We start from the raw sequence: 288,358 nt of genomic DNA on the forward strand, positions 1-288,358 counted from the left end.
CTGGAGAGATAACAGTCCTTATTGATCCTTTGTATCTCATTTCAGGGTGGCCCTTATCACGACATGCTGCACAGTATATTAGGGGCCTACACATGTTACAGACCTGATGTTGGTTATGTAAGTATTGATCACGTAGTTTTCCTTCCCTGACTTTATCTTGTGCTGCAGGTGCCCCTCCTGACGTGCACAAGACATAACGTCATTTGCAGTCTGTGGCCTCAGAACTTGCTGTTCCCTGATAGCATCTCTCATTATCCGTCCCTATTCCAGGTGCAGGGCATGTCCTTCATTGCTGCTGTGCTCTCCCTGAACCTAGATACTGCTGATGCCTTTATCGCTTTCTCAAACCTCTTAAATAAACCCTGTCAGATGGCGTTTTTCAGAGTGGACCATGGCCTTGTAAGTCTTACACCATTCTTGTCACGTTGTTGTTTGTTTCAGAATATTATACTGTAGATTGTTGCGCCATTGTTATCCTTATTTTACGGGCACCACTGTCCGTGTTGGTTGCACCATTGTATATTAAGAGCCAGGGTACCGTGGTTCTATGTTTTTCTTAGAGGCTATATAATAATTGATGGTGTAATACAGAAGCCTCACTATTGATATTGTCAAGGCAAAACCAGAATGCTAAATAAATCTGTTTAAAGCAAGCAATTATAGCTAGTGTGGGTGGTGTCACGGTTAAATGATCGGTTGTATAATGTATATTGCATTTTTATTTCCGCACATTACTGTTTGTTCTATTTTTTTATATACCGCCAACATATTTTACCTTTTTATTATATTGTTTAAATGTTTTGGAACCTAGTGCCATATTTCATGCAAATACCAGTCTAAGAAAATCACAGCACTTCTGTAATATCCCTGATGGCAGATGTCTAGGACAACAGGGTGTTAGACAGACAGACAGACTTGACAATTGACATTTAATATATAAACAGACTGTAGGCTTTATACTGTACATAGCCTCTAGAGCAGGGTTGGGCAATAAGCAGCCCCCCCCAGCTGTTGTATATCCCAGCATGTCCTGCCACAGTTTTGCTATTTGACCATGCTAAATCTGTTGCAAGGCATGTTGGGATGTATAGTTCAACAACAGCTGGTGGGCCGCTTATTGGCCACCCCTGCGCTAGAGTTATCTTGGTCCCACGTAGTGAAACTCAGTAATAAAATGCGCTATCTGTTAGAATGTTGCAGTTTCTTTAGCAAACACAGCTGACTTTCTGGCCGTTTGGAAACTCTATTAAATCATTTATTTTTTTATTATTGTTATTTATGTAAATGACGCACTGTTTTTTTTGTTGTTTTGCCACAGTAAAGAATATGTTGCCCATTGGTCTTGGTTTTCCCAATGCATTTGTGTCTATTGTTATTGCAGATGTTAACTTACTTTGCATCGTTTGAAGTGTTTTTCGAAGAAAATTTACCAAGGTTATTTGCTCACTTCAAGAAAAATAATTTGACGCCAGATATCTACCTGATAGACTGGTAAGGGTGATCTGTCAATCCACGTCAAAATGTGTATTATTTTTAAAGAGCCATTAATAATAATATTGCATGTCAACTATACTAAATTCTGGAAACATGTCTAAAATATATTTATATTGAACAACATCTAACAGAAAATCTAGCTGCTATCGCATTATAAAGGTTGCGTGTATCTGAAGCTAGTTAATACACAGTGCATCGCTGATTGTGGGGATTGGCTTGCAGCCTTATAGGTAACCTGATTGGTCTGTATAGATTGATGGGCTCATAAACTGAGAGATTACTGAACAGGAAAGGAAATAACCCAGTATGAGTCCTTTTAGAAGTCTTGATCTTTTTGACCTCTACCTTTAGCCTTTTAGTCATTGATTGTTATTTATTATGTGTTTGTAGTTTTATGATGGAGAGATAAAATACTTGATTACATTTTAACTTTTAAAGAAGTACTGTACTTAATAGAAGACTAAAACCGGCCATAGACTGTGCGATTAGAAACCTCACAATGTGTTGTACGATTGCCCTTGCGATTCTTCCTTTTGAAAGTCTCCATACGATGTGGTCAAATGGTGCACAACTGATCGTTGCGATCATACATACATCACAACACATCCTACACAATAGATCGCAATCTTACGGTTTTTCCGTAAAATGAACGATCCAACTATACGACGGCAGGGACGCGCATCGGCATCGCAAACATACCAAAACACACAGAGAAAAGAATAGGTGCACCTTGGTCAAAAAAACTCAATAGGGAATAAGTTTTTCAATAAAAATCTGTTCAATTGACAATAAATATCACCACCTAATTAAAAGTTCCTGAATCCGTTTCTTCCAAGGGAATGGTGTAAATAATAAATAAATAAATAAATCCAATGTCACCATCAATAACCCATTGATCCAGATAAAAAGTTCCTTCACGATAAAATGGTACAGGTAAACATCTTCCTTCTACAGTACACTGGTCTGCCCAAAGTCACAAAAGCCACTCTTTTTTTCTCTTCAAACACACTAGGATACCTCTTGTTCCTCATAAACATAAAAACAAGGGAAACAGGAAAATCACAATAGTGTGATGAAGTAATTTTATTCATAGTGACAATTAAAAGAGATTATGATTATTATTATATCTCTTCTGTGATAACCATGCTTTTGTTCAATGTGAGAGTGTCCTGCTCATATCTGTTTCTAATATAAATGCAGTAAGGAAGAGAAATGCACAAGGACTCTGCTTTGTGAGGAGAACCAGTCGCTTAAATGTTCATAAATCATCTCCTAAAGCTAATGTTTTAATGGAATCCTTTGAAATGTGTCATGAATAGTCCATTGGTACAAACTAGCATTTGACTGTGAAGCAGTGATAAATTGTGCAGCAACAAATGTAGAGGTGGCACGAAGTGGTGAGTTATATAGGGTAGCGCTACCTGCTGAGCTTGGGGTGTTTCTGTGAATGGTTTAATACATTTAAGGTTGTGTGAAGTAGTTTATTCTAATGAGAATGGGAACTGTGGTAATAAGGGAGAGTGATATGTGTAGGTCCATGTCAAGGCCCCCATACATCAGCAATTGATTGCAGCAATCTGCAATCGATTGAAAAAGGGAAAGATTTTTTATACACAATCGATTGCAAATTGCACGATTGCTGCAATCAATTGCTGATGTATGGGGGCCTTCAGATTGAGGAATGCAGCACAAGATCCTGGAGGTTTGGGATGCCGGTGGTCCGAGTACGGTTAGCAAAATCCCGACAGGGTTAAGTATGCTAACCCTCCCCCCCCGCAGCCTAACCCTAATACTTATCGTCAGGATGTCAGCGGTCGGGATTCTGACTGTTGTCTGGGTTCCGGCACCAGTAATCTGACCGCTGGGATGCCGACTACATTCCATTTCATTGTACGCTTGTTTTTCATAGGTTTATGGATTGGTCCTTATAATAATGTAAATGGTACATTATCACACTTTTTTCATATTATCTTTTTTTTTTTTTTATACCCTCAGGATATTTACCCTGTACAGTAAGTCTCTCCCTCTGGATTTGGCGTGCAGAGTGTGGGACGTGTTCTGCCGCGATGGCGAAGAGTTTTTGTTCAGAACTGCCTTGGGAATACTCAGACTTTTTGAAGACATTTTAACGAAAATGGATTTCATTCACATCGCCCAGTTTCTGACCAAGCTGCCCGAGGACTTATCCGCTGACGATCTATTCCTCTCCATCGCCGCAATTCAGATGCAGAGCCGGAATAAGAAGTGGGCTCAGGTATGGCTGCGATGGGGTGTTATGAGCCTGGATAGCCTAGTTTCCTAGCATAAAAAATAAGTTGTAAGACAATGCAGTAAATAGGAAAACTCCAAAAAAACAAATAAAGAGGTCCCCCCCCCCCCCCCCCCCCCCTTCCCCCAGTAAGTTAAATGTCAATTCACGTCTTTGCTATTAATGTAATGTCTACCTGTTAAGGATTTTTTTTTTATTTGTCCAAACCTCCTAATCTCTCCCCCGGCAAATGGGTGGCAGTGTACAGGCCACTACGCCGTGTATTACACAGGTGGGATTGTATTGGAAAGTTGCACTGGGGTTGTTACTTCGTTATTTGGACAATTTATTAACTGCGTGAAGCACTATCCCATATCTATTGCATTTACTGAATGCAAGAAAAGTTACTGGGCCATTCAACTTATATAGGCATTAACTGGCTAGAGTAAAAAAAAAAAAAAATTCGGCAGATCGATAATGAATTGACATAAAATATTGTATTTGATGTGTCCATAAGCTCTGCCTAGAGAGCTCCATACTTGGTAGCCTTTGGTTCAGGAGTCCCAAACAACAGAAGATGATCTTGCAGAATTAATCATGGATACATGGTATACTGATCACAAATGAAGTGAAAAATCCCAGTCTTTGCTGGCTAGTATTTAAGTAACCTACACACATGTAAAATGCCCTGTTTAATAAGCAGTCTGTTCCCTAAGCGGGATGTAGTTATGAGGTCTCAATCCCGACACTAATCCCGGCAAGGGATTTAACATAAGCATCGAAATACCGACGCCTATGTTAATCCCGATGCCGAGAGGACGCCGGACCAATCGTCCTCTGCCGGTGGTGAGTATACTTAGCCGGGGATGAGGGAGTTAGGTTTAGGGACCCCCTAGGTTAGGCTTAGGCTAGGGGAAGGTGGGGTTAAGTTTAGGCACTAGGATTTGGGAGTTAGGGTTAGGGCACCCCCCCCCCCCCCGGGAGGGATAGGTTTAGGGTGGGAGGTCAAGGTTAGGCACTAACGGGGGGTGGTTAGGGTTAGGCACCCCTAAGGTAGGGGGAGGGGGGGTAGGGATAGTATACTTAACTGCACTGTCAGAATTTTCACCCATTGGGCTGCCAGCGTAGGGATTTGAACCGCCGGGCTGACGTCTGGCGGTCATTCATACTGATTCCCTCTAAGCATATGCAGAATTTTACAATGCTAAAAACTTGGTAGGCAGGGGTGTATCTACCCCTTGACCAGGATGGCACCTGTCAGGGGCGCTGCCAGCCGGGGCCAGAGGGGTGGATATGCCCGTGCTCATATATACATCCGAGTGAGATGTGAAATGACTGAGCAGTGAGCTCTGCACATCGTTTTCGCACACATCGCTGGGACTCCCAAGTCATGTGCAGCATGGTACTTCCAGTATTCAAACAGAACTGCATGCCAGAAAACTTTCTGTAACCATGGCTCTCTCTATAATGTGGGATGGGGGAGAGCTGTGTAATAGGAAAGGAGCTGTGAGGAGAGGGGTTGTCAGTCCCTTATTTTGCCAGGGGCACTCTGACCCCTACATACCTCTTCTGGTAGGTGCATGGCTCGCCCGGTAAAAGTCACTTTAAAATTCATTGATTTTATTTTTCAGATTCTGTTGGCACTACAAAAAGATAACCGTGAAATGGAGAACAGGAGTCCCAACCTCAAACTCTGAACATTATCTCACGATGGGGTAGTGTTCCCCATGGGAATGCCACGGATTAGGTGATCATCGTAGAGAGAGAACCGAATTCTAATTCACGACTGTGCAAAACACTGGAATTGGCCGTAAATTATTTAAGTCGGTACTTTCTGATCAGCTTTACTCCAGAAACCGTTTTCAACACTGTTAATCAGCAGGACGTTGACGCTGTCACCGAAACCAGGGTCCTGGGAGGGCAGAGGTTGGCAAATGTTTTCTTCATTACATGAGGCCAAACCCCTCGTCTGTGTAGTAGGGTAACTGAATAGGTGGTTCTAGGGTTCCTTTTCCACTGCAAAGAACAAAACAGGAATATTCTTCTCTTGGGCCATTGTTTATAGCGGATAATCTGGCAGCTCATCATGGTTCACATTGTAGGAAAACCTTTGCTTTCATTATGAAAGAGCATTTTGTAACATTTTAAAAAATTATATATATTTTATATATGTGTATATATAATATGTATGTGTGTGTATATATACTATATATGTATGTATATTATATATATATCTGGTCACCAACTCCAGCCAAAACTGATGGAGTTTAGAATAGAAATCCGTGGTAAGCATCCTTATAGCTGGTGCCGCGTATGAGTTGACCCTTAGCTCTGAGTACTTATCCCGGAATCTATGGGTTAAAACGCATTAGCTGTGGATTTACCACATGAGAAAAAGGGTCCTGTAAGAGAATAGCGCCCTAATACTAATACCCCTACATGTGGATACGGTCACTCGGGATGTTCATAACCTATTAATCCCTGGAATGTTAAAACAGAAACCGCAGACTATAACCTGCGCTCCCCGGTGGGAGCTTGTTCTAGAACTGAGGTAGCACCTAACCAAGCCAACTAAAAATATACTAAATGTAATAGACACAAGCTCTACCTAACAAATACACACGTCATAAATCCAAAACTAGGTGGGTATTGAATCCGGTGTAGTCACTCCATATGAATCCGGTGATGTATTAAAAGGAACAGAAAATAACACAATTAGTAAATGCAATATGGAACTATACACCCTTATGTGTGAAGCAGGGAAGGTCCCAGTCACCTTTGTTATTGGTGAATGCACATGCAGTAGAACCAATTTCTCACAAGTTATCCACACCCAATTGTGTGACTCAGTGACTGGGACCTTCCCTGCTTTACACATGAGAGAGGTTTCTGTATAGTTCCATATTGCATTTTCTCTCTTGTCACAAGAGTAGTCAGGCAAAATGCTTCTGCCTATCCCGGGAGGAAGAGTGACTGAACATTTGAGCTAATGCTGGTGGGTTTTAAAATGCTGCGCTCCCCAATGCACCATGTTGAAAATGGGGACAATGGAAGAATTATTTGGGTCATCTAAAATAATTTTAAACCTAATACTTAATCCTGCTGTAGATAATTTTGGGTAGTAATGTATCCTGACCAATATGATCCTTTATTATTTGACCTTGTACAAGGACATATTGTATCATTTTTAATACAATACGAATAACCTCATCCATAGTTCTGTTTTGGCCACATATGAGAGAGTTTGGAAACCCGCTATAGTTCTCCTCATGTGAATACTGTAAAATCCCACCTGTTGTTCACATGGTTTGATGACCTGCAAATATGGATATTTCATTATCTAGTGATGAACTGTACTTTTATTTACATTCAGTGGGCACTGACTAAAGATGTGCACACATCTGTAATGCTGTCGATGGATTAATCTGGCTCCACGGCAGATGATAATCACTTTAGCCATCAGAGACTCAGAACTGTGTATTATTGTGCAATGATCACATATATTTTAACGTGTGTAGGTACTCTGATATTTCTCAGTACTGCAAACATGCCAGGTTTTCAACCTGTTCTCCCAAAATTGCAGGAGAACGTTGCATGTTATATAATTAATTGGCCACTAATCCACACACACCAGTTCTTTTGTGATATGTGGAAACCTGGACTGTTAGCAGGACCTGAGGACCAGGTTGAGTAATGAGTATGGAGGAGATGACTGCTTCTGAGACCCCTCTACCATCATCAGGAACATCTAGTTACCCACCACAGAGGCAGCGATGGTGTTTATTAGTCTTGACACTGAGTGGTACATTTACTAAAGTGAGAGTTTTTAGAAGTGGAGGTGTTGCCTATAGCAACCCATCCGATTCTAGCTCTTATCTTCTAGAAGGTTTGTTAGAATCTGGTTGCTATGGGCCCCATCTCCATTTCTAAAAAAAAATGCACTTTAGTAAATATACCCCGGAGACTCTACAAATTTTATTTATACAGGTTAGAAATGTGATGGCTAATTAGGATAGTTAGGGCGTTATCTGTATCTAAAATTCAAAGGTACAAATCATTTATTGCACTTGCTCAGTTCATTTGTCCATCTGCATGTATACTGTAAAGTAGGCCCCACTGGAAGATGAGCCACTAGAGGCAAAACACACTTATAAGGACCCACTTATATTAAGAATGCTAGAGCAATAACACGGTATGAGTGTTGTACATATGCTGCCATCCACAGCAATCAGATATTGATCGTTTGCTCATTCATCTAAAGATGGCAAGAACGATGCAGTGACAAACAGCGGTTATCTTAGATTGCCGCTGTATGTTGAATACAGATTAGATGACATAACCCCTTTAGGGAGCGGTAAAGGAGTTATGCTTCGTTGTTAAATGGGTCCCTCATTCTGCTGACAAATGGTGAACACGCAGCTGCCATTTTGTGATAAAAAAATCATCTTCATGTACGTTAAACTAAGCACTTTATACATAATAAGCAAATGCTGGATTTAGTTTTTTTTCTAATCCGTGATTAATATGATCAAATCTGACTAAATCTGTATATCACCAAAGTTCAACAATCTAAGGGTCAAGTAAACGTTCGCTGGTAAGAGATATGATATATCTATCTATATTATACATATACACACACACACACACACACACACATTTTATCATACATATCACAGTCATATGAGACCTTTTTTGTTTCCACTTCGGACTCTTTGCACTTGTAACTAGTAGGTAAACATGATTGTTTTTATTTATTTTTATTCTATATTTTTGGGGCTGGGTTTTTCCAGCGTTTCTTTTTCTGTAGGGCACATCGGTCTGAGGGGTGCATAATGTGCTACAAAATAGCTGTGAGAGATTTGATGAGTGGCCATGAAAGGCCTCCTAATGTGCTGTATTACGGGACCAGTATTGGGATTCATTAGCCGTTGCAATTTGAGTGCATGTAAAAATAGGCGGTTACCGCTGTAACATTACGCACTGTAGTATAGCAAATGCTGCATGGACCAAAACAACGAAAATGGGCAGCATGTCATCTAGCACACACCTCAGAGACTTTCCCCTGAGCGCCGCCCTTGTGGTCAGCTGGGACCAATTGAGTCTACTAGTCCACAAGTCTTTTCTACGGAGTAAACAATGAGGTTGAATTCCCTGATATTTTGCTTGGCGTTTTGAAGGAAAGTCTGGTGAATAATGTGTTGGGGTGTTTGTCGGCAATGCCTTTTGTGAGATGTGTAGGGATCGCTGACGTGGAGCCATTAGACAGCTAAAAGACAGCAGGCATAATCTGACTGGGGGGGGGTGGTATGTACTAAGCCTTAGAGAGTGATAGAGTACCAACCAATCAGCTCTTATCTCACATTTTTCAAACACAGCCTGTAACATGGCAGTTACGAGCTTATTGGTTAGTACTTTATCACTCTCCACGGTTTAGCACATCTCCCCTTAGGGTGGGTTAAAGCTACAGTGGGAGTTACCGGTTTTATAACTGTGAAAACTGATCCCCATATTTATTAGCATCGAAGCTGCAGGCATCTGGAACATTACTTTTTAATTTGCATATATTAAAAAATGCATAATACTGAGGCGTTCCCATTTTAATTCAAATAACAGAATTGGAGAATTAATTAAAAACACATTTATCTCAGCTGTCTGGTACTTCATGCCTTTTTTCTGTCACAAGTGGTACTGATGAATACGCATTAAGTCTCCTAATACCACTCTCATATATGTATGGGTAGGTCCCCAGAGTAGGAAAACCATGAGAGCACTAGCAAACAGTCGGTGCTCACCTCTACTGTATTTAGTTGTGTATACTTGGAAATGGTTTATAAAAATGGTTATATTTTTTGTATATATATTTTTTTTTTCTTGTGTACAGTGTCAGTAAGACAGAAAAAAACCTGTAGTTCTACTAATGCAATGTTCCACTTTAATAAATAGGGGTTTCTGGGAATACTTTTAAGAAGATTTGTGTTGTAAAGGCTTTAAATTAAATGGTTTCTCTGGTTAGCGTTATACCAAATCATTATTAAAGAACTGCTAAGGACCGTCTGCGTCCTACTCAAATCAGGGATCAAGGAAAACAAACCAACCACCATTTGTGTGTATATAAGTGGTAAATATTGGCGGATGTATAGCGTTCAAATCGTATGGATGGTGTGGACTTATCCATCAACTAAGTGTGGTTTTGTTTGTCTATTGGCTTATTTTTTTTTAATTTATTTAAATAATTTAAAACACTGGGGCTCCTGTGTACAGGACTGTGTGGAACTGTCCTCAGATGTTGCACCAAATCCCTTGACATACTCGGTGAAGGGAAATGTTCTGTGGTCTGAACCAGTATTCATCCCAGCAAAATGGCCGCCTGCACTGTGGGTAGATAACGGGTATGCATTATTGCTGCTTTTGGGGGGTTTTTAGATGGTCGACTCTGCACTACCACATACAGGCTACATTTCTATAACCTTCATGTCGCCATTTTACTCTTCTGGTTCTTTTCATAGCCTGGAGGAAGTTTGGGATTGTGGAGGGAAAGAGATCTGTGAACGGGAAAGCCCAGCACAAGCTGCACTGAAAAGATGGCAACTTGTCATTGGCCACCACATTACCACCCCCCAACCCTCCTCCACACCCGCCAAAGTCATTTTAAGCTGGCATATTGAATTTAATAGCTTACTCTGTATGGAGCAGTCCCAAGGCGGCTCAGGCTAGGAGAGGGAGGAGGCTGATGTAACATCTAGGTGGTAGTGCAGATTAAGAATCCACATATACTTATGCCATGTTCTAAACTTTTTTTTTTCCCACATTGGATACAAAGATACATATAATATGTAACACTTGTTGGTATCATGCTGTTAATGTGAAATCTTAAAACAATTAAAAGCAGAAAAAAAATAAAAAATAAAATCATCCCCCTTTAGTGTGCAGTTGTATGGCCATGATAAAACCCGATGCAATTCTGTGTAAAATGTACAGTTGTCTGTGTAGCATTGTTTCACTTTGGGAAAGAACGTTTTCAGTTGTATTTTTGAAGTGTAAATATGGTTTTAGTAAATAAATTTATGTAAAAATTGTGTCTGAGGTTTAAATGTCCTTTTTTTACCTGCTTTGTTGAGTAGATTTATGAATGACACTTCATTTATATTTTTCATTGGATGAAAGGAGATAATTACATGCCTGGGCACACTGTAGCGAGAGATAGTCCATAGACGACATCCAGTAAATTTTCCTGTGTCCAAATCTATAAACTGCTCTCTAAGAGTCTTTAACCACTATTGTCCAAATATATGGCTTTATTAGTGTTTAAGTGAAAGTTTGGAAATGGCACCCATCTGTTGCAATGACTGCATACCCACTATCATTTTCTCTTGCTGTCTATAGTGTTTGTATTGAAGCACCATTTTTTTTGCAAGGGTTTATGGGCCTCAATTATCAACGAGTGATATTCTTGTTGTCACTCGTTTCAAGACTTATATGGTGCTCCAATCAATCGGCTCCTAACTGTGGTGTTTGAAAAAATGACAGAAGCTGATTGGTGGCGCACCAATTAAGATTAGTAACTAATGACAACAAGAATATCACTTGCTGATAGATGAGGCCCTATGTTTGACATGTGGTGTCACTGATGCTTAAGGCTTAGCTAGTGGGTATCCAATCAATGACCGATAACTGTTTTAAAAAAATTCACTTAGAGGTGGGACATGCAGTCAGGGGAGGCAGAGCCCCACCTGTCATAATGATATAAATATCTTCTTTGTATTATTTTAAACACAGATTCTGTGTCATTAAATATTTGCTTTGCATTATTCTAATCTCTACAGTAAAAATCAGTCGAGAGGCCGCTGACAATAGAAAAGCGCTGAAAGGCGGGGCCATGCCATGGGTTGTGTAAAGTCCCATTGAAAAAGTAGGACAAAGCGGCGCCTAATCAGGTGCCACATTGACAAGAAAGCACACCCCTGTCAAGTCAGGAAGATGTGATTGGACAGCGGATCAGTCACTGGATCCACTATCATCACTGGGTGGGTAGCGGGCATATGCGGCGGGGACACAGCGGAGGTGTGAGAGTTAGTGGCGGGACCCAGCGGATATAGCTGGCATGGTGGCAGGCCTGGATCTAGGTGGATTCAGTCCCTGTCAGCCCATTCTGTAGCCCATTCAGCAGCGGTTCCAATGTTAAAAATGGAGCCTAGGTGTCAATTTTTTAATTCAAGATGGTCACTGTGAGCCAATCATGGCTTGCCAAGTCATCGCGCTGCCCCCTCTGGCTGGCTTACATATGTCGGCGTGAGGCAGCAGCTGGCAGTCCACCAGCGGGGAAGGAGTGTGCAAGAGCTCCCGAAGACTTCAGAAGCCCTGGGGAGGCAGCGGATATGTAAAAGAGCTTAAAGGCCACTGCCCTCATGTGAAGATGCTGTATAATAAACTTTTATTAAAACATTAAGGGGTATATTTACTTAAGAGGTTTTAGAAGTGGAGATGTTGCCCATAGCCACCGATCAGATTCTATTTAACTAGCACCTTCTAGAATATAAGAGTTAGATCTGATTGGTTGATATGGGCAACATCTCCACTTCTAAAAACTCACTTTAGTAAATATACCCCTAAGTGTCTTGTATGTATTTAAATAGTTTCTTTACAGGCGCCAGCAGGCCCTTAAGATTTGGGCATGTACTTATATTATCATACCATGAACCTTGCACCCACCTCCATCAGGGGTGTGGGCATAGCACTGGGCTTGGGAGGGGGGAGGGGAGATCCCTACTTTCCAAGGAATTTCAGTCCTGGGACCCACACTGTGTACCCCCTGCTATGGCATTATCCCCTGGCTGGTTCAGCCTGGTGCAAGAAACTGTTAAATAGGGGGAACTGTATGCTTTTTTTTTTATTATTATTATTTTTGAATGGGGGGGGAGGGTTGTTCCTCAGCCAGTGCCTCCCCAGCCATTGACCTCACCGCATGTCACTGGTCCACAATAATAATAATAATTCTCAGTTTACCTATTAGAAGACACCTCAGAGTTCTAAATCAAGCTGCTATTTTGTTTTCTCTGTGTCTATGAAAATCAGTCACATGACACAGGCCTACTGATGAAACCAGAGGGGGGGGTGTCATAATACCCGGCGAAATGCGTTAAGGATACAAGAACGATTAGGACTGCTCTGCACCAAGCTCTTTGTCCGTCAGCAGATCTATTTGCCACTTTGGAAATCGTGCCTCCGTCTTGATCCTCTCAGTCGTTTGCTCCAGGACAGCCGTCACTGATGAAACCCTATTTTGAAATCCTATGAGGGCTATTAGTACTACGGGGAATCAATCGACGCCTAGGAGTGCCAAGTGGCTGTGTAAGTGCTGCTCACAAGACATAAATATATTGCATATACCAGAGTTATTTGGATTTACAGTTTTCATTTCAAAGTGACTGCGTTATTCACACTAACATCGGAACTTTCACTTGTTGCTTATCTACATAGGAACACTGCTACTAGAGCTAAACAGGATAATCCTTCTATTCCCTCACTAAAGGGTATTTGTGTGCAAACATTACATACATTGTATCAGTGTGTTTATGCTACAACTGAGAGAATACATTGTTGCAATATACCCGACTCAGTAGCTCATTCATACCTGCTCGCAACATGCAGCCGCTCTCTGGCAAAAAGGGGCTGCATATTTAAAGTAAATGCTCGCACTGCGTGTGTAAGGACGCCCTCTATGTCTTAGTGAGCTACGGCACTCAGTGCTCGCAAGTGTATTAAGACGCCCCCTTTCCCCTTGCAACACACGTCATCTCCTGGAATTGTTTGATTAATCGTAACATCCAGAGACATCGGAGCTGCTCGCAGCCCTTGAGGTAGCCTTACCCCGCTGCAAGCACTGAGATCGGTGCTGGTTGAAATACATGCAGGTGACATGTACAATGACGCTACTTTGCTAATTATGCACGCCCCTTAAATGGCATTTTGTTGGCCTGACATGCCTGCGTTCGCAACACCACACCCCCATTTACAAGCACCTTCCCCTGTTACCACCCACAAACGGCACTATCTGCCACTCAAAGTAGCGGGCTACGAGCACACGATTCCCCATCGCTGAGACTGGCATGCGCACTGAGCAATTATCGCCCGGCAGCGAGCAATCGCTCCTTAGCGACTGGGTCTGAATCAGTTTCTCAGTGCAATTTTTATTTGAATTCATTATTTTTTTTATATATGTTTTCTTGGTTATATTATACAGAGTGTACCTATATATGTTTTCTGCACTATATGTGATTTTGTGCATTCGATATTATTGAGACTTTAAAGAAATGTTTTAATTAAACCACTGTTTTAACTGATTCATCAACTAAATCCAGGACAAGCGTTTCACATTTCCCTTTTTTTGCAGTGTGCAAATAGGTTTTGGAATGTTCATAGGTAAAAATCCCTCCCCCTTTTCCTCTGACATCACATGGTAAAAATCTCTCCCCCTTTTCCTCTGACATCACATGGTAAAAATCCCTCCCCCTTTTCCTCTGACATCACATGGTAAAAATCCCTCCCCCTTTTCCTCTGACATCACATGATCACCAAAGATCTTCCTGACTGCTCAGCCACAGCAGTGTCCACTGCTGATCAATTTTGGGAAGGGAACACTGAGTTATAGGAGGACCTCGTCAAACATCTATAGATTCAGGATAGAAATCGTAATGCAATGCATGCTATTTCTTCTAGCCTTGTACATCAGTGGTCATGGACAGCGGACAAATCCAAAATCTGCAGACTGAGTCATTTTATTACCTTGGAGAATTTCCAGCCAATGTGAAACTTCGGATTTACTCATCTGCAAAACAGACGCAGGATCCTCCGAAGCACGAAGCAGTATCTGTTTTCTCAATTTAATTTAAAACACTTCATGCTGCACAGCTTATAAGCACGCTTATTATTTGTTCCATTATTTACCTTTGCAATAAACAATTTCTGTTTATATATTATATTAATGTTAAATATTTGTTCTTTAAAACCTCCACACATTACTCCTGTTAGAGGTCTTACGGCTCACAACGTTTTTAATGGTGAAATGACAAATATAAAAAAAAATAATGTGGAAATAGATTACATTCTCTACCACCGTCCGTCACTCTGAGAGGAGGTTTGAAGAAGGCAGTGGCGTCACTAGGGAGGTGCGAGCCGCAACAGGTGACACCAAAATAGCAGAGCTGCACTGTCATTTTGGTGTCACCCCCTTGGATGCTGTTACCGAGTGATGATGGATGATGTGCATTGCTGGGAGAGAAGCACTGGGCAAGCCCCCCAGCATGATGAGAACAGGGGCGTGACACTGTCATGCCCCCAAAATGTCATGCATTAAGGGGCATGGCTTGGTTTCATGGGCATGCACACTCTCCAGTGTGCACAGAGGACCGTAGGAGGGGTGTCAGGGTTGAGTAAGCCGAACCCTGACCCAAGTAAGTGGGTTCGGTATATTATGTTGACATGGTCATAAATTCGACAATATGTTTTTGAGGTAATTTGATCTCCTAACTAACAGGATTTCTAAGCCTAACCCTAATACTTATGTTGACATTCTGTCCATGTAGACATTGTCCAGGTGTTGACATTTATGATGTTGACAGTTATGGAGCTACCTTTAGCCGCCAGGGAGTCAGAATCCTGCCATACCTGAACAACCTCTTAATCTTGGCGTTGTTACAATGCCATCTCCAGCTGACCGTGGACTGCCTGCAAACACACGGCTGGCTCATCAATTGGAAAAAGTCCTCCTTATATCCAACACAGCGAATGGTACATCTGGGGCAATCATGGATTCTCAAATACAAAGATCTTTCTGACAGCGGCCAAAACTTTCGCACTACACTTGCACGTGCGCAACTTGCTCCACAATTGGAGGCTATCCATTCACTCAGCAATGCAGGTCCTGGGGTCCATGGTATTCACCTTCGATATGGTGGAATATGCCCAGTTCCACTCCAGGCCCCTACAACAACTGATTCCCAGTGGAACAGGCATCATCTAATCCGGTCCCAGATGATCCTCCTCTCTGGAGGTTCGGCTTTCCCTCTCATGGTGGCTGCAGATGTCCCATCTGGACAAGGGTCACCCCTTCTGGATTCCAATTTGGGAACTTCTCACTACAGATGCCAGCCTTCGTGGATTGGGCGTGGTAACCCGGTCATCATACCTTTCAGGGATGGTGGACAACCCAGGAAAGTCGCTTCTCTATAAACATTCTGTAGCTGTGAGCAGTGTACAGGGCACTAACTCGGGTGCAAGACCTTTTCCGGGGCAGGCCAATCCAAATCCAGTCTGACAACGCGACTGCGGTAGTCTACCTCAACTATCAGGGAGTCGTGAAGTTGGTCAGCCATGCGGGAAGTGGCAAACATCCTGGTCTGGGCCGAATGTCATCCACCAGCAATCTCGGCAGTGTTCATTCCCGGAGTCCTCAACTGGGAAGCGGACTTCCTAGGCGAACAGGACATACACACCGGAGAGTGGGCTCTCCACCCAGATGTCTTTCAACTCCTGGTGGACAAATGTCACAACCACAAGGTCCCAGGTACGGGTCCAGGACCGAGAGACCCCTCAGCCGCCTTCATGGACTTCGATCTCCCTCCTCCCAGGGGTTCTCAGAAAGTTCAAACAAGATGACTGCACGCAAGAGCCCCAGCCTGGCCCAGGCAACATTGGTTCACCGACCTATGGAGTCTCTCCATAGACGCTACTTTTCCACTTCCTCTACGGCAGGATCTACTAGCACAGGGTCCTTGCCTGCACCTGGACCTACCTTCTCTGTCTTTGACGGCGTGGCTCTTGAGTCATTCCGCTTAAGAGCCAAGAGTTTCTCTCGCTCTGTGGTCCAGACGATGTTCAGTCTGGTTCCATCAAAAGATTGCTCCAGAGTCTGATGTTAGAACATTCTTTCAAGGCATTCTCCGCCTTCAACCTCCTTTTGTCCCGCCGGTGACTTCATGGGATTTGTCCTTGATTCTCCGGGCTCTACAGGCTTCTCCGTTTGAACCTCAAGTGGTTGATAGTGAGGAGAAAGAGTGTCTTTGCTATCTCCTCTGCCTGCAGGGTATCGGATTTAGCAGTGCTCTCCTGTCGCTCCCCCTTTTTGATCTTTCATCCAAACAGAGCTGTCCTCCATACCAGGGTTGGTTACCTCCCTAAAGTGGTATCCCGGTTTCATTTGAATGAAGAGATTGTGGTTCCGGGATTCCAGTCCTTGGATCTCTCTGCAGGAGAAGCCTCTCTGGATGTAGTTCGTGCTCTTTGGATTTACATGGATTATAATTTCCTTTAGGAAATCAGATTCTCTCTGTGTTGTAGGGCTTTCACAAACGAGGCTGGCCAGATAACAAACAAACTCTGGCTCGTTGGCTCATGACAATATCTCAGGCCTACCAGCAAGTTTAGCTTCCTGTTCCAAACAGGGTTACAGCACATTCTACTCTGTCTGTGGATCCCTCTTGGGCGGTTTGACGTGGCGCCTCTGCTGAACAATTGTGCAAGGCGGCCACGTGGTCTTCCATCCACACCTTTCTCAGGTTCTATGCCTTTGATACCTTTGCCTCTCCAGGATGCTTCCTTTTGGGTGTTGTAGATTCTCCTTTCTGCTCAGGAGCGTCCCCACCCTTAGGGGATACTGCTTTAGAACATCCCTGTGGTATCCCTATGGACCCTGAAGAAGAAATTAAGAGTTATGGTAGACTTACCTTTGTTAACTCTATTTATTCGAAGTCCATAGGGTCCACAGGGCACTCACCTGACCTCATTGGGTATTTTTTCTCTTGATCACGAATTACTTAATCTTCTGGGAGAGTGTTTCTTGTGTACTGTTCTTCCTTCTCCTCCTTCCTGCTCCTGCCTTGGGCTTGTTTATAAAACTGTCTGCCTGTGGCTGAGGGCGGGGTATATGTGGAGGAGGACCGGTGCATCCTGGGAGCTAAAGCTTTGACTGTTTGGTGCCTGGATCTCTCCAACCGCGCACACACTCCATGGTATCCCTGTGGACTTTGAAGAAATAGAGTTAACAAAGGTAAGTCTACCAAAACTCTTAATTTTTACAGTAATGTCTTTTTGACATGGCTATTTGTACCCAAAGCCTAAACTGTTGATTTTAGTAAGGCGGGGGTGATGAAACTAGGACTATGAAGAACTTGTCAGGGCAGCCCATTTTGGAATATATAGCATGTGATAGGTCATTGTTAATGAAATTGAACCCTTGCATAAAACATAGGGAGATATTGAGCAGAGCTATAAAAGATTGTGCAACATAATTTCAGTGTTTGGGTAGAGCAAGTACCTTCATAAGTCTCAATAGATACTGTTACACTACACAGAAATTAGTAGTCAATGAGTATGGGGCCACAACAGGAGACAGGTGGCCTTTGCATCTGACCATAGTTGTCGTAGATGTCCTAAGTAACAGAAAGTTGAAGAGTCTTTTGGGAGTGCAATAGGCTGTATGGATGGGGATCCGGTTAATATACAAAAAGTCGAGATGCTGGCACCAGAATCCCGGCGGTAAGTACTTGGGTTTAGGTTCTAGGGGGAGAGTTAGGTTTAGGGTGTGGGGAGGTTAGGTTCAGGGACAAGGGAGGGTTAGAGGTAGGGTTAGGATACTGACCGACAAGTGTCTATATCCTGTTCAACCTTTCCATATTGAGAAGTTGAAGTCTTTCCCACTTCAGTGGACCTAATCTCTTGGGTACTAAAGTCATACACATCATATACATCTCCTTTCTACTGCTGGCGGCTATCAATTTAATTAATCAATGCCAGCAATGAGGTCCTCATGAATTTAGGGCATCACAGGAAGCTCCAGTACCTAAGTTGGGGACACACCAGAAAACGTGTTAGCTGGAGGAAGTGGAAGCTTTTATCCTCATGAGTAATAGTCAGTAATAGTTTATTATACCCCTAGAGTTCACACTCCGCTATGCCTTGTTTAGTGTTATTAATGCTAATTCAGCCAATTGAGGGGTAGTTTAAGAATGCAAATAGTGCAATGACTAGTGGCAGATGTAATGATAGTTCCTGTTCCGATTCCAAAATCATGTTAATTTATTTTACCAACTAGAGAGACCTTATGTAATCCCTTTTTTTTTTTTTTTTTTTTATTTCTACAAGTATTGCTGTGAAAAGCCCAGTAACAGTCCTGCCAATCTCTTTTCCTCCTACATGGCCATATACACAATGACTCTTCCAGAGTCAGTGCCAGAAAGCACACGTACCTGGAAGGTAGAACAGGCCACACCTCTCTCCTGTGTCGTCTTTTCTGTCCTTACATCCTTAGAGTCAGGCTAGGCTGGTTTGTTATTCTGGGTGGCCAACAGAAGCAGATGATGCATAGGTTCCTTTCCTGAAACCGCAGTGTATTTACCTTTGGGAGCACTAGTCAGGGTGAAGGTGGTGGGAGTGAATTGTTAAGGAGCGATGTGACCCCTTGCAACCTACAGTAATTTACTGCTGAAAGCTTATGATACAGTATATTATATAACTGCTGCTACTGGTGAGATTCTATTAAATAGAGTCTTACACTCTCCCCCCCCCCCCCCCCCCCCATCCCATTGCATTTCAGCCCTCTGGAGGGGAAGCCTTCCCAAACAAGGACAGGATAAGCCCCAGGCAGTATATTCAGTTTTATTTTTAGCTTAGTAGTTCTATGTAGCACTGTTGTGTGCATTAGTTATCGGCCTGATACCGTGGAGACCATCTGACTCAGATGAGAAATCTGTTAAAATTTCAAAATTGTTCTATTTTTGACCAGAAATAACGTGACAGTTTTTCAGAGAATATTTGCTCTAAATGCAATCCTAATGAGAAGAGACAGCCACCCCGCACATATTGGAGCTTTATTACATGGATGAAGATAGTATTTGCTGGTATTTATTACAACGATCAGAAAGATATGAATCAATTAAAATCCAAAAGAATTTGAGATGACTATATTCCATAGTCAGGTGTGCAGCACAGGTAGGCTCATGCATCCCATTTGTTTGATGATTGCTCAGTTTCAGCCTCAGAAGGGCCCAATATTAATGTGGATTAATTAGGCGATCTGTTGATAGCCACTAAGTGAGCAGTGGACGTTGATGAAGCAGGAATCACTGTTTACGGCTTCAAGAAGAAGACCCATCATGTTGCCCTTAACAAATAATTAAGGACAGTGTTGGACTGGGGCACGTAGGGGCCCATGCTTAAGGATTGTGGTCATCCACCAGAAGGGGTGTGACTAGCCAGCCACCACAGTTGCTTGGCTAATCATTAGGCAAATATTAGTGTAGTTTCGATAAAAGCAAACCAAGAACCGATGTTTATCAGTGGTCCTGCTCCACAAGGTACCTGACCCTCTAATAGAGCAACAATGTACAATTCAGTGCACAGTCTGGAACATGACCCCTAGAGGAGGGAGTGGGGCCCTCCAGGGATTTGCCCTGTACCCCTGTGGGTCAGTCCGAACCTGATTAAAGGGATCAATAAGGAAGAACGGAAGCACCCAGGCAAATGCCTCCTCACTATGTGGTGCACGAGAAAATCATGAAGGAGGTCGAGCTCAGTTGGATGGCTGATCTTTTTCCCTCTCCTCCGCTACCGACTTTTTTTTTTCCTCTTTCTCAATCGTACCCAAGAAGGAACCAGGTAAAATTAGGCTCAATTAGCATCTGTCTAGTCCACAAGGCTCCTCGGTCAATGACACTATTCCTCCAGAGTTGTGTTGTGTATCAGTCATTTGACCAGGTAATGGATTTGGTAAGCGCGTCTGGCAGTGTAGCCTTACTGGCTAAGATAATGTTGAATCGGCCTTCCGGCTTTGCCCCTGCATCGGGAATCTTCTATATTCATACGGGTTTAGCTGTTTTGTTCCAACGTAGCTCACCAGAGGCCTAACCACTCACCAACCAACAGCGGGAGTCTGAGGATTTTTTTATTATGGCCCGGGGGCCCAACTAGCTTCTGAATGATATGATATGGCGTGATTGTTAGTTTACTCTGGTTTTTTTTATGTTTTTTGCCTCAAGTTTACGTTGTTCACCTTCCCCACTCTGTTAGGTTTCTATGTCTTGTCGGTATGGTGTGTCTGTGGTTCGACTGCTTTGTTTGTGTTTTTCTCTCCGTGTTATATTGTGCTGCATCTGTGTGGGAATGATTTAGGTCAGCACACTGCCCTGGATTTGTGCTCTGCTTGATAGCAGCAGCAGCCCTGCCTTCCTGCAAGTTGGTGTGGTTCATTATCTATAGGAGAGTTTGGTGGAAATCGGGGTTTTGGTGAGTGGTTGGATGTGGCTAGGAGGAAGGTCAATACTGCAGCGGTGAGGTACGTGTTGGAGAATGGTGGTGGTGTAGTGGAACTTATTTGGATTCAATTCTGGGATGCAGATTGGTATCGTGGAGATGGCGTGCATCTTAGTCCTGCGGGTTTGGCTATTTTTCTGGAAGGCATTTTTCTGCTGGTTGAGGTGTTTCTAGTTACAGGGTTGTTATGGTGGCGGAGCATCGATTTAGGCCTTGCTTGGCGGAAAGAACGACACAGAGTTAGTTTATGTTAATAGGTAGGCTTAGTGGGTGCGCTCTCCTTGAAGTGGAATAAGGCGACAGCCAATTGTCCTGGACGGGAAATGGCTGTGCCACCTGGACGGGTGGTTGAACGTAAAGGAGAGTTGATCACCAATACTTGGCTTGTGTGTGTGTTTGTTTGAGTTGTTTGGTTGTTATTGTCATGTGCCGCCTTTATGTGACGTCACCATTATTATTATTATTAACTTATAGTCTAAAATGTAATGACTTGTCAAATATAAATTGACAAAAATTTTAAACGCCAAAACTGTTGTCTGTGTCGTTACTTTAGAATTTAAGTTTCATGGTATTTAAGAGGTGGCGCCTTGTACAGCATTCACAACTGTCTGCTTCCATATCTTTTAAAAGATTCCTAGAAGATTGGACCTCAGGCACAACTACTACCACGGAATGGGTATTTGCAGTAACAAGAAATGAAGATAGTATTTGGACCTGGGGGAATGGAGGCTTCCAGATAACACATCAATACCAGAAAGTTAATAATGTCAGTAAGGCATATTATGAATGCCATGGAAATAGTGTTTCCTACCCTTAATGGATCTCAGAGATTCCTACCTCTGTCTACCACTTCATCAGATTCCCCATATGTACTCAACATTATCTATACAATCTCCTCCCTGCTGGACGGTCAATAATACAGAGGTGGAAGTGGGAAGCTTGGAGCAGCCAATCCAAGTTGTGTTGGAGGCAGAGGCCCTCTGCAAAGTTAATGGTTTAATTAATAGATAACAAAAAAGACAGATATACATGACACAGTATGTATTGCACAGTCTATAATATTATTTTTACGTTTAATTTATATGGCGCTGAAAGTTGACCATAAGTGCCGTACAATGTAAACAAAATCTGTACATGTCATGTAGCATAAATACAGAGTACTGTATAACCAAACTACAAATATGTGAATATTTGGGAAAGAGGGGAGAGTAGATAGACTCAATACAGCCTGAAGCAAGCAGTGATGGGTCACACAATGGCGAGTATCACAGCAATCAATGAGCCTGTACCCTCAAGCAGGTAGACAGGCAAGGTCAGAGTCACTGGAGAGAATAGAGACAGAGGAACAGGTGCGCACTGGTGCCAGGGATAGTGCTAAGGACAAGGGAAGAGGGCAAAGCTGGATTAAGATCTCACAAGGCCCTAATCATTTGGCCCCATCCCGATCCGTTCATACAATGAATACCTGTTCTAGACAAACTGGAGCTGAAGGAAAATCTTAGAAAGCAAACTAATATATAAAGGGATAAAACACAGAGGGAACTATTTAATAGGTAACATTTTCAATCAGCGGTGCCTGCAAATCTGTCAGCGCATCACGGGAAACCTATTCTATGTGTAAGTGCCCAATTAGACTCAGATATATATGACTCTGTGAATGACCATTTATATAATACAGAAAGCATGTTAGTGGCCACCAGAGCTGGTTCTAGACCAAGTGGTACCCAGGGCCATGGCGTCCCAACTTCCAAACATGAACATATCTCAATTGTGGAATAATGATACGTGGTGCAAGGCATGGCGTGGGTCACTCGTATCGGAACTTTGCTTTTTTTTTTTTACCCAGATTCTGTATTTTTATTCTGCATTTGTACACTATTAAAATATTTACAGAGTTCAGCAATTATCGGTAAACTGCGTATGCGTAAAGGTACATTGCCGTAGTCAATCGCAGCATGATGGACAGTATGGCAGCATTTGGGGAAGGCAACAGGGAATGGTGGCAAAGATCGCAGGCACGTTGCGACTTTCTGTGGCGTGTAACATTTTGCATCTGTGATCCCGTACGCAAGAAATATGGCTCCGGCGTCTCAATTTCTGCCGCCATTCTGCGGAACCATAGGCTCAATCAGGACAGCGATAATTGTATGATCTGTGACCAATGCAGCGTCTTCGTACAAAGATGCAGCAGCTGAGGCATTAGCATACAACCCTCTGTATAACTGTAGTAAAAGGATGATCACAGGAAGGGATGATTGCCTGCAATTCACCTCTAAGACACTAGATGTCAGTATTTTTTAAACTTTATTTCAGGTTTTACAAACGAAAGAAAAAAAAAATGAAGGTGTCAATCCTATTCCATGCGAAGGTCGCGAGTTGCCATTGCAACAGCATTGAAACGCCAGGAACAGACCAGTACATAGCACCCTTCGTGGCTGCACCAAGCACGAATTCGCTTAGATTTTGCTCTGAGCCCTATGGAGCTGCGAGCACTTTTAGGTGAATCCGGGCTGCCGTCAAGTGGGGCCATTGTTGCGATGACTGGCACCCGTGAGTACATCGTGTACAATAGGATTGACCCCTATGTATTTAAAAGTATGTTTGGAAAGAAACAAAAAAAAACCTCTGTAAGAGCCACCCCTAAGTGCATACGGAGACTCAGTCGCTGGTTGAGACATCCCCCGAAAACAGTCGTGGCACACTTTCAATTTAGTCGCCACTCCCCATTAACTCCCCCAAACTGGACACTGTCTGCAATCATCCTGCGTTTAAGTTCACATTTCAACCACTGTCGTAAGACCATGGCGGCATATGCACAGTGCTACTCAGCGTCACGCACAGTGCTACTCAGCCTCACGCACAGTGGTACTCAGCGTCACGCACAGTGGTACTCAGCGTCACGCACAGTGGTACTCAGCGTCACGCACAGTGCTACTCAGCGTCACGAACAGTGCTAGTCAGCGTCACGCACAGAGCTACTCAGCGTCACGCACATTGCTACTCAGCGTCACGCACAGTGCTACTCAGCGTCACGCACAGTGCTAGTCAGCGTCACGCACAATGCTACTCAGCGTCACGCACAGTGCTACTCAGCGTCACGCACAGTGCTACTCATCATCACGCACAGTGCTACTCAGCGTCACGCACAGCAGAGAAAACATTGTGCAACAGGGTAGGAATCAGCATCTGAATCAGGACCATCGCCATCTTCACCGGAAATGCATAGAAAACAGTGCCTGGAGTAAATATCTATATTAGGATACTGGGTTTTTTTTTGTAGGTAGGTAGGGATGGGCATCTGAAGCCCGGCATCGAATGGTTGCCGGGCTTCCAACATTAAATCCAGCAATGTGATGGCAAATAACAATTCGATAATATAACCATCGCAATGGTTATACTGTGCGCATGTGCAGAAGCAGTCATAGCTTTGTGCATGCGCACTTTGAGCTGAAAAGAGGTGGAGCCACTGTGAACGGATGTGGAGCCTTGTGGCACCACCTTCATGTCACTGTGGGGGCGGGCCGAGCACTCTCCAATATGCTGGGCTGCACCCAGTCTCTCCCTAATGCTGGGCATAGACGGCCAGATAAAATGTCTGTCAGACCGACAGACTGCCAGCCGCAGATGTCGCCGGCATACACTGTAAGATTTCTCTCACAGTGTATCAGCCCGACATCCGCGCTCTGCCCCCAGGGGAGGAGACATTTCCCTGTTCCTTCCGTAGGAAGGAACACAGGAAATGTCTGTCTGTCAGCCGCGGCTGGGCATACACTGCCCGATGCGGCCGACAGTTTACCGGTAAATATCGCATCGGATGGGCATGCTGGACAATCCGGCATGCCCGACCGAGCAATATTTAACCCTCGGTCGCCTCCCCACACTTTACAATTATCGGGGCGATCCGCCGATATCAGGCAGATCGTCCCGATAAATGTAGCGTGTATGGCCAGCTTAACACTGAATGGATTGCATCAATTAGCCCACTGATGTGCAGTGCAGAGCAGTGTTATGTGCTCCCCCCACAGCCAGCCATCGGATGGGCATCAGAAAGCTGCATTCGATGACTGGCAACCATTGAATTCCCACTATTCGATGGAAAAAGTACTTACATTGAATCTGAAATATTGATGGTTGCTAACCCAGCTCCCGATGTCCATCTCTAATCTGCGGACTACTCAGAGAGCCATGCAACTGAGCTGCACTCGTGGCTAAATGGCTGTAAGTGGGGATATACATCTATTTCTGAGCACGGAGAAGCATGTGTGACAATTTTACATACAGCTCTGAATCAGCCCAACTAATAAGGTAGGTGAAATTAGGGGCAGCATGATAGCGCTGTGGTAAGCATCGTTGTCTCACAAGACTGGGGTTATGGATTCAGGGCTTGATTCAGACCCGCTCGCTAGATGCGTTCACACGCAGCAAAAGTATGCAAATCCGTGATCACACGGCAAGGTATTAGCTCGCCCACTATGTCTTAGCGTGCGATCGCTGTTTGTATGCAGACGCCCACCAGCCTGTCTTAAGACACCCACATTCCCACATCATGTCCAGGATGTGTATGCAACCATCGGTAACTTTGAGTACCATCGGAAGCAGCAGCACTTGTGGCTGACCATACCCTACCGTAAGCACTGCCAGTGCCTCAGTGTGTACAACCATGTGACTTGTACTATGACGCTGAGTCTTAATTATGCACGTCTCTGAAACGGCGTTAAGATGCTCAGGCACGCCTGCGTTTGCACCACCACTCCCCCGTTTTCATCGACCATCCCGCCACCACCCACAAACGGCCTGTCCTGTCACTAAATCTAGTGAGCTATCTATGTGCAGCGAGCGAATGCTTCCCGATCGCATGGACTAGTTCGCGCACTGCGATGCATACGCATGTGCAGATTGCAAACATCGGCTGGCTGTGTGCGAACGCAGCCTAGCAAGCAGGTCTGAATCAGCCCCACAGTTCCAAGCAGGGCCCTGTCTGTCCCCATGTGTGTTACCCCTGCAAAAAAAACCCATACTGGTAGGTTGTCTTTTGACACAAAAGAAAAATAGTGTATGCGTGTGTAAGCATGTGATAGGGAACATAGGGCCTGATTCAGAGCCGGATTCTCTGAAAGAGCGCTCGCTCTGAATTAGGGCATTATTTTTTTCCGTGCGGCCTCCTGGCCGCTTGCTTAGCTGTAGGTGACCACCCACAGCTATTGCGTGCGGCCAGGTGATGGTCGCGATGGTCTCGACCATCGGGGCTTGCGACGAGACCCTCTAATAGAGCTGGAAGCTCTCCCACTGACATCACTGGTGATGTCAGTGGGGCCGCCCACTAACGGCAGGCGTTCTCTTGGGAACGCCTCCGTTTGTGAAGCCACCCCCCTGCCACACCTGCAAAACGGGGCGAGCTGTCGATCTGCATCGACAGCTGCCCCTTTTGTAGTGAGCCACGGAGCGAGAGAATTTCTCTCTCGCTCCGGGGCTTGCGCACACGCAGTGCGGCCGCTGCGCGTGTGCAGAGCCCACCATCGACCCCCTTGCGAGCGGGTCTCAATCAGGCCCATAGAGTGTAAGCTCCACTGGGGCAGGGACTGATGTGAATTAGCAAAATATTCTCTGTAAAGCGCTGCGGCATGTGTGTGCTATATGAATAACTGGTAATAAATAAATATACTTTTTTTTGTTTTTTTATTGAACAGAATATACTGTATTATAGTCATCGACTTGTAAATATAATGAATGTGGACATCGGTAAATGCACAGTGATTCCATAATTATATTTCAACAATACTAATATACAAGTCACTCTCAAAATGAAAAATTAATACAGTATACAAAATAAAAATGCATAGGATACATAATCATGTACCTGGTGTTCATATACTTTGGAGACCTGTCTCCTGTTTTTTCCATTTATAAATAAGTGTCTGCAGTTCTTCAGTTGTTTCTTCCCAACCAAGTACAACAATCCCAGCAGCTCCCAGCACAGCCCAGTGTCTCATCATACGGGGGGAGGGATCCTGGGACTGGGAGGGGGTGGGATTGGAGTGCCCATACATACAATGGCTGCTGCCTACGGTTACCTTGTGTGTATGCTCCGCTGCAAGTGCTCTCCCTGTAACATACTCAGATCATACAAGTTACACACACACTAGTCATTAGTGTGTGTGTTTGTTGTGGTGATACATTGCTGGTGAATGAGACCTGCTGCGTGTATGCCTCCAGTGATCTGATGCAGTAATACCCAGGTGGCAGAGTATCTGATAGGAGTATCTGCTCCCCGGGCAGTGACCACAATGAAGGACACCGAGGAGAAGCAGCAGAAGACTGTAGTAGAGGTCAGTATCACAGTGTATATCAGCATAACGTTACTGTGATTAGCCAGAGTATACAATGTATCACCGGACAACCGTCACTAGGCTGGTCCACTGCTTGTAGCTAAATACACAGTAGTCACTGACAGGACTGTAGAGACACTACTAGGGTGTGAGGGGATTGTGGTCATTGCTGGCTGTGAGCTTGTTTTCATCCCCGGCATACAGAGGTTTCAGGGGGATTGTTGTGGGAGGGTGTATGTGTAACTGTTGCTGGTATGGGAGGAGGGTGTATGTGTAACTGTTGCTGGTGTGGGAGGAGGGTGTATGTGTAACTGTTGCTGGTGTGGGAGGAGGGTGTATGAGTAACTGTTGCTGGTGTGGGAGGAGGGTGTATGTGTAACTTGCTGCTGTGGGAGGAGGGTGTATGTGTAACTTGCTGCTGTGGGAGGAGGGTGTATGTGTAACTGTTGCTGGAGTGGGAGGAGGGTGTATGTGTAACTGTTGCTGGTGTGGGAGGAGGGTGTATGTGTAACTGTTGCTGGTGTGGGAGGAGGGTGTATGTGTAACTGTTGCTGGTGTGGGAGGAGGGTGTATGTGTAACTGTTGCTGGTGTGGGAGGAGGGTGTATGTGTAACTGTTGCTGGTGTGGGAGGAGGGTGTATGAGTAACTGTTGCTGGTGTGGGAGGAGGGTGTATGAGTAACTGTTGCTGGTGTGGGAGGAGGGTGTATGTGTAACTGTTGCTGGTGTGGGAGGAGGTTGTATGTATAACTGTTGCTGGTGTGGGAGGAGGGTGTATGTGTAACTGTTGCTGGTGTGGGAGGAGGGTGTATGTGTATCTGTTGCTGGTGTGGGAGGAGGGTGTATGAGTAACTGTTGCTGGTGTGGGAGGAGGGTGTATGTGTAACTGTTGCTGGTGTGGGAGGAGGGTGTATGTGTAACTGTTGCTGGTGTGGGAGGAGGGTGTATGAGTAACTGTTGCTGGTGTGGGAGGAGGGTGTATGTGTAACTGTTGCTGGTGTGGGAGGAGGGTATATGAGTAACTGTTGCTGGTGTGGGAGGAGGGTGTATGTGTAACTGTTGCTGGTGTGGGAGGAGGGTGTATGTGTAACTGTTGCTGGTGTGGGAGGAGGGTGTATGCGGCTTCCCGACTGTCTAATCCCGGCAAGGGTTAAATGACAGGCGTCGAAATCTCGACGCCTGTCATCTTACCTACGCTGGGAGCCCAGCATCCCGATCGAAGGTAAGCCAGGCGTGGACAGCCGCGGGGGTGGTGGGAGTGGGGGATGATTAGGTTTAGGCTAGGGGAAGGGAGGGTTACGGATAGGCACCCCCGGGGGAGGTTAGGGTTAGGGCCAGGGAAGGGGGGGGGGGTTAGGTTTAGGCACTTGGGGGGGGGAGGTTACGGTTAGGCACCCCTAAGTGAGATTAGTAAATACTTGCCTCAGATGATCGGGATTTCCTCCTCTGCCGGGATGCCGCTGTCGGGATTAGACACGCCGGCCATGCGGTAAATCGTATGTATGCCGTATGTGTAGCTGTTGCAGGGTGTATATAAAAGACGGTTGTTGCTGTGGGAGGGTGTGTATGGATGACTGCTGTTGTGGGAGTGTGTATATGGGTGACTGCTGTTGTGGGAGCGTGTATATGAATGACTGCTGTTGTGGGAGCGTGTATATGGGTGACTGCTGTTGTGGGAGCATATATAAGGATGACTGCTGTTGTGGGAGCGTGTATATGGGTGACTGCTGTTGCTTTGGGAGGATGTATTGCTAACTGTTGTTAGGCTGGTCTTAAACCAAAACCAACTGTAGGATAATAAATTAAATTAAAATATATTCAGCAGTATTTGTTGGTTTCAGGTTAGATGTACTAAGCCTTGGAGATAAAGTGAAGATAAAGTACCAACCAATCAGCTCCTAACTGTCATGTTACAATCTGTTTGAAAAATGACAGGAGCTGATTGGTTGGTACTTTTTCTCTCTCCAAGACTTAGTACATCTCCCCCATATATATATATATATATATATATATATATATAGATATATGTGTGTGTGTACACACGCACACACACACGCGTAGTTCAGTAAGTAAGGTAACAAGACCTCTCACGTGTGTAATGTTCTCTATTTCATTCTAAGTTCTCACCAGGCCAGAGCAGGTGGATCACTGCTTCCCCTCATAGCCATTAGACTCATATCAGCCATATTGTCCCAACATCAGTTGTAAGATGGAGGAAACATGGTCACACATTGAGGTGCGTAGTGTGATCAGATTTCTGTGTCTAAGGGCACATCAGTAGCTGAGAGTCATCCACATCTTGTTGAGGTGAACGGTGATAACGTCATGTCATGGAAACAGGTTTGGATTTGGTGCACTGGCTCTGATAACGGCAGGAGAGACACTCATAATGAGCAGCGATCTGGCCAGCCAAGCACGTCCACCACAGATGACAATTTGTGCCGCATTGAAGTTCTGATTCAGGAGGACAGACGCATTCCAGTCAGGGCCAGATTAACAATGGGGCGGATGGAGCTACAGCTCCAGGCCTCCACATAAAAATAGGCCCATTGTCATGACAACATGATGTTGACTGGCCATCTGCTCTCCACACGGTCAGCCATAAATCATAAGTCATAAAATTGTATTTCTATTTACCTCACAAAATGAAGCATTTTTTTTCTTTTACATATTTACGGAGACATTGGGGCTGAGAGTATAGTTGATGTACACACCCACATGGCGCTGGCCACACCCTCACAGCACTGGTCATGCCTCCTCTGCTTCTCATAATAGGCCCTTGGTCATTTTCAGCTCCAGGCCCATGTGGCCCTCAATCCAGCCCTGATTCCAGTCAGTGATATTGGTGATGAACTGAACATCTCAGTGGGTACTGTGCACAACATTGTTTATGAGCAACTGGGGTACAGGAAAAAGTGATAATGCTGGGTACTGAAGCACCTCACAGAAGTTCACCAAACAAATAGGCTGGGATTGTCCCATGTACGGTACCATGAGCAGGGAGTACAGGGTATTGTTACAGGTGATGAAACGTGGGTGCATCATGTGACACGTGAGAGGAAGCACGCATCCATGACATGGAAACACTCATCGTCCCCACCTGCCCAGCACACAAGTTAGGGATGAATCTCAGCTGCTGATGTACCCTTTAGACGCAGAAATCTGATCACACTACGCACCTCAATGTGTGACCATGTTTCCGCCAGCCGCCATCTTACAGCTGATGTTGGGACAGTATAACTGATATGAGGCGCAGACTAATGGCTATGAGGGGAAGCAGTGGTCTACCTGCTCTGGCCTGGTGAGAAATTAGAATGAAATAGAGAAGATTAAACATGTGAGAGGTCTTGTTACCTTACTTATTGAACCACCCTCGTTTGTATGTATGTATGTATAATCCAAAGAAAAACAGAACATACTATAGCTATCCAAATACCTGAAGGCTATAGTAATCTCAGAGCTATTAGAGAGGTATAGCAATACATAAAGATTTACAGTTAAAAAAAAAAAAAAAAAAGATGAATTGTTTCAGCAATGTAGCTGGACTAAATGTCAGTTGCAAATGTGGACAAGTTAATAGGAGTGTGGTGATTCAATAGTTTGAATCTGCTGATGTGAGGGAATATTTGGATACGAAGCACTGCGATTATATGTTGCTAATATCTTTATTCACAGGTAGTTACAATATATTCTTGGTATTTACAATATTTGATACATTTTATCTACATGTAAATTTTTTTTAGAATTTCTGTGTAATAAATTGTTACATGATACAGAGAAGCCTGCCTGTGATAATTCAAGTGTAATTTATCAATTGGTGAATTGTCAGCTATAGCGCGGTCTACATTTGTTTTATGTATGTGCCACTAACCATGTTCAGGATATCACTAGGCATGTCCATATTTGAATGGGTACAGCCTATTAATTTATTATAGGGAATGTTGGTGTAAACTATCTCACCACCAAATCGTCTTGAAACAGGTACAGTAACAGCTTAATACAAGTCTCGGTGTGCATGTGTAAATGTTGGGAGGTATGCACTATGCAGACATTTACAGTTTATGTCAGTGTGGGCATGGACGTCTCTTTCCTCTGGGGAATGGGATTGAAATTCTGGTGGCTCCAGAGCCGTAGGTTCAAATCCCAACAGTGACAGGCCAACAGGTGAAGATCCCGATGCCCGGTAGTAAATATGCTAACCCTCTGCTCCCACCCCTTAACCCTCCCTTAGGGGTGCCTAAGGTGGGTGCCTAAACCTAACCCACCCCCCTCCCCGCACCCTAAACCTAACCCTCCCAGGGGCGGTGCCTAACCCTAACCTCCCCCCTATTGCCTATTCCTAAAACCCCTCCCTTCCCCCAGCCTAATGCTAACCTCCAGGGGGGGTGCCTAACCCTAAGTCTCCCCGGGAGTCCCTAAATCTAACCCCCCCATCCCCGGGCTAAGTGTACACTTACTCGGCAGAAAGGACGATCAGTCCGGTGTCCTCGGCGCTCCGGCGTTGGGATTAATATTGGCATCGGTATTTCGAAGCCTATGTTAAATCCCTTGCCGGGATTACGCTGTCAGAATTGAGACCGGCGGCCATGCGGCGCGCTGGTCTCATAACTACATCCCTCCTCTGGATTAAATCATTGCTGGAAGATAGGTTACATTGTAGGGAAATGCTTTATGTTATAATACGGTACAACAAGAAATACCATGAGACATCATAGCAATAAGACAAAAAAGAAACTATGGTACAAAATGATAACTAAAAGATACAACTACAAACATTCACTTTTGCCTGGCTGTTAAGGGTAATTATTTATATTATTTTGGAAGGGTATAATGCTTACAACTTTGTTTCTTGACTGATAACTAGTGTATTGGACCCCGGGTCACTTCAGTCTCTACAAGCTGCCCCATCCCACCCTATGTCCACCCCCCAAAATGCTCCATGCCCACCCCCATGCTATCTCTGTATTGTAAAGCCTGAAAAACACAGCACCTTGCAAAAAGGGGTCAACACAAATGATTGTGTAGTATTATAAACTGCAGGACCGCAGCTCTTATTATTATTATTATTATTATTATTATTATTATTATTATTATCATCCTTTATTTATATGGCGCCACAAGTGTTCCGCAGCACCTTACATAGTACATAAAACTAATAAGTAAACAAGAAACAAGTAACTTACAGTACATTACAGTGCAGGACAAGGACACGATCTATATACATTGCTGCAATAGTGATTAAAGCACTCACAATAAGCAGCCGGGAGTTGGCAGTCCTGTGTTAGGTGCCCTAATGTAATGAGAAGCACATGAGGGAAGAGGTCCCTCCTCATGAGAGCTTACATTCTAAGGGGAAGGGCAGACAGACAGGCGTGACAAAGAAGGGGAAGATAGGGAGGAGAGAGCATGAGGTGGGTTAGGATGAGTGCTGGAAGGCCTTGATGAAGTAGTGGGTCTTGAGAGCCTTTTGAAGATTTGTAGAGAGTCTTGAGAGGGAGAGCATTCCAAAGTTAGGGAGCAGCACGAGTAAAATCTTGGATGCGGGAGTGGGAGGTGATCAGTTGGCAAGAGAGGCGGCATGCATTTGTTGAGTGAAGTGGACAGGCGGCAGTGTGAAGGGAGAGGTCAGAAATGTATGTGGGAGAGGATTTGGTGAGGGCTTTGTAGGCGAGTGTAAGAACCTTGAATTGGCATCTGAAGGGGAAGGGGAGCCAGTGTAGGGCTTGGAGGAGAGGGGAAACAGATGTAGAACGTCTGGAGAGGAAGATGAGCCAAGCAGCAGCATTGAGAACCGATATTAGTGGAGAGAGGTGAGAGACTGGGAGGCCAGCTAGGAGAAGGTTACAGTAGTCCAATCTGGAGAAGACCAGTGAGTTGATGAGGGTTTTAGTGGCATCCTGGGTGAGGAGGGTCTAATCCTGGAGATATTTTTTAGGTGGAAATGGCAGGACTGCGAGAGGTGCTGAATGTGTGGTTTAAATGAGAGGGAGGAGTCTAGGATAACTCCAAGACAGCAGACTTTGGGGATAGAGGAGATAGTTGTGCCATCAATAGATAATGAAATTGTGGGAAGTGATGTAGTGGTAGAGGATGTGAAGATGATCAGCTCAGTCTTAGACATGTTAAGTTTAAGAAAGCGCTGGGACATCCATGAAGAGACAGCAGAGAGACAGTTGGAGATACAGGTAAGGAGCGAGGGGGAGAGCTCAGGGGTGGAAAAGTAAATTTGAGTATCATCAGCATAGGGATGATATTGGAGGTCAAAGGAGTTTAAGTTCACCTAAAGAGGACGTATATAGGGAGAAAAGGAGAGGTCCAAGAACAGAACCTTGGGGAACTCCTACTGCTAGTGGGAGGTAAGAGGAGTCATGAGAGGACACGGAGAAGGAACGATCAGAGAGGTAGGAGGAAAGCCAGGAGAGGGCAGTGCCACGTAAACCAAGAAAGTAAAGGATTTGCAGGAGGAGAGGGTGGTCTACAGTGTCAAATGCAGCAGACAGGTCAAGGAGAATGAGCAGAGAGTAGTGGCCCTTGGATTTGGCAGCAAGGAGGTCATTGCTGACTTTCGTGAGGGCAGTTTCAGTGGAGTGGAGAGAACGGAAGCCAGATTGAAATGAGTCAAGGAGGGAGTGGGAGGAAAGAAAGGTGGTAAGGCGGTTGTAAACAATACGCATAAGGAGTTTGGAAGCAAAAGGGAGAAGAGAGATGGGTCGTTAGTTGGAAAGTATGTTAGGATCAAGGTTTTTTAAGAATGGGGGAGACAAGGGCATGTTTGAATGCAGAAGGGACAGTGCCAGATGATAGGGAGAGATTAAGGAGGGTGAGCAAGATAGGAACAGGCAGAAGGAGACAGGTAACAGAGGAGACAGGAAGAGATAGGGTCAAGAGGGGAGGACCGGATGAGGGCCATGACTTCCTCTCCAGAAACAGGGGAGAAGGATGTCATAGTTGGTGAGACAGAAGGGGAGGAATGGTCAGGGAAAGGAGGGGGAGTACCGAGGGTCTGATAGGATATGATATCCTCACATATGGAGTAAATTTTAGATGTAAAGTAGGTGGCAAAGTCATGGTCAGAGAGCGAGGAGGGGAGGGGAGGAGGGGAAGGGCAGAGGAGGGAGTTGAAAGTGGCAAAGAGACGCCGGGGGGTTGAGGACTGGGATGAGATGAGGTTCTTGAAATATGTTTGTTTGGAGAGAGAGACAGGGCAACACTGTAGGATGAGTGAATAAATTTGAAATGGAGGAAATCAGCCGTAGAGCGTGATTTTCTCTGCTGATGCTCGGCAATTCTTGAACACTTTTGCAGGTATCTGGTGCATTTGGAATGCCAGGGTTGTGGTGTGGATCTGCGAGGGTGAGTAGTTAATGCCGGAGCAACAGAGTCAAGAGCAGAAGTAAGGGAGGAATTGTACAGGGAAATAGCTTGTTCAGGACAGGAGAGAGAAAGGATAGGGGAGAAAAGAGATTCCACCAGGGAGGAAACAGCAACAGTGTCAATAGTCTCAATATTACGCTTAGTAATGGTAGCGTTAGCAGGTAAAGGAGGGGAAGGATAGAGGGATAGGTTAAAAGAGAGAAGGGGATGGTCAGATATGGGGAATTGGAGTAATCAGAAATATCACAACAGTGAGTAAAGACCAGGTCAAGTGAGTGCCCACTCACATGGGAGGGTGAAGAGGTCCATTGGGTGAGACCAAATGAAGAGGTAAAGGTAAGGAGTTTAGCTGCAGAGGATCCTGTAGGAATGTCAATAGGAATATTAAAATCACCTAGGATAATGGAGAGAAAGTGAGGTAGCCAGGAAGCAAAGTTGTCAAGGAATTTGGAGGGAGAGTGAGGGCCACGCTAAATGACAGCTACTCTGAGGTTTACTGGTTGGAAGAGGCGTATAGCATGAACCTCAAATGTGGGGAATGTAAGGGATGGTTCAGAGGGTATTAGCTGGTAGGAATAACTGGTGGATAGAAGGACCCCAACACCACCACCATGGCGACCCCAAGGGCGGGGGGTGTGGGAGAAGGCAAGGCCCCCAGAGGATAGAGCAGCAGGAGAAGTGGTGTCAGAGGGTGAGATCCAGGTTTCAGTAATGGCTAGAAGATTCAGGGAGTTGGAGATGAAAAGGTCATGGGTGGGGACCAGTTTATTACAGACTGACCTGGCATTCCAGAAGGCACAAGATAGAGAAATAGCATTTGTGGGGGAGAATTAGATTATCCGGCTTGCTGTAACGTGGAGGTAAGATTAATTTGGGGGACCGATATGAATAGAGTTTAGTGATGGTGCGGGCACCTGAGCTAGAAAGGGAACCTGTAGGAGGTGGGCAGGGAGGGAGATGTGGATGGCAGTGGGGTGAAGTGACAGGGAGAGGAGTGTAGGAGGAGGGTTTGGTGGTGGGGTGGTAGGACAGAGGGGGGTAGAACAGGAAGAAAGTGGAGTAATGGGAGAGGAGGGAAGAGTAGGCAGACAGAGGAGGGGGGAGAAGGGGAGGAGAAGGTGGAAGAGATAAGGGGGAAAGGATAAAGGTGGAAGCATGGGGAAGAACAGAGGATTAGGTGGAGACTGAGTGAAGGAGGGAGTTGACGAAAACCTTGTCATGGTGTTTATAAGTAAACAAGAGGAATTCAATTTGGAAATGTAAATGAAATATGAATGCAAGAGATTTGTAGAAATGCAAGTGAAAGAATAGTGATGGTAAATATGTATGCAGATTACCAAGTTTGTTATAGGGAGGATTAAAAGTGGGGATCTAATGTGTGCAGAATTTAAAAAATAACACAGATTGTAAGCAGATAGAAGATGTAAGGCTAGGCAAGAGTGCTAAGATAAAGGACAGTGGACCTCACTCAGAGGCGGTTGTTAGATGCAAGCGATCGCACAGAATCAGGGCGGCCGCTTCCATCCTGAACAGCCGCCTCCTTGTTGATCGTTAAGCTGTGAGTAGTAACGACCGACCAGGTTCACCATCGCGACCATCGGGGCTTACGACCAGACTCTAAGGTTGGGTCTGGGCACTCGTAACCTCCAAGGAGCTTCCTGCTCTGATGGAGCAGGAAGCTCCCCACTGACATCACTGACTATGTCAGTGCGGCCGCCCACAAAACGGTAGGCGTTCATAAAGGAACACCTCCGTTTTGGAAACCACCCCCCGGCCCGCCTACCAAATGGGGTGAGCTGTCGATCAATATCGACAGCCGCCCCTTTTGGTAGCGAGCTCCGGAGCAACAGAGTTTATCTGTCGCTCCAGGGCTTGTGCACGCGCAGTGCGGCCGCTGCGCGTGCGCAGGACTAACCATTGAGTCGGTTACGAGCGCATCGGCACTAGCGACCGACTCTGAATAAGGTCCAGTGTTTCAAAGTGGAAAGATGTAAATTGACATGGGCACAAGTATGATAAGCATTGAGATGTATGCGAGAATCAGAAGGCCAGCATTATTAATACCAATAGAAGTGTTCTTGCCGTAACTGCATCGGGAGTCCAGTTGTAGCCTGAATCTTTAGGCCGTTGAGGTTTGTGGTTTGATGGAAGTTAGAGTTTTCTCCTTCTGTTAATCTTCGGTTTAACGCAGGTCTAACGCTACAGTTTTGCACTTAAAAAACACTGCACTATCCAGCCAGCTATCCAGCCTAGGTTACTGACACTTATACAGAGATGCAGACAAGTGTGGACACTAAATAAAGAAAACCCCCAATTGGCCATCCAAATAAAGCTAGCAATAAAAATGGCTTAAGTCAAAAAGGAACACATACCAAACATCTAAGGCTAGAAATAAATCAAGCCTTCACTTCAGTCAATAGACTGATAGAGAATCCTTATAACAATTTAACTATTATATGGGTGGGTTTTGTCAAGTGAGCAAAACAAAAAAAGAAAAAAAACTCTTTTTGGGGGCACTCTTATATAATTGCGATTTAAAATGATTATTTATTAGATATGCATTAAAAAGTTATTAACATAAACACATAGAAAATACACACAAGACAAAAACATGAAAAAAGAGCATAAAGAAAAAGGACTTCTATATATTGTCATTCTCAAATAGACCGTAAAATAACTATCTATAGTGATAGTGGGAAGATAGCCCAAGATCTTAGTCCTTAATGGTTGGGCGAAAATATTATTTAAATAACACCTCTGCTCAAAATGCAGGTGCTAACACAATATTAATAAAGGCACATATGATTAGGTAAATAGAATGTATATTTTTACAACTTGATTTCCACAGATGGTGATTTTTTGTTTTTATAAATGGTCACTGTGTCTTTAAGTGCAGATTCTATGCAAACTATTGTTAAACATGAATAGTCTCCTAAGTATCTGTCTATGGTAGCAGACTTTATCTAAACTCAAATGCCACACAATAATAGCACAATATCACATTTGCGTTTGTAACAGTGCCATGTTTTCCAATTTTTTGTGTTTATGCAAATGGTCACTGTGACCATTTGCATAAACACAAAAAATTGGAAAACCTGGTACTGTTATAAACCAGCCAAGTGTGAGTTCAAGTCATTATATGTTTTGACATTTCCTTGTATCTCGCTCTTGATATCCGTGGAATCACAAGTGGTATCATTAAAAGATATATATCATTTGCTCATGCAGAATACATCCAATGCTACCAGAAGTTTAAATCACTATCTGCCAGACAAAGATTTATGGTGGAGATCACTGCATTTATTATATAAATGCATGTAGGCAGATTTACATCATTATTACTCTGAACCTGCGTGTTGCCTATATATATTGTGGTATTTGTCTAATATTGAAATTGTCATGTTCTATGTACTGCGTGTCTATGGACAGAGCAACACCTGACACTATAATACTATCAGACTGAGGTCATTCAATTCCTTACCAGGCTTGTTTTGGCTATATATGATTTTTCTCTTTCTGGTTACCTGTGGAAATCAAGTTGTAATATACATTCTATTTACCTAATAATATGTGCCTTTATTAATATTGTGTTAGCACCTGCATTTTGAGCAGAGGTGTTAATTTAAATAATATTTTCGCCCAACCATTAAGGACTAAGGGTCTGATTCAGAGCTGGACACTCTGACCTGAGCGCTCGCTCTGACCAGAGCGCTCGCTCTGAATCAGGGCCCTCCTAAATGAAAATGGAGCGGCCTCTTGGATGCTCGCATAGCTGTGGGTGACCACCCACAGCTATAGCGAGCGTCCATGATGATGGTCAAGACCATCGCGACCATTGGGCTTGCGACGGAGACCCTGCGGTAGGGTCTCGCTGCCGCAAGCCCTGGAGTGATTTTGGCTCTATCAGAGCCCAAATCACTCCCACTGACATCACTACTGATGTCAGTGGGGCCGGCTTCAGACGGTATTCGTTCCCATGGGAACGCCCCAATCTGGCAGCCACGCCCCGGCACGCCCACCAAAGGGGGTGTGCTGTCAATCAACATCGACAGCACGCCCCCTTTGGTGCGAGACCCGGAGCGACGGCTATCCCGTCGCTAGCTGGGTCTCGCGCATGCGCACGACGGAGCTCCCTCCGTCGTGCGCATGCGCAGTAGGGCATGACCCCCTAAGTTCTTGGGATATCTTCCCACTATCACTATAGATAGTTATTTTACTGTCTATTTGAGAAAGACAATATATAGAAGTCCTTTTTCTTTATGCTCTTTTTTCATGTTTTTGTCTTATGTGTATTTTCTATGTGTTTATGTTAATAACTTTTTAATGCATATCTAATAAATAATCATTTTAAATCGCAATGATATAAGAGTGCCCCCAAAAAGAGTTTTTTTTTCTTTTTTGTTTTGCTCACTTGACAAAACCCACCCTTATAATCTACTAATATAAGCCCTGGGGAGCACCACCAACACTTTAATATACAACCTGGCATTGTTCCATTAAAAATCATTGTTATGTTGGTAAACAATATACTAAATGATCAGTATTGATCGTATGGAAAATAAGAAGTTTGGTGCAGGTATTTTCTTTATTCTTTATAACAATTGAACAAATCATAAGGCATTAGAAACAATAGCATAAGGATTCAGTAAAGAATAAGTTAGTTATGTATAAGTATAACTAATAAAGCAGGCACAGGTGGTGGAATACTCTGCAGTCAAATTCAGTTACCTGTGGATAAGGAGATTATTTCATGGGGTCTTTTTTTCGGGTACCTGGTGAATCTTCCCTAACTGTGCTATTTTTTTTTTTTATATCCTCAGCAGTTTTCGGCCAATGATGAGGCCCAGATGGAGCGCTTGAAGAAGACTTTGAAAGCCCAACATGAGAAAATGAAGAAAGAGGTATGATTCCAGGGAACATTCCTGAAAACTAGGCTGTTTCCCATAGCAACTTATCACATTCTTATTCTAGTCAACATCTGATCTATTAATTGGTGCCACATGTTTGGGATGGCAGATTGGTATCTGTCAGATAAAGAGGCATCTGATTGTTTTCTCTTCCAAGTTACTGTCCTGAGAACACATTCCTGTTCCTTCTTCTGATTATGGCTGTAGTAATGTCCTGCAGGGGAAGTATGAGAAATAGAGGAAGCCGGCTTGTTAGTTCTCACCCACTGCTGTTCTGTCTCCTCAGCTGAAAGAGAATGACATGGATGCACCTGGCGGGGATCTAGTGCAAGATATCAGGACTGTAACACAAGGACGACGCAGTGAGTACAACCACAAGGTTACAACCAGGATTGTTTGGCGTCATCTGAACATTCTTCTCTATAAAGTGATGTTGGGATCCATTCAGAGAGACGAGCAGGGATAAAGCATTGCTTCATATAAATTATTATAGTGTGGTATTCATACGTAATCTGGTTAGATTTGTAACTTGGTGCCCACAGTGTGGCATTATATTACTGTACAACAGCAAACACATTTTTTACCTATTCTGCCAAGCAATTTGCTGAAGACCCTATGGGGTATATTTACTAAACTGCGGGTTTTTCGAAGTGGAGATGTTGCCCATAGCAACCAATCAGATTCTACCTATTACCATCTATAAGGCGCTAGGTAAATGTTAAGTAGATCTGATTGGTTGCTATGGGCAACATCTCCACTTCTAAAAACCTGCACTAGTAAATATACCCCCTATGACAGTAAATGATTCAAGGAGAAGAATCTACCACCATTACCCCAGTGACATGTCGCAGATGTTGGCTCATCTTTTCCTGACAGCCAAAGTTATGCAGCAGCTGGATAGCTACATATGGCCGTGATGTATGGTGTTCATTGGCTTTGTTTAGTCACTGTCATTTAGTCATCCTTTCAGGATTGTTAATTAAAGCTGTAATCAATCAATTTTCATATCATTAAGTGCTTGTATGTGACCTGAAATCCTGGTCCTGACTTTGGACCCCTGAGGAAGTACTCTGGCACACTTCTCTTTGTAACAAAACAACTTATTCTGTGCAGGTGGATCAGACCAATGTACGCACAATATCCTTCCAACCCTGCATTAGTCCCTTTGACCTTGAACCTATATAATAATTGTGGATGGTCTGTCCCATCTTCATCATACACAGTGGGAGCCAGGGCCCACGGCACAGGTGCACTCCCCCTCCCCTCCCCTCCCCAGTAGCTCTCACTGTAGTGACGGGGACGGGACAAGTTTATGACGAGGGAGGGGGGGGCAGGAACCCTGCAGTGCTAGAGCACTGGCACAGGATAAATGTCACAGTAGGTGGTGCCAAGTCCACATTATTACTATATAGTAGGGATGTGCACCGGCCACTTTTCGTGTTTTGGATCTGGATCTTTCTTCGTGTTTTGGATCTGGATTGGTTTTGCCAAAACCACCCTTCCGTGTTTTGGGTTCTGGGTTTTGTGTTTTGGATCTGTATTTTTTTTTTAAAAAAGCATAAAAACAGCTAAAATCACAGAATTTGTGTGTTTTTCTGCTCCTATGCTATTATTAACCTCAATAACCTTAATTTCCACTCATTTCCAGTCTATTCTGAACACCTCACACCTCACAATAGTGTTTTTATATCCAAAAGGTTGCACCGAGGTAGCTGGATGACTATGCTAAGAGATACGAGTGGGCGGCACAAACACGTGGTCCATCTAGGAGTGACACTGCAGTGGCATACAGGATGGCAGTTTGAAAAACTAGGCCCCAAACAGTACATAATTCAAAGAAAAAAAAGAGGTGCAAGATGGAATTGTCCTTGGGCCCTCCCACCCACCCTTATGTTGTATAAACAGGACATGCACACTTTAACAAACCAATCATTTCAGCGCCAGGGTCTGCCACACGACTGTGGCTGAAATGATTGGTTCGTTTGGGCCCCCACAAAACAAGCTGGCAATTAATCTGTCCCTGCACAAACTGGCTCTACGGAGGCAAGATGTCATCCTCATCCTCCTCATCCACCGATTCCTCACCCTCTTCAGTGTTGTGTACATCCTCATCCTCACAGAGTATTCATTCGTCCCTGCTGGAATCCACAACCACAGGTCCCTCTGTACGTTCTGGAGGCTGGTCTTCATGGAAGAGTTGATAATTCATTTTATGAACATCATCTTCTCCACATTTTGTGGAAGCAACCTCCTACGCCTTTCGCTGACAAGGTTCCCGGCTGCACTAAACACTCTTTCGGAGTACACACTGGAGGGGGAGCAACTCAGATAAAATAGAGCCAGTTTGTACAGGGACCTCCAAATTGCTTCTTTTTCCTGCCAGTACAGGTACGGACTGTCTGACATGCCTACTTGGATGCTGTCACCAATGTAATCCTTTAACAGACAGACGCACACTTGTCGCTGCTGCTTTAAGGATGCAGGTGCGGCTACAGCCTACACATTTCACAAAGACAGAAAAAAAAATAAGAATTTTTTTATTGTTTGTGGAGCGCACTTTGAGGGTTACACCACCCTTTAACAGACAGACGCACGCTTGTCGCTGCTGCTTTGAGGACAGTATCATATGCAGTGACAGTAGACTTATCAGAAATTGTTGGCACGTCCTTCAGTCCGGACCAGATGTCCAAACCGGCCCTTGACTTATGACACAGGCGCACGCTTGGCACTACTTTGTTGATGCATGTGCGGCTACTGCGCACACAATTCACAAACACAGAAAATATTTTTTTATTTGGTTTGGACTGGAGTGTACTTTGGGGGTTACAGCACCCTTTAACGGTCAAGCCAGCCGGCCCTTTACTTATGACACAGGCGCACGCTTGGCACTACTTTGTTGATGCACGTGCAGCTACTGCGCACACAATTCACAAACACAGAAAATATTTTGTTATTTGGTTTGGAGTGTACTTTGGGGGTTACAGCACCCTTTAACGGTCAAGCCAGCCGGCCCTTTACTTATGACACAGGCGCACGCTTGGCACTACTTTGTTGATGCACGTGCGGCTACTGCGCACACAATTCACAAACACAGAAAAAATAATTTTTTTTTAGCACTTAGGGGGAGCACCCCTGATGGACAGAGCACCCCCTGGACAACACTACAGCACCCCTTTAGGACTGGGACACTGCACAGGACTTTGGAGTGGACACAGCCCCTATGGACAACTGACTGCACAACACAGTCCAGCCAGCCCCTATGGACTTTGAAGTAGTGGACACAGCCCCTATTAACAACAGCAGCACAGCACAACACAGCCAGCCCCTATGGACTTTGAAGTAGTGGACACAGCCCCTATTAACAACAGCAGCACAGCACAACACAGCCAGCCCCTATGGACTTTGAAGTAGTGGACACAGCCCCTATGGACAACAGCAGCACAGCACAACACTACTCTGCACTACACTACACAGCCCAGCCAGCCCTAACTCCCACCCTCCCTCTTCACTGTCCACAGCCGAGTGAGAAAATGGCGCCGACGCGGGTACCTTTATATAGGATCCAAAACCCGCGAGACTCGGAAGGCGGGATGATGACGTTTTGCCTCGATTTCAGAATCCGAGTCAGGCGGGAAAAGTGGAGCCTGACTCGGATCTGCCTCGGATCGGGGGGGCTCGGGGGGGTTCGGATTTCAGAAATCCGAACCCGCTCACCCCTACTATATAGTAATGTAAAGATGATTAGCAACACCCAGTTAAGCATATGCACCACAGCAGAAGTTTCATTGCTCTTAACAAGGCCAGATGTGATGAGCACAGAAAGATATTCGTGGAGCCGCAGGTTTTACAGCCCAGCGTTATAAATGTTCTTCTGCATATTTATTTATTTTTTTAATCCAATAATTTTTTATTGAGTTTTTAAATATACAATAATTTTACATTATACAACAATATAAACCGTACAATAAAAATAATAATACATAAAACACCAAAAAATTGTGTGTGTGGTTTCACTTCTGCTTATCCAAATATCATGTATACTGTATATCTTCCACCGCATACATATCAAACAACAAATACCTTATCTGGGCATAAACATACATGGTAAAGACATTTTGCACAGCAATAATCAAATATAATTATTATTAATAATTAAATATAAACACTTTGGACTAGACAATGACCGGCTGGGTGCCAACAACCTTGAATGGCTTTTTGGAGAATCGAGCCATCTTTCCCAGGTATCATAGTACTTCCGCACCGAGCCTCTAGCGGTATAAACATACTTTTCATGTGCAGAAACCGCCCCAACCATGGATAACCAGGTTTCCATATTTGGCCCAGTGGTCGCCATCCAATCCCTTGCTATGCAGACTTTGGCAAGCGTACAGAGATTGGTAATGTAACGTATGGCATGTTTGTCGATTATGTCTGCATCTATCACCGCCAGAATGCATGCCTTAGGGGTAAGGATATCCCGAGGTATACCCGTAGAGACAATAACATGGGATACCACTTGCCAAAAGTAATGTACCAAGGGACATGACCATAATAAATGCCAAAAGTTCCCCTCGGCTGAATTACATTTAGGACACTTTGAGTCCGTCCTACCCCCTATTCTCAGTAAACGAGCGGGTGTCATATATACTCTATGTATTATGAAATAGTGTATCTGCTGATATTTAACAGACGAGGTGGCGATGCGAGGGCTGGCAAGATCCACTCTCCACTCATCCTCCTACATTACCCCAATATCATTTTCCCATTGCTGTTTCAACGATAATAAATCAGACTTATGATGCTTGTTCAATAAATTAGAGTATATCGTAGATATTAAGCGACTAGAACTAGCAGATTGCAGTAAGGTTTTAATGGGAGACTCCTGTAAAGACAGAGGAACATCAGAGAACTGAGCATTGATAGCATGTCTAAGCTGAAGATATCTATAGAAGAAATGGTTAGGGACGTCAAACTCTAGCCGTAGTTGATGGAAGGATTTTAGAGTTTCTGCCTGAATTATCTGTCCCAATAGACACTACACCCCACTGACCCCAGGCTTCTCCGACCTGAAGGGCAGAGAGCTCCCTAAAGCAATTAGCATGAGCAAGAAAAGTATCTGGATCTATGCCCTCCGCTTGTAATATTCGTGAGACCAGTCTCCAAATCGTGATGGTCTGCCTGATTATGGGCATATTAACTATACGTATATTGTCACTCAATATTAGCCGCAATGGTGATAAACCTGTCTTGGAATGAGCCATCACCAGGGCGGGCAAGGAATTATCCGTTTGATCATTAATCCATTCCCATATATGTGTTAATTGTGCAGCGAAATAATAAAATTTAAAAATTCGGGTAATGCCAAGCCTCCAAAATCACATTGTCTAGTTAAAGTATTCAATTTAATCCTGACCCTTTTGTTGACCCAGATTAGTGAAGATAAAAGGCCATCAATCTGTTTAAAAAATTTCTGAGGGATATACACCGGAGAATGATAGAGAGTGTAAAGGATTTTAGGTTGGAGAACCATTTTAACAAGGTTTACTCTTCCCGTTAAAGTTAGTGGCAGTTTACTCCAAATTGGGAGACGAGACTTAAGATATTCAATTTGCGGCACCATATTCAATGGCAGATATTGTAGAGGGATATTGGAGATCCATATTCCTAAATATTTAAATGAGTTCACCCATTTTAGAGGAAGATTAATAATAGGATCAATGGGACAAGTCCCCCTGAAGAGTAGGATACATGATTTATCCCAGTTAATCAATAAACCGGAGTATTTCCCAAATAAATAACCTCAAGAGCCTTAGGCATAGAGGTAACATATTGCGTGATAAATAATAGTATGTCATCCGCATACAGTGCAATTTTATCTATCCTTGATCCTAGCTGAACCCCGTGAATGTCAGAATGAGCTCTAATCATGCAAGCTAAGGGCTCAATGGCCATAGCAAAGAGAATGGGTGACAGGGGACATCTCTGCCTCGTTCCCCTATGGAGTGAAAATTATGTGGAAATAAATCCGTTCACTGACACTCTCGCCACAGGATCCGTATATATACCCACTTAATATATCCCGGGCCAATACCAAAACATTCCATGGTCTCCCAAAGAAATATTCACTCAATCGAATTGAGCGCCTTAGCTGCATCCAATGACACAATAATGGAGGTTTGTGGATCCCCACATTTTATCTGTAAGTGTGTGAATAACCGCCGTAGATTTACTGCCGTGGATTTACGGGGCATAAAGCCTGTCTAATCAGGATGAATCAGTTGGGTTATGACCCGGTTAATCCTGGAGGCCAGTATTTTTTCCAGGATTATTACATCTGTAGGGAGAAGTGATATAGGTCTATATGAAATTACAAAAAAGAAAAAGAAGGAGTTATTCTGGTGCACTCAGAAAAATATTCTGCAGTGGTAATGTGCCACTGATAGATCCTATAGCTTATAAAATTTAACCTTTATTATTTATATAATAAAAAAGACAAAAGAAATGTCTCGATTCTTAATGGCGAAATACTAAGTATTAAAAAGTAAAGAGTGAGAAAAAGTTTGTTGAAAAGTGAATTCAAAAATAATTTAAATTAAGAATAAATATTATTTAATTATTTTTGAATTCACTTTTCAACAAACTTTTTCTCACTCTTTACTTTTTAATACTTAATATTTCGCCATTAAGAATTGAGACATTTCTTTTCTTTTCTATGATATGAATAATAAAGGTTAAATTTTATAAGCTATAGGATCTATTAGTGGCACATTACCACTGCAGAATATTTTTCTGAGTGCACCAGAATAACTCATTCTTTTTCTTTTTTGTAATTTGATACTATGTCTAATGAGTTTGGTAGCACCAAATCCCCAAAGTGAATATCCTGTAAATAAATACAGATAAGAAATATATAGAGAAATTTGAAAATATTTATCTATCTGGGGAATAGGAAAATAATCAAAACTACCATTTCTGTGCAGAATTTTGCATTCTTCTTTGAAATATTTCTATATGAGTCAGTCCTAGTGGTATCTTTACCTGATTTAGGTAAGACAATTATCAGTGCCTCAGACATAGAATCTGGCAGTGTATTGTTTATTTAAATTTGATTAAAGAGCTCTAATAATTGAGGAACAAATATATGTTTTTATGTTTTTTGCATACCTCAAGGGGGGGATCCCATCTAAGCCAGGGGCTTTACCATTTGGAAACGAGTTTAGGGCCACCTCTATTTCCTCTTGTGACAGTGGAGAATCAAGAGAGTCCCTTGCCTCCGAGGAGAGTGTCGGGAGTGATACAGTAGACAAATGTTCACGCACCTCCGGTTGGGTATAGACCAGCCTAGATTTGTATAGGTCATGGTAATATTTAACGAATTGCCCCACAATATCTGGGGTACGCACATATTCAACGTTGTCTGACCCAACTAATTTTACCACTGTATTGGATGACTTTTGTTCGATACGAGCCAAGTTAGCTAGATATGAACCGGGTCTATCACCTGATGCATATTGCACATGTGAATGAAACAGAATCTTGTATTGTTCCTTGTCCATCAAACAATCCTTCCATAATTTTTGGGCATCACACCATGCTTTTTTATTTAATTCTGATCCATCAGCAATATAAGCTAACTCCAAAGATGTACATGAAGCCTCCAGATCCATTTCAGCTTTTTTATAGAAAGACTTCAACCCAGCAACCCTACGAATCAAAGAACCTCTTAAAAATGACTTAAAGGCGTCCCATTTAGCTGCAACAGATGCAGTGCCACTGTTCAATTCAAAAAAATTATATCTGAAGCAAATTTTTTACCTGTCTGAACACCAACGATCTCTTAACCTTATCATTTAAGCCCCTCATGTTCCAAGTAAGAATATTAACCTTTTGTGAAGCTGTCATTTGAAGTAACAGTGACAAAATTTAAACAACCATGAGAGCATATGGAAAGCGCGTACATGACACCACACAAAATAGAGGAAACCACTATATTTGAAAAGAAAAAAATAAACTATCACATACGACTGGTATGGGACCCGCCCCTATAACTCCCCCCACCCTGTATACCACACCCAACCTAGGCATACGTTGTACCTGAACCCCCTATCCCACTCTATTAAACTAAACTAGGCAATACGATAAAATATATTACCTTACTTACTCAAAGTACAGGGAGCAAAATATATAATGACTAAAGAACAAATACATGGAGGCCTCCGAACACGGAGTCTTCCCCCGGGGACATAGACACATCTTTAGGAAATGCAGTAGAAATTATCCGGTGTCTATCCAGCAGAAAAAACATATATGCTGATTTACCCATATAAAACAGAATGTCACCCACTATACATAATTATGAATATATCTTTGGATATGTAGTAATAGAAGCAGCAGCAAGCCTATATATTTAGTACGGTGCATAAATATTGGGACATTGACAGAATTTTCATATTTTGGCCTCTATTCACCACCACAATGGCTTTAAAATGAAACAAACAAGATGTGCTGTAACTGCAGACTTTCAGATTTTATTTGAGGGTAATTACATCCAAATCAGGTGAACGGTGTAGGAATTACAACGGTTTCCATATGTGCCTCACACTTTTTAAGGGGAGGGGAATCGCCTCGCTGGGCAGGAGGTACTCTGGAGAACTTTTCCAGTTTAGCTGCAGCAGTTGAATTCTTCTCCATCATGAGGGTGTATACGGGAGGAGCTGACTGATTAATGCTGTATATAGCAGAATATAGGAATGAGTATAGGTGACACCTCTTTCTTTGTCATAATACTTTATAGATGAGGCACAGACAGGCACCTTAATAGTAATAGCTGCTGCCAGTTGATTAAATGTAGAAGAGGCTGGGGCTGCAAGTAGTACCCCATGAGTCACAGCCCTGTAGTATAGATAGGAGACCTGAGCCACTCGCATAACCAGAGTGCAGGGTGTGCCATAGCTCCGGCACAAGCCGCCAGGGAGTATCACCTCCTGTCTCTCAGGAGCCGCTGCAGGACTCTGCCCTGTAAGGAAGATGGCGCCGGCGGCGCACTCGATCAGGCCAGCCGCGTCTTTTATAATCAGCCTGCTGCCGGGTAAGTCAGCCCTCGTTTCCTCCCCAGCGCCGCACACTGCAGTCACCTCACACTCCGCCAGCCGTACACCGGTTTTGGGTCCCGGGTGAACGGTCAGGATATTCAAGCCGGATAGTAGAGTCCGGAGAGCGCACCAGAACCTGTGCTACAGCATGCTCTCCGTGGCCACGCCCCGTTCTTCGGCATATTTAACACATGGTATTCAGTGTAACCTCACAAGGATGCTTTCCAAACTACTATTGGTTTTTACATGAGAGAGTAAATATTTGTATAGTTTTAAAATAAAATAACAAAGAATTAATATATATATATATATATAAATTGGCATCAATTGTATTCTCTAACCACAGTGTCCTCCTCTTATAGGTTTGCCTCCACTCATTGCCTCTACTCTGGGGTCCAGCGTTACTGAATCTTCCCTGAGAGAGCGTCTGAGAGAGAAGCTGAAAGCCGGCAGGGTAAGGAGATCTCTATATTGTAGTGTGCCCACCTGTATATGGTGCTGCACTTCACGGTCAGTCATAAAGATAAATAAATTGTTCTAGAGAAATATACTGAAGCGTAGACCCTTAAATGAACCCATCTACATAACCCATAACCCTAACCCCCCCTGTAAGTGCCTAAACCTAACCCCCCCTTCCGCCCGCAGCTTAAACCTAAGTCTCCCGGGGGTGCCTAACCCTACCGGGGGGTGCCTGACCCTAAGTCCCCCCCAGGAACCCTTAACCTAACCCTCCCCCTAGCGGCTGTCCGCACCCGTCTTACCTTCATTCGGTATGCCAGGTGTCGGGCTCCCGGCGTAGGTCTAATGACAGGCATCAGGATTTCGACGCTTGTCATTAGTCCCCTATTGGGATTGCACAGTCGGGAAGCCGGCGGTCGGCATTTCAACCGTCTGCTTTCTGACTGCATCCCGTTACAGTGTCACAGCCGCTGACACACTAACGTAGCGTTTCGCATGCAGATACACCGGCGGTTGCACACAGAATATAGGCATGCCGCATATCATTGTAATCAGCAGAAGCTGCTTGTGCGTCCTGTTCACATCTCCTGTACAAATAAGACACATTTGAAGGGAAAAAGTCACACCAAAAGACACTCTGTGCTACCAAGTCACACGGCGCTAATGCGTTATGTGTAACGTGACTTGTAGCGCACGGAGGATAGAAGTATGTTGACACATCTGTACTTTGGTTCATAAAAAAAAAAAGTTAATGTCAATATAATGTGTTGCGTCTGAGGCTTAAAATATTGACTGGGTCATGAAGGGGCAAAACACTTTGGCCATGAAACAGTTACAGGTGAGGTCACAGGTACAAATCACTATAATCAGGAAAGGAGAACAGGCAGCTGCTGGGTGTAAGTAGCCCAGTGCTGCCTCGGACTACTCACTGCTTGGGAACAGGTCACTGAGTAATTAGGAATCCCTGGAAATAGTAATTTCAGTGTGAAGAATACTTTTCTCAGTAATACAGCATACAGGGTCTGAGGGCCCTGCAGGTTCAGTTCCTGATAGCAATCTTGTGCCGCTTCAGGTGTGATTCCCTTGTCATTACATCACACTATAGACCATGATAAAATGCTGGCAGAACTATGGCCCTCATTCAGAGCCACTCGCTAGCGGCAGTACGCTCGTTCCGAGCGATGTTCGCACATCTGCGCATGCGTACGGATCGTTATACGCATGCGCGAACCAGTCAGTGCGGCCGAAATTCATGTGCTCGCAAAATAGCGAATGCCTGATAATTTGAGTGACAGGATGAGGCGTATGTGGGTGGTAACAGGGGAAGGTGCTTGAAAACGGGGAGTGGAAATCAGAACGCAGGCGTGCTTAAAGGTCAAAACGGGCGTTTTATGGGTGTGCATATTTAAAACAGCAGCGTCATTGACCACGTCACTGGGTTTTTTTTAAGCCAGAACTGTTCGCAAAATTGTGGTAGCAAAAACCAACCACAAGAATAGCGAGCAGTTCATACGCTGGTCGATGTACTCGATTAATCTAATAAATAGCGGACATGACGTATGGTGCGTGCGGCCAGGGGGCGTTTTTAACAAATAAACGAGCGTATGTTTTGCTCGCTCGTTCAGACTTAGAGGTGTGAACAGACTGCAATTTGCGAACGGATCATTTGAATAGCCACCCCTTGTTTTTGAACGAACGACCGCAAATAGCGAACGGCTCTGAATCAGGCCCCATGTACTTAGCATTAAATGCATGCACCAAGATTGTGTCATACCCAACATGCTGCATAGAGCTTCCTGTATCACGACCAGAGTTGTTGTACCTGGCGGGTCGCGGTCTCTGCCTGTGCTGGGTGCTTTGGCACGGTCCTACCGGTGGGGGTGCTGGTGCATGGAGGTTGGTGCGAGGTGCGCGTGGATGTCTGAGGGGTACAAGCCATGTGGTGACAGGTAAGACTGGCAGCGCTGCCACGCAGGGGATTGCTGGGCGCCGCCATCTTGGTTTTGGGCATGTGACCTGAATGGGCCAGTCAGGTTGGAGCCTCTTATGTTTACTCTCAGCAGCCTATCATGCACTTTCCCATGGTACTTAAGGGTGTTCAGCATGCCCTCTAGTTGCCAGTGCAACGTATACACAGTGCAAGCTGTGTGAGAGTTCTCTGTTCTCCTTAGCTCGGTGTGATTATTGCAGTCCCAGCAGTGCTCCGTTTCCTGCTCTGTCTCCATCACAGGCTGTTCCCAGATACCTGCATCTACCCTGCTATACCCCGTTACTCACCCCATGGTTTGTGTACCCTCCAGCACTCCGGACTCAGAACCCACTCCAGTATTTCAGACCTCTGTTCCTCAGTCACACCTCCATTGGACTTTTCTTCTGCCTGACACCTGTTTCCAGCCTTATTAATTGGACTTTGTTTCTCTGCCTGACATTTGTTTTCAGCCTCACTTCACTTGGACTTGTTTATTTTCTGCTAGTTTATATATTTATTACCACTTCATGAATAATAATACTCCTATTAAACCTGCTGCATTCCAATACTACAAACCCATTCCTGTTTCTTCTCCTGCATCCACCCCGGGTTCAAACAAATAATCCAGACCTGACATCCTGTAGATATGTAGACATACCAGATTTTATTTCCTAACATTAATATTTTACATTTTAGTCCAAAGCGGAAAGTGCGTTCCACCAAGTGTCACCAACTGTCTCCCCTCGGAGCCTTACTAGACATGCAGACACCGTTACTAAGTTTGATGCGGTAAGTACATAAACCCTTGCAATATTTATCTACCTTTCTATTCCCTAGTGTGATACTGTAATTCAGGGGCATATCTAGACTAGTCTGTTTTTTTGGGGGGAGGGCATTTAATGATTAATTCTGACTCCTCTTTCCTGTACTGGCACCTCCCCTTTCTGGTCCCAACTCCTCCCCTTTACAGGGGATTTTGTTTTGAGTTCACATTGATTATTACAAATTATATATGTTTATGTATTCACTGTGTGTGTTTATGTACTGTATAATGCAAAGTGTGTGAAATGCATGTATGCAAAGTCAGAGTCTACAGTAGGGCGATTTAACCCAGTGGGGACCCGGCTGTGCCTGATGGGCAGAAGACACTAGATGTTAAAGTTACAGGGTAACACACAGGAGAGAGGTCAGGGAACCATGCTGTACCCTTGGTGACACATTACCGTCTAAGGTGGCAGGACAACCAATGCCACGCAGGTACCTACCCTCCAGGCAAACAGATGCACCAGGGTGCCCGACTCTGGCTCATTCTCTCTCATTCTTCTCCTCCGCACACAGGAGACTGGAGCAGGGCCCGGCCAGGGGAGGTGAAGGGAATGTAGATACCGCTGTAGATACCCGATAGTATGTTCTTAATCAGCGGCACCTGCACATAAGTAGGAGGATCAGGCAAGGACGGACTGTGCCAGGGCCACATTCATAGTTTATGCTGTACTGTAAGGAATATGTCATAGACTGGTAATTATTTGTGTTGTCGTTATCTGCTTTGACACAGCATATAACATAGAGCTATATTTTCAGTATACAACTTTTTACATTCCGTCTCCATGATTTTATATTCATTCCTCATTGCTTCATGGATCTGCACCATTTATAGTCATAAGTTATTATGGGGTCTATTTACTAAGCAGTGTTAGTAAACAGAGTGGAAAGTGATAAGGTGCCAGTCAATCAGCTCCTAACTGTCATTTTTCAAACACAGCCTGTGAGATGGCAGTTAGGAGCTGACTGGCTGGCGCCTTATCACTTTTCACTCTGTCTCCTAACACTGCTTAATAAATAGACAACTATATGAGAAATCTGTTCCTACCACGACAAAACTGAATGACCTGCTCAGTAGCATTGGAGATAAAACTGGCCAATCTGGCTTTATACCTGGGTGACAGGCAGCGAGTGCCTGTAACAAATCTATCGGTCAGCCCTCCTGCCTTGTGACGAGTGAAGTTAGGGCGCCATGGACCAGCACCTTTTTGGCCAATATGTGCAAGTATTTGTCATATGTTCCCAAAGCAGGAGATCGTCCCACTTCAGAGGCTGAAAGATGTGGAAACCCAGTTGAAGTCCAGAGTAAAATTCCGCGATGCCGTAAAGTCAATTCAGAAAAAGTCATACGTGAGTTGTTTATTTTTGTTTTTTTTTTCCCATTATTATATTTCCATATGTCATATTTTTTTTCCCCCTGAAAACATTACCGGACGGGTGAAAATTGTCAGATATTCATCTGTATGATCATAACCATTTTCTATAGGTTATAAAGTATATAATCATTTCTACTATTGAGCATCTCAGTTAAATGACTTTAATCCTGAATAATCCTTATCTGGTAAAAAAGTAAAATATTATTTTTATTTATATAACGCTTGTCACACCATAGGATCCAAAGCACTTTCTATGTGTGTAATACAGGGGAGTCTGTTTATGAAGATTTCTAGAGAGGAGTTGAAGAGTAGGAGACACAAAAATTAAAGTTGGGTTCCGAATGAAGTATAGTGGATTCTATGTTGCAATAATACGATTTTAATTGTGAATTCTCTAAGGAGCCGTCAGTTAATTACAAAACAGTAATTACTGGCATTAGTATACGGCACACAGAAAAACATATTCGGGGGTTGTCCATTTGTTTACAATTCACTTTGATCCCGTGTTCTGAAGGCCAGGGAATAGTAGAGTCCTATATTTTATTTCCTTGGGCGGTTTTATGCAGAATCTATTGTAATGGTTTTATTGCAGGTCCCGGGTGGATTGCCCACAGCTGAAGAAGCCTTCAACTTTTTCACTTGTAGCTTTGATCCAAAGCCAGATGAAGCACAAAGCAAAGAGGAGGGAGAAGGAGCTGGTACTAGGGCTGATCAAGACCAGGCAGAGGATGGAGAAGAAAGAACGGTGTGTGTGTATATATAAATTATATCATTGTAATAGCAACACCCCCACTTATCGCCTGCCCATGATAAAGCAAGTAAATAGCAACCAAACCTTGTAGTACTTATACCAATATCACCACGGCTCGCTCACTAGAACAGTGTTCTGCCATCCTATCTAGAGTTCCTGGTTTGACAGCAGAAGATATGACCATCTCACAGCATGAGAGTTTATCTGGCTCAGGAACTTGCATGGATCAAATGCTTAGCACTATTAGTGATTGCTCTCTGGATGGTAGGTGTCTTCTGCATAACCTTCAGCAATCCAGGCATCTGCCCCCTTTTTAGATATGGACAGAGGAGCAGGGAGACTCAATGATCCTGTGTTCCACCTCATCTCAGTGCACACATTAGTCAATGACATCCTCATTGCACTGAAGGTTAAGTTGTCCGAGGACATGGATCATTCGTCCCACTTGCTGTTGCACCAGAATATAGCACACATCATTTTTCCTTCATATTACTTTCTTAAATTGGTAATGGAGAAGTGGGTGTCCCTAGACAGACAATTCCCATCTCCATAGTGTGTCTCTATCTTTAACCCTTATTCCCAGAAAGAGATGGGTTTGAAGGAGGCTGTAATGGGGAATGCCCCGATATTTAATGAGAGGCAATTGTTGCATTGAAGAATACTGCGTCCATAAGGTCTTCACTGATATATATCTTGAAGGTCTCTTTAAGAGTCTCTTTGTAATGATGGTATCGACTTTCAGGCAAGCTTATATATCGCTCACTGAAGGGAATGATAATGGATCTTTGCATCTGTTAGAGTGACTCCAGAATGGTACTTCAAGTGTGCATATCATACAATGGACAGTCTTCTTGCAGGGGTGGTAACATTTGATTCAGGGAAGCCAGATGTGTGATCTTGACCAAGCATTGTGGTAGCAAGCAGATCCCAATAGCAAAATATCATTGTCCTAGCCTTTATGTTAAAGGGCAGAACTGGGCAAGACTAGTAAAGTTGCTGCTGGAGGGAAAGTATCCCCAGGATGGGTACAAACAGCAAGGACTGCCCAGGTTTTGTCTATTTATGCAGTTCTCATCGTTGGACCTACCCGCCAATAGACCTGTTCAGAGAGCTCTGAGGCAATGTAGAAGTCTTACTTGGCAGTTAAGCGGCTAAAGTCCTGTAGCGCTTTAATAATACAGCATGACTGTACCAGGAGATAAGAGACGGACCTGGTGGGAGCTAGGCTCCTTCGATTTCCACAGCCGGAAGCCTCAGTCACAGGGTCCTCAAGGTGTTTCATTAAGGGCATTGCAATTCCCTCAATGCTCCAAAGTGCAAGAAGGTCCTTCTCCAAGTGTTGCTGCAGGCAAAATCCTAAAATATAGACAAACTCTGGGCCTGATTCAGAGCCGGACGCTATTTGCGCTCGCTCGTTCAGAAAAAGGGACCGGCTATTTAAATTGAGCGCTCGCTCTTTGCGGTCTGTTAACGCCTCTATGTCTGAGCGAGCGAATGAAACATGCGCTCGCTATTTTGTAAAGACGCCCCCTGCCGCTCGCATCCTACATCATCTCCGCTATTTATTAGATTAATCGAGTACATCGAAAGGCATCTGAACTGCTCGCAGTGCTTGTGGGTGGATTTTCCTACCGCAATCATGCGAACAGCTTAGGCTAAGAGACAACCAAGTGACGTGGCCGATGACGCTGCTTTGTTAATTATGCACACCCTTAAAACGCCCGTTTTGACCGTTTGGCACGCCTGCATTCGGATCTCCACTCCCCGTTTTCAATCATCCTGTCACTCAAATTAGCAGGCACTCGCTATTTTGCGAGCGCTCGATTTCCAACCGCACTGACTGGTTGGCACATGCGCATTACGACCCATACGCATGCGCAGATGTGCGAACATCGCTCGGAGCGAACGAGCGGCCGCTTACGAGCGGCTCTGAATCAGGCCCTCTGTTTTTGACTTGAATTTTCTAAATTCCTTTCTACTGTCTGGTTGATTCCAGATTTCTTCTTGCAAAGTTCTGGTGGGTCAAGCCGGAGAGGGTGAAAATCCATCCTGGTGGCCCCAGACTGACCCAAGAGGTCATGGTACTGAGATGTCCTCTACCTTGCAGTGGAAAAACTGTGAAAACGTCTGACACAACCATATTAACTTTACTGGGTCCTTTTTTTTTTCCTTCAAAACTTTACATCCTTGGCTTGGACACCATGCCTCTTGAAGTGCTGATCCTCAGGTGGAAGGTTTTTGCAGAAACCGTTGATTGCTACAATGATCAGGCCATCCTCCATTACAGGATCAGTAGCCTTCTTAGGCTTTTGGTTTTTCTAGGATTGGACAGCGGGCTCTTCATTTGCTCCCTTACACATTGTGTCCTCACTTTGTGTCTTTTCTCCAATACTCATACTCCCCTGATCCCAGAAGTGATGCATTTCTCCATGGTGCTTGTCATGTTCAGCACCTTCAGAGTCTCATGTCCATCACAGTTCCCTACTTTGGAATCAAATTGGCAACCTTTTGTTTCAGTCTTTTAAATTTAAAATGGTGCAGCTGCTTGCGGTTTTACTGGTGTTTTAGGTCACGGAGCTTGGTGCTTCATCCCATAATTACCTTTTTTCATCTCTCATGAGGATATAGTTGCCCTATTTGTCATGTATGAAGGATTATGTCAAATTTAAATAACTTTTTGAAGTTCTCAAGAGACCAGCCTGCTCCTGCTCCCATTCTATCCATATGAATTAACACTGTGCTTAGTAAGGTGTGCTCAGTGGTGAATGAGCTGGTTCCAGCCAGTCTCATGGCTCATTCCACTTTAGTATTAGGTCTCTTGGCCAGAATGGCATAGGGCTTCCCGTTAACAGGTTTGCTAGGTGGTGATTCTAGAGGGTAAATGCCTTGGCCTTGGTGGATGCTCCTTTTTTCAGAAAAATCCTGCAGGCTGTAATACGTAAAGAACTTTCCTCAAAGGGACAGAATAATTGATCACTGGAGTCTATAGCAAAATGTGTCAGGGGCCCAGTGATACCATCCTCTCCTCTTGGGTACCCTGCTTTCCTCCACCTCACCTCATGGACTGCATTCCCTGACTTATCGCCCATCCTTGCTGTGATCATTTTATCCTTTGGTGAAACATTTCATAGTGTATACAAAATTCCTTCTATTTTATATATTCAACATTATTATTAGATAGTTAAATAGGCAAAAAGAAAAATAGTGTCAGAGTCTCCTTTAGTAATGTACAAGCTAATAATGTCAAAGTCATCTGAAGTTGGAAACCCCTTTAATATTAGCTAGAGATGCTGTAAGTAATTAGTATTGGAACACAAGCACTGCTGGGTTGTCCAAATAGATTAGGGATTATTGTGCTCCTCATTGTTACCTCATTGAGAGAAAGCATTGCCATTGGTTTTACAAAGTGACATTGTTGCAGGGAGAAGAGGAGTCCTTGGTTCCCGAGGATGATCTGTTCCTCATTGACCAGACATCGCGTGACTTCATAGAACTGATGCCTGCTGAATATGAGGACTACAACAGCCGGCTACAGAAAGAGAGAGACGTTCTCTTTATACCAAGCACCCGACCAGGTAATTGTCTCACTGTAGTGTCTGCTTTTGTGATATAATAATTGTCAGAATTATATAACTTTGGCTTATTAATTAATAGCTGAAGTAACCAGCGTTGCCCGGGTTTAAATCTTCAAGTTATTTTAAGCTTTATTATGTGATGCCATCCAAGTCCATCCAGTGGAAGGCTCAGAACAGGCTCCCTGGGTCAAAGTTCTGCCCGGCGCACACCGCCATGAGGTCCGACCGGGACCCCAACCACTTCATTAGGCATTCCAGACCAATTGCCACCCCTCTGTGAAGATTTTATCCATATCCAACTAGTGGAAGGCCCAGAACTGGCTCCCCAGGTCAAAGTTCTGCCCAGCGTAGGCCACCGGGAGGTCCGACCGAGACCTCAATCCCCTAATATGTCTTCTGGGATCCAATGTTACCACTCTGTGAAGTTTTCGCGAAAATCGTTTAAATTATGGGATGTAGTCCAAATCCATCCAATGGAAGGCCCAGAGCAGGTTCCCTGGGTCAAAGTTCTGCCCGGCGCACACCGCCATGGGGTCCGACCGGGACCCCTAGCACTCCATTAGTTATTCCAGACCAATTGCCACCCCTCTCTGAAGTTTTCATCCAAATCCATTCAGGCTCCTCGGGTCAAAGTTCTTCCCAGCATCCCCGGGTCAGTGTTCTGCCCAGCGTACACCAATGGGAGGTCCGACCAGGACCCTATCCCCCCTAAAACCTGGCCAGGATCCAACTGGACCACCTTGCATTGGTTTCATCCCAATCAGTGCAGGGGTGTTTGATTGCATAACCGGACAGACAGACCAAGAAACAGACAGACCAATGAATTTTATATATAAGATGTTCCCTGAGGTGGAAAATATACATTGATAGTTTTACATTAACAACACAGTTTGCATTTAAAATTGATTCTGTGTCTATGATAAAATGGGACTTTTGTTCTTACATTAATTTCCTTTCTCAAAAGGAATTCTCCATTGTGCACAAGGCTTTACGCTTTCACTACAGCACTAAGGGATCACTGCCTCTAATCCAGTGTGGCTGTAGCATAGTGAGTACTGCAGTAGCTTGCACAGCTTATTTTAATTTCACTTTGCGCATACCTAGAAAGCAAACACACACACACACACATATGCGCAGTGTCTGCCAGCGCTAATTTTGCATATCTCAAACCCTAAAATGAGTGAGTTCAGAGGCTGTAATATAATAAATATGGCCATTAATGGATGTCACTGCTCAGTGTAGTAAGTGCTGGTAATACTGTATGACTGGGGAGGCTATTCTGTAACATATTTATATGATGTTAATCCGTAACATAAGTTTTCATGTTTACGCTTTTGAATAACAGTGCCGTCATCTCAGAAGTTGCCTGAAAACGTGCAACCCAGGTACCTGGAGGATGAGGGTTTGTACGCCGGTGAGAGACCGAAAGTGTCCCGAACCAATCAGAATCTCCTAGAGAATAGGATATTCCGGCAAGTCGAGGTAATATGATCAATGGAACTATCCTACGCCTATACAATGTATACATACAAATAATATATTGTGGGGTTTTTTTTTACGCTGTCATTTTCATCTTTTGTTCTGATACAAGTCAGCGAGCCTTCTTTACTAAGTGCGTTGCTTTACCCAGTGTCCTGCAGCAGTGCACCATATCTGAGTTAGTAGGTTGGTGCAGTGGCGTAACTAGGGCAGGGCGAGCGGGGTTCGTGCCCTGGGCGCCGTTGGACCGGCGGCGCGGGGGGGCGCCGCCGGCCACGGTACCGGCCCGCCCTAGATAGCCAGTGTAGCGCCGACCGCAAGGAGTGCGGTCAGCGCTACACATTTGCACAGGACCGGCGCTAGGCTTCCAGCGCCGGTCCTGTGCTGCACGCCTGAGCCCGTTCCCTCCTCCTGAGCGCTTGCCCAATAGCGCCAGGAGGCGGGCTCAGGCTGTGCATAACACACGCATCGCCGCCAGCGCTGGCGGCGATGCATGTGTTAAACAGCAGCCAATGAGAGTCAGATAGACTCTCATTGACTGCTGCAGCACCCACTGCAAGAGCCAGACCGGCTCCTGCAGTGGGTAATGGGACTGACGTCATGACGTCAGTCCCATAATGCTGAGCGCGCCAGCCCGGGCGGCCTGGAGGGCGGGAGCGGCATCGCGGACAGGAGCAGCGTGGAATCAGGTAAGTATATTTTTATATATATTTATTTATTTTTAAACCTTACCTATCTGCACAACGGGGGAGGGGTTGGCTACTACTGGGGGGGACATCTACTGGGGGTGCCATTGGGAGGACCTCTACTGGGGGGGGACTACCACTGGGGGCATTCTAAAAGGGGCACTGCACTCGGGGGACCACTAATGGGGGCAATAATAGGAAGGGCCACTACAGGGACCACTGGATAGGGGGGGGGGGTCACTACTGGGAGCCTGCATCAGGGGGACCACTACTGGGGGCACTGCATGGGAGGGGGGGAAACCACTGCTGGGGGCACTATATAAGGGGCTTACTGCTAGGGGCACTGCGGGGACCACTACAGGGGGCACTAGATAGGGGGGATTATTACAGGGTGCCTGCATAAGGGGACCACTACTGGGAAAACTGCATGGGGGGAGTACAGTTGGGGGCACTATATAAAAGGGCACTGCATAAGGGGATACCGCTACTGGGAGCACTACATTGTGGGGACTGCTACTGGGGGCACTGCATAAGGGGGAACACTACGTGGGGCACTGCATTTGGCGGGGCCACTACTGGGGGTACTGAGTAAGGGGAACTAATTGGGGGCTGTATAAGAGGGACCACTACTGGGGATACTGTATAAGGGGCACTACTATGGGCCTGCATGAGAGGGACCACAACTGCATACTGGGGGTACTACTGGGGTTAAGGTGCATATGGATAGGAATGTTCAGTTTGAAAATAAAGGGGTGTGTCATGTTGACACGCCCCATTTTTAAGTGACCACGCCCATTTTTTTGACGCGCGCGCACATGAGGGGGGGGGCTCCCTTTTCAAATTTGCCCTGGGCTCCAAATACCCTAGTTACGCCACTGGGTTGGGGGCTTATGTATTAGGTCTTGAGATACTGAAACTTGTGTGATTTTGGCGAGATTGTCATTACATTTCAAGCAGTAACCAGTTATAAGGCAAAACTGGATTTATAACTGATTGCCGCTTTAAAATTAGCTCCAAATTCACCTAAATCACGCATGTTCCTTCCCCTCGGAACGAATTACATAAGCCCCTGGATGTTTTTAATGGGACACATTTTTTTCCACCTTCCAGTTGTTGGAGTAGCGCATTTCTAGGCTTATTTTTCCTATTGTAAAACAAAGCTGCCAATGTATTCGTAGTTGAGCGATTATCGGCCATCTGCACTTGTGCCTGAGTCGCACTGCGCCTGCGTCAACGTCCGTTACCATAAACGCAAGCAGAAAATTTTTACTCGCAAAGTGATTGACAGTCTGGACCGTTTGGGGGAGGTAGCGGGGTGTGCCGGCGAAAACGCAGGTGTCGCCACCATTGTCGGGGCTTGTTGCCTCCTGCGTCTGTGATCCGGTACACACAAAGCATGGCTCCGGTGTCTCGGCTGTTCTGCACGACCATAGTGTTACTCAGGATATCTGTGTAAGCGGTTATGGATTCGTACAGAGTTGCTTAGATTTGGCGATGGCTCCTGTGGGCGTCTCAATACAAGTCCCAGCGTCGGCGACCTTAGCATATTTTCGCGTGTCCTCTGCGTACAAAATGGCGGCAGCGACGGCCAGTGTACTCCTGTGTATCAGGCCCTACGTCATCATCATGGCTGAGCATCTGCAACTTCCTCTTATGTTTTGTTTCTCCCTCACAGGGAAAGGAATGGTTTGGGGAGGATGGAAACATTTTAGCACTGGACAATCCTATAAAACCATCCCCCACGAGACCGCCATTTTTCTCACTGGATGAAGGGGTAGACCCGTCACTGGAGACCATATACATAAAGGTACATTGACTATAAAACATGGTATAATAGTGATGGTTGATGCGTACACACATTGTCATCACCGTATTCCCTCACAGAGGACACATTGCAGCGTCTTCCCGTGTAATTGATCTTCTTTATCTTTCCCCTCCTCCACAACACAGCAGAATTAGCAACAGGGTGGCCAGGGCAGTTGCCCAGGGAAACCCCCCCCCACAGGCCCACAGCCCCCCCCCCCCCCCCACATAGCTGCATCACTAGTTTGGGTTACACTCTGGAACTGGGGTCACTACAGTATGTTTAACACATTTGTGGTGCTGGGGGTATTTAGTCATTACTTTTTATTTTATTTTTTATTAATATCACATGCAATATCATATTGACAATTTTATTAGTAGGGGCCCCACAAGTTATTTGCCCTGGGGCCCCGGCAAACGTTAATCCAGCCTGTTCATACACTTGTTTTACTTTTGGACTACAGAATCAAATATTTTCTATGAAATTACATATCCATTAATAATATATATCTTAATAGTCTATGACAGGGGTGGCCAACCAGTCAGAGGCAAAGAGCCAAGATCATGCGCACACCGAAGGCGTACGTGCAAAAATGTAGGAGCATGTAAAAGCGCATGCACACAATTACCATGGAGGCAACTATTAAAGGGAAAGAAAAAGCCACAGCAATATAAAAAACAATGAAAAGCCACATCCACATAAAATACACTGAATAAGTCACATCCAGAAAAAATACATTGAAAAAACCCCCCAGAAAAACAGATTCACATAATACAATGCAACCCATCCTGGTGTCACTCCAGCCCCTCCATGTGTCACTCCAGCCCCTCCATGTGTCACTCCAGCCCCTCCATGTGTCACTCCAGCCCCTCCATGTGTCACTCCAGCCCCTCCATGTGTCACTCCAGCCCCTCCATGTGTCACTCCAGCCCCTCCATGTGTCACTCCAGCCCCTCCATGTGTCACTCCAGCCCCTCCATGTGTCACTCCAGCCCCTCCATGTGTCATTCCAGCCCCTCCATGTGTCACTCCAGTCCCTCTCATGTGTCACTTCAGCCCCCCATTTGTCACTCTAGCAGCCCATCATGTGTCACAACAGCAGCCCCTCCATGTGTCACTCCAATAACCCCTCGTGTCACTTCAGCAGCCCCTCATGTGTCACTCCAGCCCCCCATTTGTCACTCCAGCAGATACTAATGTGTCACAACAGCAGACCCTCATGTACCACTCCAGACACCCTTCTCTCCCTGGGCCATTCCAGTCCAGCCACCTTCCCCCACACTCCCTCCCACTCCAGCCCCCCCCCCCCCCCCCCCTACATGCCACAAATAAAATGAAAAAAAAAAAACAAGTAAAAAAAACCCACAGCTCTTATCCTGTTGCATGACTTCACCACATCGCACATACATACCTCCTGAGCGGAGCAGACTGCTGCAACAAAGGACGAGCCTCCTATGAACAATTGCGTGCCTGTCAGAGGAGGCAGTCAATGTCAGTCAGGGGGTTCGGCAGGGGAGGCGCATCAGAGCAACGGAAGAGCCGTATGTGGCTCAAGAGCCACAGGTTGGCCACTGCTGCTCTATGACATCCATTCTATATTGGTAGAGGCACCATCGCTGCCCCTCGGCCCCTGCATATTGCTAGAAAACGGGGATGTGTCAGCCCCGTTTTCTCTGCATGCCAAAGCCATTGGCGCAGATTCACTGGCCCCGGCACTGTAGTTTTGCCGAACATCCTGAGTAACCTGATCCAACACTTTATCCACCTCTGACTCAGCCCCTGTATTAGGAAAAGTATAGGCAATAAATGTATGGACTGACACAGCGAGGGAACAGTAGAAGAGCATTTCATATGAAAATAACCCACGCTTATACATAAATAGAGGCATCAAAGTGCCTCAGTGATGTCAGTATTGGCTGCAAACCTATATTAGATCAGCCCAAAATTTGCCTTCCCCTTCTCTGCGTAGGGGAATGGTACACTTTACCTGGTCTTTTTATGCCATTATATACCATACTAGTCAATAAACCCATATGCTGGGTCACCTCGGCCCACCCCCTCCCCACACCAGCCCATCCTCTCTCGGCTGTATTACTTACCCTGCTCCAGGCGCAGAGTAGTTCTCTCCGGGTCTATCCCGGTTCTGCAGTGGAAATCCTTCCATATGCCATGTATTATGGAAAAATTTAATGAAATGTGACATCACTGTATACGTATGAACATAACTTGTGTCCATCCCCCATACATTGGCATAGCTTGTCCCATGGATATTGAAAGATAACCATTTGTAATGTGTGTTTCCTTCACAAAGGCAAACCCAGGCAAGGCATTGAACCATTACACAGAGCTTCAAGGAGAGTTCCAGCTGGATATTGATATCTCCGGGGTCATCTTCAGCCACCATCCCCTTTTCAGCCGAGAGCATGTTCTAGCCTCTAGGCTGTCCCAACTCTATAATCAGCATCTGGAGAGGAAGCAGAAGAACCTATCCAAACTCCTGACGGACAAGGTTTGTGTTTGTATCTGCTGGAGTGATTGCTCTATTACCATATGCAGGTCATGCCAGACACAGGATAGCAAAGCATTCACCGGGTAATAGTGTGAGACATAACTGATGCTGTTGTCAGGCATCTGTGGAGAAATGCTACATTATGCCCTCTAAGAGATTTGTAGGAATACAGTTGTTATCACCTGATAATAATCTAACCTACTACTACCTATATAAAAGATTTACATACAGAGCATGAAGACCAAATGAGCTGAACTTCATATGTAGGAATGTTTGGTTGCCCACTACTGTGATTTGTAATAACGGGGTGACGGGACAAGCCTGCTTGTTGTGACCAGGAACCATAGGCGTGCGCAGAAGCCGGCACAGGGGGTGCCGGCAGCAAGACCTTCCCATCCACCGGGCCATAGACTTTCCCTCCCTCCCTCTGGCATGTAGATTACTCACCTGTTACCACCAATATGTTCTTTGGATTTTAATATAGCTTTAAACATTCTGCACTCTGAAGGCATTTCGTTGCGTTTTTAAAAATGCTAGACGCCCTACAAGCAATCTTTCACGTTTTTGTTATATTAATTTTTTGGGAACACATTGGAAACCGATTTTAAATGCATTTAGGTTAAACAGAGAAATGGGATTAAAATATATATATATTTTTAAATTGCTTGTATAAAAACACATAAGCTACTAAACGCCTTTGCAATCATATTTATACATGAGTTTATGACAAACACACAATCTATAACTTAATAGTCTGCAGCTTGTACCCTTAAGTGTTAGTTTTCATTGATGCAGCAGGAAAAAAAATTAAAAATAATAAAATATCAATTGTAGACTTTAAATAGAACAAAACCAAGCAAAGGAGCGCACTGGCGCCACCACTGGCACATCCGAATAGGCTGTTCAGTGGGTACATATATAAGTGTGTAGAGAGTTATTACGTTACTTTAGTTTGCTTATGTTATGTTTTTCTTGTGTGTCAAGCTGCATGCACTGAGGAATGGTGTGCGGAACAGTTCTGGGGGCGGTCCTGCATACGGTAATAGCACCCTTGCTGGAAAAAGTATCTCTGAATATAAGGCGGAAATCAGGTAAGCGAGTTATGCTATTTCTATTCATTAGTGGCGGGACAAATTGTGCTTTTTCATTTATTATTATTCATTTTTCTTATTTCGGTCTTTTTTAACCATATTTTATTTAAAGAAAAGCTTGGAACCATTAATCGTACCGGATTCAATCTTGTATTCATACTTGCCAACTTTTTTCTGTATCTCTTGGAAGACTTTTTCAGTACCCTCCATGAGATGCAGGTGGCCACTGTGGACGGTGGGGCTAATCGTGTCATTATGGCCTACCACCCACAGTGCAATGTCACAGACAGCAACATCATGCAGAGGAAGCCGGGCCATGTTGATGCGTTTCACCATGAATCGCATCATCCCGATCTACGTTCTGCCCATTTCACTGGGAAGTAGACGGGATGCTGGAGGGTGACCTGCTCTCCCGGTGACCCCAAAATTCATGAGTCTCACATATTATCCAGGAGAGTAGCTAAGTATGCTTAATTGATAAGTTAATAGGACTTCAAAGTGGGCTGGGCTTTAATATAGTACTCTAGCAATACTAAATTCTATATTCTTCTTTTAATCCATGACAATTTGACCAAACAATGTGCATTATTCAAAAAAAAGCAAAATTTAGATTATTTTTTTTTTCTGGTTTTTAATAATTTTTAACAAAACAGAATAATATTTTCATCCTTTCAAAATGTTAAATGAACTTTTACACTCTGTACAATTGTACTTTAACAGTATCTGGCTTTCACTGACCATCAAAATAGTTTCTCATGGTGTCATTTTAGAGCCAAGAAAATCCCCTCGTCCCTGCAAAGTGTTTGTCCAATTACCTCATAAAAAGAGTTTCTCTAAAACACCAGGAATGTGGTATATGGAGAAGAAACAGTTTGTCATATTTGGTTTTAAAAGTATTGAAATAAATTAATGTGTTTAAGAGACACCTCTAATTGAAACTAGGGATGTGCAGGCTCGGATAGGTTCAAATGTTCCCGCCAAGTTCGGATTTTTCCCGCCAAAAATCAGGTCTCAGAAAGAGGCAAAACGTAATCTTTCATGGACAAACATTATCTTCCATGGACTTTTGTCCAGGAGTGATAATGTTTGTCAATGAAAGATGACGTTTTGCCTCTCTCTGAGACCTGATTTTTGACGGGAAAAATCCGAACTTGGCAGGAAAATTCAAACCTATCCGAGCCTGCACATCCCTAATTGAAACCATACTATTGTTCATGAATTGTTTATTATAACATTTGAATTCAATATGTTAATATTATCTGTGCTAACATTGCTGGTACTAGCAGTAAAACCGTGCTTTTACACGGACATTTATGTGAGTCCCCTTGGCTCCCGGGAGAGCAGACCATGCTCCCATATCCATCCCACCTCCTAGTCATATTGGCAGGACACTGGGGGTTGGAAAAGGAACATGATGGCGCGTTTCGCCCCGAGCCCATAATGTGCATCTGCATCTTCTCTCTGGGATCTCTCCTGGAGGCGACATAAAAAAAATAAGTAAGTATGAGTTAAACTGGCTGCTGACCTAGGGCTCCATTTATCAAGGAGTTTTAACGGTTTTAAGACTTGTTAGATATTTTAATCCTGTTTCTGATATTTATGAATTATTGCAGCGTGGGTATTCAACTGAGTTCCAGCTGCGTATTTTGTTTTCTTATCTCCATAAATAAAGTATTGCATATTGTATTTATCAGCGAGTGGTATTTGTAATTTAACGCTCAGTGGCTGATTTCGTTCTCACCATGTTACTGCTGATGTTACTTTGCAGTGATGAGCGCTATGGTCCCAGAGGGAAGGCTGTGGCATCCGCGTCCTAACCCACAATACACTGCTGAAGCTCTTCTCCTCACATTCCCCGCCTCCTACTCTCCGCCCCTCCCTCCAGCTTATTGCCCCATCCCTCCAGCTTATTGCCCCCTCCCTCCAGCTCTCCAGAGTCTGCCCTGTCCTATACATTCTGCAGCTACAGTTAGCACAAAAAAACCCCACTGTTTTCTGTTTCACTAACACCACCGCACGCCAGCGAGCATGTCCGTGATGAATACCGGGTGAAAAAAATCAAAATAGTGCGGCAAGCAGAGGATCTATATTGCGCCCAAATAAAACTTGTTACGGAGTTTCTCAATCAGCATGCAAAGTACTAGGATGCAGCCGCCGCAGCTTTTTTTCACCCAAAGTAACATTTTCAGTCTTCGTTGCACCTAGATATACAAGTGTTGCATTTCAAATGAATCGGCGCAGTTTCCTGGTGTGTCTTAGTTGCATCACATTGCGAGTTAGACATTTTCGGCTAAAAAGACGCCCGGCGCTAGCAGAGTCTCATGGGACCTGATGGCTCACTTACGCCAGGTATATCGCGCTGCATGGCGTATTGAGGCTAGATGAGCATAGATACATCTGTAATGATAGCTATAATTAGCCCTTTAACACGTTTTGTTAATATCATTGTTAATATAATTTTACCGACAAACACAGGTTTAACTTTAGAAGGTTTTAAGCCTCATCTTTACTACACATTACTGACACTCATTTTCTAAGGATTATAAATACTAAGCAACATTTTGGGGCTCACGTAGAGTTCAACACATTGTGCACCTAAAATGTGCCTCCCAAAAAGGTGAATTTTTTGCAGGTTGCACATCTGGACATTTCACATGATGACCCAGGTCTGCAAAGATAGCGTATGTGCATGGTTTACTCCAGGAGGTGTGGTATGCCCATGGTTTACTCCAGGAGGTGTGGTATGCCCATGGTTTACTCCAGGAGGTGTGGTATGCCCATGGTTTACTCCAGGAGGTGTGGTATGCCCATGGTTTACTCCAGGAGGTGTGGTATGCCCATGGTTTACTCCAGGAGGTGTGGTATGCCCATGGTTTACTCCAGGAGGTGTGGTATGCCCATGGTTTACTCCAGGAGGTGTGGTATGCCCATGGTTTACTCCAGGAGGTGTGGTATGCCCATGGTTTACTCCAGGAGGTGTGGTATGCCCATGGTTTACTCCAGGGGGTGTGGTATGCCCATGGTTTACTCCAGGAGGTGTGGTATGCCCATGGTTTACTCCAGGAGGTGTGGTATGCCCATGGTTTACTCCAGGAGGTGTGGTATGCTCATGGTTCACTCCAGGAGGTGTGGTATGCCCATGGTTTACTCCAGGAGGTGTGGTATGCCCATGGTTTACTCCAGGAGGTGTGGTATGCTCATGGTTTACTCCAGGAGGTGCAGTATGCCCATGGTTTACTCCAGGAGGTACGGTATACCCATGGTTTACTCCAGGAGGTGTGGTATGCTCATGGTTTACTCCAGGAGGTGTGGTATGCTCATGGTTTACTCCAGGAGGTGCAGTATGCCCATGGTTTACTCCAGGAGGTACGGTATACCCATGGTTTACTCCAGGAGGTGTGAAATGCCCATGGTTTACTCCAGTAGGTGCGGTATGCCCATGGTTTACTCCACGAGGTGTGGCTTGAGAGTTTTAATCATAAATGCTAATATTACAGTACACAATTATTAAACAATATAGTCTGTTTATCGTTCATGTTATTAATAAATAATAAGGTAAATTTACCTATATTGGGGATTATTTTATTTTCTGTTTTTCTCTCAGACAAACCAGGAAGTTTCGAGATGCAGAGCAAGAAAGAGACAGGATTCTGCTCAAGTCCCTCATAAAAGTTTGGAAAGAAATAAAATCACTGCGAGAATTTCAGATGTGCACTAACACTCCCGTGAAACTTTACTTGCGAAAGTACGTAGTTATAATATGTTTTTATCCTTTTACTCCAGAAGACAAGTTGTACCCCTGGTAATTTGAGCATATCATTGTGTAATCTATTATTATGTTGATTTTGCTGCCTTGAATTTTTGGTTAATCATCGGCACTACACAAAAAAACATTTTTTTAAGCATAAATTCCAGTTTTATTACTATTTAATATTGTTTTTCCCATGGTCTACCATTTATGTGTTCCCATGGTCTACCATTTATTTGTTCCCATGGTCTACCATTTATGTGTTCCCATGGTGTACCATTTATGTGTTCCCATGGTGTACCATTTATGTGTTCCCATGGTGTACCATTTATGTGTTCCCATGGTCTACCATTTATGTGTTAAGCAAATCATTTCCATATTTTTTATTTATTTATTTTACATACTGTTAGACCTCAAAGGCGTCAGCTATAATGTATACGTTAATTTGTAATTTAACGATAAATAAATGATAATAATAATAAAAACGAATGACATTGGATTGGCTTCACATCGTACATAGTGGTTGCATCGATCTCTACCAACATCATTTCAACACTTATTATTGTATTGTGTTCTTTCAAGATGAAAAACTGAAATCTCACTATTACCACCCAGTCCCAGACATGTGCGGAGCGTAATGCGCTTGTATCCCATAAACTAAACTGTGTCTTGACTTTAGGGAAGAAGTTAATAAGAAAGCTGATAGGGAGGTTTATGAAGCTGAGATTCAAGCTGAGATAAATGAAGTAATGGAAGACTATATGATGGACTATGAAAAGAATTTGAAGCAATACAAATCTCATCTTCAGCAATGGAAATCCTGGAAAAGAGCACAGGTATAAGGACCCAGGGTTTAGTCCCTTGTAAAATATTATCTTTGTTGTCTGTCTATATCCGGTGACCTTCCTCAAGTACTTTTCTGCTCTGTTACTTTTATTGTGGCATATACAGTTTGTGCTACCCCTCTGCCTTTTTGTCTGTTGCTTCTTGTCTATGTTGCTTTGCTTGCCCAAAGCCCCACGTGTGCTTTCCTGGCTGCTTGCCACCCACCCCTGTCTGCGCTGCGCTACTCTGCTCTCCTGCCCCCCTTTCTGGTACTCTGAGCCCAAAGAATGTCTGCATGCAGCCTGCTACCTGACCGAGAGAGAGAGTTTGGAAGTCTGCTGCTTAACCACAGTTTCACTAACAGCACTGACGGCCACCAGATCACTCATCTCTGCAGCCGCCAGTATATCCCACATGCATAGGAACCCACTGTAGCATGCAGACATTGCGCGGGATAAAAGTGCCAATAAGATAAGTACCAATGTACTTTGGGCTATCCACGATATAATTGTTTTGGGATATTTAGGGCCATATTCAATTTGGAGCGAAAGTCCGTTATCGGCGATAATTTATCACCGATGACGTAATTTTCGCCATTTTCACTTATCCCCATATTCAATTTCAAAGACTTTTCGCAGGTGCGAAAAGTCTTTGTTAAAAAACGGGGATAAGTTTTACACCACTGCTTAGGTGGCGAAAAAAAGTGCGGAATTAGGGTTTTGGGGTACAGAATTAAAAAAAAATAGCCTGCAGCCTTTGGAATGTCCCCTTAAAGTAATCTGTGTAAAGAAAAAAAAAAAAAAAGAAAAAAATTAGCATAGGACACCCCAAAAAAAGTGGTTTCATTTTGGGGACTAAAAAAAAAAAATTGAGGGGCAAACTTAAAAACAAGTATGCGGCAGGTGTTTTCTAGAATGCGGGTGGTTGCAGCAGGTGGATTTTTGAAGAATTTTAAAAAATCACTTTAGGGACATTAAAAATATGCTTGTACCCATTTTCATGTACCCCAAATTTGATGGGACTAGTTATTTTTTCCAAAAAAGAAAGCTAAGTGCTATTCTTCACCAGTTCTTCTGCATTTATGCACCTGCCGCGGCTGTTTGGAAACCCCAATTACCTTCAGCAGGCCAAAGTGGGGGCACCCATAGTGATCCCCTATGTCAGACCATAATTTAGGGGGTGACAGGCTGATTTCCCTCAAAGTGACAGGACTTTTCGATATTTACCTTTCCGCCGGGTCCCGATTTCGCTGATTCCAAATTGAATACAGGGATAAGCAGGCACGCACCCGATACTTTATCCCAGGAAAAAACGGCGATGATGGTGAAAAGTCCGACCTCTGACTTTTCGCCTCAAATTGAATATGGCCCTTAGTATCAAAACACTTTAAATGTCCTTTATTTATGCTTTTCAAGCCCTTATGAGACATCAATGTGATTTGGCCCACAAACTCTTTGCTGAACTAATAATTACATATACCCCACCCACTAAAAACCAATACTAAGTAACACTAAGGCCAGGTACACATTAAACAACCCGGCAATCTTGCTGATGGTCAGGGCGATTACCCTTCATCCCGGACCATGCAAGATTGCCAGTACGCACGAGAAGATTCAATTAGATGAAACGATCGCTCATTCCGACCTTCATTAATATGCTCTGCACCGCATGCAGTATTGTGTAATTGCAGTACGGCAAATCACACGACGTCGCTGACAACACGTGGGAGCGCGCAATCACAGTTACACATTAGACGATGTGCCCGATATATATCGTTCCCATCCGACTCGAAACTGAATATTGGATGATATATCGTCTAATGTGTACCCAGCCTAATTGTTACATCATTTTGTTGATGTTCTTTATGATGATAAAATTGGTATACCCTCATACTATATGAGCAAATGCAAAGGCCTTATTCGCAAACTAACATTTACCGTAAATAAATATACTGGATGAACACAAAGGGTACGTAAATTTGAAACAATTACTATATACGATTTGAGGTTGTAATAACAAATTATAGCAAGTTTATGATTCTAGTCATCGATTATGACCTCATTATATCGTATTGAGGCAATAACTGACTTATTGAAATTAGCAGATTATATAATAATAACATGTTCGGTTTTGATCCTCTATGGATGGGGAACGATTAACATTGGTCGTTTCTCTGCTCTATGGGCCCGATTCAGAGTTTTGTGCAAACCCGTTAGTTAGCGTAGATCTCCGATGTTTGGCGATCTGCAAATGCACAGGATCTGTTTTGCGCATATGCAAATCTGTGTCTCCAATGGTCGAAGTGCCCCCTAAGCCGCAGCACGATTGACATGCTGTGACCGTTTGGGGAAGGGGAATGGCCAGCGTCACAGAGCATCCCAGAGAACAGGGACGTGATGGCCCCATTTTCTAGGTGTGCCGAGGCCAGTGGTTGCGTCGGCGTGATTTACCCAGACAGCCTGAGGGTTTTTCAGATGTCCGATGGTCACGCAGTTGATCCGAAGGCTGCGCCTTTCATAATCAGATCAGAGAAGCTTAAATTGCCTCCCGTGGATATTATATATTGTAGTACAGCTGCTGCGTGCAAAGACATTATCATTTCATCATTTTGTATTTCCTGCATATGTCACTATCCCTTCACAAGTAACAGGGGAAATGGCTTTTTATATATCTTTAGAAAAATTAAGTATTAATTGTTCTGGTATTTTGAGTATGTCCTACACACTTGTACCCCCTTTCTGTCTCTTTTACTGTGATTCGACCATTTGGTCCAGTTGGACATCACCAGATCTGCCCATTGTTATCTAAATGTTAAAACGGTCTACAGATTACAGCTTCCTTCTATAAGATGTATTCACTTGAGCTAGAGCACTAGTACGACCTACCACCTTTTTGCCTTCACAATGGCATCAATCAGTATGAGAAGTGACTTAGGAGAATGATGGTGTTTGTTAATGTATTTTACATGGGGAAACAGAAAATGAAGAATAAGAACAGAAGGGATGGGACAGAAGAGGATGAAGCAGAGGTTGGCTATGTGGGGGAGCAGCCCACCAAACCCGTTCCTCCGGCACAAGTAGATCTACAAGATGTAGAGCTACAAGTTCGAGACAAAGCTGCCAACAGCAGGAGAAGACCTGGAGAGCCCATACTTCATCCTGAGCTCACCCTGTCTGGAGATGTCACCCCTAATAACGTGTGTCCGAGGTAACTTGTGTGAGAGCTGTGTACAAATAATACAGCAACCAGAAGTCACCAAGGTGGTCAGTGAGGCTCCAGGTATATGAAGGCAGGAGGCCACCGGCAGAACTCCTAATTTACTAATTTATGGAGTATTCACTTACAATGCTTAGGGCAGTGTTTTTACAATACTATGTCTGCACTTTTGCTACTTCCATTTCTCATGTGTATGTATTAGTATATATTACGAAGTAAGGCTGAAAATGTGTTTCATAATATTTATATTATAATTTTTAAACTCCTGTATGTAATATCTGTATAAACTACGAGATGTAATGACTTCGGAGCGCACTGTAAGGAGAAACACATCTACTATATATTATTATAGATATTAGGAGTGCTGGCCGTAATAACTCCTCGCACACCCCGGTAACCCTCTGACACCTTGTCCGTACTTTCAGATGTGTCCTCATACATTTAGCCGCCTTGCACGTTAAACAGCCCGTCTAGTCACACTATGCCATGGCGTGACTTTGTAGCACAGAGCTTCTTTTCATGCCACTTTTTACTTTTAAATGCGTCTTATTTGCACAGGAATGTGAATAGATAGCGCAAGGAGCTTCTGCTAATTAAAATGATATGCGGCATGCCTATGTTCTGTGTGCGACTGCGGGTGTATCTGCATGCGAAACGCTACGTTACAGTGTCACTACCGAGTTACACGGAGCTCCCGCATTAAGTGTAGTGCGACTTGTAGCGCACAGAGGATAGATGTATGTGGACACATCTGTATGTGTATCAGTAAGAAGCAGCAAAACAATCCCGAGCTGGGGGAATGTGGAGAGGAGAGTTCTGGCCTTTTCTTACACTTCTATAGTGCTCTGTCCACTAATATCAGGCTTCCTCATAGTGATAAGTCTTTAACTATGGAGAGTTATAAACTTGTTTTTCTTCTTCAGGGTCCATAGGGCTCCACAGGGAGACACCAACAGCAAAGCTTTTCAATCCCAGAATGGTCTGGTCCTTCCTACTATACCCCGCCCACAGCCTGAGGGCACTTCAGTTTAGTTGGTGTCCGGCAGGAGCTGGACCACCATTATAAACGGACGAGCAGCAACAGACTGTCCTCCAGATGTCTGTGCTGCCACCTCATCACCCCTCCGCAGCGCCGTGACACCAAGCCTGTGCTAGGTACTCCAAGCAGGGCTTCGAGGGGGACTAGCTAGCAGGCTCCCTGGACCCCCAGACTGCAGTCCGGAATCCAGAGGACAGGTAAGGCAGAATCCCATTCGCAGGGACCCGCTTCTTAGTGCATTCTTGCCTCCGGTCTCAGGAAAACAGACCGGAGACGCTGATGTGGACACTGGCTCGCCCACTACTCCACTAGACCACCGGGGCATAATGATACTGGTGCAGTGGCATATTGTAAAGGCCAGGAGACCAGGTGATTAATGTCAACCAGGGGATAAGGTGCTATTCCTGAAACCCCTCCCGTAGCTCAGGGCGCCATTCCACTGTGGTCTTGGTGTTCCCTGTGCTGCTCCTCCCTCACCCTCTGCCCCCTACGAGATGCGTGGCAGCCATTTTAGGCAAGCAGGTCTCTGGGAAATGCTGGGTTCAGTCTCCGAGTATATCTCTCCCACGGGCCAGATTATACAGCGCTATATCCTACCAGCCACTGTGGTCTGTGTAGTTGATGTTAGTGCCCATTGCAGATGTAATGTGTTTTTTCTGCGTTTTATGTGACTTGTGCTAGTGCTAATCTCTATTTTCTATAATGTCAGTTTATACCTGTCCCTTTTTTCTATTATACCCTGACATACTAAGGTATTGGAGGTTCATTGTACCTCACATCTGCTATATAAGTATGAGGACTTTGTACCTCACATCTGCTATTTAAGTGTGAGGACTATCACATACTATATAGCACGGTTGCACACTACACTGTGCCATATTTAGCGCCGTTGCACACTATATTGTGCCATATTACACATACTACAAGGTGTTCATTGCACTTTATCATACTGTGTATTCTATTATTCTTGTGACTAAGTCTGGCAAAGGAAAGAATAACAAGCAGCCTGATGCTGCTCCTCCTACTCTGATAGCTTGTAAGTCCTGCTCTGGGGGCTTAGGCACAGAGGACCTCATTCAGGATGGTCTCTGTATTAATTGTTACACAGCCCCAGGTCCATCAGCCCGGTGTCTCTCCCTCAGGACCCACCCTGGGCTGCCTATTCACAAATGCTGGCGGAACTTGTGGACCAATTAGCAGTCCCTGTGGTAGCTCCACCTATGGGATGGCCACAGCAGGTACCCCCTGCAAATCCTTTGCCTCCCCCATGGATAGACGTACTATCTACCTCAGTACAGACTTTGGCTAATACCTCTACAGATTTTCAGCAAATGCTGCAAAAAGATAAACTTTTACCTACTAAGCCTACTAAACATACTATATCTTCACCATCCACACTGTTATCTGATTCTGAGATATCATCTGGGGAGGCAGAAGATGCAGATCTCTCTCACTTTGACTCTCAGGAGAAGAGGAGCCACCCTCTAAACTAAATATACCTGCTCTTGTGAGAGCTGTTAAAACTATTCCACAAATAGAAGAGGATGAACCCACTCCTAAGAAAAAAAAACATGCACTTTTTAAGTGACAAAAGGTTGTTTTACCAGTGTGTCCTCACTCTGACCAGCTATCTGATCACATGAGTGAAGCTTGGAATATGCCTGGTAAAAGGTTTCAAATTCTAAAACTGTTCAAATTCTAGTTCCGGTTACCTGCTCCCAGCTACTGATTGTAACCGTGGACTCTCATGTAACACGTCTTGTTAAAAATGCCACCTTGCCCATTCATACTGCAACCACCTTGGAGGAGACCACAGATAGACGTATGGAAGTTTGTCATAAATCTATATACTCTCTTACAGGAGCTTTTACTCGTCCTGCTAGGACTACGGCCTGGGTGGCAAAAGCCATTGAGAGTTGGGCAGAGGCCCTAGAAGAGACTTTTCTCCCTGATGCGTCAAGGGAACAACTGTCCTACATACAGTCAGGTGCATAAGTATTGGGACATTGACAGAATTATCATATTTTGGCCTCTATTCACCACCACAATGGCTTTGAAATGAAACAAACAAGATGTGCTTTAACTGCAGACTTTCAGATTTAATTTGACGGTAATTACATCCAAATCAGGTGAACAGTGTAGGAATTACAACGGTTTCTATATGTGCCTCCCACTTTTTAAGGGGCCAAAAGTAATGGGACTATCAACTCAAAAGCGATTTCATGGACAGGTGTGGGCTATTCCCTCGTTATTTCATTATCAATTAAGCAGGTAAAAGGTCTGGAGTTGATTCTAGGTGTGACATTTGCATTTGGAATCAGTTGCTGTCGACTCTCAATACGAGATCCAAAGAGCTGTCACTATCAGTGAAGCAAGCCATCATTAGGCTGAAAAATCAAAACAAACCCATCTGGGAGATAGCAATCAACTGTTTGGAACATTCTTAAAAAGAAAGAACGCATCGGAGAGCTCAGCAACACCAAAAGACCCGGAAGACCACGGAAAACAACTGTGGTGGATGACAGAAGAATTATTTTCCTGGTGAAGAAAAACCCCTTCACAACAGTTGGCCAAATCGAGAACACTCTCCAGGAGGTAGGTGTATATGTGTCAACATCAACAATCAAGAGAAGACTTCACAAGAGTGAATATAGAGGGTTCACCACAAGATGTAAACCATTGCTGAGCCACAAGAACAGGAAGACCAGATTAGAGTTTGCCAAACAACATCTAAAAAAGCCATTACAGTTCTGGAACAACATCCTATGGACAGATGAGACAAAGATCAACTTGTACCAGAGTGATGGGAAGAGAAGAGTATGGCGAAGGAAAGGAACTGCTCATGATCCAAAACATACCACCTCATCAGTGAAGCATGGTGTTGGTAGTGTCATGGCGTGGGCATGTATGGCTGCCTATGGAACTGGCTCCCTTGTATTTATTGTAGGGATGTGCAGGCTCGGATAGGTTAGAGTTTGCACGCCGAGTTCGGATTTTTTCCCTCCAAAAAACGGGACTCAAAGAGGCAAAAGGTCATCTTGCATGGATAAACATCATCATTCCTGGACAAAAGTCCAGGAATGATGATGTTTGTCCATGCAAGATGACCTTTTGCCTCTTTCTGAGTCTCGTTTTTTGGAGGTAAAAATCCGAACTCGGCGTGCAAACTCTAACCTATCCGAGCCTGCACATCCGTAATTTATTGATTATGTGACTGCTGACGAAAGCAGCAGAATGAATTCTGAAGTGTTTCAGGCAATATTATATGCTCATATTCAGTCAAATGCTTCAGAACTCATTGGACGGCGCTTCACAGTGCAGATGGACAATGACCCAAAGAATACTGCAAAAGCAACCAAAGAGATTTTTAAGGCTAAAAAGTGGAATGTTATGCAATGGCCAAGTCAATCCCCTGACCTGAATCCAATTGAGAATGCATTTCACTTGATGAAGACAAAACTTAAGGGAAGATGCCCCAAGAACAAGCAGGAACTGAAGACATTTGCAGTAGAGGTCTGGCAGAGCATCACCAGGGATGAAACCCAGCGTCTGTGATGTCTATGCGTTCCAGACTTCAGGCTGTAATTGCCTGCAAAGGATTTGCAACAAAGTATTAAAAAGTGAAAGTTAGATTTAGGATTGTTTAGTTTGTCCCATTACTTTTGGCCCCTTAAAAAGCGGGAGGCTCATATAGAAACCGTTGTAATTCCTACACCGTTCACCTGAATTGGATGTAATTACCATTACAATTGCCAGTACAAGTACAGTCTGACAACACCACGGCTGTAGCCTACCTAAATCACCAAGGGGGGAACTCGAAGTCAGTCAGCAATGACAGAAGTATCCCTCAATTCTCAATTGGGAGGTGAGTTTCGTCAGCCATCACGACGTGCATGCAGGAGAATGGTCTCTACATCCAGAAGTCTTTCAGCTTCTAGTGGACAAATGGGGTCTTCCAGAGGTGGAACTCATGGCCTTCAGACACAACTACAAACTTCCAATTTATGGAGTCAGAACAAAGAACCCGGACGCGGCCTTCATAGACAAATGGAACTTTCATTTAGCATATCTCTTCCCTCCAATATCCCTGCTTCCTCAAGTGCTTCGAAAGTTCAGACAGGAGGGAGGCACAGTCATGTTAATAGCTCCAGCCTGGCCCAGACGTCACTGGTACTCCGATCTTCAAAGGCTCTCTATAGACGTTCCTCTTCAGCTTTCTCTACAAGTAGACCTGTGGTCTCGTGGTCTATATCTACATCAAGACCTAGCCCATCTGTCTTTAATGGCATGGCCCTTGAGACATCCCTCCTAACGGCTAAGGGTTTTTCCAGCTCTGTGGTCCAGACCATGCTAAAAGCCCGTAAACCAGCCAGGATTTACCACAGAATATGGCGTAACTAATTCCAATGGTGTGCTCCAAGAAACTATGACCCCCAGGTCTTTAAGGTTTCTAGAATTCTTGCCTTTTTTCAAGCTGGATTGCATATAGGCATTCACCTAGCATCTCTGAAAGTGCAGGTCTCTGCTTTGTCTATCTAGTTTCAGCACGGAATTGCTCCTATACTGGTGGTTCACACCTTCATGCAGGGTGTTCTACAAATTAGCAACCTCCCTTTGTCCCTCCTGTGGCTCAATGAGATTTGTCAGTGGTGCTCCAAGCACTTCAGGAACCTTCATTCGAACCCCTGGAATCAGTGGATGTCAAATGGCTCACTGCGAAGACTCTGTTTCTTCTGGCTATAGCATCTGCCCATAGGGTATTGGATTTAGGGGCGTTTTCATGTCGCTCCCCATTTTTGATATTTCATCAGGACAGGGCTGGTCTTCGAACACGCCCAGGCTTCCTTCTGAAGGTAGTTTCTCACTACCACCTGAATGAGGAAATTGTAGTTCCGGCTTTTAATTCACTAGACCTCTTGGCAGGTGAGGCCTCTTTTGGATGTGGTCCATGCTCTAAAGATCTACGTGTAACATACTGCTTCCATCCGGAAATCGGACTCCCTCTTTGTCCTATATGGATTCCACAAGAAGGGATGGCCAGCTAACAAACAGACTCTGGCCAGATGGATTTGCATGACTATCTCACAGGCTTACACACAGACTGACCTTCCTGTGGTGGCTTCAGTATCTGCTCATTCTACTCGCTCTGTGGGTCCCTCGTGGGTAGCCCGGCATGGTGCCTCAGCTGAACAGCTATGCAAGGCGGCCACCTGGTCTTCTGTCCACACCTTTCTTAGGTTTTATGCCTTTGATACATTTGCTTTCAGGATGCTTCCTTCTGGCTCAGAAGCGTTCCCGCTCTTGAATAACTGCTTTGGGACGGCCCCAATGTCTCCCTGTGTAGCCCTATGGGCCCTGAAGAAGAAAAGAAGAGTTAGGATGAAACTTACCTTGGTTAACTCTCTTTCTTCGAAGTCCATAGGGCACCCACTGTGACGCTCCTAGCTTCTATGGTTTCTTCTCCTGATCACTTGTTTCCTTCTCTGTGTGAGAGTGTTATTCCTCAGTGTACCAGACTTACTTTTCTCCTAACCTGCTCCTGCCTTGGGCTTGTTAGCAAAAATGAAGTGCCCTCAGACTATGGGCTGGCTATAGGGGGAAGGACCGGAGCTCCCTGGGATTGAAAGCTTTGCTGTTGGTGTCCGGTCCTCCAGGTCCCACCTACACCCCAATGTCTCCCTGTGGACCCTATGGACTTCGAAGAAAGCGAGATAACCAAGGTAAGTTTTACCTTAACTTGCCATTTTTTTTATTAACAATTTAAAATACATATGTGGTTTACATCCCACCCCCCCAGGGCAGAAGCACTGAGACGTGCAGATCTGCAGAAACATTCACTCTTCATCAAGATCCTTTTCAACAACAAAGAGGTTTCCAAAACGGTGACCAACAGGCTGGGATCAGACTTCAGAGTCCATCTGGGACAGATCTTTAATCTTCAGATCTTCAGCTGGCCTGAGAGTATAAAGCTACAGGTACTAAGGACCATACACATATACACACTTAGACCCCGTCTCCATTTAGCTGGCCTGAGAGTATAAAGCTACAGATACTAGGGAACATACACATCTACACACACTTACACCCCATCTCAATTTAGCTGGCCAGAGAGTATAAAGCTACAGGTACTAAATGATGCATTGACATAATCATGTAGAGAGATTACCTAATAGACCTGGCAAATGTTGCAAGACATCACAAAATTGCATTTGTGCACTTTGGTACATAGTTGTTTCACATTATTAATTCCATTTTATTTGAACTTGGTTAATAGTATAGCAATAACAATATGTCATTTAAATATCTACAGGAAAGTAATATATTCCAGTGTTAATATATTTTTAAGTGTTTTACAGATAAGATTCCTCTGGCATCCATGCTACTGGCATGATGTTGGGTAGAGGACTGCCTGAGAAGTTAAGGCACTAAAAGATTAAATGTTAGGCTCTATCCCCTCCAACCTCCACCAGACTTCAGTCACGCTAATGTGCAGGGTGGGACCCGCAGTCATAGAAACATAGAATTTGACGGCAGCTAAGAACCACTTGGCCCATCTACTCTGCCCCTATTTTTAACATATTGTTACCTCAACCCTTATTGATCCTTACTTTTTCTGAAGGATATCCTTATGTCTATCCCATGCATGTTTAATTTGTTCTACTGTCTTAGCCTCTACCACCTCTGATGGGAGGCTATTCCACTTGTCTCCTACCCTTTCTGTGAAGTCATTTTTCCTCACATTTCCCCTGAACCTACCACCCTCCAGTTTCAGAACATGTCCTCTTGTTCTAATACTTCTCTTTCTTTGAAGAATGTCTCCTTCCTTTACTTTGTTAAAACCATTTATATAGTTGAACATTTCTATCATGTCCCCCCTTTCCCTTCTCTGCTCCAAACTATACATATTAAGATCTTTTAGTCTTTCCTGGTATGTTTTGTGGTGTAGACATTGCACCATTTTAGATGCTCTTCTTTGTACAGTCTCTAATTTATTAATATTCTTCTGGAGATGTGGCCTCCAGAACTGAACACAGTATTCGAGATGAGGATGTACCAATGACCTATACAGTGGTATTATCACAATTTTTATTTCTGCTACTGATTCCTCTCCCTATGCAACCAAGCATCAGTCACCAGGTGGGTCCCCGCCATTTTATCTGTTCACATTCCAGTGGTGGGCAACTTGGAGACAGACTCCCTTATTCTCAGGCTCTTTTTGTTTACACCAGGGTGGCGCCTTGGTCTTCTCAGTTGGGGTACGTCTTCCCACCACTTCCCATGATGCCCAGGGTGCTTCAATGGATTAGCCAAGAGTGTCTCCAGGTCATTCTAGTCACTTTGGATTGGCCTCGTTGACGGTGGTACACTCTGCTTCAGAACATGTTGATTGCATGTCCACCTCCCTCTACGTCTGGATATGCTTCGTCAGGGACCCTGTCTGCACCCAAATTTACCTAATCTTGCTTTGACAGCATGGTTATTGAGTCCCAGATCCTGAGGGCTCATGGATTTTAGAAACTGGTGCTTCAGACCATAATTCAGGCTAGAAAACCAGTTATGTCTCTGATTTAGCACAGGGTCTGGAGACTCTATATTTCCTGGTGCAAGTGTTGCAACCTTCAAGCGGGTTTGTCTTATGGCCTTCACCTGTCCTTGCTCAAGGGTTAGATTTTTGCTCTGTCTGTCCTTTTTCAGAAGTGGTTAGCATTCATTGCACAAGTCCAGACCTCCTGCAGGAGGGTACTTTGCATTAAACCTCTGTACGTCCCTCCTATTCCTATGTGGGATTTGAATTTGGATGCTCTTCAGTGGGACCCCCTTCGAGCCACTTGACTCTTTGGGGTTACGGTACCTTACTTTTGAAGTCTTTTTTTCTCCTAGCCATTGCATCTGCTTGCTGGGTCTCCAAACCTTGAAGCCTAATCCTGTAAGCCTCACTTGGTCATCTTTCATCTTGGCAGGGTGTTTTTTTGAACTGAGCCGCCTTTTCTCCCTTTGGTGGTTTCAAATTCCATCTCAATCAGGATATTTTTCTCCCAGCTTTTCCTACAATTTAGTCTGACTCATCCTCCTTGGGTCTATTTGCCAGGCTTCTCTTTCTGTGGATAAACCTGTTCAATCTACTCTTTTGGCTCATTCTAATCATGCTTTAGGGGCCTCCTGGGTGGTTGGTGCTTCCATTGAACAGCTGTGCAGAGCTACAACATGGTTCTCTGTGCATAAGTTCACCAAGTTTTACCGGTTCGATACTTCTGGTGCTAGTGGTACTAGCTTTGGGCGCAAAGTTTTGCGTGCGGCTTTGCCAGATAGAGCCCCATCTTTGTTATTAGGCTTGCTCTGTGAGGTCCCAACGTCATTGCCAGTGTCCCCCAGCTGGATTTCAAGGAAGAGATTTTACGGTGACTACCAAAATCTAATTATTTTGTACTGTTGGATAACAATGGTAAAATGAATGATACATTGTCAGCATTTTCATGAATATAGCTGGAGCTGGCGAGAGGGTGGGGACATACTTGAAATGCAAGAGGGATTATAAAAAAAAAAAATCTAAAGGGACTGGGACATCCTAGAACAAGGTTTAGACAGAGATTTATTTTATAACTTAGGATCAAACAGAGATTTATTTTATAACTTAGGATCAAAGACTATTGCAACACTTTTGAAATAATCTATATGTTTTGAACACTTAAAGTAATAAGTAGGTGATCCATAAATAATTATTTCTAAGCTTATAGCAGGGCTGATTACATCCATCCAACCAAACAAAAAGTCTTCATGATACTCCAATGCATTATAGAAATGAAGGCACTCATCTGACCTCTTTCCTAATAGTAGAAAACTAACTTTTAATCATCACCCATTCTGGGGGACAAACAGGTCAGGTCAACCAGAAGGAGACACTATATGACCAGTGGTCCAGTGTTCCCAATAGAATGATAGAGAAGTTATAGTACAACAGAGAGTAAATACATTGCTAGCAATCTTCTTATAATCTCCTTGCTTTCTTCTAGATATATGAAACTCTGGGCCATTACCTCCCTAACCTGCTGGCCGAGGTGTTTCTCCCTATTCCTGAGACCAACATGCTAACTGGGCGAGCCCCAATAGAGGAAATCGAGTTTAGCAGCAACCAGCGAGTGATGCATGACCATGAGGGTGTTGGCAGTGGTATGTACGTTTTGGGAAACTAAACCTATTTTCTATTAATGTAGAATACGGTAATCATTTTTACAAAATGTCCATAATTAATCATTTGTTTTATTGTACAAATGGACTTGAAGACCAGCAATGAGTGGGATGAGGTGGCTGAAATTGTGCCTCGCTCTTCCATATATAAAATGAACATTTGAGTTCACCATGAAACACAAATTAATGTAATGTAAATCATCATTAGATCTGCCAGCACAGTATAAGCCACTTCTTTTAGAATTGTTGACCATGATAATTAGCATATATTTTGTTATCCTAAAAACCTGCAGTGTGAGGTAGCTGCCTGTGGTTGCCTTATTATAAACACACCGCTGTGCATTAGTTAGTTCTCACATACTGTACGCTGGTCACACACAGTTCCTGGCACTGTTTAAAAAATGTATAATATTAAATTAAAAACATTTTTTTACTTTTTGTTATTTTATGTGTGATAATTTAATTGTATTGTGTTTTTTTATGTTTGTTATATAAATGTAATAAAAATCACTTTAATTAAAAAAAAAAAAAAATTAATAGTAATCATAAAATAGGTTCTACTATGGAAATGTCTTAATGTGGTCAATACCTCCTCTTATGGAACATCCAGGAGACTCCCAAGTTTTAGGGGAGTCTCAGAGACTCCTGGATGAGCAAGTGTTCCTGCTGCATTCCGCCCACTGTATGGAGAGACGGGTGCCATGACGTGATTCAGCATGTGAAAAGGGCTGCTTTGGCTCTGAAATATAAATATCATCTTCAACATCATGGTTTATGCATCATCTGTACTTCTAAGGACATTTGTATGCTGTGATATCCCCAGTACCTTCAGCTACAGGATTGATAGTTTTTTTAGACATTTTACTGGAGCTAATAAACATCTTGCTCCAAAAAATGCCGTCTCCATCTGCTTGTATCCTGTGACCACAGAATAGCCCAAAACGCAATTCCATGCTCCATATCTCCTGTGGTTGAGCCCGGTGTCTCCATTATCCCACCTCTGCCTGCTGCCAAGCACAGCACTGCACAATAGTAAGTGGCCAGTGAGGAATTAGCCTACAACAACCAGGAGATGTCGCGCTGGCATTGTCCATAATTAAGCGATTCCAGGTACCAGTGTAGGAGACTGATGGAATAAGTAGTTCCAGGTGATGGAGTAGGAGCCTAGTGGCGACTGCAAGTGACCCACCCACAACATAGTGGGTGGAGTCATTAACAGAGGGTTACTGACGGTGAGAAGGGAATCCCTACACCCAGGAATTGGTAGAGTAAATTCACTTTGGTTGTTCCTAAAGAAAGTGAGGAAGTTCATCCAGTCACAAAACCCCCTTACTTCCAACTAGCAGAATGGGCTTCAGTATTGGGTAATTCCTGCCATTTCAGACATAGGGCCGTATTCAATTAGAAGCGAAAAGCTGTTTTCCGCTAAAAAGTATCGCCGATCACGGCTTTTCGCGTGGTCGGAACTGGTCTCCAAATTCAATTCCAGACGGTTTTCGCCTACGTGGAAAGTCAATGCAATGTAATAGGTGAAAAAGATTCACCTAAGAATAGCAGGAGAAAAGAAGTACAACATTTTTATGCAAACGTGGGGAAACCACTCAGAACCCTTGGGACAGCCCCCCAAAGGACAACTGTGTCAAAAAATCTGGAAAAAACTACTTTCATTTTGGGGGCGAAAATTACAAAGTGGGGGGACAAGCATAAAAACTAGTGAAATAGCCTTCTTAGGGGGTCTGCAAGGATGGTGTTTTTAGGATTGCAGGTGCATGCAACAGGTGCGTTTTTCACTGTGTTTTAACCTTCACTTTAGAGAATTTATAAGATGCTAGCACCCATTTTCAGGTACCCCAAATTAGACAGGACTACTTATTTTCACCAAAAAACACTGATTAATGCCATTCTTCACCTCTTTTACAAGAACGCTAATAACAAGGATTTTAAACAACTTCAGTACCCCAAATAGTTTTATTAGTTCTATTGGAACACTTCCACATTGATCCCCAATGTTAGTGCATCATTTTGGGGGGTTCAGACAGATTTCCCCTATTCTGAGAGTACTGCATTCACCGCTTGCCGTTTTCACCTTTTTAGTAATTGAATAGGGTGAAAAGTGGGAACACGCACAATAACTTTTTGCGTCCAAAACACGCAATGTAGGTGAAAAGTCGGGTAGGCAGAACTTTTTAGCCGGGCATTTTCACAAAAAAAACTGCAAAATTTTAGCCAAAAAACAGGAGTAAAAGGCAACAGGCGAAAAAAGCTTGAGAAAAGTTTTCTCCATCACAGACCAGGAGAAAAAATATGCAAAATCCCTATTTTTGGCTGAATGTTTGGGAATTTATTTTCAGAACCCTTTGAACAACCCCCCTGAAGTCAGATATTAACCTCATTGTGCTCCCCCCTCCCTCTGTATCCCACTGCCCCTCCATAGCTCTTCCATTGCCCCCTCCCTCTGTATCCCACTGCCCCTCCATAGCTCTTCCATTGCCCCCTCCCTCTGTATCCCACTGCCCCTCCATAGCTCTTCCATTGCCCCCTCCCTCTGTATCCCACTGCCCCTCCATAGCTCTTCCATTGCCCCCTCCCTCTGTATCCCACTGCCCCTCCATAGCTCTTCCATTGCCCCCTCCCTCTGTATCCCACTGCCCCTCCATAGCTCTTCCATTACCCAGTCACAGCTCTCTCTCTCTGCCCCGTCACAGCTCTCTCTCTCTGCCCCGTCACAGCTCTCTCTCTCTGCCCCGTCACAGCTCTCTCTCTCTGCCCAGTCACAGCTCTCTCTCTCTTCCCAGTCACAGCTCTCTCTCTCTGCCCAGTCACAGCTCTCTCTCTCTGCCCAGTCACAGCTCTCTCTCTCTGCCCAGTCACAGCGCTCTCTCTCTGCCCAGTCACAGCGCTCTCTCTCTGCCCAGTCACAGCGCTCTCTCTCTGCCCAGTCACAGCGCTCTCTCTCTGCCCAGTCACAGCGCTCTCTCTCTGCCCAGTCACAGCGCTCTCTCTCTCTCTGCCCAGTCACAGCGCTCTCTCTCTGCCCAGTCACAGCGCTCTCTCTCTGCCCAGTCACAGCGCTCTCTCTCTGCCCAGTCACAGCGCTCTCTCTCTGCCCAGTCACAGCGCTCTCTCTCTGCCCAGTCACAGCGCTCTCTCTCTGCCCAGTCACAGCGCTCTCTCTCTGCCCAGTCACAGCGCTCTCTCTCTGCCCAGTCACAGCGCTCTCTCTCTGCCCAGTCACAGCGCTCTCTCTCTGCCCAGTCACAGCGCTCTCTCTCTGCCCAGTCACAGCGCTCTCTCTCTGCCCAGTCACAGCGCTCTCTCTCTGCCCAGTCACAGCGCTCTCTCTCTGCCCAGTCACAGCGCTCTCTCTCTGCCCAGTCACAGCGCTCTCGCTCTCTCTCTGCCCAGTCACAGCGCTCTCGCTCTCTCTCTGCCCAGTCACAGCGCTCTCGCTCTCTCTCTGCCCAGTCACAGCGCTCTCGCTCTCTCTCTGCCCAGTCACAGCGCTCTCGCTCTCTCTCTGCCCAGTCACAGCGCTCTCGCTCTCTCTCTGCCCAGTCACAGCGCTCTCTCTCTGCCCAGTCACAGCGCTCTCTCTCTGCCCAGTCACAGCGCTCTCGCTCTCTCTCTGCCCAGTCACAGCGCTCTCTCTCTGCCCAGTCACAGCGCTCTCTCTCTGCCCAGTCACAGCGCTCTCTCTCTGCCCAGTCACAGCGCTCTCTCTCTTCCCAGTCACAGCGCTCTCGCTCTCTCTCTGCCCAGTCACAGCGCTCTCTCTCTGCCCAGTCACAGTGCTCTCTCTCTGCCCAGTCACAGCGCTCTCTCTCTGCCCAGTCACAGCGCTCTCTCTCTGCCCAGTCACAGCGCTCTCGCTCTCTCTCTGCCCAGTCACAGCGCTCTCGCTCTCTCTCTGCCCAGTCACAGCGCTCTCGCTCTCTCTCTGCCCAGTCACAGCGCTCTCGCTCTCTCTCTGCCCAGTCACAGCGCTCTCGCTCTCTCTCTGCCCAGTCACAGCGCTCTCGCTCTCTCTCTGCCCAGTCACAGCGCTCTCGCTCTCTCTCTGCCCAGTCACAGCGCTCTCGCTCTCTCTCTGCCCAGTCACAGCGCTCTCGCTCTCTCTCTGCCCAGTCACAGCGCTCTCTCTCTCTGCCCAGTCACAGCGCTCTCGCTCTCTCTCTGCCCAGTCACAGCGCTCTCGCTCTCTCTCTGCCCAGTCACAGCGCTCTCGCTCTCTCTCTGCCCAGTCACAGCGCTCTCGCTCTCTCTCTGCCCAGTCACAGCGCTCTCGCTCTCTCTCTCTGCCCAGTCACAGCGCTCTCTCTCTCTGCCCAGTCACAGCGCTCTCTCTCTCTGCCCAGTCACAGCGCTCTCTCTCTCTGCCCAGTCACAGCGCTCTCTCTCTCTGCCCAGTCACAGCGCTCTCTCTCTCTGCCCAGTCACAGCGCTCTCTCTCTCTGCCCAGTCACAGCGCTCTCTCTCTCTGCCCAGTCACAGCGCTCTCTCTCTCTGCCCAGTCACAGCGCTCTCTCTCTCTGCCCAGTCACAGCGCTCTCTCTCTCTGCCCAGTCACAGCGCTCTCTCTCTCTCTGCCCAGTCACAGCGCTCTCTCTCTCTCTGCCCAGTCACAGCGCTCTCTCTCTCTCTGCCCAGTCACAGCGCTCTCTCTCTCTCTGCCCAGTCACAGCGCTCTCTCTCTCTCTGCCCAGTCACAGCGCTCTCGCTCTCTCTGCTCAGTCACAGCGCTCGCGCTCTCTCTCTGCCCAGTCACAGCGCTCGCGCTCTCTCTCTGCCCAGTCACAGCGCTCGCGCTCTCTCTCTGCCCAGTCACAGCGCTCGCGCTCTCTCTCTGCCCAGTCACAGCGCTCGCGCTCTCTCTCTGCCCAGTCACAGCGCTCGCGCTCTCTCTCTGCCCAGTCACAGCTCTCGCGCTCTCTCTCTGCCCAGTCACAGCTCTCGCGCTCTCTCTCTGCCCAGTCACAGCTCTCGCGCTCTCTCTCTGCCCAGTCACAGCTCTCGCGCTCTCTCTCTGCCCAGTCACAGCGCTCTCGCGCTCTCTCTCTGCCCAGTCACAGCGCTCTCGCGCTCTCTCTCTGCCCAGTCACAGCGCTCTCGCGCTCTCTCTCTGCCCAGTCACAGCTCTTGCGCTCTCTCTCTCCAGCTCCTATGTTGCTGGAAGTGAACACTCTTACTCTGAGCGTAGGGTTATGGAGCCAGAGCTGCCTGACCTCTCTGATAGCGTTCCATGTAGTCAGATATTAACCTCATTGTGCCTCCCCTGCTGGTGCCCTCCAGTATCCTGGGCACAAGGCCTGTCAATACCCACTAGCTTCACCCCTGCCTGTGCTCTTACATCTTCATTGCATCTGCACTGTAGTGAAATATAGAAAGTATTGTCCTTATAGATTCACTACAACTTTTTGTCTCTGCTATTTTTAGATGTCCCACTGTCCTTTGAAGCTGACGGTAGTAACAGGGTGACTTTGATGACATCTGGAAAAGTGTCTTATTGTGCTTCTTGGGCGGTTGGGGAAAATGGCATGCCACTGGCTCCTTCAGTTACACTACAAAATAGCTTTGCCAAACGGTAAGCCAATGTCACCGACGTGAAAGTTAGGTTCGCAAATAGTGTGTGTATTACAGATGGTGCCAATAACAACATTTCTCAGAGCGTTTTCAGGTTATAGCTTAATCTTAAAATTGTTCAGCGTGGATAGCTGTCTGTTTGGGATAGGTCTTGTAGTTACTTAGACCTGATGATGACAGACGTGGGTCTTCCCCTGATTGGGCAAATGCATCTAAGACACACCCATTAATGCAAAAGAAATAATACTGCTGGGTCTGTGTTTTAACAGCAAGATTACAGTGTACAGATCACTTTTTTGTTGTTAAAGTATGTTTGCTACTCTGTTTAGGAAGGGGAAGACTGCAGATATGTTTATTAGTGTAGACCAAAGGTTCCCGAACGCGGTCCTCAAGGCTCCCCAACAGTTCAGGTTTTAGAGATATCCATGGTTGAGCACAGGTGGTTAAATCAAATTGACTTGGGTACTAAATAAGTTACTTCTGGTCAAGCATGGATATCCTTAAAACCTGGACTGTTAGGGTACCTTGAGGACCGAGTTTGGGAACCTCTGGAGTAGACATAAAAAAAAAAGTGTCAATGTTATATTTGCGCTTTCTTCGCTTTGTATTTAAAAAGCTGCGAGCTAGCTGAGTACTTATTACCTGCACGCTCTGGTCATTTACTGTGATGCATATTTGATTTTTAGTACCTTCTGTACTCACAGTCATGCAGAACTGCCCAGGGCCAGATTAACAATGGGGCGGATGGAGCTACAGCTCCAGGCCTCCAAATAAAAATAGGCCCATCATCATGACAGCATGATGTTGACTGACCATCTGCTGTCCACATGGTCAGCCATAAATCATAAGTAGTAAAATTGTATTTCTAGTTACCTCACAAAATAGAATTTTGTTTCTTTTATATATTTACGGAGACATTGGTGTTGAGATTATAGCGGGTGTATATGCCCATGTGGCTCTGGCCACACCACACAGCACTGGTCACACCTCATCTGCTTTTCAAAATAGGCCCTTAATCATTTTCAGCTCCAGGCCCATGTGGCCCTCAATCCGGCCCTGGAACTGCCTATCTTATTCATGTTATCTTATACTCTCTTGGCGAGGCTGGCACACTCCCTACCTATGCTGAGTTTTTACATCTGCATCCAACTCTGAATGAGGTTCATTGGGTATAAAAATAAAGGGGAGAGCCATATGCTGCCACTAATTCTTTTATTACCTCCACTACCTCTGTTACGCACTCATCCCACATGGTACACCTCCTAGCGACCTCTGTTTTCAGGTATCATTTCTCTCTGACTATACGCCAGTGATGCACCCCTCCCTCCCCCCCTGCTTCCCTCCCTCCCCCCCTGCTTCCCTCCCTCCTTCCCTCCCTCCTTCCCTTCCCCCCTGCTTCCCTCCCTCCTTCCCTTCCCCCCTGCTTCCCTCCCTCTCCCCCTGCCTCCCTCCCTCCCTCCTCCCTCCCTCCCTCCCTCCCTCCCTCCTTCCTCCCTCCCTCCTTCCTCACACACTTTTTATGTTTTTCTTTTAAAAATAAAATGTAAAAAACCCGGCAGCTCTTCATCATATTTGCCTTTGTACGCTCTTTTACAGTCCTGTTCGTCTTATTTGTACTGTTCTGACATTTTACTAGTTTCTTTTCGTTTTCGCTTTTGGAACCCCCCCTGCCTCCCCCAAAAAATACTATTTAACAATGCTGCCTAAATAATATACAATATAATTATTTGTCTAGTCTCAAATCTGAGGAGTACCCTGGTCATGAAGGGGGAGATGTATCAAAGTGGAGAGAGAGAATGTACCAACCCATTATAACCTAACTGTCATGTTACAGGTTGTTTTTGAAAAATGACAGTTAGCAGCTGATTGGTTGGTACTTTATCTCTGTCCAAAGCTTGGTACATAGACCATTTTGGGGTCTATTTACTAAGCCTTGGATTGAGATAAAGTACCAGCCAATCTGCTCCTAACTGCCATGTCACAGGCTATGCATGAAAAATGACAGTTAAGACCTGGTTGGCTGGTACTTTATCTCAGTCTGCTTTATCTCCATCCAAGGCTTAGTAAATAGGCCCCTAGCTCTCTAACCCCTTAAGGCTTTAAAGAACTCATTTATTTAATGCCTACAATTGTTATATGTCATAGTTACAGTTCCCAGTGCATTCTGGGAAATCAGACCCACATTCTCCGACAACTTCTGCTGCTTGTCCAGTGCGCCGTATGCCGACCGCGTTGTCTGTCCTGTAATTGTATATCTTTCAACAACAGGATATTAAGTAACATAGACCCAGTGTCTTCTATTGGAGCTTCCGGATTGACTGACATGAAGAAATTAGCCAAGTGGGCAGCAGAATCAAAACTGGATCCTAATGATCCCAGAAATACCTCCCTCATGCAGCTCATAAAGGTAAGAGATGGGATGTATTGGGTGGGCCCTGTTTAATAATTCCCTCTAATAGCAGTAACACCGATCGTTCTGCTGTAATGATCATTAGTCACACTCGTCTGCTTCCTTGGAGCTTCCGTGAGGCTCCCAGGCTGGAGCCTCCCGCAGTGGAGAAGTGGGCGGGGCATGAAACGCTGTATTATGATGTGGGGGTGGGGCTGTGGCTTACAATTTACAGATCCATGGGCAATTTTGCACCAGCTTATTACCAATGTTTTACCAGTTGCACTCTGAGCAATGGAATAATAAAAAAAAAGAAACTTTAAATTGTTTTGTTATACTTTAAAAACATTTGTACATTTGAAGGTTGTTAAGGTACAAATATTAGTTTCTTACAACTATATTAACTAAGCCTTGGATGGAGATATCAACGGAGATAAGGTACCAGCCAATCAGCACTTAACTGTCATTTTTTAAACACAGCCTGTGACATGACTGTTAGTAGCTGATTGGCTGGTACCTTATCTCCATCCAAGGCTTAGTAAATAGACCCCTCAGGCACTGGAGTGCGCACTGAACTGTCCTATTAGTCTGGTGACATGAAGAGACAGCAGCCACACATTTATTGGGATTGGGGAGAAAGTGAGAGGTGTCACTACGGGAGACATGTTAAACTTTTGGACACGTTTTCCAGGGCGCACACAAATTGTGTGAAAATATATTATTATATGTCTGTACTTCAGTCTATAGCCTCTTATTAATTGTAGATTGCAGACAGTGGGAACGCCTATGTTCCTGAGTTCTTCAGGCTTGAGCAGCTACAAAAGGAGTTTGACTTTGTGTCTGATGAAGAACTGGGCAGATCGAAACGGTTCCGGCTACTACAGCTCCGTAACCAAGAGGTCGCAGAGTTCCGCAACTACAAGATGGTGCCTATAAAGGAGCGAGAGATTCCAGACAAGGTGTTTGCGGTAAGCAGCATTAAGTATATATTGCACGTATGGTTTGATGAATAGTGCGTTTGATAATGTTATGGCATTATTCTGTTATTAGAAGTGCTTGTATAATAAATTAACACTGCTCTTGTCTCCCTTGCTATTGAATATAAAAACAAGAGAAGCTGCCACTGGGTTCTATTACAATAGTTCAACTGGTATGGTTTGGGTATATTTTGTTGACATTCATAACATTGACATGAGAATGTCGACAAGCTTGGAATGTTGACATTGACTACGTTGACACTGATGAATTGACAACATGATTAGAATGTCGTCAAATGTTCAGCTGTGACTTACCTTGTTCGGCGAATTTGGCGGTCAGCCGGCGGTGAGTTCTGGCTGATCCTGCATTTGTTTCGGTGTTAAGTAATGCTAAACCCTATTCCTAACCCTAACCCTCCCTTTACGCAGCCTAACTCTAACCCTCTCCCCCCATAGCCTAACACTAACCGTCTCTTTCCACAGCCTAGCCCTAACCTCCCTTCTCACAGCCTAACCCAACATTTCCCCTCCCACAGCCTAACCCTAACCCTCCCCTCCCGCAGCCAAACCCTCCTCTCCCGCAGCCTAACCTAACCCTCCTCTGCCATAGCCTAACCCTAACTCTCCCCTCCCATGCCCTTAATCTCCCTTCCCGCAGCCTAACATTGACCTTCCACTCCCACAGCTAACCTTCCCACAGCCTAACCTTAACTCTCCCCTCCCGTGCCCTTACTCTCTCTTCCCGGTGTCTAACATTAAACTTCCCCTCCAACACCCTAACCCTATCTCTTTCCTTGTGCAGCCTAACTCTTAACTCTCCCCTTGGGCTGCCTAACCCTAACTCTCCCCTCCTGCAGCCTAACCCTAACTCTCCCCTCCCGCAGCCTAACCCTAACTCTCCCCTCCCGCAGCCTAACCCTAACTCTCCCCTCCCGCAGCCTAACCCTAACTCTCCCCTCCCGCAGCCTAACCCTAACTCTCCCCTCCCGCAGCCTAACCCTAACTCTCCCCTCCCGCAGCCTAACCCTAACTCTCCCCTCCCGCAGCCTAACCCTAACTCTCCCCTCCCGCAGCCTAACCCTAACTCTCCCCTCCCGCAGTATAACCCTAACTCTCCCCTCCTGCAGTATAACCCTAACTCGCCCCTCCCGCAGCCTAACCCTAACTCTCCCCTCCCGCAGCCTAACCCTAACTCTCCCCTCCCGCAGCCTAACCCTAACTCTCCCCTCCCGCAGCCTAACCCTAACTCTCCTGTCCCGCAGCCTAACCCTAACTCTCCTGTCCCGCAGCCTAAGGCTAACTCCCCTGTCCCGCAGCCTAAGGCTGACTCCCCTGTCCCGCAGCCTAAGGCTGACTCCCCTGTCCCGCAGCCTAAGGCTGACTCCCCTGTCCCGCAGCCTAAGGCTGACTCCCCTGTCCCGCAGCCTAAGGCTGACTCCCCTGTCCCGCAGCCTAAGGCTGACTCCCCTGTCCCGCAGCCTAAGGCTGACTCCCCTGTCCCGCAGCCTAAGGCTGACTCCCCTGTCCCGCAGCCTAAGGCTGACTCCCCTGTCCCGCAGCCTAAGGCTGACTCCCCTGTCCCGCAGCCTAAGGCTGACTCCCCTGTCCCGCAGCCTAAGGCTGACTCCCCTGTCCCGCAGCCTAAGGCTGACTCCCCTGTCCCGCAGCCTAAGGCTGACTCCCCTGTCCCGCAGCCTAAGGCTGACTCCCCTGTCCCGCAGCCTAAGGCTGACTCCCCTGTCCCGCAGCCTAAGGCTGACTCCCCTGTCCCGCAGCCTAAGGCTGACTCCCCTGTCCCGCAGCCTAAGGCTGACTCCCCTGTCCCGCAGCCTAAGGCTGACTCCCCTGTCTCGCAGCCTAAGGCTGACGCCCCTGTCCCGCAGCCTAAGGCTAACTCTCTAAAGGTCCACTAGCAGATAGTGGAACGACAGTACGATTACAACATTGTAATCGTACAGTCGTTCCTTATCCCCTGTAGGCCCCTTTCATCATCTCTCTCTATATAACCAGCTTGCAAAATAATTGCAACTTTATAAACAGCAAATCACAGTAATGAAGGTAATCCGCTCTGTTTGTTTTCTAAATACCAATATTACTTTATCAGTACATGTGAAGTAAAAATGACACATATTCAGCTCTTATTGCAGAATGAAATGTGTTTCTTTGTTACATATTGTAGAATTGTGAGAAGAGATTGCGGGAGGAAGATGTGGGCATTACAGAAACACACTTAGATGCACATAGGATTCGTGTTGCCAAATATCTCCATAAGGTAAGTACAAATGATGCCTTTAGTGACATAGGAATACAAGAATATAAGTAACTTTTGTGTAATAATAGATTGCTGAGCTTTTCTGAGTAAATGTCTTTAGTCTGAGTTTAGCATCTGCACTGCTGTTATCTAGATGTCCCCATATATACTTCCCGAGGGATAACTGCCCAGTTTGCAGGATTTCCCATCTCACCAGCTCTGCTCACCAAGTTTCTATGCTGTGTTCTTTCTGCTGGGTACTCACGACAGGCTTACTTAGACTATTGGAGTATGTGATTCATTCATTCATTCATTTTTAATAGGAAGAGAATACAACAGGGCCTATATGAGTATGTTTCATAATGAATTTTGTATATAGTTACTTGTAACTAGAGTGAATTACTATCTGCAATACAGCTCAGCCTAAGCCTGTCACCCGGGGTTCCGACATTCAGTCAGAGTTCCACTATTACAAACTATTACATTAGTATTGGTCAAATGTAAAACAGTTAGTGACCATTACCCACAGCTGGTAAGTGAAGCACTGGGAGACTGGCAGAGCAGCACATTTTAAACAAATTTGGGAACCCAGCTCAGCCCAGGTACTCGTATCAGCATTTCTGCAATATATAAATCCTGAATAAAATAAAATAAAGATAAAAAACATACAATACTGGCAAATATGCCATGGTGCATTATCACATTTTGACTCTGGTTCTTAGGACCCTGCAGGCTTCGCCTTTTGAGCTCTTGGATACTGTGGACATTTTTTGGCTCACCTGGCAGACTGTCTTCCTCCTGGCCATAGCTTCTGCTAGACGGGTGTCGGACTTGAGCGCTTTATCCTGTCGCTCTCCATTTCTAAGGATACCTTCCTAAGGTTGTTTCCAGGTTTCACATCAATCAAGAGATTGTGTTTCCTGCTTTCCAGGTTCCAAATTCTTCTCCGGAAGTGGCCTCTCTGGATGTTGTGTGGGCTCTCCGGATTTATGTACGTAGGACAAAGGACCTGCGTAGGACAGATGCTCTCTTTGTCCTGTGTGACTTTTGCAAACGGGGTTGGCCAGCGACTAAGCAGACGCTGGCAAGATGGATCCGTTTGGCTATTCGCCACACTTATGCAGTGGCGGATCTTCTTGCACAGTCTGGGGTGAGGGCTCATTCAACCCAGTCGCTGGGAACTTTGTGGGCACAACGACGTGGTGCTTCTGCAGAGCAGCTGTGTAGGGCAGCCACGTGGTCTTCTGCCAATACGTTCCTGAAATTCTATTCCTTTGATACGTTCGCCACATCTGATACGGCATTTGGCCAAAGGGTTCTTAGAGCAGCCCAGGAAGGCTCCTGAGAAACAATTCCTTTCTGCGTAGGAAGCTGCTGGGCTCTGAAGCAGCCATCGCATATGCCTCTGCGGGAGGACAGGGACAACAGCCACAAGCTCCTCTCCTCTGCTGGGTTTAGCCTCCAAGGAAGGTTAAGTATATGTCTATTGTTATTGCCTGTCTGGGAGTTTGGCAGTGCTCAGTGACTTGCATTTTTTTTTCAATTTTTTTGGGCTACCTACGTCCGCAGGTTAGCGCAACGGCGGGGCAGATATGACAGATTAATCAAATCCTGCCAAGGTCCAAACCCCTACCTTGGCAATATTTTTTACCTGTGCGCAGTGTCAGGTAAAATTGCCATGTGGACAGTTGGACTCTGGGGCGCTGTGCATGGACTGTCAGACGGGGCCTAGTTATGCGCAGGTGTCAGGTGGTGCTGCATCCGCCTCGGACGAACCGGCGTGGGCTCAGACTATGGGTCGGTCGCTCACCAACTTGGTGAAGCTCATGGTGCGTCAGCGGGAAGAACAGGCTCAGGGGGCTGACCCACCTGTCCCCTATCATGCAGTCATCGCCGTCAGCCGGGGTGGTCCCTCACTGGAGCCTGATCCACCTTGGCTTCGTGCCATGGAACGCACAGCGGCAGGATTCAAGAAGGTTTCCTCTTTTATATGGAACGGTTCTTTGAGGATCCTAAGCTCTGCACTGCGCATAAGCGTCTACCTTTGTCCAGGGGACCGTTAGACTTTTTGGATTCTGAGGGGGGGGAACTTCCAGAGGAGGAGGTTCTCCCTGAGGAGGGTCCAGAGCCCCCTTTGGGTCAAGGTGTGGAGGACCTCATTACTGCGGTGAGGCAGTCTCTGGACTGCCTAGACTTGAATAACTAAGCAGCAGCGGTGGGACCATTCAAGCGTAGGCGTAAGAGGATTGTTTGTTTCCCGGCTCCCTCGGACCTCTCGAATCTCATCGAGCAGGCGTGGAAAGCGCCGGATAAGAAGTTCTCCATCCTCGCAAGTTTGTGGCCCTTTACCCGCTCCCGCCAGACCGGATCGCCAAGTGGGAACAGCCTCCCAAGGTTGATGCAGCAGTGGTACGTTTGGCTAGGCACACTGCACTTCCGGTTCAAGTTTCGGCGTCCTACAAGGATCCGCTGAATAAAAAATTGGAAGGCTACCATTTTTATTGGCTCGGGGATCATTATTCGCCTTTGCTGGCCTCCGCGTGGGTCGCTCATGGAGACATGGCCTGAGCGACCCACTTAAACCAGGAAAATTGTCTTTCCTGTGTTCTCCCCATCGGAGACTTACTGGGACATTCTGACACTGTTTGTCGTCGTCCGGGCCCTGCGGATCTACTTGGACAGAACTTCTGCCATACGTCGTACGGACTCCCTACTGGTTCTCTACGATGCTCAGAAACGTGGCTGGCTGGTCGGCCACGAAGCAGACCATTGCAAGATGTATCCGCTCTGTCATCTCTCAGGCCTATTCTGATGCCGAGTGACCGGCACCTGCCAAGATGTCGGCTCATTCTACTCGGGCGTGGTGACCTCCTGGGTGGCGCGCCATGGAGCCTCGGCTGAACAGGTCTGTTGTGCAGCTACCTGGTCCTCTGCCCACACGTTTGCGCATTTTTTACAGGTTTCATGTTTATGCCTCCAGTGACGCCCACTTTGGGCGTACAGTTCTCCGGTCAGGCAACCTGAGTGTTCCCTCCCCTGGGGGCGGCTTTTGAACTTCCCATGCTCCAGTGTCCCCCAGCCCTGATGAAGGTGAAAAGGGGATTTTTGGTTACTTATCATTCTCTGAATCAGGTTGGGGACACTGTGTTCCCTCCCGCTCAGTCGTGTTATGTTGGATTTTTGACAACGTTGGTCCCTGCGGTACAGTTAATTTGGTTATTGTTATAACCGTTTCGCTGAGTTACTGCTTCTCCTTACCAGGCGCTTTTGAAGTTGTACTGCAGTCATGGGGTTGCAGAGGGGAGGAGCTTGGGTTAAAAGTTACAGTGTTTGTTAAGTGCCAGCTCCTTGCAGTCCCATCTACAACCCCATGATCCAGTGTCCCCCAGTCTGATTCAGAGAAAATAATTCAACGGTAAGTAACCAAAAATCCCCTTATCTGTATTTGTTCACTCATGCAGCTTGCTTTGTAGCCTCTCTTACCTAATTATTGTATAACTGTACCTTAGATGAGTGAGTGCCTCATGACTGCATAGGGAAGAGATGTAACCAATCAGCTGCTACCTATCATATTACAGAATGTACTTTATAAATGCTAACTAGAAGCTGATTGGTTGTAATGGGCAACTTCTCCACTGTATAGGAGGTGTGATAGCTCTCCCCCTGTGTGCCTAAACATTCGCAGCACCAAACAAGTTGCTTCAGTGATTCATTTATTAATGCGGCATTGGGGGTCTGTCTCGCCATTCTCCTGAGGTGATAACTGAAGTGTTGCCCTTTCAAACCATACACCAACTGCCAGTTACATTTGCATACGTGTTGGGTGCACTTAGTTGTACATTTTAAGGGGTAAATTTACTAAAGTGAGAGTTTTTAGAAGAGAGTTTTAAAAGTGATGTTGCCCATAGCAACCAATAAGATTCTACTTAACATTTAACTAGCACCTTCTAGTAGATAATAGCTAGAATCTGATTGGTTGCTATGGGCAACATCACTTTTAAAACTCTCTTCTAAAAACTCTCACTTTAGTAAATTTACCCCTAAGCATCACTAATTCCATCATTAGACTTTTTTATTTTTTTTAAATGATACCCTAAATTTGCTGTCCCCGGAAGCCTGTTTCCTTTGTCAGCTGCCTCGGAGTGCCGCCTTATAGGTACCTCCCAGGTTTTACCTTAAATCACTGGATTTTTTTTTATGATACCACCATAGATGATGATGATATTTTGCTCACCTATAAAAATAAACCAAAAACATTTTGTAGAAATTAAAAGGGGAAATCTTTTGGAGATGGATTTTTTTTTTGTAAATACTTTAGAACTATTTACAGAGCACTATTTGTTATAGTCTGTTTAAAATAATAATTTTGCTTCTCCTTATGCTAACAGATTAGGGAATCTGTGATAAACCGGTTCCTGATAGCAAAACATCATTTTCTTCTCTCCGACTTGGTTGTTGAAGAAGACATCCCTAGTCTTGGGTAAGATGTATGTGTGTGCGTATATGTGATCTATACATAAACAGTTATGCAGTATCTATAGGTGGAACAAGCGCAGTTATGGGGTTTATCATTCGGCGGATATAAAGACTGCAATCACGGCTTTAAATCCTGCTGGAAAACCATTCATTAGTAAGTTAGCCACCAAGCAATTCTGAATGCGATTTTATAGCAAGCAGCCTACATATGTAACTCAGAGCGATTTACCAGTGATTGTGGGTTGCCAGCGTTTCTGCCGCTTGCCACACAGGGCTGAATGGGCATTACAAGGTGCCAACAGGGCATTCGCTCGCAGAAGAAGCGTCCCATGGTCATGTAAGTAGAGTGGTGGGCTATTCTGAGGTGAGCGCATGCAGAGAGCCGTCCGATTCCAGCCAGATCTCCTGCACTAAAGGTGCCCACACACATACCGACTTTTCATCCAATTTGGCTGATGTCGATGAATCATGACAACAGATCATGTAAAAAATGGCCAAATCGTGAGTTTCTACTCTTGATCACGATGCCGATGCGCGTCCCCGCTCGTCGTACCTCGCATTTTCAGATCTGCCATGCTGTAAGGCAGATTAGCCAATCTGGGATACAATGTACTGGCTGATAGATCTTAAATCATATTGGACATTTTTAACTCCAAATCGTGACCACGACTGCCTGGGGAGAGTTCAGGGAGAGTTCAGGGGAAATCGTGTACATCGGCTGATTGGGAGCAAGTCGGTATGTGTGTGGGCACCTTAAGAATGGAGCTGGTGAAAATGCTGATGATAGTTTGGCGGCTGATCTCAAAATCTCATTTTCGCATTGGGATGTCTGGAATTGGGCGGCATTATGACTGCATCACGTGGGACACAGAAGCAGGCCCTAGGGGTCTAAGACCAGGTGCTCACTGGCTTTGCAATACCAGTTATTGATGGGGAGTAAAAATGCATGTCAGGCGCAAACGTGTTTGTTACTAGCATTTACACAAGTGTTTGGGGCTTGCTGTAGGCTCACACATGTGATTACCTGCAGTAAGACATGTGGATAGAAGGTGATGCGCTGACAATGATAGTAAGAGCACTAGTGAGTATGCGGATACTATGGTGATACCTATTTAGTTCTAAGTTCACTGGGTATTAGTTGGTCATGAGCCCCAACATGATTGCTTAAGTCACTCCCATTAATTATTAGTGAAAATGTCAGAGGTATTTACTACATTTGTATAGTTTTGTCCTGTTTTTATATATTAATGAACATATTAAACAAAGTGTATGACTTGTGATGCCAGCAATATACACAGTCATTCATGTGTTCCTATTACATTACACATCATAGGAAATCTCAATGTTTGCTAAAAAAAAAAAGTAAAGAAGGAATTTTGGGCCTGATTCAGACCCACTCGCAAGCGGCTGTCCGCTCGCAAGTGGGTCGATGTTGTGCACTGCGCATGCGCACGACGGCGGGAGCTCCGTCGTGCGCATGCGCCAGACGCGACGAGCAAAGGAAAGTCCTTTGCTCGTTGTGTCTGATCAAAGGGGGCGTGCTGTCGATGTTGATTGACAGCACGCCCCCTTTGGTGGGCGTGCCGGGGGCGTGCCTCCCTGACGGGGGCGTGCCTCCCTGACGGGGGCGTTCCCAAGGGAACGCCTACCGTCAGAAGCCGGCCCACTGACATCACTAGTGATGTCAGTGGGAGTGATTTTGGCTCTGATAGAGCCAAAATCCCTCCGGGCCTTGCGGTTGAAAACCTCAACCGCAGGCTCCGGCTCGCAGTTTCGATGGTCGCGATGGTCACGACCATCACGCCCATCAAACTGCACGCTCGTATAGGCTGTGGGTGGTGACCCACAGCTATACGAGCGTCCAGGAGGACGCTCCAGAATTATGGAGGGCGGCCCTAATTCAGAGCGTGCGCTCTGCTCAGAGCGTACGGCTCTGAATGAGGGCCTTTGTTCTGAAGAGCTTACATTCTGTTGTAATACAGTACAAGGGAGTATTGTGAGTTCTAGGCCAGCCAAGGGCAGACATGCTGTATGTTGTACAGTGGTAGGTTAGTCAGTCGGATGTAGCAGTGCATGTACTCTCCCATCTGCTTTGGTGTTTTTAGTTTATATCGAACGTAGTTCTCTCCCTGGTCCTACATAATACAAGGGAATATATTAAAATTGTATTAACATAACCCTAAATATAATAAACATAAGCTGCTTTATGTAAGAGCTGGTCACATTCACAAAGACATAGAATGTATATCACCTTTTGTGACTGAGAATTGCCAAACCTTGTCTAGTTATTTCTAATCATATTCCTCTTGTTTTAACAGCAATCCCATTAAATACAGATGTGTACTCATTCACCTAGCCTCAATACGCTATGTGGCGCATACATGCCTGGCACAAGTGAGCCCCCCAGGTCACGTGCGATTCTGCTAGCGCTGAGTGCCATTTGCCTAAAAATACCTTTTTAGTCGCAATGCGATGCGAATAGGAAGCACCAGCAGTCTGTATACGAAGCACAATGGAACTTGTTGTGGTAAAAAGCCGCACCCGCTGCATTGTAGCACTTTGTATACAGGGGTCTTATTAAGCAGTGCACGCAGATTCCCAATGGTCCGGAATCTGCGCAGACGCCGGACACGCACTCCGTTTGTGGGCAGGATGGGGCGGCGACGTATCCCAAAACGGAGGCACGATGCCGTCGTTGGTGGGGAGGGAAAAGGCCAGGACCCATGGGTCACTTAGCCGGCCGACTTATCACAGATTATCGGATGCTGCGTCCTTCGACGCAGCTCGGATAAGTAATGCATGCAGGAGACATGACACCTCCTGCTGCATTACCACAATTGCAAGGACGGAATTGCAAAGCTGCCTGTGCTGAATATGGCCCTCAGATTCAGATTCAGTCACACACAGATGTACAAATGTCACATATCAAACGAATCAGCGCGGTCTCATGGTGTGCCTCAGATGCATCACATTGCGATTAAGATGCATTTTTCGATGAAAAAGATGCAAAAAAGAGCTTGGCGCTAACAGAATCGCACGGGCCATGGAGCGTTGAAAGGGCTTGTTTGGCCACAGGTGCAACAGTAGTGTATGAGGATTCATCTGTACTTAAGTGGGTTTTTGATCTAGATCACTGTGGCAGGCTATAAGAAGAATGTTGGCTTGGACCATTTTTCTATTTCTTTAGGCTTCTGTTAATTATTTATAATTCTGCACAATCTCATGGACTACCATGGCGACCACAGTCACATGTCACATGGTGCAGTGAGCAGAGAGGCTTTGGAATGCCCCTCTGAACTCTGTCTGGTTTCTATAATTACTATAAGTTCCTACCTCTGTTTTTAATATAACATGCTGAGTACCTGTGACTGTATAACTGGTAGCCATATTTTTTGCAAAGGAGATAGTCAGCCTTTTTTTTTTTTTAGCTGTCGTTCTAAAAATCATTATCAGGTATTTAACTTGTTGCTTAAATAAAAAACATGTAGGATTGCTGCTTTAATCATCAAATGTCACTTCTCATATTCAGCTACGGAGTCTGATTTTTGTTTTTTTATTTTTTTAAATCTTCCTAATATTGATAAAAGTCAAATAGAACTGACACCTGAATATAAAAGAATTCAGACCTTCATGTCCAGAACTAATGCCAGTGAATGGGACCAACTTGCTTAAGACTGTAATCCATCCAGGAAAAACGATCATTATTTAGCAAAGCTTGGAGAGAGATAAGGTATTAACCAATCAGCTCCTAACTCATTTCTCAAACTCCGTCTGTAGCATGACAGTTAGGAGCTGATTGGTTGGTACTTTATCTCTCTCCACTTTATCTCTGTCCAAGATTTGATAAGTCTCCCCATCGAGATTTCTATAGAGTTTGTGTGTTGCCGGTAATATATTTGTAGCCATTTCTCTAAAACTGTCTATGTGCTGTATTGATTCATATTTATACTCTTCTCCTGCCTTGCCTCTTTCACTAAGTTCTAGTGGCACCGGGTACGTGTTTGTTCTGGTTCTTACTCAATGCACTGGCAATGAACCAAGACTTTGTCCTGTATAGAATGAATCTTTTATACATATATGCTATATATAACATCGTGTAAATGTCTATCCATGTATGTATTAGACCCCTATCCCCACTCTATACATATCTCAGTGCCAGCAAGCATGGCCTCTTGGTTATTGCCTGTGTATTTCACATGCCTATAAGCAAAACTCCATCCATAAAGTTGAAATACTAATCTCATATATATTATAATACTAATCACATACAATATAGTACTCATCTAATAATCTTCTATATCGCTGCCAAGGTTTACATAACGCTGAAATGATATCTTCCGAGCCTGTGAGATAGAGGATTATTGCGATCTCACCGATTTTTATTCTTATATGCAAATGGGGCGATTTATATCTCAGTGGTGTAAATAATAATAATAATAATCGGTTATATGTCATTTATTACTCAACTTATACCTATGCTGGAAATCACATTCAAATCAACACCACTAATGAATCATTTTACATTTCACAAAACTTCTGATTACTTTAAAATGTTCTCATTTTGGGAGCGATGTATCAAACCTTCTAAATTGGGCAAGTGGATAGGTTTCTAGTGATCGATTTATAGAATGTACCTGATAAATAATAGCTAGAAGTTGATTGGTCAATATGGGTAACTTCTCCACTTGTTCTCTTTAGAAAGTTTGATACATCTCCCCTATAATTTAATGAATTTCAAAAACTTTATGGTGATGTTTTGTATAGTATCCGTACTGCAGTCCTCATAGAAGTCTTGTAAAGATGGTAGGGAAGAAGTATTCATTATTGAAATCAAGTTATATCCAACACATTTATAAAAGTTAATAAAATTCAACATAATACACAGAGCTTAGTGATATCATCGCATTACCCAGACACCATCACTTCACATTGTCCTGCTGATAACTAGAAGGACAGTTGCCCTCACTATAGGGCTGTAAGTTATAACGCACCCGTGACATTAAAAACTGTGACATTTTGCAGGCAAGTCTATACTACATAAAACTTTTGTGGTGTCTACTAAATGATTTATTACTCACAGTCCGAGGTGTTTTATAATGCACAGTCTGATAATGCACAGATGTAATGACATATCCCTACTTGCTTCTTATTGTTATCAGTGAAAATTAGACTAGAATAAGTAACATTGGGCCTGATTCAGACCCACTCGCGAGCGGCTGTCCGCTCGCAAGTGGGTCGATGTTATGGACTGAGCATGCGCACGACGGAGGGAGCTCCGTCGTGCGCATGCGCCAGACGCCACGAGCGAAGGAAAGTCCTTCGCTCGTTGTGTCCGATCAAAGGGGGCGTGCTGTCAATGTTGATTGACAGCACGCCCCCTTTGGTGGGCGTGCCAGGGGCGTGCCTCCCTGACGGGGGCATTCCCACGGGAACGCCTCCCGTCAAAAGCCGGCCCACTGACATCACTAGTGATGTCAGTGGGAGTGATTTTGGCTCTGATAGAGCCAAAATCACTCCGGAGCTTGCAGTTGAAAACCTCAACCGCAGGCTCCGGCTCGCAATTTCGATGGTCGCGATGGTCACGACCATCGCGGCCATCACAATGCACGCTCGTATAGCCTGTGGGTGGTGACCCACAGCTATACGAGCGTCCAGGAGGACGCTCCATTTTCATGGAGCCCGGCCCTCATTCAGAGCGTGCGCTCTGCTCAGAGCGTACGGCTCTGAATGAGGGCCATTGTATGCTATTTGGGTATATGTTAATTTGTTGCAAAATGAATTGTTGTATCTGATGTGTTCTTAAGGACCATTTTTATCATATTCACTAAGCACATTTATCACATAGCCTACAGTAAATTGTTACAGTATTAACACTGTTTACATTTATCATTGTAACAACATTATAATTGCGGCTCTTTTTGCGTATCGTGTGAAGTCATACAGTTCCATGTCATCTCTGTAAGGCTTCATTGAGGACTGATGAATAGTTAGACATTTAGCGGAGCTGTTCTGTGTAAGACATTCAGAGGTGAAATGCGTTGTGTGTAATATCTCAGGATCCTGGGAATGGACCTCTTCAAACTGGCTGAGCCAAAGCGTCCTCTGAAGCCGAGGAGAAAGGAGAGGAAGAAGGTCACTGCTCAGAATCTGTCCGACGGAGACATCAAGGTCCTTGTGAACGTTATCCGCGCTTACGACATTCCGGTTAGAAAGCCAGCGTCAAGGTAAGAGAGCCATTATGAGCTTTTCATTGGTTCTGGTTTTGCTTGTGGCAGCTCTATACAAAGTTTTGAGGAGCAATGATCGCCCACAGACCAGGAAAAGTATTTGGCTCAGGGTACCTCAGTATCACCTTTATTGGCCAATACTTAATATACAGTCCAGCAGGGATATTCCTCCCAATGTCCTGCTGGCGGGAGTAGGCTTCCATCCCTAGTAAGACACAATCTAGGCCAGGAATAATATTGCTGGTAACAAGTGTCCGGTACAGTGGCTGAAGATTACTGTGGAGGGAGATACCAACCGATCAACTTCTCACTATGTTTTTTCAAACACAGCCTGTAACATGACAGCCAGAAGCTGATTGGTTGGTACTTTATCTCTCGCCAAGGTTTGATACATCAAAATCAAGACTGGGATGAATCCTGCACCAGTCTCTTTATCATAACTAATATCTTCAATGGTCCTTATCTCAGAATAGCTCAAATCTGTAATTACATGTCTCTACCGTATAGTTATATGTAAAAATTGAGTAGTGGGTAGCACCTCCATAGAAGCCATATATCACAAAAATAAGAAGAGAAAGGTAAGTAATTTCGAGGGTGCATTAGCGACCACAAAAATATAATTTGAAAGTTGTAAACTTTTATTGGTATGTATTAAATATATCAATCTTATAAGTTAAAATAGGCGAAATATAAAACGAAAGAACATAAAAAAAAGAATGAAAAATAGTAAAATGTATTAAAATATATGTTCAACAAAACACCCGTCTGTGTCGTTCTGTTTCCGTATATCACTTATCACAGCTAATTGCTTATTAGTAATCACACACTGTTATGTCTTAGGGCCTGATTCAGAGCCGCTCGTAAGCGGCCGCTCGTTCGCTCCGAGCGATGTTTGCCCAACTGCGCATGCGTACGGATTGTTATACGCATGCGCGAACCAGTCAGTGCAGCCGAAATTCGTTTGTTCGCTAAATAGCGAATGCCTGCTATTTTGAGTGACAGAATGAGGCGTTTGTGGGTGGTAACAGGGGAAGGTGCTTGAAAACGGGGAATGGAGTTCCGAACGCAGGCGTGCTTAAAGGTCAAAACGGGCGTTTTAAGGGTGTGCATAATTAATACAGCAGCGTCATCGACCACGTCACTGGGTTATTTTATAGCCAGAACCGCTCGCAAGATTGTGGTAGCAAAAAACAACCACAAGAATAGCGAGCAGGTCATACGTTGGTCGATGTACTCGATTAATCTAATAAATAGCGGACATGACGTAGGATGCGAGCGGCCAGGGGGCATAGTTTTCCAAAAAATGACCGCAAGTTTTGTTCGCTCGTTCAGACCTAGAGGCGTGAACAGACCGCAAAGAGCGAACGGTTAATTTGAATAGCCACCCCTATTTTCTGGACGAGCGAGCGCTAATTGCATCCGGCTCTGAATCAGGCCCATAGTTTCATGCGTTATAGCCAGAGAGTTTATTAGGATGTTATTCCCTCACACAGGGAGAGATGGGTATTATGTAGTCTTAGCCCTTTATCGAATTAACCAGTCGATGCTGCAGAAGATTCTCTATTTCACCTCATTCTCAGCTCATCAGTAATGGGCTAATCATTATGGTCCTGCTATAATCCTATATGTAGCCTCTCTTTACTAATGCAGTATTATATTCCAATGGGTAGCATTTGTGCTTTGTGTCATTTATATCTCCTGATTAAATGTATCCAATCGGTTCCCCCTTGGTAACTGCATAACTGGCCACTATGACCTTTGTAATTTCATCATTCTTATAATATTCTTTATTAACCACACAGATTTTTACTGTGCTACTCGTATGTATTTATGTCCTGCTAATGAGGATTCGTATAATATCCCACACAGGTACAACTCAGTATGAATATATATTCTTAATATCTGTTCTCACATTAATCACCAATTAGGTTGTCTCAGGTTAGAGCTACATCTGAGGTATCAATTAGTTACTGCTATTCGATCCCTAGCATATTGTTATCAGTGCTATTATGACAGGCTGCTCCTTCAGTGGATGACTTGGGAATGTGTAATAATGATGTGAAATAGAGTATGTTCTGCTGCATGGACTGGTTAATTTGATAATCCATCTCTCCCTGTGTGAGGGAATAACATTCTATTAAACTCTCTGGCTCTAACGTATGAAACTAATACCCCTTTTACACCAAAGCTAAAACCCGGGTTATTGCAGGGTTACCCCGGGTTATTTCTGGGTGTAAAAGGGGACAGGGTTGGATTCCCGGGTGGAGTGACCCGGCAATCCAACCCAGGTAATTTGCGGGGGTTAACACTGGAAAGACCCGTGAAACCCTGCGGTGTAACCGGCGTGATCCAGGTCACGATGACCCGGATCGTGCCCCATGCCTGCCGATTGGCCGGCTTCAGTGGCGCTTGGAGATGACCTCCACTTCAATGACAGAAGAGCCGGGTCACTGCAGACACGGCTCTGGTGTGAACGGCGCCGACTCGGGAATATCCAGGGTCGGCGCCGTGGAAGTTCCGGGTTTGATCCGGATTGGAACCCTGGGCCCGATTCAGACCCGGACACTAAGAAGCGTTCGCTCGTAGCTGCCGATGGTTCGCACTGTGCAAATGCTTCTGCAACGCAGTGCGCGTGCGCGAACCACTGCGAAAGATCGTGAAATGTTCGCTCGCTGAGCATAGACAGCCCACCAGAGTGAGTGACCGGCGAAGCCGTTTGTGGGTGGTAACAGGGGCTGGCCACTAGAAACAGGGGAGTGCAGATCTGAACGCAGGCGTGTCTGACCGAAATAACGCCATTTCAGAGGTGTGCATAATTAACAGGCAGCGTCATAGTACACGTCACCTGGTTGTATTTCACACTGAAGTGAACGCAGTGCTTGAGTTAGGGTATAGTGTACCTCAAGCGCTGCGTTCGCTTCCGATGGTACCCGATGTACCGATGGTTGCATACACTTCCTGGAGATGACATGCCTAAGTGGGCGTCTTAAGACAGGCTGATGGGCGTCTGCATACACAGAGCGATCGCACGCCAAGACATTGTGGGCGTGCTTATGGCTTACCGTGCATTCGCCTGCCTTGCCGTCTCTTAGCCGAATTTGCATATGCTGGGAGCGAGCGTACACATCTAGCGACCGGGTCTGAATCGAGCCCCCTATTCCAACCTCCGGGTCAAACCCGTTACTTAGGTATAAAAGCAGTATAAGACAGAACAGTGTGTGATTACTAATAGGCAATTAGCTGTGGTAAGTGATATACGGAAACGGAACGACACAGACAATAGTTGTTTTGTTGAGCATATATTTTAATACACGTTACTATTTTTCATTCTTTTTTTCATATTCTTTCGTTTTATGTTTCACCTATTTTAACTTATAAAAAAGGTTTGATACATATTCGCCTTTATATTTGGACATATGTCCAAAGATAAAGTACAGTATATGTGTTGATTTTTCCCAAGATAGTTAAGTTTTTTTTCTGCCATTGGAAAGTTTAAGAAGTAACCATGATTTTCCAAGAGTTTGGACAGCAGAATGAGCAGGAAAGATGTCTATGCCGCAAAGGACACTTGTGGTGGCAATGGTAGCCTGAAAAGACGTCATGGCAGGTTGGAGCTATTTTGCAGACGTTGTCTGTTTTTGTTTTCTATTGTCTTGTGTAGATTGTACATAAGAAGTGAGCAGGAAATGACAATATTGAATGTTGCTTATTTTTGTTATTTTTTACCTGGATTCGTTCGTGCAGAAAGTGATCGTCTGAGTTACCTAAGAGCATAAAAGCATATGAATCAATATGTTAATGTTAATTGTTGTCACTTTTTGCTGGTTGTCTTTGTATTATCAAGTAGTCAAATGAATTGGTGATCTTCTATGCAGTATAAAACAGAAGTCGGAGTCCTAACAGGCAGCAAGATGGGACAAAATGAGATTTCAGCAGAATGATGTACTAATAAACTGTTACTCTCTAGCAAAGCAAAACAGCCGTCCAGGTCAACGAGGTCATTTAATGAGATGTTCACGACTTCTGCGTCTCCTCAGAACAAGGCCCAGGCGCCAGAGTGGACCGTCAATCAGGTATAAGGAAAATTATTCCATTTACATTTTTCTGCCATCATTGTGTTGTCATGTAATGTGACCATCTATTGTAGATGATAGGATATGTGGCCATATTACTGTAAAACACTTTGTGCCTTATTATGGTGACACAACTCCTCAGTGACTTTTAAAAGCCTTATATATTTTACAGTCAGTGTATAATTTTATATACAGTATTATATTAGCTTGTGGTCGCCCATCTTCTGTGTTCATATACAATTATTATACTATAGTCTGTGTCGTTGAAGGTGTTGGTCCGGCCATTTGTAGAAGTTACATTTCAGCGTACTGTATGTCAGACCTCAACGGCTGATGGACCAAACCCAAACTGGAATGAAGAACTGGAATTGCCGTTTAGGTAAACACTTATTCCGACAGTAAAATGAATGCTACATAAAGACAAACAACCTAGTGCTACATTGTGAGATAACAATGTAACCAGCAAGTGTTGTCAAAGATCATTATTGTAATCCTGCACTGATCTACGGCTTATGCGCTATAATAAAACGTAGACTTTTGAGTTTTGCCTAAGGTGCATGTTCCGGTTCCCATATCCTGGGAGACTGTGTTCAGTAAAGGCACCCTGTTGTGATTTTGGGCTCTAACTATGTTTCTTATGTTTTAGGGCTCCTAATGGCGATTACAGCACCGCTAGTTTGCAGTCTGTAAAAGATGATGTATTCATCAATGTGTTCGATGAAGTTTGCTTTGATGTATTGGAGGTAAGACTTTAATGTGGTTCTATGATGTAAACATGGCCTGTAACACCCCAACCTGCCATAGACCCTCCTCCATTTTTTCTGTATCTCTATTTGTTTCAGGATGACCGAGAGAGGGGAAGCGGATACCACACACGAGTGGAGAGACACTGGCTCGGTTCCATCCGAATTCCGTTTACTACCATCTATTTCCAGGCCAGGGTAGGTGCACTCACACTGGAAGTAATCATAATTATACAATACATCGGAAGAAGCTTAGACCGAGGCATGGAGTACATCACACTGTACTGGTCAGTCCCTCATATAACTTGGCAAAACACAGATTGCGTTACAGATGGGGCTAATTTTGCATATAAGGTTAAAGCTTTGGCGTCCTGCCTAACTTTTGCCAAGAGGAGATCAGGATAGAAGGCAGCATCTTGAAGGGTATGTGGCCATTCCCCGCGGGGGCATGCCAAGTGTTGTAAAGTACTAGGCTGCCCCACCGATCCCACTCAGTTCACACTTGCACTGCCAAGCACACAAGTGGCAGATACTGAACCAACCAACTAGGGGCGTATCTACCCCTTGGCCAGGATTGCACTCGCTAGGGGCGTCGGCCGAGGGTAGTGATGGCCATCGATAGTTAACAATCATTGATAGTTAACGACCGATGGTTTTGCCTCAGCTCAGAAAAAAATGGTGAATAGTTTTCCTAGGACACCAGTTGACTGAAGTTGTTTTTGGACCCGTGCTAACCAACTAACTTACCAGGTAGTCTCATAGTTGTTGGACTCTCTGTCCTGGTGAACCCGGGTAAGTTGTCCATTTTGCATTTTTATTTAAACAGCCCTGGCTGTGATGAGAGAAAAGATATAGAGCAGGAGAAATATATCCTAATGAACAATATTGTATCCCACATTGTACATTTCTTACTGACGTTTCCTGACTTTCAGATTGATGGGACGTTCCTGATTGATGTTCCACCTGTGCTCCTGGGGTACAGCAAACATCACAATTTGGGAAATGATGGGGGCTATGAATCAGTGCGCAGCCTGAGCCAGGGCTCCTTTCTAACCCTCTTTATCACCATTGAGCCTCAGCTAGTGCCCGGAGAGCCCATCCGAGAAAAGGTATTTATGGTTTTGTGATACTTATTAATTGTGTCATCTAAATAATATCTACACAAAGTTATTACTCCCGTACTCATTATTAACACTTGTGCATTTATAGGTATAGCATATCTCCTTCTGTAGTTTATAAGAATATAAGAGGTGGCCTGCTCCTATCAGGCCTTTGGTCAAAGACTTATTTAACCAATGATTTCTGAGTGTTCTAGTTGTGTGGAAGTTTTGTGGCATTATACAGTATGATGATTGGGAATGTTATATGGACACTTGTATTAGGATGGTTCCATCAGACAGGCATGTTGAATTGACCGGCGCCTCGTGTGGTCGCCATCAGTGGGTGACACAGATTTCTTGATCTCTGCAACTTTTCTCGCTCTCTCATTTTTAATTCACAGGGTCCACCAGTCACTGTCAGATCCGATGGTAAGGTGGAGCGGGTGGGCGGCAGAGAGTGGAGGATGTATATAGTAGAAGTCTTAGGCCCTGATTTAGAGGTGCTCGCAATGTCGATGCCGCACGCAAGCGGCCACTGTTTTCATTCTATGCATGCTCCCGATGATTACCGCCATGAGCCTCAGAACAAATTTACATGCAGCAGCTGGGGATTTCAGTGGGCGGATTAGGTGATTTGCTAAAAAGGCACTGACACAGACGGCCATGTTCAGACGGATAATCTGCGCCTCCATAGGGCTAGTGCAATGCTCGATGGTGCAGCTTAATACGCACAGCGGCGTATTAACGCCGTAGCTGGTGGGAGTCTGTGTAAAACACACAGTTGCGGCTGCAATAGTGTGTACCTCTGAATCAAGCTCTTAGTGTGCACTGTATCCAGCTAAAGCAAAAAAGAGGTGTGAGTTCAGGTGACCCGGCCATCTACAGTGCCCTACTGCTAATTCTGATGGATAGATTGCTGTTGTTCTAGTGTCACCACCCGAGAGCGAGCTGGATACGCAGCCTGAGAGGTGACAGAGGCAGCGCAGTATAGACAAGAGACTTGGTGAGATTATTTGACACAAATGGATGCTAAAAGCAGACACCGGGACTAATTCAGTGTTCTGCGCAAACCCGATGGTTTACACACAACGCCGATGTTTTGCAATCTGCGCATGTGCAGGATCTGTACTGTGCATGTGCAGATCTGTGTCTGCGATAACGGACGCAGCGTCCACTAAGCAGCAGCATGATTAACATACAAGGGGCCATTTGGGGAGGGGACAGCGGTGGGCTACATTTTTTAAAACATGGGACTTTTTAGGGATTTAGACACATTCGCAGACAAAAATTTTCTTTGCCAAATTGCATGAACATCTGCATTGTGTCCGAGATCAAATCATCCCCAGTATCACTTCCCATCTTTTGCTTCATGTAATAGTCCCTGATTGCCCTTACTCTGTATGTATACTTACCTGTGTCGTACTACTGATATTGTTCTATATTCTGTCAGGCAGGATGAGTGGAGGCCAACAGAGGGTGAAACAATAGTATTAGTGCTACACAATAGAGCCCAATGTTTCTTAAATGCCATCATCTTTAAATAGATTTTTGTTTTCTGTTTAAAAATGTCAGTCATTTCTGCATTACAGCATTGAGAAATCCAGATTTATTCTTGAAATGCACATCATACTTCAGCACCTTCATCCACACAACTAGAGGGGTTGGGTATGAAATACCGGCAGTTGGGATGAATGCTGTCAAAATGCCGAAAGCGGCATCCCAATGGTCTGTATCTCGACGGGACAGGTAAGTATACTAACTCTCCCCCCTTCTCCACCTAACCCTCCCTTCTTGCACCCTAACCCTTTCCACCTCGCACCCTTACCCTCCCCGTTAGTGCCTAAACCTAACCCTCCCCCCTTGGTGCCTAAACTTAACCGTCCTCACTTAGTGCCTAACCCCAACCCCCCCCATGGTGCCTAAACCTAACCCTCCCCCACCCCACGGCTAAGAGCCAAGATGACCGGTGTACCTTCGGTCGGGATGGCGGCTCTCGAGATTCCGGCATCGGGATCTAGACTGGCATCGGGATTTCGACGCCTATCTTTATTTAAGGTCAGACTTCCGACGCCAGGATTTCAATAGCCGGCATCCTGTCCGCCGGCATGCTAACTACATCCCAACTAGAGAACTAATTCTGCATTTTAAAAACATACATTTTTTAGTTAGTAAATCTGATTATCTCTCACTTCCTCTGGATGAGTTATAGTATAAACCAAAGGAGCTCATTCAGACCCGCTCGCTAGATGCGTTCGCTCACTGGCAAAAAGGGGCCGGTTAATTAAAGGAAGTGTTCGCACTGCGTTGCGTAAGGACGCCCACTATGTTTAACCGAGCTACGGCAAAGTGCGCTCGCAAGTGTATAAAGACGCCCCCTTGACACTTGCAACACACGTCATCTCCGGGAAATGTAGGATTAATCGGGACCATCGAGAGCCATCGGAGCTGCTCGCAGCCCTTGAGGTTGCCTTTCCCCGCTGCAAGCACTGCGATCAGTGCGACCTGAAATACATGCAGGTGACGTGTACAATGACGCTACTTTGCTAATTATGCACGCCCTTTAAACGGCGTTTGGGCAGCCTGACACGCCTGCGTTCGCAACACCACACCCCCGTTCACAAGCACCTTCCCCTGTTACCACCCACAAACGGCACTATCTGTTACTCAAACTAGCGACCTGATAGTGGCTTACGAGCAACCAAAAACAGATTGCAAAGACTGACTTCCGCACGCGCACAGCGAATTATATGCATGCGCAGACGGGCAAAAATCGCTCACAGCGAGCGATCGTGCCTTAGCGACCGGGTCTGAATCAGGTCCAAAGTCTTGTGCATCTGAGTATGTCATTGTCTGGGGAAGTTTTCATTTTATTTAGCCTTTGTCACCTTCCTGTATAACATCTTGTGACTTGGGGACGACCTTCTAGATTAATGGGTAACCTTACTCAGCCATGCTGCTGCGCTCTTAAATTCATTATGCTGTGTACTACGGGTTATGGAAAGAACTCCAGATACTTGAAATAGTAATTATGCCAGAAATCACCTGTTAAAAGCTGAGAAACACACTGCAGCTGCCATTTGACAGGTTATAAAAAGTATTTTTGTAAACTTTTATTGTTATAGCGCCTGCATACTTCCACTGCCTTATAATTGGAAACAAGTGCAGTAATAAAACAAGAGTACAATGACAGAGAAGTATTAGACCTTTCTTTTTATTAAGGATTTTGTAATAACAACATACAAATATTACAAAATAAAATGGTATGAATCAAGAACATAGTTGCTGAGGATTATTTAAGCTCTAATGAGCATATAGCAAAAATAGAAATAGGAATAATCCAGCAACAATATCACTCAACAATGGGCATATAATAACGGTGACATAACATGGGATGAAATATTAACCTAGAAAAATATGAGTCTGTTATGAGTCCAGCTTTGAAATTATTCCAAACTGATTTAAGAAGAAAAAATACAATCAGTTGCCCATATTAGAAAAGGCATCTCCAGCATACCAATATTTTGCAATAATCCAATGAACACAAATAATGGGGAAAGACAAGACATACAAATAGGATAATACAATAGGGAGGAAGGGAGGGACAAAGGGACAATACGACAGAGAATTATTTTGAACATCTTGACATCCTACAAAAATACATAATCAGAAATTCAGCCCTTTGTAGCCGTCGGTCACATAACCCTAACTACACAAACATAATAATAATGCAAGTACTGATACTGTAAATTGGAATTTAAGTAAAATAATTCAACTACACTCATCTAGGTTAGTTGTTTCAATAAGTACCAACGTGTACCTTCAAACACCTGTAAGGTTTGAGTCTGAGATTGAAGTTGCAAGTGTTCGATGTGTGGACCCCATCTCTTATAAAATTTCACAACTTCCTTCTCGGCCTCTGGGAATGAAGCCCTCCTGTCAAAGTACAGAATTCTAAGTAGTAGATGTTGTACTGTTGAGAGAAACGGTGGAGTTTTACTGGTCCATTGGGTTAGAATGTTTTTTTTGGCCGCCGTTAAAATAATAGAAAGTAATGGGATAAGAGACCTACGACTCGGGCCCAGATCCAAGTTATCATAATGAAGACATAATATTGCTAAAGGATCTGAGTTTAAATGTAGAGAAAAAAATGTATTAATAAGAACCATTATTTTATTCCAGAAATGGCGAATCTTACCACACTCCCAGAAATTGTGGTAAAAGGAAGCTGAGGCATAGCGGCATTTAAGGCACTGACCCGTTTCGCCAGGGACCATATATTTCCTCTGATGCTGTGAAATATAAGCTCTGTTCAAAACTTTATAATGTACTTCTTGGAGCAGTGCTGTACGCAAATGTTTCATTGTGGAATCAAAATGTTTGAGGAGTACGAGAGGTTTGGGAAATGATGGTATATCTTTAGACCAACTAGCATGTAGAGACGTCCAGACATTAGAAGCATCATTCTTAATAAGTATAGCATTTAACAATCTAGTGCAGGGGTCAGGGAACTTTTTTACCTTTTACCCCAAACTATATTTCGATACCCCGACATTACCCCCTTGATTTGAAAGGAAGGAAATCATATAGTAGTGCCCCCATATAATGCCCCTGTAGTAGTGCCCCCATAGTTATGCCCCTGTAGTAGTGCCCCCATATAATGCCCCTGTAGTAGTGCCCCATAGTTATGCCCCTGTAGTAGTGCCCCCATATAATGCCCCTGTAGTAGTGCCCCATAGTTATGGCCCTGTAGTAGTGCCCCCATATAATGCCCCTGTAGTAGTGCCCCCATAGTTATGCCTCTGTAGTAGTGCCCCCATATAATGCCCCTGTAGTAGTGCCCCCATAGTTATGCCCCTGTAGTAGTGCCCCCATATAATGCCCCTGTAGTGCCGCTTGAACAAAAAAAATACACTCTTCTTAATCCCCGCTCCTGCATCCGCCGCCGTCCTGTCCGCCGGGCTGCTCCTCGGAACTTTGGGAGAGACATCATGACGTCTCTCCCATAGTGCACATGGAGAGAAATTTTGAGATCGGGAACACTCAGTCCCCCCTCCCGTCGAGGCTTAGTCAGAGCAATCCTCGATTTGGCACGGTTCCAGTATTAGATCTTTCTTCTCAACATCTGTAATCCTGATAACTATCATTGAAGTCCATGATGAGAAAAGTTGTTAATGAAGATTCATTAATTGAAACCCATTTGTCAAATGGCAGCAACATGCTGCCATTCTGCCTGAAATAACCTGTTGAAAGCTCTTAAGTATCAGATCTGTATACCAAGCATAATGATTTTAATTTTGCAAAATAATTTTTGAGTGCAGTTACTCTTTAACTAGCTTTGTGATGGAGAAATAGAGGAGGAGCAGCACAGCAAACCTAGCAGGAGAGGGACTGACTCCACGGGGACTGACTCCGCAGCTGCCAAATTTTAACACTAATGCCAAAGGTTGCCCACCCCATGTATATACTGAATAAGCTTCTGCAGCGCCCTCTGGTGGTCACAAGTGATGGTTCTGCAGAACTTCTTTTATATTAAACTACACTAGTTAGCGTTTCCAGGGGGTCCAAGCACCCGTAAATCTTCCTCATAACTTGCCAGCTTCTGTTCAAGATGCATTAATGTAGAAATATAATGGTAGATGGGGGAGAATGCTTTAAATCCGGACAAAATGAGAAATAACAAATATTACTGAACATGTGAGATTGGCAGGTATACTGCAGCTAGTTTCTAAGTGAGAAATATTTATCGCTGTTGCCATTCATGATCTGTATTGGAGTTTGCCATTAATCTCCTCTATAGTAGTGATGTTGTTAGCTCAGCTGTCAAATTTATAATGCTGGTTATTTGCTTTACTCTTGTGGTTGCTGTATTGATTAAATGCATTATTTAGAAGCATTGTTGACTAAATTATTACTATTATTATTATCAGTTATTTATATGTCACACACATATTCCGCAGCACTTTACAGAGAATATTTGGCCACTCACATCAGAATTAGGAGAATACCCGCTGCAATCGCGGGTCTCCGTGAAGGGGGCGGGGCTTAAGCTGTGATTCTGCATGAATCACAGCATTTGGCCCCGCCCCCTATGTAAATTGTGCCCAATCGCGGCAATTTTACCGTGAGGGGGCAGAATGCGGGAGAAATGCCTACCCTTCCGGGGGTGCGGGGGGTTACCCGAAAAATCAGGAGCCTCCCGCGAAAACCGGGAGGGTAGGCATGTATGTATTCTGCACAAATGTAAAATAGCGCAAACTGACAATGGGGAACATCCTTCTAAATCATCATCGAAAACTAAAATGGCTTTGCTAAATTTGCTCATATTAAATTGATATTATGTTTTAGTTTGATAGCCGAGAAGATGAGAAATTGCTTCAGGCTGCGGAAAAGTTTCAGAGTGAAGCCGCATTAAAGTTCCCAAACCGGCAATGCCTGACCACTGTCACCGATATGAACGGGACTACAGTCTTCGTTACTCGATATATAAAGGCCCTGAAACCTCCGCAGGAACTTCTAGATGCTAATCCAAATAACGCAGCAGCAACAACTGTAAGTACCTGTCTCCTATGTACTTATTGCTTTTACATACAAAATACGTTTAATCCTGTTTTGAACCTAAAAGGAATTTATACCTTTGGTTCTGATGAAAAATTCCCAGTTACTGTTTAGTTATTCTTCTACATAATTTCTTTACCCTCATCTGGTTCCCACCTGCTTACACTGTCCTCTTACAGGAATTGCCCCCTTACAGGAATTGCCCTCGGTCCATAGGGTATTCACAGGATACCTTGGGGTATAGGTGATGAAGTCAGGCATCGGGCTCCATAGAGTTAAGTTTTCTGCCTCCCAGGATGCACTAGGGTCCCCCTCCTATACCCCGCCCCCGAGCCAAGGCATCCCAGTTTCGTTGGTGCCCGGCTCGGAGTCGGAGCACCTGTTTAGGATAGCCCCTGAAGTTTTCTTAAGGCAGCTGTGGCTGCCCATCTGGAAGTACAACATGGACAGTCACTACTGACGTCCATGCTATATTCCCTACACCCCCGCCGGTACCAGAACGCCGGTACTGATCCGGGGATGCTGGCAAGCATCTGGGGTCACAGCTAGCGGTGACCCAGATGTTTTGGACCATGGCCAGATTCAAGGGGGCAGCAGGTAAGCAGCAGGGTGCCGTGGTGGGTCCCCACTGAACACATGGTCCAGAGTCCCCAGGCAGGGGGACTGGCTGCAGCGTGGAGCCAGGTAACAACCTGCGCTTCAACTACCCCCCTGGGACCGCGGACTGCGGCTGAGCGGTAGCACTGCAGCGTCCCAGGAGTCAATTGCATGCCAGGGGAGCGCGCCTTCCCTGTACACAGCCGGCGCCTCCCCCGCTGCACACAGCCCTCTCTGCACCTGCCGATTGGCCCTGTGGCAGCGCTCCTCCACCAGGCCAGCCTCCTCTCTGCTCCTCGGTGGCCATCTTTGCAGAAGCTTGGTGAACGCTGCTGGAAGCTGCTGATCGGTGGCATCGTGGTCTGGGTCCCCCGGCATACCTCTCCTCCGTTGAAACAGGTCTATGTATGCAGCGCTGTGTCCTACCAGGCTCTGTGTCTGCGTAGTTGAAGAACAGCGCTGATCGTGCAGGGATTAATTTATTTGATTTGTATGTGACTTCTGCTAGCATCTGCTGCCTGTACTTTCACTTTCTACTGTCAGCCATTTCACTGACCCTGCTCTTCTTCTGCTAAAGCCCTTGCGGTGCAGTGATTGCAGGGTGGTTCAACGAGTATCAGTGAGAGGGGTCACATACTTACCATCATGTCTGAGAGTGAATTTCCTCTCCAGCTTCTGTGTACTCCGTGAAAGGTACCAATAGCGGAGGGGGAGGGTAACGCGGAGGGGCTATGTCGGCAGTGTTTTTTATTGGCGCGGCCAATTACTGTCATGGCTCCGGTACAGGAACCGCCCTGGGCTTGTTTCGCCAAAGCGCTTACAACCCTAGTGGGCCAGTTAGCTCCGCAACCTCACAGATGGGATTGCCCCAGCAGTCAGTGGTGTCGTCACCCATGCAGGGTTTCCCAAGACAACTGATGGTACCCCACAGTCTCCCTATTTCCCCTCCTCAGGTCTCTCAGGAGCCTGTGTGGGTTAATTCACTGACAAGTTCTGTACAGCATTTGTGGGATGTGTTATAAGGGGAGTCTGTGTTGCGGCCACATAAGCGGCCGGTGGCGTCTCTGTCCGCTCCTTATGAGGATGACGACGTGACGTCCGATGATGGGGAGATTCTGGATCTATCTGACCAAGAACCTCTCCGTACTAAAGAGTCGGACGCTAAGTCCAAGGTTTATATTCCTGGCCTTATTAGGGCAGTCCGCACAGCTTTAGTAATTGAGGATGACGATCCTCCGGTGTCCAAGTCCAAATATGCCTTTTTTAAGGATATTTAGGGTGACGCCACAGTGTTTCCTCTTTCGGGTCAGTTAGTAGACCATTTAGAGGAGGTGTGGAAACACCCTGGTAAACGGTATCAGCCTCAAAGACGCTTAGCGGTGGCTTACCCGTTTGCGGACAATTATTTTTCTAAGTGGGAATCCCCTCCACAGGTGGATTCTCATGTGACACGCCTAGTCCGAAGTGCCACATTGCCCATGCCCTCCATGTCCTCCTTGAAGGATGCTACGGACCGTAAGGTGTCGATCTGCCTAAAGTCCATTTATTCCCTTGCGGGGGGGGGTGGCATCCAGACCGGCTATGGCCGTATGTTGGGTAGCCAGAGCTATGGGAGCGCTGGGCCGATAGTTTGTAGGCGTCTTTAGATTCCGACTGTTCGGCTGAACAGGCCGAGTTGGTAGGCAATCTCCGGGATTCGGCCACTTACATCAATGAAGCGGCCTTGGATATCCGTACCCTAACTTCTCGGATTTCTTCGGCAGCTGTAGCTGCTCGTCGCACCTTATGGTTGCGATCTTGGAAGGCGGACGCTGATTCCAAAGAGGGCGTGGAATCTTTGCCCTTTAATGGAGAAGTCCTATTTGGTCCGGATCTGGACAAAATTGTAGCCACGCTGGCGGCAGCCAAATCTGCATGTCTCCCGTCTGCTGCGGTCCCTTCCAGTTCAGGTACACCGTCCTTTCGGCCTTACAGGGCCCAGGGTAGGCCTAAAGCACAGTCTTTTCCCCGACAGGCTGGCCCCAAAAAATCGGCCAAGCCCCGGAAACAGGCCTGGAGTACCAGACGTCCGGCCCCTAAGTCAGATGACAAGCCTGTGGCCTGATGGTCCGGGCCTCCCTTTAGGGTATCCCAAACTGGGAGGCTGCCTGCTGCAGTTCGCCCAGTGTTGGTCGATAACCACGACAGACATTTGGGTTCACGAGGTGGTTTCTCACGGGTATGCCCTCTCCTTTCGGCACAGGCCTCCATCCCGATTCTTCACCACAGGCCTTCCATTAGACCGGAACAAAGCCGTGGAACTGCGGAAGGTTTTGCACACTATGCTCCAGGCTGGAGTTATAGTGCCTGTTCCATTCTCCCAGAGGGGCCAGGGTTTCTATTCCAATCTATTTTTGGTGCAGAAACCCAATGGGTCGTACCATCCATTTGTCAACCTCAAGGCCCTCAACAAGTCCTTGCGGGTGCCGCGTTTTCGGATGGAGACCCTACGGTCTGCATGTCCCTATTCTTTTATGCCATCAACAGTTCCTCAGGTTTGCAATCCGCAACGATCACTTCCAGTTTCAGGCCTTACCTTTTGGCCTGGCGACAGCACCACGAGTGTTCACCAAGGTCATGGCGGTCATGGTGGCTTATCTGCGGCTGCAGGGAGTCCGCTTGTTGCCGTACCTAGACGGTCTTCTGTTGGTAGCAGGATCTCCAGAGCTCCTTCTACGCCACTTGGACCTGACGATTGCAGTTCTGCAACGTCACGGCTGGTTAATAAACTGGCAAAAGTCCACCCTGATCCCGTCTCAGAGGATTCTGCACCTCGGAGCCTTATTGGACTCCAGTCAGCAGAGGATCTTTGTGATGGGGGAAAAGATCTCTGCCTTACAGTTGAAGGTGCGCAGTTGTCTGTAGAGTCGCCGAGTGTCTCTGCACTCGGCGATGAGGTTACTGGGCTCCATGGTGTCAGTATTCGACATTGTGGAATATGCCCAGTTTCACTCCAGACCTCTGCAGCAATTGATCCTGTCCAATGGACTGCCTCAGAGTCTAAAGTCCCAGACGATGGTGCTCACTCCGGAGGTTCGCCTGTCCCTAGCCTGGTGGTTGCAGACGACCCATCTCAAACAGGGTCGTCCGTTTTGGGTGGCGAACTGGGTCCTGTTAACAACGGACGCCAGTCTTCGGGGCTGGGGAGCGGTCACGGGTCCACACTTGTTCCAGGGCAGGTGGAGTCAGGCAGAACAGGAGCTTCCAATAAACATCTTGGAACTCCGCGCGGTTTTCAAGGCTCTCCAGCAGGCACATCGGGTTCTCCAAGGTCACCCCGTGCAGGTCCAGTCGGACAATGCTACCACCGTGGCCTACCTAAATCGGCAAGGAGGAACCCGAAGTCGGGCGGCACTCGTAGAGGTGTCCCGCATTCTGGTCTGGGCAGAGCGCAATCTCCCAGCCATATCAGTGGTATTCATCCCGGGAGTCCTCAACTGGGAGGTGGACTTTCTCAGTCGCCAGGACGTTCATCCGGGGGAGTAGTCTTTGCACCAGGACGTCTTTCAACTTCTGGTGGACAGGTGGGGTCTTCCAGAGATAGACCTCGTGGCATCACGGCACAACAACAAGTTGCCGGTGTACGGGTCTCGAACAAGAGACGAAAAGGCGTCTCTGGTGGATGCTCTGTCCGTCCAGTGGACGTTCCGGTTTGCTTATCTCGTTCCTCCGTTTTCCCTTCTTCCACGGGTAATCTGGAAATTCAAACAGGAAGGAGGGACGCTGCTGTTGATAGCTCCCGCGTGGCCCAGACGGCACTGGTTCTCAGACCTTCAGAGTCTGTCCGTGGACATTCCTCTGCGGTTGCCGCTACGACCGGACCTGCTGTCACAGGGTCCTTGTGTTCACCCGGGCCTGACTTGGCTGTCTTTGATGGCGTGGCTGTTGAGACGGCCATGTTAAGGTCCAGGGGGTTTTCCAGCTCTGTAGTGCAAACTATGCTAAGAGCTCGGAAACCATCTTCTGCAAGGATATACCATTGTGTGTGGCATACCTTCTTCCAGTGGTGTCGACCGAGAGGTTACGCCCCTCGGGAGTTCCGACTGTCTAGAGTGTTAGCTTTCCTACAGGCGGGACTAGACCATGGGTTTCACCTTGCTTCTCTGAAGGTACAAGTGTCTGCCTTGTCTGTCTGGTTCCATCGTAGGATTGCTGCAATCCCTGATGTGCGCACCTTTATGCAAGGTGTTCTTCGAATTCAGCCACCTTTTGTTCCACCGGTGGCGCCTTGGGATTTAGCTGTGGTCCTGAGGGCTCTCCAGGGACCGCCGTTTGAGCCACTTGGCTAAGTGGACCTTAAATGGCTGACAGCTAAAACAATATTCCTTCTGGCCATTGCTTTGGCCAGACATGTTTCTGACTTGGGGGCTCTCTCCTGTAGACCCCCTTTTCTGATTTTTCATAGGAACAGGGCGGTGCTGCGCACTCGTCCTGGATTCCTTCCCAAAGTTGTTTCAAGTTTCCACATCAACGAGGACATCGTTGTGCCGGCTTTTAACTCACCTGATCTTTCAGTGGGTGAGGCCACTTTGGACGTTGTGCAGGCCTTAAGGATTTATGTTGACCGCACTTCTTCGTTTAGGAAGTCGGACTCCTTGTTTGTCCATATGGCTTCCGTAAAAAGGGTTGGACTGCTTCAAAGCAAACTTTGGCAGGTTGGATTCGTATGGCCATTTCAGAAGCTTATCTTCATGAAGGCCTTCCGGTTCCATCCTCTGTGAGGGCTCATTCCACTAGGTCTGTGGGTCCTTCGTGGGCAGCTCGACGTGGTGCCTCTGCAGTCCAGATCTGCAAGGCTGCCACGTGGTCCTCTGTCCATACCTTTGTGAGGTATTATGCGTTTGACACCTTTGCCTCTCAGGATGCTTCCTTAGGGCGGCGAATTCTCCTTTCAGCACAGGAGCGTCCCCACCCTTGAAGGATACTGCTTTGGGACATCCCCAAGGTATCCTGTGGATACCCTATGGACCATGATGTAGAAAATGAGATCTGGTAAGAACTTACCTTTGTTATCTCTTTTTCTACGAAGTCCATAGGGTTCCACAGGACTCTGGTCACCGTTTTTTCCGTCTCCCTCTGGTGAGAATGTGATTCTTGTGTGTGTCCAGATCTTTTTTCTCTCTCTTCCTTCTCCTCCTCCGGCCTATGGCTTGGTACGTAACTGAGATGCCTTGGCTCGGGGGCGGGGTATAGGAGGGGGACCCTAGTGCATCCTGGGAGGCTGAAAACTTAACTCTATGGTGCCCGATGCCTGACGTCATCACCTATACCCCAAGGTATCCTGTGGAACCCTATGGACTTCGTAGAAATAGAGATAGCAAAGGTAAGTTCTTACCATATCTCATATTATCAGGCATTGTCTTCTTACCTGTAATCGAGTAGGTCTTGTCCTCTTACAGGCATTGTCCTTTTACAGATATTGCCCCCTTACAGATATTGCCTCCTTACAGATATTGCCCCCTTACAGATATTGCCTCCTTACAGATATTGCCCCCTTACAGATATTGCCTCCTTACAGATATTGCCCCCTTACAGATATTGCCCCCTTACAGATATTTCCCTCTTACAGGCATTGTGCCCCTACAGGCATTATCCTCATACAGGCATTGTCCTCCTACAGCAGTGATTCCCAACCTCGGTCCTCAAGGCACACTAACAGTCCTGGTTTTAGTGATATCCATGATTGTGCACAGATGGTTAAATCAAAATAACTGAGGTACTAATTAAGTCACTTGTGCTCAAATATGGCTATCCATAAAACCTGGACTGTTAGTGTGCCTTGAGGACCGTGGTTGGGAACCCCTGTCCAGGCATTGTCCTCCTACAGGCATTGTCCTCCGAGTCTGTATACAATCCCCTGAATGAGTTGCAGGACCAAATACTACTTGGTAGCTTAATTAGTAGACCGCAATTCAACTATCTGTGATGGTTACGAGATGCTAGCGGTCTAACCAATTCTTTGGCACCTCACGGCCACCAACATTGCAGATATTTTATTGCACTCAACAGAGGCAGGTAAATTTGCATTGTTGGGGACTGCAAAATAAATTAATCAAATACTATTGTTGATATACATGTCCCAGCAAGCCCTGGCAGCCAGCATGTCTTGAGTAACTACAAGTAACAGCATGCCCCATCAGTCAGTGTCTGCTGGAACAGTTAAACGTTAGTATTTCACTGCTTTGTACCAACCCCACTTGCTCATCAAGGCTCCATTGACAGAAGACCTTCTGCGCCATATGTCCTTTACACATCAGATACATACAACATGGCTGGATTGTCTACTTCCAAAAGTCTCAATTGATGCTGTTCCAGAGACTTCAGTTCCTGGGAATGATCCTAGACACAATCCTGCTTCGGATTTTCATGCCAATAGACAAGGCCATAGCCATACAAGAGTTGGTTCGCTTGGTGCTCAGGCCGAAAGAAAGTGTCTGTGCATCCTTTGCATTCGTTTCTAGGGAAGATGTTGGCCTCCTTCAAGGCCATCAAATTTGGCAGGTTTCACTCCAGAACATTTCAGTTAGATCTCCTATCTCAATGGTTAGGTTCCCACCTACAGATGCATCATTTAGTGCGTCTGTCACCTCAGACACACACAGCCATGATCTGGTGGCTCCGGGTGCACCATCTGATAGCGGGTCGACACTTCAGAATTTGGAATTGGACCCTGGTCACTACGGACGCAAGCCTTCCAGGGGCATTGGTCGCATCAACTGCCCGATCAATGTTCTCGAACTGCGAGCTGTCTACAGAGCTCTGATACAGGCTGCTCCTCTTCTACAGGGACTTCCGGTTCAGATACAATCCAACAACGCCACAGCGGTGGCATACATAAATCGGCATGGGGGAACCCGCAGTCATCAAGCAATGAGAGAGGTCAGACGCATTTTTCTGTGGGCATAAAGGTACGTCAAGGCCATCTCCGCAGTCTTCATTCTGGGAGTCGATAACAGAGAAGCGGACTACCTCAGTCGTCAGGATCTTCACCCCGGGGAGTGGCCCTCCATCCCGAGGTCTTCCTTCAACTAATTCACTGCTGGGGGAGACCTCAAATAGAACTCATGACCTCCCGCACAAATTGATAGCTGCCCCTTTACTGCTCCAGGACCAGGGATCCAGCAGTGGTGGGAGCGGATGCCTTATTGATTCCTTGGCCGTATAGCCTTGTGTACCTGTTCCCGCCTTTTCCACTACTTCCTCGCGTTCTGAAGCGGATGAAGCACGAGCCGACCACGGTCATCCTATTGGCTCCGGTTTGGCCTCATCAAGCTTGGTACTCTGATCTCCTGCTTCTTCTGGCAAGCGAACCTTGGCCTCTCCCATTTCGGTCAGACCTTCTGCAGCAGAGTCCATTCGTGTACCCCGACTTACGTCGGCTTAGTTTTTACGGCGTGGCTGTTGAGACCGCCATCTTAAGAAGCCAGGGCATTCCAAGGGCAGTCATTCCTACTATGCTGCGAGCTAGGAAACCAGTAACATCAGCTCATTATCATCACATTTGGAAGGCATATATCTCCTGGTGTGAAAGACGAGGATCTTTCACTTCGTCCTTTCATTTGCCGCGTCTTCTTCTCTGCCTTCAAAAAGGACTTGACGCGGGTCTTCGTTTAGCATCTCTTAAAGTGCAAAGTTTCTGCTTTTTTCATTTTTTACCAGCACCGCCTAGCTTTGATTCCGGAGGTTCAGACCTTTTTTCAAGGTCTGTGGAGAATTGTGCTCAGGAAGCACTAAAACTGCTTTCCCCAGGTTAATGTACTGCGGCTGCAATCACGTGTTATACCTGGATCTGAGTTTTTCAGACACTTTAAATACTTATTTTGTATTGCATATTTTTTGTATGGATTAAGCTACCATAATACTATATTGATTTTTTTATTGAATTTATTAAAAGCTATATTTTAACCTATTTGCTACTTAGTGTACCCCTAAAAAGAGTATTCTTCTTTTTCTGTTTGCCTTTTTTTCGAATATTGGGCCTGATTCAACAAGGATCAAAACTGCTAAAACGTACGCAGACGACCGATTGTTGTGTACTGCGCATACGTATGCACACAGTGCGCGTGCGCAAATGGCTCACTGCGATCGGGACTATGATCGCAGTGAGTACGCAGACCCATCGCAGAGTGACAGGAAGTATCATTTGGGGGTGGTGACAGGGGGGTTGTTGGAGAAACGCAGGTGTGTCAGTGCATTTGAACGCCATTGCAGGGGCGTGCATTAATTAGCCACTGCGATGGCATACGCAGCCTGATCTCTCACTGCGTACAGGAAGGTTAGCAATTTCTGAGTAAGGTCTGACCTGGTGTAATTTTGTGTGAGGCTCCGATGTTACTCAATGTTACCGCTGTTTTCGCTGGATTGCAAGGTGTTACGGATGTGAGACAGGGGAAGTGGGCATCTTTATATTGGCCTGTTACTGCATTGCCATTGCATTCATTAGCATATTTTTGCAGCAGAGCTGCATGCGCGATTGCTACCGCGATCCGTGCTGAATCAGACCCATTATACTCGGGGTGCACCTCTATTTTGATATTTTGCATTGTTTATGCTGACTTATCATACATTGCCCTGTATAATAGTGTCGTAACGGGGTTTCCTGTGCGGGATAATTTCCCTTCTCCCCCTCCCCATTTCTCCTTTTTTATACAAGTCTACAAAATTGTCAGCCACTGTCTGTCTGTTTAGTCAGAGAAGATTATTCCTCCTGACAAGATAACTTGCTGCAAAGAAGTATGATGTACATAGTTAAGTACAAAATAAGCATCCCAGTTATTTTATTTATATAATTCAGCTCCATAATTAACAAAGCCTTTTATAGATATATATTAGATCTGTTTATTTAGTAATAGTTATTTATGTAGTATCTACATATTTCGCAGCGCTCTACAGAGACTATTTTGTGTGTTTATATATTTGTGTACTTTTGAACATGATATCAAATGTTATATTTGAAAGCTAGATAAGCCTGTAATGAGGCTGTCGTAGAACACAAATGTTGGTATCTTTTGCGCTCTGCTAAAAATAGTACTGCGCATATATATATAGATAGATGGATGGATGGATGGATGGATAGATAAATAGTATTTAGAAAAAAAAGGCACTCAAAAGGGACTTTAAAGCTTATCTTATGGAAAATACATTTTGGCCCAGGACATTACATCATAGTTAATGAGAGGCTCAGGAACTGAGGGCCCGGTTCAGACCCGCTCGCTAGATGCGTTCGCACGCAGCGCAAGTATGCAAATCCGCTATAGCACGGCAAGGCATTAGCACGCCCACTATGTCTTAGCTTACGATCGCGGTGTGTATGCAGACGCCTACCAGCCTGTCTTAAGACACCCACATTCCCACTTCATCTCCAGGATGTGTATGCAACCATCGGTAACATTGTGTGCCATCGGAAGCGAACGCAGCACTTGTGGTCGACCATATCCTACTGCAAGCCCTGCGAGTGCTACAGTGTGTAATTCAGCCATGTGACGTGTACTATGACGCTGCGTCTTAATTATGCACGTCTCTGAAACGGCATTAGGACGCTCAGGCACGCCTGCGTTCACACCACCACTCCCCCATTTCCATCGACCATCCCCAGTCACCACCCACAAACTGCTTCTCCTGTCACTCATTGTAGCGAGCTATCTATGCGCAGCGAGCGAACGCTTCCCGATTGCATGGACTAGTTTGCGCACGTGCACTGCGATGCATGCGCAGATTGCAAACATCGGCAGGCTGCGTGCGAATGCATACTAGGGAGCGGGTCTGAATTAGGTCCTGAGTTCCTGCTGAGCAAATAGCACTGCATATTTATGTTTGGCAGCACAACGATAGCAACAGGTAATGGGTTCTAGACAACATAACTCTGGTTCTTAGACTAGGCATTAGAATGTCAGAAGAACATCACTGAACCTATATCCACCCTGTATGTTCCGATCTCCTCTCTGCCCACAGGAGCTGGTTGCCCGATACGTCTCACTAATTCCCTTCTTGCCGGATAATGTATCTTTTGCTGGAATCTGCAACCTATGGAGTACATCAGATGTGAGTAAGCACGAAACTGATTGAGTGTAATTAGCGAGTGACTTGTGTCAGCAGGCCAAGGATTGGGATTTGATTTATACATTTCTTAGTGTCTGAATTGAGAGATCCTCTATATATTATATAAGACAACCATCTGCACCAGCTATCATGCCTCTATCTTTGCATCCATTTACTCCTAACTACATAATTAATTCATCATAGGAATTATGGATGCTTCCAGCGTGGTCATGTAACAGTAAATCGGGACTCCATAATGAGAAATGACTAAAGTAGTGCAGCTAATCAGTACCCCTATTATTACATGTATTTATGTAGAGGTAGGCAGTACATGTGTTTCGTCTTCTGCACAGAACTACCCATGCAAGTGGCAAGGGGCATAATTTTATAACCATGCAAGGCATGCGACATCTACCATAGGAGATACAAACTCTGTTTCTTTTAATGATATACTTATGCATCAATATATACTGTCCTATGAATGAGCACATTGCATTTACATAGTATGTAGCAACATAATAATAGGATGGCCATGTCTTCTGACAAGCCTGACTGAGTATCCTTATACATTACACTACACCTTGGGCTATGTGAGCACTAAATGCTGAACTTATGTTAAAGAAAATGTGTCAAGTGAGTTTGAAAATACATTAGTCCGCGGTTCCACATAACCTCCTCCGATCTGTCTTCCCTCCACCACACCTTGGGAGGTAACCAGCAGGACTTTGGGGCATGAAGTCACATACCTCCTCCCTTCTGTCTCCCTCCACCACACCATGGGAGGCAACCAGCAGAACTTTGCGGCATGCAGTCACATACCTCCTCCCTTCTGTCTTCCCCCCACCACACCATGGGAGGCAACCAGCAGAACTTTGGGGCATGCAGTCACATACCTCCTCCCTTATGTCTTCCCTCAACCACACCATGGGAGGTAACCAGCAGAACTTTGGGGCATGCAGTCACATACCTCCTCCCTTCTGTCTCCCTCCACCACACCATAGGAGGCAACCAGCAGAACTTTGGGGCATGCAGTTACATACCTCCTCCCTTCTGTCTTCCCTCCACCACACCATGGGAGGTAACCAGCAGGACTTTGGGGCATGCAGTCACATACTTCCTCCCTTCTGTCTTCCATCCACCACACCATGAGAGGTAAGCAGCAGAACTTTGGGGCATGCAGTCACATACCTCCTCCCTTCTGTCTTCCCTCCACCACACCATGGCAGGAAACCAGCAGGACTTTGGGATATACAGTCACATAACCTCCTCCCTTCTGTCTTCCATCCACCACACCATGGGAGGCAACCAGCAGAACTTTGGGGCATGCAGTCACATACCTCCTCCCTTCTGTCTTCCCTCCACCACACCATGAGAGGCAACCAGCAGGACTTTGGGGCATGCAGTCACATACCTCCTCCCTTCTGTCTTCCATCCACCACACCATGGGAGGTAACCAGCAGAACTTTGGGGCATGCAGTCACATACCTCCTCCCTTCTGTCTTCCCTCCACCACACCATGGCAGGAAACCAGCAGGACTTTGGGATATACAGTCACATAACTTCCTCCCTTATGTCTCCCTCCACCACACCATTGGAGGCAATCAGCAGAACTTTGGGGCATGCAGTCACATAACCTCCTTCCTTCTGTCTTCCATCCACCAAACCATGGGAGGTAACCAGCAGAACTTTGGGGCATGCAGTCACATAGCTCCTCCCTTCTGTCTTCCCTCCACCACACCATGGCAGGAAACCAGCAGGACTTTGAGATATACAGTCACATAACCTCCTTCCTTCTGTCTTCCCTCCACCATACCATGGAAGGCAACTAGCAGAACTTTGGGGCATGCAGTCACATACCTCCTCCCTTCTGTCTCCCTCCACCACACCATAGGAGGCAACCAGCAGAACTTTGGGGCATGCAGTCACATACCTCCTCCCTTCTGTCTTCCCTCCACCACACCATGGGAGGCAACCATCAGGACTTTGGGGCATGTAGTCACATACCTCCTCCCTTCTATCTTCCATCCACCACACCATGGGAAGCAACCAGCAGGATTTTGGAGCATACAGTTACAAAACCTCCTCCCTTCTGTCTTCCCTCCACCACACCATGGGAGGCACCCATCAGAACTTTGGGACATGCAATCACATAGTCAACATTCATAATTTCGACAGTTATGATGTCAACGTGGTTAAATTGTTGACAACATAAATGTCGACAGCTGGAAAATGTTGACATTGTGTTGACAGTGGAAATGTCGATGTTATAATTAGGGATACATTACAAATTACTTGTTGACATTGTGACATGTCGACATATCATCAGTGTTGATATACTAAACATGTTGATATCACTATGTCAACATAAAGATTGGCGACATGATCACTGTGGACATAATATACCAATCCCAAACTTTAGGACCTCTATAATGCTTTTTATTTAACTTCCTGGCACATTTTTAGAAACAGTCGGCTCAAGTGAATGAGTTTTAAAGGTCCATTAAACCCCCAAACAGAATTTTTCATAGATGAACTATGAAGATTTAAAATATTATTCAGTGTTTAATTTAAAACTGCAGCTCTCTTAATATTTAAATAATTATTTCCTGATGCCCCTCACACATGTTTTGGATTGTGCCCTCATGGGATCTGATACAGGTGGAGAAGCTGAGAATGCAGTCATTTGAGTTGCTGTGACATCACAAGCATTGTATATGAGTCAGCCAATCCACTCATTGCATTTCTGCAAGTGTGCCAGGCTATGAGTCACCCTGTGTCTGCTCAGTAAGAGGAGCTCCTTTCTTCTAACATTAGGTCCTGCTGCTGAGGAATGAAAGAGGTTACTACTTAAGTTCACCATAAAAACTTGAGTTATGTATAATTCAGCTTTGCAATACACAACTTTATTATTATTTATTTATTATTTATTACCAGTTATTTATATAGCGCACACATATTCCGCAGCGCTTTACAGAGAATATCTTACCATTCACATCAGTCCCTGCCCCAGTGGAGCTTACAATCTATATTTTCTACCACATGCTCACAAACATACACACTATGGTCAATTTTTGAGGAGAGCCAATTAACCTACCAGTATATTTTTGGAGTGTGGGAGGAAACCGGAGTACCCGGAGGAAACCCACGCAAGCACAGGGAGAATATACAAACTCCGCACAGTTAGGGCTGTAGTGGGAATCGAACCCATGACCTCAGTGCTGTGAGGCAGTAACGCTAACCATTACACCGTCTGTGCTGCCCAATATATTCAGTATATAGTAATGTCAAATCGTAGCTTCTATTGCTCTTTAAATGTTATTATTATGAGTTAAATCATAATGTTGGTGTAGTAAGGATGCCAGGAAGCAATGATCAGATTGGTGATGTAGTCCTGATGTCTGCTCCTTGCTCTGTTCAGCAATTCCTCGACCTTCTGGCTGGAGATGAAGAAGAACATGCTGTCCTGCTGTGCAGCTATTTCCTGGCCATGGGGAAGAAGGCATGGCTCGTAATAGGAAACGCCATTCCTGAGGTATGTTCTGGGAGGACGAAGTCATCATTTATATGCAGTTAGTAGACTGTGTTACTACTGTTATGTTTTCACATCTCATTGGTTAAGACACCACAAACAAGGAACTATTTTAATTAGTCCTTGTTCACCTGAGAGGTTCATTATCTGAGCATTTTATCTCTGTTTGAATGAATGGAATCGGTAAATGAACGATGGTACATGCACCTGTGCAGGGCCGGTGCAACCTACTGAGCAAATTATGCAAAGCAGGGATGTTCCGGGCAGTAGAAGCGCTCTTCCCACTCCGCTAGCCTGCTGAGTCCACTCTTGCTACAGCTGCGCTTGTCAAACTGTATGAAGTGCGGCTTTTCAGTCTCAGACCACCGTCACTGTTGCTGATTTTCCCAGGCCGGAATTGGGCAATGCACTACTGGGAAATAATTCCCATGAGACTGTGCTGAGGGGTGAGAGGAGCATGTACTGAGCTCTGATTGGTGGAGCCCATCACATGCTCCTCTGACCCGTGGAGGTCAGCAGCAGCAGTAGCATCATAGGAGAGATTAGGGATAGACATCAGTGGTATTACATCGGTGATAACCATCGATGGCACAATAACCTACTATGATGAACCATCAATTGCAGAAATCCGTTGGCTCCCTGCCATCGATGGCAAACCATCGACCATCGGTAGTAAACTATACTAATGATGATCGATGGCCATCCCTAGGAGAGATTCATTCTGAGACTGTGTTTCTGCTCTGCTGAGTGCCTGATGCTGCTTCCTGTGAGTACACGGTGGCATAATGTGTGGGCACTAGAATTGTGTATAAGGAGCACTACTACCGTGGGTATTATGTGTATAAGGGGCACTACTACTGTGGGCACTGTGTATGAGGGGCACAACTGTGGGCATTGTGTATAAGGGGCACTATGTGGCATTATGTGTATAAGGGTCAGTACTAGAGTAACGTGTTTAAGGGGCACTACTACTGTGGGCATTGTGTATGAGGGGCACTACTGGGTGGCATGTGTATAAGGGGCAGTACTAGTGTGATGTGTATAAGGGGCAGTACTAGTGTGATGTGTATAAGGGGCACTACTACTGGGGCATTAAAGTTATATAAATTAAAGTACTTCCTTGCCTCGCCCCTGCCTGTAACCTATTCCCAGATCCTCTATGTCTTGTGTCTCTGTAAGTTTTTCACGCGATTGTTATGTACTTTAGGGAACTCAAACCATGACAGATTCGCTATGGTGAAGAGGATTTGGGATGCTCCAGGAGCGTAAAACTAAATGCTTACATAACATGCAGTGACAGTCTTTATCTATTTCAGGGTCCCACTGCATATGTGCTAACCCTGGAGCAGAACCAGTACATCATATGGAATCCCAGCAGCGGGCAGTGTTACAGCCAGTATGACACTTTTTGTCCATTGCAAAGTGTGGGCTGCTTGGTCACTGCAGACAATGTGAGTATGTGCCAGAATTAGATTATTTACAGCCGCACATAAATACAAAGGTGTGGCCTTGACTTCATAACAATATAATTAATATAGCAAATGTGTGTATGTGTGTAAAGCATAAATAACCATTTTATATTACCATACTGTCTCCCAGTGGTCTTGTCAGCTTGGAAGAATTAACATTGAATTCAGTGACCTCTGCACCAAAACTTCCCAGTGTTACATTATTAGGATCCTATTTTTAAAGCTTTAAACTAATCAGCAAACCTAATACTATGAATACACCACATATTATAATTATATATAGAGTTATGGTAGACTTACCTAGATAACTCCTTTTCTTCGAGGTCCATAGGGTCCACAGGGATACCATGGGGATATTATGGTTGGAAGACCAGGCACCAGACAGTTAAAGCTTTGGCTCCTTGAATGCCCAGGTTCCTTCTCCATATGAACCCCGCCCCTAGCCATAGGACTTCAGTTTAGTTAACAAGCATAAAGGCCGGAGAAGGAAAGAGGAAAAAGAACAATCGTACACCAAAAATACTCTTACAGAAGATGACGGAATATGTGACTGAAAGAAAATCACCCAATGAAGCCAGGTGCGTCAGGGTTGGCGCACTGTGGACCCAATGGACCTCCAAGAAAAGGAGTTATCTAGGCAAGTCTTGGGGATCCACAGGGATACCATGGGGATGTCCTAAAGCAGTTCCCCTAGGATGGGTCACCAAAAGGAAGCATCCTGAGAGGCAAAAGTATCAAAGGCATAAAACCTAAGAAAAGTGTGGACAGAAGACCACGTGGCAACCTTGCATACTTGTTCGGCAGAGGCACCACGACTGAATGCCCACAATGGCCCCACAGACCGAGTAGAATGTGCTGTCACCATGCTTGGGACAGGAGGATCAGTCTGTGTGTACACTTGAGAGATAGTCATGCGTAACCATCTCGCCAGAATCTGCTTATTAGCTGGCCATCCTCATTTGTGAAAGCCATATAATACAAAAAGAGAATCTGATTTTCTAACACAGTTTGTACGCTCCACATAAATACGAAGAGCACAAACTACATTCAGGGAGACTTCACCTACAGAAAGGTCTGGAGCCTGAAAAACTGGAACAACAATTTCTTCATTAACATGAAAATGGGACACTACCTTAGGAAGGCAACCCTCCCTTGAACGAAGAACAGTTTTATCCTGGTGGAAAAATAAAAAATTTGGAGCGACAAAAGAACGCTGCCAAATCCAAGACTCCGCGAACAGAAGAAATAGTAAGAAGAAACAGTGTCTTTGCTGTCAACCACTTCAATACTACAGAGTCTAAAGTTTCAAATAGGGGAGCTTGTAGCCCCTTAAGAACCAAAGATAAATTGCACGGTGCTACCGGTGGAACAAAAGGAGGCTGAACTTGCAGGATTCCTTGAAAAAAAATTCTAACATCTGGTAATGAAGCAGTCTTCTTCTGGAACCAGACTGACAGTGCAGAAACCTGCACTCTCAAAGTGGCCAGGTGGAGACCCTTGTCTAACCCTGCCGGCAGAAAAGCCAGTATCCTGGAAATCCTAAACACCTTAGGATCATATTCCTTATGAGAACACCTTTGACCAAAAGAATGCCAAACTGTGTAATAGATGCGAGCAGAAGCAGGCTTCCGTGCTCTAAGCATCATTTGAATTACAAAACTGAAAAATCCCTTTGTTTTTAAGATGGAAGATTCAAGAGCTATGCCGTCAAAGCCAGACTGGGCAAGTCCGGATGTCGGCAGGGACCCTGCGTTGGCAGATTCTGCCACCGAGGAAGAGGATACGGATTGTCTACTGACAGATTCTGTATGTCGGTGAACCCATCACGTCTGGGCCAAGCCAGAGCCACAAGTATTACTGTTCCGCCTTCTTGCTTGAATTTCCTGAGAACTCTTTGAAGCAGGGAAATTGAAGGAAAGAGATACCCCAACTTGAAGTCCCATCTTACTGCCAGTGCATCCACAAAGGCTGCTGATGGGTCTCTGGACCTGGCCCCGTACGTGGGGACTTTGTGGTTGTGGCCTGACGCCGTGAGATCTATCTCTGGTAGACCCCATTTGTTTACCAGGAGCTGAAACACTCCCAGATGGAGAGACCACTCTCTGGCGTGTATGTCCTGGCGACAGGGCCGGATTAAGGTCTGTGGGGGCCCCTGGGCAACAAACATGTGGGGGCCCCTATTAAATGTGACAAACTGGGGGTATGCACAATGGGGACCCCAGTAGTGTCAGTGCCCACTGTGGTAGTGCCCCATATGCAGAGCCCACAGTAGTGGTGCCCTTTATTAAGTGCACCCAGTAGTAGTGCCCCCAGCAGTGTTGCCCCTTATGCAGTGTCCCCAGTAGTTTATGCCCCTGTAGTAGTGATCCCAATAGTAATTAATGCCCCCTGTATAAATGCCCTCAGTAGTAATACCCTTGTAGTTGTGCCCCCAGTAGTCATGCCCCCTGTGGTAGTGGCACCAGTAGTAATGCCCCCTCTAGTAGTACCCTCTGTATAAATGCCCCTGTATTAGTGCCCCTAATAGTAATGTTCCCTCTGTACTAGTGCCCCAGTAGTAATGCCCTACTTTCAAGTAGTCCCCAATAGTAATGCCCCCAGAAATGGTGCCCCCAATAGTAATTCCCCTAGTTTTAATGCCCCCTGTAGTAATGTTCCTTCCCGAGTAATGCACCCTGTAGTAATGCCGAGTAATTCCCCCTGTAGTAATGCTGAGTAATGTCCCCCAGTAGTAATGCTCCCCCGAGTAATGCCCTCAGTGGAACATCCGCTTGCGCTAAAAAGAAAAAAAGTCATACTTACCTTAAGCCCCGCTCCCGCTGCCTTCTGGTCCGCCCGGCTGCTCCTCTGAACTATGGAAGAGACGTTATGACGTCTCTCCCATAGTGCACTGCCTGAGCCGGAAGCCGGAGCTCACGAGTGAGCTCTAGCCTCCGGCTCTGGCTGCCGCTGCGGGGAGGGAGCCAGGCGCCCGCTGGTTACAATTTCAGCGGGTGCCTGGCCTATGGTGCCTCCCTGCGGCGCCGGGCTTAGGTGTCCGGAGGAGGCGGAACTGGTTCCGTCTCCTCCGGTTCACTTTAACCCCGTGGGCTGGGTGTGGGAGCCCTTCCGGTGTGGGGGCCCAGGGATGATCGCCCCTGTCGCCCCCCCCCCTGTAATCCGGCCCTGCCTGGCGACTTAGGAAGTCTGCTTCCCAATTGAGAACCTTCGGAATGAATATTGCCGAGATGGTCGGAAGATGACGTTCTACCCAACTGAGAACTTTTGTCACTTCCTTCATGGCCGCATAACTCCTTGTCCCACCCTGATGATTGAGGTAGGCCACTGTAGTCATGTTGTCGGACTGGATCTGTACAGGCCTGCCCTGGAGCAGGTCCTGTGCCCTGACAAGTGCTTTGTATACTGTTCGCAGTTCCAGAATGTTTATTGGCAGACGACTTTCTTGATTTGTCCATCTCCCCTGGAAGGTGTGATGACCTGTCACTGCCCCCCATCCGCAAAGACTGGCGTCCGTGGTGAGAAGCACCCAATTTGGAATGCAGAACAGTCGCCCTTTGTTGAGATGCTCCTTTTTTAGCTACCACAGAAGGGAGTGACGAACCTCAGCAGTGAGAAAGATCACCTGGGACCGTATTAAACGATTCAGTCTGTTCCACCTGGAGAGAATCAACCCTTGCAGAGGCCTAGAATGGAAGTGAGCATACCCCACCATGTCAAAGGTCGATGCCATTGTTCCCAGCACCTGCATTGCTGACAGAATGGATATTTCTTGCTTGCATAGCAGCATGCGTATCCACTTTGATAAGGCCCCAATTTTGTCCTCTGGCAGATACACCATTTGTGCCTGAGAATTTAGAAATGCTCTCAGATGTACCATCTGCTGTGTTGGAGAAAGTGATGATTTCTTCCAATTTATGATCAAGCCGTGCCTTTTGTAGGTAGGCTATGGTCAGTTGAAGATGGTTTTGCAAAACCACCGGGATCCGTGCCAATATTAGAAGGTCGTCCAGATATGGCAGAATTCTGCCTCCCTGACGCTTGAGATAAGCTGTCATGACTGACATTATTTTGGTAAATACCCAGGGAGCCGTAGAAAGGCCAAAGGGTAGAGCCTGAAATTGGTAATGAAGGACAGCAAATCATAAAACTTGCTGATGGGATGGGATAATTGGAATATGCAGATATTCATCCTGAATATCCAGGGAAACCATGTAATCTCCCAGCTCCATAGCCAAAATAATTGACCGGAGAGTTTCCATGCGGAATTAGGGAACATAGATAAACCTGTTGAGGGTCTTTAGATTCAATATAAGGCGATATGCCCCATTCGGCTTCTGGACCAGAAATAGAATTGAGTAATAACTCTTTCCTTGTTGGGACACAGGAACTGGAACTATTACCAGATGAATGGCTTCCTGAAAAGTCAAGGCTTTGTGGCAAAAAACTTCTGGCAGGGATGTCTCTTAAAAGTGAGGGCATACCCCTCCAGGCATCTGTAGGTTTGATGCCGATAATCCGCAAACTGAAGAAATTGGCCCCCCGCACCGAGGGATCCCCCAGGAGGTGGCCCGCTCCATCAGGCCGAGGGCTTGTGTTACGGCTTAGAAGCTGAATGTCTTGCATTAGTTTGTTGTTTTGACTTACGAAAACTAGTCGGCCTAGAAGAAGTCTGTACCTTACCTCTTCTCTGAGGATGGAAGGACTGAAAATAAACCTGCCTAGCTCTGCTATTAGACTTAGATGGCAGACCTGCTTCAAGCCGCCAGAGTAGAAATTATGTTATCCAACTCTGCTCCAAAAAGTACCTTTCCATGAAAAAGTAAAACTTCCAGCGCCCTCTTTGATCCTGTATCAGCTTTCCAAGATCTTAACCAAAGGGCCCTGCATGCTACTATGGACGCTGCTGATGCCCTAGAAGCTAAAATTCCAGCATCCACTGAAGCTCCAGACTTCAGGCTGTAATTGCCTGCAAGGGATTTGCAACAAAGTATTAAAAAGTGAAAGTTAGATTTAGGATTGTTTAGTTTATCCCATTACTTTTGGCCCCTTAAAAAGTGGGAGGCACATATAGCAACCCTTGTAATTCCTACACCGTTCACCTGATTTGGATGCAATTACCCTCAAATTAAATCTGAAAGTCTGCAGTTAAAGCACATCTTGTTTGTTTCATTTCAAAGCCATTGTGGTGGTGAAAATTCTGTCAATGTCCCAATATTTATGCACCTGACTGTGTGTGTATATATATATATATATATATATATATATGTTATAATATTATACACACATACACTGATTAGTCATAACATTAACCCCACTGATTATCTCGACACCTGTCAAGGATTGGGATATATTAGGCAGAAAGTGAACAGTCAGTTCTTAAAGTTGATGTGTTGGAAGCAGGAGATCTAAACGACTTTGACAAGGGCCAAATTGTGACGGCTAGACAACTGGGTCAGAGCATCTCCAAAACGGCAAGTCTTGTGGGGTGTTCCCGGTATGCACTGGTTGGTACCCACCAAAAGTGATACAAGAAAGGACAACCGGTAAAGCGGCTACAGGGTCATGGTCGTCAAGATTCATTGATGCACTTGGGGAGTGAATTCTAGCCCGCTTAGTCCTATCTCACAGAAGAGCTATTGTTGCCCAAATTTCTGCTGGCTATGAGAGAAGAGTATCAGAATACAGAGTGCATTGCAGCTTGCTGCGTGAGGGCCTGCACAGCCGTAGACCCATGCTGACCCTTGTCCACCGCCGAAAGTTCCTAACCTGGACCATGGAGCAATGGAAGAAGGTGGCCTGGTCTGATGAAAATCTTCTATTACATCATGTTGTACCAAGATGCACTTTGGGAAGAAAGAGGCAAGCCGGTGGAGGCAGTGTGATGCTCTAGGCCAGAGGTTCCCAAACTCCGCCATTACAGTCCAGGTTTTAAGGATATCCATGCTTGAGTCCAGAATTTAAATCAAATTGACTGAAGTGCTAATTAAGTCACCTGTGCAGAAGCATGGATATCCTTAAAACATGGACTGTAATGGCGGAGTTTGGGAACCTCTGCTCTAGTCAATGGGCCTGATGGGCCTGAACACTATTCCAATCTTCACACAGTTGAGCGATTATTGCTGGTCTATAAATTGCGTCACAGCCGCATTGCGCACATGCTGCGAGGGAATTTCGATCGCGCTCATTGTGAGGATTCACTCGAAATTGATTAACAGGAAGAGACCGTTTTGTGGGTGATTACAGGGAGTTTTGGTCAAAGCGCGGACATGTCAGAGCCGTTTCCTGGGCGTGTACTGGCCAGCGTCTGAGATTGCACACGCAGAGAACAAAGCTCCAGCGTCTCAATTACCACGCCGATTCTGAGTGACCAAAGACTCACTCGAGGAGTCGATGTTTTCAGGATCCGCGTCCAATGCTGTGTTTGTGTACACAGTTTTGGGCAGCTACAGGGGCTCTGGTGACCGTCTCAATAAATTCTGTTGACTGATGTATTAGCATATTAGCATATTTTTACCCAAATAGGATATAATATTTTATATATAACGACTATGTTTTATGCTATTTCCCTCATTGTCTTATTTTGATCCATCTTCTGGGTGTGTTTTTGTCGTTTAGATCTGGTTCAACATTCAACAACATGATTCTCCAATGGGCATAAACTTTGACACAGGGCGGCCTATGCAATGGAAGCCGTTTTTCTCGCGAAGTTATCCGAATCCAGGACTTTCCAGCGTGCAGGTATTTCTTGTGGAGAAATTGCATCATCATGGTGCAAAAACCACCTGTATGAAATACCTTGTCATTTTCTCATAATTTATGGACTGATAGGGCTTACTGGTGACGTGGCACATTATTCTGCCCCTTTAACAATTTAGATTGGTGAGCCTTTTGTGAATTGGTTTTGCATGTTATTGTACCTATGTGTTTATATTGAACTAGCTGGGATACCCGACATTGCCCGGGTTAAAGACTGGACCCTGAAGTACACCTGCAGCCTTCAGTTTTTTACATTGTTCTCACCTATAACTTGGATAGCTATGCAATTTAGGAGTAGATGACAGTGCAGACAGGTGTATTCTTATACCGTTCAGAATGGGGTATATCAGGAGCAGACTGACTTACAGAACAGAAATCAGTATAGCTCCAAAAATCACTTGGGTTTCAGAAATCACTGCAGAACAGAGGGGGAGATTCAGCTGCAGATGGAAATGCTATCACAGCTACTAACATGTTAGCAGCTGCGATAGCTGTAATATATGTAATGCAGCTAATATGGCAAGACTGACGGAGATCCTGGCTTCTCCACTTCCCCCCAACGGTGGCGACACGCCTCTATTTTGGGAAGCGGTGGCCGTCGCTGCACCCTCCACACCCAATCACTGACAGTCTGCTGCCAGGCTTCGTGTAGGATCAGGCTCATGCGCAGATTCCAGATAATAGGGAATCTGAATGATCCCTGTCACTGCGTCCACAGCTGAACCACCCCCTTATATCGCTCTGCAGACCAACATTGAAGACCATGTCTAGCAGGGCTGCCCTCGGGGGGAATGCCGACACTGGAGTCCCATTCCCGGACAGAAGGGGGCCCGTCCGCAATGGCACTGTGTGGCTGCAATCACTCACCCCTGCTGTTTGTAATCTCCATATGCTAAGTTTTGCCTGGAATAAAGATTGTGGATTTATTATGCTAAAAATAGATGGGGAAGGGGTATCTGGGAAAGGATTCTGCACAAGAAAAAATACTAATGTGTCTTATGAACCACCTGTAAATAATGATTACAGGAAGTGAGCCTTCCCTTCTATATTTAGGATGTTAGTGGTTCTCCCTGAAGTAAAAAAAATAGTCAAGATAAATATAAAATTTCTTGCACAGGCAAGACAAGAGGACTCCTTTTTGGGGCACTCTTCTAATCCGTATAGTATATAACTTGATGAATTAATGAAATTAAAAAATACATTTAAATAATATACTCATTAAAATATGAAGTGCAAAATGCTGTACGTTTATAATGTATTCACATATAATCAGTGTGGTATCAATCCTGTTTTTGGTGAGTCCAAGTTTGACCCTCAATAACAGGACTCTGATGTGTTATGCTGTCTGCCACAGTCTGAATGTATCAAGTGCTGAGCTGCTCATGAGCCTGCCAGGCACTCTGCTGTAAGATGAGACAGTGAGAGACATTCTAATAAGGCACATTGGGCCTGATTCAGAGCCAGACGCAATTAGCGCTCGCTCGTCCAGAAAATAGGAGTGGCTATTCAAATGAACCGTTCGCTGTTTGCGGTCTGTTCACGCCTCTAGGTCTGAACGAGCGAACAAAACTTGCGGTCGTTTTTTGGGAAACTACGCCCCCTGGCCGCTCGCATCCTACCAGTGACGTAGTCAATGACGCTGCTGTTTTAATTATGCACACCCATAAAATGCCCGTTTTGACCTTTAAGCACGCCTGCGATCGGATCTCCACTCCCCGTTTTCAAGCACCTTCCCCTGTTACCACCCACATACGCCTCTTTCTGTCACTTATCAGGCATTCGCTATTTTGCGAGCACATGAATTTCGACCACACTGACTGGTTCGCGCATGCGTATAACGATCCGTACGCATGCGCAGTTGGGCAAACATCGCTCGGAGCGAACGAGCGGCCGCTTACGAGCGGCTCTGAATCAGGCCCATTGTTTAATGTCAGTTTATCATGCAAACACAGAGTGCTAACTAACTCCGTATTTCATGTATGTGGCTACTGGAAAAAGATAAAATACAGCACTTTGGAAGAGATGAGTATTTGAAGCCAGCCCCTCAGCCCCAGAACCTTTGTATTTTAGGTGTGTCCCACCTAAATTACAAAGGTTTTATGGGATTGTGTGACAGTGTGTGGCCCTAAATTCAAACATTGCCAAAAACCTAATTCTGGTCAAACTACACCACCATGCCAAATTTGGTGGAGCTAGGTGCCAAACTGGTGCAGATCACATTTTGAACAACTGTCTACACTGAATAAATGTGGTAGCCGCAGTTACTATCTCTGTAACTTTTCTTCCTTATGTTGGGAAACAATAATTAGGTTTGTTATTCCTGAATAGCTTGTAACGTTATTATTATTATTATGAATGACCTTTATAGTGTGCCACAGTGAAAAGAAATTGGTAGCTGGTACACCATACCTGCCTATACCACCTTACCTCGGCCATTAGCTGCGCCACCAATCGCTCAGTGGGGAGCCGGACCCAGGCCGGCTTGCATGAGTAACCATGGGGCAGTTCCCCCGGGGTACAGAGCCCTGGGGCAGCACAGCAGCAGCCGAAGCTCTGGGCATGCTCCTAGTGTGCCGAGAAACGGGGGCATGTCGAGTGTACACTCCCATTGCGCCATTTGGGAGTGTACAGAGTACACTGAAAAGAAATGATCTACTTGCACAACTGTCAGTAGGCAGCGTCCATTTATATTCCAGACTTCTCTGTCTGATCTCTAATAACCAAAACAGTCTTCTTTGCTAATAAATATTTTTTTTTATTTTATAGCCTGAAGAGTTAATTTATCAGCCTACAGATAAGACTGCTGCCATGGAGCTCCAGGACAGGTATATCGACCATACGGGATACTCTATGAAAATTTAGCAATGGAGATTGTGTCTTAATTTAAGGTTATATCCATATTATATTACCTTATACTGCCAATTATTCCTCCACTTCTGACCCTTCTAATGCTAGTAAGAAGCCTATACAGGTAGCTAGCAGGGCATGCTGGGAAGACCATGCTGTTACAGAGGCAGATGTTGCTTACCTCTGTCCTATACACTGTGTAGGGTTACACTTCCTTAAGATCTATCAGTATGTGACCTGACATTTCTCAGATTGAAAAGAGATTGGGTCACTTTGCTTTAAAGAAGTACATTTATTTTGCTTGAATGCATAGAGACAGAGGCATAATCTGCATCATGAGGTTTGAAAAGATATACAATTCAGTATAAAGACACGAGAATGCTCTAAAACAACCGCATAATATACAGGATTAGTGTTGGATGTATGAGTGTAGCCATATAGATTTATATATCAGACCCAGACAAGGCCGGATTAAGAGCTTCATGGGTTTTGGACTGAAAATGATCAAGGACCTATTGTGAGAAGCGGAGGAGGTGTGACCAGTGCTCTGTGGGAGTGGCCAGTGCGATGTGGGCGTGTACACCACCTACGCTATCAGCCCCAATGTCTCTCTATATATATTTAAGCCTAAAAATTACAACATATTCTGAGGAAAATACAATTTTAATACTTGTGAATTTTGGGCAATCATGTGGAGCTGGTGGCTGGTCATCCTCATGCTATCCTGACAATGGGCCTATTTTATGTGGAGGCCTGGTTCTGTAGCTCCAATCGCCCCATTGTTAGTCTGGACCTAGCTCCAGATAAGAGTCATTAGAAACTAAAGAGGAGTAAGGGCAGCTCATACCAAAAGAGGGACCGTGTGGAGGAACTAAGACATCAGGATACATATCAAACAGAAAAGCGACAGCAAATTAATAGTTTAGTATTGCTGAAAATTTCTGTAATTATCAGATGTTAAGAACCAAGGTCAGTCCGATATATCGGAGGTGCTGCACATGTACAGTAACGCTGACTGGGATAGTAAACGTACGGTTTCCTTGTTATTCCTATTTGTATTGTTTGTAGGATTGAGAAGCTGCTGAAAGAGAAGATCATGGAGTGGAGGCCGAGACATCCCACCCGCTGGAACAGATACTGTACGTCCACTCTCCGACACTTCCTGCCGTTACTGGAGCAGAACCAGGGCAAAGAGGTGGAGGACGATCACCGGGCAGAGCTGCAGAGACAGCTGGGAGATTACAGGGTAAATCATTTGTGCATTTTAACAAGGTCCTATTAATGAGCTGGAGGACCCAGACTGGAGTACAGTGCAGGCAGCCATGGTCGCCGAGATGAAGGGGGGGAGCAGATACTAGTTACTCGGGCCTGGGCTTGTTGGAGGGGCCCAGGTCCGCCATTCCCCTCCCTCCCCCTCTTTAGTCTTGTCAGCGGCAGCAGCGCCCAGCACACACTGCTGTGTACTAGGCTGCATTGAGTACAGGGAGGCTCCTGCCTCTAAGTGCAGCAGCCAACTCCTCTGCCTGCACCTGTTTGTAGGGGGAAGAGCGATCGCACTTATGATCTGCCCTGCTCAACGGCGCCCCCCAGTGGGATGCACGGCATCGCAAAATACTATTATTTTTATTTTTTTGTAAAGGAGGCATGGCAACTTCTCCTTACATTAGGTTACGCCCCCTTGCCAGTACCCGGGCCCGGCCAGGTTCTCTACAGCCCAGCCATTTTGTGTGTTAAACCAATAGACATAACAACGCTGCCCACATTAATCCCTAGAATGCAAAGGGCTTCAGTTATCGGTTCCTAGTAAAGGAATCGGCTGCACTGAAATGACCATGGGTTCAGCCAGCATATTTATTACCTCCATTCTGTGCCCCACTCACAGCTGAGAACTAGAAATAGCGTTTGGCTGTAATCTGTAATATTATTGTGCTCATCTGTAACACTGTGCAGTTCATACACCTATGCTGCTCATTACATACATTAAGTGTCGCCCATCAGTTCTCATTCTTCATTATAATCCCTGATTTTCTTATAATTGTTTCTCATAAAAGTCTTTTTCTCGTTGCCACAGTTTTCTGGCTTCCCAATTAACATGGCGTTCTCCGAGGTGAGACCTCTCATAGAGGCCGTATACAGCACCGGGGTCCACAACAACGAGGTGCCCAGTGTGGAGTTTGCCCTGGCCGTGTATGTTCACCCCTATCCCAAGAGCGTCTACTCCGTGTGGATATACATTGCGTCTCTTATTCGAAACCGATGAACGGAGGATGGAATGTTACAGCAAACGATGTAACGGCTGCTGCTGGCAGACATGGCTGGGCGATGGTCTCCTGCTTCTCCGGCGTTTCATAGATTGGCGGAGCACATAGGTCATCACGGCAGCGAGGGAATGCTCGTATAGATCTGTCCTGTTTGTGGGGGAGGCACCAGCTGGAAAGGAATTGTAATGAGCGGGAAGGTGTGGGTTACACAACACATTATAGTCTCATTTATTTCAGTCAAACTGTAAGGAAATAAAAACGTGTTCGGGTGACAGAACATTAAACACAATCCGATGTGAATGTTGGAAAACAACTGATATAAGATGAAGCTTATTCCTCATGTGAATTGTTCCCACTGATGTTCTTTGAAACTTGTGTTTTTCAAATATCAAATTGTTGTTACAAATACCTGATCACAATATACATCATGTGCTGTAATTGAAGCTGTATGTAATCTTACAGGAGACCGACCTTTTGTTTTAAAACATGAAAAAATAATAAAGGGGCCTATCCCTTAAGCGACCTGAAAAACTGAACGACTAGCGTTCAGTCCTTCAGGTCGCCTAGGTGCGGTGCCCGCACTGAATGGCGTTCACTGAACGTCATTCAGTGCAGGAGACCAACTTCTTATCTGCGAACATGTGGAACCTTATGATAGTCGTCAGGTTGACGAGCATGTTCCACAGTGAGTCGGCGTCGGCAAGGACCCAGCGTGCACGCTTATCGCTGGTCCTTGCCAGCTATCCATTAGACGACTTTCTGAACGATCCGACCAAAACCAGTCGTCTAATGGATAGGCCCCTTTAGTGTTGTTATAACTAGAGGTGAGCAGTTTGATTCTACTTCGTTCTTTTCGGCATAGTAGCGCAAGTTCGGATTTATTTTTATTGGCGATCCAAAACACGTGAGAGCCAGATAGCCAATGAGATCCCATTTTTCAGATCCGAACGTAACCGCGTAAAACCGAACCGCTCATCTCTAATTATAACAGGCTATGGAAGATCTATTACACAGCTATTTAACTTTGGGGTGCACTGTCCATTATCCTCATTCAGGCTAATACAAGATCAATGATCATCAGCTCAGCTAGTTATAACCATGAATATATATCATTTTCTTACTCTTCAAGTTTTTCTAAAGTTGTGTTTTTTAATCATAAAGATAACATAATAATCTTCCATTTATTACCATTTCATCTTACTGACCAAGGTAACAACCTTGCAATGCAAGATCTTATTATAAGCTTTATTATTTTAACATGTATTTAGTTTTTTCATTTGCAACCTCTGTGGGCGTTTTGTTTTATTATGTTTTGGTGTCCTCTTCATAATCACTAATTTTACGTTGTTTTATTTTACAAGCTCTGATCTGGAGGCGAATAGGAAAGTTCTGCATTAGCAGAGTCTATGCCTATAATCTGAGTGATATGATTTACTGTCTCCTGTTACAGCATGAGATAGACAAACATTAGTAACCACAAGTATTGTTATCAGAGGAGATCTATAAATGTATATCAATGGGAGTCCTGCTTGGCCTCTTCTTATACAGTATAACATTTAATATGTTAGCGTTTCTTGTCAGCTGAGTGACGTTGCGTCATTTTGCGTGAAAAGGGTTTTGCAGTGGAACAGGCCACTTCGCAGAGGTGTGAAGTTCCAGAAATGCCATCTTTGAGAGCGCTGCCCATTCAGGGGACCTGTACCCAAGCAAAGTACATACAATGGCCTGGAACAGAAGGCCAATATATTCCACAGAGCAGTGCAGGCCCTATTACCATCATGTGTTATTACATATCCAGGAACTAATGTCCCACAGATATTAGTCATAAAGTGCCTCAGTGATGTCACTGGTTCCTAGTGAATGGATAAGATGAGCACAAAATGGCTGTCCACTATGGGCTTGATTCAGAAGTGGCCGCTAATTCAGCCGTGACTGTGAATTTTTGCGCAGCGCGTCTGCGCCTTTGTGTTAATGTCGTAGCCAATGGAATTCATACAGAGACGCCCACCGGCTGTGACGCTAATCCGCCGCTTTGCATAAAAAGACGTATCACCGGTTGCACCATTGAACATTGCACCAGCCATATGGAGGTGCAGAATGCCCGTCTGAACATGGCCGCTGGAATCAGTGCAATTGTGGAAAAAGTCGCAGGCACCAACTGTGACACGCCCGCATCTGGCTAGCCACGGCCCTGTTACCACCCAGTAACAACCACTGACATTCCACCTCTCTGAATCCATATTCGTTCTGCGCACCCTGGCGTTAACCTTCCCGAGGCATGCGCAGATTGAAAACATCGGTAGCTTGCGTCCAGCATCGACACTGCGTCCACCTCTGAATAAGGCCCTCTGTGCAGGCACTAGATGCTGGTTAATCATTTCTTTCTTGCATCTCCCTCTCCCTGTTTGTCTTTTATTACTGTGGCTCTAGTCATGCCAAATAGCCCCCTTCAACGTGTCCGGTCCCATGCAAATAACATCTTATGCCACTCCAAATTTTTGTTCCTTGTTTGTATGAATAAAACATCGGGGAGCGACAGAACTGCAGTGCTAGCGTACACTGATCAGTGGGGTGGGCGCCATTTGTACATCTGTGTGCGACTGAGTCTGAATCTGTATAAGAAGGTCTGAAGCAGCAGTCGCTGCTTTTCCTGACGTCAAGTTCCATTGTCTTTCATCTGCGACTTGGTCCGTGTGTAAAAACCAATTCCTGTGTGGTTAAAGTCGCAGCCTAGCGTCTCTGGTACACGGTGAGACGCTGCATCTGACATGCGACTGAGATGCAAAATGTAAAGAAAAATACGGTACAGTACTCAGCCGTCTTGCACCTTAGGGCTTAAAGACCCCCAGTGTATGAGGACAGACCTGTACAGGTAACAAGTCTTTCAGTTATGCAATCAGACCTCACACTTTCAAATCAGATTATAACAATATGGTGTAATCACGTCTGTTTTTTAATAATGTTTCATAATTGTAAATATATATTTATTGCAATAATTTCTATTTTTTATATGTTTGATAAATCGCAATGAATAAATATTTGATCAACTTTTAAGAAGTTTTGGCTTGTCTTTGCACTGTACAGTGTGTTACCGGTATACTGTTCCACTATCCATAAAAGTTGAAGACGTAAAAAGTGCAAAACTACAGAAACGAGTAAAACAAATGTAGACATATGAGGGGGATGGGGTCATGTTTAATTTTCCACTTAAAGACCACTAAATCCAAACAATGAAAATACACTGCCCAGTGTTGCCCTGATACTCATCTGAAAATACTTTCTAGCTTGTTTACCCCTCCACTCCATTACAGCTGAATCTACATCCCATGTCTTTAGGGCAGTGTGCTAATGAGACATGATCCAGGCAAAGAGCTACACTTTCAGTCCATTAAGCTGCTTTGACCTCTCCTGCTCAGACGGTGCTTAATGAATGCACCGATTGCAAATCAATAAGATTATAATTAACTCTTTCAGTCTACAGCCTCCCATTTAATTTATTTGTCTACTAGTCCCCTAGCACTTCTGTTCCCTTTGTCTCCTTTATATATTTATTGTGTTTTGTTGATTATTTAAGTTTGTCATTGATCTACACTATACATACTGTACATACACATACAATTGGATACAGTGTAAATTCTTAACTAGGGTCATTTAGTGTCAAGTGATCCAATACAAATTTACCCTACCATTTACTTTTATACTCTGTACCCCATTTAAGTGTCTCAAAACATTTAAAAAAATGTTTTACTTCTAATGGTTTTATTATGTAAAAAGTCCACAAATATTGGCATTTGTGAGCATCCAAAAACCTTATTTTTTAAGGCGAGAATTAAGATATTTAAGATAAAAAAACACTTTGTTCGGACCATAACAGTCTTTAATTTCGGGATCGGTATGAAACACCGCCGGACGCATGTCCCTCCCTAACCCTCCCTTAAAGGTGCTTAACCCTAACGTCTCCCACAAGTGCCTAACCCCCTGTAAGTGCTTAAACCCAACCCCCCCTTCCCCGCAACCTGTCTCCCGGGGGGGGGGCTAACCCTGAGTCCCCCCGCCGCCTGGCTAACCTTCGGTATACCAGGATTGCACAGTCGGGAAGCTGGCGGTGGGCATTTCGACCATTGGCTTCCTGACTGCATCCCTTAATTTCATATCCCACTACATGGCTAGGTTTAAGGTTGACAACATTTCAAGGACACAGGCTGAAACATTTAAAAATATGAGATATGGTAAGAACTTACCCTTGTTATCTCTATTTCTACGAAGTCCATAGGGTTCCACAGGATACCTTGGGGTATAGGTGTGACGTCAGTCGCAGGGCACCAAAGAGTTAAGCTTTCAGCCTCCCAGGATGCACTAGGTCCCCCTCCTATACCCCGCCCCCGGGCCAAGGCACCTCAGTTAGTTACCAAGCCATAGGCCGGAGGAGGAGAAGGAAGAGAGAGAACAAAGATCTGGACACATACAAGAATCACATTCTCACCAGAGGGAGACGGAAAACCGGTGACCAGAGCAAAGCCCATCTGCAGCACAGGTGCGACAGGGCGGGAGTCCTGTGGAACCCTATGGACTTCGTAGAAATAGAGATAACAAGGGTAAGTTCTTACCATATCTCATATTTTCTACTTCAGGGTCCATAGGGTATCCACAGGATACCTTGGGGATGTCCCAAAGCAGTATCCTTTAAGGGTGGGGACGCTCCTGTGCAGAAAGGAGAATCCGCCGCCCGAAGGAAGCATCCTGAGAGGCGAAGGTGTCAAACCTGTAATACCTCACGAAGGTATGGACAGAAGACCACGTAGCAGCCTTGCAGATCTGAACTGCCGAGGCACCACGTCGAGCTGCCCACGAAGGACCCACAGACCTAGTGGAATGAGCCTTCAGAGAAGGAGGGACCGGTAGGCCTTCATGAAGATAAGCTTCAGAAATAGCCATACGGATCCAGGCTGCCAAAGTTTGCTTTGAAGCAGGCCAACCCTTTTTACGGAAGCCAAAGAGGACAAACAAAGCGTCCGACTTCCTAAACGAAGAAGTGCGGTCAACATAAGTCCTTAAGGCCCGCACAACATCCAAAGAGGCCTCACCCACGGAAAGACCCGGTGAGTTAAAGGCCGGAACAACTATTTCCTCGTTAATATGAAACTGGGAAACAACTTTGGGAAGAAACTCGGGCCGAGTGCGGAGCACTGCCCTGTTCCCATAAAAAACCAAGAAAGGGGGTCTACAAGAAAGAGCCCCTAACTCAGAAACACGTCTGGCCGAAGCAATGGCCAGAAGGAAAACAGTCTTAGCTGTTAGCCATTTAAGATCCACTGAGCCCAGTGGTTCAAACGGCGGTCCTTGGAGAGCCCTCAGGACCACAGCCAAATCCCAAGGCGCCACAGGTGGAACAAAGGGCGGCTGAATGCGGAGAACACCCTGCATAAAGGTGCGCACATCCGGGATTGTAGCAATCCTACGGTGAAACCAGACAGATAGGGCCGAAACCTGTACCTTCAAAGAAGCAAGGCGAAGCCCATGATCTAGTCCCGCTTGCAGGAAGGCGAGAATCCGAGACAGACGAAACTCCCGCGGTGCATAACCTCTCGGTCGACACCACTGGAAGAACGTATGCCACACGCGATGGTATATCCTCGCGGAAGACGGTTTCCGAGCTCGCAACATGGTACGCACCACAGAGCTGGAAAACCCCCGGGACCTCAGCATGGCCGTCTCAACAGCCACGCCGTCAAAGACAGCCGAGTCAGGTCCGGGTGAAGGCAAGGACCCTGAGACAGAAGGTCCGGTCGTAGCGGCAACCGCAGAGGAATGTCCACGGACAGACCCTGAAGGTCTGAGAACCAGTGCCGTCTGGGCCACGCGGGAGCTATCAACAGGAGCGTCCCTCCTTCCTGTTTGAATTTCCGGATTACCCGTGGAAGAAGGGAGACCGGAGGGAACAGGTATGCGAACCGGAACGTCCACCGGACGGACAGAGCATCCACCAGAGACGCCCCTTCGTCTCTTGTGCGAGACCCGTACACCGGCAACTTGTTGTTGTGCCGGGACGCCATGAGGTCGATTTCTGGAAGACCCCACCTGTCCACCAGTAGTTGAAAAACGTCCGGGTGCAGGGACCATTCCCCCGGATGAACGTCCTGGCGACTTAGAAAGTCCGCCTCCCAATTGAGCACTCCCGGGATGAAGACCGCTGATATGGCCGGAAGATTGCGCTCCGCCCAAACCAGGATCCGAGAGACCTCTACGAGAGCCGCCCGACTGCGAGTTCCTCCTTGCCTGTTTATGTAGGCCACGGTGGTAGCGTTGTCCGACTGGACCTGCACCGGGCGACCCTGGAGAAACCGCTGTGCCTGCTGGAGAGCATTGAAGACCGCACGGAGTTCCAAGATATTTATTGGAAGTTCCGCTTCTGTCGGCGTCCACCTGCCCTGGAACAAGTGTGGACCCGAAACTGCTCCCCAGCCCCGAAGACTGGCGTCCGTTGTCAACAGGACCCAATTTGGAACCCAGAACGGACGTCCCTTGTTGAGGTGGGTCGTCTGTAACCACCACGTAAGGGACAGGCGAACCTCCTGGGTGAGCACAATCGTCTGGGACTTCAGAGACTGAGTCAGCCCGTTCCACTTGGACAGGATCAGGTGCTGCAGAGGTCTGGAGTGAAACTGGGCGTATTCTACCATGTCGAACACCGACACCATGGAGCCCAGTAACCTCATCGCCGAGTGTAAGAACACCCGGCGGCTGTGCAGACAACTGCGCACCCTTGACTGTAAAGCAGAGATCTTGTCCTCCGTCACGAAGATCCTTTGCTGTCCCGAGTCCAATAAGGCTCCAAGATGCCGAATCCTCCGAGACGGGATTAGAGTGGACTTCTGCCAGTTGATTAGCCAGCCGTGCCGTTGCAGCAGTGCAATGGTCAGGTCCAAGTGGCGTAACAGGAGCTCTGGAGATCCTGCCACCAATAACAGGTCGTCCAAATACGGCAACATGCGGACTCCCTGCAGCCGCAGAGAAGCCGCCATGACCGCCATCACCTTGGTGAAAACACGTGGTGCTGTTGCCAGGCCAAAAGGTATCGCCCGAAACTGGAAGTGGTCGCTGCTGATTGCGAACCTGAGGAACTGTTGATGGCGCCAAAGAATAGGGACATGCAGGTAAGCGTCCTGTATGTCCAATGACACCAAGTAGTCCCCAGGTTCCAGCGCCAGAATGATGGACCGTAGGGTCTCCATCCGAAACTTCGGGACCCGCAAAGACTTGTTGAGTGCTTTGAGGTTGAGAATCGGACGATATGACCCATTGGGTTTCTGTACCAAAAATAGATTTGAATAGAAACCCTGGCCCCTCTGGGAGAATGGAACCGCCACTATAACTCCAGCCTGGAGCATAGTGTGCAATACCTTCCGCAGCTCCGTAGCCTTGTTCCGGTCTGATGGGAGACCCGTGGTGAAGAAGCGAGCCGGGGGTCTGTGCCGGAAGGAGAGGGCGTATCCGTGAGAAACCACCTCCAGAACCCAAGTGTCTGTCGTAGTGGTCGACCAACACTGGGCGAACTGTAGCAGGCGGCCTCCCACCCTGGGATCCCCCAAAGGGAGGCCCGGACCGTCAGGCCGCAGGCTTGTCATCTGGCTTGGGGGCCGGACGTCTGGTACTCCATGCCTGCTTCCGGGGCTTGACCGATTTCTTAGGGCCAGCCTGTCGAGGAAACGACTGTGGTTTGGGCCTGCCCTGGGCCCTAGATGACCGAAAGGACGATGGTCCCGAACCAGAAGGAGCAGCGGCCGACGGGAGACAGGCAGATTTGGCTGCCGCCAGCGTGGCCACAATCTTATCCAGATCCGGACCGAAGAGAACTTCTCCGGTAAACGGCAACGCTTCCAGACCTTTCTTGGAATCTGCGTCCGCCTTCCAGGATCGCAGCCACAAGGTGCGACGAGCAGCTACCGCTGCTGAAGAAATTCTAGACACCAGAGTACTAATGTCTAGAGCCGCCTCGTTGATGTAGGTGGCCGAATCACGGAGATTGCCAATCAACTCCGCCTGATCGGCCGGACAGTCGGATTCAAAAGAAGCCTCTAATGAATCCGCCCAGCGCTCCATCGCCCTGGCAACCCAGCAAATGGCCATAGCCGGCCGTGCTGCCCCCCCTGCAAGGGAATAAGCGGACTTCAGGCAGATTTCTACCTTGCGGTCCGTAGCATCCTTAAGGGAGGACATGGATGGCATCGGCAATGTGGCACTACGGACAAGACGGGTCACGTGAGAATCCACCTGTGGAGGGGATTCCCACTTCGCAAAATAATTATCCGCGAACGGATAAGCCACCGCCAGGCGTCTCTGCGGCTGGTATCTTTTGCCAGGTTGTTTCCACGCCTCCTCTAAATGGTCCACCAACTGACCCGAAAGAGGAAAGACTGTGGCATCGCCCTTCACATCTTTGAAAAAGGCATACTTAGATTTAGCCGCTGGGGGAACTTCGTCCTCAATCACCAAGGCTGTGCGGACCGCCCGAATAAGTCCAGGAATATATACTTTGGACTTAGCATCAGCGTCCTTAGTATGGAGAGGTTCCTGATCGTAAGGATCTAGAATCTCCCCATCATCAGACGTCCCTTCGTCATCCTCATAAGGAGCGGACAGAGACGCCACCGGCCTTTTATGAGACCGCATCACAGACTCCCCTTGCAACACATCCGACAAGTGCTGTACAGAACTCGTCAGGGAGTTAACCCACGCTGGCTCCTGAGAACCCGGGAGCGGGGAAATAGGGAGACTGTGGGGTACCACCAATTGTCGTGGGAACCCCTGCATGGGTGACGACACCACAGACTGCTGGGACAAACCCATCGGAGTAAACGCGGGCTGCGGAGCTAACTGGCCCACTAAAGCTGTTAACGCCTGAGCGAAACAAGCCCAGGGCGGCTCCTGTACCGGTGCTGTAACCGTAATAGGCCGCGCCATGGACAAACACTGCCGGCAAAGGCCCTCCGCGCTACCCTCCCCCTCCGCTAACGGTACTTTGCACGTGGTACACTGTAGCCGGAGGGGAAAATCACTTTCAGACATGATGGCACCACGTATGTGACCTCTCTCACCAATTAAGTATTAAATAGGCGAGAGACCACCCTGCAGCACCGCACCGCAAGGGCTTTAGCAGAAAGAACAGGGACAGTAATAAAGCTGACAGTTTAGATGAAGAAAAGATTACAGGCAGCAGCGCTAGCACAGTCACATACAATGCAGAGAAATAACAATTCCTGCACTAACAGCGCTGATCACTCAACTACACAGACACAGGGCCTGGTAGGACACAGCGCTGCATACACAGACCTGACCACAGCGGAGGAGAGGTATGCGGGGGGACCCAGACCACGATGCTTCCGTCCAGCGCTTCCAGCAGCGTTCACCATGCGTTCTGGAGAAGATGGCCGCCGAGGAGCAGAGAGGAGGCTGGCCTGGGGGAGGAGCGCTGCCACAGGACCAGTCGGCAGCATGCAGAGAGGGCTGTGTGCAGCGGGGGAGGCGCCGGCTGTGAGACAGGGAAGGCGCGCTCCCCTGGCATGCATTTAACCCCTGGGACGCCGCAGCGCTACCGCTCTGCTGCGGTCCGCTGTCCCAGGGGGTAGTGGAAGCGCAGGTTGGTCGCCTGGCTCCACGCTGCAGCCAGTCCCCAGGGAGCCCCCTGCCTGGGGACTTAGGACCATGTGATCAGCGGGGACCCACCGCGGGACCCCGCTGCTTACCTCTGTCCCCCTTGAATCCGGCCATGGTCCGGAGCATCTGGGGTCACCGCTAGCTGTGACCCCAGACGCCCACCAGCATCCCCGGATCAGTACCGGCGTTCTGGTACCGGCGGGGTGTAGGGAAGACAGCATGGACGTCAGGACTGACTGTCCATGCTGTACATCCAGTTGTGCAGCCACAGCTGCATGAAGAATAAGCTTCAGGGGCTCTTCTAGCCCCCACTCCAACAGGTGCACCCGACTCCGGCCGGGCACCAAACTAAACTGAGGTGCCTTGGCCCGGGGGCGGGGTATAGGAGGGGGACCTAGTGCATCCTGGGAGGCTGAAAGCTTAACTCTTTGGTGCCCTGCGACTGACGTCACACCTATACCCCAAGGTATCCTGTGGATACCCTATGGACCCTGAAGTAGAAAACAGATTTCCATACCAAATAAGTTGGGGTCTCAATGGGATCTTTTATTCATTTATATTTCTAGTAATGTGAAAATGTCTGATTTGGCACTTTATCGCAGTCATATATATAACATTTAAAAGAATGTTGATAGTATTTATTTTTTTGGGGGGGGACTTGTTTAATTCTTAATCAGTGTTTTATTTCCATAAATTGCTTTAATTAACTGTCTTACACCAGACAACAGCATTTAAGAATGCATTATATTATAAATCGAGAATCTGCTTTCTCTGAATTGAAAAAAAATAATTAAAAACCAGTTAAATTTTTGGGGTAATAATATAAATAATCACCATGAATTGTATTGACAAATTTAAAAGCAGGACTCTGACATTGGAGGGGATTAAAGAAAAAAATACCTATTACCATTTGACCCATGTACTTTATACTGTATGTTTGCAGGTGGAAAAATCACAGGATATATAATATATATATATATATATTATATATGCGTTTAACTGCTCAATGAATCACTACTAAACATAAACTAAAGCTGTAAACATTACACTGCAAAGCATACTTATTTAAAAAGAAAATATATTTTAATAGTCCTTCTTGCACATTACATTTGGGCACTTTCATGTCTCAGATTTCTTCAATGACCACGGTTTGCTTATGCTAGCCCTGCTTACTAGCATTTGGCCTCAAGATGGCACTGTCCTAGCTTGTCTATGGATGTGATTTTATTTCAACTCAGTAGATCAAGGGGCCCATTTGTCATTAAATATATGCTGCTTATTCTAGTGTTTTCAGGGGATACCTACAAAATATTTAGTATCCCCTGAGTGTATTATGGAGGGATCGTTGCAGATATCTCAGATAGAAAGGTTTCTATGGGGGATGCGATGCTGTCAGATTAACTTGATCCCCGCAGCTTATGCCATCTGAAGATGGCATAGACCGCTGTAGCCTACGGGCTACACATCGCATAACTAGCCAGGAGAGGGTTCCATAGGATCCCCAGTCCCTTGCTAAGATCCCCGGCACAGGAGTGAAGAGACCACTCCTTTAGCCCCTGTCCCTGCATGTGCTTCTGCATACATCTGCGTGGTATGATCGTATCCGTGCAATGTGATAATGGGCACTAATATCACGCCCAGATTGCATTGCAAAGGCGATTATTACTAAATGGGCCTCCAAGAAACATAAGCTTTCAATGCTATTGCAAGTGAATGTGATCCCCATTTCCAAAAATCTTCAACACGAGAATATTTGGGTTTTTCATAACTAATGCTACAACATTATAACTTCAAATGTGCAATTATCATAACAATATGGGGCATTTTCAATTAGCTGTGGGGCTTTTAGAAGCCGGGTTAAGTGCCCAGACCTATTCAGTTACTGCCCGCGGTAAGCCCCAAGGGTTCACTTAACTCAGGAGGGTAGAAAAAAAAAAATGAACCCTCTGGGTTTACTTTGCGTGGTAACTACATAGCTCTGGGCACTTAGGCCAGAATCTAAGCCTTACCACAGGGCTTACTGCGGGATATGGGACTTACCGTGTGATGTAATTGAATAGATCTGGGCACTTAACCAGGCAGCTAAAAGCCTGCGGTAAGTCCCTCAGAAAATTGAATATGCCACTATGGGCTCTATTCAACAATTATTTTTTTGCTAAAAATGTGGAAACCTATCGTTTTCACAGTTTTTAAGTAGTTCCACTATTCAACAATGAGTTCATGGAGAAGATAACGCAATTATCTTTTCCATTCCCATACTGAATAGTATCGCACTGTAAGGAGCAAGCCATTGCTCTCTACAGTGCTTTACCGCTCTTTGCTATTCAGCAAAGCAAAAAGCGTTAAATTACTTGAAAAATCTTTACTTTATAAAACGCGGTATATGAAGCAAATCCTTAAATATCCCGAAAACTGCAGGGACAGGGCAATTTTCCCATAATTCCCTGCAGGATCTTGAAACTCCACCCCACTATACATACACCCCAATCTCCTTCCTTGCAGTGTGGTGACCGCCGAGTGTAATGCTGGGTACACACTGAACAGATCTATCTGCAGATCGAGTGACCTGCAGATATATCTGTAGATGATGGTAGTTCATACACACTGAACAGCCATCATCATCCAGGCAGCCGTGGCTCCCGCTGGCCGGGGGGAGGGGGAGTGTCCGACCCCCTCCCCGCTGCTGCATGTGTACGGGCGGTCTGCAGACCCTGTTGACCTATTGCCTGTCTAACATCTGGTGTCTACCTAGACATTGTCTACCTTTTTACAGTAGATCTTTCATTCCATAACCTTATTCATCGGTCACATCGAGTAACATCAGCCCCTTGAGCAGAATTACAGCAGCTCAGTCTCTTCGCCCGATGTGAGTATTCAAGCTGCATAAGCTGTTAGTGGCAACAGCATTCAAATGGACAGACACGCCTAAGTTTCTCCCACCACTCCCGTCACCACCACTGAATGCTGACATCCCGTCACACACTCTGCGATGGTTTTCTATCTGCGTGCGCGATTGCAGTGCGATCACAATCCTAACCTGCACACGCGCACTGCGGGGCATGCGCAGTAATAAGCACCATCCACCGATTTGCGTACGCTGTTGCAATTGTGATCCGGCTGCCCATAGTCTTTATATTAGTCTGTATGCATTTATATTTATGTAGTTTTATTTATTACATTTATGTATATATACATTTTAAATATAAAAAGCACATAAATTTAAATGGGGATGCGTTCAAAATCCAGTCTGCAGGGATTTCGGCGCTCAGAATGCCGGTGCTGACATTCCGACTGCTGAAATCCCAAAGGATGCTAGCAGGGTTAGGGGGAGGCTCAGCATTTGGGGGAGTTTTAGGTACTAAGAGGGGAGGGTTTGGGTTAGGGTGCGGGGGAGGGGGTGGTTAGGTTTAGGCACTGGGGAGGAGGTTAGGTTCAGGCACCCGGGAGGGAGGGATAGGTTAGGGGTAGGAGAGATGGAGGGTTAGGATACCGACCGACAGGTGTCGGTATCCTAACGCTGTCGGGATGTTAGCGTCGGCATTCTGACCGCTGGGATCCCGAGCGCCGGTATCCCGTACCCAACCCATATAAATGTAAATGTATACAGACTAATATAAAGCCTATGTACACATTTTAAGCAATTTAGGCAGTTTTGGCAGGCTGGAGCTGGACTTTCACTTTGGCGGTAACCACACTGCACGGGAGGAGACTATTCGCAAACTTCAGTAAGCGCATGACTGAGCATTCGTAGAAGAAAAAGGTTTTGATTTCAGAATCCTGAAAATTATGCCGTCTGCAAATCGCAGGGACAGCGTATAAACGCAACCGCTGTCCCTGCTTAAAAAAAATGCTGAATAGCTGACAATATAATTATTAATTGATTAAAAAATCATGAGGAGGTCCCGATAATATTTGGGGCAACATCATCACTCTTGCTGAATAGAGCCCTATGTGTTAAAAGCATTAAGAATCCTTGCAAACACCTGCACATACATGAATCAATAATAATAATTATAATGGAACTATATATAGTTTTTATATAGAATTAAAAATGATACAATACATATTTTTTATATATTTTTTTCTGAGACAGCATTGTTGATATTGGGAAGTTTGAGAGACTTTAATTTTCCAAAACAATCTTTGCTTCTTCTATTTTCTTCATTATGCCTTTACTGGAAAGAGTTAGCTCAGCGTGACGACGCTGCAGGTTCTCCAGTCTCTGACTAAGATTCTCTGTAGCATCTACCTTGTCCTCAAAGTCTTTAAGAAGAACCTTGTTGCCGAGCAGGCCACACTTTTGCTTTAGTTTCAGGTTGTTCATCCTCAGACTGTCTCTAGCCTGTTTGGTTTTAGTCAAAATATCCCTCTTGTTAGCCACCAGCGCCTCAACCTCCATAAGTTTCTCCTTCTGGTGTTGGTTTTCTGCCTGGACAAACTGTAGCTTCTCTTTCAGGTGGGTCAGCACTTGCACCGTGTTAGTAATCTTCTTCCTGAGTTTCAGGAGCTCTTCGTTTCTTTCTTCGATTTTCTCATTGTATGTCTGGTTTTCAATTTTGAGCTGCTCAAAGTCGATGAGGTGCAAGCCTTCAGCCAACTCTTCTCTGGAACGTAAGGCAGATTCATAGCGGTGGATTTGATTCTTGAGCTTGATGTTCTCTAGACGAACTTGAATGACTTCCTTCTCCTTGCGCTCTTCCTTGGATTGCAGCTGTTCCACTTCCTGGGCAAAGGAGGACGTTGCATGCTTCCCAATGCCTCGTCGGCTGCCCCCAAATAAGGCGATTTTCTTCTTCTGCTCTTGGAAAGCAGTCCACTCCCTGTCTATTTGACTTACAACCTCCTGACACTGCCCTTGGAGCTCTTCAATCTGCTGTTCGTAGCAAGCAGCATCTTCTTTGTACTTCTTTCTCATCTCCTCCAGGGTGGCCAGGTACTTGAGGTAGCGTTGCTCCTGATCGGAGATATGCTTCTCATTCTCTGGTCGCGCTTCTTCTCCTTTCTTTCGGCGGAAATACTCGTACAGTTTGTGCTGGAGCTGAGCGTTCTGCTGCTGGACTTTCTCCCTTTCCAGAACTAGAGCATGATAGTGTTGGATTAAGGCTTCCTGAACCTGGTTGTCATTAACCATGTCACTTGGGCTATCCTGCGGCTCATTGTCTTCCTGCGACTGCTCAGCTTCCTCTTGAAGTTTATCTTCTTCCTCCTCTTTGTCTGCAGGAGGCTGGGTATCCTCCTCCTGTTGCTCAGGGGGATTACTGGGTGGCTCCTGATACTCTGTTGTATGTGGACCCCACTGGTCTGCTTCTACAGTCGTCTCCAGCTCCCCTTCCTCTGGCATCACATATTGCTCAGCAGGTGCAGGATTGGGTACAAAATACAGACTTTCAGTCAGTTCTTCCCTCTGCTTCTGTGATGAATCACTGTCTTCGTTTACAGGACTCCTGCCCTCTTCTTTCTGTGTGCTCTGCTCCTTTTCCACATGCACCACCGTACCAGGCTCCTCGTCACCTTCCTGGCCGGTACTTGGCTCTGTGTCACCTTCTTGGCCGGTACTTGGCTCTGTGTCACCTTCCTGGCTGGTACTTGGCTCTCTAGCATCTTCCTGACCAGTGCTTGGCGCTCTGCTACCTTCCTGACCGGAACCAGGCTCTCTGGCACCTTCCTGACCCGAACCAGGCTCTCTAGCATCTTCGTGACTGGTACCAGGCTCTCTGGCACCTTCCTGACCCGAACCAGGCTCACTGGCACCTTCTTGATTGGTGCTTGGCTCTCTAGCATCTGCCTGACCGGCATTAGGCTCTCTGTCGCCTTCCTGACCGGCATTAGGCTCTCTGTCGCCTTCCTGACCTGTACCAATCTGTATTCCGCCTTCCTCTGGCGCCAGCTCTCGGACTTCACTCATCATTGAGGTGTATGCAGAGTCCGGTCGCCCTGGGACTCTCGTAGCCTGGTTCTCCGGTGCGGCGGGCTGGCCGGTGCCGGTGCCTGCAGTGACCTCCTCCGATACTGCAGAGTACAGACTTGTGTATTTACCTCTCAGGAGGGTTTCTATGGAGACGGCGTGCTGGAGGGGAGGCGCGGCAACGCGAGCCCCAGGTCCTGATTGGCCGGCCGAGAGGGAACTCACCTCCCCCTCTCTCAACGTCCAATTGGAGTCGAATCGGCCGGCCTCTCTCAACGTCCAATTGGAGTCGAATCGGCCGGCCGGAGCCCATGAGAAGCCGGAGCAGCCCCGGCGCATGCGCATTGTCAGTGACGGAAGCGCTGGGCGGGGCTTCGTGGTACGGGTCCCAACAACAGCTCGTCGCAGCCAAGATGGCGGACCTGGGCAAGAAGTACTGCGTCTACTGCCTGGCCGACGTTACCGGCCTCCGCCTCCGCTGCACCGAGTGTCAGGACATCGAGCTCTGCACCGACTGCTTCTCGGCCGGCGCGGAGATCGGCAACCACCGGCGGTGGCACGGCTACCAGCTGGTGGACGGCGGCCGCTTCACCCTATGGGGACCGGAGGCGGAGGGAGGATGGACGAGCAGGGAAGAGCAGCTGCTGCTGGATGCCATCGAGCAGTTTGGCTTCGGGAACTGGGTAAGATCCAGAGGGGGGTCCCAGCTGCCTCCAGCTGATCCCCACTAGGGCAGCCAGCAGGCTGGGTGTAATGCACATCACACATGAAACAGGGATAAAAAGCGGGACACAGAGTACACCTGTGTATTACATTGAATGAGCATTGCATGATGTACCCTGGCAGGGGAGGGCAGTAGTCATGGTAGTGTAGAGTGAAACTTAATGTGAAAAGCTGATACGGAAACTGTGACTGTTATATGTTTAAAGTTTTGTAAAGGGGATGTTAGTGTTGGGACACACTCTCTGATCCCCTCCCCTGTACCCCTCTTTCCCTTTCCATGGTGGTGTCATGTCTCCATTGGACACCATGGGAGGAGGGATTCCCACCTGGCGCATTGCCGGCCACTGCAGGGGATTCCCTACCGGGGGCATAGCGGGCCGCTGCAGGGGATTGCCTCCCGGGGGCATGGCGGGCCGCTGCAGGGGATTGCCTCCCGGGGGCATGGCGGGCCGCTGCAGGGGATTGCCTCCCGGGGGCATGGCGGGCCGCTGCAGGGGATTGCCTCCCGGGGGCATGGCGGGCCGCTGCAGGGGATTGCCTCCCGGGGGCATGGCGGGCCGCTGCAGGGGATTGCCTCCCGGGGGCATGGCGGGCCGCTGCAGGGGATTGCCTCCCGGGGGCATGGCGGGCCGCTGCAGGGGGATGCCCACCGGGCGCATAGGTGGGCCGCTGCAGGGGGATGGCCACCGTGCGCATAGGCAGCCAATGGAGAGGATTCTCAACATGGGTGTTCTGGAGTTAATGGGAATCAGACAAACTATACTAGCAGAAGCTTTCTGTAGGAGACATTTAGTTGGACGCCTTTGAATAAGTTGGTGGCCAATTAACCAACATATGTGGGCACATTTCCATTCTGCCTGATACAACTGCATTGTGATAGTTGTCAATAATCATATTAATAGTCTACTTTCAAATCCGTCCTGAATGATTGTTGCAGGGTGCAGACCACCTTTTTAAGAATATACAAGTATATCTAACAAACATATTTCACACAATGTTTACATTTCTACTGTCTAATTGGTGGAATAATTTGCTGTGTACATGGGTCATGACTGACAAATCGTAAAGATCCGTCCACTCGTATTGACCAGTCAGATCCTATGGAGTACAATTAGTGTGGCCAGTTTACTGATCATGGTCAGATTTGCAGCCAAATCTGCATCGTATATCTCCCGACCAGCTACCACAAAGCACTGCGATGTAGGCGGCCATTGACTGCTTTTGATGTGTACACAAATACATTAATAGAGCATCAAGGCATCTAGCTCTTCTGACCACACACGCCTGTCGCCCAATTGGAATTTGTCCGGCTGCATGCATGGCTGGATCTTAAGTAGTGTACCAACCTCGTTAGCGATGCGTCCGGAATACACACTTGCCAATGCTGGGAGCGACGGCGCAAGAGCAGGGGTCATGCGGCCCTGCATGCAGGTCCGGTGGGCGTTGTCGCTGGCAATGCTCGGGAGTGTGCATCGTCAGTGATATTGAGAGTACACACTAGACGATGTTGCCGACATGTCCAATCGCACGACATATCGATCGTCCATCCCTTAAACTGTGGAGCTGTGGTTGTTTTATTTCAAAACCATAGCTGCAATTTAATGACTGCTAATTGATTGATTAGGGCAAGCTAACGTTAGGAGACTGGTGTTCAAGACTGTTGTGCTGGCACAGTGATGTGAATCGGTGGCATTTTGGAATCAAATATGGCAGAGTGTTGCAGAGCCACTCTGTGCAATGCTGGCGTGGTCTTTATGGGACTCTCCATGGCTGTGGTACTACAAAACCTGTAAGTGACTGTTTCCTACCCAGGATGGATTGAATATTAAGAATTTTGTGGGTAAAACCTTTAAGTGCCTTTTTAACCAAAAGAAGAAAAATCACAAAAAACATTCTGGACTCATGTTGAGTATATGGGTTGTCATTACACAAATGGGAGCCATCTGCAAAGGATTCCAGTAATGGCTCTGGTAGATTAATACACTCTGTCGCAGGCAGGTGAGTCGTCTTACCTGGACAGATAAGGGGCAAAAGCAATATGGGTCTTTGCCAAATAAAATGTCCTGATGCTTTTATTAGGAGCCTCCTCCCATATTCCTTATGTGGCGCTTGTTCAGACGACCTCCATAGAGCTCCCCCCAACGGGGACCTAGTTGCTCTGTCCTAAAATGTGATTAGCGCCCTGAGCCTGTTTATTCCTAAACCCACACAGAATGCTGCCACCATAGAGCTCCCCCCAACAGGGTCCTAGTCGTGCTGTCCTAAAATGTGATTAGCGCCCTGCGCCTGTTTATTCCTAAACCCACACAGAATGCCTCCACCATAGAGCTCCCCCCAACAGGGACCTAGTCGCACTGTCCTAAAAAGTGATTAGAGCCCTGTGCCTGTTTATTCCTAAACCCACACAGAATGCTGCCACATTTCAGGCAGTGATTTAGCACCAGAGAAATAAGTAACTAAAATGTCATAACGTTGCTAGTTCAGCCCATACTGATAATCAGCACACGGACCACTTCTTTGATGTTCCGCAGATCAAATATGAATGGAGGCTCTATTGGGTGCTGCTCTGTGGCCCTTTTCCAGTATTTAAAAATATCTGCAAATTGCTGAAAATGAGCTGTTCTTCCCCTAGCTCCAGGCATATTTCACTCGCCGCCCTGTGGGGTTTGTTATGGGTCTAAAGGCGGATATCCACTACCTGATTGAACTTTAACGTTATCATTCAATCGCTCATTAATCGGGCATGCAAATGTCAGAAACGACCAGAGATGCGCGCTCCCACTGGTCATTTCCAACATCGGTCATCGCCCGAACATGCTGGTCAATCTGCCAATAACGACAGATGATGGGGATGATAGAGGGTGCCGACACTGATCGACTGGTCGTTCAGTGAAGGTATTGCAGGGCATGGGGAACGACGGTACGATTGCGATGTCGTATTCGTACTGTCTTCTATGGGTCGGGTAGTGGATGTGTGGCATAAAACTTCTACCTAGTTCTTGTTGGTTGTTTTGTGGTTGTGATATGCAAGTAGGGTAGGAAAGGGGGGGGGGGTGTGTGTGTGTGTGTGTGTGTGTGTAAATATTTATACATGATTAGTCTTTAAACCTTGGGGTATATAATGATCTTATCTTCTCACTTAGACTAGACTATTGGTCAATGATGCCAGGGCCTCAGACGCCCCCCCCTGTAAAATTGATGACTTTTTGGAGACTGAGCAAATTCCTCTAATAAGGTGACAAGACTAAATGGGTTCATCATAGATATTAAAAAAAATAAAAAAAAATCCTTCGGAACTGACCCATGACCTCATGATTAGCTTCCGCCCTGCATTTGAAATATGCTATCTAAACCCACAGCGGCTAACACTAAGGGTACCCCGGACTTATGTTGTTTGGGCTGGCGTCCTTCTGTGTTCCGGCGTCGGGATTAAGATAGGCGTCTGTATTTTGACGCCTATCTTAAGTCCTGTGTCGGTCTTTCAGCGTCAGGATTGAGACCTGTGGCATCGCGGCCGCCGGTCTCATAAATGCATCCCGTTATTTTCCCACCTCTCTCCAATGTCCTGGGTCACCTGAGCCTAAGACAGATGTCATGGATTGGCTACAAATAAATGGGTTGTTTTTTTTTAACCTTTGTCCGGTAGCTTAACCATTTGTGGGTATTGTACTGAAGATTAGATCAGTGTCCCCAAATCTCCCCATTATGGTCTTATCTGCGTCTAAGATTTACTACCCTAGAGTGGTTGGAATTGAGGAGGTGAAAATGGATCTTCACACTTTGAAACACGTTTATGTAAATAAGGGGTGCAAATCAATCAATAACGATTTTCATAGTGCAGAGGCGCGGCGCGCACCCCGTGGCTTGTTTTCCTCAAGTGCGACTCCGATTATTGCCTCATTCAATGGTAAATGGACATGCTATATTGTATTTCTACAGTGTGCTACCTGGGTGAAGTGCATTTAAAAGTGGGGAGATCATCCTGAAAGTGACAAAGAAGACAGTGGGGCAGTGTAGGAGACTGATAGTGGCCATACGCAATGTATTGGAGGCTGTTTAAAAGATGTCCAATGGTTGATTTTTACTGTTTATAAATTGGTGATAAATGATTATGGAGGTGCGCACACAAAACCTGATTTGCCATGTTAAGTAATGGCAGACTTGATATTAAATTGCGCATGCGATTGTGACCCACATAACTCAGTTCACTCCTAATTGATTGCTCTGGGTTCCTGGCTGTAGCTACATCTCTTACAGAATAATTATCCAAGGTGTTGTATATGAAATTAACTGTCCAAATATACCTAATGTTACACCCCCCAGTAGAGATGTGACCTCCCTTCTCCCCTCCAGGGCAGAGAATGTGGGTGCAAGTTCTGCGCCCAGTTAGTGCCTAATGGTGCATACACACGGTCAGACTTGCTAGATCAACGATGAACGATTTTACCAACTATTTCATGAACGATGAATGATTTCTGACAGTATTTAAATGAATGATATTGTTCAACTCTGACTGCAAACAGTCGATTTCAGATATCGTCATCTGACATGCGGCACGCGCATCGTTCGTCATTTTTACAATCGTTATCGTTCATATCTTCCAGAAAATCTGACCGTGTGTACCCTCCATTAGAGAGATTTATACAAACCATTCTATAAAGAGGGAATAAGTGTACCTTTTACAGGTGGCTAAGAGGCATTAGAGCAGTGGTTTTCAACCGGTGTGCCGCAGCACACTAGTGTGCCGTGGCCAGTTGTGAAGTGTGCCGCGGGGCTGTCAGAGCCACCGGGCACATTTTACCGTACTTCAGCATCCCGGGCCGCTGAGCTCCTCTGGGAGACTCAGGCGCGCCCGGGCAGTGACCTGCAAAGACGCGGCGGCGTGACATCACAGGTCACTCACGCCGCGTTGTCCACTGCACTCCAGCCCGCACCGCCAGCCAACGCCCTGCGCTCTCTCTTTACCTTCCGCTCGGCGCCAATCAGCCAGCCCGCACTCTCTCTTTATCTCCCGCCCAGCAGCCTGCCTGGAAGCCCGACCGCACGCGATCCTGCTGCAGTGTGAGTGACAAGGGGGGAAGAAATGTGGGTTTTGTTTGTGTCGGTGGGCACCAGACATATTTTTTTCTTCTTAGTGGGTACCAGCCATAGTTTATTTTTTAGTGGGGGCCAGTCATGTCATTTTTTTTTTTTTTTTTAGTGAGGACCAGCCATATGTTATCCAGCCATATATTTGCCTATTTAGTGGGAAACAATGTGTTTTTTTGTTTCTGTGGGGCCAGCCATGGGTTTCTTTTTCTGTGGGGAGCAATGTGGCAGTTGTTTTCTGTGGGGAGCAATGTGGTATGGTTGTTTTATTGCTGTGGGGCGCAATGTGGTATGGTTGTTTTATTGCTGTGGGGCGCAATGTGGTATGGTTGTTTTATTGCTGTGGGGCGCAATGTGGTATGGTTGTTTTATTGCTGTGGGGCGCAATGTGGTATGGTTGTTTTATTGCTGTGGGGCGCAATGTGGTATGGTTGTTTTATTGCTGTGGGGCGCAATGTGGTATGGTTGTTTTTTTTGTTTGTTTTTTGTGGAGAGCAATGTGGGGGTTTTTTTTCTGTGGAGGCCAGCCAATGGGATTGTTTTATTCTTGTGGGGGCCAATGTAGTGTGTTTTTGTTCCTGTGGAAACCAACGTAGTGTGTTTTTTCATAGTCCGCGCACACCGCATCGCCGGATAGTGTGCTTTGGCAATTTTAAAATCTTGTGTAGTGTGCCTCGAGTTGAAAAAGGTTGAAAATCACTGCATTAGAGAGAGAGGTCCTCAATGTACAAAGAAGGAAGGTACATTTTGCCATCACTGTTGAGCTCCTGTATTATAAAATACTAAGCTCCGAGATTGCAATCATGGGAGTAATTTGCCTTTTTTTCAAACCCAGGCATTTATGAAGGAAGAAACCAATGTATTTTCTGCCTTTTAGAGGTGATCACGGTTGATTCCGAAGTTAAAATACACCCGTAAATACAAGTAGAAATGAACACACCATCGTCAGAACAAGGCAGTACTTTCCATAGAAAGGAATACAACACAGGAATTTACCAAGAATCGTGATTATAATCACGGGTGTAATAAAAGCAAACACGGTTCAAAAATAGAAGTTTGAAATACACCCCTTCCTGAGCAGCGTTTCTAGCTGTAATTCTAAAAATAAAGGGGTAATTTAAAACAAAAAAAAGAAAGTGTTGTTCCCCCCCCCCCCCCCCGTCCTCCTAAAGTAATTACCAGCCCATGGCTTCTGAGACAGTCCAGGTTCTAAAAAGACGGGGGACGTGTACGGCTCACCCGTATTTGATGAACCAGCACTGGGCTTTGTGAGCCAGTCCTGGTTTTAAAAATAGGGTAAAAAACTGGCGTTAGTTTCCCCCTGTTTTTAAAACTAGCACTGGACTCAAACCTAGCCGGGGTGTAATACCCCAGCCAAGGGACCCTTTCACCGGGTTACCCCGGCCAAAGCATAAACACACCAAGCTAGTCAGCCAAGTAGGTGATCTCAGGGGAGGTGGGGACCCCCCCAATAAAGGAGTCTCCCGAGTCCTTAGACTGAAGCCTGGGGCTCTTCCCTGCACCCCTGGCTGGTGTGTGCAGTGGTAATAGTGTGAATAAAAGATGGTTACTATTGTTTTCTACAGTGTGACTACTGTGCCAGCATGCCTGCCCTTTGGCACTTGTGGAACTACAAGTGCCAGCAGGCGGCAGCCTTACCCCCACTGTAAAAAAAAAATCATACAATACACAAACACCGTTGAAAGTACAGTTTTATTACATACAAAACACACTCACACATACTTACCTTCTGCCAGTTGAGCGGCCCACTTTTCCAGTAGAATTCCCATGGTTTTCCTAAAATAAAAATAAAAAAATCCAATACTCCTCTACCTCCTTGTGTAGTTCTGTCCAAATAAAAAAATTATTTGCGCGGATATATCTCTACCCTGGTAAATGACGGAAACCAGGTGGTTTCCATCACTTGCCGGGCCGCCAGCCAATCAGAGGCTGCGCTTGAGTAAGCGGCCGCTGATTGACAGCCATGCGGTTCTCAGCCAATCAGCGGCCTCTTACTCTATGCCAAAAAACATAAACACTGTAACTACATCCGACTTAGCGTCACCCCCTGTGTCTGGAGCATACACCAGGTTCTGCATCCTGTTTTATTGAAGGTGTGTGAAGCTGTGTATGGTCCAGGTTGGGGTTTTGTCCTGTGATGCTCTTTGTTTAGCCAGATAAAAGCTTCTGGTGATGATGCTAAGTTTATGCAGTAGATACCTGGAGGGGACAATTTATTGGAGTCCATGACCCCACAAAGGCTTTTTTAAGTGAGCGGTTTCAGCAGTGGCCTATAGAGTGCCAATGAGTTCATCCCTTGAGTTTCTTAGTAGAGCCACCTGTGATAACGCCTATTAGTATCACCCATTAGTGTCGTCTTTTTGCCTTGAATAGACTCCTCCATTCATAAGAAAACTATTCATTAGGCAAAGACCAGACATGGACAAGTGGTGTAGCTTGCCTGTGATTGGCGCAGTCTGGGCTTGTGCAGATGAGCCAAAATAGCCACTAAGTGGTATATTTACTAAAGTGCGGGTTTTTAGAAGAGGAGATGTTGCCTGTAGCAACCAATCAGATTCTAGTTATTATCTTCTAGGCTGGGGCGTATTAAGAGAGGAGGGGCCCTGTGTGAATTCCCCATGCGGGAGCCCCCTCCTCTCTCCTCGGCGGCCGGCAGCATAATGACCGCTGCCGTATACTCTGGACACTAGTCTGTGCCCAGAGTCTACTGCGCAGGTCACCGGGAAAATGGCACGGCCGCCGTTTCCCCAGCGTTTTCCCCACTGCACATGCGCAAATCGTTGACAAAATGACCGCGACGGCCATTTTCCAGGCGTTTTATGCAGGACTGCGACACCCGACTTGGGACTTTGGAGCAGAAAGTATGGGTGCAGGGTGTGCAGTGTGGGCACCTCTGGGATCCAGGTGCCCGTGTGCACTGCATCCATTATAGAAACTTCCCTGCTTCTAGAATGTGCTAGATAAATGATTGACGTAGAATCTGGTTGCTATGAGCAACATCTCCACTTCTAAAAACCCGCACTTTAGTAAATATACCCCTAAGGCTTTCACTGACTTTAGGGGTCAGCAGTGTGTATGTGTGTATGTATATAGCTTTCTGTGATGACATTTGCTTTCTTTCTTACGCCTATAAATTTACAGTATATGACCTTGGTCTGTTCTCTGCAGTGGAATACTATAACTGTGTATCTTAATGAGAATTCAATGAGTCATATCAAATGAGTTTTGTTTTTTTAAGCAGTCTGTCTGTAAATTGCACAGATTCTGATACTGATTGGAATAGGACAGACTCTTCATATAATTATTGTGCCCATCTCTTCTCCATCCTACAGATTAGTCAGGAGTGTCCCTAAAAGTTTGTGTATGATTTAAATGTTGTGTACGAAGTTTTCCCTTCTGTCTTTGTATCTACACATTAAGGATTCAGTTTATTTTTGGACTTTAGTGTTTAGACTGATACAAGTAAGTTTGCTTGCAAATGTACAGTTCCATTGTTTGCCTACTCTACTACAGAATTCTATTCTGTTTTTCCAGAGCTCAGCTGATGGCCTAATTCTTTTGCAATATCTTATATTATGGCCTGATGGAAAGTGATCTGTCATGGAGGGATATGTAGCAATTCAGGACATGGTCAGGTCTAGGATAGTATGAAAATGAAAGGGGGCAAATTCAATTCCTGCACAGAAGGATCACATAACATCATGTCTAGTATACACAATCCCCTGTACAGGTTGGGTACGGGATACCAGTGCTCGGGATTCCGGGGGCTGGAATCCCGACGCCGGCATCTGACTGGGTGACAATCCCAACAGATGGAGGTAAGTATATCACCAACCCCCCCCCCCCCCTAACCCTCCCTCCCTGCAGCCTAAACCTAACTTCTATCCTAGTGCCTAAACCTAACCTCAAACACCCCCCCCCTCCCGGCAGCCTAACCCTAGCCCTCCCTGCCTCCTAACCCTAGCCCTCCCTGCCTAATCCTAACCCTAAACCTCTCATCTACCCCAGTACTTACTGTTGGGATGCCGGTGGTGAGATTCTAACTGGTGTCAGGATTCCGCCGCCAGCAGTGCTCACTGGATCATTCAGAAGTTTACAAATCCTTCTGTAACCAATGCCATCAGTATGTTTTGCAACAATAAGGTTGCAAAGGTCTTGAGAGAGCTCTTTGCTTTTACCCATCATGAGATGTTTCTTGTGTGACACCTTGGTAATGACACCTTTTTATAGGCAATCAGTTGGGACTGAACCAGCTTATATTAATTTGCACTGACAAGGGGCAGGATTGCTTTCTAATTACTGATAGATTTCATCTGGTGTCTTGGCTTTCCATGCCTTTTTGCACCTCCTTTTCTTCATGTGTTCAATACTTTTTTTCCCTGTGTAATTTCACATTATTACACACTACTTAATTTATGGACATCCTATGTTTTGATTATTTTGCATGTGTGGATTGCATGGGTTGTTGCTGACATTTGGTAAAAGTTTCAACCATTTATCAGACATGAGTGCCTTTTTAAAAGTCTTTTTCTTACTGAAACCGGTACGATGTTGTCCAACTAGAAAACCCCTCTTACATTTTATGTGGACGGGGTTCCACATATTGCTGAGCTGGGGGCGTGACTAGAACATAAGGCTGTAACTATACAACTATCAGGGCCTAGCGCTGTCATAACAACAGGGCCTAGTGCTGTAACTATACAACTGCCAGATCGTTCTGATCAATACTAACATTGGAAACTGTGGTCTGATTCAGAGATGTCGACTACTCGCACAGCTGCTGCGTCTTTGTACACAGCCTCTGTGTGATCATATGCTAATACCGCAGGAAGCGGCTTAAGTAAAACGACGTCTCCTGCCGGCTTCTCTGATCTGCTGCTGCATCCAAAGTTCCAGCATCGGTCATCTGAGTAACCCTCAGGATGACCGGGTAATTCACGCTGCTAAAGCCAGTGACGCTACGTCCAAGGGTGCAGCCACTGGCTTCAGCATTCCCAGAAAAAGGGCCCTCCACCTGTCAGTCAGGCTGCAACATCCAGGTCTCTGAGAGCAAAATATCACAGAACAAGATCTGCACATGCTCAGTGCGGCATCTGCTCATGTGCCTGTCTCGCACCATTGGAAATGCTTGAAAACCTTTGTTTGTAGTGTTCACTCTAGCTCCGGCTAGAGAGGGCACGTTCGTGGGCGCGCCGAAGGCGCACGCGCGACATAGAAGGGGGCGTGGTCAACAAAAAGGGGGCGTGACTATAAGACGCGTCCCCTTTTCGTCACTCTTGAGGGCGTGCCCGGCACTTACGGACACGCCGGGCAGCCCCCAAGCCCTGCAGACAAGGAGAATAGATGCCGGGCGCATGCGCCCGGCGTGTCTTCTCCGGCGGTGACCGGGTCACCGCACATTTCTTCACCTGCGGGACACTGCGACCCGCGGGTGAAGACAGTTCCCACAGGCTGTTAGGGCAGGGCGCTTTTTGCCCTCCTTCTGGAGGGCAGGATGCTTTTTGCCTTCCAGAAAGAGGGCAGGGCGCCGCGCCCCGCTAAAACAGCCTAGCGGGAATGCTATGTTTGTGTACATCTCTGAATTAGGCCCTGTGAGGTTCTGATTAGGTCTCTCTAACCCTGTCCCTTTAAATATAAAAAAGCTAAGACGTATAAACTTACATCTTTTATCCAGGTCATGGACAACACTGGCCTTCTAACTGCCGCCTTGGCTCTAGTAAGTTATTGATAAGTAAGACATTTAAAAAAGAAACCAAACACTTGAGCCTTGTTCCGGTCAATGACTGACGTACACATCTCCCAGATGAAACGTGTCTATGTATATATTGTATTTTCTTCTTTTACTAGCTTACTAAGTCATTTTATTCTATGCTTTCTCTCAGGAGGATATGGCTGCTCACGTGGGAGCTTCCCGGACCCCCCAGGAAGTTATGGAACACTATGTCAGCATGTATATTCATGGAAACCTGGGCAAAGCATGTATTCCTGATAGTATTCCCAACAGGGTAACTGATCATACTTGTCCCACGGGAGGTCCCCTGTCCCCCAGCCTGACCACACCATTACCCCCCTTAGACATCACTGTGCAAGAACAGCAGCAGCTAGGCTACATGCCCCTTCGCGATGACTATGAGATAGAGTACGACCAGAATGCCGAGACTCTAATCAGCGGCCTGTCGGTGAATTATGACGACGATGACGTCGAAGTAGAACTAAAGGAATCCTGCGTGGACATGTACGTCCGGAAACTGAAAGAGCGACAGCGGAGGAAGAACATCGCACGGGATTACAACTTGGTACCGGCGTTTTTGGGTAAAGATAAAAAGGAGAAGGAGAAACCAGTAAAAAGAAAAATCTCCAAGGAGGAGAAGGAACTGCCGCTAAAATTGAGGCCACTCTTCCAGTTCATGTCCAGTAAAGAAATAGAGGACTTCTTCGAGAACATGCACAAGGAACGAATGCTGAGGGCGAAGCTCCGAGAGCTACAGAGGTACCGCAGGAATGGCATCACCAAGCTGGAGGAGTCTGCCGAGTACGAAGCTGCCCGACATAAGCGGGAAAAGAGGAAAGAGAACAAAAACACTGCCAGCTCAAAGAGGGGCAGAGAGGACGGTAAGGAGGGAGAATTTGCTGCCATTGAAAACCTCTCTGGCTTTGAGCTGCTTTCGGACAGAGAGAAGGTGCTATGCAGTTCCTTGAACTTAAGCCCCACTCGTTACTTGACAGTCAAAACTATTATCATTAAGGACCACCTCCAAAAGAGGCAGGGGATTCCATCCAAGAGCCGGCTGCCCAGTTACTTAGATAAAGTCCTAAAGAAAAGGATTTTAAATTTCCTAACGGAAAGTGGCTGGATATCCAGAGACGCCTCATGATAGTTTATATATTATTATTATTTTTTAAAACAGATATATATAAATATATATAATATAAATAAGACTTGTACAAATAAGGACTCTCCTGAGTGAAATCTTACTATATTTGCCAGGTTTTTATTTTCTTTATTTGAATATAGGTATATTCTATTAGTATGGTGATATTGTTTTCCTGTTAGTGCATTACAGTGACGTAGTGGTGTGCAGTATACTTTCACTCTTTCTAAAAAGGAGGTACCGAACTTTGCAATGGATTGTTATTGTAACATAGGCGTAAGACTAAGTAAGAGGAATTTCATATTCTACATGCCAAAACCTGGCTGAAGTGGGAACTTTTTAGTCATTTTCCGGTGTATTCTGACCCCCCTTGTGGAGAACTGTCCTGTAGATTGGGCAAGTTTTGGCATTAAATGATGGCATGGTGATCGGTAGATTTCCGTTAGATGGTAAACTATGACTGGCGGCAATGAAACTAAAATGCATCTTATTGTCCCTGCAGCCCATTCCCGTATCCCATCTCCTGTGGCATTTCGGCTGGTCATAGGTTCCAAACCTTGGGGCTTATGTAATAGGGAGCGACTTGCAGCTGCTGAGGGGACTCCTGCGAGTCTTCTCCTATTTTTAAAGCGGCAATCATTTTAAAGCCAGAACCAGCTTGGTTTTGGCTTTAAAATGATTGCCTCTTAAAATCTGGAACAGCTCGTAGGAGTTCCCGCAGTGGCTGCTGATTGCACCTTATTACATAATAAGCCCCCTCATGTCTATTACAAAAGGCATTAAGGAGTATTGCAGGATGTAAGATTTGTGCTGCAGCTATAAAATTACTGATCTGGAGCTAAAATGTTTATTGGGCTTCTAGAAAAAAGTTAATGACTGTAACGAATGTCTCCAGAGTTCAAGATATTTGTGACACGGGCGCTTGTGGCAGGATCGTTTTCTGGTTTGGCCACAGATACGGGTGACAGAACTGGCCTGTGGCCAACCGAATCAGATCCCATGGATTTCTGTGAATGCGATTGGCCAATTATCACCTGCACCAAGCAATAGCGGTCATTAAGTATCTCTCTCGTTCCAGCCTATTACTCAGGTTCCAGGGAATTCTGTAAATCGGAGGCAGCCTGCATTTGTGGAACTACAAGAACCAACCTATGACAAGCGTACTTGCAGTCCCACAACTGCCGGAGAGCCACAAGTTGTTGACTCCAGCTGTATGAAGTCATTATCTGCTTAGGTTAGTTCTCCTTAAGCTGCAGATAAAATGCCTGTCAGACCGACAGACATTTTATCTGGCAGCCGCAGATGTCCGCGGCATACACTGTGAGATTTGGTACCGGCGTTGTGAGATTTCTCAGTGTATTCGCCCGACATCTGCGCTCCACCCCTGGGGGAGGAGACCTTTCCCTGTTCCTTCCATGGGAAGGAACACAGGAAATGTCTGTGTTGGCCACGGCTGGGCATTCACTGCCCGATGCAGCCGACAGTTTAACTTGAAAATATCGCATCGGACTGGCATGCTGGACAATCGGCATGCCCGACCGAGCAATATTTAATACTCGGTCGCCCGCGCACACGCTACAAATATCGGGGTGATCCATGGATATCGGGCGGATCGCCCCGATAATTGTAGCGTGTATGGGCTTTATTGTTGCCACAGGTTCCCTCCTTTGTGGTGAAGTCTGAGAGGAAGATTTGCTAAAACTGAAAAACTGAGGTGTGCCCTAGAGCAGCCAATTAGAATCTAGCTATCATTTCCTAGACTGTACTAGCCAAATGATAGCTAGAAGCTGATTGGCTAATACCTCCACTCCCCCCCTCCTTTTTTTTTTTTTTTATAGAAATATTAGTAAAGTTACCCTGTAAAGTCTGTGGTCCTGGTTCCTTCCACATTTTCATTTGATCACCATAAAGCCTTCTCTATTTCTATTCTCTGCTAGTACTTTGGAATTTTTTTTAATGCATTGACACTAAAGAAAATACAAAATAAACAAATCTTTAAGAAACCAGCAACAAAAAATATTCCTTTTCAGCTAATTATTGAGAAAAAATAAAATCTCCACCTAAGACCTGTGTTGTACAGGAATAAACGGCTATCAGGAGGATTTCTTTATTTTGAAGCAGAAATACTCCTTACATAATCATAATGATTTTATCACAAGAGAGCAATTATATTATACCCATCGTAGTGCTAATTGCATGTCTTGCAGCCTATCACTGGGCAGCACAGAGGCGGAGTCTGGGGTCAGTAATATGCTAATCAGGCCCTAATTCCCGTGGTAAAGCAGGACACAGGCAGTATGCAAGGACCATCATAAAGCAATCGCTGCCTTCCTTACCGTCCCTGCCCTTAGCTCCTGTCCCGGCACTGTGAGCTTCTATAGCAATCTGCTGTTTACTTTATTTTATCTCTGGCAGGTAATCGGTCACATGCATACAATGAGACTGATCTATAAAGCGGCCAGGACTTTGCAAGGCGTGACCCCCACGTGTTTTCGTTTACCCCGTCAGGTTTATGCATATGGTGGCCGTATGTTGGCTGATACTGTAGCTTAGCATTGTCTAATTGTGTAATATTGGTGAGGTGTCGCCACTCATGTAGTCCTGCTATTGTGGTGCCAGGATTATGTTTTCTAGCTGTGTGTCTGTGTTGTCACTGCTACCTGGATAATTAGCTCATGTCTGTAACTAGGAGACACATTGTATAAAGGGAAGAGGGTTTTCCATGGCAACCAATCAGATTCTCTAATTGTTTGAATCCCGCTTAGAGCACTGTAAACGTCTGTCTGTAGCACCGTACAGAAAAACAATAACATTGACAACACAATCACTTCAATATAGAGAGTACAAACACAACAATAGGAAATGGACTAAACGGTGAAGTAAGACAGAGACTGCTTTATGGTCACAATGACTCGGTGCCCTGGGGCGAGTAATCCTTAGCGCCAGCTTTACCCTCCAAGAAATGCTAAAGAATGTACGCTGTGTGCATATTTGTCTTTATATATTTATTTATTTTTTCATATACAATTCTTCAGAGAAAAATCTTGATAATAACATCAGCCCAGGGAGCCGATTCAGTTCAGCTGGAGTTGAATAGCGCCGGGAAGTAGGTCCCAGGGCTGTTTTATTCAGCTGTTTAGTCCAACAATTACAAGAACGGGCATTCTCTGATTAAACTTGTGACTCAACACCCAGGTTAAGTCGCGAGAACCAGTATTCTCCAACTTAAATGCCGGCCGGAAAACAGCCTCGCGGCCAGCACTTCAGTCTGACTTCTCCTTTAGTTACCCTAACAGCAAGCTTAATTGAATAGCTCCGGGACCAACTTCCGGCGCTATCCAACGTCTGTTAAATTGAATTTACCCCCCATGAAAGAGATTACGTTTCACTAACGCTTAAATACATTATTTTATTTTTTTAGATAACCTAGTTGCATATGGCTTATTAAGTGCCTGGGGTTAAATGTGATTTATGATGCAGGGAAATGGTCCCCAGGCAGTGGATGTGCCAGGCTCTACAATCATGTTTCAGGGGTTTCCATTGGCGCATGTTCTTCCAGATTGAATGGTGACCCCTAGGCAAGCGGAGATTGGTGTCACCAGTTGTCTATACTATTAGGCTGCAATATCTTTGGAGTGTGTACACACAGTCAAAGGGTCTATCTAATCGGCCAAAGCTCTCCATGTGTGGGCACGCTGTTCTTGCTTTTTGGTCAAAGGCTGGCTTTACCCAGACATTGGACATTACCATAGATGTTGTTTTTAGTCCACAATCTATGCCCAACCCTGTGTCGCTTGGATTTGTTTTTTTTCTGGACTTCATTTGATAAATCTTCCTAGGAATGTGATTATTCAGTTCTGGCCACCAAAATATCCATCCTAATTGCCAGGGTTGTGGCGTTTCTCCATTTGTCATGTCCACGAAGGCGCCAGCAGTCCAGCACCTGATGGATGGCCTCAAAAGTCGAATCGCTGGCTTTCAAATAGGCCGGCTGTCCATTTATGTGGCTGGTGACTTTACGGGGCACCACTGCTGTCTGTTTATAACCCAACCCACTGGCTTGAAGGAATACTGCCCCCATAATAAGTAGGGCTTTTTATTTTATTAGAACATTGTGAACTAGATTAAATTAAGGGGTCTAGTTACTAAGCAGTGCTAGGAGACAGAGTGAAAACTGATACGGTACCAGCCAATCAGCTCCCAACTGTCATCTCACAGGCTGTGTTTGAAAAATGACAGTTAGGAGCTGATTGGCTGGCACCTTATCACTTTTCACTGTGTCTCCTAACACTGCTTAGTAAATAGACCCCTAAATGTTTTGGTGCCTATAGATCTTAGATGGATTTCCCCAATTCCCTGTTCTGTCGGAGAATCAGGGAATTCAACATGTTAAACAGTCTCGATTCCCCGTTCCCAACCTGAAAATGGTCAGAATTGGCAAGTCGTGAATTTTTTGACTGTTGAATTTTCCTGATCCGCCGACTGATCACCGATGGCCGCAGAACGGAGAATTCAGCCGCAGATGTATGGGCCCGCTTAAGGTTTTTGATATCTGTTAAATGTGATTTTATTTAATTTTTTTCATATTTTTACAGGATGGCTGAGAGACCCTTCCATAGTATATCGCCAGCTATGCATCATTCTGTGCCTTAAGCATTGCATCATATTGAAAAGCAAGCCAGGGATTTGTGACTGGAGCGATGGAAACGGCGACATAACTTGCGATCTTTTGTAATTATAATTTGTATAGGTTCCTCAGAGGCTTGCTTTCTAGCAAATCTGTTTTCACAGATAATCATCACTGCCTGTAATGTACCCGGGGGTTTATTTACCTCAGAGCGTTTCTGCTTTGCCCTATGTGTCACTAATGGCGTAGCCTCCGATCTATCCTCCAAGCCAAGCGCAGGAAATGGGACATAATGTACGGTCTTTGGCCAGTGAGGTCAGGGTGGTTTCCGTCACAACTTTTTTGTATGTCCTAATTGTATGGGGGCAAAAAGTAACTTATGTAAGTTTGGGGGGGGGGGGCGGGGGGAGATTTGCATACTGTGATCGAGAATTTTTTTTAATATATATATATTTATTACAGTGTTGCTGTTTGATATTCAAGTACACACACTTTATGCCTGAAGATACAATTGGTAGATGGCATCACTTCATGCTCGGTGTTTAAGCCGTGTGGCCTTGTGAGCTGTAAACCATCGTTTGGTCAGTTTTTCTCTCCACCCCGCTGTCACCCGGTGACGATGCACCAGTGATGGATGGTTTTACTGTAAATAGTTTCTTGTATTTTCCTACATCGGAGCGCTTTCAGAATCCCCATAACAGAGTCCGCAGAGCACCGAGGAAAGCCGCCATTTTGAGTTTTCCCTTTATTGCTCCTTTCCACAAATAGGGACTTCATCAAGAAAAAGTTTGATATTACTATGTTATATTAATGTTACGTATTGATATTGTGAAGTAATGCAGATTCCGCTACTTTCATTGTCCTTTACCAACCCCGCCCAGGGCATATAAATGCTGGGACTCCAATGAGCAGTCTGTAGATTTGACTCTATTGGTGGATTCTACTAATCGGATAATTCCAGATATTCTTTAGATATGACATTTGGTAAATCTCCCTCTTTAACCCAAAAATAGTGCTTTGGGAGGGGGTCACTCCCCTGGAGCTTCCACCCCATTTAGCAGGATGACAGGACCTCTCCCCTCGGTACTGCTTGGCATCTCCATAGAAGGAGATGATACCTCACAGTGGCTGGGGGTTCTGTATTATTGTGAGGTTTAGTAAAATTAGCATTTAAAGTGTAAACTCTTTTGAAGGCTCCCTGTCTTGAGCGCCCTTCTCCTTTACACTCTCATATTGCAGTATGGTTCTGTGGTGCCTGAGGGAAATCCTGTGGCTTTTCTTCTTACAAATTACCATAATACTTTAGTGCCTCCAACATGCATGGACGACAGAATGGTAAGGAGTGGTATTATTTTGTAGATATCCTCAAGGCACCCTAACAGTCCAGGTTTTCAGGATATCCATACTTAAGCACAATTGACTTAATTAGCACCTCTGTCACTTTGATTATACCATCTATGCACAAGCATGGATATCCTTTAAAACCTGTACTGTTAGGGTGCCTTGAAGACAGAGTTCGGGAACCTCTGGACTGGTGGATCCCGTGAAATGCACATCTTTCCAAAGCTGACCATACACTACGCGATCAGTGCAAACGGACATGGGGAGGAGCGGCGGGCCTATAATTGTCGCACCTCCATACACAATGTATGGAGACGATGTCCATTCACAGCATGAATTTGGCTGGATCGCCGGGAGCATTGGACAGGTTTTATTACAAAAGTGTCTTCATCGTTTAATCAGTTGTCAGGCTGTGGACGCTTATAGCTTGGGTCTATTGACTGAACGATAATCATTCAAACCTGTTTGGTTACAATTACCGTGCAGTGTATGGCCAGCTTCAGCATGTAGCAGGTTGTATGCTGGCCACTGTCCGTTGACGCCAATGTATTCTGCTGACAGCTGCTTTTCCTTCATCTTGACATAAAATGTATTTCCTATTGTACAGCCACAACATTCATTTCCTAATAGATTTCATAACGATGATGTGGGTATGACAAAGGTCCTGAATTTAAACTGGGCTTTGCCACGTTCAGCTCCTTCCTAACGGATGGCTTTTCCATTGTAACAGCCAGTGGCTTTTCTACATTTCCACTGTTCCTTTATGCACTGAGACCAGAGTGCTGTCTCTGCTTTTCACCAATGCCTTCTTATAATTTGGGCAAAAGGTTTTATTTCCATCGCCCTTGGATATGACCCAAATCTCCCTGCTGGAAACGGCAGGACACAAATCTGCCTGGGTGGTATAAAGAATTTGGTGAATAAATCAGATTGTCTGAAGGTACAGGTCCCCTTTTAAAGTGCTCAGTGATTGTAACCTCACATTACGGTTGCTCTTTTTTTTTTCCGTGTTTGTAGCATCTGTGCAGCTTACACTGCAATATATTACCTTCTGCTGCCAGAATTCATTTTCCTGTGCTCCCAAACAATTACATATTCTCTATATAGTAATGTACAAAGAGCTGCAGTACTGTTTTTGCAGCAGAGTGGCGCTGTGTCCTCTTTCGTTGTTGCATATAACACAGATCTGTTCAAAGATAGAACCGATCTGACGGCCACCACTTATCACTTAGTTTGGTGTAACATTGGTCTGTTTCCCCAGGTGATTATAATCTTTCAGGATTATTCCTTTTTTCTGTGAAAAAAGGCTGCACCTATGGCTTGTACCTTATCCTGACATTGGGATGGCCCATGCATGCTATATGGTGTTCTCAGTGCATTAAGAAACTAATGTACTTTAGCTCTTGCCTGGGTGAGGCAAGAATTCCATCTGCTGGAATTGTTTTGTGCGATAGTGAAGAGCACAGACGGAGCTCGGGCGTCCCTCCTCCCAATGTGTCACTATACTCTGAGGCAGCAATACACGAGGTGCTGACTTCCTGCCGATTATTTACAGTGTAAATCTCCCGGGCGTCGTTCTTACGTTTACAAAACCCTCATCTTACACCTCCCATATATTCCTGTGCAGCACATTTTGCATCTGCGGCGTTTTTGTACGACTTTGTATAAAGAATAACCGATACCGGTTTCAGATGTTTGCATGTGTTTTATGTTTTTGTTTATCGATGGTATCCCTGACATTTTATAGAAGCCTTTTACATCATTGTAATATAAATGGTCCATTCACTTGGGATCGCTGCTGGACATATTGCCATTATAACTTATTGTTCTGCAACTGATACGAATACAATATCTATATATTTCCATTTTGTATGATGTAATAAATAAGTTTCTGTGAAACTGAATTTCTACTGTTTTGCGCTTCTTTTGTCAGTGTATTAATATTTACTCTGAATACATACATACACACACATATACATACACACACATATACATACACACACATATACATACACACACATATACATACACACACATATACATACACACACATATACATACACACACATATACATACACACACATATACATACACACACATATACATACACACACATATACATACACACACATACATATACATACATACATACACACATACATACATACATACAGTGGGTATTGGGATCATCCGGGTCATATTTGGTAAATGTTTACATGGTTTAAGCTCCATGGCTGCTCATACTGTATAGAATAAAAAAATGAAGATAATTTAAAATGACCCAGATAATGTTGGTTAGCTAAGTATCAATGGGTAATCCAAATGTTTCCATGGTGACCGTCACTGCTAGTAATCAGGGTTGGTCAGACAATGAGCATCTCTCCTTATTATCCTGCAAACTGGACACAACACGTGAGAAATATTCTATACAGAGCAGAATGATTTATCCTAGAAGGTAAATCATATAATCTATGTTTCTACTTCAGGGTCCATAGGGTATCCACAGGATACCTTGGGGTATAGGTGTGACGTCAGTCGCAGGGCACCAAAGAGTTAAGCTTTCAACCTCCCAGGATGCACTAGGTCCCCCTCCTATACCCCGCCCCCGGGCCAAGGCACCTCAGTTTAGTTTGGTGCCCGGCCGGCGTCGGGTGCACCTGTCGGAGTGGGGGCTAGAAGAGCCCCTGAAGCTTTCTTCAGTGCAGCTGTGGCTGCACATCTGGATGTACAGCATGGACAGTCAGTCCTGACGTCCATGCTGTCTTCCCTACACCCCCGCCGCTACCAGAACGCCGGTACCGATCCGGGGATGCTGGTGAGCATCTGGGGTCACAGCTAGCGGTGACCCCAGATGTTCCGAACCATGGCCGGATCCAAGGGGGACAAAGGTAAGCAGCGGAGTCCCGCGGTGGGTCCCCGCTGGTCACATGGTCCTGAGTCCCCAGGCAGGGGGCTCCCTGGGGACTGGCTGCAGCGTGGAGCCAGGTACTGAACCTGCGCTTTCCACTACCCCCTGGGACAGCGGACCGCAGCAGAGCGGTAGCGCTGCGGCGTCCCAGGGGTTAAATGCATGCCAGGGGAGCGCGCCTTCCCTGTCTCACAGCCGGCGCCTCCCCCGCTGCACACAGCCCTCTCTGCACTGTGCTGACTGGTCCTGTGTCAGCGCTCCTCCCCCAGGCCAGCTTCTCTCTGCTCCTCGGCGGCCATCTTCTCTGCAACGCATGGTGAACGCTGCTGGAAGTCTGGAAGGAAGCATCGTGGTCTGGGTCCCCCCGCATACCTCTCCTCCGCTGTGGCTCAGGTCTGTGTATGCAGCGCTGTGTCCTACCAGGCCCTGTGTCTGTGTAGTTGAGTGATCAGCGCTGTTAGTGCAGGAATTGTTATTTCTCTGCATTGTATGTGACTGTGCTAGCGCTGCCTGTAACTTTTCTTCTCTAAACTGTCAGCTTTATTACTGTCCCTGTTCTTTCTGCTAAAGCCCTTGCGGTGCGGTGCTGCAGGGTGGTCTCTCGCCTATTTAATACTTAATTGGTGAGAGAGGTCACATACGTGGTGCCATCATGTCTGAAAGTGATTTTCCCCTCCGGCTACAGTGTACCACGTGCAAAGTACCGTTAGAGGAGGGGGAGGGTAGCGCGGAGGGCCTTTGCCGGCAGTGTTTGTCCATGGCGCGGCCTATTACGGTTACAGCACCGGTACAGGAGCCGCCCTGGGCTTGTTTCGCTCAGGCGTTAACAGCTTTAGTGGGCCAGTTAGCTCCGCAGCCCGCGTTTACTCCGATGGGTTTGTCCCAGCAGTCTGTGGTGTCGTCACCCATGCAGGGGTTCCCACGACAATTGGTGGTACCCCACAGTCTCCCTATTTCCCCGCTCCCGGGTTCTCAGGAGCCAGCGTGGGTTAACTCCCTGACGAGTTCTGTACAGCACTTGTCGGATGTGTTGCAAGGGGAGTCTGTGATGCGGCCTCATAAAAGGCCGGTGGCGTCTCTGTCCGCTCCTTATGAGGATGACGAAGGGACGTCTGATGATGGGGAGATTCTGGATCCTTACGATCAGGAACCTCTCCATACTAAGGACGCTGATGCTAAGTCCAAAGTATATATTCCTGGACTTATTCGGGCGGTCCGCACAGCCTTGGTGATTGAGGACGAAGTTCCCCCAGCGGCTAAATCTAAGTATGCCTTTTTCAAAGATGTGAAGGGCGATGCCACAGTCTTTCCTCTTTCGGGTCAGTTGGTGGACCATTTAGAGGAGGCGTGAAAACAACCTGGAAAAAGATACCAGCCGCAGAGACGCCTGGCGGTGGCTTATCCGTTCGCGGATAATTATTTTGCTAAGTGGGAATCCCCTCCACAGGTGGATTCTCACGTCACCTGGTCTTGTCCGTAGTGCCACATTGCCGATGCCATCCATGTCCTCCCTTAAGGATGCTACGGACCGCAAGGTAGAAATCTGCCTGAAGTCCGCTTATTCCCTTGCAGGGGGGGCAGCACGGCCGGCTATGGCCATTTGCTGGGTTGCCAGAGCGATGGAGCGCTGGGCGGATTCATTAGATGCTTCTTTTGAATCCGACTGTCCGGCCGAACAGGCGGAGTTGATTGGCAATCTTCGTGATTCGGCCACCTACATCAACGAGGCGGCTCTAGACATTAGTACTCTGGTGTCTAGAATTTCTTCAGCAGCGGTAGCTGCTCGTCGCACCTTGTGGCTGCGATCCTGGAAGGCGGACGCAGATTCCAAGAGGGGTCTGGAAGCGTTGCCGTTTACCGGAGAAGTTCTCTTCGGTCCGGATCTGGATAAGATTGTGGCCACGCTGGCGGCAGCCAAATCTGCTTGTCTCCCGTCGGCCGCTGCTCCTTCTGGTTCTGGACCATCGTCCTTTCGGTCATCTAGGGCCCAGGGCAGGCCCAAACCACAGTCGTTTCCTCGACAGGCTGGCCCTAAGAAATCGGTCAAGCCCCGGAAACAGGCATGGAGTACCAGACGTCCGGCCCCCAAGCCAGATGACAAGCCTGCGGCCTGACGGTCCGGGTCTCACCTTGGGGGATCCCAGGGTGGGAGGCCGCCTGCTGCAGTTCTCCCGGTGTTGGTCGTTCACTACGACAGACACTTGGGTTCTGGAGGTGGTCTCCCACGGGTACGCCCTCTCCTTCCAGCACAGACCCCCGGCTCGATTCTTCACCACGGGTCTACCATCAGACCGGAACAAGGCTACGGAGCTGCGGAAGGTATTGCACACTATGCTCCAGGCTGGAGTTATAGTGCCTGTTCCTTTCTCCCAGAGGGTTTCTATTCAAATCTATTTTTGGTACAGAAACCCAATGGGTCATATCGTCCGATTCTCAACCTCAAAGCACTCAACAAGTCTTTGCAGATCCCGAAGTTTCGGATAGAGACCCTACGGTCCATCATTCTGGCGCTGGAACCTGGGGACTACATGGTGTCATTGGACATACAGGACGCTTACCTGCATGATGTCCCTATTCTTTTGCGCCATCAAGAGTTCCTTCGGTTTGCAATCCGCAGCGACCACTTCCAGTTTCGGGCGTTACCTTTTGGCCTGGCGACAGCACCACGTGTTTTCACCAAGGTCATGGCGGCTTCTCTGCGGCTGCAAGGAGTCCGCATGTTGCCGTACTTGGACGACCTGTTATTGGTGGCAGGATCTCCAGAGCTCCTGTTACGCCACTTGGACCTGACCATTGCACTGCTGCAACGGCACGGCTGGCTAATCAACTGGCAGAAGTCCACTCTAATCCCGTCTCGGAGGATTCTGCATCTTGGAGCCTTATTGGACTCGGGACAGCAAAGGATCTTCGTGACGGAGGACAAGATCTCTGCTTTACAGTCAAGGGTGCGCAGTTGTCTGCACAGCCGCCGGGTGTCCTTACACTCGGCGATGAGGTTACTGGGCTCCATGGTGTCGGTGTTCGACATGGTGGAATACGCCCAGTTTCACTCCAGACCTCTGCAGCACCTGATCCTGTCCAAGTGGAACGGGCTGCCTCAGTCTCTGAAGTTCCAGACGATTGTGCTCACCCCGGAGGTTCGCCTGTCCCTTGCGTGGTGGTTAAAGACGACCCACCTCAACAAGGGACGTCCGTTCTGGGTTCCAAATTGGGTCCTGTTGACAACGGACGCCAGTCTTCGGGGCTGGGGAGCAGTTTCGGGTCCACACTTGTTCCAGGGCAGGTGGACGCCGACAGAAGCGGAGCTTCCAATAAATATCTTGGAACTCCGTGCGGTCTTAAATGCTCTCCTGCAGGTCCAGTCGGACAATGCTACCACCGTGGCCTACATAAACAGGCAAGGAGGAACTCTCAGTCGGGCGGCTCTCGTAGAGGTCTCTCGGATCCTGGTTTGGGCGGAGCGCAATCTTCCGGCCATATCAGCGGTCTTCATCCCGGGAGTGCTAAATTGGGAGGCGGACTTTCTAAGTCGCCAGGACGTTCATCCAGGGGAATGGTCCTTGCACCCGGACGTTTTTCAACTACTGGTGGACAGGTGGGGTCTTCCAGAAATCGACCTCATGGCGTCCTGGCACAACAATAAGTTGCCGGTGTATGTGTCTCGCACAAGAGACGAAGGGGCGTCTCTGGTGGATGCTCTGTCCGTCCGGTGGACGTTCAGGTTCGCATACCTGTTCCCTCCGGTCTCCCTTCTTCCACGGGTAATCCGGAAATTCAAACAGGAAGGAGGGACGCTCCTGTCGATAGCTCCCGCGTGGCCCAGACGGCACTGGTTCTCAGACCTTCAGGGTCTGTCCGTGGACAGTCCTCTGCGGTTGCCGCTACGACCGGACCTTCTGTCTCAGGGTCCTTGTCTTCACCCGGACCTGACTCGGCTGTCTTTGACAGCGTGGCTGTTGAGACGGCCATGCTGAGGTCCCGGGGGTTTTCCAGCTCTGTAGTGCGTACCATGTTACGAGCTCGGAAACCATCTTCCGTGAGGATATACCATCGCGTGTGGCATACGTTCTTCCAGTGGTGTCGACCGAGAGGTTATGCACCGCGGGAGTTTCGTCTGTCTCGGATTCTCGCCTTCCTGCAAGCGGGACTAGATCATGGGCTTCGCCTTGCTTCTTTGAAGGTACAGGTTTCGGCCCTATCTGTCTGGTTTCACCGTAGGATTGCTACAATCCCAGATGTGCGCACCTTTATGCAAGGTGTTCTCCGTATTCAGCCGCCCTTTGGTTCCACCTGTGGCGCCTTGGGATTTGGCTGTGGTCCTGAGGGCTCTCCAAGGACCGCCGTTTGAACCACTGGGCTCAGTGGATATTAAATGGCTAACAGCTAAGACTGTTTTCCTTCTGGCCATTGCTTCGGCCAGACGTGTTTCTGAGTTAGGGGCTCTTTCTTGTAGACCCCCTTTCTTGGTTTTTCATCGGAACAGGGCAGTGCTCCGCACTCGGCCCGAGTTTCTTCCCAAAGTTGTTTCTTGTTTCTTCCCAACGCTTTGTTTGTCCTCTATGGCTTCCGTACAAAGGGTTGGCCTGCTTCAAAGCAAACTTTGGCAGCCTGGATCCCCGTATGGCTAGTTCTGAAGCTTATCTTCATGAAGGCCTACCGGTCCCTCCTTCTCTGAAGGCTCATTCCACTAGGTCTGTGGGTCCTTCGTGGGCAGCTCGACGTGGTGCCTCGGCAGTTCAGATCTGCAAGGCTGCTACGTGGTCTTCTGTCCATACCTTCGTGAGGTATTACAGGTTTGACACCTTCGCCTCTCAGGATGCTTCCTTCGGGCGGTGGATTCTCCTTTCTGCACAGGAGCGTCCCCACCCTTAAAGGATACTGCTTTGGGACATCCCCAAGGTATCCTGTGGATACCCTATGGACCCTGAAGTAGAAAATATGAGATATGGTAAGAACTTACCCTTGTTATCTCTATTTCTACGAAGTCCATAGGGTTCCACAGGACTCCCGCCCTGTCGCACCTGTGCTGCAGATGGGCTTTGCTCTGGTCACCGGTTTTCCGTCTCCCTCTAGTGAGAATGTGATTCTTGTATGTGTCCAGATCTTTGTTCTCTCTCTTCCTTCTCCTCCTCCGGTCTATGGCTTGGTAACTAACTGAGGTGCCTTGGCCCGGGGGCGGGGTATAGGAGGGGGACCTAGTGCATCCTGGGAGGCTGAAAGCTTAACTCTATGGTGCCCGATGACTGACGTCACACCTATACCCCAAGGTATCTTGTGGAACCCTATGGACTTCGTAGAAATAGAGATAACAAGGGTAAGTTCTTACCCTATCTCATATTTTTTGTCCTGCAAATCGCAGTAAGAAAAATAAATGACCAGTAATGTTTTAGATGAATCATCTTAGTGATGAGGCCGATTAGGAATTGCTGCTGCTTATTGTGTCTAACAGCTCATTAGAAATACAATTGACATTCTAGAATGCAGAAGTTTCCCTCCTATTGTGTGCGTAGATCAGGGTTTTTGGTAGGGTTAACACTTATCCTGTCGGGATCTCCATCTGCCGGCCTTCCGGCGGCGGTATTTCATCCGCCGGGCTTAGGTACGGCGATATAACATAACTATTCCATTTGACGGCTGGATGACAGTGCAATGGAGCGAGGGGGCATTGTATGTGAGGAAATGAGGTTGGAGATGAATTTAAATCTGAGTGGTAGAGGGAGCCAGTAAGGGCCATATTAAAGAGGAGGGGACTCGTGTGCAGTCTCCGTGCGGTGCCCTCTCCTCTCTACCCGGTGGCCGGCGTCGCACTGAGCGAAGCAGTAGACTCTGGTGATGTTCTGGGAAAATGGCTGCCGCGCTGGTTACTTGTACAGCTCTGCTACCACTGACGCGGGACTCCGGAGCGGTAAGTATTGAAGAAATAAGTGCAGGGTGTGTGCCCCATGCACCCATTAGCAATACGCTAGTGGGGTGACTGGCAAAGGTAAAGAGACAAGAGGAAAATGAGGCAGGCAGCAGAGTTTGGGATAGACTGGAGAGGGGTGAGGAGGATGTTACAGTTATCGAGGTGGGAAATAATGGAACGTTTTAGTAGCATCCAGGGTGAGCATAATGGAAATAGCGCAGAGGTGGAAATGGCAGGATAGTGACAGAGACCATATGTCTTGGAAGAAGGAAAGGGCAGAGTCAGGGGAGACACCCAGACATCAGATTTGGGGAACAGAGGAGACAATACTAGCGGAATTGGTATCCTGAGCTTGGTAACATTCTCTATATCCTTAGACCCTCATGCCTTAATTGAAGTGGAAATATGGCATAACGCCTGAGAACAGAGAATGGGCGAACGTGGAATAAATTGCATCAAAACATTTCTCGAGTCCGTCATCCTCACTGCTGGCTCAGCAGCAAATCCATGTGGATGTGGCCTTGACATTCAACATGACAGAATTGGCGCCATAGGAGTCCTATAGGACCCATGTTGCTATGGTGAATGAAGTGGTGGGCTCATGAGCACTTGGCAGGCGGAAGCCAGCACAATAGATTTAAAAGGGTCCCAGCTTGCCACTGGCAGTGCCTGGGCAAAAGCACATTCCCCTGTGTCCTCCCTATAATCCTGGTCTGGTTCTATAGCCAGTGATGTTCAACCAGTCCTCAGGTTGCAAATGATGAAATCACATGTTTACAGACGTCCTGAATACATGACCGGTTGGAGGTACTTGAGGACTGGAGATAAAAACATCTGGGCTTAGTAGATGATACCAGGCTGTTGCCATGATAGTGTGGCATCGCAGAGAATAACGCTTTGTGCCGGAATGTAAATTGGCAGTTTGCAAGTAGCTATAAATCAAGTGACCACCAATATACTAGAATGTTGTCCATCTTTGCTCTAGAACAGCCAGCAGATTTCTCTATTTCAGTATTTCTCCCACTATACATAATACACATTTGTCACTTCACCTCTCTGAGTTCAGCATCGACAACCTCAGGGGAAGCATAGACACTGTCCCTTTTACTGTAGAATATGTTCTTAAAACCTTGTCATCAGCTCTCAAACACATGGCATAAATAGATGTGTATTTACATAATCCATATGGTTATATTACACTACAAAGGGTATTGATAAATCTCAAAGCACTGATCTATCATAATAAAAGGATCAGATCCAGTGTTTAAATAATCTGCAATCTATTTACATGGCGCCTACATATGATGAACAGTTTTATACCATTTCACATCGTAATGCCGGGTGGTACTCAGGATTTTGTTCACGTGTCCATCCCAGGTGTGATCCCTTCCAGACTGGCAGCCCAACCCAGCTTATTGCTGGGGTGATGATGTCACTGCCGTCACGTGATGAGAATCTCCAAGGGCCAGCTCTTTCTATGTGATGAATGGGACCCAGGTTACCCGTTCACACTGCATCGTGAGCCGGGTTGAACCAGTGTTCAATCCTCGTTACCAGGGTTGATATGGGCAGCCTGGCCCTTTCACACTGCACAGTAACCCGGGTTGCTGCACGTTCACATGCAATAACCCGGATTATTGCTTGTAGTGTGAAAAGGGTATTACAGAGAATATTTAGTCATTCACATCAGTCTCTGTCCCAATGGAGTTTACAATCGATGGGGAGGGCAATTCAATTAAATGTGATGTGCTTATGAGGGCTGTTGGGATGCAGTTACTTTACCTCACACCCACATAGACGTGCACAGTACAATGAACAGCGGTGGCCTAAGTAACAGAGGACCTGATTCAGGGCCGCTCGCTCTCAATCAGGGCCGGGCCTTTTTTTTTTTTTAGAACGGTCTCCTGGTCGCTCGCATAGCTGTGGGTGACCACCCACACCTACAGCGAGCGGCCATGATGATGGTCACGATGGTCAAGACCATCGGGCTTGCATTGAGACCCTTATGGTGGGGTTTCATGGGGCCGCCCCCAAATGACAGGCGTTCTCATGGGAACGTCTCCGTTCGACAGCTCGCCCCCTTTGTTGCGAGACCCCAGAGCGCCCGTCGCTAGCCGGGTCTTGCACATGCGCACGCTGGAGCCGGATCCGTAGTGCGCATGCGCTGTGGGCCACCATGGACCCAGTTGCGAGCGACAGCGCTTGCGACCGGGTCTGAATCAGGCCCAGAGATGGTTGCAGCTGCACATCATTTCCCATTGTTGAGTTAAACCCTTTATTTCATAACAAGTCCTTTATTTTATTCCAAGTCTATAGGCTTCCTTTTGTCAGAAGCAAATTATCCTATCTGTATGTTTCTGGAGTAGAGTACCCAGAACAAATCCATGCAAAGTGTTGCATTTTAACACTGGTATTATAAATGTTCATGTACCATTACCCTGAAGTTGCAGTTGTATTAGGAGGTTTGTTTAAACCACAGGTTCTCAAACTCATTTCTCAGGACCCCAAACTGTGCATGTTTTCCATATCTCCTTGCAGAATCACAAGTGAAATTATTAGTTCCACCTGTGGATCATTTAAAATGTGTCCGTCAGTAATGAATACACCTGTGCTCCTGCTGGGTAACCTGGAAAACATGAACTGTTTGGGGTCCTGAGGACCGAGTTTGAGAACCACTGGTTTAAAACATACTCCTAACTAAACCCCCCTTCCAGCTTTATTCAGATATAGATAAATCAGCATTTATTTCTTATAGATGCCATCTGTATTAGCTCCAACATATGGCCCAGTGATCTGTACGCAACACTCTGCAGAGAATGGTCAGCGCACAGTACAAGTCTGGGAATTGTGAAAAATATTTATTTAGGACATTTCCCAGTAACATCTGCTGCGTGAGAGAACCAGAGGAACTCCTCAGCCTGCAGAACAGACAACAGTGCAATCATTATGTAACATGTTCATACATGACAAATTCTAAAGCTCATCAATGTTACTTTTATTCAGTGGCAGGAAATTGGAATTAAAGTCTCAATGAGACACCGGTAGCGTACTGTTCTCCAATTCTGTTCTGTGCCATGTAGATGGCATGTTACTATCTGTGGTCACTGTAACCACCTCCTGCCTAGATTCAATGGGCCTAAAAAAAAAATATCTGGAATGAAATAAAAAGACTCAGCCATTTACTACCTGTACAACACACATTCAAAGGGTTATGTTCCTTTAACAACGCCCACTAAGGCAGGCCTCAGAGTACGTTCATGCAGCTTGTACCCCACTTTGGTTACTAGTGCTACGGTGTCAGGCTCTTTTCCCGCCATAGGCGTGTGGAATAAGGCTTCATGTTCATATGGATTGAACTTGGCACCCATGGGGTTCAGCTTCAGCACTCCGTGCTTCTTGAAGACTTTCTGCATTTGGACTTCAGTCATCACCAGACCTTCATACAGGCTCTTCAGATGAGGGTTGTCATCCTTGACTTCTTCTTTGGGAACACACTCTGTTGCCTTCTCCAAGATGTCTGCCACTTCCAGCAGGTCCTTGCAGAATCCTTGAATACCTTAAAAAAATATAAGCAAAACAAAATCCATTAGGCGGCACTGCTAGCGATATGAGCAGCCACTCAGGAGTCCTAGAAGAACCCGAGAATGCAGCCAGAGACGAGTTTCCTAAACGGAAGTGCTGGATCTACAATGCCGTTCTGTAGCTCGGCACAACTCCACACCAGGAGACGGACACACGGCTGCTAGCACTATAATGTCCTGCTGGATGTATCTCATGACTATTTGGTGCACCGCCATCTTCTCACTTTCATTATTAAGACATTTCATTGCTGCTCGGGTGGAAAGGCGGAATCCTGACGAAAGGTCGGCACAGTTAAAAAGGTTGGCACACTAATATTTTTCTTTTTCAACATTTTTAAGGTTAGTGTTAGGCACTTGGGGGAGGGTTAGGTTATTGGAGGGGACGTTTAAGATTAGGCTCCATGGGGAGGGTTAAGATTAGGGTTAAAAATGAATAAAAAATAAATGTAAAAAATGTGTCGACCTTTTAACCCTGTCAACATTTGTTACAGTTGATCTGTTATACAACACCTGTGGCATGATATAGGGTCACTAGGCAGCAGTAGTAGTAGTAGTACACTCACTTGTACTTTGCCAACAAGCACGTGTTAGAGGATGAGCACTGAAGGGTACACATACTAAAGGTCGATTTTAATTGATGTCGCGTTTCTGGGGTTAAATCACACATTTACTAATACTTAATAAAAAAAAAAAAAAAAAAAAAAAAGTTTGTCAGTAAATGTGTGATTTCACCCCAAGAACACAATATCGATGTTGATTGATTTTAAATCGTGTGAGGACCCTGACGAAAGTGCAACTGTATACATTTTTTTTTTTATATTTTTGTTTGCCTGGCTATGTCGGCTGAACCCCACCATAGGCTGGCGGGCCTGTATATACCATTGCTATGGAGCCCCCAAAGAGCTAGTTACACCCCGGGTACCGCAGGTAAGTGCATAGCATAGCCTTGAGCAGCCATTACTCCTACAGCCAGGCTGCCCCATAAGCTTTGGGAACTTTTAGAAGGCATCACAATCAATTTCCAGCCAACAGAACGGTGTTTAGAAGCTCAAATCGACTGTCTCTCACTATTCTATTCATTTGGGGATTTGAAATTCGATTTTGAGTTCAATTTACATTCGCGATTTGCGAATCGGATGTTAGTAAATGAAGGGATCCTATATTTGACTATGGGAAAACATTGATGTTTTGCCTATATTCGATTTTGAGTGAAATGCCATTTTCTGTTCGATTTGACATTCGATTTTGGCTTTAGTAAGTCTCCAATATTGAAATCGAATGGAAATCGAACAGAATCCAAAATCGATCTTTAGTAAATATACCCGCAAGTTTTAAGGATTTTCAGGCTTAAGCACAGGTGACTTAATTAGTACCTGAGTGAGATTGACTAAACCATCTGTGCACAATCATGGATAATCTTAAAACCTGGACTGTTCGCGTGCCTTGAGGACCGAGTTTGGGAAATCTTGCATTAGACAACTTAGTAACGCTGTAATGGAGTTTCCTTACCCTCCTTATAAACCATGACAGCCACACCAATATTTACAGTCTGTACACAGTGTCCATTACCTAGGAAGCCAGCAAGCCAATCAGAATTCTCTGGCTCTACAGTATGAATGGAAAAGCTCCACCATCCAGGACAGCTCTCCAATATAACAGATAGCATCGAGGACACACAGTATAAACACACCGGTTATTTTAGATACATTACGTATCATGTGATAAATAGTGATGTCCATAAGAGACAACTTAAAAAAAAATAAAAAATGGCAACTTATTGTTACTGATTAAAGACATGGTAATACAACTGACTTTTTAAACAAGAAATGATGTGATTATATGGGGTATATATATTATAAAGATTTTATAAATACACAGGTTTGAATTAAAATAAATCAAACACAAAATATATATTATAGTCACTCAAATACGCGATCAGATATAAAAGTGACACACACACACACCTTAGATTATACACACACGTACATCCTTTGGTGGGTGTAGGCTATTACATTTGGCCCAATAACTTGTTATTTGGAAAACCCCAAAGGCTTTCAGATAAGCGACCCCATATCCAGCATTTCCCTACCGAGTCCTCTGTAGTAAGACCCGATGAACCAGATCTCACAGATCTGTATCTATACTCACCATATAACTTTGCCTCTTCCACCAACTTCTGGCTCCTCTGCCTCAAATTTTCAGTGTCCGCCAACGCTCGCTTGTACTTATCCTGGAAGACAGAAGAACGGGAGTTTTACAGTTCTAAGATAACGCCTCAGTTCATTGCCAGTCATGGAACACGGTCTCATACGGCTATTGGGGCATGTTGTTATTATATGGAGCCATCCACCCCTGTTCACCTGTGAGAACAGCAGGGCTGCAGGAACTAGCATACAGGATAGCACAGGATCTGTGCTATAATTTGGGAGCAGACGGGGCTTTCGTTGGAATAAATATTTTATTGCAGAACACAGAGATATACAAGAAAAAATAGGGTGACAAAAATACACAATTTTAAATGTAATGTTCATGAAAATAGAGTAATCCCATAAATTGACCCAAAACCGTGGTTCGGTAACACAGAGACAACAAGTACGTGTAATGTACATTTTATTTATTAACCAGAGACTCACACGGCCCAAGTTACACACAATGCAGCAGGAATCTTATTTATGGCTTGTGTTGTCACTTATTTCAATGTACTGGAGGGAGGAGCAACTCTGTATAAATAACATGTAATACCAGTCCGATGCCAGTAAAGTGAATGGGGGGGCTGCTCCGGGCTTAGCCAGCACTTTGCAGAAATCATCACCAAACTCCTTCCCGAATACAGGAGATGGACCCCAGTCTCCCATGTGATAGCTGTGTCCCCCCTTTGTACAGATGCTAGTACATTGGAGGATAGAACAACACAGAAGTTCATTTGAAAAGGAAAAAAAAATAATAATAATTTAAACACTGACCCCCTTTTGTAACAAATTAATAAGATGCCCCCTTAGAGAATACCAATGATAATAGGGAAATTGCAACCACTCTGTTTATTGCTATTTTCTCATTGTTAGTTGCTGTGGATAGTTTGCACGTACCGCATACAGTACACGTAGGTGTCTGACTCTAGCCTGTCACAATGGATTTATCTGCCTGATTTAGTTTGCTGTACACATTAAAATTATTTCTTTACATTTTAAGTGCGACTTGAATTAAAAGCTGAACTTGTCCTGCAGCTGAAATCTATTCACGTTTAAAGAAGAATACGTTCCCAGAAGTGTGGCCTAAACTGAGGCATATTTGGTGAACTGGCCGGGTACTTCTATAGAATTGGCACTAACTGATTCTCCTCTATATACCCCATGTATTAATAAGAGACTAAACTAATGCTAGCACTTGGGGCCGTATTCCATTAGAGGCGAATTTGGCAAAAATATCGCCTAAAAACTTTTCGCCTAATTCAGTTCCATGACGATTTCACCTAAGCGGAAACTCGTTGCATTGAATTCGGCAAAATAGATTCTCCACTGAATAACGGTGTAAAAAAAAATAAAAAATAAATCTTTATTTTGGGGTGCAAAACGTGGGGAAACAACTCAGAATCCTTGGGACAGCCCCCAAAGGACAAATCTGTACAAATACAAAAAATATGAGATATGGTAAGAACTTACCCTTGTTATCTCTATTTCTACGAAGTCCATAGGGTTCCACAGGATACCTTGGGGTATAGGTGTGACGTCAGTCATCGGGCACCAAAGAGTTAAGCTTTCAGCCTCCCAGGATGCACTAGGGCCCCCTCCTATACCCCGCCCCCGAGCCAAGGCATCTCAGTTAGTTACCAAGCCATAGGCCGGAGGAGGAGAAGGAAGAGAGAGAACAAAGATCTGGACACATACAAGAATCACATTCTCACCAGAGGGAGACGGAAAACCGGTGACCAGAGCAAAGCCCATCTGCAGCACAGGTGCGACAGGGCGGGAGTCCTGTGGAAAGCTATGGACTTCATAGAAATAGAGATAACAAAGGTAAGTTCTTACCATATCTCATATTTTCTACTTCAGGGTCCATAGGGTATCCACAGGATACCTTGGGGATGTCCCAAAGCAGTATCCTTTAAGGGTGGGGACGCTCCTGTGCAGAAAGGAGAATCCGCCGCCCGAAGGAAGCATCCTGAGAGGCGAAGGTGTCAAACCTGTAATACCTCACGAAGGTATGGACAGAGGACCACGTAGCAGCCTTGCAGATCTGGACTGCAGAGGCACCACGTCGAGCTGCCCACGAAGGACCCACAGACCTAGTGGAATGAGCCTTCACAGAAGGAGGAACCGGCAGGCCTTCATGAAGATAAGCTTCAGAAATAGCCATACGGATCCAGGCTGCCAAAGTTTGCTTTGAAGCAGGCCAACCCTTTTAACGGAAGCCATAGAGGACAAACAAAGCGTCCGACTTCCTAAACGAAGAAGTGCAGTCAACATAAGTCCTTAAGGCCCGCACAACATCCAAAGAGGCCTCACCCACGGAAAGACCCGGTGAGTTAAAGGCCGGAACAACGATTTCCTCGTTAACATGAAACTGGGAAACAACTTTGGGAAGAAACTCGGGCTGAGTGCGGAGCACTGCCCTGTTCCCATGAAAAACCAAGAAAGGGGGTCTACAAGAAAGAGCCCCTAACTCAGAAACACGTCTGGCCGAAGCAATGGCCAGAAGGAAAACAGTCTGAGCTGTTAGCCATTTAAGATCCACTGAGCCCAGTGGTTCAAACGGCGGTCCTTGGAGAGCCCTCAGGACCACAGCCAAATCCCAAGGCGCCACAGGTGGAACAAAGGGCGGCTGAATGCGGACAACACCTTGCATAAAGGTGCGCACATCCGGGATTGTAGCAATCCTACGGTGAAACCAGACAGATAGGGCCGAAACCTGTACCTTCAAAGAAGCAAGGCGAAGCCCATGATCTAGTCCCGCTTGCAGGAAGGCGAGAATCCGAGACAGACGAAACTCCCGCGGTGCATAACCTCTCGGTCGACACCACTGGAAGAACGTATGCCACACGCGATGGTATATCCTCGCGGAAGACTGTAAAGCAGAGATCTTGTCCTCCGTCACGAAGATCCTTTGCTGTCCCGAGTCCAATAAGGCTCCAAGATGCAGAATCCTCCGAGACGGGATTAGAGTGGACTTCTGCCAGTTGATTAGCCAGCCGTGCCGTTGCAGCAGTGCAATGGTCAGGTCTAAGTGGCGTAACAGGAGCTCTGGAGATCCTGCCACCAATAACAGGTCGTCCAAGTACGGCAACATGCGGACTCCCTGCAGCCGCAGAGAAGCCGCCATGACCGCCATCACCTTGGTGAAAACACGTGGTGCTGTCGCCAGGCCAAAAGGTAACGCCCGAAACTGGAAGTGGTCGCTGCGGATTGCAAACCTGAGGAACTGTTGATGGCGCAAAAGAATAGGGACATGCAGGTAAGCGTCCTGTACGTCCAATGACACCATGTAGTCCCCAGGTTCCAGCGCCAGAATGATGGACCGTAGGGTCTCCATCCGAAACTTCGGGAACCCGCAAAGACCTGTTGAGTGCTTTGAGGTTGAAAATCGGACGATACGACCCATTGGGTTTCTGTACCAAAAAAAGATTTGAATAGAAACCCTGGCCCCTCTGGGAGAATGGAACAGGCACTATAACTCCAGCCTGGAGCATAGTGTGCAATACCTTCCGCAGCCTTGTTCCGGTCTGATGGTAGACCCGTGGTGAAGAATCGAGCCGGGGGTCTGTGCCGGAAGGAGAGGGCGTACCCGTGGGAGACCACCTCCAGAACCCAAGTGTCTGTCGTAGTGACCGACCAACACTGGGCAAACTGCAGCAGGCGGCCTCCCACCCTGGAATCCCCCAAAGGGAGGCCCGGACCGTCAGGCCGCAGGCTTGTCATCTGGCTTGGGGGCCGGACGTCTGGTACTCCATGTCTGCTTCCGAGGCTTGACCGATTTCTTAGGGCCAGCCTGTCGAGGAAACGACTGTGGTTTGGGCCTGCCCTGGGCCCTAGATGACCGAAAGGACGATGGTCCAGAACCAGAAGGAGCAGCGGCCGACGGGAGACAAGCCGATTTGGCTGCCGCCAGCGTGGCCACAATCTTATCCAGATCCAGACCGAAGAGAACTTCTCCGGTAAACGGCAACGCCTCCAGACCCTTTTTGGAATCTGCGTCCGCCTTCCAGGATCGCAGCCACAAGGTGCGACGAGCAGCTACCGCTGCTGAAGAAATCCTAGACACCAGAGTACTAATGTCTAGGGCCGCCTCGTTGATGTAGGTGGCCGAATCATGGAGATTGCCAATCAACTCCGCCTGTTCGGCCGGACAGTCGGAATCAAAAGAAGCCTCTAATGAATATGCCCAGCGCTCCATCGTTCTGGCAACCCAGCAAATGGCCATAGACGGCCGTGCTGCCCCCCCCGCAAGGGAATAAGCGGACTTCAGGCAGATCTCCACCTTGCGGTCCGTAGCATCCTTAAGGGAGGACAAGGATGGCATCGGCAATGTGGCACTACGGACAAGACGGGTCACGTGAGAATCCACCTGTGGAGGGGATTCCCACTTTGCAAAATAATTATCCGCGAACGGATAAGCCACCGCCAGGCGTCTCTGCGGCTGGTATCTTTTGCCAGGCTGTTTCCACGCCTCCTCTAAATGGTCCACCAACTGACCCGAAAGAGGAAAGACTGTGGCATCGCCCTTCACATCTTTGAAAAAGGCATACTTAGATTTAGCCGCTGGGGGAACTTCGTCCTCAATCACCAAGGCTGTGCGGACCGCCCGAATAAGTCCAGGAATATATACTTTGGACTTAGCATCAGCGTCCTTAGCATGGAGAGGTTCCTGATCGTAAGGATCCAGAATCTCCCCATCATCAGACGTCCCCTCGTCATCCTCATAAGGAGCCGACAGAGACGCCACCGGCCGTTTATGCGGCCGCATCACAGACTCCCCTTGCAACACATCCGACAAGTGCTGTACAGAACTCATCAGGGAGTTAACCCACGCTGGCTCCTGAGAAACCGGGAGCGGGGAAATAGGGAGACTGTGGGGTACCACCTATTGTCGTGGGAAACCCTGCATGGGTGACGACACCACTGACTGCTGGGACAAACCCATCGGTGTAAACGCGGGCTGCGGAGCTAACTGGCCCACTAAGGCTGTAAGCGCTTGAGCGAAACAAGCCCAGGGCGGCTCCTGTACCGGTGCAGTAACCGTAAGAGGCCGCGCCATAGACAAACACTGCCGGCAGAGGCCCTCCGCGCTACCCTCCCCATCCGCTAACAGTACTTTACACGTTATACACTGTAGCCGGAGGGGAAAATCACTTTCAGACATGATGGCACCACGTATGTGACCCCTCTCACCAATTATATATTTAAGAGGCGAGAGACCACCCTGCAGCACCGCACCGCAGCGCAAGGGCTTAGCAGAAAAATCAGGGACAGTATAAAGCTGACAGTTTAGAAAAAAAGTTACAGGCAGCAGCGCTAGCACAGTCACATACAATGCAGAGAAATAACAATTCCTGCACTAACAGCGCTGATCACTCAACTACACAGACACAGGGCCTGGTAGGACACAGCGCTGCATACACAGACCTGACCACAGCGGAGGAGAGGTATGCGGGGGGACCCAGACCACGATGCTTCTAATGCAGGCTTCCAGCAGCGTTCACCATGCTTCAGAAAAGATGGCCACCGAGGAGCAGAGAGAAGACTGGCCTGGGGGAGGAGCGCTGACACAGGGCCAGTCAGCACAGTGCAGAGAGGGCTGTGTGCAGCGGGGGAGGCGCCGGCTGTGAGACAGGGAAGGCGCGCTCCCCTGGCATGCATTTAACCCCTGGGACGCCGCAGTGCTACCGCTCTGCTGCGGTCCGCTGTCCCAGGGGGTAGTGGAAGCGCAGGTTGGTCGACTGGCTCCACGCTGCAGCCAGTCCCCAGGGAGCCCCCTGCCTGGGGACTTAGGACCATGTGATCAGCGGGGACCCCCCGCGGGACCCCGCTGCTTACCTCTGTCCCCCTTGAATCCGGCCATGATCCGGAACATCTGGGGTCACCGCTAGCTGTGACCCCAGATGTCCACCAGCATCCCCGGATCAGTACCGGCGTTCTGGTACCGGCGGGGTGTAGGGAAGACAGCATGGACGTCAGGACTGACTGTCCATGCTGTTCATCCAGATGTGCAGCCACAGCTGCATGAAGAAAAAGCTTCAGGGGCTCTTCTAAGCCCCCCTCTAGCAGGTGCCTCCGACTACGGCCGGGCACCAAACGAAACTGGGATGCCTTGGCTCGGGGGCGGGGTATAGGAGGGGGACCTAGTGCATCCTGGGAGGCTGAAAGCTTAACTCTTTGGTGCCCGATGACTGACGTCACACCTATACCCCAAGGTATCCTGTGGATACCCTATGGACCCTGAAGTAGAAAACAACCCCAAAAGAGACATGTCATTTTTTGTCTGAAAATGTAAAAAGTGGGGGGACAAGCATAAAAACTAGCGTAAAAGGCTTATTGGGGGGCTGCAGGGATGGGTCGGGTGTTTTTGGGATTGCAGGTGCATGCAGCAGGAGGATTTTTCACATTTTTAAAAACTTCACTTTAGAGACCTAAATATATGCTAGCACCCATTTTCATGTACCCCAAATGTGACAGGACTTCTTATTTTCACCAGAAAGTACAGCTTATGCCATTCTTCACCACTTTAACAATTTACACAACTAAAGTACCCAAAATAGTCTTATTAGGGCTATTAATACACACCTATATTGATTCCCTATGTTAATGTATCTTTTTCTGGGGTACAGACTGATTTCCCCAAGTCTTTCAGTTTCAGCCTGTTCCGCATTCGCCTATTTCCAGTTTCTCCTGCTTTGCAATTGAATTAGGCGAAAAGCGGGGACGCGCATGGAATGAATTCTCCTCTGAAACAGGCGAATGAGGCGAAAAGTCGGACAGGTGAAAACTTTCCGACTTTTCGCCTCTAAATGAATACGGATCATAGAGTGAATTTTCAGCCAACCTGAGAATCCCCTCTCTTCTAATACCCTGAAGCCAGTACAAGTGGTATCACTAGAGAGAATAAACATTTAGATTTTTATTTTTGGGGAATCTCCTGTAAGACACCCCGCTTTCCTGTACACCTCCATGTCCTTCAATGAAAGGATAATTCCCGGTAGGTACCAAAATTCACTTTGTCTTGTACGGGCTGAGAGCAAGGAGGATAAAAGAGAATTATTAAAGATATACATGGGGTGGATCACCCACATCGCAGAAGATCCCCTCACACAGGGCACGTTATCTGCCCCCCTACCTCACACGGGGCCCGTTACCTACACCCCCCCCTCCCCCCTCCCCTCGCGCAGGGCCCGTTACCTGCCCCCTCCCCACGCCTCGCGCAGGGCCCGTTACCTGCCCCCTCCCCTCGCGCAGGGCCCGTTACCTGCCCCCTTGCCCCGCTCCATAACACTGAATATTCACCAGTCTCTGAGGCCTGGGAAGTGATCGATCATAAAATAAAGTACCTGGAGGTTGGTGTAAAATACAAGGCAGTCACATAAGTCTGAGAATATACTGACGTGGTCTCTTCTCACTCACTGTTATTTCTTTGATTTGATCTTCTAGTTTGGCCTTTTCTGCCGCCAGCTGTTCTGCGCTCTCCTCCACCGCGCTCTTACTCTTCTCCTCTGTCTCTTGTGTGGGGTTATTAGGCTGCTGAGCCGCTGTGCACACAAGCCGCGGACACGTCCTGCTATAGAGACACAATCACATGGAGCAATTCACTTTTTAGATGGAAAATACATTGTAATAATATTCTGTCATTTTGACCTGAAAAGTTTCATTTAACTTAAAAAAATCAGTCATAAAATATCTACAAGATTTTTGTGATCTCATACGGCACAACCAAGCACAGCATATGGTTATAGATCACTGAGGTTCCAGACAGTCCCTGAACTACAAATCTAAGAGGTCATTAATGTGCTATATTATAGTATTTACGCATCACTGTAAATATTACATGTGTGTGCTGTAATTTGCATTACACAGACCGGCACCAAGGGGATTGCTTTTAGAACTTCAACCTGAAAGAGCTTTGACCTCTAAATAACATCTCTTAACAGACAGTGCACAACACCACAGCCCCAATACAGTCACTGTTGTCCTGACTGTAATCGGTACAGGCACATCACTCAGACCACATATCTAGGGGTGTACTGAGGAAATTTTGTGCCAATTAAAAAAAAGTAAATGGTTTACATGGCACCGCTGCATTTTATACAACATAGGCCATGACTTGTGCCTTGGCAGGAGCAGCAAGAACTTTTTCAAATAGAGATCACAATAGAAATGTGAATATTGGAACAATCTTTATTGCAGTATGAAGCCTCAAAGGGGGGAGAAATAATTTGATATAAGAAATGAACGTATTCCATCACTAGACTTGTGTACACAATGTATACGATATATGATCAACATTCTGAAGGTATGTAAAATAAGAATGAGAAATTGTCAAATATTATATCTGACATTGTAAGCACGGTAGACTGCATCATTTTGTCACCGTCTCAGTGGTTGTGTAACCCCCACTCACTAGTGACTGATGCTGATGATGCAATGCTGCACAATCACACATTGCCAGTGTCCAAGGACAGGACAGACAGACAGAGGGGCCAAGGGAGTATCATGCATGGTAGCCTTCCAGTACTAATACAGCAGGGGTGCAGGGCACTAATGTACACTATACAGCAGGGGTAGGCAGCCTAGCTACTGTGGAACTACACATCCCAGCATGCCTTGCCACAACTTTGCTATTAGGGCAGGCTACGCTGGGAAGTGTAGTTCCACAGCAGCTGGGGTGCAAAACAGAGAGGCATGTAATGTATTGTGAGATCTCTGCTGACACCAACATCCTGCCAATGAGTAAGAACTAGTAATGGAGGATAATTATGAATGTAGGCTACTGTCGAACCACAACTGCCAGCATGCCTTATTCCCCTGGCTCAACATCTGGAGAGTCCTCCCTGTCTCACTCACCGGAGCGGTGTCCTCGGGGTCCGCAGCAGCAGCGTGCCCAGGCTGTGCCTCAGTGTCAGCAGGCCCCTGGCTGCCATGTCTGTCTCCTATCAGCGCTCACACACGGACCGCACGCAGAGAGCTGCCAACCGGCCTCACAGCCTAACCCGCTGGTCAGGAGCACAGCCAATCAGGTGTTCCCGGCCAGTGTACGGCGCATGCGTCGGAGGAGCAAGGTCACAGCTGCCAACCTAGTCAAGGTAGGTTGTAGGGGAGTTGAGATGTCAAATTGGGACATGAGAATAGAGCCGCACAGTGATTGGCTGGAGGAGGGATGGGCGGAGCTAATGTGATCTCATCTCTACACAAGTCTCTGCATCATTCATGTTGCTTTGGATCAGTGGTGTCAAACTCGGGCCATCCAGCTGCAGTGGAACTACACATCCCAGCATGCACTGCCACAGTAAAACTGGCAGGGCATGCTGGGATGTGTAGTTCCACTGCAGCTGGAAGACCCAAGTTGGACACCACTGCTTTAGATGTTGATAACAGTAAAAAAGTAATATATTGGTAAAACAATTAGTAAATATGACTCATCATTTAGATGGTAATTGCAAAATAGTGTTCCTTCCATCTCAGATTAAATGACTTGAATTGCTGCAAATTATTATTTATAGCAGCACATTTTTATTTGTTGTCAGTTATTTATATAGCGCACATAGGAACGGATTCAGAGACGTACGTAATGGCGATTTTTACACTGAGCGATTGATCGCCATTGCTCATGCGTATATGCCGCACTGTGCACATGCTGCGATTGTCTTTCGATTCTGCACGCACAGAGAACCCATTAGCAAAATGAGTGACAGGTAGTCAGCGTTTGGAGGAGGTAACGGGGGGTAGTTAGATAAACGCAGGCGTTTTACCCTTTAAACGCTGTTACATGGGTGTGCATAAATCAGCCATAGTGACCACACACGCAGCATGAGAGCTCTCTGCATGTCAGGATAGCCGCTGTATTGGAGACATGTCAGACCTGCCGCAAGGCCTGCATTGCTGGTCGATGTGCGTCGACGTTAGCGATATTTATGCTGGTACGCGACGACGTTGTACACAGAAGCAGTGGGTGTCCTTATGCTCTGGTAAGCTTTGACATTATTAGCACATTTTCGCAGCTGTCCATCTCTCATTCAGGCCCATATTCTGCAGTTCTTTAAAGAGAATATTTCAATCATTCACATCAGTCCCTGTTTCCAGTAGAGCTTACAATCTATGGGGGAGATGTATGAAAGCTTGGTAAGAGATAAAGTGGAGATAGATAAAGTACTAACCAATCAGCTCCTAACTCATTATTCAAACATAGCCTGTAATATGACATTTAGAAGGTGATTGGTTGGTACTTTATCTCTCTCCAAGGCTTGATACATCTCCTCCAAATTTCTCTATCACATGAACACAAACAAGTGACTAGGGTTCATTTTTTTTGTCAGCAACCAATTCCCCTACCAGAATGTTTTTGGAGAGTGGGAGGAAACCCAAGCAAACACAGGAAGAATGTACAAACTCCAGACAGATCATCATTACCGGGAATTGAGCACATGACCTAAGTGCTGCCCATATCATTTAAGACATACCTTTGGAGTGTTCCCACTTAGGTGGGACAGTCCCGAATTAAGGGCTATTACCTACCATCATCTATCGGGACAGCTTTGTTGGGAGGTGTCTCTTGTACAGTACTGCTCTGCATAGCAAATAAACTGGTAACGAGAGCCGGGAGAACCTGCCAGCGAATGGGTACTTGGAGGGGAGTACGGTGCAGCCTAGCATTTTTCAGTGCTAGGCATGCCGCAGTGGGAGTTGCCATACCCTGTCATGATGTGGACAGACAAGCACAGGGTCATTGCCGGCTTGAGGAGCCGCACCCTCTGCAGAGAGGGACTCCGACGCCCCCATACCCTGCGAGCGGCAAAGCCGTGCGCGCCCGAAAATGGGGCGTGGATTAATTTCCATATGCCACACCCCCTGAATGATGCTAAAAAGGGGTCATGGAGTAATACCATATGCCACACACTCCGTATGGCACGCCTCCCAGTTAACATAAGGCTGGGGGCGAGCCCAGCACTCCTTCAATAGCTGAGCTGCCCCCAGCCCTCTCCCTGCACTGAACGGATGCCCATTCCTCTTCTCCACAGTTGCGGCAGTGGGTGTGCCCAACCTCTCGACTACTGGCGGGACACTTCGGCCCCGGGTGGAACAGCGGGGCAGTAGATGAATAGGCCCCTAGGTCTCTCAGGGTTTTCATTGGCTGAGAGCTCTCTTTTCCCTATTCTACATTGAAAAGTTTCCACAAAATTGGAGAAGCATTAGCCAATGATAACTCACATTAAGAGAGTCTTTGTTGCCAGTGAGCACCATATCTATAAAGCTATTGATTATAATAAGTACAATCAGAATTCCAAAAACTCTTCTTTCTATATTGCTCAACCGAATGCATACCTTATGGAGAACACAGATGTCTGCAATTATAAATGAAGTGGGTAAGGTAGGGGTGGTGTATCGCGCACTGATGATAATGACAAGCGTACAGATAGGGGTGGTGTATCACGCACTGATGATGATGACAAGCGTACAGATGGGGTGGTGTATTGCGCACTGATGATGATGACACGCATAGAGATAGGGGTGGTGTATCGCGCACTGATGATGATGACACGCATACAGATAGGGGTGGTGTATCGCGCACTGATGATGATGACAAGCATACAGATGGGGTGGTGTATCGCGCACTGATGATGATGACACGCGTACTGATGGGGTGGTGTATCGCGCACTGATGATGACACGCATACAGATAGGGGTGGTGTATCGCGCACTGATGATGATGACAAGCGTACAGATGGGGTGGTGTATCATGCACTGATGATAATGACAAGCGTACAGATAGGGGTGGTGTATCGCGCACTGATGATAATGACAAGCGTACAGATAGGGGTGGTGTATCGCACACTGATGATAATGACAAGCATACAGATAGGGGTGGTGTATCGCGCACTGATGATAATGACAAGCATACAGATAGGGGTGGTGTATCGCGCACTGATGATAATGACAAGCGTACAGATAGGGGTGGTGTATCTCGCACTGATAAGGATGACAAGCATACAATAGGAGTGGTGTATCGCGCAGTGATGATGATGACAAGCGTACAGATGGGGGTGGTGTATCGCACACTGATGATAATGACATGCATACAATAGGGTTGGTGTATCGCGCACTGATGAGGATGACAAGTGTATAGATAGGGGTGGTGTATCGCGCACTGATGATAATGACAAGCGTACAGATAGGGGTGGTGTATCGCGCACTGATAATAATGGCAAGCGTACAGATAGAGGTGGTGTATCGCGCACTGATGATAATGACAAGCGTACAGATAGGAGTGGTCCAGCCACAGATACGCACAACTCTGCGAGCTGCCCTCCAAGCACCAAAAATATCCATAAAGATAATGACCCTTAGCCAACTCTTAAATCTTATTTAGCAGATTTCCCCGAATAGCTAGAATTACGGCATACCACCTAATATTTGAAAGGTGGGTAGTGAGACTTTGTGCATGTGGGGGCATAGCCTTCCACTCCGGGGGCATGGCCTTCAGGCATGGGTTCACAGCCGAGCATCACACCACCATTTTCCTGCATTCTGGGGGAATGCCAAACGTTCCCCGAGCTGCTGGGCTGCTCCCAGTCCCTCAGTCTGTGATTCAGAGCAGCGGTGATAGTGTGACCATGCCAACCTTTTCCCCACCGTGGGACATTGGGGCCCACGGGTCTGACGGCAGGACTGTCCAGTCACAATAGGAACGTTTAAGAGGTCTGCTATAATGATCGTGTGATTCTGAAATGTTACAGGTAACGTGCATTGAAAAGAATGGCAGCTTAAATATGGACCTACATGTAGCCGGCTCCGATTCGCTGTTCCTGCCGTGTTTGTGATGATGCAGTTGCGTGCTTTGAAGCAGTAATTTGTTTTCAAGCAAAACCAGGTTATTTTTGCCATAAAATTAATGGCTGCTTTAAATCTAGGTCACTGGCACCAGCCAATGGGACCCTATTACATTTTGGCCATGGTCATCGCAGGCACCCAACTTGGAGAGTTCAGTCCTTACAGCAAAGAAGGATATTTGCATATCTTTTAATAAACTAGTCTTTGTTAACGGGGCAGGTATCGCCCTAGATGAGATTGGACCATCTGGTTTGGATGATTCAGAATGTGGTCTGAAAAATTGCACAGGGAGTGCAGACTTGCTGGCTTGGTGCTTCTTTTGGCTCGTTGTTTGCGGTTTATTTTATGACCTTAAAAAGTTTTAGGTTGTTTGTGCGGCCATTTTGAGTAGTGGAAAAACGCTGAGCTCAGTTGTGGTCACCTGTGATACACATAGGTTCTGTGGTTCTTCAATGGCACAGTTCTTAGCTGAAATACCTCAGGCACCATGCAAAATGTAAAGCACATATGTCTTTCTCTTTGGGTGCCAGAAGTTCAAATATTAAAAACCAAACATACAAACATTTACAAAATGTCCTTCCTTTTTGGAAGTTAGCTTGCCCAGGTTAGGTTGAAAACACTAGACAACAAAAAAAAAAAGAGTTATCGTGAGGTACTGAGGAAAATGCAGGTGTTCTTGGCTAATTTCTGTGTGCGGATTCCAAATCTGAACTCCAAATTGGCTAATCGCATCAGGAACTAAAGTTATGGGCATCCTACTGATTTAGGTTTTTTACATTATACAATAGCTATTACAGTGACTTATTTGTGATTTATTTGCTCTTAATCTGGGTATACACCTAACTGATATATCTGCATATGAGAACAACCATCATCTGTCATCTGGCTACGGGTCCCGCTGACCGGGGGTCGTGTTGTGCCGCCCTCCCAGTGGCCTCTGCAGCAAGTGTATGAGTGGTCGGCTGACCGCCCGTACACACAGCATGATGAGTAGATATATCTGCAAGGGTTGAGTACAGGATGCCGGCTGTGAGAGTCCCGACGTCGGCATCCTGACAGGGTTAGCATACCGACACTTGTTGGTCAGTATGCTAACTCTCCCCCTCTACCCTAACCCAAACCTCCCCTCCTAGTGTCTAAATCTAACCTCCCCCTCCCTGCACCCTAAACCTCCCCCTTAGTGCCTAACCCTAACTCCTAAACCTAACCCTCCTCCCAACCTAACCGTCGGTATCCTGTCGGTGATGATTCCGGCGCCGGGATTCTGACCAGCGTTGGGATTCTGGCGCAGTTAATGTAAGTGTCTGCATCCAACCGCCGGGATGCTGAACATATCCCATCTGCAGATATATCTGCCATCGGCTGTGTAGCACAGCCGACGCGATATGTCTGTAAACGACATTTTGTTTCCCAGTGTAATTTGTAGTCTGGATTCTCTGGAATCAAAGACTAAGGGCCGTATTCAATTAGTGGCAAAAAGCCGCTTTCTGCTAAAAAGTTTCGCCAGCTACTTAATTTCGGCAGCGTAAACTTTTCCCTGTATTCAATTGCGGCGACTTATCACCGGTGCGAAAACGCAATGCAATGTAATGTACCCGGCAGAAAAGTTTTGCCTATGAATAGCTGTCGAAAAAAAAGTGCAGAATTGCGGTTTTGGGGTGCAAAGGTGGGGAAACCACCCTGCACCCTTTGGACAGGTCCCCAAAGGTAAACTGTGTAAAAAAAAATTAAATCACCACCCCAAAAAATGTCGTTGAAAAAGAACAAAGTTGGGGTACAAACTTAAAAACTAGTGAAATAGACTTTGGGGGGTCTGCAAGTATGAGGGAGGGTTTTTTTATTGCAGGAGCTTGCTCAAGGTGCGTTTTTCGCGGTTATTAAAACCTCACTTTTTGTGAATTTTAACCATGCTAGCACCCATTTTCATGTACCCCAAATTTCCTGGGACTACTTATGTTCATGAAAAAACCTGCTAAATGCTATTCTTCACCACTTGTGCAAAGACGCTAATTAGCAGCTATTGAGAGCATTTAAGTACCCCAAATACCTTCAGCAGCTCTATTCAGAGGTATCTATAGTGCTCCCCAATGTTAGTGCATCTTTTGGGGGGTGTCAGACTGATTTCCCCAAATCTGACAGCACGTTTTGCCTGTTTGCGTTTTGCCTGGTCCCGTTTTCGCATCCTTTGGAATTGAATAGGGCGATAAGCGGGGACGCGCGTGAAACTTTTCCGCAGGTAAAACCAGCAATGACGGTGAAAAGTACGGCATGCGAAAAGCGGCCGACTTTTCGCAGCTAATTGAATATGCCCCCAGGCTCCAGAACTTTGGACTTCATTCACAGATGTACGCAATGTCGATATTGACGCACATCGAGCGTTTGCCATTGTGCATGCAAACCACACTGTGCATGCGCAGCGATCGTTTTGTGACTATGCTCGCACAAAGGATTCTTTTGCAAAGTGAGTGACAGGTAGTCAGCGTTTGGGGGAGGTAAAAGGGTGCAGCTATGCAAACGCAGACGTGTCTGACCACCTAAACTCTGTTTTATGAGTGTACATAAATTAGCCATTGCAATCTCCTTCGCAGCATGAGAGCGCTCTGCGTGTCAGGAGAGATGCTGTGTTTGAGACAGGTTGGACCGATGTTTACGCTGGTGCACGACATTGGATGGATAGGAGAAGGCAGCAGTGGGCGTCCCTATGCTCGGGTAAGCATTGGAAACATAAGCATGTGCGATTGCATTAGTGTATATCTCTGAATTAGGTCTTTTGTACCGTTATTCAACTGTGAGCAGGACTGACTGTGAGAGAGTTCACTCACCAGAGGCCCAGGCTGCTCTGGGTATGCAGGCCAAGCTTGCAGTTTAGAGAGGGTGTTGCGCTAAATAATTGTTTCCTCTGTGAAGAAAAGAGCATCGGCTAGTAGGAGGGAGACTGAGCGCACCAAGTGACACCTTGTAGTACTAGCTCCAAGGGTTGCCTAAGCCTGCAATTTAGGATATATAGGAGTGAATTGGAATTAAGGTCTGTTGGGCTGATTCTGAATTGGGAGCAAACAAACAAAAAGTAGTAACCTTGTACCAGGAATGACCATATTGGAATGGAAGGATAAATACTGGCTACAAATGCTGGACAGCTTTTTTTCTTTTACACTGTTAAGCCGCGTATCCACTAGACGATAAATTGGACGATTTGAATGATAACGATATCGTTATCATCCATCGTCCGCAATATCGTCCAGTGGATATGCCGTCAATGACCAGTGGTGCGTACTGCCGCTGGTCGTTGACGACATCTTTCATCGCCCGTACTTGCAGGGCAACCCGGCGATATGGTCAGGTTCTGCAAGTACGGGGATGAGGGAGGGTGACGTCACGGAACGATAACGTGATTGATATCGTTCAGTGTGGGTGCTCAATGTCATTAATGGCATTGGGCACATCACTGCCGGGGAAACACTAGATGATATTGCTCATGGAGCATATCGTCTACTGGATACCCTCCTTTAGATTTTAAATTGGGCACATCCCTCAACAATGTGCAAGTCTGGGGTGTAATCGGAGCGCAAGGGGGGCGAATTGCTGTGCCGTTGTAACGGCAATTTGCACATTTTAAATCAGCCCCATCTGCAGTGCAACATGATTTTACCAAGGTGCCAAGTTACTTTGTTTTAACTTTGCTCCCAACTCTAAAGCAGTCCCCATACTGTATGTCACTGTACACTGATGACCTTATTTACAAGTGACCTGGAAAATGCTCTCCTATATCTCTGAATATAAAAGTGCTCCTAGTTTTGTGAGGTGAAGGAACATTGAAGAGGCCATGTGCAAAATTGTAAACGTCACATCAAAGTCCAACCTACTACCACGTCAGAAGCTCCCTTTTAATAGAAAATTACTTTTGTGCTAAACTACGGTAAGAGTGAGGGGACATTTTGATTGCCTTTAAAACTGGTCACTTTAAGGGCTCTATTTACTACAATCCGCATATTGAATGCAGATTGTAGTGTGAGATTAACGACTGAATTTGCATTGCGAATTCAGGCAATATCACAGGGATTTACTACAAATCCCTTGCAGGGACAGAGCTTGCGAAAAAGCTCTGTCCCTGCGGATCCTATCCGCACTCTAGTCACGAAATTTTCGGAAAAAATACCGTGACAAAGTGCCCGCGCATGCGCCGACTGGCCGTCGCTGCTACCCCCCCCCCCGGCGCTAAGCCCCGCTCCCTGCGATCGCGAACCTCCCGCGACCCCCCTTCCCTTAATTACACTTACCTGCATGATCTGGGCCTCCGGTGATGTCCTCCAGTCAGGTGATATCCCATACTGCACTGGGACCCGATCACCCGATGTCCGGGCCACAGTGTGGTATGGGAGACCAGCTGACCGGAGTGAGGACATCACCCGGAGCCCCGATCACAGATCCCTGGAGTCAGGTAAGTAATTTTCTTTTTTTTACAGCAATCAGCTTGCGGTCTGTTTAGACCACACAGCTGATTACTGGGACCAACTCCAGGCTCTGCTCTCCCCGTTAGAGCAGAGTAGGAGTCAGGTAACCGGGGGAGATCCTGGATAATGCCACCTCCAGGTGGCGTTATTATCACAGGGCCTCCCTAGGTATTTTTTTCACATTTTATTTTTAATAACTCAGGTCGGATCACATTTCCCATTACAATTATGGGAAATGCGATCTGCTTACTAAAAATAAGTGATACTTAGGGGTTGGAGTAGAATTTTACAAATTCTACTCCAATTGCCCTGTAATAACTATAGCTGATAATAAAATAATGTGAAAAGGGTGTGAAAACACACCCTTTTTTAGTGTGTTTAAAGCTTTGTTTGACAGCGCTGCATAGGATAGCTGAATGTTTGGATACAGCTGTCCGAAGTAAGGTGGCACAGAAACCCAGTGGTCTGTAGGTCGTTGGTGCAGGAATGGCGCAGGATTGTAAAGATGGATGACTAATGAAAAACATAAAAAAATAACATATTAAAATCATTAACATTCGGCATGTTGCTGGGAGACGTTGAATCGGAGCAGGAGTTTGGTGAGCTGGAAAACTTGGGGGGATCTTGAAAGAGTGAGAAGAGGAACAAAAGCAAAAGGGGAAATGGAATGGAATAAGGAATAGAAAAAACGGGATTGGGGGGGGACTGACAAAGTAGAGACAATCTAGTGTGATGGATGTTTGTGGTAGGCAGTAAAGGAAGGCTATAGATAGTGGATAGCTGGATGAGATAGATGCGAGATATGGGAATGGGTGGCGAGTTAATGTATAGGTGGAAAAAATAAAATATTTGAAAATATTTTTCGGCACCACTAGTGTATTCCTCAGGGTGGTGAGTGAAGAGGTTTTTGTGACTATAAATGTGCTTCTCTGCTAAAGTGCAAAAGGATGGTGCAAAATATGTCCCATTAAAAGTATAGCACAAAGAACCAATTAAATCTGTTCAAATTTAAGTGCTTAATGAAAATGGCCTTGTTTCCACACTGTAAGCAACACCAATAACAATGTGCAGCACCCATCAATCGCCTTTCAAAAATTTTACTCTTGCAAAGTGGTGGAATATTAGAATTATTTTGCAAACTCTGCATGCCGGTGGTCCATACTATGCATGCCGGTGGTCCATACTATGCATGCCGGTGGTCCATACTATGCATGCCGGTGGTCCATACTATGCATGCCGGTGGTCCATAGTATGCATGCCGGTGGTCCATAGTATGCATGCCGGTGGTCCATAGTATGCATGCCGGTGGTCCATACTATGCATGCCGGTGGTCCATACTATGCATGCCGGTGGTCCATACTATGAATGCCGGTGGTCCATACTATGCATGCCGGTGGTCCATACTTAGCCAGCATCGCAATCACTCCTGCGCCTAGCGGGCTGGTGCAAACTTCTGTTTCTCTGCAAACCCCGCGGCATTGGTAGAAATCTAGGAACAGTACCGCCCATGAGTATTTTATACTCTGTTGTCCTGCACTTTGTAAATAAGTCCCAATATGTGCAGGTAACATGAATCTACAAGGAATCTCACTAGAGGTTTTAGATTTATCTGACATATATAGCTTATAGCCCTAGAGATACCTGATTAATATTGAGCTTGGAGGGACTGTGCCTCCCTCTGCTCCAACAGCGAGCCAGTTTAATTGGTCGAGAGACAGCAAGTGACCAAAAAGGCAGTCAATTTGCAGTGCAATAGAGGGGTGAGAAAACAATCAGCAGATGAAACAGATTTGCTTATATTTGTATAACAAATGTATTTTATAATTAAGATCTTAAAATTAAGCATGAGGATAAAATACATTATTTAGAATACCCTCACACTCCATTACAGCTTTTGTTTTTTGTTTTTTAAAAAAGGCTGAAAATATAGGACAAAAAGCTGAAATGGCAAAGCATAGCTGCAGCTGTAAAATCAATGAACATGTATATGTGAATCAACCCCTACAAAGTATCTCCATGATGGTAGGAGACTGCAAGCATGTCTCTTGCATTTTCTTTTTCCAAGTGGTGATGTAGGGGAATCTCGGCCCCTTAGACAGCAGCTAAAGCACATTAATGGCACATAAGCAAGCTGTATAGCGTTAAGAGGGCATTCGCTTGTTCATTACTGGTCTGCAGTCTCCTTCCGTCATTTGAAGTCAAAAGATATGTTGAAATAACCATCTGCATATGACCTGATGAAAGACTTGTTGGTTTGCTAAAAAGTTTATCATTTAGTTCGAAAGTCTCTGCCGATAACTTTCTGTATAGATCATCTGCCGTCACGTCATCCTGGCTCCATGTGGCTCTGATCATGGTAAACATTATCCTGAGTTGTTCGATAGTTTTATCATATCACATGTATACACTACAATTACTATCCAATCATAAAGTTTTCCTTGAATCTAAAAAGAAAGGAAAATACAATAATGATATAGGTTACATATAGATTATGCCAATGATATGTCACTGTATTCAAAATCCCTGTGTCACTACCAAAGTTTTAATAATAAAGCAATGCATGGAGTATAATAATTTGCAGGAGTAACTTTCAGATAATGCTGCTATGCCATATTTAGATGTTCTGTCCCACTATTGTTTGCACTTTACTTGTTATATGTTTACTTTTCCTCTCTGAGCCATTGTTTTTTGTTTTGTTTGTTTGTTTGTATTTTAACCTTCAGATAAATGTAGCCATCAGTTACTAAACACATCTATGTAACCATATTTCAGGGACTGTGCTCTGCCTTATGACCAGCAGGTGGCAGCAGCATGCCTCTTCTATAACTCCTCTTGCTGGTACGTTTCCAGCAGGTGACCTCTGGAGGTTGGTTAATCGACTGGCTATTAATTAAAACGGTTATTTAAGTTAAGTCCCAAAGACATGATCTATAGCTGATTCTAAATTGTAAAGGAAGGAGAAACATAGGGATACCCGAACACAGGTGGATAGAGGATGGTAAATAGAGTAGGTGAGTAGCAAGCAATGTAATCTTAAACCCACTATTACAGATCAATATTGCATCCTCAGATACCAATGTCTCATGTGTGGGTGCTCCCCTGAGAGTATAAATACTATAATCACAAGGGGGGAAAAGAGAAGAAAAGAACTCTCATCTTTTTGGGGGGCACACTTAGTAGTTAATGTAAAATCTAACTTTTATTAAATTATGTTTAAAAATAATAAGTCAATACTAAGACAAACAACACGAAAATAGATATAAAAATGTATAGGCGCTAATGCAGCAAATATTGATAAAGTGTTCAAGTCTCAATACTTAATGATTAAAGCAGCAGTCTTTACAGTCTATATACACAGGAAATCATTTTAGGCATCCATAGTATGGTTTAGAAAAATTATACATCAATTCGTGAATAATTTGTATATCACTAAACATACTAATGCTTGATACTAGTGTATATTGTACCAGCATCCCCTGCATACAATAAACACATTATCTGTGTAAAGAAAAGCAGATAAACCAGTACTATGTGTTTTCATTGAGTGATCTATAATCATCTGCTGATTTCCACAGATGTTCATATACCATAACTAGAGTCATTCATTATCACACTCCAGTGTGTGCAATATGTGGTTCAGACAGATTGGGAGGTGACAAGAGGAAATTATAAGTGTCTGTCACAGAGTATTTAAGGTGTATATAATGTGTCACACAGAGGCAGTGAAAAAAAAAATCTTTGAGATGATATCAAAAAGTATTGAACAATGCCAGAGAGCGATGCATATACTATAGAACACACATAGTACATTCAATGTTAGTATTGAACAATAATTTGAATTACTGTGATTGAGGAATCAGCAGGGAAAAACATGTATATAAGCAAAGCTCCTCATTATATTTGACATATAGGGGACCACTGAAACTATATATATATTGTAAGGTCTAATACTAATATCATATTTTATTACATTTAATACTTTTCTAATGCATGCTATTTATAACATGAGTCTTACTGAACCCATTGGACATCTGATGATAGCTAGGATTTTGTTCATACTAGACACAACCTTTTTATGAAAACATATTAAAGGTTATGCCTCACCAGTCAGAGCAATACACATAGTCACTCTCATATACCAGAGAGATACACTATGATATAGCGAACCCATTTATATATACTTTTCTGCGCTATGAATCTTTGAATCATATATAATTACTTCTCTTTACTCTATACCACTCTATAGTCTGATCTTCAGCTAATGAGACAGCTGTAATTGAAAGTTTCTACATGTCATGAGACATACCTAATTAGAACAGCTAAGAGCAGATCTGGACACACCTTTGAGCAATTACCCCATTAGAATCTATTAGAGAGAGATTAACCCTCTTCCAATCAGAGGAACTTTAACAGATCTGACCCACTGAACCTGCTCTCCGATTGGTCCATCCCCTGAATAAATCATGACACAGCCTGGACAGACACCTGGAAATACCACTGAAGAAGCATTACAGCGAAATGGCTGTTTGGACTACAGGTACCAGCTGTGCACGAGCTGGTGGCCCAGATTGAGCAGCATTACACCAGCATCTGATTTTTAAATGGGATTCCTGGACGCAGATTCTGGTGACCACTCCAGGTATCATTCACAAGTGGGTGTTTCTTGGCCAGGATGAGTGGGGGAGAGTACCCTGCAATGCACTGTGGCATCAGGGTCTCCCCACTATCCCTAGAACAAGACACCCCACCTGCTATAATCTTCCTTCTCATGTCTAATACAGCATGTACTGCTCACTCTCCACCAATATGATATTTAGCAGATGGAGAGCAGCAGCATACACTGCTGATCTAAATTAGGCGTTTTTTATCTATTTTCATATTTATTTTTTTTCAAACAATTTTTATTGACAGATTGCCAAAAAAAAGAACAAAATACAATGGGGAAGATGTATGAAGCCCAGAAACGGTATCAGCGCACGTTATGTGCGCTGATATCGCTTCTCCCCGATGTATGATTGGGGGTCTGGGCGGTAAATGACAGGGGCGCTATGCTACAAGATAGCAGCGCTGATAGCCTGGGCTATGTACGAACGGTCAGATCGTCTGACCGTTCAGCCGGCTGTAGCTGTCGTTATCGACAGCTACAGCCTGGCGCTAGCCTATCCCCACAGCAGGGACAGCGCTGTCGCGGCTGCCAGCTCCACGCGAGGATCTCGCGATACTTGCGAGATCCCGCGCATGCTCAGTGGAGCCGGCCGGGACAGAGACACAGCGCATCAGCACTAGGCTGATGCGCTGCTGTCTCTAACGGGTAGCGCCGGAGGGGGGAGTTAACGCTCCCCCTCTCCGGCTGATGAGATGTTTATACATCTCATTGGTAGTGCTTCCTGCTTCGCCTCGGTAACGAGGCGAAGCGGGAAGCGTTATAGCGACACGGTAAGTGCCACTATCATACATCTACCCCAAAGTCAGGTACAGATTTTTGATATAAAATATCCAATAACATACAAACAAATGTAAATAAAATATATAGCAGAAAAGGGATGTAAACAAATATATAAATCCTATATAAGAAATTTGGTCAAAAGGGCCAACCGCATCAATTAGAAAGGTATTCCTGAACTTGGGATTTCCGATTGATACCATTCCGTTAAACCAAAACATTTTCTTAATGCTTCTATTAATACATCAGAAACTGTATGAACATAGGGGAGCCATGTTTCAAAAAAGGTTTTTGTCTGTTTTTCTTTATGTAAAGAAGCTTCTGTCCAATCCATAAAAAATAAAAAGGAAAATTTGGTGTAGAATAAGTTTGTGGGAAGTGGATCAGTTGAGATCCATTGTGATAAAATGACTTTTTTAGCAGCTGCTGCCAGTTTAATGAGTAAGATGCGGTTTCCCCCGGTCAGACAATCACCACTTCTGTTAGAATACCCCAAAATAACCATTTTTTAGTTAATTCAAATCTAATCTTCAAACAATTAACGATATAGTTCTGAAGGAACTTCCAAAACACTTGAACCTGGGGGCAATGCCAAAAGCAATGCATAATATCTGCCTCTGGAGCACCACAATTGTAACAGTTAGAATTTTCTGCTTTTCCAATAATATATTTTAATTTTGGGGTGAGGTATGCTCTATGTAGGATTTTCTGGTGGATTATTTTCATATTTCTATACTATTGTAATTTCCTGGGACACTCTCATTGAGTCGGTGGCCTGGAAGGGCTCTGCGCGGTATTAACAAAGCCCACTAAGACCTACGTCACAAAAGCAGATGCCCGTGACACTCATTCACATCCTATGACCGCCTGGGGGTTACACTCACCTGCTGTATTAATGCAGGTCACACAGCAAGCAGCAGCTGCCCGTTATACTCATTCACATCCTATGACCGCCTGGGGGTACGCTCACCTGCTGTATTAATGCAGGTCACACAGCAAGCAGCAGCTGCCCGTTAGATGTGTTACGAGGGAGAAGCTTTTCTTTATTTTTGTGATGCCTTATCCCTCACTCCCACTATCATTTTTTCTTATATACATGTTTTTCCCTGCTGATTCCTCAATCACATTAATTCAAATTAATGTTCAATAATAACATTGAATGTACTATGTGTGTTTGAACGCTGGCAATGATGGACGGTGTTCTATAGTATATGCATCACGCTCTGGCATTGTTCAATACTTTTTGATATCATCTCAAAGATTTTTTTGTCACTGCCTCTGTGTGACACATTATATACACCTTAAATACTCTGTGACAGACACTTATAATTTCCTCTTGTCACCTCCAAATCTGTCTGAACCACAGATCGCATATTGTACACACTGGAGTGTGATAATTAACTACTCTAGTTATGGTATATGAACATCGGTAGAAGTCAGCAGATGACTATAGATCACTTAATGTAAACACATAGTACTGGCTTATTTTTTATTTATTTATTTATTAACAGTTTCTTATATAGCGCAGCATATTCCGTTGCGCTTTACAATTGGAAACATTGATAGAACAAAACAGGGTAATAACAGACAGACATAGAGGTAAGAGGGCCCTGCTTGCAAGCTTACAATCTATAGGGAAACAGGCATTGATACACAAGGATAGGTGCTATATATATTGCAATTTGGTCTGGCCAGAATGCAGAGTTTCTTGGTGGGCTGCTTGATCCAGTCACATAGGAATGTCGGCAAAATGTCAGGAGTATGTGAAAGAAAGACAATATGTGAGGTTATGTATGGACTGTGAGAGGGGATGTGATAAGACATGGAAGCTATGAAGGTTATGTGGTCGGTTCTGGAATCTGATAAGCTTGTCTGAAGAGGTGAGTTTTCAGGGAACGCTTGAAGGATTGAAGAGTAGAGGTAAGTCTTATTGTGTGTGGTAAGGCATTCCATAGAGTAGGTGCAGCCCGAAGAAAGTCCTGTAACCGTAAATGGGAGCAAGTAATGCGTGGGGATGAGAGACGCAGTTCTTGTGCTGAGCGGAGAGGTCGGGTTGGGAGATATTTTGAGATGAGTGAAGAGATGTATGTTGGTGTAATTCGGTTAATGGCCTTATGTGTAAGTAACAGTATTTTGTATTGAATACGGTAGAAAACTGGCAACCAATGGAGGGACTGACAGAGCGGGGCAGCAGATGATGAACGTTTGGCAAGGAAGATAAGCCTCGCAGCTGCATTCATAATGGATTGTAATGGCGATAGCCTGTTTTTGGGAAGACCAGTAAGGAGACTATTGCAATAGTCAATGCGGGAAATAATGAGTGCATGGATTAGAGTTTTTGCAGTGTCTTGTGTGAGATATGGTCGAATTTTGTATATGTTTTTTAGATGTATGTAACATGATTTTGAGACAGATTGAATGTGGGGAACAAAGGACAATTCAGAATCAAGGATGACACCAAGGCAGCGAGCTTGTGGGGTGGGGTGGATTGTTGAGTTATCAACAGTGATAAAGAGATCAGATTGGTAACTGTTATTGGCCGGTGGAAATATAATTAATTCTGTTTTAGAAATATTAAGTTTCAGGTAGCGAGATGACATCCAAGATGAAATGGCAGAAATACATTCAGTGACACGGACCAATACAGATGGTGATAAATCTGGAGAGGATAGGTAGATTTGAGTATCATCCGCATACAGATGGTACTGAAATCCAAAAGAGCGGATTAGTTTGCCAAGAGAGGTGGTATAGATTGAGAATAGCAAAGGACCTAAGACAGAGCCTTGCGGTACTCCAACTGATAGAGGTAGCGAAGAGGAGGCAGAATCAGAAAAACGAACAGAAAAAGAGCGATCAGATAGGTAGGAAGAGAACCAAGAAAGGGCTGTGTCCTTAAGACCTAGGGATTGTAATGTTTGTACGAGAAGAGAGTGGTCAACAGTGTCAAAAGCAGCAGAGAGATCTAGAAGAATTAGAAGTGAGTAATGGCCTTTAGCCTTGGCAGTGACCAAATCATTTACTACCTTAGTCAGTGCTGTCTCTGTGGAGTGCTGGGAACGGAAGCCAGACTGAAGTGGGTCCAATAAGTTGTGGGTGTTAAGAAAGTGTGTGAGGCGGGTGTAGACAAGTCTCTCCAGTAGCTTGGAGGGGCATGGGAGCTGGGAGATAGGACGGTAATTAGAGAGAGTGTTAGGGTCAGAATTTTGTTTTTTCAGAATGGGAGTAATCACTGCATGCTTGAACAGTGATGGAAAGATGCCAGTAGAAAGAGAGAGATTACAGATTTTAGTTAGGGTTGGGATGAGCACAGGAGACAGAGCTTTACTAATTTGTGAGGGTATAGGATCTAGAGGAGAGGTAATAGAGTAGGAGGATGAGAAGAGTGTAGATACTTCATCTTCATTTGTGGGGTCAAATGAAGAGAATGTGCCAGAGGGTTCAGGTAGGGAATTGAGTAGGTCACTAGCTGAGGAAGAGAATAACATTTCATTTCGGATATTATCAATCTTGTCCTTGAAATAGGAAGCAAGATCTTGTGCACAGATAGTAGCAGGTGGCTTGGGTGAGGGAGGGGTAAGAAGCAGTTTAAATGTATTAAAAAGTCGCTTGGGGTTAGAGGCTTGAGCAGAGATTAGAGATTGGAAATATATTTGCTTGGCAGTGTCCAGAGCAGTACGATAAGAGTTGTAGATAGACTTATATGTGAGGAAGTCACTTGGAGTGCGAGACTTTCGCCACTGACGTTCTACTTTACGTGAGAGTTTTTGTAGATGCCTTGTTAAGTTAGAATGCCACGGTTGACGTCTGAGTCTACGCGGAGTGTGATGGGTAGCTGGAGCTACTTCATCGAGGGCTTTTACTAAAATCTGGTTTAGCTGTGATGCAGCATTCTCAGGAGAAGTGAGTGCTGAAATTGGTGAGAGTTGTTGTTGTAGAGAGGTAGATAGTTGTTGAAAGTTAATCACATTAATATTTCTGCGGGTTTTAGTAGGTTTGGTTGATTTCACTGACATTGAGGTTGATGTAATGGAGGAAAGTGTGCAGGTGATAAGATTGTGATCTGAGAGAGGGAAAGGAGCATTAGTGAAATCAGAAACTGAGCATAGTCTGGTAAATACAAGATCAAGGCAGTGGCCCTCCTTCTGAGTAGAGGAGTCAGTCCATTGGGAGAGGCCAAGAGAGGAGGTTAGAGAGAATAGTTTGGTGGCATGAGGAGATTGTGGACTGTCAATGGGGATATTGAAATCACCCATAATGATGGTGGAGATGTCTGAGGATAGGAAGTGAGGGAGCCAGGCTGAAAAATGTTCCAGAAATTGGTGCGGTGGCCCAGGCGGGCGATAGATAACAGCAACTCGCAGAGAGAAAGGGGTGAAAGTCCTGATAGAATGTACTTCAAATGATGTAAATGTGAGTGAAGGTACCTGTGGGAGAACTGTGAATGTGAAAGATTGGGAGAGTAATATTCCTACCCCACCTCCTTTACAATTGCCAGGCCTGGAGGTGTGTGAGAAGTGTAGGTTACCATGTGAAAGTGCAGCAGGGGAGACAGTGTCTGATTGTGTTAGCCATGTTTCTGTTATTGCCAGAAGGTTGAGGTTGGTTGAAATAAAGAGGTCATGGATGGATGTTAGTTTGTTGCAGACAGAGCGTGCATTCCATAATGCACATTTTAGTGACTTGGATGGTGAAGGGAGGCATGCAATATTTATGAGGTTAGCTGGATTTATAGTTTGTTGTGGGTGTGGCATGTGAGTTGGGCCTGGATTTGGAGATATGTCACCAGCTAATAGAAGCAACAGGAGCGAGATATAAATATATTTGTGGGATTTGACAGAATGTTTGTTATGGCGAGAGGTTGTGGATGTTATTGTCAATGTGTTTAGATAAGTTAAAAGCTCATATGTGTTTGTAAGAGAAGAGGAAAGTACTGAGGCAGCAATATGTACAAAAGGATGAGCTGCAGGGAGAGTAAAGGATGTAGTAGTCTTAGAGATGATTCCATGGAGTGAGATCATTAATAGAAGTTTTTGATACATTTTTGCAATACAATCAATAATGCACAACACACAAACTACTGGTAAGGAATGATATTGTAATTACCTTGTTGTAGATGTTGTTCATTGTTTGTTCAATTGTTTTTTTTTAACTGTTATATAATTACACTTTGTGTTATAACACACTTAGTGCTTATAATACACGGCTGCCATCGACATCCACGGCTGCCTCTATACTGATTCTAAACTTAAAGAAAGTCTGATTGAGACATGCTACAGCTGACCACAAATGCTAACTAATCAATGAAGAAATTTGGCACTGGGTTTGTGTAAACACAAGCAGTATCCTACCATAAACTAGGCATCACTGAACAACATCCCCCACCCAGGTAATACAAAATACAATCAAGTCATTACATCTATATCTTTGCTAACAGAAATAAAATCCATTATGCAGAAATGTAAGAGCAATATGTTGCTTGCTAGATTAGAATGGGTAACATACTTTTTAAAATCCAAACAGCTGATCTGAGTGATTGCAAAGCACTAGTTAGACTATGCAGCTTGTAGAATGGGTAACATACTTTTTAAAATCCAAACAGCTGATCTGAGTGATTGCAAAGCACTAGTTAGACTATGCAGCTTGTAGAATGGGTAACATACTTTTTAAAATCCAAACAGCTGATCTGAGTGATTGCAAAGCACTAGTTAGACTATGCAGCTTGTAGAATGGGTAACATACCTGCAGGGATGACAAGAAATAGAAGATGTTTAGTCCAGTTGCAAATTTATGTAGATTATTGTTTTTTTTTAACTGTTATATAATTACACTTTGTGTTATAACACACTTAGTGCTTATAATACACGGCTGCCATCGACATCCACGGCTGCCTCTATACTGATTCTAAACTTAAAGAAAGTCTGATTGAGACATGCTACAGCTGACCACAAATGCTAACTGAGGCTTATGTGCCTCTTTGCACAGATAATGTGACAGACACCTATAATTTCCTCTTGTCACCTCCCAATCTGTCTGAACCACATATTGCACACACTGGAGTGTGATAATGAATGACTCTAGTTATGGTATATGAACATCTGTGGAAATCAGCAGATGATTATAGATCACTTAATAAAAACACATAGTACTGGTTTATCTGCTTTTCTTTACACAGATAATGTGTTTATTATATTCTATGCTGGCTGCAGGGGATGCTGGTACAATATACACTAGCATCAAGCACTAGTATGTTTATTGATATACAAATTATTCATGAATTGATGTATAATTTTTCTAAACCATACTATGGATGCCTTATATAAAATGATTTCCTGTGTATATAGACTGTAAAGACTGCTGCTTTAATCATTAAGTATTGAGACTTGAACACTTTATCAATATTTGCTGTATTAGCGCCTATACATTTTTATATCTATTTTCGTGCTGTTTGTCTTAGTATTGACTTCTTATTTTTAAACATAATTTAATAAAAGTTAGATTTTAAATTAACTACTAAGTGTGCCCCCAAACAAGATGAGAGTTCTTTTCTTCTCTTTTCCCCCCTTATGATCTATAGCTGGCCAGACATGCTGCGATATCACAGGCGATATAAAGCAAATTACCTGATATTATAATGTCTAGGTTACCAGAAGAGGACTTTCTGAAAAATCGATAGCATCATTATAGGGGCATGGTAATTAATGTGGTTCAATGATGACCGCTGGTGGCCTGTGTGCAACTGCACAAACTGCCAGCAATGAAAGCCGCCCAAGCTAACAAAGGACAGAATCTTGTCCGTTTGGTCCCCGACCTGGGCAAAGTGACACCATGGGTGGCCACATCTCTATGTGAGCTTTTGTCTTTCCACCATTCTCTGGTCTAAAAATTAAACAGAGAGGAGACGGCATTACCAGACTTTGGGTTTGGTTCTGAGTAGGTCATAAGTGTTGCGGACACATCTTGTGGATTGCAGCATCCCACACACAAGGCAAGCCACACATTCTCTGTGATATTGACCCCCAAATTTAAACCACCAATAAAAACCAGGCGTGTTTTAATATTATTGCCCTTCTAAACTTCTGTGCCAAAACTGCTGAGAAATCTAGCCCAAATTTTCACTATTAATTCTGGAGACATAAAAAAATAGTAACCAGTCTCTTATGAATTGATACTAAAATGGGAGGTATTTTTATTATATTTATATATTACGTTTTCTCTACTGATGTCTGAAAACATCATGCCGGCTACTTAACATGCCGGCTACTTAACACTTGTCTGAGGGGGCGATACATTTTTGGGCCACATCACGTCGCCATATCACATAATATCTACAACATGCCCGTAGTGATGTACACAGCTCTTCAAATATATATTGGAGTTCGCACACACAGGTTACCCTTCTATAAAGGTCTTGAGTCAGGACTACAGAATCCTGGCTCCAATAATAAAGGACCATGATTGGATATCTCCTTCATTACATATCCAAATAAATGCATCCACGGAGCCTCGCAAGGACTTAACAGGGCCAAGCCAGCATGGCCAAAGCTGGAATATTGCTTATTAGTGACCGCTCGTCAATTGGGGTCAGTTTACAAGGCAATGAGGATGGATGGGCTATTAAATAATCTCGCCTAGAATAGACAATGGGGAAGATTCAATTATCCGCGGAAAACGCCAGAAGCCATTCTATTATTCTACATTTCCCCTGTACAGTAAACACGCAGGTACGGCATACTAACCCATAGATTCCACGCTAATTACCAAAATGAATGGAGTTCCCGGTGTGTGAAGTTCAGAGGTTGCATTTAACGCATATCTCTCCGTGTTAAGTGAACCATTAACGCATAGGGATACAGCCCCTGATTGAACAGGTCTGGGCTGGTAATTAGCAGCAGGGAAAACTGCGTGGTTAGTTGAATCTGCCCCAAAAGCATTGGCATACCCCAAAGTAAGATCAGAAACATTCTATTTGCACCATTTAGAGTTAACTAGGGCCTTTAGATGGGCGCTATGTAGAATAGAGACTGGAAGGCTTGCCAAGCATTGAATGAATCTAAAAAAACACTTACTGACAGTATGTATTACTAACACGTGATTATGCTATATCTGAATTTGTTCAAGACTTATAGGGGGAGATGTATCAAATCTTCTAAAAGTAAATGTTGGCCACAGTAACCAATCAGGTCCTAGCTCTCATTTATCCAGTACATTCTATATAGCTAGAATCTGATTGGTTGCTATGGGTAACTTCTCCCATCTGTCCTCTTTAGAAGGCTTGATACATCCCATCCTGAAAGAAAAGCAGAGGACCACTCAAAAGGTTGTAAGCAAGAAAACTCCAAATTATTGCTGTAGCACCACTGTATGTTTTATTCTTGTGTCAGAGCTGGGCCGGATATCACAGAGAATCACCCACCTTTTCTGCACCTTCGCTTGGAAGATTTCAGGACTCCAGACTGCAGAAGAAAACATGATAATGACATTAATAACTCTGAATATCTATACAATAAGCGAGAAAGTGTGTCTGTTTGTCTGTCTTTTTGTCCTTTATGCACGACCAAAGTTTTGGACCTAGCTACACCAAATTTTTCATGGTGGTGTAGTTTGACCAGGATTGGGTTTTGCCTAGGCTTGAACTCCGTCAGGGTCACACAATCGCTAAAAAGAGGCACACTCTTAAATTACACAGGTTCCAGGGCTGGCTCCAGTGGAAATTGGCAGTGCAAAAAAAGTATCCTTTTCACCTCAGTCTGAGCAAACTTGATGACTCATGCAAGTTTATATTAAATCCAGAGCCTCTGTGTTTGCATACAAGGCTGTAACTAGAACTTTGTGGGCTACATAGAAAGATCTTAAAAGGGCCCCCCCTCAGAGGTAAACGCATACATTTGCCCATTCATGTTATTCCACACAGACCCCATTCAGGTTATGTCACACAGTATAGTAGTACCCCTTATACACATGCCATGCAGCAGTAGTGCCCATTAAACATTATACCACAAAGTAATGCCCTTTACAGATTATGCCACATAGTAGTAGACAGCGCTGACGCGATTTGAATCTGGTGCCTGTCCGCAAGCTCCAATTACCTCGTGATTGGCGGCGCCATCTCTCCATGACTCCCTGCCAGTGTTCCAGCTGTAATCAGCTGGCTGGCCGGCACCAAATCAACATCGCTGACACCCGGGCTCCCCTTGGCAGCCCTGACTGGACTGGCCCACTGTGTGTGTGTGATTGGGTGCAGGGGTTGCGGTGGACCACAGAGGCAGTTTGGGCACCATAGCAGCAGCACCCCTTGCACCCACGGTAGTTCCACCATTGTATGCATGCATGTTAGCAAACAGTGGGGTCCTTTTTCGGGATCAATGGAATGGGGCTATAGGCCAGGACAATGTAAACAAATAAAGGCTGCAGGTGTACTTCAGGGTCCAGTCTTCAACCCAGGCAACGCCGCGTATCCCAGCTAGTGTTACATAAAAGAACAGAGGAATTGCGTCTCCCACACACAGTGGAAGTAGCTATTATGTACACTCTACTGATATCCAATTATCAGTGAACCAGTGACTTTGGGACTGAGTGAGTACACTGTCAGATAGTGTAGAGTACTTTGGGTGAATTCGCTGTTTCTGCCCAGAGCGGTGGTCACACATTCTCACAAATTCAGATTTAGGTATTTCTGCAATTTACGTTTGTGTACAGGGCGTGTTCACGTAACACTCCCCAGTTCCCACTGCGCACACCATGCACGAAGTGTGATATGCATGCACTCGCCACAGCAACTAGACACAAGGGGACCAGAGTCCATTTACTAGGATATAAAACTGAAATCCCGTTGGATCTTCAGATTAAATACGATACAACCCCATGGCTTAAACCACTGGTAGGGAACCTTTTTTCTGCCAAGGACCATATGGATATTTAGAACATCATTTGCTGGCCATACAATATTTTCAACTTAAAAATTAGCCTGCTATATTTGTTCAAAAATGTAATTAACTCATTCCCTAATGTGATGGCTGGAACTGCTTCTCTTTGCTGAGGCGTGTGATGTTAGTTATTGCTGATATTGCTACTCGCAACAGAGTTTCCAGGTTTGTCTCGGCCAGTCTGGAGCGCAGTGCGATGGTAAGTTTTGAAAAGAACTGCTCGCAGCAGTAAGTTTCTCCGAACAGAGATGCGTATTTCAGTGCATGTCTCCTCAAAGTGATAAATTCAGCATTGCTTATATAACGTGTATAGAACTGAAGCAGTGGGAGGTTGTTGTACCTAGCTTTCAGCTCATCATGGCTTTGCAGCTGAATGATCTCGTGTTGTAGGTTATCAGGCACATCCGCTGGTTCCACATTGAACGGTGTAGCAAAGATGTTCAATTCCATTTGTTTACTTTTTACGTCCTTGAATCTTTCATTAAATGCCTCAATTAGTTTCGCACACTCGCCAGCATATTCACGTGTTGTAGAAGGTTTTGTCCTTCCAGAGTGGGGAAATCCACCGTGTTATTCCTTTCAAGTTGCACTTTCCACAGCCTTAATTTAGCTTCAGATGATTTCAAGTTTGAAAGCAGGGAGCTGAGAAGCTGGTGGGGGCCCTGCCCTGCACCGTGAACGTTGGATCACACAGCCACTTGCTATCACTGACTTCCTGGACAGGTTTTCCCTTCACCTCCATGAACTGCTTGACTTCATCCCGCAGTTCGTAAAACCTCATGAGCATGTTCCCGCGACCCAGTCACCGCACTTCACAGTGATAAACAAGATCACCGTATTCGGAGTCAAGATCATTCAGTAACTCCTTAAATGGGCGGCTGTTAAGCCCTCTGCTTTTGACAAAATGTATATAGGACACTAGTGTTGACATCACATTGTTGAACTTCAACTGTGCACAGAGACTTTCTTGATGTACGATGCAGTGGCATATAATTAGGGGGGAATTGGTATGATTTACTGCCGGACCCATGCCCGGCGGTTGGAATCCCGACAGCGGCATCCTGGCAGAGGAGGAAATCCCGATCGTCAAAGGTAAGTGTATACTAACCTATACCCTCCCTTAGGGGTGCCTAACCCTAATCCCCCCTCCCCCCCTTCCCCAGCGCCTAAACTTAAGTCCCCCTGGGGGTGTGCCTAACCCTAAGTCCCCCTCTGTGGTGCCTAACGCTAACCCCCCTTACCCTGGCCTAAACCTAACCTCCCGGGGGGTTTCCTAACCCTAAGTCCCCCCCCAGGAACCCTAAACCTAAGCCCCCCCCCCGCGCGGCTATCCGCGCTCGGCGTCCCTTCACTTGGGATGCCGGGCGTCTGCCTCCCGGCGTATGTCTAATGACAGGCGTCGGCTTATCGACGCCTGTCTTTAGACCCTTGCCGGGATATGACAGTCGGGAAGCCGGCTGTCAGGATTAGGTCTGCCGGCTTCCTGACTGCATACCTAATTAGGTATGTGCAGCCTCGGATTAGTTCGGATTGTCCCGCCAAAAGTCCATGAAAGATGTTTGTCCATGAAAGATGACATTTTGCCTCTTTCTGCGACCAGATTTTTGGCAGGAAAATCCAAACTAATCTGAGCCTGCACATCCCTACATATAATTAAATCACTTGGATCAAGACTAAAGCTGGCCACACACTAGACCAACTTACATCCAACCAGCCAACTAGTTGATTGGTTGGAATGAAAATCTGGTAAGGTATGACAGCAAATGACAATCAGCAATTTGCTCCCAAACGCCGGAAAATTGACAACATGTTGTTTGAACAAATTGTTTAGATCAAACATTTAACAAACTTGTCTGACGACCATTTTCATCTGTTTTCTGGCATTTAGGAGCAAATTGCTGATCAGCAGTTACTCCCATACGTTACCAGATTTTCATTCCAACCAGACAACTAGTTGGATGGTTGGATGAAAGTTGTAGTGCCATGCATGGCTTCCAGTGACAGCAGTTCCTCTCACCTGTCAAACTTTGCAGTTATCCCACGAACAAAAAAACGGCCAGTTGGGCAGTATTTGATATGTCTGTTGTCTCGTCACAAGCCAGAGAGAAAAATTGGTAATATCCTGCAGAAACCTTCAGTGTTTTTTCAATATCTTCTGCTAAATCAGTAATCTGATCTGAGACGGTTCTCCGAGACAAACTAACACTCTGAAACAATTTTACTTTGTCTGGTGTTAACAACTCCGCAGGTAGCCACCATGCACTCCTTCACAAACTCTCCCTCTACATGAGGCCTCAGCTTCTTTGCGATTAGTATGCTCACTACAAAACTCGCCTGAATAACGTTGTCTCTGTCACAACGAGGCCTAGCGAAAGCGGTGATTCCAAACTCCGCTGAAGAGCTTTGATTTTATCCAGACGCATTTGGCCTCCCATTTAATTGAGTATAGCATGTTTTATGCTGTAACGACACTCCAGATTGGCTTTTTTCATTACTGCTAACGCATCGCTACATACTAGGCACACAGGTTTGCCTTGGACTTCAACAAAAAAATAATAATTTGTCCATTTCTCTTGGAAAGATCGACATTCAACTTTTTTTTTTTTTTTGTAGGATGTCACACCACTTACCTTTTAATAACTATCCAGTCACTGGATTCCAGTGTGTGATAACACTTTTGCAACGTGTACACCAGGCTTGCCTACCCGTCCGACCCTCTGCAGTAATGATAGAAACCCCCGCAGCTTTTGACGCAATTCGCTCTGAATCGCGTCATCGTGGCCCCGACCCCTGCTTCACAATGCCATTAATTTCGGCATTGTGAAGAGAGGGCGGGGCAACGATGACGCGATAGCGCAGGCACGCCCCCGCCGCCAGACATTCGGAGAGGGAGCTGAATGTTGGCAAGTATGGTGTACACTTCCCAGCCTGCCTGGCACTGACTATCCTCTGAGTCACAATACAGGCAGACGGGCCACCATCTCACTTACTCCTATGTTGGTGGGCTCTGGCAGCCAAGAGGATAGAGAGGCTGTCTGTATGTTGCCAGGCAGAGTCTGGAGGGGCAGACCCAATGGTCGTGTGACAGGCAAGGGGGAAGGGCAGCCCTGGGGTCCTCTTAGTCCAGCACTGATGTAACCAGCCCGGCCCTACTGATGACAACCCTGTACAGCCTGGCCGCGCTGCCTGCTGTCACTGAGGAGGGGAAAGAGACCTGTACAGCCCCGGCTGCGCTGCCTTCTGAATATGAGGGACAGAGAGCCACAGCCAGGCCGAATGATTTTACGGGCCCACGGGTTGGACGTTCCCCATCTCTGGCTTAAACTAATCCTTGTCTCTTAACTGTTTTCTGTGATTAAAACTTACTATAGGTTGATCTATTGATATTTTTGTATGTTACACCACATTGCTACTCTAGATGTAAGTCTGTGGTGTTCTTTATTGTAGTTCTATACATCTTGGCAATTATGGTGTTCGTATATTACTTTTGCTCTAAAAAAAAAAATGTTTTATACTGGGCAGTTTTAACTTTTATATATTTTGCTTGTTAGTGAAGGTTTTGCACATTGTCTTTCAACAGTGCCAGGGATCCCAATGGCAACCGGCCAGCCAGGGATGACGCATGATGTGTACTGACACTACATTGCAAACGTACACCACTGACGTCACTGGCGGGAGACGGGACGCCGGGGTGGGGGGGCAAAAATCTCAACTTTTTACACGTTGTCATTATGGGGTACTGTGTGTAGAATTTTGATGAGAAAAAGGAATTTATTCCATTTTGGAATAAGGCTGTAACATAACAAAAATGTGGAAAAAGTGACGCGCTGTGAATACTTTCCGGATGCACTGTCACAGCGAGTGAAAGATTTTTCATGGCGGATGAGGAAGACGTGTCTGAGATTACATCAGAGATGTGTGATTGAATTTTGTGTTAAACTTGGAAAAAGCGGAATCTCATGACAGGTTATGACAAGCATACGGTGGAGAAACAATTAGCCGTGCTACAGTATTTCGGTGGTGGAAGCACTTCAAAGAGGGTAATATGCGAGTGATTGACGACACACGTACTGGGGGACCAGCCATCGCGGTTACAGATATCAACATTGCCAAAGCTGCGGAGACGTTGCAAATTGACAGAAGGTTCAATTTACGTAAACTTCCGGCTTCACTTGGCATCTCATTTGAACGGGTTCAGCATATTGTGACAAAGGAGCTGAAAATGCATTGTGTGTGTGTGTGCCAGGTGGGTACCCAGAAATGGTATGTGTTGGCTGTTTACTTAAGCCATTTTATTGCTAGAAATATAAATAAAATAAAATCTTATAACACAAAAGTACAGAGTGATAGACAAGAAAAAAATATATTTATGTGGCAAGAATTAAAAGTTTTTGTTTTTTTATTAAAAACAAGGTCGCATGCTGTCATTAATTGTGTGTGTGTGTGATCCAGAGTTATTATGCTTTAACCGGCAACTAATTTATTTAAATCTAAACAAAAAATGATGACTGTTTACAAATAATACCTCTTATTGTTAATTGAAAGATAATTATTATAGTTATTACATGCTGATTACTCTAGCAAATATAAATGCTGTTTAGCTAGGTTTATTTCTAGATAATATTATCTAGAAATAGATAATTTTATTTTATTTATATTTTGCTTCAGAAGGCCCTATTTTAGGGCATATGGTGAAATGGGGTACTAATGTTTAGTTTTGAGCAATATTTAGCATCTTTATATAGATTGATAATTGTAAGAGGTAATACATAGCCTCTCTCATGGTATACTTGTCAGCCAGAGCATTTTAAATTAACTTTTTAAAGCATATCTAATAAAAATTTATAGATTTTTTTTTTTTTAAAAAGGGGGTTTTGAGTGCACCCTTATTTCAATTGATTCCTTTTTCTTCTTTTCTGATACATATATACTTTGAAATACTGTTTGTTTTTTTTGTTATCTCTTGCCTAGCCTCACATCCTTTTATCTGCTTACAGTCTACATTATTATTCTAATTCTGCACACATTAGATCCCCACTTTTATTTCCAGGATTAGACCCTTCCTCATCCAGGATGCTACTAAAACCCTCATCCATTGCTGGATCATCTCCAGATTAGACTACTGTAACCTTCTCCTAACTGGTCTCCCACCTCTCTCCACTACAAGCGGTCCTCAATGCTGCTGCTCGGCTCATCTTCCTCTCCAGACGTTCTACATCTGCTTCCCCTCTCCTTCAAGCCCTACATTGGCTTCCCTTCCCCTTCAGATGCCAATTCAAGGTTCTTACACTTGCCTACAAAGCCCTCACCAAATCCTCTCCCACTTACATTTCTGACCTTCTCTCCCTTCACACTCCCGCCCGCCCGCTTCGCTCAACAAATGCATGACGCCTCTCCCCAGCTAACTAATTACTTCCTCCAAGATTTTGCCTGCGCTTCTCCCTACCTTTGGAATTCTCTCCCTCTCTCCACAAATCTTCAAACGGGCTCTCAAGACCCACTACTTCAAGGCCTTAAAGCTCTCATCCTAACCCACCTTTCCTCCCTATCTACCCCTTCTGTGTCACGCCTGTCTGTCTGCTCCTCCGTCTTCTCTCATGTGCTTCTCTTTACATTTTCTTCTACTCCTTTACTCCCCACAAGGGCAACTAACACTTGACTGCCAACTTCATGCTGCTTATTCTGAGTGCTTTAATCACTATTGCAGCAATGTATACAAACCATGTTCTTGTCCTGCACTGTAATGTAAGTTACTCGTTTCTTGTTCACTTATTATTTTATGTACTCTGGAAAGGCGCTGCGGAACACTTGTGGGCCCCATATAAATAAAGGAGAATAATAGTAGTACAGCAGTAATTGATAGCTCTTGTGGCTGTAGTAGAGTCCGGGGCACTGGGGCTGCATCTGCATTGTCACGCATGCACAGTAGTGTATTTCTGAGGACTGACCACCTGTGAGAGCCGCGGCAGGTCCTAGTGCCCGCCACCCCTAGGAACGATAAATAAATAATATAAATAAATCTTCACCCTGAAGGATCTTAGGATCTGAAACGCGTTGGTTATAGAAGGGCAGCGGTATCCTGATCTGTGAATACTTTTCCAAGCCATCTGGTACCTTATCCCCCTGTTTATCCCAGGACTTAAAGCAGGGACCTTTGGAGGGTGCCTTAAGGTCTTGTCTTGAAACGGATTATCACAACGTTTGGGAGAGTTATTTATGCTTTTTATGATGATGGATACTTTTTAATCATTTTTTATGAAGATATTGTTTGGCTTTATATTTGAATGACCATTTTTAAAAGTTTGACCATTGTGGATACACTGACCTTCGAAATTGGCTGCTGCTGTATACTGTGGGCCATTAAAAAAACCTTTTGATGAATATATCTACCTGTTATTAGGTGTTATTCTTTAAGAAAAGAGTGATCAATGTGTATAGTGCTCTACAGCTCAACAGATAAGAAACACCCAAAGGAACCTTTTGATGTATTGTCACTTTGCGAGAGATTCTTCTGTGTGAGCGTATTCGCAAATCAATCACTGCGTGTGGTTTACATGCATACGCAATGGCTAACAATCGCTAATTCTGCGTAAATATCGCCATTGCGGACATGCTTCTCTGAACAGGTGAAATATAGGCGTCTACTGCCAAATAAAAAATGTCATACCTTCATTAAAGTGTCCAGTGGGATTCTCTCACAGGATATGCTTTTCTTCCAGTTCTTGCTTGATTCTTTTCCTCCATATTTTTCAAACCTTATCACTGAAAACCTGTTACCTTCAGATCTGATACACTTGTCAATTCTGGAATCTAGATGATGAGACAGAGGAGTGCACTTATAAGTGGATGTTTAGGGGGACACCAGGGAGGAGATGTATCAAGCCTCCTAAAGAGTGGGGGAGTGGAGAAGAGGAGAAGTTGCCCATAGCAACCAATCAGTGTAGGGGAAGCATTTATAAAGTACATTCTATAAAATGATAGGTAGGAGCGGATTGGTTGCTATGAGCATTTTCTTCACTTCCCCACTCTTTAGACGGCTTGATACATCTCCTCCCCCTGAAAGATGTGACCGATGCCACCCCCCCCATGGCACAAGGGCCAAGGGATGCGGCATAGTCGCTACTCTTACAGCACTGTTTACAGCTTGTGGGGTGCCCTGGTAAGCACATGGCATGTCCTTAAAACGCGTCAGGCACCCATCATCCTGCTTCCCTGTCGCTTGTTGTGTGATGTCACGTGCGTTGAGGGCCAAGAGTGCCTGTACGGGGCGCCTCTGGGACCTGCTACGGCACTGGTGGACACACAACCTGCACACATTGGCAGTCATTGTGAGATTGCAGGTGTACATTGGACACACACGATGCAGGCAGCCATTTTACATTGCCTTCACTAGAGCCAGCTACAGGTTAGTAAAAGGATTAAATTACTTTACAATTTTAATTGCAGTTACTGGATGCTGCTGTTTCCTCTGATTACTGGGCTTTAGAATAAAACACACAGGGGAGATGTATCAAGACCTTAATGGCGGGATGTACTGCCAGACATTGCATCCCTACTGATCACGTATGTACTAACAAATGCGATCAGTATCGCAAAGGACAGCTCTACCGATAAGAACTGTCCTTTGCGATCAGCGCTGCGCCCTGGACTTCCGGATCTATGACCCGGGAGTCCATCTGCGCAGAGTGACGCGGCGGCCGCGTCACCTCATACTAGCACGATGTGGTAGAAGCCCATAGGCTTCTATAGGGTAACGCCAGCAAAAGCTGGCGTTACCCACCGCATCGGAGCCCAAGCGGCCACCCAATGTTACATAGGGAAAATGCGGTAGAGCCCCGAAAACAGCATTTTTTTTTTATCACATTTTCCATTTAGCACATCCCACCACAAGAGAGAGAAAGTGGAGAAGTTGCCCTAAGCCACCAATCAGCTTCTGTCATTTATCTAGCACAGTCTTTGAAATGACAGAAGCTGATTGGTTGCTTTAGGCAACCTCTTCACTGTCACTCTCCCTGGGGGGGATAGAGTTAACAGCAGCACAGTGGTTGCACACCTTCATTCAATGACAGATGCCCTGCACAGCGTGCATCACCCCCAAAGGCTCATTTATCCAGAAGTTAAGCTGCTGGCCCAAAATCACGTTGCAAAAATTCCTAAAAGTATAATGTCATTTAGATGGACTAATATATAATTATTCACGGTGACAGCAAATCCTCTGAGATATGTGAAAATTGTGGTGCAAACTGCTGCCCTGAAAACAAAGAGAATATTAATGGTCACCTAAAGTATTTACCTCCAGTCCAGTGTTTCTTCAGGAAGAGCCCTGTCTTGTTACCACATTTCACCTGAAAGCTGTCACTGAACACTTGTTTAGGTAATTCCAATTTGACAGCGACAGGTTTAGTAACTGGACAAATAAAAGTAGGAAATAAGAGTCACACATGCTGAACAGATTCTTGGTGTTAGGATCTGCAAGTGAAGCCTCCATCAAGAAACACACACACACACACACACACACACACCAGCCTAAAGCTACGTACACACGGGACGACTTTTGTCAACGATATGAACGATAATCGGTCATCGTTAAGTCGTTCATATCGTTGACTTTTTTTAAAAAACGAACGATGCGCATTCCCGCATGGACGATGAAAGATATCGTCCATTCTGCCTGTTCAACTTGGACGATATTGTTGTTCAAATCATTCATACTGAACAATATGGACGATCAACGATATTCAACCATCTGGAAAGAACTGGACCAATCATTGGCTTTTCAATTCAGCTTCATTATTTTGTAAACAATGTAGTTGACGTTGGTGAAATCGCTCTTATTTCATTGATGAAATCGTTCACATCGTTGAACTAAATCGTTAATTTTTAACACTGAAAATTTCAAGGGAAATCGTTCAACGATATCGTTGTTCGTACGAGTCGTCCTGTGTGTACGCAGCATATGCTGCAAACACACGGTCAGATTTTCTTAAAGATCTAAACTATAACGATTGTAAAAATCGTTCATATCTTTGACATGTTGGACATGCATCGACCAATGAAGCACGTTCCCGCATGTCAGATAACGATATCTGACATCGACTGTGTTTGCAGTAAGATTTGGACGATTTCATTCATTTTAATGTCAGAAATCGTTCATTGTTAATAAAATCGTTCAAATCATTGTTGAAATCGTTCATCGTTATCGTTCAACGAAATCGATGATCTGACAAATCTGACTTTGTGTATGCACCATTAAGTTCATGCAAGCATTCACTGAAAACAAAATACCGTGGTGAGCCTCGTGCTGAGGATCTAATGAAACTGAGGGGGAGATGTACCATGCGTTCTAAAAAGATAAGTGGAGAAGTTGGCCAAAACAAGCAATCCGCTTCTAGCTATCACATTAGAGAGTGTACTAGATAAATGATTGCTAGAAGCTGATTGGTTGCTATAGAAAACACTTCCACAGGTCCTCTTTAGAAGGGTTGATACATCTCCCCCTGAATCTTTCTTTACAACGTGGCCAGTGGTTATTAAACGTTTTTGCCCCCTTTGGAGGTTTTCACAATTTATTTTCTAGATGTCTTGAAACAAAGGATTTATTTAGGAATTCCTACTACTGATCAACACAAAATACTGTAAGGTTTGCGTAAAAAAAAAAATACAGTTGTAAATATACGTTAAATACAACACAATGAGAACAACTTTTGCTTAATTAATAAGTAAACTATTTGTTAGTAAATAAAAAAACAGACATTAATTCACTATAATATATGAGATATGGTAAGAACTTACCCTTGTTATCTCTATTTCTACGAAGTCCATAGGGTTCCACAGGATACCTTGGGGTTATAGGTGTGACGTCAGTCGCAGGGCACCAAAGAGTTAAGCTTTCAGCCTCCCAGGATGCACTAGGTCTCCCTCCTATACCCCGCCCCCGGGCCAAGGCACCTCAGTTAGTTACCAAGCCATAGGCCGGAGGAGGAGAAGGAAGAGAGAGAACAAAGATCTGGACACATACAAGAATCACATTCTCACCAGAGGGAGACGGAAAACCGGTGACCAGAGCAAAGCCCATCTGCAGCACAGGTGCGACAGGGCGGGAGTCCTGTGGAACCCTATGGACTTCGTAGAAATAGAGATAACAAGGGTAAGTTCTTACCATATCTCATATTTTCTACTTCAGGGTCCATAGGGTATCCACAGGATACCTTGGGGATGTCCCAAAGCAGTATCCTTTAAGGGTGGGGACGCTCCTGTGCAGAAAGGAGAATCCGCCGCCCGAAGGAAGCATCCTGAGAGGCGAAGGTGTCAAACCTGTAATACCTCACGAAGGTATGGACAGAAGACCACGTAGCAGCCTTGCAGATCTGAACTGCCGAGGCACCACGTCGAGCTGCCCACGAAGGACCCACAGACCTAGTGGAATGAGCCTTCAGAGAAGGAGGGACCAGTAGGCCTTCATGAAGATAAGCTTCAGAAATAGCCATACGGATCCAGGCTGCCAAAGTTTGCTTTGAAGCAGGCCAACCCTTTTTACAGAAGCCATAGAGGACAACAAAGCGTCTGACTTCCTAAACGAAGAAGTGCGGTCAACATAAGTCCTTAAGGCCCACACAACATCCAAAGAGGCCTCACCCACGGAAAGACCCGGTGAGTTAAAGGCCGGAACAACTATTTCCTCGTTAACATGAAACTGGGAAACAACTTTGGGAAGAAACTCGGGCCGAGTGCGGAGCACTGCCCTGTTCCCATGAAAAACCAAGAAAGGGGGTCTACAAGAAAGAGCCCCTAACTCAGAAACACGTCTGGCTGAAGCAACGGCCAGAAGGAAAACAGTCTTAGCTGTTAGCCATTTAATATCCACTGAGCCCAGTGGTTCAAACGGCGGTCCTTGGAGAGCCCTCAGGACCACAGCCAAATCCCAAGGCGCCACAGGTGGAACAAAGGGCGGCTGAATACGGAGAACACCTTGCATAAAGGTGCGCACATCCGGGATTGTAGCAATCCTACGGTGAAACCAGACAGATAGGGCCGAAACCTGTACCTTCAAAGAAGCAAGGCGAAGCCCATGATCTAGTCCCGCTTGCAGGAAGGCGAGAATCCGAGACAGACGAAACTCCCGCGGTGCATAACCTCTCGGTCGACACCACTGGAAGAACGTATGCCACACGCGATGGTATATCCTCGCGGAAGACGGTTTCCGAGCTCGTAACATGGTACGCACCACAGAGCTGGAAAACCCCCGGGACCTCAGCATGGCCGTCTCAACAGCCACGCCGCCAAAGACAGCCGAGTCAGGTCCGGGTGAAGACAAGGACCCTGAGACAGAAGGTCCGGTCGTAGCGGCAACCGCAGAGGACTGTCCACGGACAGACCCTGAAGGTCTGAGAACCAGTGCCGTCTGGGCCACGCGGGAGCTATCGACAGGAGCGTCCCTCCTTCCTGTTTGAATTTCCGGATTACCCGTGGAAGAAGGGAGACCGGAGGGAACAGGTATGCGAACCTGAACGTCCACCGGACGGACAGAGCATCCACCAGAGACGCCCCTTCGTCTCTTGTGCGAGACCCGTACACCGGCAACTTGTTGTTGTGCCGGGACGCCATGAGGTCGATTTCTGGAAGACCCCACCTGTCCACCAGTAGTTGAAAAACGTCCGGGTGCAGGGACCATTCCCCTGGATGAACGTCCTGGCGACTTAGAAAGTCCGCCTCCCAATTTAGCACTCCCGGGATGAAGACCGCTGATATGGCCGGAAGATTGCGCTCCGCCCAAACCAGGATCCGAGAGACCTCTACGAGAGCCGCCCGACTGCGAGTTCCTCCTTGCCTGTTTATGTAGGCCACGGTGGTAGCATTGTCCGACTGGACCTGCACCGGGTGACCCTGGAGAAACCGCTGTGCCTGCAGGAGAGCATTGAAGACCGCACGGAGTTCCAAGATATTTATTGGAAGCTCCGCTTCTGTCGGCGTCCACCTGCCCTGGAACAAGTGTGGACCCGAAACTGCTCCCCAGCCCCGAAGACTGGCGTCCGTTGTCAACAGGACCCAATTTGGAACCCAGAACGGACGTCCCTTGTTGAGGTGGGTCGTCTTTAACCACCACGCAAGGGACAGGCGAACCTCCGGGGTGAGCACAATCGTCTGGAACTTCAGAGACTGAGGCAGCCCGTTCCACTTGGACAGGATCAGGTGCTGCAGAGGTCTGGAGTGAAACTGGGCGTATTCCACCATGTCGAACACCGACACCATGGAGCCCAGTAACCTCATCGCCGAGTGTAAGGACACCCGGCGGCTGTGCAGACAACTGCGCACCCTTGACTGTAAAGCAGAGATCTTGTCCTCCGTCACGAAGATCCTTTGCTGTCCCGAGTCCAATAAGGCTCCAAGATGCAGAATCCTCCGAGACGGGATTAGAGTGGACTTCTGCCAGTTGATTAGCCAGCCGTGCCGTTGCAGCAGTGCAATGGTCAGGTCCAAGTGGTGTAACAGGAGCTCTGGAGATCCTGCCACCAATAACAGGTCGTCCAAGTACGGCAACATGCGGACTCCCTGCAGCCGCAGAGAAGCCGCCATGACCGCCATCACCTTGGTGAAAACACGTGGTGCTGTCGCCAGGCCAAAAGGTAACGCCCGAAACTGGAAGTGGTCGCTGCGGATTGCAAACCGAAGGAACTCTTGATGGTGCAAAAGAATAGGGACATGCAGGTAAGCGTCCTGTATGTCCAATGACACCATGTAGTCCCCAGGTTCCAGCGCCAGAATGATGGACCGTAGGGTCTCCATCCGAAACTTCGGGACCCGCAAAGACTTGTTGAGTGCTTTGAGGTTGAGAATCGGACGATATGACCCATTGGGTTTCTGTACCAAAAATAGATTTGAATAGAAACCCTGGCCCCTCTGGGAGAATGGAACAGGCACTATAACTCCAGCCTGGAGCATAGTGTGCAATACCTTCCGCAGCTCCGTAGCCTTGTTCCGGTCTGATGGTAGACCCGTGGTGAAGAATCGAGCCGGGGGTCTGTGCCGGAAGGAGAGGGCGTACCCGTGAGAGACCACCTCCAGAACCCAAGTGTCTGTCGTAGTGAACGACCAACACCGGGAGAACTGCAGCAGGCGGCCTCCCACCCTGGGATCCCCCAAGGGGAGACCCGGACCGTCAGGCCGCAGGCTTGTCATCTGGCTTGGGGGCTGGACGTCTGGTACTCCATGCCTGTTTCCGGGGCTTGACCGATTTCTTAGGGCCAGCCTGTTGAGGAAACGACTGTGGTTTGGGCCTGCCCTGGGCCTTAGATGACCGAAAGGACGATGGTCCAGAACCAGAAGGAGCAGCGGCCGACGGGAGACAAGCAGATTTGGCTGCCGCCAGCGTGGCCACAATCTTATCCAGATCCGGACGGAAGAGAACTTCTCCGGTAAACGGCAACGCTTCCAGACCTTTCTTGGAATCTGCGTCCGCCTTCCAGGATCGCAGCCACAAGGTGCGACGAGCAGCTACCGCTGCTGAAGAAATTCTAGACACCAGAGTACTAATGTCTAGAGCCGCCTCGTTGATGTAGGTGGCCGAATCACGGAGATTGCCAATCAACTCCGCCTGTTCGGCCGGACAGTCGGATTCAAAAGAAGCCTCTAATGAATCCGCCCAGCGCTCCATCGCTCTGGCAACCCAGCAAATGGCCATAGCCGGCCGTGCTGCCCCCCCTGCAAGGGAATAAGCGGACTTCAGGCAGATTTCTACCTTGCGGTCCGTAGCATCCTTAAGGGAGGACATGGATGGCATCGGCAATGTGGCACTACGGACAAGACGGGTCACGTGAGAATCCACCTGTGGAGGGGATTCCCACTTAGCAAAATAATTATCCGCGAACGGATAAGCCACCGCCAGGCGTCTCTGCGGCTGGTATCTTTTGCCAGGTTGTTTCCACGCCTCCTCTAAATGGTCCACCAACTGACCCGAAAGAGGAAAGACTGTGGCATCGCCCTTCACATCTTTGAAAAAGGCATACTTAGATTTAGCCGCTGGGGGAACTTCGTCCTCAATCACCAAGGCTGTGCGGACCGCCCGAATAAGTCCAGGAATATATACTTTGGACTTCGCATCAGCGTCCTTAGTATGGAGAGGTTCCTGATCGTAAGGATCCAGAATCTCCCCATCATCAGACGTCCCTTCGTCATCCTCATAAGGAGCGGACAGAGACGCCACCGGCCTTTTATGAGGCCGCATCACAGACTCCCCTTGCAACACATCCGACAAGTGTTGTACAGAACTCGTCAGGGAGTTAACCCACGCTGGCTCCTGAGAACCCGGGAGCGGGGAAATAGGGAGACTGTGGGGTACCACCAATTGTCGTGGGAACCCCTGCATGGGTGACGACACCACAGACTGCTGGGACAAACCCATCGGAGTAAACGCGGGCTGCGGAGCTAACTGGCCCACTAAAGCTGTTAACGCCTGAGCGAAACAAGCCCAGGGCGGCTCCTGTACCGGTGCTGTAACCGTAATAGGCCGCGCCATGGACAAACACTGCCGGCAAAGGCCCTCCGCGCTACCCTCCCCCTCCGCTAACGGTACTTTGCACGTGGTACACTGTAGCCGGAGGGGAAAATCACTTTCAGACATGATGGCACCACGTATGTGACCTCTCTCACCAATTAAGTATTAAATAGGCGAGAGACCACCCTGCAGCACCGCACCGCAAGGGCTTTAGCAGAAAGAACAGGGACAGTAATAAAGCTGACAGTTTAGAGAAGAAAAGTTACAGGCAGCGCTAGCACAGTCACATACAATGCAGAGAAATAACAATTCCTGCACTAACAGCGCTGATCACTCAACTACACAGACACAGGGCCTGGTAGGACACAGCGCTGCATACACAGACCTGAGCCACAGCGGAGGAGAGGTATGCGGGGGGACCCAGACCACGATGCTTCCTTCCAGACCTCCAGCAGCGTTCACCATGCGTTGCAGAGAAGATGGCCGCCGAGGAGCAGAGAGAAGCTGGCCTGGGGGAGGAGCGCTGACACAGGACCAGTCAGCACAGTGCAGAGAGGGCTGTGTGCAGCGGGGGAGGCGCCGGCTGTGAGACAGGGAAGGCGCGCTCCCCTGGCATGCATTTAACCCCTGGGATGCCGCAGCGCTACCGCTCTGCTGCGGTCCGCTGTCCCAGGGGGTAGTGGAAGCGCAGGTTGGTCGCCTGGCTCCACGCTGCAGCCAGTCCCCAGGGAGCCCCCTGCCTGGGGACTTAGGACCATGTGATCAGCGGGGACCCACCTCTGTCCCCCTTGAATCCGGCCATGGTCCGGAGCATCTGGGGTCACCGCTAGCTGTGACCCCAGACGCCCACCAGCATCCCCGGATCAGTACCGGCGTTCTGGTACCGGCGGGGTGTAGGGAAGACAGCATGGACGTCAGGACTGACTGTCCATGCTGTTCATCCAGATGTGCAGCCACAGCTGCATGAAGAAAAAGCTTCAGGGGCTCTTCTAGCCCCCACTCCAACAGGTGCACCCGACTCCGGCCGGGCACCAAACTAAACTGAGGTGCCTTGGGGCGGGGTATAGGAGGGGGACCTAGTGCATCCTGGGAGGCTGAAAGCTTAACTCTTTGGTGCCCTGCGACTGACGTCACACCTATAACCCCAAGGTATCCTGTGGATACCCTATGGACCCTGAAGTAGAAATATGTGTTTTCCCTTTTGGTAACATACACTGGCACTGTTAGCTGTCTTCCAGAGATCATATATTTCATTGATTGGGGTGTTTCAACCCGTCTATACCCCAGTGTATATTATTATCATCATCATTTATTTATATGGCGCCACAAGTGTTCCGCAGCGCCTTACAATGTAGATAAACAAAAAAGTAACCAGTGACTTTCAATACAATGCAGGACATGGACATGTATAATAAACATAGCTATATTAGCGACCTTTACACCCACATAAGCAGCCAAGTGTTAGTTGCCCTAGTGGGGAGTAAGAGATATATTAAATTACAGTAGGGCGAATCACCAGAGGGTAGAGGCCCTGCTTGAAAGAGCTTACATTCTAAAAGGGAGGGGCAGACAAACAGGACTGACACAGATGGGGTAGGCAGGGAGGAAGGAAGATGTAGCAGCAAGTTAGGATGAGAGGTGGAAGGCTTTAACGAAGTAGTGGGTCTTAAGAGCTCATTTGAATGATTGTAGAGAGGTGCAGAGTCTGATGGGGAGAGGGAGGGAGTTCCAAAGGCGGGGAACAGCACGGGCAATATCTTGGAGGTGGGAGGAAGTAATCAACTGGCATGAAAGGCAGCGTGCATTATGTGAACAAAGAGGGCGGACAGAAGAGTGAAGGGAGATGAGATCAGAGATGGGAATGGGTGAGGGATTTGTAAGCGAGTCTGAGAACCTTGAATTGGATTCTGAAAGGCAAGGGGAGCCAGTGAATGGCTTGTAGGAGAGGGGAGGCAGATGCAGAGTGTTTGGAGAGGAAGATGAGCCGAGCAGCAGCATTGAGCACAGACTACAGAGGAGAGAGATGGGATTTGGGGAGGCCAGATAGGAGAAGGTTACAGTAGTCCAACCTGGAGATGACCAGTGAATGTATGAGGGTTTTGGTGGCATCCTGGATGAGAAAGGGTCTGGATCTTGGAAATATTCTTGAGATGGAAACGACAGGACTGCGAGAGGTTCGGAATATGTGGTCTGAAGGAGAGAGAAGAGTCCAGGATGACTCCAAGACAGCGCACTTTGGGACTAGTTGAGATAGTTATGCCATCTATTGATAAAGAAATAGTAGGAAATTGTTATGTGGGAGGGTGGGAAGATGATCAGCTCAGTCTTAGACATATTAAGTTTGAAAAATCGCTGGGACATCCAGGAAGAGATGCCAGAGAGACAGTTGGAGATATGAGTCAGTAGAGGGGGGGGAAAGATCAGGTGAGGAAAGGTAGATCTGAGTATCATCAGCATAGAGATGGTAATAGAGGTCAAAAGAGCAGATGAGCTTACCTATAGAGGACATATAGAGAGAGAATAGGAGAGGCCCAAGAACAGAACCTTGGGGAACACCTACTGTAAGAGGCTGTGGGGGGGGAGGAGGAGTTGTGAGAGGAAACAGAGAAGGAACGGTCAGAGAGGTAGGAGGACCGCTAGGAGAGAGCAGTGTCACAGACCAAGGGAGTGGTCACCCTCCTCTATGCAGCAGTAGAGGGTGGTCCACAGTGTCAAAAGCAGCAGAGAGGTCAAGAAGAGTGAGCAGGGAGTAGTGGCCTTTGGATTTGGCTGCAAGGAGGTCGTTGCTGACTTTCGTGAGGGCAGTTTCAGTGGAGTGAAGAGAACGGAAGCCAGACTGAAAAGGGTCAAGGAAGGAGTGGGAGGAAAGAAATGTGCTGAGGCGGTTGTAAACAATACGCTCAAGGAGTTTGGAGGCAAAAGGGAGGAGAGAGACTGGTCGGTAGTTAAGAGAGAATGTTAGGATCAAGGGTAGGTTTTTTAAAGAATGGGGGAGACAAGTGCATGCTTGAATGAAGAAGGGACAGTGCCAGAAGAGAGGGAGAGATTGTAGAGGTAGGCAAGATGGGAGCAGGCAGAAGGAGAGAGGTAGCGGAGGAGGCGGGAGGGGATGGGGTCGAGAGGAGAGGTGGAAGGGGGGGGGGGAGACTGGATAAGGGCCTTAACTTCCTCTCCAGTTACAGGGGATGAGGATGTCAGAGTCGGTAAAATGGATGGGGAGGGGTGATCCGGGAAAGGATGAGGTGGAGAGCTGGGGGACTGGTTGGATATGATGTCCTGATGTATGGAATAAATTTTAGATGTAAAATAGGTAGCAAAGTCAATGGCAGAGAGCAAGGAGGGAAGACGAGGAGGGGGTGGACAGAGGAGGGGGTGGGCAGAGGAGGCAGTTGAAGGTGGAAAAGAGACGCTGGGAATTTGAGGACTGGGAAGAGATGAGATTCTTGAAATATGACTGTTTAGAGAGGGAAAGGGCAGCACTGTAGGATGACAGCAGGAATTTGAAATGGAGAAAATCTGCCTGAGAGCGTGATCTTCTCCACTGTTGCAGAGCGTGATCTTCTCCACTGTTGCTCGGCAGTTCATGAACATTTCTGCAGGTGTCTGGTGCATTTGTAATGCCAGGGTTGAGGTGTGGATTTGAGAGGGTGAGTAGTGATCTCCAGAGCAACAGAGTCAAGAGCAGAAGTAAGGGAGGCATTGTATAGGGAAGCAGCTTGTTCAGCGCAGGAGAAAGAGAGGATAGGGGAGAGAAGCTAGTCAAGTAGGGAAGAAAAGAAAGCCGTGTCGATAGCTTCAATGTTAGTGATGGTGTCTTTCGGAGGTAGAGGAGGTGAAGGAGAGAGGGATAGGTTAAAAGAGAGAAGGTGATAATCAGAGAGGAGGAATGGGGAATTGGAGTAGGCAGAAATATCACAACGGTGAGTGAATACCAGATCAAGCAAATGGCCACTCGCATGGGAGGGTGAGGAGGTCCATTGGGAGAGGCCAAATGAGGAAGTGAGGGTGAGTAGTTTGGAGGCAGAGGATTCTGTGGGGATATCAATTGGAATATTGAAGTCACCTAATAGAGGGAAGGTCTGAGGAGAGAAAGTGAGTGAGCCAGGAGGAAAAGTTGTCAAGGAACTTGGAGGGAGGGCCAGGGGGACGGAAGATGACAGCTACTCTGAGGTGTACTGGCTGGAAGAGGCGTATAACAAGAACTTCAAATGTAGAGAATGTAAGGGATGGTTCTGAGGGTATGAGTTGGTATGAGTAACCAGGGGATAGAAGGACCCCAACACCGCCCCCATGGCGATCCCCAGGCCGGGGGGTGTGGGAGAAGGTGAGGCCCCCATAGGAGAGAGCTGCAGAAGAAGTGGTGTTCGAGGGTAAAATCCAGGTTTCGGCAATGGCTAGGAGATTCAGGGAGTTGGAGATGAAAAGGTCATGGATAGGGGCCAGTTTGTTACAGACTGATCTGGCATTCCAGAGGGCACAGCATAGAGTGACAGCGTTGATAGGAAAAATGTGAATGAGATTATCACGGTTGCTGTAGCGTGGAGATAAGATTACTTTGGGAGACCGAGAGGAATAGAGTGTAGAGATCATGCGGGCTCCTGTGCTAGAAGGGGAACCTGTAGGAGGTGGGCAGGGAGGGAAATTAAGGAGACGTGGATGGAGGTGGGGTGAAGTGACAGGGAGAGAAGTGAGGAAGGAGAGATTAGCAGTGGGGTAGTAGGATCCTGGGGAGGTATAAGAGGAAGAAAAAGGAGTAATGGGAGAAGAGGGGGAAGGCAGGCAAAGAGAGAAGGGGAGATAGGAGGAGGTGGAGGAGAACAGGGGAAAAGGATAGAGGTGAAATCAGGGGGCAGAACAAAAGATTAGGTAATAACTGAGTGAAGGGAGGAGTTGAAGACAACATGGTCATGGTAAGGATGAGGTAAAGTGTCAGCAGAACAAAAATATATTGTTGAAAGCGGAGATTAGATAGGAGCAGAAATTGAATATTAGAATAGAGAGAAGACAGTGATAGTAGCTATATGCTGTAAGACTAGGGAAAAGAGCTAAGGTAAAAAGACATTATTAGGGAGGTAAACTGACATTAACAGTATTCATTAAGATTATCGGTTAAGCACAGAGGCAGCACAAATAGTAGCAAGTGATACACAAAGTGTTTATAGCAACCAGAGTCCAGTGATGAAAGTATACTCCAGTGACCCCTAGTGGATGAAGGAGAAATACAGCTGCATGAAAGGGGTCCCATAGTTGGTTAGCAGATTAGCTTCATCATGAAGATCTTAGAATAGTCAAAGCAAATCCATGAAATGGTTTAAAAGAATATAAGAGGATTTTAAAGACTTTTAATAACCTCCATAACACTGTCACGCCCACTGCAAAGAAATGGGAGAGAATACTGTATGGCACAACACTGAATATATCCAGAAGAGGTCGTCCTGGAAAACTGAGCATCCCGTAAAAGGGCACTTGCTAAAACCACGGATATAAGGTAACTCTAGTCATCCATGGTAGTGATGGGAGTAACGCTCTTGGACAACAATATACAAGGACTTCCACAGAGAGATAAGCAGCACTGCCCCTTTTGTGGCAATAACAATTGTCGTTGAATGGGAGCATTATTAAAAAAAATCTTCAAAGTATTGATTTTACAGTCCTGCTGCTACTCCAAGCTGGCATCGTATACTGGGCCCGGTATCCAGTGCTGCACCAGTGTAGATAGAGGTTTAAGCAACATGGAGAGCGCTGGAGAGAAGGGGGGGAAAAAAACTCCAATGGATTATGTGCAAATTTAAACAACAGGATAGATAGGAGGTATAAATTGCACTTACAATTTGTTTAGGTGTTTTAAGGCATGGAATCACTATTGTCCATACATGAAGAGGGAGGGTCTGCGGGAAGCTGAGGAGTCACTGAAATAATGAGGGAACCTCCGATAGAGCAAATGCAAATTGGATTATATTTGGTAAAGATCACGACAGGCGCTTACATTTTCTTATACGACAATCTCTGATGTCCACTCATAGACCCAATGTCATGATCATCACAGATATCCTCCCACTGGGCAGCTTTCTATACATACACAAACTTCTCCCCCATTATATCCTTCCCTCCTCACCAAATAGGCTTTATCCTTCCTAATCCACTATGCAATCCTGGCTACCAACCACAGACTACATCATAAGCCTCTTCCAGGGCGGGATGCGCCAATCATCGCATTCATACCAGTGTGTAGTAATGCCGTATACATGATGATTTTAGCTCTCCGGATGAGAGCTGTCCTTTGCGGTGCTGAGTTTATGACCCGGGAGTCCCTCTGCGAATGCGCCCGTCGGCCAGCGAGAGCCGCGGGGGACCCTGGGAGGGATCCTGTTGAATCACTCCCGGGAAAAACTCCCACAAAGAAGCCCTTAAGCTTCTACTAGGCAACACCATCTATATTGCTTTCCGGAACTTGGTGCATATGGAAAAAAAATGCGGTAAAACCATCGAAAACTGCATTTTCGTTGGTTTGCCCGCATTTTTATTCCGATCCAAAGTCATTAACTGTAGACCACATCCCATTCGTTACCATGCATTTCCCTTCTACACTTTAAAATGATCCGCATTTCTTAACTGACTCTTCGCAACCTGCCTCCGACCCTCCACCTTATTTACAACTAAGCCCTGTTCCTGTCTGCACACTACTTCTATCTCCAACATCCCGCTCCCCCTTCCCCCAGTACCTAGTTTAGCCGTATGCCTTCTCCAGCCGTGTAGCTGTACCCATCCCATTTGGGTGGTCGCCCATTTAAAAAAAGAACAAAAAAAAGCCTTAGTTTTATCTATGTTTTTGACATTACTGAGTATTTACATTGATCAGTGGTAAGAATTCCAGAGTAACTAAGAACATAATATATATATATATATATATATATATATATATAAAAAAAATGCAACACAGGTGATGTTTGCCATTAACTGTATCGGGACCGAATACCAAGACTATTGAGTGGTGACCCTATCCAATTCACCGCTGTTTAGTCCAGGGGACCCTTTCCAGCATTTGACCTTGGAAGGGATCACTTTCACTGCCAGACAAAATACTGCCTGTAGATAGATGCATGAGAGCTATAGTATGCAGACATCCTAACATTTTTCCATGTAAGGCCTTATACCCACTCGTGTCAAAAATACATGTCGCTTACAAGTGTTTTTAACACTATTACTGCGCATCTAATAGGGAGTAACACTGAAACCCATTATATCCAATCTCACCATTGTATTTACATTTGAAAGTCTACGTCTCACAGCGCATGCGTCCAGATAGCGTGCGCACAAAGTCGGAGCTGAGATTGAGGCGCACGGGGGAGGCGCAGTTTCAGAATCGGGCTGGCCTGGGCGGTGATGATTCATTTGATATCCGACACTTGTATATCTGAGTGCGGCCGAGTCCCTGAATCTGTATACGAAGAGCTACAATGTAGCGGCCGCAGCTTTTATCATTCCAAGTTCCGCTGTGCTTCATATACAGACTCAGTCGCACACAGTAATACAAGGGTCACATATCACATTAATCTGCACTGTCTGCTGGTGCTTCCCATTCATCGCATTGAGACTTAAGACACATTTTCGGCAAAAAAAAAGACGCCCAACGATAACAGTGTAGCGCGGGACCTGGCGGCTCCCTCACGCCAGGCAAGTCACGCTGCATGGCGTATTGAGGCTAGATGTACGAGGACACATCTGTATATAAATAATTTAGTCAAAGTTGCATGAGGACACACACACATCAGTGTAATTGAACTAATGTGAGGTTGGATAACTTCTTAACACTTATTCAGTATGAGGTTGAGTAAAAGCCATGCACAAACCTCACATCCATTCCCGTTACTTACCAGAATCCCACTTGCGACCTGTCGGTTTACGGGACTTGGTTTCCTTGACGCACCTTTTCTTAAATCTCACCGGCACCGTGCACTCTGGATCTTTCGAGTGATAGACAAAAAGCAAAATGAAAAGCTCTGAGGGATAACGGCTATAGTCGCAATAAACAGAAATATTATTATTACCAGTTATTTATATAGCGCACACATTCCGCAGCGCTTTACAGAGAATATTTGGCCATTCACATCAGTCCCTGCCCCAGTGGAGCTTACACTCTATATTCCCTACCACATGTGCACACACACATACACACTATGGGTAATTTTGTTAGGAGCCAATTAACCTACCAGTATATTTTTGGAGTGTGGGAGGAAACCGGAGTACCCGGGGGAAACCCACGCAAGCACAGGGAGAATATACAAACTCCACACAGTTAGAGCCGTAGTGGGTATCGAACCAACGACCTCAGTGCTGTGAGGCAGTAATGCTACCATTACACCGTCTGTGCTACACACTATAGCACACAAAACGATCATTGTGGCATGTCATGGTGTATATAAAAATGATTGAAAAAAAGAGAGCAGAAATGTATTATAGTAAATATACTTGAATCACGTCTGAGTGGTTGCAAAAGAAAATCTGTACTATTTCCCCCCTGTTAGTAAATAAACATTCTGGTCTTCAGTCTTTGGTCCTCTCAGGAGGATCTTGTACTTGTACTATAGGAGTTCTTGTACTGTAAAACTGAAAATTAGACTTTTACTTTAGAGTTCTCATGGACTTGTAGAAAACTCTCTCCCGCATGTGGGTTTATTTACTAAGGGGTCTATTTACTAAGCAGTGCTAGGAGACAGAGTGAAAAGTGATAAGGTGCCAGCCAATCCGCTCCCAACTGTCATCTCACAGGCTGTGTTTGAAAAACGACAGTTGGGAGCTGATTGGCTGGCACCTTATCACTTTTCACTCTGTCTCCTAGCACTGCTTAGTAAATAGACCCCTAAGTGTCGGGTTCTAAAAACTTAAAAGGGCAATACTTTTACTAGCAAAACACGGCTAGTAAAAGCATTGCCCTTTTAAATTTCGGGCATAGACATGATTGGAAGTGCTGGGTTTTAGAAACCGACGCTTGGTAAATAAACCCCATGGTTTGGCAATCGTTGGTGTCTTCTAATACCATTCTGTAGTGGAGTTTTTTCTTCTTTTTGTGAGGTTCTTCATTTGGAGCAATATCTGCCTGACTCATTCTCGTCAATACCCTTCAATATCACATATCTTTGCATAGCATAAGTTCTGCAGGCCCCAGGGGTTCCAGATCTTTATTTATAATGTGAGGCACAGGATGAATCATATAATCTTTCATGGTAAACTCTATAAGAGGCCTAAATCGGAAGCACTTTTCTATTCGGCTGCAGCAATCTGCTTATTACCTTATGCTAAAACGAGTATCCGTCCGTCTATGCCGATTATCCACCCGTCTTCATGCGGCAGACCGTGCTGCCCACTGTTTATCCAACCAGTATCCGAACTTACACCCACTCCATGCTGGTTGCAAAAGATCCGTCAAACACAGACGCCCCATCTCCGCGTGTACACTCCAAACAAGCACGGACACCCATGACACTCCCATGAGCAGGATGCAGATAATAACCATCCAGTTCCCACCCAGTAACGCCCGTTTCAATCCATCCACACTTTGCATTTCCGTCCTTGTGCGTCATGCGACTGCTTTCTGCGGCTCATGCGCAGTTAGCAGATATTTACAGGATCCGTCCGCATTTAGATTTGCGCTCTGCTAAGAATCAGGCCCACAATCCTCACTGGCTACTATTATCCAAATGATCATCTATGTAGGCCTATGTATAAGTATACAAACCTTTGTGTCTCTTCTTTCCATTAACAAATTCCAAGTCATAATCAGGTGGCTCAGTATAATTAACTTGCTTCATTCTGCAACTTCTAACTGGCGCTGTCACAGTGTCCTCCAAATCTGTGTAACACAAGCAGAAAGCACAGTGCCGCTCAATAACTCAATATCTGAGACCACATAATAACACCTTTATTCTATAGGTGGACATCACGCCTTCAATCATATGAATGACTATGTAATGTGTGTTACTCGTAGGTATAATTCATAAAACACAAAAAAGCTTCCTCGGCTTCGCACAAGAGCAATTTTGAATTTACGGAGATAGTATTTTTTTTTTTTAACCGAGGTCTTATAAAATCGGCTTGTAGGCGACATTAGTCGTTTTATCTCCTGACGTCAAAACAAAAACATTTAGTTTTGACGTGACGCGCAAAAGGGCCATGTAAAAGTGTCCACGAGCAACACAGTCTCCACTTAGGTCAACTCGAGCCACGGTAAGTGTCTGTCCCTGAGCTTTATTTATTGCCACGACAAAGCAGACTCTTACTGGGAATTTGACGAGGAAGGTTTAGATGTATGAAACACATAGTAAACAATCAGATTATTAGCTTTCACTAACCATGCCAGACACGACTTACTACACTAGACTGGCAAAAGCTGATATCTGATCAGTTGCTATTGTTTAAAGTACATAATTATTCACTTTGAACCAAGTTAATAAGTCACTAGGAGTATACATGTACACACCAGGACGACTTCTGATAGACACACACATATTACGAACATGCTGCTCAACCCTCACCAGAGACCACTCATACAAGTTACTGTTTCAGCCTTCCAGAGCCTCAACCAAGCAGCGGATTGTCTTCTGGTGTCACTGGGGCTACTCTAGAGAAGCTAAAAGATAACTGCTCAAAACAAGTCAGTGTCATCTGCTGTCACCTAGTGACCAACCTTTACCAACATCTCTGATAGTGATCTGATTGGTTCTATATTACTATTGGGTACTGGGACCACACATGCTGTCATATTGGGCCAACTGAGCCATTTTGCTACCGGCAACGCAGTGCATGTCGCCAGCATAACGCCGTTTGTCTAAGTCGGATCAGTATGAAATACCGACAGTTGGGACACTGGTGGTCAGAATCCCGATGCCGGGATCCCGACAGGGTTAACATACCGACACTTGTTGGTCAGTATGCTAACCTTCCCCCTCTCCCTACCCTAACCCTCCCTCTTTGGTGCCTAAACCTAACCTCCCCCCCTAATGCCTGAACCTAACCTCCCCTACCCGCACCCTAAACCTAACCTTCCCCGTTTAATGCCTAACCTTCCCCCTAGTGCCTAACCCTAACCCTCCACCTAACTTCACTACTTACCTTCGGCATCCTGGTGGTGGGGATGCTGGCGCCGGGATTGTGACCGGCGTTGGTATTCCAGCACAGGTAATGTAAGCGTCGGCAACCCGACCGCCGGGATGTCGAACGCATCCCGTCTAAGTCTCCTTGTCTTTCGCGCTCTACTATTTCAGCAGTCTTGTGTGGTGCCTAAAGCAATAAGATGGCTATATTCCCATATGTGGAGTGAAAGACAATGTTTGTGTGCGCACCTGTGGATGATCCGCTGCATTCCTGATTCTGTATTTCAATGACTTGATCTGGACAGGACACTAAAATGACATTTATACCAGAAAGTGTATGAGAAAGCGCTGTATGCCAGGGGATAGGTCTGCAGAATGTGACGCAGCAATGTGAGCACAAATGTAAATGTGTAAAAAAAATAAAATAAACTCAAATGTTAGTGAATATATAAAAATCAGTCATATCATGAGATTAAAGTAGTATGGAAGCCTGAGCCTAAGAAACAGGAGCGAAATTAAAATATTCAGTGTTTATCAGCGTGTACAACCTGTACTCCACACACACAGAGCTGGTTCTGGGGCAGATTACCTGAGGACAGCGGGTGTATATCTCGCTTTAGCGCATCATTTAAACCTGCAAAAAGCAACAGAATTATAATAAATTACCCACTACTGTTACTTGTGTAACATCTTTGCGTTAGACCACAATACAGAATGTGCATTAAATAAAAACAGCCCGTACACTACAGACAAGCACAGAAGTCGGCCTACACACCCATGACACTCCCAGGAGGCGGATCCACACGGTAACCACCCAATTCCCACTCCGAAGCGCCCATTTCAACCTATCCGCACTTTCCATTTCTGTCCATGCATCTGTTATTCCTTTCTACAGTGAGCGCACACCTAATTGCCAAATATTATCCAAAGGATCATCTATATAGGCTTATGTATAAGTATACAAACCTTTGCGTCTCTTCCTTCCGTTAACAAATTCCAAGTCATAATCAGGTGGCTCAGTATAACTTATGTGCTTCATTCTGCACTTTCTAATTGGCGCCGTCGCGGTGTCCTCCAAATCTGTGTAACACAAGCAGAAAGCACAGTGCCGCTCAGTAACTCAATATCTTCCCAAAGATGTCACGGGGAAGATGGTGCCGCAGAGGAGGAGAGACCGGCTTGCCAGCACAAGGTATACTGTGGGTGCAAGGTGTGTAGTGTAGAGCCCCCCTGGAACCATGGGCCCGTGTGCACTGCACATCCAGAACCCATTATAAATACACCCTTGACTAAAGCCAATAATACAGAAAATCAATTCTAAATATACACAAATAAGTCTGGCTGGAATTATATGATCTGTCAATTATAAAATAAAAAGGATAGACGATTGCTGTACCAGAAAGAGCCTGTGGCCTTGTGTCTGAAAGGGTGCAAATGGATGGCAATGGGACATTTGCAAAAAGGGTAAGTGTAGTGGCAGGGCTGTGTGTATGGGCTGTTTTCAGGCGCACCGCTTGCACCATGGACGGGGCTGTTATCAGGCACACTGATAATGATAACAGATATGAAACCAAGGTTATGGATAGGGACAGCGGTGTCGAATAGATGTGTACAACTCTGCATAGGGCGAATATCTGCATTTTCTCTGTGTAGGCAATGCAGGCGTAAATATGGCCAAATCGGCGTCCAATTCTGCATCAGCCTCAATAGGATTAAAGTGGACCTATCACACATCACTAAAATCCTCCCCTTGTCTGGGCACATACTGTACGTGACCTTGGCATTGTAGGCTAATGAGACGACTGTACGGTAGGAATGGCCAAATGAGGAGAGAAGACAGATCTAACAGCTCTATTGATGCAAATGTCAGACACAACTATGGTTTCCTGTAGAGGTATTTGTGCCTCAGTTATTATTGTATAAGTGTGGGCAGTGCTGGTTTCTGATGGTGCTTAACGTTGCCCAGTGCCAGCACCTTTGTTTCTGGAAACAGGAAGTTCTTCTACTGTCATTGCTGACATATTAGAACGCACCCGTGGCTGTCATTGCTGATGTATTAGACCACTCCTGTCTGGGACTAGTATTGCTGGGCTCTTCCGTCCCAGTATCTTCATAGAACGGGGAGACACGGACTTTGCCACAGGACCTTCAGCAAGGTAAGTACCGGTAACTTTTTCATAAAAATGAAAAACAATGAGTGTAGGGAGCATGTCATCCCATATTCACGTACGTCTCCAGTGGGCTTTATATCACTGCCGGGCTTACTTATTAAAATAGTGTAACACATGCTATAACACATGGTAAACAATCAGATATTAGCATTCACTAACCATACTAGATTGACTTACTACACTAGACTGGCTAAAGCTGATATCTGATCAGTTGCTATCGTTTAAAGCACAAAACCAAGTTAATAAGTCCCTATGAGTATACATGTACACACCAGAACGACGTCTGATAGACACACACATTACAAACCTGCTGCTCAACCCTCATCAGAGACCACTCATACAAGTGACTGCTTCAGCCTTCCAGAGCCTCAACCAAGCAGCTGATTGTCTTCTGGTGTCACTGCTCGAGAGACAAGTCAGTGATTATCTGCTGTCACCTTGTGATCACCTTTACCAACATGTCTGATAATGATCTGATTGGTTCTATATTACTATCGGGCACTGGGACCACACATGCTGTCATATTGGGCCAACTGAGCCATTTTGCTGCCTGTAACGCAGTGCATGTCGCCAGCATAACGCCGTTTGTCTATCTCCTTGTCTTACTCGCTCTCCTATTTGTGCAGTCCTGTGTGGTGCCTAAAGCAATAAAATGCCTATATGAATATATTCCCATATGTGGAGTGAAAGACAATGTTTGGATGCGCACCTGTGGATGATCCGCTGGATTCCTGATCCTGTATTTCATTGACTTGATCTGGACAGGACACTAAAATGACATTAATACCAGAAAGTGTAAGGCAGAGGTTCCCAAACGCAGTCCTCACGGCTCCCCAACTGTTCAGGTTTTAAAGATATCAATTGGTTTAACGGGTTTGGGTATGAAATCCCGGCTGTCGGATTGCCGCTGATCAGAATAACGACAGCTGCATCCCGACAGCCAGAATCCCGACACCCATAGGAAGTCACAGTAAGTATTTTTCTAACCCCTACCCTAACCCACCCTCCCCGGTGCCTAACCTAACCTCCCCCTGCCCGCACCCTAAACCTAACACCCCCTCCCCGGTGCCTAGCCCTAACCTCCCCCTTAGTGCCTAAACCGAACCTTTCCGCTCCCCGCACCCTAAACCTAACACCCCCTCCCCGATGCCTAAACCTAAACTCCCCCCTAGTGCCTAAACCTAACCTTTCCCCTCCCCGCACCCCAAGCCTAACACCCTCTCCCCGATGCCTAAACCTGACCTTTCCTCCCCCCCCACCCCAATCCTAACACTCCCTACATGGTGCCTAATTCTAACCCTCCCCCTAATGCCTAACCCTCACCTTGCTACCTAACCCTAAACCCCCCCTAACACCCAGATACTTACCTTCGGGATGCCGGCGGTCAAAATACTGGTGCCAGGATCCTGACCTGTCGAGATTTCGGCACCGGTATTCAGACCGTCGGCATCCCGCACGCCGGGATGCTGACTACATCTTGGTTGAGCACAGGTGGTTAAATCAAATTGACTGAGGTACTAATTAAGTGACCTGTGCTCAACCATGGATATCTCTAAAACCTGAACTGTTAGGGAGCCTTGAGGACTGTGTTTGAGAACCTCTGCTGTAAGGGAAAGCGCTGTACAGTGATTGAGCACCACACAAATATGTAAATAAATATGCCAGGGGATATGTCTGCAGAATGTGGCACAGCAATGTAAGAGTTAAAAAAACAACAACATAAAACAAAAGTAAATGTAAGTTAAAAAACAAACAGTCATATCATAAGATTAAAGTAGTATGGTAACTTGAGCCTAAGAAACGAGAGCGAAATTAAAAAATTAATTGTTTATCAGAGTGTATTTCCTGTACTCCACAAACAGAGCTGGTTCTGGGGCAGATTACCTGAGGACAGTGGGTATATTTCTAGCTTTAACGCATCATTTAAACCTGCAAAAAACAACAAAGAATTAAAATAAAATTACGCTCTACTGTTACTTGTGTAACATCTTTGCGTTAGACCACAATACAGTATGTGAAGAATTATATTAAAATAGCAGCGACACTGAAGACTCAGCTGGAGGCACCACTAAGCAATCAGCTATCCAGAAGTGGCTTAATAAGTGATGATAACCTTCAGCAGCCCTATCTATCAGCTTTCTTTACCCTTAGAGGTGCATCTGGACGTATGTCGCTCTAGGTGACCATGCTCTGTACTTAGCTTATACTTGCCCCCTTGAGTTTAAATTTAAAGCGGCACTAACATTCAGCACGCCAGGCTTTACACTGGATGTTAGTGCCGCTTTAAATTTTCAGCTCTACTTTTTTTTTTCACAGCCACTTTGTAAATGTAGCTCTCTCCTGTGGCTCCACGGATAGTGGGTAACAGGTGAGAGGTACTGAAAATACTACTGACTGTCTGGAACAAGCAAGGGCTATTAAGACAGAGGACAATTGTTCTGGCATTGGGAGATGTTCTGGAGCACACAGCTGATATTTTAGCTTAATATGCAGAACTCCCTTACTGCCCCCTAGATTAGTTAGATTTACAGTATATAATACATGATTGTTTGAAACATAGCGTGACCTACTTTGCAGGATGTTATTGAGATCGGGGAACAGGTCAAGGTAGTATTCCTGGAACACATAGGCAAAAAACAAGTCTATGTTGTCTTTTTGTTCAACGACGCCCAGAGCTTCGCACAGCACCTCTTTAGTGGGCCTTTTGTCAGCTTGGAGCTTCTGTAAAAGATAATAATAAAAAAAAATTGTTTAAATTACAAATCACTTATTATTTTTCATACTGCCACTTCTAAATTTCTATGTTGATCACTGGGCGTGGCAGTTTGGGCGTGGGGTGTGGCTTTATAGACTAGGGGTGTGGCTTAACTGGTTCAATTTCTCAAATTGGGAATATTGGAAGTCATATCTATGAAAATTAACATCCTTTTGACACAGGACTATAAACCAGCTAAGGTTTAAACCACACATTGAATTTCCAGTTAATATTGTTGACTTCATGAATTAATCAAGACAAATCAATTAAAACTGGATAAATCTGAGTCAAGCAGACAAATCCATTTTTGATTTTTGATTTTTTGTTGGATGATGGTATAATTAGAAATAATATAGATTATAAATAACTTGTTAATATTGGAGAATATACATTGTATGCAAGGGGTACATTATATGTTACTTATTATAAATATGAACATTAGAAGCACTTACCAACATGTGTAATTTAGACAGCATTCCCTTATCATGCAATCCGTGTAGTATTGGAAATCGTTCATTTATAGCTCCACAAATATAGGTTTTGTTGAGTTCAAAGAAATCCAATAAATCTTTAGGCCTGCTAAAGACGGGAAACTGTCTCCCGTTAAATGGCCCGGCTTGGTCTCCACTGGGCCCTGTGCACAGAAAAATAGCCTTATTTGTTTTTAGCAAAATTACCAGATTTGTGACACGATGATGCTATCACACCCTCCCACTTTATTACAGACAGAATAAACTCTCCTACACTGAGTGTGCACAGACACAGGTCAAAAGGCTGAGGATGCATTGCTGGGACATTACTGGCCATGCTGGTTTATTTTATACATTTCCTTGACACTATTATTATTCAGTCTGTCCCGGAATACACGACTGTGGTAGCCTTCCAAGCTTGCATGAAGTAAAAGAAACCTGAAGAATTTATATTTTAATAGTTGCAAAAGGCAGTCAAGCAAAAAGTTTTCAGTTCTGAAAGGCACCTAAAGCAGCTCCATTCCGGGGTAGCTGATAGGGTATAAAGAGGGGGGAGGAGCTTGTGCCTTTTACAGACAGATTTAAATGTGACCAAGCAGTCGTCACTGCACTCTTTACCATGACATCCAGTCCGCCTCCCAAATGCATGCTAGAGAAAAGAATGTTTCTGGCACGAGCCACTAACTTGTAACTACCAGATAAGATGCCAATGTGTTCCCTGAGTTAATAAGGCAAACACTGTAATATGCACGGTTTTTGTTTTTACTTAAATGGACTGACCTTAGCAATTAGACTGTTAGCAAGTCAGATAGTGTTTATCAATACTAAGTATTTGGAAGGTAAAGTACCTTGTAATATGTCCTGTAAACCGGGATACACCTTCAGGTAACACTGCTGGAATATATACTCAAATACTACATTTAATTTCATGTCCTTCTTCTCAATTACAGACAGACATTCATATATTACTCGTGAGACAGGCCTCTCATCTGCTTGCAGTTTCTGTAAAAGAATGTACATGTTAATGGTAAGGACTAGGGATTATAGAGTGTCTGGTTGATTGAAAAGACAATTGTCCTTCTAATGCAGAGGTTGGCAAGGGTGGCAGTCGGGATGCCGACTGTCCAAATGCCGACTGTCGGCATCCTGACTGTCTAATCCCGGCAGGGGTCTAATGACAGGCGTCGAAATCCCGACGCCTGTCAATTTACCTACGCCAGGAGGGTTAGGGTTAGGGGCTCCTGGGGGGGACTTAGGGTTAGGCACCCCCCCAGGAGGGTTAGGGTTAGGCATGGGGAAGGGGGGTTTAGGTTTAGGCATTTACAAGGGGGGGTTAGGTTAGTAAATAGTTTAAATACTCACCTGTCGGGATCTTCACTGCCGGTCTTCCAGAGTTGGGATTTGCGTCCGGCGGTATTTCACACCGATCCCGTTGGCAATGTGCGGCACTCCAGCTGGTATACAACTAAACATCCCAGCATGCCCTGCCACATTTTAGCAAACACTAAACAGCAAAAGTGTGGCAGGTCATGCTGGGATGTGTAGTTGCACAGCAGCTGGAGTGCTGTACGTTGCCTACCCCTGCCCTAATAAATCTTGATGTAGCGTTGTAATAAATGTAGAGACATTTGCAATATATATTCAGCGAGGCTCATTTATGAAGAGACAACAATGCAACACCAACACACATCACTTAGTGACATCATTTTGCTGTAATAAACCAATGCATTTATTTATGCACATAGGAATGTATTGTGGAGGCACAATTTTACATGTCTGTAAATTATACTTAGTGAGAGAGTTTAATAGAGAAATACTGTGTTTTATGTTCTGATATGGACCCTTTTGCTCTACAGCTTTCTTCCACTACTGACCTGTTTATAGTATTATTTGTGATATTGCTCCAAAAAACGATTATTGTATTTCTCCAATTTATTTATCAGAAATTCAAAATCATTTTAATTTCCAGCAAAGTACCAACTCTCAACGCTACTTGAGTCGAAACGTGTCGGTACGGAGAGGGGTGACTGATCCCTTTATTCTTCAAGGACGTACGCTGACGCTGTCAGCTGTACCCAGCGGCCGAGGAGTGCGGTTCAGGCGATATGCTCTGGTTATTTTAATATTCCTACCCTATAGCGCTATCAGTGTACCCGATTTTTTTTGTTAAATAAACACTCTTTTTTATGAATACCATCGGTATATATGTTATGTTCCGTACCTAATAAGGAGATACTCTTTTTAGTACAGGATTTGACACATTTGTTGCAGTGTGAGTATGGTACGCATGACATGAAATACGGCATACTATGGTGAAAAAGATAGATGTTCTTTCCATATGGTGACTACTGACCGATATAAAGAAACCTTTATGCACACGATGTATCTACTAACTCTGTGAGTGGGGTACGCTACCCTTGTGGCATTTGAGGGTACATAGCATTTTCTTATCCAGATACTGGTGTGTGTTTTACTGTGGTTATTTAGATATACTACAGCATATGTTATTATCATTCTTTCATGTGCGAGCGAGCCTTATATGAAAAAGGAGGCGTTATTATATTAAGGAGATACTCTTTCAGTATCATAAAGAAACCGCTACGAGTTTAAATACGATTGTTGCAGTGTTAGTATGGTACTCACGGCAACCTATGGAATACAGCAAACCATGGTGATGATTCAGAGGTCTTCCTCACGTGGTGACTGGTGACAGATAAAGAAACCTTTATGCACACGATTCACTAACCAGTCTTGTGAGTAGGGTACGCTACCCTTTGATAATATTGGTTATAAAAGGACCCTCATATTTTTACACCATATTTCTTTATTCAGACACTGAAGGGTGCTTGTTTTGTTGTAAGACGTACTACACTATATATATTTTCTATTACTTTTTATGTATGAATGGATCCCACTGACGGACAGAAATACCAAAGTGGAGAGTTGATGAAACCTTACTGGATGGACTAAAAGACCTTGTTTTTCACTGAAGACTATAAGGAACGTGGCAGAGCACCAAGCCTTATGATTTAATTAAATTACCCACACAGCCCAAGTAGACTTTCTGTAACATACTGTACACTAGCATCAGCTCACACGTATCTATGTTCTAGGATTTTAATACTATTTCGTTAGAAGGGTAACTACTGTACCTCTAAAAATATCTTTGCTAGATCCTTCCCATCCAACAGAGATATAGGTGTTTAACTAAAAGGTCTATCGCCATGCTTGTTTATTACAACCATCCAAATTTGGAAGAGTCTACCAATACATGTAGCACATAAAATAGAATCTCGGACAGCTGGGCAGCACGCTGAAGGTGGCATTTGTCAACTTGATCTGTCAACTTGCTTTTAAGTAGGAGAGAGAGCTTGACCCCTGAGTTTCCACTGTTACCTGAATTCTTGGCCAGTGCTGGCTTTTAGTGACAAATTCCTAGGGGGTGCACACATGATATATAAATGTTGGGAGGTATGGATATAGAGAGATCTCCATTCTCCTACCCGGCACGTGTCCTCCATTCTCCTACCCGGCACGTGTCCTCCATTCTCCTACCGGGCACGTGTCCTCCATTCTCCTACCGGGCACGTGTCCTCCATTCTCCTACCCGGGATGTGTCCTCCATTCTCCTACCCGGCACGTGTCCTCCATTCTCCTACCCGGCACGTGTCCTCCATTCTCCTACCCGGCACGTGTCCTCCATTCTCCTATTCGGCATGTGTCCTCCCTTCTGCTACCCGGCATGTGTCCTTCATTCTCCTTCCAGGCACTAGTCCTCCATTCTCCTTCCAGGCACATGTCCTCCATTCTCCTATCTGGCACGTGTCCTCCATTCTCCTTCCAGGCACACATCCTCCATTGGCCTACACAGCACAGCACATGTCCTCCATTCTCCTACTCAACACGTCATCCATTCTCCTACCTGGCAAGTGTTCTCCATTCTCATAACAGGCATGTGTCGTCCATTTTCCTAACAGCATGTATCCTCCATTCTCCTACACAGCACATCCCATCCATTCTCCTACCAGGCAGGCGTCCCCCATTCTCCTACCAGGCACGCGTCCCCCATTCTCCTACCAGGCACGCGTCCCCCATTCTCCTACCAGGCACGCGTCCCCCATTCTCCTACCAGGCACGCGTCCCCCATTCTCCTACCAGGCACGCGTCCCCCATTCTCCTACCAGGCACGCGTCCTCCATTCTCCTACCAGGCACGCGTCCTCCATTCTCCTACCAGGCACGCGTCCTCCATTCTCCTACCAGGCACGCGTCCTCCATTCTCCTACCAGGCACGTTTCCTCCATTCTCCTACCAGGCATCCTCTATTGGCCTACACAGCATGTGTCCTCCATTCTCCTAGACAGTACGTGTCCTCCATTCTCCTACCAGGCACATGTCCTCCTGTTAGAACTTGGGGCCTGATTCAGACCCACTCGCGAGCGGCTGTCCGCTCGCAAGTGGGTCGATGTTCTGCACTGAGCATGCGCACGACGGAGGGAGCTCCGTCGTGCGCATGCGCCAGACGCGACGAGCGAAGGAAAGTCCTTCGCTCGTTGTGTCCGATCAAAGGGGGCGTGCTGTCAATGTTGATTGACAGCACGCCCCCTTTGGTGGGCGTGCCGGGGGCGTGCCTCCCTGACGGGGGCGTTCCCACGGGAACGCCTCCCGTCAGAAGCCGGCCCACTGACATCACTAATGATGTCAGTGGGAGTGATTTTGGCTCTGATAGAGCCAAAATCACTCCGGAGCTTGCGGTTTAAAACCTCAACCGCAGGCTCCGGCTCGCAAATTCGATGGTCGCGATGGTCTCGACCATCGCGGCCATCACAAAGCACGCTCGTATAGCCTGTGGGTGGTGACCCACAGCTATACGAGCGTCCAGGAGGACGCTCCATGAAAATGGAGCCCGGCCCTCATTCAGAGCGTGCGCTCTGCTCAGAGCGTACGGCTCTGAATGAGGGCCTTGGTCCTTTATTTTGTATCTGGCCTGCAGTACCTCTGTGCCACCACAGGTGCTGCTGATGTATTCTGACATTTTCTTCTCATACGTGTCCTCCATTCTACTACCACGCAAATGCACAGAGAGATCAAAATACAGATACTGACAGATATCTTGTCCCATAGAGTCACCCCTATGTCAGATTTTTAGGAAGTGCTGCTGTCAGACGTCAAATGAGATGACTTAACCGCTTCCAGTAGTGCAGCCATCAGCAGACAGTGATAAAAAGTTGCAACGAAGTCCATCCACACATTATTTTAGCTCTGCAGACAAGTGCAAGCATCTACAGGCAATCCAGAGTTGTATGCAATACAGTCACACCTCCACTGAAGACCACATTTTGTGAGGGCATGTAGAAGGCATTGCACACTATTCTGAGTTGTATGCACGCAGACATCCATCTGTTTTCAGACAGACCTCTTGCACCAAGGATTATGATGACAGCTACGAAATTAATCTTATGGACAGGGACAGAGCAGTCTCACAGAGGTGTACAACTCTGCATACGGACAAATGCTTGCATTTAGTTCCATTCATACAATGCGGGTGTAATTGAGGCCATCTTGTGTGCAAGATACCAGTGAGCAGATCCATGTTGGATTTAATCCCGTTTAGTCCACAAGCAAGAAACAAAATTCAGGATTTGGTACATTCGTAAAAATTACACATAAATATACTATTATTAAAAACATCAAGACGTTCTAGCAAGTATTACATTTTATACTTATAGAAACGGTGTTGGTGACCAATTCTATTAGTCATTTCTTTAATGTCTACTTAGTGGAGTGCAGGGGTGAGGGATCCTTTTGCCCCTCAGTGGAATGAATCAAGTAGATTTCAGTGGAATGAATCCTCCCTCGGCACAGAGACTGAAAAACTAAACACACAACAGTGTACTAATTGTTTGGAAGGGGTTGGGTATGAAATCCCGGCTGTCGGAATGTCGCTGGTCAGAATACCGACAGCGGCATCCGGGCAGCCAGAATCCCGACACCCATAGGGAAGACAGGTATGTGTTTTTCTAACTCCTACCCTAACCCTAATCTTTCCCCATAGTGCCTAAACCTAACCTCCCCGCACCCTAATCCTAACACTCCCTCCCCGATGCCTAACCCTAACCCTCCCCCTAGAGCCTAACCCTAACCCCGCACCTTAACCTCCCCCTAACACCCCGATACTTACCTTCGGAATGCCGGTGGTCGGGATACTGGTGCCGGGATCCCGACCTGTCAGGATTTTGGCGCCGGTATTCAGACCGTCGGCGTCCCGCATGCCGGGATCCCGACTACATCCCGTTTGTAAGGCGGCACTGTATGATCTGTTAGGCTCACCTGATTTTGGGTGACTCACGAAACGCGTGACAAATGGCAATTGCTACTGCGATATCCTCTCACAAATGCTGCAGAACAGATCTGAGAGAATTCTTTTCCTACCCATGTACTATAAAATGTAAGAGATCCCATATTATTTCTTGCATATATGAAGACTCTGATGTTATTAAACCATTGAGAGTTTTTATTTTACACTGTGGTGAAATTATTTTCAGTATTTTAAATTCTATAACGGGCAGAGGAGGGATTATTATAACTATTATTATTTTTAGCATCCTAAACCATATACCTACCAAAGTTCCAAAGAAACTGGTTACATGAATAAAGTCCAGCAGGAAGGTCATCTCTTCATTTATATACAAATACCGGTCGCCAAATCAACTAACATTTTAGACCTGGCGGCTGGACTTCAACGTGGTCTGAGAAGCAGAGCGTTCCCGAAGAAAGTCTAGTTTAGAGCTGCATGACTATCGCATTTGGCTGTAGTCGTGCTGAATGTGGTCCTGCCCCATTTTGGGATTGGAGGAGGAAACCCTTACGTGTTTGAATACATATTTTGCAGCGTGAGTACGGGTACGCTAACCCCACTCTTTCAAGTGTTTCCTGTGAAGTGCATGTTTTTTGGGGCCGGGCACACTTTTAGGAGTTAATATCACTCACAAAGAAACCCATATAGGCGTACCAACATCTTACGTGACGTAAGTACGGGTAAGTTTACCCTTCACCCCATCTAGTAGAAAATAGCATTATCTGCAAATTAGCGCCGAACATATACAGAGATACCTTTCACAGCTTTGTTACGCACCATCTTTGTGTAAGTCAGGTGCGCTGGGAATAATCTCTTCTGCATTCTTTAAGTGAGATCCAATTGCTTGTCTATGGATCGGATGCATATCCCCATGTGGATATCCTAACTCAAATATTTACTACACATGTCGTGTTATTGTTTTATCTTTCTACGTGTTATGAGGAAAACATCTGGGTGCGAGAACCACCTTTAACTAACGAAGAGACAAATACTAACATATAAGTATCCCAATAATATTATCCCCACACTCCCTCTGTGGAACCAAAGGCAGCACCATCACATCTTACCCACTTCCACATTTTTAACTTAGTATCTGTGGGCACTTATAAAAAAAAAAACGCCCGGGCTTATATAGACCTGTGCAGGACATGTATGTTACCAGGGACTCCTGAGGCTGCACTTCCTGGGGATCATGGGACTTACCCGCTGTGCTAAAGGCTTGTTATGTCATTTCAAATTGCACTCAACCATAATTGTTTTATATTTGAATATTTCTTGTTGTTTTGGTTGTCAATTTTAAGGAACGCCGTTTTAAAATCATCTGTTCTACTTTGATGTAAACTGAATATATTATGCTCAGTAACGTGACTCGAAAACGTTGTCAAAGTAATATAAACGTCTGAGGATAATGTCACGATAATTTGCTGTGTGGCATGCTGTGAATTGGGTTGCACTACAGTGTGGTATACGATGAATTGGGGTGCACTACTGAGTGGTATACTACATATAAGGCACCACACGTGGCATGTGGCTGGGTCTGACGGGCACAGAAGGGGCATGTGTTATGGTCTAACTTATCATATACAGTGTCTTGCAAAAGTATTCACCCCCCCCCCCTTGCATTTTTCATGTTTTGTTGCCTAACAACCTGGAATCAAAATGGATTGTTTGAAGGTGTGCATAATTTTATTCACAGAACATGCCTACAACTGTGAAGTTGTGTTTTTTTTTATATTGTGAATCAAACAACATTTAGGACAACATAACAGAAAACTTCAGCGTGCATAACTATTCACCCCCCTAAAGTCAGTACTTTGTCGAGGCCACCTTTTGCGGCAATTACAGCTGCAAGTTGCTTTGGATAAGTCTCTATGAGCTTGCCATATCTTGCCCCTGATATTTTTGCCCATTCTTCAAGGCAAAACTGCTCCAGCTCCTTCATGTTGGATGGTTTCCGCTTGTGAACAGCAATCTTCAAGTCTGACCACAGATTCTCAATTGGATTGAGATCTGGGATTTGACTAGGCCATTCCAACACATTTAAACGTTTCCCCTTAAACCACTCAAGTGTTGCTTTAGCAGTATGCTTCGGACATTGTCCTTCTGGAAGGTGAACCTCCGTCCCAATCTCAAATCACAGGCAGACTGAAACAGGTTTTGCTCAAGAATATCCCTGTATTTAGCACCATCGATCTTTCCCTCGACTCGAATCAGTTTCCCAGTCCCTGCTGTTGAAAATCATCCCCACGGCATGATGCTGCCACCACCATGGTTCACTGTGGGGATGGTGTTCTTGGGGTGATGGGATGTGTTGGGTTTGCGCCAGACATGGCGTTTTCCTTGGAGGCCGAAAAGTTAAATTTTAGTCTCATCTGACCAGAGCACCTTCCTCCATACATTTGCGGAGTCGCCCACATGCCTTTTGGAAAACTCAAATCATGTCTTCTTATTTTTATCACTAAGTAATGGCTTTTTTCTGGCCACTTTTCCATAAAGCCTAGCTCTATTGAGTGTATGGCTTATTGTGGTCACATGAACAGATACACCAGTCTCTGCTGTGGAACTCTGCAGCTCCTTCAGGGTTACCTTTGGTCTCTGTGCTGCCTCTCAGATTAATGCCCTCCTTGCCCGGTCTGTGAGTTTTGGTGGGCGGCCCTCTCTTGGCAGGTTTGTTGTGGTACCATGTTCTTTCCATTTGATGATGATGATGGATTTGATGGTGCTCCGGGGGATCATCAAAGATTTGGATATTTTTTTTATAACCCAACCCAGAATTGTACTTCTCAACAACTTTGTCCCTGACTTTTTTGGAGAACTCCTTGGTCTTCATGGTGTGATGCCTCTTGCTTAGTGGTGTTGCAGCCTCTGGGGCCTTTCAGAAAAGGTGTGTTTATACTGACAGATCATGTGACACTTAAGATTTCACACAGGTGGACTTCATTTCACTAATTATGTGACTTCTGAAAGTAATTGGTTGCACCAGAACTTTTGAGGGGCTTCATAACAAAGGGGGTGATTACATATGCATATGCCAATTTTATGTATAAGAATTATTTTTTTTATATATATTTTTCTCATTTCAGTTCATCAAATTAGACTATTTTGTGCAGATCCATCACATAAAATTCAGATTAAAATAAAAAATAAATTACAGATTGTAATGTAACAAAAAAGGTAAAAAAGCCAAGGGGTTTTGAATACTTTTGCAAGGCACTATATTTTGGTTGGGGGCAATGGTTGTGGCTCCTAAACTTTTAAGCTGGCTCCTAGATTTTTTGTCGAGCCCTGAACTAGAGGACGCTTTGTGTATATAGTAATACATCACACTTATTTATACAGCAATAATTCTACAAAAAAATAAATTAATGAACACTACACAGTGCAGTTAAAATCAAGCAATCATTTCTTTGTTTGCTGTTACCTCTATGTTAAATTAGTACAGACACTAAGGGGTATATTTACTAAAGTGAGTGTTTTAGAAGTTCAGATGTTGCCCATAGCAACCAATCAGATTCTACTTAACATTTATCTAGCACCTTCTAGAAGATAATAGCTAGAATCTGATTGGTTGCTATGGGCAACATCTCCACTTCTAAAATCTCTCACTTTAGTAAATATACCCCTAAGACACCATAAACATGAAAATTTAGAAGCAGTATAAATGCTCACCAGTGACTCAGTTTCGGACAGAATGGTGAGATCTTGCAAGCCGTGCAGAAATGGGAAACGATCCGTTATTGCTAAACAAATTGGAACTTTTTCCTGTGCAAAAATCAAGTGGTCGCTCTCTGTGTCCGGGGGGATCGGCGTACTGTTCTTCCTTTTCTTTTCATTGTATTCTGTGCAGACAACAGCAATCAGTTAACTGTGATTTATTTTCTGTCATAGTAATAATAGATTTTTTCTTAATGTCCGATAAAACAAATCATACATCATAAACTCTGACCTGGCCACTGCACATGATTATAATACACCTCTATTACACTGTATACAGACATATGACACTACACCCCCAACATGTCCTGACCACTATACATGATCATATTACACATCTATTACACTCTATACAGACATAGGACACTACACCCCCAACATGTCCTGACCACTGTACATGATCATAATACACCCCTATTACACTGTATACAGACATAGGACACTACACCCCCAACATGTCCTGACCACTGTACATGATCATACTACACATCTATTACACTGTATACAGACATAGGACACTACACCTCCAACATGTCATGACCACTGTACATGATCATAATACACATCTATGACACTGTATACAGACATAGGACACTACACCCCCAACATGTCCTGACCACTGTACATGAACATAATACACATCTATTACACTGTATACAGACATAGGACACTACACCCCCAACATGTCCTGACCACTGTACATGATCATATTACACTCTGTACAGACATAGGACACTACACCCCCAACATGTCCTGACCACTGTACATGATCATAATACACATCTATTACACTGTATACAGACATAGGACACTACACCCCCAACATGACCTGACCACTGTACATGATGTCGAAGTCGAATAATTGCATGCGACCGCAATTCAACTGTTATCGGACGATTTGGTTGTCCGCTGTCCGAATTATGTTGGTACAATCCACGACGCACCATTGCGTGCGCACGCATCCACACATTCGCACAACACTAAATAGCGAATAATATACAACACTCTCACACTGACAAACACAATATTCATACAGGGTTTAGTTAGTAATGAGAAACAGCTTCTGTATACATGTCTGAGAAAAGTAATTAAAAATATATACACCAGGATACTGTGAGTGTTTTACATATAAATTGAGAAGCCCCGCATACAGACAAGTATGGCTGTGGCAATTGAAATATAACCCAGACACTGATATGCACAATTGAATTTGTCTGAATGAGAAGTTAGGAACAATGGTCAGAGGTTTGCTTAAGAAGTACTGACAAGTGTATTCTAAATAGGCAGAGGAAAACCTTTGAATTAGCTAGCCTACGAAGTGGCAACGGCAGTCAGCTGGGGGTCTCCACCCTGCTTGAAAGTGAAACTCACTGCTTGTAACACCTTGCACTGTAGTTTTAAAATATGTTAGAAAGGGATAACATATATATATTAAATCCATCATAAATACACTGAATTGCATAACACACACACAGACTTACATGCATAACACACACACATAGACTTACATGCATAAACACCGCACATTACGCACAGTTGTGCTGTTTATCATAAGCACAAAACACATAAACGCACCACACATATTAGCGAAACTATGCAATATTCTTACACTTACACATTGCACACTTACATACAAAGGTTCCCTAGCATTAAGGTTAATATTCAAGGTTTATTCATTATTATGTAATGAAGCGACTGTATTTAAGATCTCAGGTTTAGTACATGATAAGCAGACCGTGTTTGGTGCTATTCTAAACCACTGTTTCCGGTTCCATCGGCAAGGAGATCGCAGCAGGCATTCGCAAGATATGAATTATAGGTTAGAATGTATCTCTGTATGTAGTGTCTATTGATTAGTTAAAATGGACACAAAGAAGCTGTTGGAGGCTGAACTATTACAATACAAACTGACCTATGAACTGCATCGTCACAGGAGAACCAGGAAGAAGAACCAATGGGATTATGCCAACTTGTTCTATTGTATTGCCTATCCCTGCAAGGGTTTAATTGCAAGCTCCCTGAACCTGCTATTCAGTCATCATATTCTTTCTGTTGATGGAGGCTTCACCTTTGATGCCGGAAATCTGGATCCAGAGCGCCTGCGTAATGTATTGACTGTACCGTGTTTATGTATAATCTTTTGCGCTAATTGTATTTAGATCACAGCGTGTAACTATCTGCTTTTTGATGATTAGTATCCAAGTCTGGAAAGCAATTATTTCTTGTGTGATCTATAACACTATTTAGCGACATTTAGAGTGTATCGATAGGTAGGAATCAATAATGATCATAATACACATCTATTACACTCTATACAGACATAGGATACGACACCCCCAACATGTCCTGACCACTGTACATGATCATAATACACATCTATTACACTCTATACAGACATAGGACACTACACCCCTAACATGTCCTGACCACTGTACATGACCATAATACACATCTATTACACTATGGGCCTGATTCAGAGCCGCTCATAAGCGGCAGTACGCTCGTTCCGAGCGATGTTCGCCCATCTGCGCATGCGTACGGTTTTTAATACGCATACGCGAACCAGTCAGTGCGGCCGAAAATCGTTTGTTCGCTATATAGCGAATGCCTGCTATTTTGAGTGACAGAATGAGGAGTATGTGGGTGGTAACAGGGGAAGGTGCTTGAAAACGGGGAGTGGAGATCAGAATGCAGGCGTGCTTAAAGGTCAAAGCGGGCGTTTTATGGGTGTGCATAATTAATACAGCAGCGTCATTGATCACGTCACTTGGTTGTTTTATAGTCAGAACTGCTCACAATATAGTGGTAGGAAAAACCAACCTCAAGAATAGCGAGCAGTTCATATGCTGTTCGATGTACTCGATTAATCTAATAAATAGCGGACATGACGTATGATGCGAGCGGCCAGGGGGCGTATTTTTAAAATAAACATCCGCATGTTTTGTTCGCTCGTTCAGACATGGAGGCGGCAACAGACCGCAAGGAGCGAACGGTTCATTTGAATAGCCACCCCCTTTTTCTGAACGAGCGAGCGCTAATTGCGTCCAGCTCTGAATCAGGACCTATATAAAGACATAGTACACTACACCCCCAACATGTCTTGACCACTGTACATGAGCATAATACACATCTATTACACTGTATACAGACATAGGGCACTACACCCCCAACATGTCCTGACCGCTGTACATGATCATAATACACGTATATTACACACTATACAGACATAGGACACTATACCCCCAACATGTCCTGAGCACTGTACATGATCATAATACACATCTATTACACTGTATACTATACAGACATAGGACACTACACCCCCAACATGTCCTGACCACTGTACATGTGTGATACCCTATACTATGAGTTTATTCACAATGTAATCAGACAACATAGTATAACAATAAATATGGCAATAGTGAATCCTTTCTTATGTTTATTTTATTTTTCAGGAACCTGCAGATCACTAGCGAACTCTGGACTTCGAACCTGCAAACTATAAATGGGTAAATATACTCTAGTGGAAATTAACAAATGACTAATTTTGCAATTCCCCTAACATCTCTAAAATATATACAAAAACCTCACGTGAGTATGATAAACGGACAAGGTTGCATCAAGAATACAACTGCAAAGTTTTCTATACACCTTTTTAGGAAAATGTTTTCCTCACACTACTGCACTTGACATGTCTCATACACTGCTAGTTCAGCGCTGAAATAGTTAATAGGGTGCACCCTTCGTTGCCCGGGATATGAAGAAAAGTTCTTAAACTAGCTACAGTACTTGTCTGTATTTAAAGCAATACTGTAATCCTCTGTATATTATCCTGCTGCGATGGTGTTGGTATTACAGTCAGTTCCTTCTCTGCTTAGCAACCTTAGTTCATAGCAGAAGTACTACAAGTGCTGGCACTGAAGTGTCGCCCTAACACTGCTGGTAACTGTTGTACCTAACCTCCAATATGCGGTATCAGGGGGTTAATTTTACTATTATGATGGAGTCTATAAACCCCAGGCTGATCTCTGCAGGGACTGCTGTGCATATGTAACGGTGGACAGCTGTAGGCCTCCAGTTAATAAGCGCTAATGTCACTGAGTGTCTATTTGGGAGGTTGCAGCAGTTTTCTTACCCCTCCAGTATCAGCTCTCAACCTCCGGCTCCTTTACAAGCTCAGTCTCTCTATATTTCCGCAGCTCCGCTTGAGGCACTCCCTTGGGGGTCGTCCGACACACCTCTCTTATGCTGATTGTTCTCAGAACCTCCCTGGAGGACACAGCTTGGTCCCATCGGATGTTCCCCACCTCAGAGACCTCCGCTGCTCGTCCCGGAGTCTGGCTGCAGCCCTCAGGTAAGCATCAAGGCAGCGCAGCCCCTTCTCCTCTCCAGCTACCTCACCAACTGCACACACCAACTGCCATTTTTCTCTAGTTCAAATCCTTGAGGCTGCTACAGTACTCACTGGTCCCCTAACGTCCACCACCGCTGAGGGGGCAGTGCAAATAGTCCCTGAACCTTAATGAAACCAGTTAAATCATGACCTATATTAGACAATGGCAGGAGTCACATTAATATTCTACATTTTCATAGAGGCACGTCAGTGTGGGTAGGAACACAGGGTGTTGGTGGGGTGCCACACATGATCATAGTACACATCTATTACACTGTATACAGACATAGGACACTACACCCCCAACATGTCCTGAGCACTGTACATGATCATAATACACATCTATTACACTGTATACAGACATAGGACACTACACCCCCAACATGTCCTGAGCACTGTACATGATCATAGTACACATCTATTACACTGTATACAGACATAGGACACTACACCCCCAACATGTCCTGAGCACTGTACATGATCATAGTACACATCTATTACACTGTATACAGACATAGGACACTACACCCCCAACATGTCCTGAGCACTGTACATGATCATAGTACACATCTATTACACTGTATACAGACATAGGACACTACACCCCCAACATGTCCTGAGCACTGTACATGATCATAATACACATCTATTACACTCTATACAGACATAGGACACTACACCCCCAACATGTCCTGACCACTGTACATGGTCATAATACACATCTATTACACTCTATACAGACATAGGACACTGCACCTCCCAACATGATTGGAACACAGGCGGATGATTCATAGGTGGATGGTAGCCACACAGCCGCTGCGTCTTATGTAAATAGACGCTTCCTGACGGTTTCTGTGATCGGATCACCATTGGGGAGGCATCGGCCATCTGAGTAACCCTAAGGTTACTTGGAATGGCCTCCAGTACTCCACTGCAGAAGCAAGTAAAAACGCAGACAGTGGCCTTAGTAAGCCTACAAAACGGGGCTCATGCGCCACCATTTTGACAGACGCTTCCCATCACCACCCCCGTCTCCAAATAGCCGCAGCCTGCATCCATGGCACTGCGATCACAGCCGCAGCACCATCACTGGACATGCATACTGCGGCTCCAGCACCCAATTAAATAAAATTCATCCATTTGCATAAAAATCGATATAGCGTCCACCACTGAATCGGCACCACAATGCCAAAAGGCACCTGTCCTTTATAGCCTACAACAAAGGGTGGTGTAATCAGTTTGCGAAGTATATTTAATCCAAGTTTCTATGAGTTTGGCGCATTATGGGTTCCCTATTGTTAGGATATGCATGTCCAAAGTACAGTATTGATAAAAGGACTCTGTGAGGTAACTGCAAAGGGTTTTGTGTTACAAAGTGAGGGCGTTGGTGGAAATAGCCCAAGGAATAGAGGGCCTGATTCAGAGCCGGACGCTATTTGCGGACGCTCGTTCAGAAAAAGGGGCTGGCTATTTAAATTGAGCGCTCGCTCTTTGCGGTCTGTTGACGCCTCTATGTCTGAACGAGCGTCCGAAACATGCGCTCGCTATTTTGTAAAGACGCCCCTTAGCCGCTCGCATCATACGTCATCTCCGCTATTTATTAGATTAATCGAGTACATCGAAAGGCGTATGAACTGCTCGCTATTCTTGTGGTAGCATTTTCCTACCGCAATCATGCGAGCAGTTCAGGCTAAAAGACAACCACGTGACGTGGTTGATGACGCTGCTTTGTTAATTATGCACACCCTTAAAACGCCCGTTTTGACCGTTTGGCACGCCTGCGTTCTGATCTCCACTCCCCGTTTTCAAGCACCTTCCCCTGTTACCACCCACAAAGGCCTGTCACTCAAATTAGCAGGCATTCCCTATTTTGCGAGCACACGATTTCCGACCGCACTGACTGATTGGCGCATGCGCATTACAACCCATACGCAGATGTGCGAACATCGCTCGGAGCAAACGAGCGGCCGCTTACGAGAGAGAGAGAGAGAGAGAGAGAGAGAGAGATGATGCTGTTTTGAAGGCAAAGGGTTGTCACACCAAATATTGTTTTAATGTAGATTTCTTTTGTTTCTCTCTGTTCATTCACTTAGCATTTTGTTAATTGATAAAAATAAGCTATTAACACTTCTATTTTTTAAAATATTCTTACTTTGCAGAATTTGTTCACACCTGCCTAGGTTGGATCCTGGCCAGGTTTTGGGGGGTTTACGGTCGTGGTTGGACCTCCAGTTGGTGTACGCTGGGAAGAACTTTGACCCAGGGAGCCTGTTCTGAGCCTTCTACTGGATGGATTTGGATGAAAACGTCACAGAGGGATGGTAATTATGTATATGCGCGTACCATAAATATATTTGTATATTAAGCATATCTCGAAACTCTTTACATCGCAGTCATAGGGTCCCACATCGGACGTAGCCTTCAGCTTTTATCTTTCTTCCCAACAGCAACCAGGAATTCACCAACCAGACTATTGCAACCGGGTGTGGATCATTAGGTCTACATTGTCTAGATAGACAATGTTTGGGTAGACAATGTACGATAGACAGGCAATAGATAGACAGGGACTGAAGGTCGACACACTAAAGGTCGACTGGTGACAAGGTCGACAAGAACTGAAGGTCAACATGCAATAGGTCGACAGGAACTGAAAGTCGACAGGCAATATGTCGTCAGGAAATAGGTCGACTGGGACTGCAGGTCGACAGGGTCAGAATGTCGACACTAAAGGTCGACTGGTAACAAGGTCGGCAGGTATGAAGGTCGACAGGCAGTACATCGACACTCATATAGTCAAATGGTCGACACATTTTTTTGGGGGTTAGTGTCAGGGTTAGGCACTTACTCCGATGGGTCGACTAGTAACAAGGTCGACAGCTATGAAGGTCGACAGGCAGTAGGTCGACAGGGTCAGAAGGTCAACACACTAAAGTTCGACTGGTAACTAGGTCGACATGCAGTAGGTCGACACTTTTTTTTTTTTTCTTGTTAGGGTTAGTGTCAGGGTTAGGCACTTACTCCGACGGTTAGGGTTAGGCACTTACTCCGACGGTTAGGCACTTACTCCGATGGTTAGGGTTAGGCACTTACCCCGACGGTTAGGGTTAGGCACTCACCCCGACGGTTAGGGTTAGGCACCAAGAGGAGAGTTAGGATTTGGGTAAAGATTAGGGCTAAAAAAGAAAACAAACCATGTGACGACCATTTTCATGTCGACCATAAGAGTGTTGACCTAATGACCATGTCGAACTTCAGTACATGTCGACATTGTTACCAGTCGACCTTTAGTGTGCCGACCTTCAGACCCCGACGACCTTCAGTCCCTGTCGACCTACTGTCTGTCGACCTTTAGTGTGTTGACCTTAAGACCCTGTCTACCCTGCCTGTTGACCTTCAGTACCTGTCAAACTTGTTACTAGTCGACCTTTAGTGTGTCGACCTTCAGACCCTGTCTACCTTCAGTCCCTGTCTATCTATTGGACGTCTATCTTCCACTATCTACCCAAACATTGTCTATCTAGACAATGTAGACCTAATGACCGGATACCATTGCAACCTAGGAGTTCTGTGAATAATCCTGCTTCGGGCCTTTTACTGATTGGACTCTCATGTAACTTAAGTATCCGCACTTATATATAATATATAGGAGATCCGAACAATATATCAGCCAGTGTTTACGGGTGATTGTGCGTAGTTCGTCGCATCTCTTGCCAAGTTGTGGCTACTTTACACAAGGCTAACACAATATCTCTCACTTGTTCAGGAGACTGTTCTAACACCACAAGTCAGATGGGGGAGTAGCTCACATACATTTGGATGCAGTTTATTTAGCAGTTGGCAGAGTTAATTCTGTGTAGTGAATATTCTAATACCCGAATGAGTGTCAGGTTGGTTCTAACCTTACTCCCTACAATCACTTACACAGACAAGACTGGCTAAAGTGAATACAAGAGGCATGCACACCCCAATGAAACGCACATAACACCCCAATGAAACGCACATACATATACTATTTCTCTTCTGAAACCTGCCAGTTCCAGGTTGTAAAGTGCACTTATGAATCAGGAAAATGACACATTACACAGTTAAACCTACCCTGTAATATAGGCGTTAGATCAAGGAATTTTTTCAAGTAAGATTCCTGGAACAAGTGCTCGAAGAAACGTTGTAAATTGATGTTCTTTTCCTCTATCCAGCATAGAGATTCGTACACTACTCGGTGGACAGACCTGGTGTCTGCCTGTAGCTCCTGTAAAACAGACAGATTATTTACATTGTAACTACAATAAATTAAACAGCAGTATAAAAATGCTTTATGAAACAACTTTGCAAACTTTTAGATTCCAGAACAGAGACACTTTAAGGGCTGAGTCCCCTAAAAATTAAATTTGCCATACAACCCCCATCCCACAGCTAACAGAGTCATAGTGATTTGGTTTTGGAAAAAAATCAGAAAAAACTCAAACCCACTCTTCTCTGTTCTAGTCATGACGAACTAGACGAGATCAAATTCATTCGGCTGTAGTCTGCATTTCAAATGGTGATAAACCAACACCCTTTAAATTGTGTTTGGAGGGGTTGTAGTCGGCATCCTGCCGGTGGTCAGAATTCCGGGGGCCGGAATCCCTACAGTGGTCTGAATCGCGGCACTAGAATCCCCACCACTGCCATCCCGATGGTGAGTATTAGGATTATGTTTAGGGTTAGGCACTAGGGGAAGGGTTAGGGTTAGGCTAGGTTCACTTTAATAGGATAGGCTACATAGCAGTCTGTGCACAGAGCACACAGTGACATTGGTGTGAGAGTTGGGTGAATAGGATAGGCTACATAGCAGTCTGTGCACAGGGCACACAGAGACATTGGTGTGAGAGTTGGGTGAATAGGATAGGCTACATAGCAGTCTGTGCACAGGGCACACAGTGACATTGGTGTGAGAGTTGGGTGAATAGGATAGGTTACATAGCAGTCTGTGCACAGGGCACACAGAGACATTGGTGTGAGAGTTGGGTGAATAGGATAGGCTACATAGCAGTCTGTGCACAGGGCACACAGAGACATTGGTGTGAGAGTTGGGTGAATAGGATAGGCTACATAGCAGTCTGTGCACAGAGCACACAGTGACATTGGTGTGAGTGGTGGGTGAATAGGATAGGCTACATAGCAGTCTGTGCACAGGGCACACAGTGACATTGGTGTGAGAGTTGGGTGAATAGGATAGGCTACATAGCAGTCTGTGCACAGGGCACACAGTGACATTGGTGTGAGAGTTGGGTGAATAGGATAGGCTACATAGCAGTCTGTGCACAGGGCACACAGTGACATTGGTGTGAGAGTTGGGTGAATAGGAGAGGTTACATAGCAGTCTGTGTACAGAGCACACAGTGACATTGGTGTGAGTGGTGGGTGAATAGGATAGGCTACATAGCAGTCTGTGCACAGGGCACACAGTGACATTGGTGTGAGAGTTGGGTGAATAGGATAGGTTACATAGCAGTCTGTGCACAGGGCACACAGAGACATTGGTGTGAGAGTTGGGTGAATAGGATAGGCTACATAGCAGTCTGTGCACAGGGCACACAGAGACATTGGTGTGAGAGTTGGGTGAATAGGATAGGCTACATAGCAGTCTGTGCACAGAGCACACAGTGACATTGGTGTGAGTGGTGGGTGAATAGGATAGGCTACATAGCAGTCTGTGCACAGGGCACACAGTGACATTGGTGTGAGAGTTGGGTGAATAGGATAGGCTACATAGCAGTCTGTGCACAGGGCACACAGTGACATTGGTGTGAGAGTTGGGTGAATAGGATAGGCTACATAGCAGTCTGTGCACAGGGCACACAGTGACATTGGTGTGAGAGTTGGGTGAATAGGAGAGGTTACATAGCAGTCTGTGTACAGAGCACACAGTGACATTGGTGTGAGTGGTGGGTGAATAGGATAGGCTACATAGCAGTCTGTGCACAGGGCACACAGTGACATTGGTGTGAGAGTTGGGTGAATAGGATAGGCTACATAGCAGTCTGTGCACAGGGCACACAGTGACATTGGTGTGAGAGTTGGGTGAATAGGATAGGCTACATAGCAGTCTGTGCACAGGGCACACAGTGACATTGGTGTGAGAGTTGGGTGAATAGGAGAGGTTACATAGCAGTCTGTGTACAGAGCACACAGTGACATTGGTGTGAGTGGTGGGTGAATAGGATAGGCTACATAGCAGTCTGTGCACAGGGCACACAGTGACATTGGTGTGAGTGGTGGGTGAATAGGATAGGCTACATAGCAGTCTGTGCACAGGGCACACAGTGACATTGGTGTGAGCGGTGGGTGAATAGGATAGGCTACATAGCAGTCTGTGCACAGGGCACACAGTGACATTGGTGTGAGCGGTGGGTGAAGGCGCTGCTGCCACCAGTCTGTATACCGCAATAGGGCCCATATGCAAAGCAGAAGTGATTTTATCGTGGGAGAAACCACGGGCAACAGCTAGTTTTTATTTTATAAATTTACAGAGTGTTACTTTTAATAAACTCTACAAGACTTTTATGTAACAATTTTTTTTTTTTTTTTAATCTACTGATTATTTTCTAAAATTAAATTAACTCCTCAGTGGTAAGCATTACTCTGTGGATAACATGTTAATATGACAATTTTAAGAAAAGATTCACTAGAAAAAGATCATTGAAAATTCAATACAGACTTTTTCCCCTATATATGTGCCAGATTTTATATAGTTGAGATTATTTTCTAATAGTTGAATTGTATTATGATAAACGGACCATTATCGAAAATTCCCTTCTCTAAAAAATGTGAGAACTTGCATAGATAGGGAAAAAAAATTGCTTTTATTTACATTACAGTTCTTTTACCCTAATGTATTAGTTTTTCATGGCATTTATAGACTCCATCATGGTCGATATGCAAACCCAAAATTACAAACAAGCACAAACACAACTTGCTTTACACTACAAAGTGCCGAAACCTAAGATGACACATGGGATAAACACAATCTCATTTAATCTGGGAGACAAACATTCCAACCATTGTGGGAACAGGCTATTCATGAGTATGTGACTACACATTTTCATTTTAGTGGAGCTAAAAATAACAGTTAATTATTTGTCTACGGGGTAAATTAAATTAGCCACGAAGGATGAGAGTTGCTGATGCCACGGCGTTAAAATTCCGGCAACAGCGCCACATCTTGCACCCTTTGCGGCCCGCTCGCAGCCCAAATCCGCTCATAGGGCTGCCAGCAGGTTTGAGCTGATTCAGGCACACGTAAAGAACGCTGACTCGCACCCGCGATGGATTCGGACTTGTTGAGAAATAAGTGCTACTGAGTTTATAATACTTTGCTTATATTATTTTGTTCACAGCACTTTATTTATAATACTTTTGGTGAGAATTCAATGCCAGACTTGCCATCATTAATGATTTCTCTTCCGGAATAACGTGGAGGGGGGTGTACCATCATGGCCCCGCCCCTGCTGTGTAACACCACAAATTACGTCACCATACCCCAGGGTCGGCTCTAGGGGTGTTCGACCTGTGCGGTCGCACAGGGGCGCCACCCATAGAGGGCGCACCCCTCCCCTACATCCCAATTTCAGCGGGACAGTACTGTCCCGCTGTTCCACCCGTGGGCTGAAGTGGCCCGCGAGTGGTCAAACCGGGAGGTTGGGGACCCCCATCGCCGTGGCGGTGTCGGACCCCGGAGACTCTTAATGGATGCTGCGCGTATGCGCACGACATCCATTCAGTGACGGGAGAGGGGCTGTAGGAAACCCAGCTAGTGAGGCTCCCCCCCAGCCTGACGTTATTTGGAGGCAGGCACGCACGCCTCCTAATAACGTCACATAGGGGGTGTGGCCTATGGTTTTTAGGCCATGCCCCCATTTTGGACGCACGAAGGTAGGGCGCAGTGAAGAGGGCCGGCACAGGGTGCTCCGAACCCTGGAGTCGGCCCTGCCATACTCCTCCCCCCAACCAGTTCACCAGGGCAGTGGGAGGGATGCGGGAGAAGGGTGTTTCTAGCCCACGATTCTAGACTTTCCCAGACATCTTGGTAGAGAAAGAAGGTACTTTATATTTTCTCATTAGTAATGAAAATCAGAGATTACAAAAAATCTTACCAATGATTCTTCTTCAGAGAGGAAACCCGCATCCTTTAATTCTTGTAGGAAAGGAAGGCATTCGGTTATTGCAAGACAAATTGGGACCTTTGATTTTTCATAAAACCGCTGGTAGTCGAACACTGGTATACTGTACTGCTTGGTGGTATATTCTGCTACATTGTACTGCTTGGTGGTGTATTCTGCTGCAGAGAGTAACATTGGTTTAGATTTGTTAATCTTTGTATCTGTTTAGCAATAAACATTGATAGACTGTTCTAGATACAAACCAATAATAGAGGCTTTATGTTACAACTCTATCATCTCAATTTGCAATTCCTCAATGGATAAGCACTCAGCTCTGATAACCATGTATAGTGAGAGCCGAATAGTACGATAAGCTGACAATCATAGGGGGAGATGTATCAAGCAGTGAAAAAGACTGGGAAGTGGGCCATTGGAGACATTGCCCCCAGCAACCAGTCAGCTTCTACCTATCATTTTATGGAATGCACTTGACACATGCTACCTGAAAGCTGATTGGTTGCTATGGGAAACTTCTCCACTCATTTCACTGCTTGGTACATAAACCTCATAATCACATATAGGCTTTCACACCATAGTCATCATCTATCATCTACCCAATAGTAGCCGTTCACAATCTACATGCACCACAGGCCATGGGACTTGAAAACACGGCCTAGCGCTTGAGTTTAATAAATCCCCTTATTAAACACTTAAATAATACAGACATTAAGGGTCATGTAGTAACCGCTTAATATGAGGACACGCAATGCACAGTAGGCCTGATTCAGATCCACACGCAAACACCATTGCATCGGCAATCTCTTACAGATCACAAATGCAAAAATATGCTACTTACTCACTTGCCATCCAATGCTTAGAGACGCCCCATGACAGCATCTCACATCCGCTGCTCAAGCACAAAACCGGAAACATCGGAAACATAGAACACAGATCAGGTGGCCATTAGTCTTCTGAGTAAATCTAAGGTGCCGAAGGTAAAGCAGGTCTCCAGACACGGCGAGGGCTCTGCTGTTGCAACCGAGGATGTGGTGGCTAATTTATGGATGCCAAGAAAACAGTGTTTGAATGACACACCTGCATTTCTCTAGCCACTCCCCTGTTACCTCCCTCAAACGATGGCTACCTGTCACTCACTTTGCAAATTAATCCTTTGTGTGAGCGTCATAGCAATTCAATCACTGTGCAGTGCGGCTTACAAGCATGCGCAATGACTTACAATCGCTCGATCTGCGTAAAAACATCGGTATTTGTGCGCAGATCTGAATCAGGCCCAGCATACATATTTGCACAATTTCGCCTTATGACATCTCAGGCATACCAGGGACCAAGGACCTCATTCAGAGCCGGTCGCACAGAGCGTGCGGTCGGTCTGAATGAGGGGAGGACCTCTTGAAGTTTCAAGACGTCCTCCTTTGCGGTGGTAAGGCTGTGGGTTAACACCCACAGCCTTACGACCGCCTAAGGTGATGGTCGCGATGGTCAAGACCATCGCGACCATCGGGGCTTACGACGAGACCCTAGGGTAGTGTCTCCCTTGTCGTAAGCCCCGGAGAGCTTCTGGCTGTCTGAGCCGGAAGCTCTCCACTGACATCACTAGTGATGTCAGTGGGGCCGCCCCCAAACGGTAGGCGTTCCCATGGGAACGCCTCCGTTTGGGCTGCCACCCCCCCGGCCCGCCCTCCAAACGGGGCGAGCTGTCAATCAACATCGACAGCTCGCCCCCTTTGGATCGAGACCCGCTACGACCGGCGCTGTCGGTCGTAGCGAGTCTCACGCATGCGCACGACGGCGCCGGCGTGCGCATGCTCTGTGGGGGGCCATCGACCCGGTCCGAGCGCATCGGCGCTAACGACCGGGTCTGATTGACCCCCCCAAGTCTCAGCAGGCATTCATTCTGGCATTCTGGGTATTGGAGGTGCAATAATGTCAGCACCCTGCTTGATATTTTGCATGACTGGCTGGAAGTATACATAGCAGGAAGAATAGGAATATACAAACATCACGATACTTACACTGAAACACCAGCTGTGATTCATCTTTACATTACTATATCAGCTTATACCTATTTATGCTTTAAGTTAATCAATCAATTGGTTACAGTGCACTAAGAAATGCTGTATATTCCAGTATAAAGTGGACTAAAAATTGTCATCTTATCCAGTTTATTTGCTCATAATTCAGATTCACGATTAGCTCATACAACAGTGGCTGTCATAATTTATAATTATGGGAGCCTTACAAATATATATATATATATATCCTCTACACCCATTATATAACCTCACCACGCAAAAACGAAATCTAGTAGCATACATGAACTCGCACTCAATATAGAGCGCCGCAATATGCCCTGCTCCTCCTATTACAAGGTCCAAACATTTATACTACCACTGACATCATGATTTTTCATGTATATAGTCTATGCCCATTGTCTAGATTTACACGCATCTGCATTGTGGGAGCTGCATTTTGCATTTTAGGGCCTGATTCAGCAAGGAACGCAGTTGCTAATATGTACGCGATTGTTTTGTACTGCGCATGCGTATGCATTGTAGAGCGCGAACTAGCTATTGCGATCGCAGTGACTACGGTGACCCATTGCAGAGTGATTGACAGGAAGTGCCGTTTGTGGGTGGTGACGGGGGAGTGGTAGTTGAAGCGCAGGTGTGCCAGTGCGTTTGAACTCCGTTATAGGGGCTTGCATAGATTATCCACTGCGATCGCCTATGCAGCCTGAGGCCTGATAGCGTGCGTGGATGTTACCAATTTCTAAGTAAGGTCAGAGCTTGTGCTAGTGTGTGTGAGGCTGCGATGGTACTCGATTGTACCGATGGTTTCACAGTCTTGCTATACATTACGGATGTGTGCTAAGTAAAGTGGGCATCCTTGTGTAGTGCTGCAAGGGTATTGCGATCGCAATAGATTAGCATACTATCGCAGTTGAACTGCGTGGGTAATCGCTATTGCATTCGCAGTCGCGTTCCGTAGTGAATCAGGTACTTAGGACCTCATTCAGAGTCGGTCGAAGCGGCCGCACGGTCATACGCCACCGATGTTCGCTATACTGCGCATGCGTAAAGGTCGCAATGCGCGTGCGCAAACTAGCCGCTACGATCAGAAATTTCTCTCTCCTTGAACACAGCCAGGTCGGTAGTTTGAGTGACAGATTGAGGAGTTTGTGGGGAAGGTGCTTGAAAACGGGGGAGTGGAGATCCGGACGCAGGCGTGCCTAATTATGCGAACGGCGTTTTATGGGAGTGCATACGGATTATGGGAGTGCATAATTAACAAAGTAGTGTCATGGCACACGTGACATGGGAGGTTTTTACACTGACATGATCGTAGAGCTTAAGAGAGGGTATAGTCAACCTTAAGCTCTACGACCAGTTCCGATGGTGCTCGATGGTCTCGATTAATCCTTATATGCCCGGAGATGACGTGTAATGCGTACGAGAAGAGGGGTATTTTTTGGTATTCCGACCGCTTCCTCCCCTTGGTCGGCCAGCTACCGATCTGAACTTAGGGACGCAACTTGCGAGGGAATAATTTACATATCCGGCCACTTTTCCCGTACGACCGTTTCGCCCGACTCTGAATGAGGTCCTTAGTCCTTTAAGGAATAGAAAAAAAAAATCCAAATGTGATATATAAAAGCACATACCATATACTCCATCCATACCATATACTTCATCCATTATCTTGGAAAGGTTCCGTTCTCATGCTTTAGTGTGAGTGCAGTCTCATGCCTGTAGAAGTGACAGAGATGGCCATTAAAAACTTTGTCAGTTCTGATAGAACATACAGGGGTCAATTTGATTAGGAGCAATATGCAGCGATGCTCACAATGTGCTGTTGGAACGACGTTGGATTGCCTGAAACAACACCCTATCTCTATCCTAAATCTCCCCAATTTCATGCTAAAATTGCATTTTCATTTGCAGCCCCATAGGGCTACAGAGGTACCATATATAAGGGTGATGCAGTCACTACACATCGACTGTAAATCGCACACCACACTTAATTTAACTAACCCCATAATGTATAATACTGTATGTAGTCTTTTGGGTAATATTAAAATGCCAATTATTTAGATGTTTTATTCTCAACATTCTATATAAGATTACAGAAACATACAGTTGATCTTATGAGACATGAAACCTAATTAAACCCCTCACAGTCCAACATCGATATCAGTCATTATTTATAGAGCACCCACACAAATTATACCATGTTTATTTCTATTCTAGAAGAATGACTGTCCAGAAAATAACATTTATTTTCTTATTTATCCTTACACGGCAAAGACAACAAGCCCCAAAACATAGCTTTTATATCTTGAAATCGCAAGAAAGTGTACTAAAAGCCAATGTGTGTAGTTTGTTCTCATAACTACCAGCAAGAGCCAGTCTGTGGTTCTCAACCCGCATTACACCACCCTTTCAAAACAATAAAAGCCCGATTCCATACATAGGTTTTCATACTAAAATCAAAGCGGAAATAATATGGTAACCCAACAAGGCATACCATTTTGAAAAGTGGAGGGACCACTGTGTTTATTGAAAATGAGGGGTCCCCTGTGTTTATGGATGCCGGGAGTGGGGAAGTCAGGACATTAGAAACCCACATGCAATTTGTGGACTTCTCAACGCTCTCTGTAATGTAGGGGGCAATTCAATTAAATACGATGTTGAATAGAGCCAGGAATGAGTTCCCGAAGCTAATCAATTATTCCCATCGTGCCCTTCACTTAAGTCGGGAGATGCAGGTCACAGCGCCTAATTCCGGGTGTTTAGTCGCATGACCTGCATTCTCCGTCCTAAGTGCCAGACGCCATGCTGTTAGCGCACGAGCTAGGTTTGAAACTATCTTTGCTAGTTTAGTAGGATTTCTGCTCTCACCTCAGGGGCAGTGCTTGCAGAAATCCTCTAGTCACGGGTTAACAGCGCGGCCCATTAAATATCTCCGGAAACTCATTGTCAGCACTATTCAACATCGCATTTAAGTGAATTCCCTCCATAGTGTGTTGCTGACTGGTGATTACCAGAAAATAACTACCAAGAGGGCACCTTGTTTGAAAGATTTGAAAGAGGAGACTCTCCTCTTTCATATGATGGTGCCCCCAAGTGTGTAGATGCCAGGATGGGGGTGAAAAAAGCCCTCCACCATCTCCTGGTTACATTAATATTTCTGCAGGGCAGATTGATACTGTCTGTGATCACCAGGCAATAGCCACTAAGGGACAAAATCATTTGAAAAAGGGGGCACTGTCTGGCTTTTGAACAATTTTGTAGTGTAGTGCCCAACATATTTATTAAGCTGAGTTTTATTTATTTTTTTCAGTTATGGTCTTGGGGAAAAATAGTTATAGAATAATTATTAATATCTCTTCTACATTTTGCGATAGTTCATGCCTACAGCCACGAACAGAATCGGTATGGGATCCCGGCTGTCAGAATCCTGACACCGGCATCCGGACAGGGCTAGCATAACAACACATGTTGTTTGGGATGCTAACCCTCCCTCTTTGGTGCCTAACTCTAACCCCTCCTAGTGCCTGTACCTGCCCTCCCCCTAAACCTAACCCATTGGTATCCCGGTGGTCAGGATGTCGACTTCGGGATTGTGATTGGCATTGGCATTCCGACACCGGTTATATCAGTGCTGGCATTGCGGCCACCGGGACACTGTCTGTATCCCGGCATGAACGGCTCCTTGACAAACAGCTTTACGCTGCTAATCCTGTGCGTTTGTTCGCGAGAATGTCGCAACCAACAATTTAATAGCTCCTGTCAATTTAGAAGGGAGCTAGATGAGCCCAAAACTATTGAATCGCCCTCTAAATATTTGCATAAAACCATACGTAGGTTCTTTAGAAAGGATTGCAAGCACATGGCTGTAGTAAGAGAATACAGTGGTTCTCAACACAGGTCATGTTTTGAGGATTTCTGTCTGTGGAAGCAAGTGGATTACTGACCAAAGTAAATGAACTCACCTGTGCATGATTAAAGATCCATAAAACATGACCTGTTGGTGGCATTTGAGGACTGAGTTGAGAACCCCTGCATAAATAAGTAAAAGAATGCACCGCAATACACTGCTGCTAGTGAGGTTTGTGATGGCACATGTTCTCACCCCTGTCCTGAGATGGCACATGTTCTCAGTCCTGTCCTGTGATGGCACATGTTCTCAGTCCTGTCCTGTGATGGCACATGTTCTCAGCCCTGTCCTGTGATGGTACATGTTCTCAGTCCTGTCCTGTGATGGTACATGTTCTCAGCCCTGTCCTGTGATGGCACATGTTCTCAGCCCTGTCCTGTGATTGTACATGTTCTCAGCCCTGTCCTGTGATGGTACATGTTCTCAGTCCTGTTCTGTGATGGCACATGCTCTCAGCCCTGTCCTGTGATGGTACATGTTCTCAGCCCTGTCCTGTGATGGTACATGTTCTCAGCCCTGTCCTGTGATGGTACATGTTCTCAGTCCTGTTCTGTGATGGCACATGCTCTCAGCCCTGTCCTGTGATGGTACATGTTCTCAGTCCTGTCCTGTGATGGCACATGTTCTCAGTCCTGTCCTGTGATGGTACATGTTCTCAGTCCTGTCCTATGATGGCACATGCTCTCAGCCCTGTCCTGTGATGGTACATGTTCTCAGTCCTGTCCTGTGATGGTACATGTTCTCAGCCCTGTCCTGTGATGGTACATGTTCTCAGTCCTGTCCTGTGATGGTACATGTTCTCAGCCCTGTCCTGTGATGACTGTGACATGTGTTATTGGTGTGAGCCCCAGGCCTATAGTGAGCGCAGTTCCCAGCCTTGCAACACCCCAGACTCAATCCCATGGTGTGTGCTGTACACAGTGTATACCTGCAATAAGTATCACATTGTGAGTCCATACTCACAGGGACTCCAGCCCAGAACCCATGGACAGTATACTATACACAATGTACAGCTGCAATAAGTATCACAAGGTGACTCCATACTCACAGACTCCAGCGCGGCGCGTTATTATGCGTCTATCAGTTGGTTCTGTGTCTTTAAGTTTAACAAGGAAGCTGAATTCTCAGAGTTTGAGGAGTGAGTCCCGGAAACTACAACTCGGGAAGGTTACTTTCACTTTCATTCCTCAGACCTCAAGCTACGAGTCCAGGGCCTGTGGTCACAATGTAACAAGCTGGATCCTGCACATTCACCTTGTACACTGTAACAAGCTGGGTCTTACACTTCCCCTATACATACACACAAGCTGGGCCTTACACTTCCCCTATACATACACATTGCACACTGTAACAAGCTGGGCCTTACACTTCCCCTATACATACACATTGCACACTGTAACAAGCTGGGCCTTACACTTCCCCTATACATACACATTGCACACTGTAACATGCTGGTCCTTACACTTCCCCTATACATACACATTGCACACTGTAACAAGCTGGGCCTTACACTTCCCCTATACATACACATTGCACACTGTAACAAGCTGGGCCTTACACTTCCCCTATACATTCACATTGCACACTGTAACAAGCTGGGCATTACACTTCCCCTATACATACACACAAGCTGGTCCTAACACTTCCCCTATACATACACACAAGCTGGGCCTTACACTTCCCCTATACATACACATTGCACAATGTAACATGCTGGTCCTTACACTACCCCTATACATAAACATTGCACACTGTAACATGCTGGTCCTAACACTTCCCCTATACATACACACAAGCTGGTCCTTACACTTCCCCTATACATACACATTGCACACTGTAACATGCTGGTCCTTACACTTCCCCTATACATAAACATTGCACACTGTAACATGCTGGTCCTAACACTTCCCCTATAAATACACACAAGCTGGTCCTTACACTTCCCCTATACATACACATTGCACACTGTAACATGCTGGTCCTTACACTTCCCCTATACATACACATTGCACATTGTAACATGCTGGACCTTACACTTCCCCTATACATACACATTGCACACTGTAACATGCTGGTCCTTACTCTTCCCCTATACATACACATTGCACACTGTAACATGCTTGGCCTTACAATTCTCCTATACATACACATTGCACACTGTAA

At 45.7% G+C, this 288,358-nt stretch overlaps 6 protein-coding genes across 13 annotated transcripts; 3 read left to right on the forward strand and 3 right to left on the reverse strand.

The window, feature by feature from the left end:
• Window positions 1–49: 49 nt before the first annotated feature.
• Window positions 50–10,818, forward strand: LOC148522690 (TBC1 domain family member 14-like). The gene is made up of 5 exons (XM_088473871.1): window positions 50–117; window positions 271–399; window positions 1,382–1,491; window positions 3,490–3,748; window positions 5,374–10,818. The coding sequence occupies exons 1-5, from the start codon at window positions 64–66 to the stop codon at window positions 5,437–5,439; spliced, it is 618 nt and encodes a 205-aa protein (XP_088329997.1). The 5' UTR covers window positions 50–63; the 3' UTR covers window positions 5,440–10,818.
• A 16,301-nt stretch (window positions 10,819–27,119) lies between these two features.
• On the forward strand, window positions 27,120–148,135 carry CC2D2A (coiled-coil and C2 domain containing 2A). Of its 3 annotated transcripts, none has more exons than XM_088473872.1 (36): window positions 27,120–27,372; window positions 39,566–39,646; window positions 39,939–40,014; window positions 49,107–49,198; window positions 51,869–51,961; window positions 53,243–53,344; window positions 53,963–54,115; window positions 57,543–57,696; window positions 59,042–59,178; window positions 61,537–61,668; window positions 63,977–64,174; window positions 65,159–65,265; window positions 68,870–69,010; window positions 69,693–69,849; window positions 72,816–73,045; window positions 79,891–80,068; window positions 83,105–83,261; window positions 88,713–88,860; window positions 91,128–91,266; window positions 92,013–92,216; window positions 94,405–94,497; window positions 98,865–98,956; window positions 105,009–105,176; window positions 109,147–109,252; window positions 109,522–109,631; window positions 109,899–109,995; window positions 110,095–110,193; window positions 110,928–111,104; window positions 117,441–117,644; window positions 128,238–128,327; window positions 131,743–131,856; window positions 133,170–133,304; window positions 139,938–140,060; window positions 142,845–142,903; window positions 143,994–144,171; window positions 144,997–148,135. In XM_088473872.1, exons 1-36 carry the CDS (start codon window positions 27,331–27,333, stop codon window positions 145,183–145,185), a joined length of 4,755 nt encoding a protein of 1,584 aa, XP_088329998.1. In that variant the 5' UTR covers window positions 27,120–27,330; the 3' UTR covers window positions 145,186–148,135. The 3 variants fall into 3 exon arrangements, with proteins under 3 accessions (XP_088329998.1, XP_088330000.1, XP_088329999.1); XM_088473874.1 differs by having other exon boundaries at window positions 53,246–53,344; XM_088473873.1 differs by having other exon boundaries at window positions 39,569–39,646.
• Window positions 148,136–158,851: 10,716 nt separating this feature from the next.
• On the reverse strand, window positions 158,852–161,002 carry CFAP184 (cilia and flagella associated protein 184). Its single transcript, XM_088473875.1, has one exon. The coding sequence runs from the start codon at window positions 160,746–160,748 to the stop codon at window positions 158,964–158,966; it is 1,785 nt and encodes a 594-aa protein (XP_088330001.1). The 5' UTR covers window positions 160,749–161,002; the 3' UTR covers window positions 158,852–158,963.
• A 62-nt stretch (window positions 161,003–161,064) lies between these two features.
• TADA2B (transcriptional adaptor 2B) lies at window positions 161,065–177,611 on the forward strand. Its single transcript, XM_088473876.1, has 2 exons — window positions 161,065–161,428; window positions 172,460–177,611. The coding sequence occupies exons 1-2, from the start codon at window positions 161,159–161,161 to the stop codon at window positions 173,450–173,452; spliced, it is 1,263 nt and encodes a 420-aa protein (XP_088330002.1). The 5' UTR covers window positions 161,065–161,158; the 3' UTR covers window positions 173,453–177,611.
• Window positions 177,612–191,073: 13,462 nt separating this feature from the next.
• GRPEL1 (GrpE like 1, mitochondrial) lies at window positions 191,074–203,091 on the reverse strand. Of its 2 annotated transcripts, none has more exons than XM_088473886.1 (4): window positions 202,858–203,091; window positions 201,421–201,571; window positions 193,961–194,042; window positions 191,074–191,787 (listed from the first exon to the last, which is right to left on the reverse strand). In XM_088473886.1, exons 1-4 carry the CDS (start codon window positions 202,932–202,934, stop codon window positions 191,441–191,443), a joined length of 657 nt encoding a protein of 218 aa, XP_088330012.1. In that variant the 5' UTR covers window positions 202,935–203,091; the 3' UTR covers window positions 191,074–191,440. The 2 variants fall into 2 exon arrangements, with proteins under 2 accessions (XP_088330012.1, XP_088330011.1); XM_088473885.1 differs by having other exon boundaries at window positions 201,421–201,574; window positions 202,858–203,087.
• A 10,032-nt stretch (window positions 203,092–213,123) lies between these two features.
• Window positions 213,124–287,515, reverse strand: LOC148522695 (interferon-induced protein 75-like). 5 transcript variants are annotated; one of them, XM_088473880.1, is made up of 19 exons: window positions 287,244–287,515; window positions 283,920–284,004; window positions 280,232–280,416; window positions 276,192–276,345; window positions 267,659–267,828; window positions 258,481–258,634; window positions 257,615–257,796; window positions 256,978–257,128; window positions 256,292–256,336; window positions 255,117–255,176; window positions 253,203–253,316; window positions 252,826–252,870; window positions 252,486–252,545; window positions 250,883–250,996; window positions 249,021–249,110; window positions 234,949–235,062; window positions 233,323–233,465; window positions 225,146–225,185; window positions 213,124–213,733 (listed from the first exon to the last, which is right to left on the reverse strand). In XM_088473880.1, the coding sequence occupies exons 2-19, from the start codon at window positions 283,951–283,953 to the stop codon at window positions 213,714–213,716; spliced, it is 1,875 nt and encodes a 624-aa protein (XP_088330006.1). In that variant the 5' UTR covers window positions 283,954–284,004; window positions 287,244–287,515; the 3' UTR covers window positions 213,124–213,713. The 5 variants fall into 5 exon arrangements, with proteins under 5 accessions (XP_088330006.1, XP_088330005.1, XP_088330003.1 ...); XM_088473879.1 differs by lacking the exon at window positions 213,124–213,733 and adding an exon at window positions 222,403–222,471 and having other exon boundaries at window positions 280,232–280,413; XM_088473877.1 differs by lacking the exon at window positions 213,124–213,733 and adding an exon at window positions 222,403–222,471.
• Window positions 287,516–288,358: the final 843 nt, after the last annotated feature.

This window comes from Taudactylus pleione, unplaced genomic scaffold (genome assembly GCF_031769625.1).
Source record: "Taudactylus pleione unplaced genomic scaffold, aTauple2 ptg000143l, whole genome shotgun sequence".
NCBI lineage: Eukaryota > Metazoa > Chordata > Amphibia > Anura > Myobatrachidae > Taudactylus > Taudactylus pleione.

Coding starts and splice junctions, on each gene's coding strand:
- LOC148522690 (XM_088473871.1), top strand. CDS start 64: ATGCTGCACAGTATATTAGGGGCCTACACATGTTACAGACCTGATGTT. Junction 400..1,381: donor TCAGAGTGGACCATGGCCTT/GTAAGTCTTACA, acceptor TTGTTATTGCAG/ATGTTAACTTACTTTGCATC. Junction 3,749..5,373: donor GGAATAAGAAGTGGGCTCAG/GTATGGCTGCGA, acceptor TTTATTTTTCAG/ATTCTGTTGGCACTACAAAA.
- CC2D2A (XM_088473872.1), top strand. CDS start 27,331: ATGAAGGACACCGAGGAGAAGCAGCAGAAGACTGTAGTAGAG. Junction 83,262..88,712: donor CCATGAGGGTGTTGGCAGTG/GTATGTACGTTT, acceptor TGCTATTTTTAG/ATGTCCCACTGTCCTTTGAA. Junction 98,957..105,008: donor GAAGACATCCCTAGTCTTGG/GTAAGATGTATG, acceptor GTAATATCTCAG/GATCCTGGGAATGGACCTCT.
- CFAP184 (XM_088473875.1), bottom strand. CDS start 160,748: ATGATGAGTGAAGTCCGAGAGCTGGCGCCAGAGGAAGGCGGAATACAG.
- TADA2B (XM_088473876.1), top strand. CDS start 161,159: ATGGCGGACCTGGGCAAGAAGTACTGCGTCTACTGCCTGGCCGACGTT. Junction 161,429..172,459: donor AGTTTGGCTTCGGGAACTGG/GTAAGATCCAGA, acceptor GCTTTCTCTCAG/GAGGATATGGCTGCTCACGT.
- GRPEL1 (XM_088473885.1), bottom strand. CDS start 202,934: ATGGCAGCCAGGGGCCTGCTGACACTGAGGCACAGCCTGGGCACGCTG. Junction 201,575..202,857: donor ACCCCGAGGACACCGCTCCG/GTGAGTGAGACA, acceptor GTGTCTCTATAG/CAGGACGTGTCCGCGGCTTG. Junction 191,788..193,960: donor GGAAGAGGCAAAGTTATATG/GTGAGTATAGAT, acceptor TATTTTTTTAAG/GTATTCAAGGATTCTGCAAG.
- LOC148522695 (XM_088473877.1), bottom strand. CDS start 283,953: ATGGATGAAGTATATGGTATGGATGGAGTATATG. Junction 225,186..233,322: donor CACTGGACACTTTAATGAAG/GTATGACATTTT, acceptor TTTCTTCTGCAG/TCTGGAGTCCTGAAATCTTC. Junction 222,472..225,145: donor CAAGCGAAGGTGCAGAAAAG/GTGGGTGATTCT, acceptor TCATCCCTGCAG/GTATGTTACCCATTCTACAA.